General features: G+C 46.1%; 3 protein-coding genes and 1 long non-coding RNA gene across 6 annotated transcripts; 2 read left to right on the top strand and 2 right to left on the bottom strand.

Moving 5' to 3' along the window:
* Window positions 1–49,651: 49,651 nt before the first annotated feature.
* Window positions 49,652–55,104, bottom strand: LOC142796313 (uncharacterized). The gene is made up of 2 exons (XR_012893738.1): window positions 54,783–55,104; window positions 49,652–49,973 (listed from the first exon to the last, which is right to left on the bottom strand). It is a non-coding gene; the product is annotated as an uncharacterized LOC142796313 (long non-coding RNA).
* A 41,836-nt stretch (window positions 55,105–96,940) lies between these two features.
* On the bottom strand, window positions 96,941–206,794 carry RpLP0-like (ribosomal protein LP0-like). Its single transcript, XM_037422069.2, has 8 exons — window positions 206,658–206,794; window positions 206,175–206,293; window positions 206,036–206,094; window positions 176,236–176,339; window positions 135,250–135,399; window positions 129,788–129,939; window positions 119,829–119,905; window positions 96,941–97,277 (listed from the first exon to the last, which is right to left on the bottom strand). Exons 2-8 carry the CDS (start codon window positions 206,200–206,202, stop codon window positions 96,960–96,962), a joined length of 888 nt encoding a protein of 295 aa, XP_037277966.2. The 5' UTR covers window positions 206,203–206,293; window positions 206,658–206,794; the 3' UTR covers window positions 96,941–96,959.
* LOC142796312 (uncharacterized) lies at window positions 114,970–117,154 on the top strand. Its single transcript, XM_075886624.1, has one exon. The coding sequence runs from the start codon at window positions 115,020–115,022 to the stop codon at window positions 117,006–117,008; it is 1,989 nt and encodes a 662-aa protein (XP_075742739.1). The 5' UTR covers window positions 114,970–115,019; the 3' UTR covers window positions 117,009–117,154.
* 14-3-3zeta (tyrosine 3-monooxygenase/tryptophan 5-monooxygenase activation protein zeta) lies at window positions 206,716–245,516 on the top strand. 3 transcript variants are annotated; one of them, XM_037422071.2, is made up of 6 exons: window positions 206,716–206,857; window positions 206,985–207,306; window positions 224,821–224,944; window positions 229,730–229,893; window positions 235,120–235,215; window positions 243,728–245,516. In XM_037422071.2, the coding sequence occupies exons 2-6, from the start codon at window positions 207,013–207,015 to the stop codon at window positions 243,785–243,787; spliced, it is 738 nt and encodes a 245-aa protein (XP_037277968.1). In that variant the 5' UTR covers window positions 206,716–206,857; window positions 206,985–207,012; the 3' UTR covers window positions 243,788–245,516. The 3 variants fall into 3 exon arrangements, with proteins under 3 accessions (XP_037277968.1, XP_037277967.1, XP_075742740.1); XM_037422070.2 differs by lacking the exon at window positions 229,730–229,893 and adding an exon at window positions 229,509–229,672; XM_075886625.1 differs by lacking the exons at window positions 206,716–206,857; window positions 206,985–207,306; window positions 229,730–229,893 and adding exons at window positions 223,144–223,446; window positions 229,509–229,672.
* The last annotated feature ends 42,842 nt before the right edge of the window (window positions 245,517–288,358 follow it).

Genomic DNA, 288,358 nt, shown 5'->3' with positions numbered 1-288,358 from the left:
GTACCTCAAGAAACAGTTCGTGTACATCAGGGCAGACGTTGTAACGATACAGTGGGCCATCCTTGAGCACGAACAATCGAGTAGACGGATCGGGTGGCGCAGAATGAAGATTCTCAATGATGTTACGTAAAACAGGATTTTGGTGCTGTTCCTCAAGGATGTTGCTTAAAGCGGAGAGAGACAGCACACATGGCGCTTCATCGAATGCCTCAGGTGGGTCCCCTGAATTCCAAGATAAGCAGTGAGCGTCATGGTGTAAACGGCCAGATTTGTAGGACACCGAATAGTTATACTCTTGGAGTCGTAGTGCCCATCGACCAAGGCGTCCAGTGGTGTCCTTCAAGGATGTGAGCCAGCAAAGTGCGTGGTGATCGGTTGTGACGGTGTAATGTCGACCATGTAAATAGGGCCGAAATTTCGCTATTGCCAAATTGAGACCAAGGTATTCCCTTTTGGTGATTCAGTAGTTCTCCGCCTGCGAGAGGAGACGGCTAGCATAGGCGATAACGCGGGTGCAGCCGCTTTGATGCTGGACCAAAACAGCACCAATTCCGTGATCCTCGGTCTTGACTCTTTGTCCACTGATTCCGCCCTCATCGACTGTTCAGCTGGTACTGTGCAACTTGACCTATCGTATCCGATTGATCAGCCCCGTCCAGCCCCGTCCACCCTAGAGCACATACGAGCTTGCAAGCTCGTATGTGCTCTGCTGAACATGTCCGTTTTTCACCGCAAGCTGTGTCCTACACCAAAATCCCGACGTCTTCCTCGGCGCCTATCTAACCGCCGCTTTAGTGGGACACTGTCTCATACAAATACGTATACCTTCGTCATCCATTCACGCCACGTAACACAAAATTTGATATATGTGAAGCTAGCGAAACGACCGCGAGCACACCATGAATGTATGGTGCGTAGTCGTGACTTACATGACATGCATGTCATCATTTTCACGTTAGGGTCTGTTACTTTTGTTCGCCACGCAATCAAGCCATACCTTAGCAGGTTTGCAAAATGTCATGTGAACGAAACCAGCACAAGAGCAGCAAGACCATGACATGTAAACCATGACAATCATGACGTTCGTGTCATGATTTTTGTGTTATGACTAGCCACTTATGCTCGTCATACCATCATGTTGAGCCATAAAAAAATTTGGTATAGATCCCATACTCGAAACGGCCAGGAGAGCTAAATGTCATGGATAGATAGATAGATAGATAGATAGATAGATAGATAGATAGATAGATAGATAGATAGATAGATAGATAGATAGATAGATAGATAGATAGATAGATAGATAGATAGATAGATAGATAGATAGATAGATAGATAGATAGATAGATAGATAGATAGATAGATAGATAGATAGATAGATAGATAGATAGATAGATAGATAGATAGATAGATAGATAGATAGATAGATAGATAGATAGATAGATAGATAGATAGATCTGCTGAAGCACCACCACCGCATCCGGGATGGAACCTGTGACGTTCGCGTCAGCAGGAGAGCAGCAAAACACTGCTCAACGGCGGCAGATTGAACTAAAAGAGGAAAATCACATCACGATTTTCTGTTCTAATGGACACAGGGTCAGGGTAAAATTGCATTGATGGTCAGCTCTGCTGTTTTAACACCAGAAGCTTTGAAGCCTCTGACAGCGATTCACGACAACGCTCATCCCACATGCACTACTACACTTTACATCAATGCTGCTGATTGATCATCAACAAGTTGGCGGAACATTGATGCAGCTCCTGGTAGCGGCTGATGACTGCGATGGGCCAAGGGGCACGAGAGCTTTGAAGGTTTTAGGACCAGTTCAAGGAAGACTCCGACAGGAAACAACTGCTTCGCTTCGCACTGTAAAACATTTGTGGAAAAAGTCTGAGTGAGGTGTCCTGAAAAGTTATGGAAGCGTAGAAATCAGGGGATACGTTATTCGATTTGGATTCTGGCAAAGTGCGCAACGAATTTGTTTTTTCACAGTATCCCTATAGGAAAAAAAACGAATGGTGGGCATGCCCACGATTCGTTTGCCCACCATGCATGCCCACCATGCATGGTGTAAACCACCACCCACCATTATAGTGGATTAATGTAGTGGGTGAATGGTGGGAAACGCCCACCATGGCGCATGGTGGGTATGGTGGGTGCTGCAGTGCCGGCAACGCTTGAGCGCGAAATGACGTCAGAATCACCCTGACGAGCTGCCACAAAAATTAAAAAAGAACTCTATAAAAACGGTATAAAAACACCCGTCCCGTAAAAAAAAAAAAAACAAGGCGCCACGGAGGATTGAACGTGCAACCTCCGGATTCCCATTCGAAGACACTAACCACAGCGCCATACCAACTTTTTTTTTCTTTAATGAATGACATTATCACCAGCAAAGTATACAGAGCATACTTCATCAGAAGTCAGGCAAACACACACAGCGCCATACCAACATGACGTTGATTGTGTGTTAAATACTCACTTGGCATACAAACTTACGGTTCAACTTATGTTTGTCGTGTACACAACATAGACAATATCTACACCTGCTACTAAAAATTGCACATTTATTAAACACAAGCAACTGCGGCCTGTAACGATTGCCACTGTGTTAATGGCACTAGTGCTATTTTTTTTTTTACAATTCACAACTTCAAGAAAAAAAACCAAGTGGACTGGGGAGCAGCAACAGTTTACCGGCATGGTCTGCGAAGTTTGATATTCGTTTCACACTCGTTCGAAAGGGTGACATCTGCTCACGCATTATGACGCCTCCAGGCTCATTCCATAGATACGCCCACCTAATTTAGTTGATTGAGTATTTGGGTTGCTTTTCGCGCAACGTAGAGGGCAGTCGTGCCAGTGCACTGCTGTAGCTTTTTCGCTAAAGCAACAACTACATAACGGTTTGGCCAAAACGAATGCAGTGTGCCGGAAACATTACGCTATCATATTGGTTCACCAAGCATACGAATTGCCACGTCTGAGTTCTCGTACAAAAGCTAGAGAAGTGCCGGCGAGTGCGACCGGCGGCTGTCGGTGAGAAGACACTTACGCTCTCTGGGAGTGCTTTAATCGCGTCGCATCGATGTTTGTTGCTTCTTGAGCGGATACCATACACAATGAAAAATGCTTCATTTAGGTTAGTTGATGCCATGGCTGCGCTGTATTGTCATACTTAATCGTCGAAATTGTGTATTCTGAAACCCGGAAGCACGGATAACACAGTTGTACGGGCTCGGTCGGTAGGCGTAACCTTTGGTGAAAATGGTGGTAGAACATGTAGTGTACAGATCCCAGCTTGGTACACTATATAAATTGCCCGCAATTATAAGCCCAACCATCATCTGCTTACTGCTTCCCAGCATTATCGCGATGGTGGGCAGAGCTTCTCAGCTTGGTACACCATGTGGCCCACCATAACAAGCAGCACCCACCATCTGCTTAGTGCTTCCCAGCATTATCGCAATGGTGAGAAGAGTTTCTCAGCTCGGTACACCATGTAGCCCACCATAATAAGCACCACCCACCATATGCTTAGGGCTTCCCAGCATTATCGCAATGGTGGGCAGAGTGTCCCATTATTGCCCACTATCTAGCCTCTGCTTTCCACCATCATTTCCACTTTACCCATCATCTGTACACCATACCACCCAGTATGTCCCGGCATATCCACCATAATTTCCACTACGTCTCACCCTATCCATCATAATTTCCACCATGCCCACTATTATTTCCACTACGCCCACCATGTTTTCCAGTATCCAGCATGGCAATTTTTGCCATGGTGGATACTGCGTGTGTGTTAATAATATTATCAAACGCGTAACGGATTTTTATAGCCCAAAGACATTTGTTACTGATACATGCAAATATTTAGGGTTATTTAGTGTTAGAAATTATGGTTCATAAAACAAAAACAAAAATTACGAATGGTAATGAGGAGTCAGAGCAAGATAGTTCAAGATCACCTTCTCTCAATACCGTATGAAACGCAGCGAAAGAACACCCCAAACAAAAGGAAACAAAATGAAGGGCAAGCACATGGTATGCAATTGGTAACGGTCTACGTTACATCAGAAATATAAAAAGATGCAGGTGAGAACGACTGTGATAAACGCCTTACTTAGTGACAGCCAAAATCGTCGGCTAACGCACTCAGACGTTCGGCTCAGAAAAACTATATATATATATATATATATATATATATATATATATATATATATATATATATATATATATATATATATATATATATATATATATATATATATATATATATATATATATATATATATAAACTTGCAGATAGCACATTTGAAAAGGAAATTGTCTTTACTAACGTTTCGGCCGTGGCACGGCCTTCGTCAGAGTAAGTAGGTATGATACAATGCAGCCGCTTTTATAAGCGCACGTGATGAACTCTCGGTACAGCAGCTAGGACAATCAAAGTGAAAAAAATGGTAATCTGTCAGAACCTTGTGTTGACATGACTGACATGCGACGGCTGCATGAATATACAAGTTTCAAATTTCCTTGCGCATCAGCACGTGGGGCACAATATGGTTGGCATGACATGTAAAAGAGCTCTGAAGTAAAGAAGCCACGGTTGACTAATATACAACTTAACATACACTAAAATATTTTACTAATCTGAGAAGTCGTGTTGTTATAGTGCGAGGCTGGTGAGCTTTCCTACGTTTTCATTGATACCTGAACGAATGGTGTTAAACTTGTGGATCAAGAAGGATTCCCTCGCTCCCCTATCGTGATTTGTCTTGAAACCGGACTGAATAATAGTGGCCCTAATTTTGTCGAAACCGTGGCCAGGCATACTGACGTGCTTCGACAGTGGTAGATTAGGGAGGCTTACGTCATGTGCACGGTGAATATTAAAACGAATTCTGAAACTTGTCTCTGTTTGACCTATGTTCTGAGCTTTGCATGTTGAACACTCGAGAAGATAGATGACGTTGATACTATCACATGTGTAGTTCCCATTTATCTTAAAGAAAAGCTGGACGATGTACTTAAAACTGTTTTATATGTCGTCTTGTGCGCGCAGACTTTGCAACGTGGTTTGTTGCAGGGATGACAGCCTTCATGATGAGAACACGTGATTTTAGATGAGGTTAGTAAATCACGAAGGTTCCGCGATAGTCGGTAGACCACGCGTGGTTGTTCTGTAAAGCTTCCTTTGAGCCGCTCGCTCTGTATTAAAATGTTGAAATGTTTTTTTAAGATATGGTTCACATTTGGAGCTGAGGCCGCATGTGTCAAAATTAGATTAGTCCGCGAACAATCTTTGGGTCTTTTGTTAGTACTCAGCAGGTCTGAACGGCCGAGCTCTTCTGCACGTTTGATGGCGTCTGTGATTATGCTGGATGGGTAGCTCTGTTTTTCGAGCGCGCTCCGAAGTTGTTCGCAGTGGCGGGAAAATTCGCTGCTATATATATATATATATATATATATATATATATATATATATATATATATATATATATATATATATATATATATATATATATATGTGTGTGTGTGTGTGTGTGTGTGTGTGTGTGTGTGTGTGTGTGTGTGCGCGTGTGTGTATAGAATATCCAAGGGTTGTGGGTTCGTCGGACACTTTCGCATCCGAAGACAGCTTTCTTCGATAATAATCCTCCATCTGTACGTTGCCATCTGTACAAAGATGCAATAAAAAATTAACAATATCAAACTTCAGCAAATTTGTCAAGAGTGGGTTGTGTGACCAGAGTCTCCGATGAACAACTGAGGCGGTTTGATATCAGATGGCCACTAATTTCTAAGCGCCTGAGCCGACGAGGACGAGAAGGCATGCATGATGCGCAGACGCTAGCTTTGAACACTACGTTGAAGCCCGGGGAGCTGAATGTATAAAAACACACTTGAGCCCACAAGACACCGTCGCAAGAAGCATAAAATAAGACACCATCAGCGACTTCACAGAAGGCATAATTCTTTGAATGCTACTGTGATCGACGGCTTGGCCACACATTTATCTCCTAAAGCTATCTGTCTTATCTGCCTCCCACAGCCGCGGTGGTCTAGTTGTGGCGTTCGACTGATATATCAAAGGTCGCGAGATCGAATCTCGGCCGCGGCGGCTGCATTTCCGATGCCGGAGAAAATGTTTGAGGTCCGTGTGCTTCAAAGAACCCCAGGTGGCCGAAATTTCCGGAGCCCGAAAGTATGGCGTCTCTATTAGTCATATGAGGATTTTGGAACGTTAAACTTCAGATATTATTTTCTCCGCCTCGCTCATTGACCGCGAAAGTTTGCTTTTGCTCCTTGTTCTAATGCTGCATTTCTTGAACATCGGCAAGCAATTCTTTTCCATACAGTGAACTGCATTTCGGTCAGCACTGGAGACACAGATCATCGCAATCATCTCATTGCAGTGAACATCCAACGTTCCGGCAATGTTCCCTGAGGTGATCGTTTACGCACTTGCTACTTTGTCCTGCATAGGTTTCGCCACATGAAATAAGCAAGTCGTACCTGGCAAAGGAGTTGACTTTTGGGAAAGTTCATGCTTTGACATAGAAACAATTCTAAAAGCGCAACTATAAACGGTGGTGTGGTAGTGGTTCAAAGAGGAGAAAGGCACCTAATTTCTGCAGCCTGGTCGGGAGCACCGCGCAGGGCCAATAAACGAAACACAGCACACGCCTGTCCCCGTCTGTCTCTTTCTGAGTGCCGTGTTTAGTTCCCCTCTCACGATAGTTTCTATATATACCGGGCAGATTCCGCGATTCCGCACAATCGATGAACTTCGCTTTACGTTTCTTCTTGAAGCCTGGATTGGGAGAAGAACTGCGTCGCGTTCGTCATTCTGCGCAGTTTTCGAAGTTTCTTAGGGGCAGAAAAACTACACACTGATGGTCAAGGGGACCCTCTCCCTTTGACCCCTTACCATCGTTCTTTCGTCGCGCAAAAACGACCCTGCCGTCATCCCAGATGGCTGTCCGTGCAGGTGCGAGAGCTATGCGGAGAGCCCATCAGGATGCACGAGCTGGGGGCGGCCCTCGAGGGGACCAAGCGACGAAGTGCTCCAGGGGCCGACGGCATCCCCTTCCAGATGCTCCGCAACCTGGATGGGGCTGGCCATCAACGACCCCTGGAGTACTACAACGACGCCTGGTGCACCGGATTCTTACCCGAGTCCTGGCGAACTGCGGTGGTGGCGCCAATCCTGAAGCCCCGGAAGAAGGTCACGGCTCTCTCCTCGTACCGGCCAGTCTCTCTCACCTCCGCGCCCTGCAAGGTGATGGAGAGGGTGGCTCTGGAGAGACTGGAGTGGATTGCCAACCACCTGGGCTTCTTCCCGGAGCAGCAGATGTGCTTCAGGCGACACTGCACGGCAGATTCGATCTCGGATGCCGTCGCTACACTCGAGGACGCCAGAAGCAGCGGGGACGTGGCCATGCTGCTCCTGCTGGACGTGGAAAGTGCCTTCGACGGACTCCCACGCGAGGTGGTCGAGGTGGTTCTGGACCACCTCGGCATCAGCGGGAGCCTCCGAGGCTTCGTGACCGCCTTGCTGTCCTGGAGGACCTTCCGTGTCCGTGTTGGAGGGGCGACCCACCAACCCAGGGGCATCACTGCTGGTGTCCCACAGGGTTCGGTGTTGAGCCCCTTCCTCTTTAACATGGCACTGGCAGGACTTCCGGCTTCCCTCCCGACAGACACCAGGTTCCCGGCCCGCTGCTCTGTCTACACAGACGACGTGGCACTCTGGGTCCGGGGACCAAGGCGGTCCATCTCAGCCATCAGGAGATCACTGCAGGCGGCCCTCGATGCAGTGATAACCTACCTCGGAGGCATCGCGCTTAAGATCTCTGCCACCAAGACCAAGGCCTTGCTAATTCACCCGCTGGCGGCAGCTCGATCACACCCACGTGAGACGGCTAAGGGTTGGCAACCGCAGCCTGCCTTGGAGGCTAGTGGTGAAGTACCTGGGGTTCACCATCGACCACCGGCTCACGTGGATCCCGGCTGCCAAAGCTGCTGTCACCAAGGTGCGGCGCGTCCAGGGCGCCATCAGCAGGCTGCTCCACCAAGTGGGCCCTCCGGCTCAACCAGGCTGCGGCGTCCTCGGTCCTTCTGTACGCCTTCCGTCTGGTGGACCTTACACCAGCCAGGAGACGCCTGCTGGAGGGACTCCACAGGGGTGCACTGAGGGTCATCCTGGGGCTCCCCAGGAGCTCGCCAATGGCAGCGACTCGCGCGGAGGCGGGAGAGTGGCCCCTTACGTACGTTACGTATGCTCCAACTTGCGCTGGGCCACATCGACCGCCTTCACCGCGCCACCGACGGCAGGACTCTCCTAGAGCGTCTGCGCAGTCAGCCAGGATCACGGATGGAAGGCCTCAGCCTGCTGTACCACCAGATGGTCCCGGATCCGCCAGTCCCGGTTACCTCTCCACCGCCTCACCACCGGCCACCAGACGTCCACCTCTGCTTGGAAGGGGCAACCAAGCGACGGACCCCTGTGGCCGCACTGCAACAGGCGGCCTCCCACAAGCTCCAGGAGCAACTGGAGGGACGGCTGCAGGTGTTCACGGACGGATCCGTGATGCCGGACGGGACCGCAGCGGCCGCATGCGTAATCCCCTCCAGGGCCAACAGCAGGCAGTGCAGGCTTCCCTTCCCGGCGAGCTCCACGGCTGCGGAACTGGCTGGACTCCATCTCGCGGCAGACCTGTTGGCCGAGGACATCCCCGCTGAGCTGGTCGTGGTCCTGTGCGACATCAAGGTGGCCCTGCAGACCCTGGCCAACTCCCGTTGCGCTGGACTGACGGCCAGCCTCCTGACAGCCAAGGTTCGGGCCCTCACCGACGCCGTTGTGTCTGTCTCCTTCCACTGGCTGCCCTCCCACGTGGGCATCGCTAAAAACGAGAAGGCGGACACACTCGCCAAGGCTGCCCACCAGCCTGGCATCTCCTACTCCTGTGCCGTCGCGGCCAGGAACTATTCGCAGGTCCGTCTCAGGAACATCCTCGTCACAGTCCACCCAGACCCGAGGGTCGCCAGCGGGCGAGAATCAAAGCTTCTCCCAGAGACGGGCCTCAGCAGGAGAGAATGAGCCTCCCTGCTGCGACTGTGGACCGGCTGCGTGTGGATAGCGGCCCACCGCCACGCCAATGGCCACTGTGCCTCCCCGGCCTGCAGCCGTTGCGGAGACACAGAGACCCTCGAGTACCTCCTCTGTGTCCACCCTGGCTTAACACAGGAATACTTCAGGGTCTACGCGGCCTACGGGAGACAGGACCTGCCCGCCTCCACCCTGGAACACCTGTTGTTCCCGTCTCGTCCACATCCAGCGGCACTCCTGAGCCTGGCGGAGTTCGTGGAAGAGTCAGGAATCGCTGCCTACCGCTGATACCAGGAGCCATGATGCCCCTGCCCTTGATGACGGCCTACTGCTCGCGCTGAAGCGGACCGGACATCACGCCCTACACACCACACACTATTTCTCCTATCCTCTTTCATCCCCCTCCTCCCATCCCCAAGGCACTGCGCCGTGTCGCCTGTAGGCAGACAGAAATTAGGTGCCTTCTTCCTTTTCTCACGAACCACTAACAACAACAACAACAACAACAAACGACCAGATTTTTGTGGGCTGTGCAGCGAGTTTGGCGTCGTAGACCAGTCCCCTGTCACAGACCGGCTCTTTGTGGAATTCTGGCCCATCGAGTAGACTAGCTGGTTATTTCAACCGGTCTACGGGTGTGCTACCGATCGAGAGCCTGCCATGGAGAACTGGAGTGGCCTAATGGCAGGAAGAAAATTGCAACGAGGAATGCGACTGAGGCGTGAAAGGTCGAATTTGTTCAAGTAAAACAAAAAAAAATAAAAAGTTTTCTTGCTTCCATGGTTCACGTCCCCCTGTTTCAAATAGAGCCCGCAGATACCGCTCTTAACCGCGGCTATCACGAACGGGCGATTCCATGAGAGATGGACCCGATTCCGAAAAATAATATTTTAGATTTGATTTATCATAGTACTTTATATTGTGTGCATTAACACCAAGCAGTCCGAAAACGAACTTAGTTAAACTGCATACTTTACGAGGCAGGATATATCGAAAATATTTACCAAGGGGGGACCAATTCCATCATATGTCGTTCTCGAAAGTTCATGATGATGTAACAAACAGTAACGCTAATATTTAAGAAGTCATTTTGGCCCCAACGCAGTGATCAAGTGGCAAGGGTACTCGGCATCTGACCCGCAGGTCGCGGGATCGAATTCCGGTGGCGGCGGCTGCATTTTAGATGGGGGTGAAAGTGCTGCGGACCCGCGAGCTCAGATTCGGGTACACGTTAAAGAACCCCGGGTGGTCAAAAATCAAGGAGCCCTCCCCTACGGCGTCTCTCATAATCATATGGTGGTTTTGGGACGTTAAACCTTAAATATCAATCAATCAAGAAGTCATTTTGTGTACGAAATACATGCGCAAAAAAATAGTGAAGGAACGTTGTTTGAAAGTGTTGGGGCGAAGAAACAATTTTGAAAAATGTATATTTGTGGCCTTTAATTGTAATTGCTTATCAACTTTGTTTCGAAAAGAAATATTGCTTCTTTTTCTCCACAACGGCAGTGGCGTTTTTGTTATAGAACTTTTGAACCAGTGAGACTAGTCTTGAACACCATCACATACACACTCGCAAATTTATGCAGCAATTATACAGTTTAAAGTGAACGAAAAATGTTTATTCACGGATGTTTCTTTCTTTTTTCGTGACTGGGCTAAAGCCCTCCTTCACTGCAGTACTACAAAATCTGCGCATTTATTTATTATTAGTACAAGCAAGCCGTAAGAATGGTCAGTTTGCGCTTAAGTATAGTCCGTATTCTAGTGGATGAGGTACCCAGATGCTGACCCGCAGGCTGCGGGATCGAATCCCGGCTGCGGTGGCTGCATTTTCAATGGAAGCGAAAACGCTGTAGGCCCGTGTGCTCATATTTTGATGCACGTTAAAGTTTCCCACGTGGTCGAAATTTCCGGAGCCATCCACAAGGGCGTCTCTCATAATCGTATGGCGGTTTCGCGACGTTAAACCCCGCATATCAAAAATCAATATCAGTTTGTAGTCCCCACATGCGCGCAGGCGTCGATGAGGCACGCGACATGATTTTCGCGGGCTAAAACTCGACGACAGCGGCGGACTGAGGGACATCTGGTGTTATAAGTGCACACCCCCTCTCCCCCTCCAGGCAAAAAAAAAAGAGAAAAAAGCAGCAGAGCACGATCTGCACTCAATGGTGCTGTTGGTACTCGTGAATGGACGATTTTTTTTAGTTTTTTTTAGTCAGTTTTCAAAGTTTTTTTTTTAGCTCAGGGATGTTTTTTTTTTTTTCGAATAGTATGGATATTTTCATCTCAAGTTATGTATATATGTGCCATTCAGAAAAAATTACCCAACCATGCTCCACAAAATCAGCACCACATATCAAAACAGGCAACTTTACGCTACTGTAACATTGCTAAGAGCTGGTAGATTTGTACAAAGAATGGTCATTCAATGAACATACTGGCTTCCTGTAGCATAAAAATTTTTGATTGCGTAGTAAAGGCAAAGCTAGCGTCTGTTACTTTTAGTGATGCGATAGCTTTCTTTTTGTAGGTGACGTAAGGCAGTAACGCGTTCTTTGTTGTTGTTGTTGTTGTTGTTGAGTAACAAGTCACGTATTTAGTTACTTTTTTTTTCGAAAACAGATACAACGCTGAGCTCATGACGCTTTTTTTCCTAAAAATGTTGCAGAAAATGTGGGTGTTTGAGTCCACTTTAATTTTGTAACGATGGATGACATACGTGCATACAGGTGCGCGCGCGCTGTGGACGCGTGTGTGTGTGTTTGTGTGTGTGTTTGTGTGTGTGTTTGTGTGTGTGTCTGTGTGTGTGTTTGTGTGTGTATGTCTGTGTGTGTGTTTGTGTGTGTGTGTTTGTATGTGGGTGTGTGTGTGTGTGTGTGTTTGTGTGTGTGTGTTTGTGTGTGTGTTTGTGTAGGTGTGTTTGTGTGTGTGTGTTTGTGTGTGTTTGTGTGTGTGTGTTTGTGTGTGTGTGTTTGTGTGTGTGTCTGTGTGTGTTTTGTGTGTGTGTGTCTGTGTGTGTGTTTGTGTGTGTGTGTGTTTGTATGTGGGTGTGTGTGCGTCTCTGTGTGTGTGTGTTTGTATGTGTGTTTGTGTTTGTGTGTGTATTTTTGTGTGTTTGTGTGTGTGTTTGTGTGTTTGTGTGTGTTTGTGTTTGTGTGTGTGTGTTTGTGTTTGTGTGTGTGTGTGTGTGTGTGTGTGTGTGTGTGTGTGTGTGTGTGTGTGTGTGTGTGTGTGTGTGTGTGTGTGTGTGTGTGTGTGTGTGTGTGTGTGTGTGTGTGTGTGTGTGTGTGTGTTTGGGAAATTTTGACAAGGCATATTAATGCATGTGACGTCCCGTCCACCGTTTGCGCTGACAATCCGCCACCTCTAGAGACGAAGTAGGGGTCGCTTATTAACTGCAAAGCATAGTGTATTTGTCAATGGCGCCCACGGCAGCTCAAAGGGTCTCTAAAGGAAAATGTAACGTATGTGAGAGTGAACGCTTAGTGTTGGAGAACAACTTAAATGGTAATAATATTAATGACAGAGCTCTACTAATTGAGGGGTCAAGGTTAATATAGGAGGAGCCATCAGGGCAACGTTCTGAAATGATCCCGATTACGTCAAGAGTCCTGAGTACAAGTTGTGCCAGTTGTAACGCCACTGGTAATATTCAAACTGCTAATGGCAAGAAAAAAAACTTTCCGGGCATTGCAAGCTGTAATAAAATGCTGCTTGAGTGTTTCTCTCTCAATCATTAATCAAAGAAATTGATGTTATGATCGGGAACGGCACAAGCTGGGCAAAAGTTCCGCTTTCGCCGCCCTGCAGTCCCGGTCGCGTGGTCGCATATGAGCGATAGCATAGTCCTTCAATACGTTTTTGAAGTATTGAAGGACTATGGCGATAGTTTCGTTGTCCTGTACACTCTTAAAAAAAATTAGCGATCAGTTAGTAAACGCGTGTGTTTACTAGTTTCCGGAGCCTTTGAATACTTTGGCAGCGTAATTTTACTAGCTACCAGATAGTACAGCTAGTAATTTTAGCCGTTACTAACCACGGAACCTTTCATAGTGTTTTTATTAAGCAATTACTAAACCACCTACGTTGCCAGATCGGTCGCAGATGCCGCAGTACATTTTGCCGTAATAGTGACATCGTAAGCGAAATTCAGGCAAGCTCTAATTTTAGTGACTACCTTGGAATAGAAGTTTTGTGCTACGTAATGGCATACGCATAAATAGAAGGGGACATGATGATGCATAGAAAACAACAATTATAAATTCTGTGACTGCTAACCAGTACATGATGTGCGGTCCCAAAGCAGGGGTGTATATAGTCTTCAAGCTGCAGATACCGTAGAATTCTGCTATGTTCAAGTCTTGAAGATTTATTTGGGGATGCATTTGCATGCATGTTCACGGGATCCACTCAATGAGTTATCATACTCATATGAGCATATAATCATGTGAGTATGAGAATCATATGCTCATATGAACTAACATGAGCATATAATATGCTCATATGAGTCCGTATGAGCATGTCAGATTCACATATGTTCATACGTATGTGAATCTGATTTGATCCTATGATCATGTCGTCAATTCTCTATAAGTATGTTGCTGTGCTGCGCACTTGCCCCTGTATAGTTACATGGCGTAATTAGGAGCCTTTATTAATTTATGAGGGCCATGTCAATTAGTTTTTATCCTATATATACTTTCGTAATCGAATCATATTGATATGGCCGCACACACACGAACATTTAACGAAGTAGGCGTAAACCTTTATTTGCGGAGATTACTAAGAATTTAGTATTGAACTAACCACTAGAGTCAGCACTGTTCACTTACTAACTAGGTAGTAGTTTTAACTACCCAACGACGTAGTGCCTTTACCCAGCCTGTTGGTATTTGGGCTAGTATATTGGTTACGAGCCCAACGAGGTAGTGCCTTTTACTAAGGTTACTTTTACTAGCTGTATTTACTAGCGAGTTAGTGGATTCTGTGAGAAGTAATGGGCTATAGTGCTTAGTGAATATACCAACCTTTTTTCTAAGAGTGTACTACTGCGTTACAGTGTAGGCTTTTGTACGACGCCTTTACAGGCGTGCGATTTGGAGTGCGCTAAAGCTGCGTGGACCAATTAAACGTGATTTTCATTTTAAATAAGCAATTTTTGTCACGAAATCTGCAGAAGAAAATGCTCCAAGCAATTGGTAATGGGTCCTATGATTCACTTGCTGAGCATTTTTTCTTTCAGTACAATGTTGTTCCTGTACAAAAAACTATTTACTACGGATTTCCATGCTCTATATAAAATAACAACAAGGAAAAGTGATTATTTCTTCCTCAAAAGTGTATCACTTACACTTCACTGTTCATTACATGATGCCAAAGTACCAAAGAGTTTTGAATTAGCAAAGTTCAGTACGATGGTGCTTCTATGTTAAGTTCTATGGTGCCGAAATTCCTGAATACTTAATTTTATGACCGTCTAAATACTTTGTCTTATTCTACCATTTATAAAAGCATTATTCAGCAATCCGTGTTATTGTTTTGTATTCGCAGTACTGTTGCCAATTACGATACATCTGTCCAGATTTTTATTATTTTCGTAATTGCATATTCACGAACGTCTGTGCAGTAATTGTGTTCTACTTTGTGCCTATACTGCCGACATGTACGGATGGCGAGGCCCATCAAGCGGCGTTAAGTTCACTGCTTTCTTCTCGTCATCCGCGTACAAGCTCATGAAGACTTGACGAGGTTTTGGAAGCGCAATTTAAACGAACAGCGATTAATGTCTGCCTAACATTTGCCTTTGCTGTCCCTTCAAGCGTGGTAGTGACGAAAAATGGACTTGTCAGCATTACGCGCACAAGATATCGAGACAACAAAATTCTGCTATGCCTTGAACACTGTGAGAGTCAGCGTGATAGCGACTGAGGAGCTGTATCCATGTACACTGCAGTTGGACATAATCAATAGAATGATTTTGTTGATTGGGTACGTCACCTTGCATCATATCGGGGTACACCAATCGCTAGATGAGCATTTCTCCGACTGACGGGTATGAAGCATCGTAGCAATTTCACTGCAGTCGCAGCGCGTACTAGGCGACATGAGGCAACAACGAACAAACATACATTCTTGAATGCAAAGATGTAATAAGGACCGCGAGATGTACAGTTTTCATTGTACAGCTCTTCCCAGGCCCTTCCGATTGGCCGTGCGAGCGAATGTATAGCGAATGTATAGCTGTTCGGTGTTTCTCCTGGTGAGCGAAGAAGTGCCATTCCAGACTGCACGATTTCCCGAACCTGCGCCATTTTCATTATATATTTTTTTTTTTTGAATACGCGGTAGCGTCGACACCTCATGGGAGGTGCTGAGCGGCAGGATTCTTGCACTGCTTCGCGCTGTCAGCGTCAGCGACTCTTCTATTAACACCGTTAACGTGATCCACCAAGTCCACTTCCCGAACATCACTTCCGTCATAGATGTGACATCGGTAAAATGCACGCAAAATGATGGCACGAAAAAGGAAAAAAAGCCAGAATTTTCGTTGATTTGACTAAACTCGTAGTGGAACGCATAACTTCTCGGCCCGTATACAACAATATCAGCCGGGCACTTTACACACTACGCTACCGATGCTCATGAATTAGCCTTTACAAATGCGTCTTGCAATTTACAACCTTTTCGCTTTCACTGCTTTCACAGTGACCTTCTCTGGCCAGGGATAATGTTGCCATCTTGGAGAGGCGAAGTGCTGCATCGTTAGTCACCAACACTATGCGAGAACCGTCAGGATGCACTTCGGTAGTTTCGGCTCAGCAGTGGCTGGCTCCCCGATTTTCCCTACATTTCGTTGCACTATAGTTGAATGAGTGCTTTGCTGCAGCGAGAAACGCCAGCGAGCAGCGGAATAAATTGGTGCGTTCCCGACTTAAGCTTCGTACAAGCTCTGCCTCTCGCGTTCTTGAAACGCTCTGTGGCTTTGTATGTATAAGCACTAGTTTAGTGTTACCCAATGGGTGGAAACCGTAAACCGCACATGTTGCCGTTTGTGTGCTTCAATGACGACCCTTTAAATTAGCACATATTCAGTACTATTGATTATTTGCTTGTCGGTGCTATCTATGTGCAGAATTCACAATATACGCTGTATCCGCGTTTGTTTTTACTTCGGCTGCCACGAAAGCTTGCTCATGATTGTTGAGATTATACTTCGCGATGAAGATTTGCTACAATAATCAACGTAAGTGCATTTACATCAAATGGTGCTGTAGTCGTCAAACACCAACACAAATAGTGCAAACTAGCATTGATTAAACTCCCAAAAACACTGAGCTACTCTTGAAAGCACACGTTATTCTACAATGTTGTACTGATTCCTGTGTCAGAGAGATCACCTTTTTTTTAAAAGAAAGAAAAGGGTTCTTTCAACTGCTCCCATCTTTGCAGACACCTCTTTTCGTTAGTCACGGGTCTGTCACTTCGTAAACGGTTGTGAAACATGAAAGAAGACATTCGAGGCATATCGAGCATCTGTCACTTCCATGACCCAGATGCTGCATTGATGAGCAGTGAGGGTTGACATCGTCCATACGTTTTAAAAGTGGGCCGGCAAGTTGAGATATAAAAGTCTTCCAATACAATAAGCACGTAATTTGGCGACACTTCGAGCTGCGCATTTGTCTCCTCACGAGATTTGCCTTCTCACAGGCAGAGAACACGTGGATAGAGCGAGAGCCGTACGTCAAATGCTGTCGACTAATGTTGGCGTTGGGAGGAAAGAGCGAGAAGCGTGTACGTTAACAGCAGTCGATAACTGTAGACGTTCAGGTAGCGCGCAGTAACCGCAGAGAGAACGAATCGCATACTCAATCATGCGGCTAAGGTCTTCGTGTGCGCGTCGCTATCAATTTATAGTGTGCTTATATCAGTTTGTAAAGGACCACTGGTGTGCCTTTCCTTTACCCACGATGACATGGCGACCTCAGACACAGACATATTCCAGATTCAGAAAGTTGTTCTCTAGCAACGAGAGAAAAAAAGAGACTCGTGTGCTTTTCGGAGAACATCCTCGCTCCCTCACACTGGCCTCCACGGAGAAGGCAGGGGCATCTGCACGGTGATTATCAATGGGTAGGCAGACCTTCCCCCCTACATCGAGACGCCCTCCACAGGCCTCTCATCACCAGCTGTAATGCTGCAGGCGATTTCTTGCCCTTCTTGCCGAGACGGACTCACGGCTGCTGTTTTCAGTGCTCCTTCCTTTCCTCACATCCCTTCCTCATCTATCCTGCCCATCCCTTCTCTCACCCCATACAAGGCACTGCGCCATGTTAATTTGTGGCAGACAGAAATTTGGTGACTTCTGTCTTCTTCGGGAACCACTACCACCACCACCAATAAGCACGTTCATCATTCACGACCCGAAAATCCCGCTCGGGAGCAGAGCAGTCTTTGATATAAATCGTACTGTATTAAGGAAACAAGGATAGCTTTTACGTGCTCAACGTAAATGGTAGTCTGAGAAAGTATACCACGGCAGCAGCCCGAGATCGCAAGCTCAGGATAAAAAATTGCCGATGTCGGCAAGGTTTACCAGTGCAAAAAATACGAAAGACATAAAGAAGGAACATATGGTTAAGATACACTTACCACCACTAATAAATCTACCTTATTCATGAACCAACTCACACAAGCAGCAGTTTTATCGACAAGGTTATTGAGGTGAGGCTGCCGAACGCCATCTACACAGAAGTGGAACGATGTGTGGGATTTCATCGTTGGGCAAATGACTCCGGGGCAAGGTGAATATACGGAAGCATTTCCTCTGTGAAACTGTAACAAGATCAGTTCTGGCTAAGACCCTCCACAAATCCACGAGGTTATCAACGAAGGTGGAAGTCTTTGGTCGCTTTGTGGAAACGCGCCTGCCGCTGAAAACGAGTGATATGGCGGCCCCTATATACCGAACACCGGAGGCCAAACTCCATGAGCACCCCTCATGAACTATTCAACACCATGTAGATCTGGAGAGCTCTGCATGACCTCAAATACCGAGCCCGTATGCTAGCTGTCCAAACAAGGCACTCAGAAACCTCGAGGACGAGTCGGTCAAGTTTCTTGCGGACGAAATAAAGTGCATATGTAAAGAGAATCGATGCAGTGCCGCAGCAGAGAAAGATTGCGTGAGTCATCCTCATTCCTGAGCCCGGCAAGCCACGGAGCTTGGTAAACCCACGGCTCATCTCCCTTGCATCCTGCGTGGAGAAGATGGCAGGGCACGTCATTCCCAACACAGAATCACAGGGTTTATTTAACAAAATGGGTTGTTTCTTCACAACATGACAAAATTGAGGCCCGGTCTTTTAACAGAGGGCGCTATTAGGCTCATAAACACTCATATACTCGACAGAAACACCCGGTACACGAAAGTCATTCTTGGTCTGCACCTCGAGAAGGCTTTCGATAATATACATCACTCGTCGTTCATTCTCCACGTAATGTCGAACCTCGGCTTGGCACGGCTTTCATTATTTTTTTTTTCGAGGGACGCAGAGCCCTGCTCAAGGTAGGCGTGATGGAAACAGACAAGACGGTACTGAGTATTAGGGGCAACCAGCAAAGGCCCCTCAGTTCACCGCTCTTGTTTAATATGACCATGGTCGATATATCGCAGCTAGGGTCTGGGTAAGACTTAAAGCGCAGGACTTATCGTTCACGCGGATAAAATAATGATCTGGTACGCCGATGGCAGTGACGGTCACGTTCTACCTGCCCTTCGTCGGCCCTCCAGGAAGCCATAAATTACACAGTAAGTGATGCTTAAAAGAGGGAAAATAAGATAAAAGTGAGCCTCGTAACTGTCTGCATCATAGTGCGACACATCAACAGTGGCTCACGAGGGATAGGGGTAAAGAGTTATTAAAAGAAATGGGAGGATTGAACGAGATATGGATAGAGATAGGGACAGGGAAAGAGAGACCCACATACAGAAGTAAGAAGAAGATAGGAAAGGTGGACACGGTCACAGGAGTCCGAAGACGGGGCACCACTCAGCGAGAGCTTCACGGCGTCAGGAGATGGCGGAGGGCGAGCACATCAGCCAGAGCTTTGCTATCGTCGGAAATCGCGGGGGCACAACTGGTCGGCACGAAATACAGCGAGCGAGTCATTACACAGAGCCTTTTCTGCAGGACACGGCCGATTCTAAAGTGTACCCCGAGTAAATCGGAGCTGCTCTTGTATAGGCCCAGCTGGTTGGTCACAAGCCAGGAGAATAAATGTCTGGCAAAAAGCGACGTAAACCCACATACAAACAATGGGGACACAGCCACTATATGGTCACGTCGATCCGCATCCTATGAACATGGAGTCGTCAGGTAGCGTCAACCAAACAATATTCCGACTCGCGAAAAAGACAGGCAACATCATCGGCCTTATAGGATGGTCGCCAACAGGCTCAGTGGTCTTCGAGAAGACAACCTGGTCAGCCTCATCCACGCGTTTCTGCTGTGCCAATTTGCATACGTCGCGGTCATGCATGTCTAGTTGAGAGCTAAGCGGGATAACCTAGATGACTTTATCCGGTGAGGCATCAAGAGCGCTCTTACTTTTCCGAAGTAAAGGAACGACTCCTCGAGCTGGGAATGCAAAATACGCTCGAGGATACTGCGGAAGCACAGGAAAGGGCATAGCTCATCATACTCTCAGGCACGAAGGCCGGGAGGCCACTCCTGACGGGCATGGCATACCGCCAGCCATGGTGGACCACATTTACCAGGGTCTTTCAAAAAAGCAGCGGGAGCGGATCACTGTTTCCCTCATTTTGCGCAATATGGAATCCACTGCGAAACATGGGAATAAGAATAGTGCCAAGGGGATGGCTGGGGACTCTCCGTAGGGCAGCAGATATTCTTAGTGGAAACTGGTTTGTCAACGCGGCCTGGTACAGGAACAGCAGCAAGTATGCAGTGGTATCTGCCAACCAAGCTGGTTCGGTCACCAACGCCGCATCGATCGAAAGTTCCTCCTCCAGCACTGCCAAGCAGTTCGCCATCGCTTTCCTAGACAGGCAGCCATTTGTGCCTTCGAAGTCAGTGCAGTATACAACGACGCATGTCATATTCTCGGTGAAAAAGAGATCTGTACTCACATCGTAACGTGGTTTCCTGCTAAATGGCTAAATGGATCATTTTGAAAGAGGTCGCACCAACCTCAACGAGCGAGCCTACTGCAAGGTGCGTGGTCTGACGTTTCATGCTTGCAGCAGTTCTCCCCCGCCCACGAAGTTGGACGATAGATATCAGACCACCGCATACAATAATATTTCACGGCCCTTAAGCTAAGAAGAGTCCACTGCCCCCCCCCCCCCCCCTTTCAGAGAAAGCTACAAAGAGCCCCGGCAACCGCACGCTTTTTTGTGAAATGAAACAAAATTAGGATACGGATCCTGCAGATGGGTTTATATCATTATTTGGCTTTATTTTACGAAAGTTCGACCTGGATGCTTGCACTGGAAGCGTTCGCCTCGGTTTTGTGACAGTAGCTGATTTAGAGCGCATGCTTTGGCGGTGCCCCTTGTTAATGAGCAGCGATGAAGCCAACCAAACCGAGTGATGATTCGCCATCAGAGGCCCCAACAAAGGGGATCGGCTTTGGGCCGTCCAGAGAGCTCACGATACGGTTGTCATGCATAGCCTGCCCGTCCTAAAGAGTCCGATGTGCACTCGTTGCGCCTAAAAAAATCTTAATAAAGCTGAACCATCCATCCAACGTGCTCACACTTCGGAGTTTCTATTCTGAAAAAAAAAAACTGCAATACGACGTCAAATTCACTGCAGCTGAACCTCTTGGCAGTAGCTGTTTGTACAGCAACAAAATAGTTTGCCTGCAGGAATTACAGTGAACGTAACACGGAGAGGCTCATAAACAACCCGTCTGCATGGCAACCACATTTATCGGTACCGGCATCGTGGACGTGGTACCGGAAGCCACTCGAAGGAACACGCGCGCAAGTTTCATACAAAGATTTTCGCAAGTAAGCGCTTGTCCTGCGCGTAGGTACGTTCGCGTGTTCGCCTTTGTGTATGGTTGAATCAGCACAAACAGAAGGAATTCTGTGGTTTCCGACCTTTATACGTGTGTGAGTGCTAGAGTTATACATTGAACTCTGCAATAGCTACGCAAACTTCGACTACATTTCGTTTACGCTAAAATTACGCACGTTCCACGAGTTCACCCGTAAACGCAAGTGGATAGTGCGTTTACGCGCACTTTTCTTGAAAGTACTCTCCTCGCATCCGTGCACTTCCTGCAGCGGAAATGATTTTTTTTTTTGTCCTTCTTGCTTCCGCGGTAATGCCGCAGTACGTACGTGAACATGAAAGGGTTGCCCGTGCCATTCGGGCACACGTGTTTACGCACTCAACGGGGAGGCTCAATGTTCTGGTCCCCGGCTGCACCCTTTTTCTCTCTCCCTTCTCCTTTCACGTCGCCTGCTGGCAGCCACGCTCTTGAAAAGCAACTCTGCCGACTACGGCGATCCGGTGCCACGGCTGATGTCGGGACTCCGGCGAACGCTGGGCTAATGGCGAACAGGCGGTCATCGCAACAGCTTCCACACACTCAAATATGCGACAGCTCTTGAATGGGAAAGCCGGCCGAGCACACACGCGTTCGCCATTGGTGACCCACTGCCTCGGTTCCTTTCTTCGTCCTTTACTCGGGAGAGAAGGAGGCCGTCGTTTTGTGTGGATGTAACGCCGCCGAACAACAGCGGGAAGCAGTCTTCAGGAAGCCGGAGCTGCGTGCCCAAAGAAAAGGAAAATGAAGGAGCGGGGAGTCGAAAACACCCCACAGCCTGCGGAAGCTGCTGCGCCTTTTTTTCTGGGCGTTGTTTCTGCCCTGGTTTTCATTTTCGTATTTCCTGTTTCCTCTTATCTTCCTCGTTTTGGAAAGCATTCCTCTGGGCTACCGACAACCATAGGCATCTCTGCATGGTTGCTCTCTCCCGTTGCTTGGACCATACCGCGGTTCCCTACGACTGTTTACTTTTTTTCTTCTCTCTCTCTCTCGAAACGTCCATCTTTGCATCGCACTCTTTCTTCACTTCACACTGATTTTCTTCACTTTCGTTAACTGTGTTGACGATTTTCTCACCAGCTTCGCATTCCTAGCCTAACCGATGTGCTTGGGGAAACTTGTCGGGTGGAGGGTGTTACCGGTTTCTGTAGCAACTACCGTTGCAGCAAAGCTTCCCTTGCCCTCCCGCTTGATCTGCGTGGTGCCGTGCCCCTTTCACGGACGGGTTCGACCCCCGCCCTGGTGCGGGGCGTCTCCGTGTGCCAGTAGTTTCGGACGGGCAAAATGGCGGTCCTGTGGTCCCCCGTCCTGCTTTCGTTCGGCCATCTTCTTCCGGTGTCATGGCATCTTCGGTAGTCCCGACTTGCGGAATCTTCGGGAAGGAGAACGCCACCAGATCTGGAATGGTGGTGACTTCGTCGTAGCATCGATGACTTGAGGCAATCGTAAGTAAATTGTTCTTTGGTTCGTTGGTTTCTCTTCTGAGCTCGTTCTTGAGACCACGGCTTGATATGCCATCCTGGATGTGTGCTAGCCGCTAAAAATGCAGTCATTGCTGCGGGCTACGTGACCAGAGTGATTGCGATCCTTTGTGAAAAGGAAGAGTGACGCACCTCATTTTCTAGTAGACATGGCCGCTCGTCGCGATCATCACTGCTGGTGTTCCCGAAGTTTGCATGTCTCCTTTGGTCGTTCTCTCGGACACCCTTTCCGATGCACGCGTCTCGCTTTGGAGAATCAGGTTGCGGGATCGAATACCAGCTGCGGTGGCTGCATTTTTGATGGGGGTGAAAGTGCTGCAGACCCGTGTGCTCAGACTTGGGTGCACAATAAAGAACCCCCGGTGGTCAAAATTTCCGGAGCCCTCTACTACGGCGTCTCTCATAATCATATGGTGGTTTCGGGACGTTAAACCCCACATATAAATCAATCACTTTGGAGAATGGGATGTAGCAGAAAGACCAGCTAAAAGAAAAAAAACATAAAAAAGGTGCTATTTGAGCCTCACGTTCACGTTCGTTTTACCTACATACTCGTTTTGTGTGGCGCGACATTACGCAATGCGTCAAGTACTTCTCTTCGGGAAAGATTCAACTCGTGCTTAGGCCCTGTGCGAGGTTGATTGCGTTGTACGGCATGTCGTGATGACGCGTGATGAAATTGAGGTTTAATACTCCGGCAATTATGTGATCCAGAAGTGTGTGCTGCTGGTTCTGCTCTATAGTAGAAGGTGAGAAGGAGGGCAGTTGAGAGGGAAAGGAGTTTCCGGCGTCGCTTTGCTCGCCCACTGCGTCCGCACGATGAGTCTGCGGGCATTATCTGGAGCACTACATGGACGTTGTTTTATCTGTGCCATGACATGGCGTAACAGGTGTTTTATTTGAATGCAGGTGGAGGCAAACGAGACTAACAAAAGGGAAAATTGCCGTTTTAACGTTGACAGCAACTTGCCCTTTCGTTATCTATAGATCTCGCTGTGTTTGAGATGACATCTCGAGCGGTAAGTATTTTCCTCAAAAATGTGCGCTGTGGAATTACTCGCAGGTGCACATAGCATTTCTACCACCTCGATTGGTCAGTGGCTACGAGGCTCGGCTGCTGAACCGAAGGTCGCCGGTTCGATCTCGGCCGTGGCGGTCACATCGCACGCAGTATATGCTAGATGGTCGTAGGCTCTGCAATGTCAGGGTGTGTTAAAAAATAACGAGTGGTCAAAATTTCCTTAGCTCTCCACTGCGCAGAGTACTTTGTATCGCAGTTTTGCGACGCAAAGCCCCGAAAACCACTATATTGCGCATGGCATTCGCGAAAATCTGTTTGCTGCGACCAGGAATACTAGAGAGAGAGGGAAAGAGAGAAATAGACTTTATTGGGCAATTCTGTGTGGGGAGGGTGGGTCATTGCGCAGGGTTCCTCACCCTGCTGTCTCTCCAGACGTCAACGACGGCAGGCCCAGCGCGAGCTACTAGGAGTTTGCTCCGTTCGCTTTTGCCGAGCCAGGGCCGCGTCAAGCCGCTGGATGGCGTTGAGCTGCGCCTCTGTATCGGGCGAGCCTACGTGATTCACAATGTCCGGTGGTAGTGCGTCGGTGATCAGTCCCCCGCACACGCGTCACACCCCTACAGTACATGGAATACTAGAAATAGCGACGTCATGGTTAGCAAGCAATTAAAGTTATTCCCGATGGGTGTTCATCGGGAAAGATATGATTTCCCACTAAATAACCTCTGCTTTTGTGTCTTATCTGCGCTTTCGCGTGTGATATATAGAGTTTTTTTTAGTTTAATAGAGCGACTGATTAGCAGTGCTTTGGCCTCTCACTGGGTTCTCGAATTACACTCACTTCTTGCTTTTTGTATTTTCGTCAGTGACACAATCACCATTGTTTCAAACGAATAGAACCAGCTGAATCAATTGTGCATTTATAAAGCCAGAAAAGAATAAGTCACTGCTTTGAGCAAAATTAGTCGCAACGATGGCACATGACCCACCGAAGTGTTTATTTCTACCACTGTCAATTTATTTGTAATTCAATTCCAACACGCCCAAACCATCACCAGTGAGGAGACTTGTAGTCGCCAAAATCACCCAAAGGGCTAAACAACTCTACCTAATGCGTGCTGAAATAAATTATATTTCGAAACCATGTACTTTACATATTTACATACGTTTATTTGGTTCAATGTTTTGATTTCTCGCTTTATTCTTCTTCCCCCTGCAAAGACTTCGCGTCCGCAGCACTTGTGAACTGAAAATAATATAAACAAAGCTTAAAGGTCTGTTTAAGCGTGGATGATTGAAACACCATAATTGATGTAATGAAGGAGAGGCTGCCGATAATTTGGTGTGTCTATGGTTTTCTGCCCGGAAGCAGTTCGCATATTCCTACCCCACGCCCGCTCTGGAGACAGCAAAGGAGGGAGTGGGGAAGCATCCCTCCACCTTTTCCCTCTTCCATGACTGACGCTGGGTGGGCCTTGCTTTCCGCCAGCAGTGAGCACGTGATTGAATGACGTCATTCCAGTGGCGTCATCGCCGCCGCGTGACGTACGCGGAAAGAAATCGCCATCCGATTGACACATCGCGGAGTGCGGTCGCCGGTCGTTTAGCAATGGCGAACTTCGAACGAGCAAAGTGCAATCTCGCTACGCCGACGTGCCCGTGCAGCTGCTGCTACGGGCCGCGAGCAACGTGCACTCAACACAGATGACGCCAGCGATTCGGTGTTGAGCTTCGACGCCCAGGAGTAATAGAGCGGAATTATTGAGTTTATTGTGGCTTAAGAAATACAGTGCAAGTGAACTTTTCTCCTACACTGTACCTCTGTGTGTGCTATACATAGATAAGCGAACCACCTTCTCGGCATGTGACATTTCATTATGCGGTGCATCTAAACATCTCCGTACAAGGCGCAACAAGTCAAGTCCGTATACTGCGTGCAGTTACTTAACGGTGCAAATAATTGCTGTGGGAAACTTTGACAGAAGGTCCTTTACCATCGTGTTACTTTCTGTTTTCAACATATTAATTTTTATTATTATGCGTCTTTCTTCTCTTTTCCTGTTTTACACTACGTGTCTAACTTTTTTTTTCTTTCAGAATGCAATCTTTCACCTATTGTGTGTCAATCTTAGGAGTTGCTTTCTTGGATCATTTCTATTACTTATGCTTTAGCACCTTGGGCATGCATTCGTTGTAAAATAAGATAAAGCAAACACATAAAATAACATCAGTCCGCACTTGCTCATAATCCCAACTGACCGGTACTGTCCTTAATATCAGGATTTTTTTTTTAACTTTCAGCTGACGTGATTGTCTGCTGCCATCAGTTTTTTCTACTGAATGTTCGTCTCAAGACTAGTCATATCATTGCTGCTTCGCGGGTATCGTGCCCGAACACTCCGAATTCCACGGCGACAGTCTGTTCTTCTTAAACGGTCACCATCGTCTGCATCACCAAGTGAATCACAGTTGCTACTTGATAAAAGATGTGCTCGGCAGCTGGGGCGATCTCTCTGCCATGAATCATTACGTGCGAGGAAACAGCGCGACCGCGCTTAGTCACGCCAAGGCAGCACCCACTCGTTATGCGTGTTTCCCGCCTCTCGGAAGCACTCGCAGTAGCGGTACATGTCGCCGCTCTGAGTCTACCGGGGAAACGCAACAAGTGAAATTAGCATAATGCTGTGCGGCGATTAAGCATTGCGCAGTCGGTGCAGTCCCACCTCATTCGTCGTGTTTCTCGGAGCGAGGCAAGGGCGACGCGCTGTGAACGCTACGACCGAAGCAGCCACCATGAGGTCCACCGTGGTTTCCTCGAAACTTATGCGCTCATAGATAGTTTATGAGTGACGTCATGGGGACAGCTTCTGAACTTACTTGCTCTCCACGATGGCGACGTTGGCGACGAACTGCGTCAAACGTGAAAACGAAATGTTGTAGGCCCGTGTACTCAGATTTGGGTGCACGTTAAAGAACCCCAGGTGGTCAAAATTTCCGGAGCCCTCCACTACGGCGCCTCTCATAATCATATGGTGGTTTTGGGACGTTAAAACCCACAAATCAATCAATCAAACGTGAAAGCGGCCGAAATGTATCTGCGTGCTAATAACGAAAGAACCTGTGTGTGCTGTTCTGATACCATTAACGCGACATCACAAACATGCGTCCCCCCATGCTGTTGCTCAAACAAGGCCATCTCTTTGTTATGTTTGAAGGCCAAACTAGGATGCCATGTCGGTGTCGTCATGAGTAATGTAAGAGAAACATCGCCGTGACATTGCATGATGGCGTCTAAAAATTGTGGTACGTCACATGATGACGTTGTCACACGACATGGCATGGTCAAACCTGGGCCGATCCCGGAGGCGCTGCACAACCCCGGGAGGCGTGGAAACCTTTTGATGTAACCGATTCAAGACATCTGAGACAATTATGCTAAGGTGTGGGGAAAATGCAATGGACCGAGAACAAGAAGGCGATGGCTTTCGCCTTGAAGTTGTTCTGGGCGAATTCATGTGGGACCATGTAGGGTTCCTCTATTTATTTTTTTTTTAACGAATCGTTTATGCGAACGGGACTTAGATCGCTTTCGGTGGCGGTGAAAGCGAACGCATTGGTGCATTCGTCGTGTCGTTTTCTCCCTCGCCACTTTTCTGGTTACCATGCCGGTCTTCTTTCCACTTTTACTTTTTATTTTTTCTCGCTGCTGTGTTAATAACTATGCTCGCAAGTCGCCATTCCTTGAACAATTTCACTATTGCATAGGCCCTCGACAGCTTCCGGTTTCCCCCTATAACGTAGAGCGCTAAGTTTAGAGGGCAATACAGGCAATGCGTTCAGCCTCGCTGAAGTGCAGCAAAACAAGAAGGCGGATTTCAAGCTATTTGACTCTGCAAAACTCCAGTTTCGCGAGTCACCGTAGCCACAGTCGTAGTCATCATTATAAGAAATAATCATGAGGAAATCGCACCTTCCATTTGTCAAAAGAAAAAAAAAAGGAACAAGATAAACTGCCCACAATGTGACTAACATTTTCTTTAAAAGAAGATTTTCCTTCCTTTCTTTTTTATCTTTTGTGTCTCTTCCGGTACAGTATACACATGGTAAGGCAACCAATTGAACATAATTGTCTAGACGCTGCCCTCTCAGCGCTGTAATCGCGACTCGCCTAGGCATCGAAGTTCGTCACAAGCCCTGGGATAATATGCCGTGCACTGTATCTCCTTAATTAAAATTCGATTTTTTATGAAATTCAGCATGAGCCATGGTTTCTCATGCGTTCCTCAGGAGAGATTCGAATAGAAGGCAGAATGGGGCTGCAGTTCCTCGCACAGTCGGTTCCTCTCTGTGATGATAAGAAAGGAAGTGGCTTCTGATAAAGCACACGTGCAGCGTGTTTGCTCCTGTGGTTTCAGAAGCAGCGCTTGACACACTGGTTTCTTATCGAAATCAAATAAAGAAGTCGTGACAATAAGGGCATGGCGGATGCATCAAGATTAAAGAAACCTCCGTTATATGTGGGACGGAGCGATGTAAAAAAAAACTATGTTTTCTTTTCTTCTCGCTTTGCGCTCTCAAATAACAAACTAGGCTTTTCGTCATGCGTTCGCGCGTTCATTTCTATTAGAATTGTACGTATGCGCATACGTATTCTTTGTAAGGTCATGCACAATTTCTGAAGATCATCTGTCCCAAATAGCATAACTGTGGTCCTTGAGCTCAGTTGCTGTAAGCGGCAATCTACTCTGAAAGTCAAAATAAGTGACTAAATATTTGTGCATTTTAATTGTATAATAAGTACTGAAGTTACGGTGCCTCATTCGGTTGACAGATTGTAGGCGCTGAGTTGGCAAGGCATATGCTTTTAAACTGGATATGAGAGCGGCGAGAACTTTCTTTAAATATATAGCATCAAACCTGCGATAAAAGTGCGCTGTTCTTCCGGCGACACGTTCATAAAAAAATTCATTGTTCCTTTAGTGCGTGTAGTAAAAAAAAAAGTAACTACAACAGCCATATGTAATTCGTCGCACGCGACCAGTTTTTCAAACCTGCTGCAACCTTAGAAATTCGTTTAATGTAAACACGACCAGTCAATACATCGCCTAGAACTAATCAATGGCAAATTGGCTGCGTGATAATTGATTGAATCACAAGTGATAACAGTTAAATAATTTTTTGAATTGCGCAGTTTCTCGCTAATTCAGTGTTCGTTGCTTCGAACAATACAGCTGCCTGTCAGGGCCAATACAGGAAAACCTCTTATGGCATAATAACTACACGTTGTCATATGTTCTACTTTATTTCTTTTATAGCGTAATATGACAAAAATAAAAAAAACATTTATCTAGGTTATAGCGACACACTGCATAACGAGGAAATTGGGTGTGAGACACCTGACGGGGGCCCATTGCAACTTCCCTTCGGTATAGTTCCGGCACATGTCGCGTGACTAATTTCACAAAAGTTTTTGCACAGTGATAGTATAGTATTATACAATGTTATTCAACGTGTCAGTTATGCAACGTATGAAGTCACTGCATCGAATCAAAGCACCCGCTATGCTAAATGAAGCAGTACCAAATAAAAAATTAGGTACATCGCAACCAGTCACATGTGCATAAAAGTAGTTCAAAACATCTAAGAAAAGCTGTGAAATATTACTTAGATGACAAAATTACCTAAACATGACAATAAAAGATTACACAGCTTTTTCTTTACATTGACGCTATGTAAGCTGTTACCGTTATGTAAGCTGTTTAGCACACTTAAAAGCATGTTACCATTCGAATACTTCCTTATTGGAAAACTAATTTATCGACGAACATTCTAGGTACGGGGTATGTTAAGCGAAAGCTTCTGAATGTCATAACTTGTTCATGTTGTATCAAAGTCATAGTGTTTAGTCGAGCATCGTAAGGTGTGAGAATTTGGATATCGCTGTTCGAAACTTTTTTTATATATTTTTGACAAGTTGGTGTATATGAACTAAAAACTTATTCAAATATATTTGTCAAATTTGCAGCGGACTGTTTTCAAAGTTTAATTTTCATGCTTTCACAAGTTGCATGCGCTTTGATGAATTCTAATATAATTAACCCATCCATGAAAAAAATGATCTTTTTTTTACAAGGGCAGAACTTTTTAAAAATATTTCTCATTGTTTTTATCTTTCTTTGTAGGTGCATTCTCATTGAAAACATCCTAAAAGTGCACCAATATTGATTTTGTCATGGTTTACGTAAGACGCAATCAATATAGACTGAAGAATTTTTATTTGCCAACTCTGTTGCTGGTGATCATGCAACCTGTGCATCTGTTACAAGAAAAACAAACTGAAATTCGGCGTGTTCTATTTCCGTTATTTTCGCTGGAAATGGCAGTGCTCGCGCTTAAGCGCAATAGAACAAACTTTCAAGGTATTGCGTTTATAAAAGGAACTCTTTTATGCGCGCAACACGTTTCCAAAAAAAAAATTACATAAGAATGTTTTCTCGTTGCGGAAACAGTGAGATTGATATACAGGATGTTTCAAGAAATGTGTTCAATATTGTTTAAAAATCAGCAAAATGCGCCGTTTCATCGCTGTCTTCACGATTGCTTTTTCTGTAGTGGCGGGTATGTTAATAGGGCGTAAGACATCATTTGAAACAGTAATTAGGTAATAAATTAATTGTCTTCTAATTAATAAATTTAGGCTGTTAAGTCAACTGAAAGAATTGAAGTCCTTGATGCGACGAACCCATTACCTTTTTGAGATTTCAGAAAAGCGGCCTATAGTATTAACTACGCAATATTGAAATCCTCCTGAATTCTTCAGGGAAACCGAAACGAAAGGACCGATGGGCGCAACGAACAGACGACTGCAATGACGTCACTGTTCAAAACAGCTGTTAAAGGGGTGAAGTTCTTCCCCGTTCGTTAACGTGTGTGCGTCATGGGTGCAGTAATTGCGAGCGCAGGCCACACACCCGCGCAACGAAGTCGGTTGATGGTAGACATAACAAAGCTCCTTCATTTCAGTTGAGCTCTTTGGCGCTTTGGTTTTGCCGCAGAGTCAGAAAGAATTTCATTAACTCGCAGTTGTTGCTATAGAGACCGCTTTTTCCGAATCTTAAAGCGGCACTCGGTTCTTCGCATGAAGGACTTGAATTCTCTCATTTGACCTAACGAAGCTTAAGTCAAGGCGAAGCTTGAAGGACCCCCAGTTTTTAAAACGTACAGGTGTACTCCGCAATACCCTGTACTTCCAGGCACAGCTGTGCAAATGCATGCATCTTAGCCTAAAAATAAGTTTAGTAAAGTTTTTTTTTTAATTTACAATCATTCGCAGATGAACTGGCGTCGATAGCTTACAGAGAACTGAAAAATACTCTTACTCCTGGAAAAAACACGTGCTTGTACTTTCTTCCGTCTGTTCAGGATGCGAATCGCACACCCCAATTGTTAATTCGGTTATTCTTCCTCATTTTTTTTCTCGCCTTTACTGAAATGCGTATGCATGAAAACGAAAGAAAACGTATAGAATATGCTGATGGCGAGTTTTAGGAATCATAGAGCAATAGTCAGAACAAAACCATAAATGTTCCGAGTGAACTGTTCGCAATTAAAATACACCTCCATTTGGAACGACCAGGCCGAACAGACATCAGGGCATCGCAATTTTGGTGGCATTCGAATCATCGCATTCTTCCACATGTCTTTTCTTTTTTTTTCTGCGTATCGTATGAAACCAAAAAAAAAAACACAATAATCCTTTTGTTTCTCTGACTTGTCTTTAGAACGAAGTGATTCAGTCTATAAGGTATTTGTGTAACCATAAGTCTCCTGGATCCTCTTTACCAATTTCAGTTAAAGGAACACCAGTGCGAATGCAATCAGATCGGGTATTGTCATCATCAACAGCTAGACCCGCTAATTGTCGTGAAGAAGGCTCAAATAGGAAGGAAGTAAATGATTAGTTGTTTCCGGTCCGCCGTGGTTTGATCGTTCCCTGATTCGCTTTTTTATAAATTATTAGCGCTTGACGACACGACTCAAAGTGCGCGAGCTATCTTTGACTTTGAGATTAGAGACTCGTTCTAATAGATTCCCCGTGCAGCAACCACCACGGTACCCGGAAAAGTGCGCCTATATGGGCTGTTTCGTACATGACTGAGACGAGAACAAAAGGACCGACAAACGAGTTATTTCGCCGTCCTACACTGTTGCCGTTTCAATGACGCGCCATGAGAATATATGGTGAACCTGAATTGACCTTTTTAGTATTTGTATAGGGGAATTCACAGAGGTCACCGAAAGCACTTTAACTGTGCAAACAAACAGTAGGAAAAGAACGTGGAAGAAGGCTGGACGTGCGCCAGCCTTCTTCCACGTTATTCCCTGTGCTTTTTGGACACGTTTGTCAGCACAATTGAACAGCCTTTACTTTGAATGTTAAATATACCGACTCCACACTCTAACTATAATGGGGCTCTGAAGCTTGCAAAGATTTTTAGCATGTTTATCGAATGCCAGAGCCGTTATTCTTAAAGGGTTTGGCAACACTTTTTGAGCATGGTCAGAAAACGCTGCCGATCGGAAGTAGAGGCTCCCGAAAACACGCGAGCCAAACATTATAGCACAGCGCGCTGCCTGTAATTCGCAATAAATAATCGAATTCCGCTAAAAATTGCTTTCCCTTCCCTCGACAAATGACGGAAGAAGCTCAAAAATCACTCGTAAAAGGCCACCTGTCAGCGATTGGCTCATTTGAACATGGCGTGCTCAGTCATTGCAGGGATCGCCGCGAGAGGTCATGACTTGTTCACGTGTGCACACGTGATCAGGCTCAAAAGCTGCGTATTCGAAGAAAAGAAAAAAAAAAAGTGCTGATGGTCACGAAGTACATACACGGGAAGTTTTCTTTTTTTTCTGCCATCTCTACCTGCTAGTTTTGAGCGCTTTCGCCGATACGAGAGAGAACGTGATTTATGAGGATCTCTCCCAGTACAAAAACGGATGAAATGGTCATCGTGCGTCGATGGCTGGGTGTGTGAAGCAGGTGCAAATGCTCTCAAATAATTACGCGGCACCCTCGACGAGACGGATGCTATGCGCTGATTTCCGTAGGAGGGTTGCCAAACGACTTGTATTCGTTTTAGCAATGATGGCGACAAATTAGAAGAAATGATTGAAGATCTACAGACCAGGCAAGTCTTTGTAACTCCGCTGGTACTGGTCGGATTCTTAATATGTTGGCGGCGTTGAATTCATGACGCAATAAGCTCTTTTACTGAATCCATTATATGGTTACTTGAGAAAGTGTTTCAGGGCTCCTCTAAACAGAATCGCGAAGAGATCTCTCAACCGTAGAGCTACGGCTCTGACCCGTTATGTACGCCGCCTTCTACTTCTAAACTGCATTGCATACCAGCAGCAGCTACGGGAGAACCAAAGGGTTGTGGGAGTGCAGCGAATGCCGGCTGCGTGAGAACGCACTAGAAGGGCAAATAAAGTAAACGAAAAAAAAAAGAAGCAACGTCGCCCGGATGTCGTGTAGGGCTTGCAAACAACGCTCTCGGTGGGTCGGATGCGCTCTCCGTTTCACATCACCGCCTATGTGCGCACACAGACACGCACAAACCACGTGGACTGACTTCCGGCCCAGCGTGTCCCACGGAACGGTGCGAATCGTGATCTGAGAAGATCTGCGTAGTGAGTAAACGGAGAGCCTCCGTCGATGTGCAAACCAATGCTCGCACTTTTTTCTTCGCCCCCCCCCCCTTTTTTTTTTCCACACTCCACGTCGGCCCATGGAGCCTCACTGACGAATATCACAATATCATTCCAGAGAAATTTGAGGTCGCGAATGCTCGAGCAAAAGATGGGAACATACCAGAATTAAAGATTATTATACGACCACCTCCTTAGACCACCACCCTTCTCAGTGCCGTGCATGGCGATGCAAAGGGTGGCAACGCGATACCCTGGTATCAGGCAGGCCCTTATTTAAAGGGAGGGCTAAGGGTTCGTTTCGCATTCCACCCCTCCCCCCTGATAATCTGGAGGGGGTTTTTCGCCGAGGAAAATTAATAAAAATGGGTGTTTTCAAGGCCTTCACTAAGTGCCCCCCTTCCCCGAAAAAATGAAGATTCCTTGCCATTGGCCTCATATCAGGTTGCCTTTTACACCTTACGAGGTGGCTAGTTTCCATGAAAGTGCTTGTAAGTGCATATGTAAGCAAGGATCGGCGACTATCAAGCGATATCGTCCATCCAAGGACTACTTTTCTTTTTGAATCTGATTCTGGCTGATAGAGCCTTTTCAGCGTGATGTCGCGATCGAAAGCAAAGCCTCAGGCTTTTATACGTACGTCTTTGGCGTAACAACACTAGCAGCTAGCATGTCGGGTACAGTGATCTGCCTGGTTTGGTTGCCCAGGAGCACGTGAAAGAATGTGGCCGTCGCCACTCCAGACGACACGTCGTGTATCTGCAAAATTAATGCACCTGTATGTACTCAAGACACGTTTGGAATGTGGCGGATTATTCAAATGTTAATATTGTAGCCATGGCTCTCCTTCGGTCGTTGGAGGCAAAAAAGAACCCAGCACTTCTGAGCGCATCATTGTCATGATCATCATTGTAATTATCATTTTTAGCCGAGCTCTCAGCTATCTTGGCACAACACACTCGCCGCTGTAATCGTGACCTGTCTACGCATCGAAGTTTTTCACAAGCGCTCGGTTGCTTGTGCATTGTATCTCACAAATTAAAATCGTCATTTTTATGCAGGAAACGTGAAGTATATGTTCACCGAAGGACCTTCAGTGGACGGGGAGCAACCACCCCCTCTAGTCAACTACAAGGAGAATGAGGGGGGGAGGGGGGGTTCCACCGCGGTGGTTTAGTGCCTAAGTTACTCGGCTGTTGACCCGCCGGTCGCGGCATCGAAACCCTGCTGTGGCGGCTGTATTTTCGTTGCAGGTGAAAATGCTGTAGGCCCGTGTGCACGCAGATTTGGGTACACGTTAAAGAACCCCAGGTGGCCGAAATTTCCTGAGCTCTCCACTACGGCGTCTCTCATAATCAAATGGTGGTCTTGGGACGTTAAACCCCACACATCGATCGATCAGGGGGGGGGGGGGGCGTTGTGACTAATTTTTGCCCCGCCCCCCCTCTTGAAGGGTAAACCTGCGCACGCCTATGGGTACTTCCTCATTTCGTCTTTTAATCTAACCCTTCACCCTAGGATACGTTCCCCCCTCCCTTGGTATTCATCAGTTTTTGATTCCACTGACTGACTATCTTTCAAGAAAATTAGACAAGGCAAACCACCAAGAACATTAGGCGAAAGGAAGGAGCGTTTTGTAGCATGCACCATTTTCTTGCAACTTGCGCCAACTAGTTCAATAACAAGTTTTACTAAAGTGCATGACTGAATATATCGGTTACCCGACCTCCGCATTTGCATGACTTAGTGGGGTATTTCCTCTTCTTTTTGTCAGCTCGAGAATCGGCTACCCCTGCTTCTTCTCTAATTCGCTCTGCTCTATCCCTGCCTCTTAGCGCTATTTATGTATCTCGGCAGTGGGTGCGAAAGGGGCACTTGCCCCCCTTCAAAGGGTTGCAACAAAGGGTTGCACTCCACAAGACAGAGTCCCGCCGACTCCCGTGGTGCTATGCCTATTGTTTTCGGTTCGATCGCGCGTTGCGTGGTTTCCAGCCTTCTCACGAATTTTCTCTTTCTTCGGGCTTCTGCCTTAAATATTAATACTGGGATCATGCAATGGTTGTGCACTTTCTGCATTAGGTACAATTGTATTCGTTCTAAAGAGACACGGCGTGCAAACAAGGACGCAAGAAGAAAGTCAGGACACCACAAACGCCTATAGGTGCCGTCATTTGCACGCCCTGCCTCTTTTATAATGAATATGATGCAGAGGCAAATACAATTAAAGGAGGGGCGGTAGGGGCGATCGCCCCCCCCCCCTCCAAAGCATGTGTCGGCACCCCCCCTCCCTTCCCTTCACTGCTTGTCGGCCACCTCCTATCCCGAATTAGGACACATGAGTGGGCCCACTATCACCATAAATTAGCAGTATTCATGCTCTGATGATGTTTTCGTGCTGCTAAAAACAAAAACGTCAGGACCATGTGTCCTCTCCGGTCTTACTTCAAGTGACCCCCCCCCCCCCCCCTAAAATGAGTGACTGGATCGGCCCCTGATACGATATACCAACCAGCTCAAATCTCTGCTAAGCTAGGGACAATGGTAAATTATCTGTGGCTATTTGAAAATGTCTAATATGTGCTTTATGGTCTATCCTTAGTCTTCGGTAGATTTTGTTTTCATGAGTTTGTAATTGCCCGAGACATATAATAATCCTGTACAGACTGAAGTTAATGCTTACCTGTCATTAACTATTTGTTTTTCGCCCGGCTGAAACTTTTCCTTAATGTCTTTTTTTTTCACGTACTCACGTTTGTTCATACTTCAGTGCTTTTTTGGTCTAGATCTTCAATCATTTCTTCTAATCCGCTGCCATCATTGCTAAAGCGTATACAAGTCGTTTGGCAACCATCCTCTGGAAATGAGCGCATAGCATTCGTCTCGTGCACGATGCCACGTAATTATTTCGGAATATTTGTGCCTGCTTGACACACACAGCCATCGATGCACTATGGCCATTGCATACCGGTTTTTTTACATTGTGAGTTCCTCTTGAAACGTGGAACTTGTGGTGATAACTAATGAATCCTCATAAAAAAGTCTTCAGTGCTTATTTTATAATTACTCCCCTGCCAGAAGTATTGTTAGGCAGTTAAAAGCCTATTTATAGCATGAAATAACAGCAATATTTAATAGCATGAAAGTGAAAATAAAGGGTGAGAGAACTTATGTTTACATAATAACCAAGCTCGCATGCTAACGTAAATCAAAGAATCAAATGAAACCTTTATTTCGCATAGTATGGTTATATCATGAAGGTCACACAGAAGAGAGTCCCTCGGTCCGGAGATACTGAGACCCCCTGTAAATAATTATTACATGTAAATAACGAAATAAGCAGAAATATAATAAAATATTTTCACCAAATAAGAACCGTTACAATAATTACACAGAATCAAGTCTACAAAATAGTATATATTATTCATCAAAGTTTTAAGTGGATAGAACTGTTTCCTAATTGTATACATATTGAATGAAGAATTAAAATTTCATAATGACAAGTAGAACACACAACGAAAGGCACCATGAACTGTAGCAATGCATTTCACGTAGTCAAATCAAATTTTATTTCCACCACGTACAGTCTTGAAGATGGAGGACAACGAAAAAAAAACTGCCGAGAGGCGGCTTGACTAGTCCGTAACCCAAAGTAACCTATGGCAAAGAAAAAGTTCACAAACGAGAACAATAAATGTTTGCTCATATATAAATAAAAGGAAAGCAAAAAGGATGCTGAACGCACTCACGTCTCTCATGTGTTTGCTTAAGACGACTCTGAGGTGAAAGGGATCTCTTTATTTTGTTTTAAATGCGAATGCATTTCTTAGGCTCTGTCAGGCGTCCGGCGGTGTCCGCGCCCCGGCATGTGTTATCACTCCGCTCTCACTCCCACTTCCGTAACAGCTGCGGGTGTCCTTCTGGTCTCTGTGTCGTCGTTCTGTTCTCGCGCTATAACTATCATCATGTCATACCAACTAGCCCAATCTGCCACAATTATCCTCGCCCCTAGCAACAGAAGCAGGTAGTGCGAGTAGAGCAGCGGAGAGTGAGCGGAGAGGAGGAGAGTGCTCTGACATGTGAGGGCGTTCGCATTGCGGGAGCTCTAGAGTTACTGTATATGCTACCTTTAGGTAGCAGAGTTGCGACACTGCTTTCCGTACACCGCTTGCTCTGCCTGCAGGAGTTCAGTGCCCCTATTCGCCGAGCGCCATCACGTGGTCATAAGTGGTTCAACTGCACTGCGGAGAAGCCAATGCTATGATGATTCTGGGCAGATCAAGCTTGTTTGACATCGGCTGTTGTTATTCTCGCCGCACTTCTTCGGTACTGTAGTCATGTTGGTCGACAGAAATGTGGTATAAAGTACATTCTGTGGTAAATTGTGCTACTTATAGCCCACGTGATTAGGCGCGGGTGCAGCGGATGTTGCTAGAGAAAGATAAGTGTTCAGCGAGGAAGGAATATATGTTTGACTCCTCTTTATCTATCCTTGGCACTGCAAACTTGCTGAATTTGTATTACCCACAGATGCAGTCATTACGTTATACATGCAGAATTGGTCAGAGTGTGTCGGCTGCATACGTCCCAATTGGTCTGACTGGTATAACACTAAAAATAGAGGAATAATAATTTAAACTAGGCTTATTCAAATCGGCAAAGTGTTGCAGCTAGCGCGTAAATTACGTGAATTCACTGCAGCTTTCAAACCTTACGCGGAAGGATTGTCGGGCACGACATGGCTGTTGAACAACGATTCACATCAGCTGTCGTGAGCCGCGTAATAAAGAGCCGCGCATAATATGGGCGTCGCACGGATACTCTCGATCACTATCCAGCTTGATTCAGTTGAAGGCAATAAAACTTCACCTGGCTCCCTCACACACTTAACGAACGAGTCCAACACAATCAAAAACATTTATCCCTAACTGGTTCAATCGCGATCAAAAGTACAAAAACAATTTCGTATTTGTGCTTAGAAAAAGTGGTTAACGATTTAGAGTACTGGGTACTCTACTATGGGACAGCATAAAGCCGTCCCGGGGAAGCCGACCTTCGCTGTCACTTGGAAAAACAGCGGGAAAGAAGACGAAGCTAGTGTAACCAACCATAACTAAATTTTGCATAAACCAACCATCTTACAGGTTCAATGAGCCGATGCACTTTGTTTTATTATTACATACCGAGAACGTGAGCACAAAATCAAGGCTTCTAGGCGTGACCGGAGCAACCGAGTTTTACTCGTACCTTTAAAAAATAGAAAGCGAAAAAATAAAGCCATGCTAATACCACAGTCTCTCAATATTGAGGGACAATGTAGCACTCTGAAGCAGGAGCGTTGCTCCTACGTGGGTGCGAGTGGCTTTCCCTCAAGACATTTGAACCCAAGATGGCGTACCTTGGCGCAACTCTGCTACCTAAAGGTAGCATATTATAGTAACTCTAGGGTGCTCGGCGGAGCTCCCTCGTGTGTGGAGAGAGTGTTGGAAAGGGTATGTTCAGTCCTTCTCCGCTCCTTTTCTCGCAGTTCGGTTTCTCTCCTCCCTGCGTCCCACTCTCGACCGTTCGTGGGCTGATGAATGTGTAAATAAATGGTTACCGCACAAATCCTCGTCTCGCCATTAATTTACGCCATTAAAATTACTACGCCGTGTACAGTAGGCGCAACAAATGCATTCGCATTTGCTCCCGATTCCCTTCGGGGAGGTGGGGACAATTTTTGTTTTTTTTTTCCTCGGTCGATTGTACTGATTAAGATTCACACCCCCTTCTCCCGCCAACTAAAAAAAAAAATTACCCAAAATGGTTTTGCATTGCCTCTGCGATCCGAGACGTTTTAAGCTTTTTGCACGTCGCGTGGATTTCGCATTTCCTCCGGGAATGACTCACGACGTGACGATGCCATTTGATGACGTCATCGTGTGACACCTTCATGTGTCACGTCACGATAAAGGCCTAAACAATGGAGAACTGTGACGTCACAATGACTTGATATGACGCCGCTATCATGTGATAATGATTTTTTGCATCACTCCCACTGACACTGGCATTCACTTTTCGCGTTCGGTCAGGCCTCTCATCGCCGTGACCCCGACCCCCACCCCAACACTGTGAACGCCGGACGTAGTTTGGACACTTGAAGCGTGCTGCAACAAATAACCAATACTTAAACGGATTATATTCGGGGATCGTAAAGGGGCCTAAGTCTAACTTTGGGTGTTGCTCAATATTTTTGTTGCCGCCGGCTACAGAGTTTATACGCACACTGGGTACAATTACCTGTTGTAGCTAAGATTCCCAGCCATGCGGATCAGTCACGTGCGGCTTGCATCACTGCGGCGAAGCTCTGCCCTCCACTTATTTTACTTTGCCAGGCTCTAAAGCGCGTGCGCAGGGTGAGGTAATGGATGAACAATTAACTACTGAGAAACACCGTGCAACAGCAGTCGGCTGCAAATATCCAGTCCCACGTTATTTTCAACTGCTTCGTCAAGTCATTCAACATGCGTATACTGACAGACTCATTCGGCTTTCCCATATTCAAAAGGTAGCCCTGGAAACTTCCGGCACGAAACGGACACTGCAGTTGGCGGTTGCTGCGATCTCCTTCTATGCTGATTTCCTCGACTACCATTTCCATTTACGCCGTACTTATCAACTGTTCGTCTGTTCCTCAGCCTTGCCTGCAGGATGCACTGCGTTGGGCAGAACGTCAGGAATGCGCGCCCGGCGCGGACATCATCCGTTCCGTTCAATGCCCTGGCCATAATACCGCGGGGCACGGCGCCACGCAATGGCAGCATCGCTGGCACAAAGCGCGCCAAAGAGAAAAACGGATCCGGTTCCGCGTGGCCGGTCGTGACCCCCGCCGAACGTTGGCTCCGACGGAGGCACGCGAAAAACAACACCGTTCCGGGCCACCGCGCCTCTCCTGAGCCCAGGTCGGAACCTGCGCATTCCCTGCGCATCCAAGTCGTGTGCAGAAGATTATGACGGGTGTAATTTTTTGCGTTTTAGTGTAGTGATGCTGAAGTGTTTTCGGTGTCTTTCCAGGAGCAGTTTCTTTCGACGTCACCCACATCGGTGATCCAGGGGTAATGCTGCTCTACTGCCGACTCGCAGGTTGCGGGTTCAAATCCTCACCACGGTGACCACATTTTCAGTGGAAACGAAAATGTTTGACGCCCGTGCTCTTAGATGTAGGCACACGTTGAAGAACCCCAGGTGGTGGGAATTTTTGGAGCCCTCCTCTACTGCATTCCTCATAATCATACAGTGGTTTTCGTACGTTAAACCCCACTTACTATTATTTGTTAGTTTCTTTCAGCGTTGTGTACCTTCATAATTTACAAATGTTTACTTGTCTATCTCGTTTTCAGGTAATTAAATTGGGTAATCTTGAGTGCCAAAAATGGTGGCCACTGCTGAGTGTCAAGCAGCTTTGCGAACAGAGCGAGTTCCGCACCTTTGTCGGGTGTTCAATAAACGTAGGAACAGCGCAAAAAACAAAGGCTAGTTTTTTTTGCTATCCCTGCACACACAGTCCGACAGTATGTAGACAGACACAAAGCTTTATTTGATCTCCAGGAGCTTTCGCGTGATCTCTTATCGGTGACTTGCGAAAACCGCTGGCCGCATCCAAATCAGGGCTGCTGGGACACCATTATGCACCACACTTCCTTGGGCCCTCTTAATGTCTTTTTTTTTTGTTAGTAAATGATCTAACTGCTCTCTTTCTCTTTCTCTGTCATGGCCCGCTCTGAATTGGTCTTTTGTAAAAAGATGCACTTTACCTCAATCATGTCACCTGGTCTAATCACCTCGAAAGAGTTCAAAACTAAGCAGCCCGGTTCATCCTATCGCATTATTCCTGTTCTTAAAGTGTCACAAAACTACAAAAGCACTACTGATATGCATTCACCCACCTTGCGTCGAACACTCGCCCAGTTATCCTTCTTTCACACCTAACAGCACGTCTTTTTCGCGATCTCATATTTTACCCGCACACCACATCTCGTCTAGATTGGACCACGCCTCTTCTTGTCGCTTCCTCTCAAGCGATTTTTTGCTCACACTAAAAAATACCGTAATAAACTTCTTGCACTAGCAATAGATCAATGGAATTCACTGCCATCTAGCATTGCCACCATCAACGAAGATCGGTCTTTTCAATTAGCGCTCCACTCATTTCCCGAGCGCAATTACACTTTTTAATAGATCTCTTCATTGTATTTTACACTGCATGTCATCTTTGATTGCGTTCACTTCAGAGACTGAACAAACCTAAAAAATAATCTAGAAGTCATCGTTATTTGTGAGATGTTCATGTTTCTGCATTATATTTCTAGCTATCCTTTTTCTATTGCTGTATGCCTGAAGTGTGATTATATTTCATTCCTTATAAATACATCCCCCCTCCTGTGTATTGCCCTCTGGGCTCTTAGGGTATCCAAATAAATGATTAAATAAACGTAGTCTCTCCTGTCGATGAATTACTCCGCCTGAATATCTCCTGCAGTTCTCACATGGAGTACGTTCAGCATTACAGCTTACATATTAACCAGGCCCAGCTGTATACGGCTTTCTCATAGTTTATAGAGTGCCGCGTTAATAAAATTGTTGCCCTAACCCCCCCCCCTCCCCCCCAAAGTGAATATTACACGTTCACCAAATGCGTCCCAGTGAGAAGAAGCATTTCAGAGAGGCTACCTTCCTTAGTTGTTCCCTTCTGGTTCCTTGATTTCAATCCCAACACTCGGTCACTTCAGCTTGTATAATCGTTTGAGATGTCCGTGCCATCACCATTTACAGAGTAAACGTATAAATAAATGACCGCACGTTTCATCAAGTGCGACATCATATCGGCGGCTGTGACGAATAGACAGCACCCGTGGTGTCTACCATATCGAGCAGTGCTCGCCAACGGTTCCCCCTGACGGCCGAGCGGTCAACCTCCGCGGCGCCGCGTTCTCTCGCTCGCGAAGCAAGTTTCCCACGGCCCGGCTGGGAAAAGCGCACGGCCGGCAAGGGTTTCGCCCAGCCACGACGCGCCGCCTCGGTTTTTCTTTCGCCAGGACGAGCGCGGTGCAGCGAGCGTAACTTCCGGACGCCGCCGACCTAATCGGCGTGGCGCGATCGCTGACGCCGAAGGAAGGCCGCACCGGCAGGCGAGGCTTCGGATTGTATTACTAACGTGGGAACCCTGCGGGAGAACGAAGGCTGCGCACACCTCGTGCCCGCGGTAGACACGCGAGCCGGCGGACGCAACACGAAACTTGACTCTATTTTTTTTTTTTGGTCTGTGTATTTCCGCGCGGAAATACGATGAGTCGTTAGGAGGTGCCACTGTGGAATCCCCGCTGCGCTTTGCCGTGCGCGACGGTCCGACGCACGTGAGAAACTTGCGAAGTATCGCCGTGACCGCCGCCATTTGCATTACACTCCTTATTTCTAGATTACAGCCTATGTAGCCGCGCTCAACCCCTGCTACACTATGTTGTCGATGTTACGCCCGTTTGCAAAATTTCGTATAGACAATGCCAATGGCGGGCTTAGCCGCGTCCAGCCCGTTTTAAGTGATACGCGATAGCTGTTACTGCTCATTCGCTTTAGCCAGTTTTCGTGTTGTCTTTTGCGCCTAGTATGATAGTTGTTTCCGAACAGCGCAGCCAGCCATTAAAGAAAAAAAAACTCGAGGCGGCTTCGCAGTGATATGTGCATAGCGCGAGGGAAGTGCGCCTTTATTTATTTCTCTTTCTTGATTTTTTCGTGTACTTCTTTCGTTTCCTCTCATCGCTCTGTTTTACATTCCCGTCTATTTCGTTCTATGTGTGTTCAATCCTCTTTCTTCCATTTCTTTTTCTCTCGCACTCTACTTGTCACTTCCTCTTGGTTTTGTCTATATATTTCTCTCTCGTTCGTTGTTTCTTTATTTCCTCATTTGAGTTCCCCCATTTTTCCTCTATTATTCCTTCCCTGGACGCCGAGACATACCCAGGATTTTTTTTCCGGGGTTGTTTACGTGCAGAAAAGCTAAATTTGGCAACACGTGGTCGATGGAAAGGCGTGTAAATACTTTGTCATCACCCGAAATATGAAGAAATTGTGGGGTGTCGAACCCCCTTATCCTCCATCCTAATAGCTGCTCTGTTCTATGCTATATGCTTAGCGCTCTCGTCTCTTCCACACCCTCACTTCCGCTTCTCACTCTCTTACTGTACTCTACTCTATATGCTATCCAAGGCTATGTTACGCTCTGCTAGCTCGTCCGGGTTGCCGAGAGGTTACAATGCTCGCCTTCAAATTGTGGGTACGCGGGTTCGAATCCCGCTTCGTTAAGAGATAGTTTCCGCCAAAATTTCCTTTTCTCCATTTGTTTCTCTCTTCCTGTACTGGTTCCCTCACCCATTGTAGTTATTGCATCCCACTCAGACAAACTTGTGCACGTGTTCAGGGATCGACGCAGAAGATGAAGAAGAGCAGGAACGAAGATAGCTCGCAAGGGGTCATTAACTTTTCAGAAAAGTGGCCTTGAGCTTTCCACATCAACGATATCCTCCCTAGGGGCGTCGGCACTAGGGCACTCAACAGGGTCATGTATATGACGCTGTATCTAGTAAATTCAAAAATATCTAAGAGAATGCTATGTTAATACTGCCAGTACATCCAAAACATTTCATTTCATATAGTTATTTGCTTCAACTATATCTATTAATTAGTTCATATGTCTAAATTAACTTTAGGCAACGTTGCAGTAAAAGACACCAAAATTATCGCAAATCTACTTCCTTTTCTATAACCAACTTTTTCTCCCCTCTCCATTTTCCTCACTCTCCCCCTCTTTCACTTCAGCTTTTTTTTTTTTCATTTTTGTTCCACAAACTCTACTGCAGCGCTCCCCGTGGCCGATCCCCCGTGTTTGGTTGTACCCCTTTTCCGGGAATCATCACCATCCTTTTCTGTCACCGCGAAAGGGCATAACGAAAAGGCATAAATGGCGAAATGGCATAACGTGGTTATGACGATAATGAGGCCTCTAGACAGTGGCTCGTAACTACGCAGGAGGATTGGCCAAGAAAGTAATATACGAATTTTTGAGGCATTTCAAGTATTAAACAAAAGCCTAATTTTGTTTTATTTAACAGTTAGATCTTTGTCTTATCCTCCACGAGGATTATTATTATTATTATTATTATTATTATTATTATTATTATTATTATTATTATTATTATTATTATTATTATTATTATTATTATTATTATTATTATTATTATTAATAAATTTGGGTCATGAGAAAACCAGGAATACAGAGAGGAATTAGGAAGGGCAGCAGGCTGACAACTGCCACCTGGAGGAGCACAACACCTGGCAGCTTATTTGAGAAGGGGAAAAACGGAGGGTAGAAAGGTAAAAGAAAATAAAGAGGGGAGAATAACAATTCATGAGTGAAACAAGTAGCTTTAATATTGAGGGAGGCACACCTAACCCTCCAGGTAAAAAGCACTAAATAGCGCTGATTTACAGTATGGCCTTCGGCAGTATTAATCTCAGAAGCACCCTTACCTCGAGAATCTTGCGCCCAATAAGCGATAAAATGCGCGAGAGGAGGGGCACGACGTTACCTCTAATGCGTCTCCACCAACTCGCCGTGTGGTAGTAAATTCTGATCGCAGCTGCGGGGGAAGGGTGCATGGTTCTTTATAAAAATGCAAAGAAAGAAATATTTACACCCGCGACCTAATGAACTCGCGACCTTCGGAAGAGCAGGTTCGGTCTCTGTCAGCGGCAAGGTGCCTTTTCGTCTACTTTGACACATTACGATACACACCTGAAACAGTACAATTGATTTCCCCTATACCTTCCTCGGCTTCGCTATCTGCTGGTTTTCAGCGAGGTTGTGTCATAAACTAGGGACTCCCTCCCTTGCTTGATTGCTGGGATTCCAACGCGAAATTAAAAACGAGCAATAACTATTAGGCCGGCCTTCGCTGAAGCTACGACCGTTACGGAGCAGTTAAGCTTGATCCCGCTCGCCTAGTCTTGTCACGATTAAATCATTTCGTGCAGGCAATGCACTTGTCCCTCTGCTTGCCACACACGCAGGCTTCTGCTAATTCAGAGGCATTACGTAGAGAGAGAGAGAGGGAGAGACGACGTCGTAGGGAGAGGGTGGCGAAAAGTAATGCGAGCCGCAAAGGGCGCCCGGCAGGCTTTCTCCGGGCTTGCCGTGTCGCTGGTATCTCACACCCTCACACCGAGTGGCTTGTTCTCTTAACCTTGACGAGCTGCCCGATCGAGGTCGGCCTTAATGAGCAGCGGAGGTGGCCGCATGCACTTGCTCAGCTCGCTCATACGACCATCGCGCTGATGGATGCACGAACTGAACGGAGAACGTGTACCTGAGGCCGGCATTTGCAGCACGTATTACTAGGGGTCGAGCGCTATTTTCCGACTTATTGCAAATCGGATACAACCGGTTGACTTATTCGCTTAGTTACGGTGGCTGTGCATTTCGCTTTTGTCTTGTGTGTTTTATTATGATAACAATATCCATTGTTCCGCAACTGCAGTGATACTATACACAGAAATGAGAAATTTATTTCACGCACTTCTAGATAGACCAGTGTCCTCAAAATACACTGCGTCACATGCAGTGTGCTCACTTATTTTATTGATTTGCTGTCAGCAAACCATGATAACCTGTTCGGTTAAGTGATCCATTGCCGATGTCTTTTCATTTCCAGTGGTTGGTACCCTTCTGGAAGAACATTTGCGGTGTACCTGTTTGGTCTGCTGAAAAAAAAAAGGCGGGGGGCAGGCACGTAACATTCATTGAAAATATCATTTTGCTTTCTGTGGTGTCACACGACACAAACAAGCATCCTATTAATACGAGGTCAGTGTATACAACGAGGATCACTGAGAGTGGGTTTACGGGCACGTATACTTTATATCGCGTCATCAAAAGCATCATCGTGGCATATTTGAGAAAAAAATTGAATGGCTTAATAACTGACAATGATCTTTTTCATATACGAAAATGAGATAGATAGATAGATAGATAGATAGATAGATAGATAGATAGATAGATAGATAGATAGATAGATAGATAGATAGATAGATAGATAGATAGATAGATAGATAGATAGATAGATAGATAGATAGATAGATAGATAGATAGATAGATAGATAGATAGATAGATAGATAGATAGATAGATAGATAGATAGATAGATAGATAGATAGATAGATAGATAGATAGAGCGCACACTATACCATCAAGCCAAAACGAGTGCGGCCAGGTGCACTTCTGTGACGAGGCACGACGAAGAAGACCTTGAACATCTCACGGCGCCAGTTTGTTTGCCAGCCGGCCGATGCACCCACGGCTGCTATGCGAGATACGCGCGGCGGCAGATGTCGCAAGGCGCCGTGATGAGTGCGTGCGCGATGACGTAACACCTTGTGCCGCAGATGTCGTGACGTATTACGCTCATGCTATCTGGGTGGTGTGCCGTCAGAGCAGAAGAACAAGGACGCGTAGATCGGCTGCGAGACAAGACTCCTGCCTCGGCCTTCGTCGTCAGAGCGGGGACGTGGAAGAAGAGCATGCAGACACACGAGATGATATAAAGATCGTCTACGAGGAGACGTGCTCACTTCATACCCTATTAGTAAACAGCTTTATCGTTCGATATAATGAAGGAGTATATTTGAAAACCCCGATTATGCAGAGGAAGTAAACGGGGCACTTTCACAGGAAAAACCATTCTGCGAAACATTCACATAAGCATGAAATGTCCAAATGTACCACAGGAACTGCGGAATTCAAACGTGGACATTGGCGCTCGCGCTTCTAATAATTATCGTAGGGGTTTAACGCCACCAAAGCAGGATATGATTATTATAGAGGCCATAGTGGAGGGCTCCGGAAATTTCAGCCACCTGATTTTTTAACGTGCACCAACATCTAAGCACACAAGCATTTTCACCTCCATCGAAAATACGGCCGCCGCGGACGGGATTCGATCCTGTGACCTGCAGGTGATTATAGAACACCGTACCCACTGGACCACCGTGGCGGGTGCTCGCTGTTTGAGATATACCTGCTTCGTTAGTCTGTTACTTGTCGGCACCCACGTACTCTGTGTGATGTTGTATGTTTGCCGGAATGGAGCTGATCAACTCTACGCCTCCAGCTATTTTGTGAGGCTTCGATAACAGCTGGTATTTTTGATTCGTGGATTTGCGCCCACGATGTGTTTCGCGCAAACTAACAGTGCACACAATTTCGGCGCAGCCAAACTCTTCATTTTCCTTCTTTTTTTACATTGATAGCTGTAAGAACTCACTCACTCGTATCGTACCGGGTGCAAATAGTGCTGAAGGACGAAGCTGATGCCCGAATTGAAAATGCAATTGGGAAAACAGAATTTATTTTTGGAAATATTATTAACTGGCGTTGCAGTTGGAGATATGCCGAACATTGATATCAACACGCAATCACGACTTGGTGAAAGGGGTAGCTCACCGACACTGAATGTACAGATTTATTTTCGCCGATGACGGAGTAACCTGCTTGTCGCGCAGTGTTTCGTTACGTCAGACATAGGATTTCAAATGTCCCAGAATAAACAAAAACAACCGAACGCGGGTTAATTTCTTAATCGTCAGTCCCCGGAAGGAATCATCCACACAGATCAAGGTGTTGTCGAAACATTCAGGAGAAGTGAGCGTATCCATCCCGTCGGCATGCGATTGGTGAATTCGTTCTTGAAGACAGGTGGCGCCATCTTTTGAGAGCAGTTGCGTGTGCACGATTACGCTCCAACATTTGGTTCCAGTCTGCGCTGGTCGCCATGTAGCGCTCTCTTTTTATACTCAGGCGACCACCCGATTTTCTTGCCCCCCCTCCCGACTCTCTCCCTCTGTATTCCTGTCTAGCCGCAATCCAAGCCAAGCGTTCCTCCTCACGCTCAAACTTTCCAGTCGCCACGCCTAGTGTCTCATTTTCAATCCGCCCTAGGCCCCTAGCCCTCTCGCACCACCCTCTCCACCTGACTACCACGAATATTTTTTTTTCAACGATTCTTTTTTGTTACTTTTATTTGTAGCGCTTGAGACGTGGTTTCAGCGCGACACGTTCTCAATTTATGTTTATTTTTGTTTCGCACCGTTCGTTACATTTTTGGGTGCTGTGTTTCGTGTCGGGTGGAGTCAGTTTTATTTTTAAAGCTTTTGAAGCCGGGTGTCCTTGCGTAAAGCGAGCAGCGACGCTAGGTGTTTTTTTTTTGTTTTTTTTCTTCCTTTTTAGAAATGACACATTATATGTACGGATAGAATTCTCCTGTAAACTACGAATTCTATCGAATGTCATGTTCTGCAATTCACCATTCGTAAATTTTCGCACAAATGTATTCACTGAAGTATGAGTGACAACAAAGACTACTAGAACGGTGTCACTGAGTGTTTTTTTTTTTTTAATATTCTTCCACGCTTCTTGTTGTGCAGAGTATCACACACCATCATGAAGTACAAGCAGGTGGACAATCACTTCACAAGGAGGCCAAACTTTTACTCCGCCCCCGTATGTGTTCCTGAATTCAGGCAGATGGCTCATTTGTCCCTGCTGAAGTCTCCCATGCATGTTAGCGGAATATATACAACCACGCTTCTTTAGCGAACGTAGTATTCTACGCACATCCGTTGATGTGGTTTATCCATTATTATAATTTTCCATGCTGTCTGCAGGTGCAATCACAATTCCATTATTTCTGTCTCATTTACAAGCTATTCGCTTGCAAGCCGATATGTACTATTTTTATATTTCAATTTGTTAAAAAAATATAACGTAAAATATTCCGCTAAATATTCTATGGCAACTTTTCTGAGACATACTCACGCTCAATTCTATTCATGAGCTATACTATTCGAACACTATGGATCAGACATTGACCATAGATCAGTTTGTCTGGTCAAAGAGAAGGGAGAAAATGGCGGCGACATTCTGTCCATAGCGCGTACTTCAACCACTTAGTCCATAATTTTTTTTTGTATGAAGTTACTCGAGAAGCCCAAGGTAACTCTTAGCCCATGTTGTTAATTGTTAGTCCCTTTCGTTCTTTGCGAAAGAATAAAGTTTCTTTTGCCACTGTTTTCCTTCGAGCCTGTGGCACGTTTATTGACTTGTGTTGCTTTTTAGCGCAATCCGAAAATGATTCAACTGTAGAAGTGAGCTAGGAGTAGAAAGAGGACACAACTTTATTCACAAAAACAAGCAAGCACTGGGTGCTGGGTCAGCAACGCTTGTTATTCGTGGGCAGAACTACTCAGTGAGACAACTTTAATAGGTCCACAACAGACGCGAGAAAACTGAACGTCACGTGGCCCTCACGCAGGCCCTCAGGGCGGCCAGGATTTGAGAAGTCAGATCCTGGGCCTCAATGAACTCCTTCATTTCTTCTTAAGGCAGAGGTGCAGCCCCACATGTAGGACGTGCTCCAAGTCCGCATAGCCACCGCGCAGAGTGCAGTCCTGGCTTGGGAACCGTTTGGGGTAACTGTATGGGAGAAAAACAAAGGTTCGTTTAATTCATGTTGACCCGACATGACCACACCGAAAACCAGTTTTTATGCTCCCCCCACCCCCACACCTCTCACTATGTCTACTCATGTGTGTTGGGATTTTCTTTCTTTCTAAGTGATGCACTGTTGTATAAAAAATTCGTAGTGGCAAGTCATTCATATTTGCTTACGGCCTTCCGGGTACGTGTAACAAAGTGGACACTTGGTTCGAGAAACACTAACATTAAATAATGATCGACTCGGTGTAGTTTGATAACTTGTTTTGAAAACTCTAAACACGTTAATTTACCATCAAATATTTATTAATAAACGAGAAAATCAAGCCTAAAATTTCTTGAATTTCGCGCCGAAATTGTCGGACGTAGCGCAACGTGTTCAAAAGCATATTTTTCGCATTCCCGCGACAATGGCTAAACTAATTTTCCCGAAACTTCGTGTTAAATTCATGGCCCCCTCAGAGGACAATGTAATTCATTTTTCTTATTGATAAGTAACTAGCAATGACATAGCAAGTGCTGTCAAACTCTATGGCGTCACGGCGTTTAGTGTATAAATTTCAAGGTGGCGTCGCCTGCTGTATTTAGTTTCAGCGTGGTTTCTCTGCCTACCAATCGTCTTCTCGTGGAAAGCGGGGTGACCTCCGAATGGTTAGGAAGCCTACATGACCGTCAGCTCATGTAGGCTCCATGCGAATTGTGAAAGAGTAATTTAAGAACAAAAAGGTGATTATTTTCAGTGTATCTCTAATGAAATAACATAAACTGCAAATTACTGGAAGACAACGTTCGCTATCTAAATATCTCTCTTGCATCGCTTCACAGAAATCGTTACGGCATACATAAAAAAAAAGCGACGTAACCGGTGCGGTCCACGTTCACCCATGTTCTCATTTTTATACATATGAAGCATTTCATACTACAATGCGGCTGTTGCAAACAGCTCATTTATTTGGTTTGGGAATATAAAAGTACTCTTTGACCGCGTTGTAATGGTGGTTGTTTATACGCAAGGAGGTTATTGACCGATTCTCTGCTAGTTTATTATCCCACAGATACCTCACTTTCCGGATGAAAAAAAATGATTGAAGTATGTGCATGACGCCTGTATTACTGCCCCGCCGCGGTGGTCTAGTGGCTAAGGTACACGGCTGCTGACCCGCAGGTCGCGGGTTCGAATCCCGGCTGCAGCGGCTGCATTTCCGACGGAGGCGGAAATGTTGTAGGCCCGTGTACTCAGATTTGGGTGCACGTTAAAGAGCCCCAGGTGGTCAAAATTTCCGGAGCCCTCCACTACGGCGTCTCTCATAATCAAATGGTGGTTTTGGGACGTTAAACCCCACAAATCAATCAATCATCAACGCCTGTATTATTTGTAGCAGGGCTGTTTTGATAGTTCCTGAGAATAATTACAAGCAACTCTCTCTCCTTTTGTCTAGGTGTTTGAAAATTGTCAACGCAGAAATTAATGTGTCTGCTTTCGTTCACAAAAAAAAAAAAACAGCGTAAAAGGACACACGGATGCCGACACTGACAGAATCGGGAGAGACCTACGAAAGCGCTGAACTGAAATGTTTGCTCAGCGATTTCGCACGTCATCAGCAACGTCAAGGAAACGTGGTGGTATATGTCAGCAGATACGATATGTTTTGCACGAGTACATTCAAAATCATATTTGTCTTTCCGAAGCGCTATCACGTACAAGGAAGTCACAACGCTTGTTGGTCCGTTCTCAAATCAGGGTTCAAGGGCAACGCCGCATCGTCACGTTTATTGCGCTTCGTCTGTGTTAGCCCAGTTTGTTTTTCGTCCTTAACTTTGCAGCACATCCTTTATCTAGCTTTTCTACGGTCACAAATCGGACCGATATTTAGAATCTGCTAGCTCCAAATATGGCGTATTAAAAGCTTCATTGAAAAAAAAAAACTCGCATTTATATTCATCAGACGGAAAGCAGGAATTGTCATGACAAATGGTAACTAAATTACAAGGTTTACGTTTCTTAGCTTTTTAACTACAATGATGCAAATGTAAGGTATTTATAAAACGTAACTAATTACCTACTTGAACGGCCCGTGAAGTAGTCACTAAACACGTGTAGTACTTTTTTTTTCTGGTCAATCATTAATAACCCCCTCGTTATACACTCTTGCTTTTCTAAGGTTGTAGCGCGTACCTTTACGTATTCTTGTGATTTACGTGGTCAGTACACGTCTTAATAATGCTCATGTTTGCTTCATCTTCTATAAGAATGAACATCTCTATTTTGTGTTGTCTTCAGCGTCAGCAGCTGCGCAGTTTCTGTTGTTCTTTCTTTCAATCTATTAGTACCCCCTACCGAGTATTGCATGAATGGGCGTTCCAACAACAACCCTCCTAAAAGAAGAACCCTTTTCATTTCTGATTTTGTCTCGTAGCCCCTTTCTTAAACATAAATTTCGATTTTTGGTAACTCTTCCATGTCCCAAAGTTGCGTTTTACTAACTGCATAAATACTCATGTGTACTTCGTTTATACGCGCCGGGACATCTGGCAATCTTGCAATCTATCCGCCATCCTACATGTTCGTACGAAAGAAAGAAAAAAAAAAGGGGGGGGGGGGGTCTCGTTTCTCATTGCTCGGCTCGACCTTAATAAAAACCTTATTATGGTTACAAAGGTTTCCATTGACGTTGCGTCTAAACTGCGTGCTTATGTAAGTTATGGTAATACGGGCCCTCTTGTTTGATAACATGACTGGCGCCATCTGGCTTCCATCTCAAGAAAAATGAGGCGCATCAGTAGCGAAGCCTTCGAGATTTCAAGCTTTGTTGTCGCCCCATCTCAAAGGCAACTTCCCCCTCTGCTGACACTTCGCTGCGCGGCGCGTGTTCTCGTGGAGAAATGCGTGAAGAGACGTGCCCTCCTTTCTCCCGAATGACGCGTTCATTGCCGAGCCATTTCACGGCACCCTTGACACAGAGACGGCTGTCGCCTGGCCGCGCCTGCATGAGCAGCAGCAACGCACCCCGCTGTAAACCGAAACAGTCATTTCGTGCACGCGTACCGGAGGAAGCAACCCGGCGATCGACGGTATGACTAACTGGCATGGGTGACGCGACGCCGTATGATAGCGGGTCGTCAAAGGAGTCACCCTGTGCGCACGACGCCAACGCTCTACAACGGCATTCTTGGCATTCGTCGATTTCAATTCCGATCACGGGCAGGACTGCGTACCTCCATTGCGGCGAGAAAGTTGTCCTGGCAATGCTTTGCCAAGTGGGCGGCAATCGCGTCCTGTTTCCTTTCTTTCTTTTTTTTTTCGTTGTGGTTGAAAAAATGTTACGCAATGGCAACACAGGCGAGTGAAAAGCACCTTATTTAGAGATGACGTGACTAAACTACCGATGGGAGTTCCGTTTTAGTACTGGTCTGTTACGACACCGTGAAAGAACAGTTAAGTTGCGTTAGTCAATGCGTACGTCATTGATGCTGTCGCAAGCACGATTTTAAACGGCCGCACTCACCTTCGGCGACACTATATAAAGAAAGCGCATCCTTTACAAAGAATTTGCTTGCGAGAGATACTAATCAAGTTACTTTTTCACGTTCTCAGTTGATTGCGTTGTCCCTGCCTCCTTCATGAATAACATTTGTGCAGTTCATCTGATGCATATTTCGCTACCTCTGCGATCGGTCGAAGCTACGATGCGATGACGTCATGTGACGTCCATCTTACACACGCGGGAATGTTCGACTCGCGAGACACATAAGACTTTAATAAACGCTATAAAAGAATAATAATCCGTCCACTTCATGCATAGTTGTACAATAAGCCACCATCCCCTGATCCACAACCGCAACTCCGCACAGCAAAAGTTGTGAGCTACAACAGCAACTCAAATGTCTGACCAAACCGATAACACAAACGTTTTATCCGGAATAACTCGTTCTAAACACAGAGACTATGGTCTCTCGGCCCCGACTAGGTCGTGCTCCACAACTACGACATTGTAGTCCCTTAGGACGTTATTAAAGTTTGTTGGCAGACAGACAGGCAGAGTCCATACGTGTCGTCAATGTTAACGCGAGTTTTGCCCAAATGCCTTAGCTGAATAAAAAATAACGCTTCCACGTTGTTTGCGCCGCGGCACTGCCAGGTGCAGTGGTGGCGCAATGGCGCGCAGTTGCCGCGTGCGCGAGATTGCGGCTCTGATTCCTCGCGTCGGCTTCCAGATGGAGCTAAAGTGAACGTGCGTGTACGTGCAATGCATATCATGGTACCTCATGAAGTCAAACTTAGGCTCGTGTGAAATGAGTTTCACGCTTTGAGGCGTTAGGACTGCGGTTTTATGTTCCTTTTACTTTTCGCTTAACCAATACAACGTATACAACTGTATCCTGAGGCTATAATAGATAAAGTAAGTGAGCAAACAAACCGCTACCGCAAAGTGGTTGCGTGAAAGAGCTCATATGCAACACTGTGTTACATATCGAAATGTCAAGAATTGCCCTATGTATAGTTTTGAAATTTCAGTTGAACAAGGAGATTAAAGTGTTTTTTCAAAGAGCCTGGTGTTTCTATTGTTTTTTCTAAGCCTGCCCACTTGAGTACTACAAATGAGGAAAGCAGCGTGACTTGATAAATTCTGTGAAGTAAACCAGAAAGAACAAACTGTCGCCTTAAGCTTATTGCTCATACTCAGCAAACTAGTCATGAGTAGTAAACTACCCATGCCTTTAAATCGTTACATTGCCAGCTTACAGCTAGCTCAAATGATAACACAACGCGCTGGGACAAGGCCATACCATGTTACTTGTCTAATGACAGGTTGTGAAGTTCAGCAGCGAGACAATCCTAAAGCCTTCATGCACGACGGTTTTTGCACGATACACTTCGCAATATGGTTTTGTAGTATGCATGAAACGGGCCTTCCCATACCGACAAGCAATCTCACTTGGACATCAGACAGCACCATAATCCAGGCCAATTAAGTTATCGCACCAATTAGTGCAGTATACTCCAGTCACGAGCCATAACCTCGGCACGGCTATAGCATGGGACAAAAGTGGAGTACTTCAGCACGTGTCCATACAGCATTCCGACGGAAGCAGTGTTTGCGTAGCCTGTTTTGCCCCCCCCCCCCCCCAAAAAAAAAAAAACTGACATACCGATTTCCCTTCACAGCAGCAAGCGTATTAAAGCCAACATTTCGAAGTCGTTGAACGTAAGCCAACTGGGTCACCAGAGGTACGCAAATAACAAGGGTGGCGGAAGAGGCGAGGAGGCGGTTTCTCCGAGTCCGTTACGTGTAACGGTTGAAGCCACGCGTTATTGGTCTTGGCATGTTTACGAAGACGTGGACGCTGACGCGCCCACTCACCTGCATACCGTGCAGAGAAGGACGCGAGATGTTAAACCTCGTCGCCGCTCCAAGGGTAACGCGTTGGTTATAGTCAAGGCTGCATCTCGGCGCCGGTTGGCTCGGCCACGAGAGGAAAATCGCGCGCGTCAAGTCGCCGCTGGCCAAGATATGCACCTTGGGATCTTCAACAAAGCCTAATCACCAGAGGGAAGCAGTGCCTCACATGGAAGTTGCGAGTGTCGCAGTTCTGTCCAGTTTGAGTTGTGAACACGGACTTCGCGTCATATGTTGTCACTACGTAGCGCCGAATCTCACCTGGTCACACCATGAGTGCACTAAAGCACAGTTGAAATCTAGCATGAATATCTGAGGCTGTCTGACTACCTTGTGTCTGAGGAATAGCATCTGACTATTCTTGTTCTTGTCACATGACTTTTTCGTATGGCCATGCCCACACTGTGGTATTGGCCAAGAAATGCTGTGACGTAGATGAAATGCAAAGAACGTGTCTACTTGCGATATCATGTCGACAGGCACAAACGATATGGCTGAGAAGCCACACTTGGCAGCGTTTCACACAAGTTTGGCGTACTGACACTTCTAAAAGCTATGCATGCTCGTATCACTCCAAAACGCCATGATGGAGGCAGAAAGCTTTATTTCGCCAAAAGCATGCGTGGATGATTTCGTGTTGAATGGCCGGCAACCTATGGTTGACGTCGGCGACCTCAGGTGACCTATTCCAGCACCTTGTCTGGACGATTGGCTCTGAGCTGGTCAATGCGACCTCCCACCATCCGGTTGCCAATGTCTGGTACCATCTGCCGCAATGTACTACATGATACAGAGCACTGGCATCCTCTGGTCTTTATATATGTGGCAGTATACTGTGGAGCCATAGGCAGCGGCCATTAAACGCCATTCAAAACTATGAACAGTTTTTGCTGTGGCGACTTCATTTTTCTCACTTTCCAGTTTAGTTTGCCATAACTAAAGTAAAATAACGCTGACTGATGGAGTAATGGGAATGGACCAAAGCATTGAACTAGATGAGAAATGAATGAAAAATATGCATTCAATACATAGATATCAATGAGAAAGATAAGATTTGGGTGATATAGACACGGTTGAGCGTTTCGTAATTCAATCTAACGGGAAACAGTGCAAAAGACGAGGACCAAACAGGCACACACACAACCCTATGATTAACCAACTATAGTCGACAACGTCACTCTTCGTAATTTGAGCCAACTCGCACATGCATTTGGAAGCACATCACTATCTGTGGCTAAAACCAGCTGCACGAAGTTGTGAAGAGGCAGCAGCTTTAAAATCGTTTAGTGCGAGTTAACTTACTTCCGGTTCATTCTCTTCGTATCAACTTGGCCTGGTTTTCACTCGCACACCGTTATCAATAGGAGCGTCATAGGCACGTACTGTGTGCACATCGTGATTTGTGACCAGCATCAGTTTTCCGTCATCGGCCTCCCGACGAGATAGCACATTGTCATAAAAAGGCACTGATATGGGCGATTACGGCTGCCATCAAGCTGATAAGCCGAGAAGCTCGGATAAATGGGGGTAGCCGCGTTCGTGTTTTGATTAGATGCAAACACCATTTACTAACTATCGGGACATTTGGACTTGTACTTTCAGAAAGCCACGTTGCATCACACGGGGTGGGGGGCACTGTTTAGGGAGTGGGAGGGGGGGGGGGGGCGAGTGCTTTTTTGAACCCGTCCCTGCTGATTGATATGTGGGGTTTAACGTCCCAAAACCACTATATGATTATGAGAGACGCCGTAGTGGAGGACTCCGGAAATTTAGACCACCTGGGGTTCTTTAACGTGCACCCAAATCTGAGCACACGGGCCTACAACATTTCCGCCTCCATCGGAAATGCAGCCGCCGCAGCCGGGATTCGAACCCGCGCCCTGCGGGTCAGCAGCCGAGTACCTTAGCCACTAGACCACCGCGGCGGGGCGAACCCGTCCCTGCTGACACGCCGCTTCGAACATGCTGTCCAGACATTGGCGAATGGTCACACAGTGTTTATTAGGCCTGTCTATTTCCCTTGTAACTGGTTCCACGGGACACGTTATCCCTTAGAACATTTGATGGGCGTTCTTGGCTCGACTTAGATAAGGACAGTAAGCTCTTTGTGATGAATGTCGCTCTTCTAGAGAAAGAGTGGAGAACAGAGAGAAAAAAAACTGCAAGGACCCCAAGGTTTTCGGAAACGCACGTCGTGGTCCCACTTTCGTCTCTTGTTACAGGAGTGCCCTTCAAAAATAAAATTGCACTGGGATGAGGGACTGCGGTCAGGACATAACCTTGCAGTAGAACCAGCTTTCGGAAGTCCCCTTTTTTTTCTTCTTTTCACTCTGTCCGTTTCATTCTTTCCGGGAATACCCCCCCCCCCCCCCCAGATATGGCTTAAAAATACGAACACAGTCAGGCCGCACACTTTCATATTCAGTTGCACTGGAATAACTTGCGGGTAAATTGGCTTCGAGGTCACCGCAAGCAAAGACAAAAAACCGAAACAGTCATAATAATCTCTATCCAGAACCCTTACCCTTACGTCTCTCACGTTACCCTCAGAGTTAATTCGGAACGCAAGCCTACATCAATGAGTAACTGAGTGACAACTGTTGTTGCTCAAATTACACTGTGTGCGTTGCTAGAACAGTTTGAATGATGGCATTGTTGATTTGGATGAAATAGACGAGCTTATAACGTGCGGAATATCTCTTACCACTATGCGCGCATGGTTGCCGCTGGCAAAGAGAAGGCTGCTAGCGTGATTAATGGGTAGCGTGAAACAATAGTGTTGCGTTCCGTGCGCGGCGCTAATTGCACCGATCCTCGAGCGAGGCTGAGTGACGGCGCATGAATCTTGATGTAGCAACGAGCTCTGACAACGTCCAAACCTACGTGCGCTTTCGATTGTTTCTCGGCGGGCGCGAACATAATGTCGGTCGCTAGCTGCGTGCTAAACATCTTATTTATGGACGCCCCGCCGTCCTTTCGCGCTTCAACAAAGCAGTTATCAATCTCGTGGCGGTGAGAGTGGTCTGCATGCAAAGCACATCAGCGCTCCTCTCGCCGGAGCGATCCAGTCTGCGCACCGGCGACGCTCATACAGATCCGCGAAATATGGAGGTAGCCGAGACATGACCACCAGCTAAGAACGGGGAAAAACCGCCCACCCTCTCTCTAGAAGCGCTGCGCAGCAGTGCTGACAGAACCACCCGTAGAGGAAAGAAATGAAAAAAAAAATCTAGATAAGGTTCAGGAAGGGGTATGTGCTGCGGAGTAAAACTGCAGGTAAGCAAAACGATAAATAAGTGACTGCAACTCTGCTTGGATGTACCGTACCAGTAGACCACCGCTTCTATAGCAGCAGCGGAAGAAGAGCGGGTGACAAAAGCGCGGGAGATGTAAAGATAGAGAAAGAGAGAGAGCGCGAGAGAAAGCAACGAGTGCGAGAGAGAAGACGCCATGGACGAGCACGTGTTCGTGACGTCATAGCGTCCAATTTGGCGCCCCCCTCTTCACCCCCGCTGCAACCCCGCATTTTCAGGCCCCCCACCCTCTTTCTTTGCCGGCACGTACACTCACGAACACGGCGGCGGCTACGATTGTTCTTCGCGATGCTCTCCGGCACAATTACCGAGCGTTCACTCCACGCTAGAAGGGGAGGGAGCGAGTGGGAGAGGAGGAGCCTGACTGACCAGGCGGAGGGGAGTGCAACAAAAAATCAACGCAGAGCATACGCTTCTTCGAGAAAGGAGAAAAGCAACAGGTAGAGGGGAAAAAATTACCGCTGTAGAACAGAGAGGATAAAGCAAAAAAAGAAAAGACGAGCGGTCAGACGGGTGAAGGTGCGTCGGGGCCCGCGTTGCTTGTCGAGGTTGTTGCGTGCAGTGATGTGCGGGACAGTGGAAGAGCGGCAAAAGAAAGCAGCCGTTCTCAGAGCCGCGGTACTCGCTCGTTCGGTTAAAAACCTATTTTGATCTTAACTGAAGGGCCAAGAATCGATTTCGCTTACGTGAATTGCAAAGCGCAGAAACGTGGGGGCTACCACCATTATATGGCAAAATGGTCCGGTAGGTGCACGCTTCAAAACGTGTGATATACTGTGGAAAGATAGATGCTCTGAAAAGCACTCATGCGAAATTTGTGTCTCCTAAATTGAATGCCGTCGTTCTAGATGTATCTGGGGAAGAATTAGTTAACATTCCTCAAAGCAAGTTGATCCGCAATGAGTTCGCGACTGTCCTCCTTCCCAAAAGGCTGAGAGCACGTCTAAGCTGTTCAAACTATGCATACGTTAAGACATGGCGTCGTAGTTGTTGGATTTCAAAGCAGTACGAACATAACGCATGACCGGTTTGGGTCACGTATGGCGTGCGCGTGCCTGTTGACTGTCTTCGCCGCACGGCTCGCGTGCTCGATGAGTAGGCGATGCACGCAACAAGCAGCAGCGCGGGAACCAGGCGCAGCGATGGGGTGAAGAGAAACCGAGAGCACGACGGACAAAGGCAAGACTAGTCCCAAGGAGAGAGGGAGCAAAATGGCGGTTCAACGATTTCGGACTTCCGTCGGCGGCCAGTGCGAGCGGGTGTAGCGTGCAGGAGGGGCAGCGCGGCGTCGTCACGATGGGGCCTCCACGTGGGACCGGGTCCTGACGGTGTCATCACGAAGTCGCCATCCCGTCTTCTTTCATTTTACTATTTTCCGTCTCCCCGCCCAGTGCACGCTTTTTCAGGATGCAGCCGCAATGCGCCCTCTTCTTTTGTACTGCCCAAGCTCGGCCAAAGTGGAATCGCAGGAATCCGCACGAGTAAAAGGTTATAGGCTGCATTTTTGTTCGTTTCCTTTTTTTTTTTTAGCGCATCGAGCCAGACACACCTCTTTGTCGTCATTCGAATGGGCACGTTGAAATACCTCTCGTGGAACGCTGACAGGCAGTGTTAAGTTAGGAAAGGCTGAGTTGCAGTTACCACCAGGCCAAGCTGCAAGAACTTGCCGCTAGGACAAATGGCTACTGAAACTTCGTCTTCTGATCGACAGACACGCGATCACTTTCGGAACGCACGCGTCCAAATTGTTATTCTACGTAAATATACCAAATTTATACGATGAATTAAGTGTGGGCGGTAAGCGCCTGCGAGTGTTTCAAACCACTCTGCGCTTGCGCGATTGTGTCGCAAATCACTCGAATTATTTTACCGGGAATGAGATCACGGTTACGCTGCTGTAATGTAACCCTACAGTCCGCGCTCGTAGTTCACTTGTGTCGACGTGCTAACCGGAAACTCATATATACTCCACCACACAACAATATTTCTTGCTGTGCAGAAAAGCCAACCATAGAAACGAAGCGCTCATGCTCGAGCAAATACTTTGCGGTGTGTATTGGAATGTATATACATAATTTCCAAAATATTGCGACACTTTATCACAACTCAAATCACAGCACTGTGGCTGCGGCCTTTGAATTCCATATTTTTATTTTTTGCTGCATGGTAATTCACATTGTTTGATTTGCTTTAGTCACAACGCATATACGGTGTCACGTAAACCTGTCAGATTGTGTGATTTTCGACATCTAGCCACTGACCTCAACTTATACGTACAGCCTTATAATAAAAAAATTGACTTTATTTTTGTTTTGATAGGAACTTATTAGATTGCCAGTGCCGAAAAAAAGTCGTGCTGAGACGGTTTGTAAGTTACTTAGTCAGTTGGTTTGTTGGTAAGTTGTTAGTTAGTTGGCTAGCAAAATAATTAGTTTGTTCGTTAGTTCGTTTGTTTGTTTGTTTTTTCATGTTCACGTCAAGCCATAACCAGCATTAAGTGGCTGTGGAACACCACGAATTCCAAATCGCTTGTATGTTTGCCATCTCGACCGATGCAAAACCGAAGTCTCGTGAAACACGATAACTCTCTCGTCGTGACTCAGAGAGCCGTGTAGATTCACGGAATCATTCCTTCGCTTGTCCGTACGCATATCTATGTAGCTGATGCGATTTGACAAGATTCGTCGCATGACATTCCTCATGACCTCTCTGCTGTTAACGTTTACTGTTCTGAACCACGTCGGCATCTGTGCCTTGAATGCCCGATAGGAGCAGTCAGGCGCCATAAAGTGCCATCGACCGATCGCGGCTTCAGTGAAGAAAAAAGAAATAAAACCTGAAGTTGGTCATGGCTGCGACAAGCAAGTTATATATATTATCTCCAACGGCTATTTGTGGAAAGCTGGTGCCTGGGTATCTCGTTTTCCATATCCTCGAGCCATTTTTCTGCTTTCTCGCCATGCACCAACAGCTCAAATTTGTTACTGTCAACATTTCCTGCGCGCTGTATAGACGCACAGTGCGCTAGCACAGCTACATCGGCAAACTAAACTGATATTCGGTGTTTTGTCAGATCGCGTGGTCGTACAAGTCTTGAGTCGCTTGTAAATTCGCAGTTGACCTTCTTCCGCGCCCATCTTCGGGACGCTTCTAAAGATTTTCTTTTATTTGTCGATCTAGATTAGTTGGTGTGTTCGTTGTTCTGGTGCCAGGAAAAGGCTAAACTTAATTTTTGCTGTGCTGGGTTCATAGATTGAAGTGTCGGTTACGTCGAACTACGTATACATGACAGCGATTAGAGAGTGCGGGCTGTTTCCTTCATACTACATTATGCGAGCATGCCGTTTTCCTTCACCTAAGAAACGAAGGCTGCAGTACAGGCGCCGGTGCTCGCAGCTCAACTGAGCAACTACGCCGACGCTGCCAATAGCGCGATTCGTGGCGCGCATTGCGTGCTGGTGCCTACGCGACACAGTGACGAAGGTCGAGGGATCGAATCCCAACCATGGCGGCCGCATTTCTACGGAGACTAAATGTTTGGGGCTCGGGTGAATACTTTTAGATTTAGGTGCACGCGTGAAGGAGCACCGGATGGTCGTGTATCGCGATGCTCTCCCATACGGCGTCCCTCACAACCGTATCACGGGTTCGGGATGTGAATCTGCAACAATTATTATTGCATGGCACAGGAATATAGCCAGAGATTGTTTTTTTTTTCAGCTTAAACATTTTCGGAAAGGATTAGTCTTGTCTGCGACTCTATGCCAATGCTACTGTTTGATACAGTACGGCAATGAGTGGGGATGTGCGAACGTTCGAAAACTTCAAATGAAGCGTTGGAGAAGAGAAGGGTAACAATTCTTGTTTCAATGGTAGGGTTACGAAGAAACATGAAGTTCGACATTTTGCGACATTATTGACTCTACGCTGATCCCTGAATGAAGGCGCTTTTGCATACAACTCCAATTAACGAGCTTCATGTATAAGAGGTTGGGTCAGTTTACATAATGGTGGCATATTGTTGTTGGTCAAAATAATTCGTATGGGTGCTTTGAGAAAGCTTGAGAATATTTGTTTCAAATAAAATGTGAAATTCTTCGGCTGTTGGCTTCTTTGAAAATGGTTGCTTTACTATTAGGAAGCATTCACAACAGTATTCGATTCGGTTCTAAATATAAAGTTAGCTATTTGTGCACCCATATGCCCTATGAAATCTCTTTAAACCAATTAATCTATTGTATCCTTCGTCTTTCTGCATATGTGTACCACTATGAAATCAATAGTTTATACACAGTGACAGAAGCACAGGACAGTAATTATTATTTTTGCGCGCTTATAAATATCTCATTTTTTATAACACTGAAGGACGACGAATGTAATCTCTGAAAACGGTTGAAACGGATTTCTTTTTTTTCTTTTTTATTGGCTAGTCAGTTAACGGATACATTAATGACACCGAAGAATGCACAAGTTACATTTATTCTCTTATTACAAGCCTATGATGGAGTAGGTTTCTTTTAACTTGGGAAGTTATTCGTATTGGGCCCACTATATATGAGCAAAGACAGCTGGGCTACCTGACGCCGTCAAGCTCGGTGCATGGCATTTTGTCTGTTGTTACGAAGTGTCATTGATCGATCGATCAATTTACTGCTTCTGTGGAATCCCGGGACGCTTCAACCAATGCAAGTGCATGACTCTTTTTCGAAAGAAAAAAAAAATACTAGCACACCAGTACGCAGGCCTCGCAATTCGCGATAGTCCCTGTTTCGATCGAGCTTTGTGGGTTATAAAATTAAATAAAGGGAATGACGACAGCCCGTTTCGTCGACAGTAAATGAAGTTTACAGTATTCTAAGTGCAGACTGCAATAACGCGTACATTGACGAGACCGCATGGTGATGTCCAATGGCGCCTGAAAGAGCCCTGTTATGATGTGAAAAAGGAGAAGTTGTCGTCCTGCGCTCCTGCCGAACACAAAGGGCCGATTCCCCTTTGTGGGTGTGCGCCAGCATTACAAGAATCATCATCTTCATCAAAGTGGATACGATATTCAGTGCGGCAGGCACAAGCAACTGAGGGAAATCTAACTTGGTGACTTGATCTCGAATTATAACAAGTCCAAGCCATTGGTACCACGCTCAATTGCAATAACGGCTTCCTTGCGTCACTTTATCCTAGTTGTTCGCGCCATTTCGTCGCACGTACTTAATCACCACCCCTTCCTCCATCGTGTGATTGTGAGCGAGGACCTCGTATGGGAGCCTAACGTCCTTAATTTTATTTTGTATTTCGTTGGCATATTCCTCTTACCTTTGAGCTTTGCGGATTAAGCTAATGGCGGGGGTAGCTCTCTCCAAACGCGATCTTGGAGGTCATTTTGTCGAGGACAGGTGCTACGCCAGAAGGAGAAGCAGCGTACACGACGATCGGCAATAAAATCGGGGAGACCGAAAAGTCGCGTCGGTTTCGATAAGAAGACGCGTGTCATCGATCGAACGGCGAGATGTCGTCTAACGACGGTTTTCTTTGTTTTGTTTTTCTCCTCGTCGCGCATATCCCTGCACGAGACTACACTCCCATGCGGTGTGGCAAGGGAGTGAGACCTTGAGAGAGAGATAGAAGGGATGAAAATATTTGCAGTAACGTGGGAAATTGAAGCGAAAAATGTAGCAAGACGGACCGTCGTAGGTGCAAGGAAAGAAAAGCAACCGCATAGTGATCCCGAGGAGGAGTCATCGCGCTCGGCGGCTCGCACATTTTTGGCGGGAAAAGCAACCGGACGCTCCCGCCCCGCCACACCCTCTCCCTCTTTTTTTTTCGACTTTGTGGCTCTTCTCTCACCGCGACGGGCAGGGTCGTCGTCGAAGTGGCGAAGAAGCAAAATAACAGAATTCGGGGGAAGGCTTCCGGATAACACGTGCCATGGCGGGTGTTTGGCTTTCCCCCTCTTGTCTTTATTTCTCAGTTTATTTCCTTCCATCTCTCCCCGATTACAGCTTTTTATTTCACTTTTTTTCCTTCTCGTTTGTTTCTTTACGAAGTCGTTGTTCGCCCTTTCCCACAGTCGCGGAATCAGCGACAGGCGCGCGCATCACGGGTGGATTTAATTAGGCAAACTCTCATCGAAGCATAACTAAATCTGCTTAGCTGGACTAAAAGTAACCAGCTGCGACGACCGCTGGTTAGGCCTCCCGAGAACGGTTCGTTGTGGCGGCAGACGGCGCGGCGCCACTCCTGGGAACGAACGGATGCAACGTATTCTCAACGAACGTACGCGAAAGACGGTACAAAACAAAAGCGGACGCCGAACAGGTGATATCGATGGGCATTTATAGGAGGATGCACATCAATGTGAGAATATCAAGAAGCGTCGCAATGCTATGACCGTTAGAAAGCACTGTGAAACATTTTAGCACCAAAGCTACACGAAGGAAGACGACTTAAGTAAACGCTGATCTTTTCGGCCTTGTCTGTTTTGCGTTATTATTATTATTATTATTATTATTATTATTATTATTATTATTATTATTATTATTATTATTATTATTATTATTATTATTATTATGCACCAGTGAAACGTTCCATCAAAGACCACATAACTTGTTCCTAGTAGTTTAAATCGACCACTTCTTGTCACCTCAAGTTCCAGTTTGTTCCCTTCTGTTTTTATTGTTGTTGGTTTCTTTGAGAATATCTTCATACCAACGCGGTTTTAGTACTTCATCGTAGTAACAAGCTTTATTCGCCCGAAATGGAGAGCGCCAATGTACCATGGTGCGGTAAGCGATGTTGCCTCAAACATGACGACTCATGACGTCATCCAGCAGATCCCGATGGCCACTTGAACGTTCGTGCCATAGCTTTGATCCTGAGCTGCGCACTGTGGCAGAACGGCGCGTATGGTCACTCCGGTAATGACCACGTCCGGTAGCAACAAAGTGCTCGTTACAAGCGCTGGTTGCAACACCTATGGATGAATTATTTGCCTCTCAGCGCATAAACGATGCGGTTCCCCGCCGCACATCTTAAGTAAGCTGTCGTGTGAACGCAGTCCACGTGCGCGCTTCGTGGTGTTACGTCAGAGAACACGTCTGTGGATGATTTAGCGCAGCACGTAGACCTAACCGTCTTCGAAGAAGACTGCACCAAACGCGAGGTGCTACAAAATGCAGCTAACGTCCGAATGAAATCAAGCACAAATTGATTGATCGATTGGTTTGTTGATTTATTGATTGAACATGAGGCTATATGATGAAATACGTTTTATTGGCGTTGACCACTCGGCTACACGCACTTAAGTTCAAGTACACAAGTATTTTCGTGTTTCGTTCAGATGCAAATTCGCAAACGGAGCACGCGACCCTCCACCCGGTGAGTGAACATCACGTGCAGTTAGCAAGCTGCGTGGCTTGGCTAGTTGGTAGACCGTGACGGGTCGTCTTGGCGCGATAACTTTCGGACAAGAGACAGATAATATTGATTTAGTAGAAGCTTACCGCTTATTCGTGTGTGCCGAGTACGTTCTCTTTCTTTTTTTTTTGTCTCGCTTGTATTTGCATTAAAACAGTTCATCCCGAATACCCTGAATCACCACGGAGCCTCAGAGTCCGAAGCTCGGCGATTAATAAAATACCGGTGACAGCAGTCACCCTACGTGCTTTATTCTTAATCTTACAGTTATTCTGTTTCTTCCGTTGTCCCGAATATAACTAGCAAAGAAGTAGACATTAGCACATTTACGTTGCGCGAAAAAGCGAAAAAGTACAGCTACATTTTCTGCGACACAAAAGCACCCCCCCCCCCCCCACACACACACAGAGTTCTCCCAGAAGGGCCTTTGTGCCCACCAAGTGGATCCCCGCCGTGGGAGATTATCATCTCATCACCACTCGTTACGCTGCTCATCCCGCGCACGCAGCCCCCGTGAGACCTGCGGGTGGAGGGCTCTTAACGGCGCTCCACACCCGGACTAACAAGGCCACCACTCTAGCAAATGGATGCCGTCTATCGAGGAATATGGTCGTGTCCAGCCGGCGCTTAGGGTACGACCGCCTGCGCCGCAGTCTGTGCGCAGTATACAAAGTTCGCTGCCACCACGAATGTTACGACGACTCGGCTCACTGGTGATTCTCTTCATGCAGTTCGTGGTCTTGAATCCGAAGGTTTATGTTATACTGAGTACAGAAAATTATAAAATGGTCCTTACGTAACCCTCTAAGTTTGACCACCCCGTTGCTCGAACAAACGTTTAAAGGGGACACTGAAATAAAACACCAATTTAGACGTGCTGAATAATTATAAAAAAACAAATCTATCTATCTATCTATCTATCTATCTATCTATCTATCTATCTATCTATCTATCTATCTATCTATCTATCTATCTATCTATCTATCTATCTATCTATAAATAAATAACAGAAACAAACTAATGCGCGTCCACTAGACCGGTACGACAAAGAGTAGCAACGCCAGCAGTATGTTTCATCCTGACAAGACATTTCGCCGGACCCTCAACTTTATTGGTGGTCTGGCATTTCAGTTCAGTAATCTCTAAAGAGTGCACACACATCCGTGGGTATGAGACTGGTTTCGAACGCGATGGAGTCTTGTCGCAGGGTGCTCGGAAAGGAGGCAGTCGAACGTCAAACAAGATATTGGCCTGTCGGGATGTCATCACAATCTGGGCAAGCGATGACCAGAACCGGGCCTAATCTCGGAAATTTGACTGCCGATACGGAAACGACCTAAGGAATCTTCCAGTTGCAAAACAACAGATAGATAACGTCCGGGAGTGATTGAGTTTGACTGAGACGATTGAAAACACAGATTGCTAAAGATACAAAACACAAGAAAATTTATTTCTCGAAGGGGCCCTTCAGCATGACTTGAACACAGCCCACTTGTAGTCAAGACTGCCGTTCTCGTGCGACGAAAACAGGCTCATTCAGCGTGGTATAAGGCAGACGGTTATTCTCATGTGAATCAAGCTTCATTGCGGTGCACTTCGCCAATTGCGATTTTGTATAAAAACAGTAAATATCAAATCAAATCAAATCAAATCAAATCAAAGTTTATTTACACCCTGAAGATGTGAGCAAGCTTGGGCGAAAAGCGAAACAATTCGCTTGAGGAAAGCCCAAGCCCCCATATACGAGGCATAGCAGTAGAGACACACAAAGATGTGAAAACGCTATCAGAAAACAAACTAGCGCGTTACATACATGAAAAAAAAAAAATACTAACACAGATACTCTCACGGAATCATACCAGCGCGTTACAACAATGATACAGGGTATGTGTAAATGTTCATGCCGATAGTCAATCGATAATGATTTGACCCAACAATTTATTCAAAAACAACAGGCAAACATCAAACAAACAAAAGCAATATAAATATATCTCTCTTCATACAGTACAGCAATTTTTTTTTTACGGTGATTGGTTACAGGAAGTGTTTTTTAATATGACTTATACTGCGTTTCTCTACTTCTATTTCGCTTCTGAGGAGAGTATTTAGCAAGTGAGGCAAACAATACTGTAACATTTGTCGTCCGTATTCAGTTCGGCAGAAGGGGATGTTCCAGAAGTTTTGTTTGCGGAGAGAATAGAAAGGAACATTTCCTCTTAGATTATCAAGATTTAGAAGGTCATGCTGATTTTTATAAACAGCCTTTTTATATCTGATAGCTAGTTTCCAATCATAAAATTTTTCTATGGGTACAACGTTAAAACGATGAAACAAATCCTTTGTGTGCGCATGATATTCAACGTTAGCTATGGACCGAAGAGCCCTTTTTTGTAACATGAATATTCTATGGTTATTTCTCTGTGTGGAATTTCCCCACACCAAAAAACAATAATTTATGTGAGATAAAAAAAGCGTGTTGTACAGCATGAGTTTTATCGATACAGGAAGAATGTGTCGAAATTTTGCAATAGCACCCACACTTTTAGCCACGTGAGATTGAACGTGGTCGAAATGATCGTCCCAGGACATATTTTTTTGAAACAGCACACCTAAAATTTTTATTGAGTTCACAAATTCTATAGGCGCCGTGCCTAAAAATAAGGAACTATCAAGGGTGACTGAAAGCTGACGCGGATGAAAAAGAACGGCCTTTGTTTTTTTATCATTGATCAACAGCGAGTTTTCTTTACTCCACTTTTGTATGTCTTCAAGGGCGTTATTTATTTCAGGTGCTAAAATTTGCAAATTTTTTCCAGTGAAAAATAGGCTAGTGTCATCAGCGTAAATTACATAAGTTGGTGTTTTGTTGATAGTGTTTATATCGTTTATGTAAAGGATGAACAATAAAGGACCCAATATGCTTCCTTGCGGAACGCCAGTGACTACCTGCTGTAACGATGAAACGGCCGTTCCTATGCTGACACATTGAAACCTATGCTTCAAGTAGGATTTTATCAAAAGCAGTGGCACGCCGCGAATACCATATAGTTGCAGTTTTTCTAACAAGGTTGCATGCTGAATCCGTTAAAGGCCTTAGAAAAATCTATGTAAATGCCTACACATATCTGTTTTAATTCAAAAGCCTTAAGAATGATTTCCTTCTGGGTTTGCAGTGCAGATTCAGTTGATTTGCCGTGGAGAAAGCCATGCTGAGACTCATTAATTAAATTGAAAGCGTGACTAAATTTTGTTATTCGTTTATGAATAATCTTCTCAAGGCCCTTTGAAAATATAGGCAATACAGAAATCGGCCTGTAATTCGACAACTCATTCCTATCGCCCTTTTTGTGCAGGACACTAACTTTAGAGATCTGCATCATTTTTGGAAAACAGCCTGTTGCTATTGCAAGGTTGTATATGTGGGTAAGCAAAGGAGCAATGACGTCAAGCACAAACTTTACCGGCTCGATCTGTATATCGTCAATATCCCTAGCTCTGCTGTTTTTGAAAGACGCATAAATATCTCGCACCTCGTGTTCATCCGTTGGCTCTAAATAAATACTGTGCTTATTTTCCTTAATACCATAGGTTGCAGGAGGGATGCACTGTCCGATACTAACCGCATCCCGAAAGAACTTATTGTACGCTTCAGCAAGTTCTTTTCCGCATATGCGCTTACCGTTTATGACGAGATCATCGACAGTCGATGGCGGTTGCGTACGGTTTAGCAGTTTATTTAGTTTTTTCCATACATCTCCTGTTTGATTACAGTATTCCCTGCGGAACTGGTCATGCAGATATTTGTTCTTTTCACTTCTAAGGAAAGAGGTTAGCTTATTTCTGTATTGCCTAAAGATATCAAAGTCAGTATCCAGTCTACTCTTAAGAAACTTTTTGAACAATCTCGTTTTTTGTTTAATTCGTTTTATGCATTCACGGTTTATCCATGGTTTACGACCTTTACCCTTTTTTATATTCTGCGTTATTAGGATAAAATGCTCATGGTAGATACGTTTAAAAATGGAAATAAATGCCTCGTAAGCTGCATCTGCAGTTTCACTACGTCTGACGTCTTCCCAGTCTTCTTTTCGAAGCTTTGAAAGGAAAGCATGCAATGTTTCAGCGGTGATTTTCTGAGTTGTTATTTTTGCTTCTGCATCCTGCAGCTTATGTTTTACTGATGTTCTTGCGAGCATGTAAATGGGAAAGTGGTCGCTAATACCGGAGCACAAGGCTCCTGATATCACGTTTTCTGTGCTCATATTTGTGATAAACACGTCAAGCAATGATTCTGTGCAAGGAGTGACGCGCGTCGCAGTGTTTCCTAAAAGCGTATAGCCATTTGACTCGACAGTGCTGAGAAGGGCCGCTCGATTATGGGAAGATTGCAATAGGTCTATGTTAATGTCACCCCCAAGTATTAATTTATATCTATTGTCATTTACATAGCCTAGCATCTTATCTAAATGACTGATGAAACAAGCCGAGTTTCCGTCTGGTGGTCTATATGCAACACAGAAAACGTGTTTGTGGGATAATATACATAAACACTCAATATCACTCGTAATGGTACAGATTTCCGCAATAATTTCAGATTTTCGTTCGTTTTTTGCTAAGATAGCCACGCCACCACCCTGACGTGTAGCTCTATTTATAAAAAAACTGCGATACCCGTTACGTTCGTATATGTTGCTGTTTGTGTCATACCAGGTCTCGGTTAACATGATTATGTCAAACTGAAAATCCATAGCATCTAAAAGGACCGATAATTCGTCCTCTTTATGCCTTGCCGAGCGAATGTTTAAATGAAAACATGTGAGCATGATACCTGCATGAGATTTGAATAACTGATTGACGTCATGGGGTGATTGAGCCATCTTGAAGACGAGATAAAACACATAGAAAACACATGACTGACCCTGGGTCATAAGTACTGACCATATTCCTGATTCCTAATATGTTCCTATTACATAAGTAATAGGAACAGTCAGGAGACCTTGCGGGAAAATGGGACCCAGCTAGGCTCTTCTTTCTTACTTTATTTCTTTCTTCCTTTTCTTACTTTCTTTCTCTTTATTTTCTATTACGCAATGCTATGCTTTCCATGTTTACTTCCTTCAGGGTGATAAATGGACCACATCTACATGCAGGGCAATACACGCACTAACAGCAAGGACGAGTGGGATGCGCTTCCGCGCAGCCGAAACACAGTTTGCTACAAAATCCTGACTGATCCTGGTCGTCCAGTGCGTCCGCGACAGGGCAGTTAGGCTACAAATTTCAGTTTCCACTTGGGAGTGGCCATAGGGCGCTGCAGGCTACCTGAGCGTCTGAATTGCTTTCTAAAGTTGCTCCCTCTTTGTTTCTGCCGATGTACTTAGGAAGATGAGGAATGAATGAGGAAGGACAGGGAGGTTAGCCACCGATGTACTTAGCAGCGCAAAACGTCCGCCACGTTAAATGATCAGATAACCATATAGTATATATGCACTGAACTGAACGTGAAAGCTACAGAAAATGTGGAGCAGTGGTTCACCTGCCCTTCAGCGATGAACTCAAGTAGGGTGCGTTGGGTGATTAGTTGGTAAGGCATAATTTTTGGAAAGAATAAAACGACACGTGGGACGACCGTAAAAGGGGACAAAAGAACGCGGCTATGTGCATGCTAACTTGCTTACTGATGGATTTCTCTGTTTGCTTGGCCTGACCAAGTGCGAGGCCCACGGGACGGCTTTGCGCTCTCCCATAGTAGAGTACCTCCTACTCTGAAGCGTTAACCAATTTTTCTAAACACGTAAGCACCGCTTCAAAGCAAGTGGGTGGTGGTGGTTGTAATTAGAAGAAGGAAAAGATGCCTAATTACTGCAGCCCGTTACGGCGCACGGCGCAGCGTCTAAAGCTAGTGCTGGCTTCGAAGTGTGGCAGCTTGGGCTAGGTGGTATGGCATGACGATAGTTATAGCGCGAGAACAAAACGACGACACAGAGACAAGAAGGACACGAAAGACACGAGCGCTCGTGTCTTTCGTGTCCTTCTTGTCTCTGTGTCGTCGTTTTGTTCTCGCGCTATAACTATCGTCATGCTAGTGCTAGCGTCGAAACGTGCAGTCTGCTCCACCTCCACGGAGGGAAAGGGTGGTGGAAATGGATGTGATTAAAAAAAGGGGGGGAAAAAGCACCTCATTCCTCTCAGCCATAAGGCGACACGGCGCAGTGCCTGAGACAAAAGAAACCTTCGTCTGTGCTAGAGCGGCACTCTCCCCCTTTGCCTCTTTGCCTCCTCCGCCCTCACTTCAATTTCCGACCAATTACTACGCTGCACTCGACTATGCCTTGTTCTATTCCCCCCCCCCCTCGTCCTTTGCCTGAACTGATATAGACATGCCGATAGTTATAGCGCCATGCCAAACTGCCATACTTCTGATATAGACGCTATCCACGCTTACCCGCCATGCTCTACCCTCTGCTTCTCCTTACACCTACTCCCCTCGCCATCCTTTCGCGTGTCTCGCTAAACTGTACGGCTATGTTAGGCTCTGCCCATTGTCGTCGGCAGGAGTTCATGTTGGGGGGTGCAAACCTGAGTTGCATCACAGTGAGGGAAGGGGGAAGCACTGGTCTAGCTTGGGAGGTGGGGGGAGGAGAATCAAACCCGCGACAGGAATGTCGCGGGTTTGTTCCCCTGCAGCCGCGGTGGTCGAACGCGCAAGTGCGCGTTCAAGAGCCCTATGTGGACGAAATTTCCGGAGCCCTCCACTACGGCGTCTTTCATAATCATATGCTGCTTTTTAGGACGTAAAACCCCTCCTATTACCTAATAATTAATTAGGATCCCGTTTTCGCTGAAGCATGGCAGGTGCCGCCAATAGTTGGAGAAATAAGCAGTGCGGGGAAGCGCGCTTGTGGATTATGCAAATGGTCTATAGATGCCTTTCATTTTTCTTTCTTTTTGCGCTTCTTCACTGGTCCGTAAGAAACCACAGCACACGTGGCATCAACGGGATCGGCTACATTTGGTGAAACCAATAAATACGTTCATTTAATACATATTTAATTAGCGCAAAAAAAGTACGAATGACAAGAAAGTGTAAACAGAGAAGATGGAGCACTGTTTCCTTTGCCTTGTCCCTCTTGTATGTGCGTGTGTTTGTGTGTTTGCGAAATTCCCAGCAAGTCGCCCAACTTTCATCTCTAATACAGACGGATACGAATAATAAAATTAGAGATTATGAACGTAAAAGCACCCCTATGTTCGCTAAAACGAAGAGTGTGCCTAATTATAAGACCAGCTGAAGAAACGTTATTTCATAGAACGACTTTCGGCGCGTTTCAATATAATTTATTCTACATACCCGCAATGGTATCCACACGGTCGTACACTGGCTAGGAGGACCAGTCGAGGCTGCTGGATCGGGCCTTCCTAGAGATGTCGGCCAGGGGGCTTCATTCGGGACGTCTAGGGGTCCAACCACATTCACTTCGTTTTTTTTTTATTTTTAAATAAAGTTGTATCCATACATCCATCACGCAATTGAACAACGCAATAGAATGTTTTGTAAGTATGAACTATCAAATAGCTGTTTATGACATCATAATTGATTGGTACTCACATGCTAATGAAATCCTTGCCTAAATGTTTAAGGAGGAAAATGTTAAAGTACCGCCATGTTCGATACGAGCTGCAACATAGCATTCGGTTACGGTCGAAGAGGTTTCAAGACTGCAGGCTGAAAAAAAATCGCTTAGTAAATACGAGCAAGCGCAACATTGTTATTTTGGCCACATCATGCAATCTTGGAACCACTTCAAGAAGTGGCATGCGATGTGGCCCCGGAAAATCCCAAACGAACATTCCAATATATATGCTTGTGCACTGCACCGAACTGCAGAGATGCTTATGTCATTAGGCCTTTGTCGTCACGAGGAGACACTGGCATGTAGTCGCAGCGATCGTGGCAAAGAACAGCAACACCCTTTCGCAGCCAGTGTCCTCTATTCTTGCCCCGAATCATTTTAAGTGAAGCTGACGTAAGCTAGTTTGTGCCGTAATAGAAGTACTAGTAGTAGTTCATAGTAAAGGGATATCCACACGGAGAACAAATCCTCGGGGATAAAGGCGGAGCCTAGTGATGTCTGCACAAAAACTGCTCACCACTCACACGGACGAGGCGCACGGAGGAGGAGACCGGTGTTACCGACTATACTCTGGTGGCGTGTACCACCCGTTTAACCGGTTTGTGACAACTAAACGACCACCTGCGCTGCCACTGTATACCGGAGGAAGTGCAACAATGTGACCGCGGCCTCTGAGATGAGCTGCCTGATCTCGGAGGCCATGGTGTGACCAAACAACTGTTCCGCTATATCCCCCACCGCGTTGGGGGGATAGTTTTTCCCATCAGTCAAAACGGTCCCTGTTTCCCCGAGAATGGGCTCGGAGGTTAATTGTGCCTATACTCGCTATTCGTGACGTCTTTGCCACATGACCTGCTACCCTCGCTTCTTCCCCGAAAATTCGTCCCCAGTGTGAGGGGTGAGAGTCCATGGAACACTTTCCGCCCGCTGACGTCAATAAACTACGCTTTTATCCCCCGAACATTGACCTTCTTGACATTCTTAATGTCACTTCAGCCTGTTTTGTTGGCTTCAAACACAGACCTAGCAGCAGCATGCGTGCAAAGGCATCGTGAGAACGCTCGATGTGTTCTGTGGAGAGCGTATGTTATAGCAAAGGAGTAACAGGAGGAAAGGGTTGAATTGTTGGGCGGAAGGAAGAAATTGTGGTATTTTGTGGAAAACGTAAGCGCAAGGATACGTGTCGAGTATGTATTCATGCGTTGAAGTAATGTTGTTCGTCCATGCAGGAGACACCACACGCGTCTCTGTTCACGGCAGTGATATTGAAGCGGATCAAGTAATGCAGTTAGAGGTGAGTGACAATTTGTTACTTTTTTTGGAAAGAGGCGTTGGGATGCGGGAACCATATCCGAATAAGAGGACGCTCGGTATTCAATAATATAGTAATTGAGGTTATTCGGTTTGCCACTGAGCGTGCCAGTGAAACATAAGTGTTTCTTGAAATGACGTTTTAAGTGACCGCATGCCGGATACTACGTGCCACACACAACCAAGCGCTTAGCCGGAAGCACTCAACTGATTTCTAGAGCCGGCAGGTCAATGATATCACTGTGACCGATCAATTTGTGAGCGCGCGCAAATCGAATGTAACACCGTATTCACAGCATCTCGAGATCTCGGTAGCCAGTCGTCCATAGGGGCGCCCGCGTGTGAAGATCACCGTGGCGAAGACGCAGCGTTGCAAGCTCGCTAAACGAAAGGCAAGGACTTTTAAAAGCAGGCGGCACGTCATCGAAGGGTAGCCGCACCACTGGTAATCGCAGGAAGATCATCGCTAAGTGAATGATAAAATTTTAGTCATTAAATCGAGCAATATCCACCGGCCGCGGGCAAATGAAGGGTCCGTCCCCAGCGGTGGCCTTCTTTTTTAACACGAAAGTGCTTTATGTAGGGGTCCACGAAGGCTACGCTGACGTTTTTCGTCAAAGATATGGCGTTCTAAAATATAAACTAACAGAAAAAAAGAGAAAAAGTTCTGTGACAGGGCGTCGTACGTACGACCTCTTGCTCCACAGCGCGCGACGCAAACCCTTGAGGCCACAGCGCGTATCTTGGCGCGTAAGTTGTCCAGCTTACTAACGGCAACTATTTACATATACCATATACCACCGGCTGTCCTCTGAGTTCAGCAACTCGTAAATAGGTTGTTTTGTATATCTTGCGCTTTCACCATAAGTTAGGTTATAGTTAGGCACGTTATAGTTATAGCACGAAAAACAGTTTTTAGTCCTAGCCCGTCCTGTGTATGCTCTTTTCGTGCGTGTTTTGTATACTTGAGGTGTGCGATGCAAGTTTAGAGTGGCTTGCCATTCTTCGAATTAGATTACCATTAGGTGCTGTAGCATTTATTCCCTCACCCTTGTGGCGAAACAATGCAAGATAAACGCTGAGCTGCCTTTGTGAAGACATGCTTCATTTTAGTGTTATACCAATTCCTAGACAGAGGGGTCAGTCATGTTTACTTTTCGTTTTTTGGCTAAAAGAGCCAAATGCAAATTACCTGAAAATGAGAAAAACGCACTTTTTTTCTACCGACAATATTATCTAGCTTGTTCTAACATTTTTTGCGAGTAGTATATTACTATTCCCCGAGTACCTCATATATATATTCTGACTAAAATATACATGGCCCAATATCGTCGGTATTAAGGAGTAAATTTTGTGTTTGGCTCACATAGACAGGAACATTTCATTTCGGCTTGAATTAGCTCGTAAATAAAGTATAAAACGATTGAAATGTGCGGTATAGCGATATTCTGCGATAACCTAACATCGTCATTCTGCTTCCGTATTCGCCTTGCTTCGTCGCATGGGCGTAATGGCGATTGCTAGACTTGAAGAGTGAGCGGTTCTTCCTCGCACTTGCCTACTTGTGCCTTGATTTTTCTTAGCTCTTATCCAGTATTGGGGATTGCCCATCAAATCGGTAGCTGATATAAGAGGTTTTTTTCTTTTTGAAAATTATGAAGAAGTTGGTGGCCACAGGAATAAACAAAAATTTAAGAATGACCTGTACTTAGGAATCATTTCTAATAAACAGCCTACTTGGAGCTCACACATAGCATATATAACAGCAAAGGTGCAACGGGCGTTAGGTATATTACGCAGGCTAAGCAACAGAAAACACGGGCTGCGCATAGACACGGTGCAAATGGTATATAAAATTTACATGCGACCAATATTGGAATTCGGGTGTGTATTATTCTCGGGGGGGGGGGGGGGGCTGTTGGTTATAAAATTAAACCTCTAGTAATGTTGGAGCAAGAAGCCCTGCGAATAATATGCCTAGGACTTCCCAAGTTCGTGGCAAATATTGTCAGGAAGCGAGATTGCCAACACTCCTCTGTCGATTCCGCATCCTAACGGTTCAAACCTTCTTAAAGTTCTACAGTTTACCGGCGCGAAGATTAGAGTACGCATTTATCAGCGACCCTGACTCCTTCTTTCTTGCACATTGGCCACGCTCTCATACACGTAAGATAACTTTTGTTAAAAAGAAACTAGATTGCATAAATGTTAACATTAGCACGGTAATTGAAACTAATTCCTCAACCCTCAAAATTAGGATAGAGTATGATGAAACCTTCCTCCCACAAGCCAAGTTACAATCTCTCAGATTTTTTACCAATACATTGAAAGATTACTTGATACATGCATAAACAAATAATGTAATAGCTACAGATGCTTCTATGAACAATAAAAAGGCAGGCGTAGGAATTGCCTCCGATTGCCTTGGCTGGTCTTTCCCAGTGAGGCTTCCAGATTTCACTCCTATATTTCAAGCCGAGCTATAGGTATTATTTTAGCACTACGAAAAATTCCTACGACTGAAACCAGTGCAATCATCCTAACAGATTCACTTTCGGTGGGTGCAGCTGTGACAACTTCAGAACAATCTCGTGCCCTAGCAGCGTTCCGCACATCAGCACCGCCGCATTTAAAACTCCTGAAATTAGTGTGGGTCCCAGATCACTGCGGATTACAATTAAATGAACTGGCAGACGCCTTGGCGCGAGCATCATTTGATGGACCATTAATTTCGGTAGTTCCCGAGTTGGAATACTTAGCAGGGGTTAGATATAGGAAATTCGCCATTTTTTACAGATGGTTTGGAAAATATCACAAGATGTACAGGTTATCAGCACCTCAAATTTCCATGGAAATCTCAGTGGAGTCCGTCGAAAAAACTTGGTAGTTATTATTTCCAGATTTCAGTGCCATGTTCCCTCATTAAATTTTTGTTTACACAAAGCTGGTCTGACACTCTCCCCTCTTTGTCCGTTCTGTGAAGAATCAGAAACAATTGAAAATTATTTTGTCTCATGTCGTAGCTATGCAGTAGTTATGAAAAGACTTCTAGATATCCCGTTTGCGAAGCTAGGTTTAAATTTAACCACAGAAACTGCTCTAAATTTTAGTGCCTCCATTTTGGGAAAAATGCAACAGAGATGTATTCGACGCAGTGTGTAATTTCAGTCAAGGCTCTAAACGTTTTTCAACATGGGGCCCACTTTAACAAATACTCAAGAAAAAGAAGCGGGTCGAGAAGTATTTTTCAAAATGTGGATGAATCTGAGACATACATACCAAATTAATCGGGTTTGGCAAACTCAGCTGTCTGGTCTGCTCCCAAAATCAAGGTATACTTTTTATATTAGTGTCCATTTTCTTGTTGTTTTTATTCTTACTCTCTGGATCTTCGTTTTTATAATAAACTGTATTTCTTCTAATTTTTTTCATTGTAAGCAATAGTGCACATATGAGACCATATGTTTCTTGGCCAATCCTTCAGAGTGGGTATGAGTCATGAATTCTAGGCTACAAACAGACCTCTTGATATGGAACAATACAAGAATAAGGAAAAGTACAAAATTCTGGATTGTCAGCATAGTTTTTCAGCTCTTTATTTAGGATAATGTTATGCTGTTCCGGTTAGGATGACTTTTTCATTAAGGAACAGATCTGTGTCCAATATTTTAATTTCACATACGTTTACCGCGTTAGAGCGAAAGGAAGTCATGAGCACTTATCTCGAAAAGAAACACTAGGAGGCAAAAAGAAGTGGGAAAGTCTACCTCTTGCTCTTTACATTCGAGTTTTGTACTAGAACACCATGTTTTTGGGTGAGTGACAATTCGCCCAAGAAAAAATAATTGTTGAACGAAAACACGATACCAACACAACTACACCCAAATGAAACACTTTGGATGAGGCTGTGTTGGTTGTTTTGGTCCCGATCGACGCAGTGCTGGTTTGATGAATGCGGCTCGGTTTGTTTTTTCAAACAGTTGCAGAATTTCACTTATTTTTTTTTTATTAGAAACTGCCCTTTTGAGTTCACTTTATGATAAGGAAGAGCCTCACTTTCATCCAAATTGTTTTAGACGTTAAAGAATACACTAGCTTTACGCTCCCACGAAATTTAGCCCACATTCTGTTTCTGTGTTTGACTCTTTCTGAGAAGAAAAACATGCCCCATAGCTTGCGTGCGACGTCATAGACAGCACATGGCGGCTTCGATCACGTCAAGGCAGTATAAGCACGCGATGATCAGCCTGCTTCTGTGTGGTAGCGACGCCACTCGAACTTTATTGATCTCTGTGCGTGAACAAGAAAGGAACCAGCGCGCGAGGTAAAGATAACGCCATCGTGACATCGCAAAGTTCGCGTCCCACCATGTTGGTGCTCTGACGTGGTTGTCTCTGTGACGTCAGTGCGCACCATGCGACTCACCTCCGCACGAGGTCAACTCTGGGTTCCGCATCAGGCTCAGCTCCACACACTCTGTTTGATAGATCAGGTGCAACGCTGCGGAAGTTATACATAGAGATCTGGCAACAAAATGCATGAACACGCGCGTCTCGTGCTTGACTTTCTTTAGAGCAGGAGTTCACTACTTTCGATGGTTGAAAACGCTGGTGCGATCCGAGCATGAAACATCGTGTGCTCCAACGCAACAATTTTCATGCGTATGCGCCTATCGGAACACTTCCTTTCATTAAAAATACAAAATGTAAAAGTTCACAACCTAATAAAGCGGCACAACTTCCAGGCACCATGGCGCCGCTGAGCGGTGGCGGCTAGAAGCTCTGTTGAGATGATTTGAAGTTTAGGACCTGCTTCAAACAGCAGGTGTTGCTGCTTGCTTTCCCGCGTTAGTGGTGGCTTTGCAACGTTGTGAATGGCCTCGATTAATTATCGGAACCCTTTTGAGTTTTTCAAGTTAAAGGGAAAGTAGAAAGAACAAGCTGACTGATTTCACTGCAAGCCTCGATGACCGGTCATTCCAGCGACGCAGGCGGCGCCATGTAGCCGTGCTTTGAAGCTGTCACACGGTGATAAACTGCGACGCAGTCAGTGACGCAATTCGGTCTTTCAGTAGTCATGAACACATGAACGCGTCTTCACGTTCAGGTGAGCTGAGCAAGCTTCGCGCCGAATGCAGTGCAAGCAATGTTTTAAGGTAAAGCGCTTCTAAAAATGTTTATGATATTACTGAGAGATCTGTACTGAGGCTCCCATTATGGCACTTTCACAACATGACACCAGGCGTTGCTCGCGATTACGCACAACCAGCAATATGAAGAGAGTGCGTGACTGCCTTATTTAAAATTTGGCGCATATTTATCTGCCCAATGTGGTATTTGGAATTTATTTACCTAATATAGTATGTTAGCGCTCCCCTATTTTCCCAAAAACATAAATCGAATGTACAGTCGTGCCACCTATAGGTCGTGAAAGTTCCGAGTAAGCGTTGCAGTTGCACTGGATGTTTGAAACGAAGTAGAGGCACGGCTCAATGGCTTTGGGGAAAGAGATTCCCACGTGATGAGAATAAGAAGGCACCTGTGGAGGCGCACTGTCTTGTCAGTAGAGGCTGGAGGATAGATAAACCTATTTCTGCATACTGAAATGCAATACTGGCGCACACCATTCGGTTCTCCTTCTTGAATCCTTCCTATACGACACGCGCCTGCTTTTGGTAAGCACGTACAAAATAGCCCAACGTGTTTTGCAAAGTTATTTTTGCGACCCAGGTGCACGCAAAGCTGCTGCTGCGCATATACCCGTTATTATTTTGTTTGTTCCATGTTCGTTCTTAGCAGAAACCCATCGGATCGGCGCGCAGTCCCTCCCAAAAGCCGGCTGAAAGCCCAGTTCAGCCTCAGTGAATGCTTTGTTGTTGAGCCCGAGGCTAGCCCCATCTTTTCTTATCTGTTCGCACACCAATTTACCTTGAAATGCTTTATTTGCTAGGCTGTCATCTTTACTCCAACTCCCCCCCTTCCCCCCCCTTTCCACACGCACTTATCCTTAACCACGGAGACGGAAACACGTGCCTCATTCTTCCTTTACTATAACTATATTCCCCCAAAGCATGGCAGAACTACGTGGAAGCATTTCGGCCTTGTGGTTTCGTTCCGCGTGCCATCCTCTGCCGCTAGCTCTAAGAAGAGTTAGCTTTGAAGCTGCCGCGTCCTTCTCTTTGACGGCCGCAAACATGTTTCCCTCGTGTTTCGACGGTTGTCCTCGTACCCTTCCTGTCAACGGCGCACTCCACTTGTCCCAGGAACCGCACTAAGCGTGACCGATGGCCAGTGTGTGGTAGGCAGGGGGAGGGGGGCTTTGACACGTTAATCGGGTGGGTCGTTATGTTGAGAAGTAAAACCACGAAAGACGTGTGTAATGGGATCGGCTCGGTAAGCAAAAACAGCCCGGAACCGAAATGCATTGTTGAAGAAATCCCGAGAACGTGCATTCGAAAGACACGTGTTATTACCGACCAACAGGAAAAAAAATCTTGGAAAAAAAGCTTGGTTGTGCCAGGATGTCTCTACCTCGAATGTCAGCGCAAAGTGGCTGAAGTTGAACCACGAACACGACACTGGAGTTCAAACTCCAGGGACACAAACTCGCGCTGAAGCTAGACGTTCACACCTCTCATACAGTGTCGTCGTGGCCCTATGGGCCTTCCGTCGCTTCGGGGCCTTCTCGCAGCCGCCGTTGGCGTTCCCATTACCTTAGAAGTGTGGCAGCTAGTTGGTATGACATGACGCTAGTTATAGCGCGAGAAGAAAACGACGACACAGAGACAAGAAGGTCTTTCGTGTCCTTCTTGTCTCTGTGTCGTCGTTTTGTTCTCGCGCTATAACTATCGTCTTCCCGTTACCCCCGCATTGTACGTTTTCTCCGGGACTTCGGCGCGCAGCTTTCGCATCCGTTTGTTGCCTTCTTCATTTTTAGCGGACTGGTGGAAAGTGGTGGCAGATACCTGTTTATGGTAGTTTTCTGGTAGGCCGCACAGTAACACGTACCCGATAAGACCATGCTAGTTTTATGCTGTCGACTTCGACTACCGAGGAACGATTTGTCAAACGTTAGCAATTATCAAAAGACTGGTACCCTGAGCTAACCAACAAATAATGTTCGAAGGGCAGATGAAGCTAATTGCGAAACAGCTCAAGTTTCGAGTTTATTTTCACGTCGACCACTTTCATTTTCTTCAGTCTGCCTGTCGAAGAAAAGAAAATGCGCTTGATGGGTTGAATGGTGTTACAGCGGATTTGTGCTGCTGGACCGGAGGTTGCGGGTTCGATTCACGGCCGCATTGCGATAGAGATCCAATGCAGATACGCTCGTACACTCGATCAACGTGTTAATTCAAGGGCTTCAACTTGGATACCACAACTGCGGGGTGTATTGTAGTTTGCATTTCTGTATGGTGCGGTCCAGATTTAATTCTATGCCGATCATCGAGAGTACGAATGCAACGTTACCTTCGTTAGTTTGCCTTCTTCTTCACGTTCCTATAGGTTGCGCGACTGTGCATCCAACATGGCGGTCGTTGACATGATCTTCCTGGGGGAGACGGTAGTGGAAGGTACACTTTTGGGGAATAATGCAATTCTTCGCGCTTTGGTGGCCCTTTAATTAAACAAGTAAGATCGAACAGATGTGAAGGCACTCCGCAGACGCTTCAGATGTATAATGATGCGATTAACACTTTGAAACCGCTCCTTTCATTCTATCCTAGAGGTGGAACGCATTCCTAATTTAGTTCTGGCAGTGTTTGCACTGCGACTGAGTCGAGTAGACGATACTAAGCGCGTAAGCTGCAAACCTGGAGGTTGCTGTACTCGTACCCAAAATGGGTGCTTTTGCCTGCTAAATTTAACCCCCTCAACCACTCATGGCTTTTTTTGGGGGGCGCTAATTTGAACAGGAGGCTTACTTTTCTTGCCGCTGTATACAGGCGGTGATCATCTGGGCTCGCAGTGAAATCAGACGGCTTTTTCTTTCTACTTTCCTTTATCTTGAGAATATCGAAGAGTTACTGTAATTAATCAATGCCATTCACAACGTTGCAAAGCCACAACAAACGCGGGAAAACAAGCAGCAGCATGTTCTGTTTGAAGCAGGTCCTAAACTTCAATCATCTCACTAGAGCTTTCGGCCGCCACCGCTCAGCGGCGCCACGATCCCGAAAGCTCGTGTCGCATACCAACACGTTCGCGTAGAAACACAGATGAAACGCTGTGGCGTCATACTCTTACTTGTCATACAAAATATTCGAGATTTCAGTGAACAAAGCTTGTAGCGTAATATATTGTGGGATCTGCTGCACAGCACTTTCGAAAATGTATTTGTTCAAGGTGATCCATATGTTTAGTGCGAAATCTACAGGAAAGACTAATATTACGTGCAATGTAATGTCCTTTTACTATCCTTGCAAACTGCGTGCAAGTATTCACTGGTCAGCAGTTGATCTCAGCGAGCAAGGGTAAGGGAAAAAAACAGAGAAATGATTGGCAGAGCAGGATACTCTAGGCGTACGTGAGAGTACCTAATATAAAGAATTGGTTGTAGCAGAGAATATATGTAATAATAATAATAATAATAATAATAATAATAATAATAATAATAGCACTGCAGCTTTCCCCCAGGACTCTAATAATTCTTTGACTGACTGGAATGTCACACATGACGTAAGAGTAACATAAGGGAAAGCCAATGCCAGGTGGTTATGTGTCACCACCCCGTTTCAAAAGGGCACGATAATAACTGTCATATCAATGTCACCTTGAACGGTGCTTGTGAATCAGATAGGCTAGAACTCGCGGGTCTCCGCTTTCCCCGGTTATTCGCACCTGATACCGTTCACTCCCCGTTTTACCCGCCGTCCCTTACGCCTTCCCATTGTGATGCTGCGCGACCGTTCACGTGTCGAAGGAGCAAGTGTGCCGAGTCGCATTGTCTCCGAGATCACGCCTCTCTATTCATGCAATCCACGTATTCACGTTTCGGTGGCTCTTCATGTAGGCTCTTTTCAAAGCCATTTCGTCGACACTTCAGCAATGAAACCCGAAAAAATGTTACCGAAGAAAAAGGATACATCAAAATGCCCTACTGTTGCCTTTGTGTGCTTACATGTTATCTACAGTACCGTCCAACAATGTTTATGCATAGTACTGTTATGCATAGTTTATGCATAGAAAGAAGCGAGAACGGCCAATCACCTGAAGTCTCGTGTAAATGCGTACCTTTGCAAGAGAGTGAAATGCATACGTGCATTGCGCGCAAGTGTTCCCTTTAGCGGTCAACCGGACTGTACACACAAACACAAGCTTGAACCTACATAAACAAGGTCTGAGCCCACTTCCGGACACGCTCTCTGGATTTCGTGCCGACCGGTTGTGCCCCCGCGGTCTCCGACGACGGCGCAGCTCTCTCTGGCTCACCCTACGCCGTCTTCTGACGCCGATTTAGTGGACTAGATAGGGGTATAACACCGACAAGAGCTCTCGCCGAGTGGTGCCCCGTCCTCCTGCGACAGTGTCCATCTTTCCTATCTTCTCCATGCTTTCGGATGTCGCTGTCCCTCCGCCACGCTCTCCTCCCCCTCTCTCTATACCTTTTAATCCCTCCTTAGCCCCATCCATCGTGAGCCACTGTTGAGGTGTCGCACTATGATGCAGACAGCTACGGGGCTCACTTTGATCTTCTTTTATCTTTTAAGAATCACATAAAAGCCCACTTCCCTCGGCGAAATAGAATCCAGTTATCCTGATTGCGCTACTGCACGTGGTGTCCGGTTCTTTCTGTTCACCCGCTACGGTGCTCTAGTGGACATCTGCTCCACTGCTGGCTGATCCGCAGGTCGCGGGATCGAATCCCAGACGTGGCGGCCGCATTTTCGGTGGGGGCGAAAATGCTAGAGGTCCGTTTAACTAGATTTGGGTGAACGTTGCAAAACCCCAGGTGTTGGATATTTCTGGAGCCGACCACTACGACGTCTCTCATAATCATATGGTGCTTTCGGGACGTTCAACCCAAACCAATATTTATTATAATTATTTGTTGCTCGGCTCACGCTACAGTGGCTGCATCTTCGAAGCCCAGTCATATCACTATTTCTCGCTGGCGCACATTCCTAATCACCCGATCGTTCTCCCACTGCCCTTGGCTAATCACAGTCTGATCGCCCCTGCGATATTGGCCCTATGTGACGCATATGCGCTCTGCGTTAAGGGCCTCGAACATTTTTTCGTGTCAAGAAGAGGCGGGCGTCCTCAACGACACGAATGCTTGACTACAGCAATCTCGGTCGTAAATAAAGTTCACCACCAATTCCGCAGTGGTCAAAATTGTGCTTTAGCGGGATTCCTGGCTGTTAAAACCTTTTGCAAGATGGCCCGGATTGGTGCAAGTTTCGATGTTAGAAAGTGAGAATAGACGTATTATACATGGACCCATATTTTACATATACAATTGAGCGGTCAGCTCTGAAATGTCTCCCGCGTGAACACAAATATGTCATAACTGCCTGTTGACCAACTCGAGATTTGTCGCGAATGTATTTTCCTGAGTTAGTTGTTGGGAGAGTTTTAAAAACCGCGAAACAAAACGACTCAGTTCTTTATGAAAAAAAAAAAGAGACTGCTCCTAATACCAGAGAAAATTTGTCTGAGAACGCATAGCTTCTGGCAAAACCTGCAAGATAACTTTCGGTATGCAGTTACCGGTGATGCTCGCTTCAGTGATGACAACTTTTGATATACGTTTTTCACGAAAGTTTAAAATGGCCTGACCTTCTTTCTTTGTTTGATACATGTTCACGTGAGGGCATATGTCTGATTGTTTTGGTGCAACGTTTTGCTATCTATTAAAGAGCGGGTACCATTTTCAATAAGCTTCAGTTTTCCTTGAAGTGTCCTGTTTTCCTCACGCTAACAGCCCTTTTTTGTTTTATTTCATGAACAGGTGCATTATTCACCACCCCGCCTTCCATCAGGCCTATCATTAGGTGGTGCCTCAATGCCCTACTTCCCGAAAGAGAGCGCTGGCAATGTTGCGGCCACCCCTCGACCCGATAAAGCTGAACGGTGCTCCCCTAACGGTCGCTGTTAAGGGCGCTTCTTCCTGTTGAAATAAAGTGCTGCCTTCCGTTTGAGTCGCCTATTTGTAAACGAAACTGTCCCCACACTGTCAACATGTGCTTGCGATTTCCGATAAAGGCGGAAATGTTGTAGGCCCGTGTGCCCAGATTTGGGGGCACGTTAAAGAACACCAGGTGGTCAAAATTTCCGGAGCCCTCCACTGCGGCGTCTCTCATATGGTGGTTTTGGGACGTTAAACCCCACATATCAATCAATCAGCATGTGCTTGCGGATCGAGTTGCACTATCATATGACTTGTGAAATGAGTTTTTCTAGAGAAGCCATTGTTCCCATATTGCTACAAGGAACCCCCTTTTAATTAAAGGAAAGAATGTTTTCGTAATTACAAGAATCCTTAAGTCCTTGTTCGTTAATTAAAGAGAAGAGCATATTAAAAATAAAAGTATCGACTAGCCAAATTGAGCACAATACCATAACCAGCTCAAACCTGGCCTCTAATAAGTTGATTGGCGATCGCATAATTGCATTGTATGGAGGAGAAATCGCTCGAGTTTCTGGGGAAGACAACGACGGAAGCAGGGAGCGTCGTGCATTGTAAAACAAGCTCATCTGATAGTACGTTAAAATCTGCCACAAGAAGTGGTCCCGAGAGAACGCGTCAAAACGATAGTCTTGTTTTTCGACCTCAGTGTAATCGGCTTTCAGCGATAAGACGCGAGCAATGACCACTTTCCGAAGCGGCGGAATCTCGCAAAATCTGCCCAAACAAAGCACGTATTTTGTTTGTTTTTAAACAATCAGTACTGAGCACGACATACGAGACGCTTGGGCCTTAAAGAACGTGGACGAGGCAATGCAAACGAAGATGTACACAATTCATAATCAAGGACGGTCAGGGACTGACCATTTGCAGAAAAACAGGCAAGGTGGCTTTTCTGCAAGGTTGTTTTCCAGCCAAGAGGGGCAAAAAATCATAGCCAAACCGCTCTTCTTGCTCACTGTGCTTTTACCACTGCCATTCTAGTGAAGGCACGCGAGTGCGACAAAACGACTTTTCTCACAAAGTGGTTGTCCCCCTTGGAACGAATCCTCATATTACATGGTGAGCGAGAGACCTGTCGTTCGTAAAGGAAGAGGGGAAAAGGCAAAAACGCAATGAGTGAAAAAGGCAGTCTGGGAAAGAGACCTTTTGATTGGGAAAGTATCTTGCAGGAAAACCACCTTGCAAATTTCTCCAAGTGGATAATTTTGGGCAGTGGGCTCAGATGGGATGGTTTGTTCAGAGAAGGAACAGATACTAGGAGGAGGGAATGAGAGAGAGTAATTTTAAACCGGTGGACCTGTTCGCGCGTAGCCGCTGACACGTGCACGGTTGGCTGCTAGCGGCCGTAGCGGTTTGTGTGTGCAGTGTTTGTTTCTGTTCGCAGAAATCCACAAAAGGGAAGGCCGAAGCGATGGAGTGTCCCTTTTTTCTGCTCTTCCTTTTACCACGCTGCCGCGGCCAGTCCGTGCACTTCTCGACGGCCCAAGACATTTAGGCCTCCGCCGAAGGAAGAAGAAGGAGGCGCCTAATTTCTGAAGCCAGGTAGGGAGCACGTGAACATTCTTCTTCTCCTCTCATGAGCAGCTTTCTTCGTCGAACAACATGCCCGCTTTCCCGAAACTTGACCTAACTTTAAATTACTTGCTTCAGGCTAGTCCGTAGGATATATCAAGACTCTGTATAAACGCCCCCCTCCTCCTTTTCTAAGCAGTCCCCTCTCCAACTTGCATTGACTTTCCATCAAATCAAGAAACGTAAACGAACCCTTTCCTTGTTATTCATGGAGAAGTCACTGTGGTTGGACTTGTCAGCCATGCTATCTGGTCTGTATGCTTTGTCTTCGAACAAATGTCATCGGTCCTGGGGGCGGGGACACGTGCGTGCCAATCACTGACGTCAAAGATAACCCGACAAGCTTATAAAAACTAGCTACCCTCTGTGCACCACCATTCCACCACGAACGCACCATGGACTTGGGTGAGTCTGTCGACCTGCTGTCCTTTTTTCCGCTTTCCGTCTTCGGATATTTTAGCATATCCTTTTTGCATTGCCACTTCGTTCGAGTTCGTGAAGATTTCCTTTGGTGCGTAATTTAAACTCGTAGTTGTTTAGCGGTAGGGCGACTAAGTCTTCTTCAGTCTTACTATCCTGACCTCCACTTTTCACTCGTTCCCGCTGTGCATCCGGACGTGGACATGACAGCGCCGTCGGTATGGATGAATGTTACCCGGCAGATGTCTGTTGTGCCTCATCACCGGGTAACATGCGTCCACACCTGCGCCTGCAATCTTATCGGATGTCTTCAACGCTCTTCGGCGACCCGCCAGCGACGCTTCATCACTTCAACGTTGATCAGTGGGTTTAGCGGAATAGTCACCCGGTCGATGTGTATTTGAATCATCACCGGGTGAATATTCTGTCCCAACTCGCCGAGATCAACTTCATCGTCGATTATCTCGTCACCTGCCTTCGCATGGCCACTGCCTCTGTTGTCGATGTTGCCGGATGCTAATAAATCTTGAAATTCTCGAGGATCTTAGCCCCCCCCCCCCCACACACACACACTCAAAAACAAGTGGCGGAGCTTTCACGAAGCCCAATAAAAGCAATATTAAAATTTCCATTCTTGAAGCTAGTCTGTCCCCGACACAAGCGCGATAAGTAAGCGACGAACAGTGGCTGGGGCAAGTATGCCTCCCACTTAATCTGTGCGAGTTTGCCTTCTCTTCAAATCCCTTTACACCCGTTTGCTCCCTGACCCACTCTGCTGTCCCTTAATACAACACCAGTGTTCACTTTCTCATTCACTGCGCTCACTGCACGGCAAAGGCCTCTCTCATGATCCGCCAATCAACCCGGTTTTGTGCTTTCCATTGTCACGTTAACGCTGTGAACTTTTGCCTTCTCTGGGAATCCAGTCAGTTACGCTTAATGACCTCATGGTTCGGCTCAGTGGTTACTCTCTGTACTACGTAGACATATTCCTTTACAACTTCCCGCGTCTCTACACCTATGCTGTTTTTTGCCCACACTGTAGCACATAAGTTTTGGGCATATTAGTTTTCAGACCTATACTTTCCGTGTCCAGTTCAATAAACATGAGCTGTAATTCGTCCTTTGAGCTACTCATCAAGGCAATGTTATTGGCGAATCCCCAACTCTTCCCAATCCAGGGCCCTAAAAACTTCCTGAAAACATGAGGTGAATAATATTAGAGATCGTGTCTACCTGCCGTGCACCCTTTTTATTAGGATGTTGTCGCTTCCGTTTCATCTCTTGATTCCAGTATTTCATGTAGGGTTTATCGATACTCTCGATTCTGCAGTGCCTGCATTGCTGCTGATGCCACACAAACGCCCTCGTAATCTATGCAAGCTATGCATAGGGGTTCGTTGTATTCCGCGCAATACTCTATTACCCGATTGATAGTATAAATATGGTCTATTGTGACATAGCCTGTACGGAATCCTGCATGGTCCTTTGGTTGATTGAAGTCTAATGTCGCTTTAATTGTAATATAGTGAATCTTGGGTTACTAAGATACTCTCTATGATACTTATGTGCCCTATTTCTTCGCTATCTTTTCCGAGGTCCGTTGTTACATATCCTCACCAGCGGCTTTGCCTCTTTGCATTTCTTCTAAGGCTTTCCTTACTTTCCCTGTCGCTACTGGTAGGATGGCGAATTCCTATGGCCTATTGTTTCTCATGTCCAGCAGGCCCGCGGAGGAGCCGTCAGGTACTCAGTCTCCCTACGTGGCTACGCACTTTCGCATAAATGCCCAACGGGTGAAGCACCAGAGCAACTTCATTTCGTTCGCACCAGAGCAACTTCATCGGAAACCATTTCTAAAGCTGTACGGTGGGTGTCGATGAATATCACCCGGGTGACGTACAGTTCGAATTCGTCACCGGGTGCATTTTCATCTAGTCAGCCGCTAGTGCAATACCTGGAGATTCAAACTTTCGTAGCATTGCACGCGTCATTTTATTTCCTTTCGGAGTTCACGTCGATCCGCAGGCAGGTGCAGGAATCGTAAAAGCTTTGTGACCGAACGTAGCGGCATCGCGGGCCGTGCCTCGGAAAGCTCAAACCGGTTTAGTTCGCCCGCGCCTTTTCGGCCTGAAGGAGGCGGCCACAGCGTCCCGGCGAGCACGCGTTGTACCCTCGCGCTGGGCGCTCGTCGCCCCCTTATCCTTTCCCCGCTTTGCGCGAGGCTAATCCGACAGCCCCTTCTTGCAGAGCATTTCGCGCCATTTTATGAAATTCTTTGGCATTGCTCGCGACAAGATGCAGTGCATCCCTTAGCGTCATCGGTTCTGATAGTCATGTGGGCGCGCCAAACGAACGTTGCTCCCTTGTTTCACTCGCGAACCGCGCACTTGCGCTCTTTCCTCCAGGTGGCGCCAGATCCGTAGCGAGTTCCATTGTTCCCCAGCGCGGCGGTGGTCAGTGCGACGTCCCTTTCTTCGCCGTAGTAGTGGTGATTACTTTCTTCTTTACGGGGAAGGGGGCACATTTGAGGGCAGCCCGAGGCGAAATTCCAGCGGACAGCGTCGGTTAGACCCGGCGGGGTACAAGCAGAGAGCCGCCGTCGCGCGCTCGCGCCCGCTCACCCGATTGGCTGCTAGTCTCTCCAATGGAGGCGCTAGGTTCGCGTTCGGCACGCCAGCCTATTGGCTGGCGAAGCCGTCGAGCAGGTTTTCTTTCTCGCCGCACGTTTTCTTTCCCGTCTCCCGCTCGCCATCTTTGTTCGGCACGGTCTTTTCCACTTGTGGCTTCTCGGGGTGCGGTGCGCCGGTCTCCATCGGACGTCCCGATCGCGGAGCGGGACCCTTCGCTCGACGGACGCCGCCAGGCCTCGCTACCTGCCGCTTCGTTCCCTCATCGTACTCGTCGCAAGCCTGCCCGTCGCTATCGATGACTGTGCCTCTAGTACATGTGAATCTAGCTCATGACTAGATCCACACTCATCCATAGACGCGGACGTTTATCATCGTGGCCCTTCAGCGGATCGCCATGCTTCAAAGAGACCTGTCTGTGCGCCTCTTGACATTTGCTACGACAAGTGTGCGCGCCCTCCCAGGACCTGGTGGATTTCATGCGATCGCCTCGTTTCGCTCTCTTTTTTTTCTCATTAATAAGGAATAAAAGTGTCTTTACAAGCATGCTGTGCTTGCCTGTGTCCCTTGTCAGTTCCGCTGCGGCATTTCTGTGCGCGCGCCCGTCGCTTGCATGTGCGGGGCGGCGGCAGGAAATCTCGGCGGGCGGTTAAGTGTTATTTTGGAAGGGTGGGTAATTGTCGCTTGTGCCGCTAGGCCTAAAATGTGGGCTTTTTGTGCTAGGTGCTAGAGGCTACATCTAGCCATGTGTGGTGCATTTCTCTTCCACGTCACGGCGTCCGCTCACGACCGTTGGCGTTCAAAGATGGTGACTAGGACCGGTTTTGGCGCGCCGGGCAGCGATGGCGGGCGGACGGCGACACTGGCGCCGGAGAACCGCCATTCCGGCTCGCCTTTGTCCGGAGCGGTGGCCGATGATGCAGACACTCTCTCCTTCCTCCGCAGGTCGTTCCGGAGCCGCAACAAATAAAGCGTGGCCGGCTGAATGGCGCGCTCTCCCTTTCCCCGCACCACCTTGTTCCTAAGCGTTAGTCCCAAGTCGAGCGCAGTGAAGCAGAGATGAATGAGCACCTGGTCGATGTAGTTTTATTACAATGCATCACCGGGTGAATTTTCATCCAGTCTTTGCTGCGCGTCGCGCCACCTGTCGGCAATTGTACCGACGCCGGCTTGTGCTGCCGCGTTGGGCGACAATCTGCTAGCGCCACCACTACACAAGTTTTTGGTTTGGCTCTGAATTGAGGCTGCATGTGCAGCCTCATCGGCACCTTATGACCTTGATCTGCGTTGTCGCCGTCTTGCCGTGCAACGCTGCTCCACCTTTCATTCCAGCGGGCACGCAGTGATCGTGCACTTTGACGTAGGTTACAATTGCTTACTGTTGCGAACGTTTCAGCTGCGCTCGACTCCGCTTATTTCTCTTCCGAACAAAACACCTGTTTTACCTAGAAAGCTCATAATTGCGGATAATGTGGCAAAAAAATACAGCTCAACACATCGAATAATGCCCACAGCGATAAACTTTTATTACGGTTGTCCCGAAGAATCGGCTCATAAAATTTCGCTCTGTAGTTGGCTTTGGAGCTCGAATTTTTCAAAGCTCGCAGTTCTCGGGACGAACAGTTCCAATAAAAAGTTAGCAAATTTGCAAACATCTATCTCTGCACACGGAGTGATATGACTACTGCAGTGAACGAGCTTACCAAGATTACTTCAACAGCCCTATTTTGCCGTAGAGGCAAGATTCATTCAATAAACACGAGATCTGCAAGAACGAGCACTTTCCGAGCAATATCAAGTTGCATACGTCAATTTTTCTATAAACTGCATTAGAATGAGCTTCACTGAGGAAGAATTGCTTGTTTGGTCTAAGCCGCGTTTTCAAACCATCCCGCAGACCTCAAAACAACGCTAATCAACAACAAAAAATCAACTCGCGTGCACGGGGGATGGGTTTGTTCGGGTTTATCATTAGGAAGCCCAAGCAAGTAGTGGAAATGCAACCAATGTTTCTAAAAGGTAAACCTGAAAGCATGTGCACTGGAATTCAGGCACTCGCTTAGCTGCAATTCTTGCATGGCACGAATGAGCTGAGCCAATGATTAGGAGGCAGGACAAGGTTCGTGGCAACATTACGTTTGAAAGCTCAAACTAGTGGACAAATAATTAACAAACGTGATTTCACACGTTTGTTTTTAACGTTTCCTGCTTCTCAGTGAGGAAATTTACATACGATCAGCGCAGTGCAACAGGCGACAAAATTATCTCCGTCCATTTCTTTCACGCCTTTTATTTTGAAATGAACTCTTTTAAATGAACACAGCATTTTAAATGAACATCTGAGCACTGTCTCACAAGCACATTGTAGAAACACTTCATAAAGCACAGACATTCCACTGCCTTAATCTGCCGTCTCGTGCCTGAAAATATGGTGGACCTAACCAGCCGTCCCATCTTCGACTGCATGCAATTTTAATAAGAGTTACAAATCCAAAATTCTGCAAATTATTAGGCATATGTGGCAGCAATGATCAAATGACATTGCTATCTGACAGGGACACCCTTTTATCACACCCTCTTTTCACGAGTGCTGAAAGCTACACAAGGAGGATGACAGACAAGGAGGGAGCCATGACAAGTGCAAAGGCTGGTCTTTGGTAAGTGTGTGAAAGGTGTGATCTGAGTACATCATGAAATTTCTATCGTGAAATTTGCTTGTCACCTCTTAAGCAAGCCAACTTGTTGCTGGGATGTTTCCCTCACCCACACCAAATTTTAGTTAGACCGTGGAAGATGGGTGTTCAAAGAGTGAGTGACTTCTCCCTGTCCTTCAAATGCAACTAAATTCCTTGTTACCTATGTTCACAGGATCCTGGAACACTAGCAGGGCTCTTTTTAACAATGAGAAAGTGCATGCTACTTATCATATAATTTTAGCCATGTTAGTGAGAGACATCCTTAAAACATAGCATATCATAAATTGAGTTAGCCAATCATAGAGCTTTATACTATACCAGAGGGGGAACTGGCGCTAGAGCCTTCAGTGGCGCTTGTGCCATCACCATGGGAGTGGCGGGTACAAGCTTTGGATGGATTACGTTCTAGAAATTTGCAATGCCTGTTTGCGGAGTGTAAAAAGTGATATGAGGTTATTTCCAAGTACAACTTGTTTGTACAAATTTGCAAAAATTTTCCCTAAATGTGAAATCATCATCAACCATCAGTTTATGCAGTGCTCTTCCACTGTGTTCCAGATATAATGAAATACAAAATTTGAAAACAACACTGCTGTATTGAATGATGTACCTAATGTATCATCTATTGCAATGCTAGGTGCATCTATCCAACTGGGCTGCCCCCAACTTCTTTGTAGTGTTCTCTTGTTCTGTAGTGAAGTCAAAGGAGTGTGATGGTGCATCTACTGTGCTTTTTGAAGCACAGTGAGTTTTGGCAAGAAGCAATTAAAATAAACTTGAACTACACCTCATATGGTACCTGCTAAAACAAGAAAATCTTCAACGTCGCAGCAAACCAAGAGACCTAGTGGTATTCAGCCTCTTTGAAGAACAAGGAACTGCTAGAGTGCATGGCACAGCACCCCTAGTGGCTACATCTAGCCAAGCATGGTGCATTTCTCTTCCCCATCACAGCATCCGCTCACGACCGTTGCTAAGAACACAACAAACCATAGAAAAAGATCTGTAGACAGTTTGCTAGGTAACGCTATCTAATCCGAAGCCTGTACTTTCCATCATTGCCATGGTGATACAATAGACGCCAGTTTCCGCCCTATGCTACTGAATAGAATCAATAGACACAACATCAGTGGAAAGGCCATTTCAATCTTTGCGAAAAACATGCATGATATGCACCAACACTTTTAATGCTCAGGGCTGATGTGGTTGTGACATGAACTTGAAGGGCCACTCACCAGGTATGACAATTTTGAGCTGACAAGCGCAATGTATAGATGAGGTCTTCATGATCACATCTGCCAAAATTTGCAATGCTACGTGCCGCGGAAATGGGTGAAATCTCAAGATGAATGCTGCTCCCCCTTCCTTTTGCGGATGCGCGACCATAGAATGAGGGCATGACGTGCGCATATGAATGGCCCTACGTACATAGAAATGTAGTGACGTTGGTCCCCTGTGAGCGTCCTTTTCTTTTTCAATTTTTTCCCTCGCGAAATGCAACGAGATGCGGGGCTAATGTGCCGGCGTTGCGCATGCGTTCGTGTTCCCGCGGTCAGCCCCATCGAGCAGACCACAGCCGTGGAACGCTCCTTTGCGTTCGCGCGCTCATTGTGCTCATCTATTACAGCGCCTCCTGTCCATTTTATCGCGTCTAAGCCAGCGTTTCCAAACCATCATGCAGAAACAGGCAATAGACCTCAAAACAACACTGATGAACAAAGAAAAAAAAACCCACTCGCGTGCACGGGGGTTGGGTTTGTTCGAGTACGTCACTATATCGGATGCCGGAAAAAAGGGTAGGGAAGAGATTTGGCTTGCGAAGGCTACGCGGAGGAGCGGCAAGGGTTTCGAGCTCACCTCTTCTCATTCTCGTTTCGCGCCTCTTCAAAAAAACAGTTTTCTCAGCTCGTAATGAACCGATTAAAAACATTCTTGAGGCAAAATGTTCCTCATTGGACACCCATGAACTTCCCAGTCTAACTAAAACTTGGTATGGGGCCTGGTGAGTGGCCTTTTAATGAAGACAGAAGTGAGGGAAAACTTAGGCAAAACATCCCAGCAACAAATTGGCTTGCTTAAGGGGTGACAAGAGACTTGAAGGACTCCTGACAACAAATTCAGAAACACACGAGATGCTTGTGTTCAGGAGTGCTGCACTTCTGACCCATTTTTAGCGACAAGCGGTGCCTATAAGATATTTCAACTTGATTTTGAACTATGACTGGATGCTCATCTGGGTTATCTGCACCAATCAACATCTTCTCTGGTTGTTTGACGTAGACAGAGACCCCACTTGACGTTCCACGAGAAAAGCGAGTATTGATGTCAGAGAACACTTGCGGGGCATCCATAATACCCGCACTGGCATCCAAGTTAGTCGCCCTTCTCGCTCCATTGTTGGGCTGCTCTCAAGGTGGTTGTGCTGCTTACGCCAGGAATGCTTTTCCGTATTTGAGGAGGACACACTCAAGGTGCACACATTGTTTCATTTTTCACCACTTGCAAGCAGCATGGTTAGCATCACCGAAGCTCACGCGCTACCCCGCTGTGGGGCACTAGTTTCCTATGGTATTTAGGCGAGTGTATCAAACTGACTAAAAAATGTACAGAATTAATGATGCTGGTATTAATTGCATCATGCATCAGAGCACTTACAATCAAACTTCGGGAAAACCAGATGGAAAGCTACATCAGAATAGCACAACGATGCTACTGTAAGAACTTGGAAACATAATTTTTTTTCATATTTCTTGATCAATTTTGATGAACCTTGCTCAGTTAATGCGTAATTGTGTGCAGGTTTCAAGTACACAATTATTTTTTAGCACAGTATGATGTGTACTCCTTAAAATACAAGATATTTCACATTTGAAATAAATAAACTGGGCAAGTTTCGTCACCGACGAAAAAAAAAATTTTTTTTTTTAAAGACTGTAACTCCTTATGCTTGGTGCTTGGATATGCCAAGTCAGATGCTAGGTCGACATACTCTCGTACATTTCCCCTTGTAAATGCTAAGCTCCATTAAGCATGAGGAATAAAATGTCTTAGCTCAGAGCCATATCACTATCCAGAATAAACTACACTACAAGTATAACTGATAAGTGATGGACATCTGTGTTGAAAGGAAACTACGCTTTGACTTTTCGGTTAGCCAACAGAGACTACTCCCGCTCTAAAAAGCTCCCTCGACTTTTGACAGCGGGGACCTCAGTAGATATGCCTGTGAGTTACAGACGTTAGACATGACCAACACGAAAGATACATCAAATGAACTTAAGAAATACACTGGACCAAGTCGTAGTCCTCTTCATTTTTTTTTTGTCATATCTTAGATCGCTTTTGCGCTGGTTAGATGTTTCTAACAGTTTCACTCACAAGTGAAACTCCCTTACTTTCCACACACCAATCTGCAGTGCTTGGATGATTTCTAAAACCACAATTTATTTCTTTTTCTTTGACCTAACTGCAACTTTCTTCGGCCTTTGCTTGACCACATCTTCTGCGCTGTTCAAGGAAGTGTCGCTTTCTTCACCAGCACTGTCCAAGTCCTCTTCCTCTTCTTCACTGCCGTTGTCAGCATCATCATCTTCGCTTTCGTTGTCCTCTGCTGCGAGCTTCTGTCGCTTCTTTCCTCGTACAGACCTGTTCTTCTTGCCAAACTCGTTGGGACTCTCACACAGCACCTCGCAGGTTCCATCTGAATTCCACAGGAACTCCATAGTGATCTTGAAGGTGGCCATCTTGATGCCCAATAGTTTCTGCACATGGAGATAAAAGAAAAAAAAGTGATTAGGTTAACTACTGCAATGAATGAGCTTACCAAGGTTACTGCAACTTTCACTCAACAAGTGAAGGCCCTATTTGGCTGTAGAGGCAATAGATTCATTCAATAAACATGCACAGCTTAGTTGTAACGAGATCTGCAAGGGGCTACAGACACTCGATGACACTATCATCACTACCGCAAAGTGAAAGCACTAACACTGAGAGCAACGCACAAAATGATTTGAGAAAGGTTCATAGTTTTATCAGCCCAATACACTGCCAGATACAAATTAAATTAACGAGCACACTGTCTGCAAGCACAGAGATGCTGCATTCAACAACAGCTAACACATTCATATACTTTGATTTTTCTGAATGCATACACACATTCTGTTCTTGTTTTCATCAAGAGCCGCGGAAAAGCCACAATTCTTTGTTGTCCTGCGACTTCCTTTCCAATGCGATCGTGGCAAGAGACCTCTGTGTACTGTACTACAGGAACAATGAGGTAAACCATTCAATCAGTTTATACAGATAATTATCACAGAACTTTATTGCCATTAGTTTTGGCACCATAGGTTAACTACAAGAAAATAAAGTAAGGTTTCAAGCTTTTTTTTCTGAATCTCGTGCAAAGCCAGCACATGAACATTGCTGTAATGTCACGAATTCAGTCTTTCTGTGCATTTTGGCCACACTGACACAATGAAAATCACTTCAACTGGTTTGGTTGGGTTTTTGAGACCCTTATAGCATAACAAAAAAGATTTTTAAATTATCAACAATTAGCGAGGCCCTAGCAGACACTGTCAATATCTACAACATCAATGCGAGCTGATGCAGAAACCCGAAGGCAGCGCCGCCTCCTGTATTTTATTATTTTCACGTCTTCTGGCTTACCAAAAAGCTTTGCAGACACATTGGTGCTTGTGGAACTGTGAAATTGTACTTTGCTGACACGATAAAAATTGTTTTTCTCCTTAGTGCCTCTTCTATTTATCCGAAATGTGGTGTGCGCAGGCCCCTTCACACGTACCGCCGCCAACATTGCGACATGCGTACCTGACAATAATTATTTCACTGACAATACCACTGACAATACATTGTTCATATTTTAAGATGCTGCAGGCAAGTTTTATGCCAATGTGCACACCTCTGCTGAGATGCTTGTCATGTTCTGCCATGCACGAGTTTTGTGACATTGTGCACGCTTCGCATAAGGTTTGAACAAAGCTACTGCGTGGCGCACTGGCTGTGAAAGAAACCGTGGTTGCTCATGGCACGATCATAGGAAGTGTCTCCACAGTTTTGAAAGCACACCACGATCGGAGCTGCCACACAGTTGTCGAGAGGCGCGCTGCCGAAAGACGCCAAATCGGGAGAAATCTGATATATGCTGCCGCTACTGCAGATGCCAGCTGGCTCACTGAGGCAAGATCACGAACGGCAACCATGCAGTTTCGATGGCATGTGGCAGAACTACATGCCAGTCACACCACTGTTTTGACAAATTGCCCCGAAAGCTGCAGTCGCTGTCTACGCTATGCCCGCGTGGATAACGTGCGTGAATAAAACAAAGCAAGTCTGCCGCAGTTACTTGTTTGCCAGCTCAATAGTAAATGGCAATTGGTCTTTTCTGAAGCCTGCCCCCTACACACTGTCAGATGCATTGGTAAAGGTAAGCATTCATAGGCACGCTATAAAGACAGTGAAGAGGACTTCGTCGTTTTGTTTCGGTAAGTTTGGAATGCCATTTCCACTCCTTTGCATAGAGCACCTGCAGAGCTTCACTAAAGAACAGCAAGTTGGTTCACGCTCAGCGAGTTGGTTTACAGTGTTTCTGGCTAAATGTAACTAAGGTAACAATAAAATAATCCATGAGCTTGGACGGATTAAAAAACAAGTATCAATAAAAGGAGTCTCGACATAAAAGCTCTAGCAATATTGGACTTACATTACACTGCTGGAATATGTGTCGCCTCCACAATAGCTGCCACAAATACAGCCTAACATGCAATTTAATTTGTTCTGAAACTCCCTTATATTATAACTAACAGAAGAAAATTTTATGAGCACCCAACACAAAGTACGCCTATGCCTTTTCAGGTCAGTTGGGCATCTGGGTACGGTGTGGTGTAAAACATAAAACTGGTGCAGTTGGCATGGCTATTGCACCCATGGATGCATGACAAATCAAGGCAGTGGTTTGCAGGTACTGGAAAAAAAGCATGCCAGCATTTTACTGTAACACGGGTGAAACTCTACTGCATGTGAGTTGCCTTAGACAGGTTTCGCACAAAACTCGAGATTTCTTTTGTTCACAAGGCAACTAACATAGGAGGTATAGTTGGTAGCGCATGGTCTTTAGAATGCCAGCGTAAATGTACGAGCCAGTGAGGGAAAAAAAAAAGCTCACTAGGTCCCTTATGAAGGCCATCCATCTTTTCTTCTCAGACAATGCACTGATGCCAAACCACTGCCGCTTGAATGCTTCTTGCACCTAATTAGAAGCTATGTACCAACAGGCCCAACACCACACTCTTCGACCTAACAAGCTTTTGCACTACTTCCAAGATCGAAGCACCCAACCTCGTTTCTGCACTGCCTCCATGATCAGACCACATTTGACCAAGCTTCGATGTCATGTGGCGACATTATGCGACATTACGTCACGTGACGACACAGTAACATCATGATGATGCCACAAGTTTTGGTGATCTGTGATGTCACTGCAATGTGATGTGGTGACATAATGTAATGGTGATTCTTCTAATCACTCGTCTCCAATGCTGCGGCGCGCTAACAACGGACAGTTATAGTTTAGCATTAGTGTGATAGCAGGGGTTAAGGGAATAGCATAAGTGTTACACAAAGATATGTTGCGGACAGCACATTATACTTCAGCAGGGTAGAGTTGACATGCCCAATCTGGGACGGTGGCGCCACCTAGCGGAATGTGAATGTATTCATCATCATCATCAGCCTGACTAAGTCCACTGCAGGACAAAGGCCTCTCCCAGTCAACTCGGTCCTGTGCTTACTGCTGCCAATTTATACCCGCAAACCTCCTAATCTCATCTGCCCACCTAACCTTCTGTCATCCCCTAACCCGCTTGCCTTCTCTGGGAATCCAGTTAGTTACCCTTAATGACCAGCGGTTATCCTGTCTACGCGCTACATGCCCGGCCCATGTCCATTTCCTCTTCTTGATTTCAACTATGATATCCTTAACCCCCGTTTGTTCCCTAATCCACTCGGCTCTCTTCTTGTCTTTTAAGGTTACACCTACCATTTTTCTTTCCATTGCTCGCTGCGTTGTCTTGAATTTAAGCTGAACCCTCTTTGTAAGTCTCCAGGTTTCTGCTCCAAAGCAAAGTACCGGCAAGATGCAGCTGTTATATACCTTCCTCTTGAGAGATAGTGGCCATCTACCTGTCATGATTTGAGAGTGCTTGCTAAATGTGCTACACCACATTCTTATTCTTCTAGTTACTTATATTGTGGTTCAGCTTTGCGGTTATTACCTGCCCAAAGTGGACATAGTCTTTTACAACTTAAAAGTGCACTATTACCCATCTCGAAGCGCTGCTCTCTTCCGAGGTTATTGTACATTACTTCCGTTTTCTGCAGTTTTAAGACACACCTTTCTGCTCTTGTCTAACTCCGTAATCATGAGTTGCAATTCGTCCCGAGTTACTCAGCAATGCAATGTCGTCGGTCAAGCGCAGGTTACTAAGGTACTCTCCATTAACTCTTAACTCCATTAACTGTTCCCATTCTAGGCCTCACAAAACCTCCTGTAAGCAAGCGGTAAACAGCATTGGGGATATTGTATCCCCCTGCCTTACACCATTCTTGATTGGTGTTCTGTTGCTTTCTTTATGGAGCAATATGGTAGCAGTTGATCCCCTGTATATTTATATATACTTCACCAACGTCCTGATTCCGCAGTGTCTGCATGACTGCTGATATTTCTAGTGAATCAAATGCCTTCGCGTAATCTATGAAGGCTGTGTATAGTGATTGCCAATATTCTGAGCATTTCTCTATTACCTGACTGAATAGAGAAATGCAATAATAGAAAGTACAAAAAAAGAACTGAGAATGCTCGCCTGTATCCCCACATGCAGCAACTTTTTTTTAGTAGAAAGAAAAGTAAATAAAAAAGTATATAAATATGAACTATCCATTAAAATCGCACATTATTATGTTACAGATTTGTTTGCACTGATCGTCTAGTTAGGCCTAGGAACGTTCAAAATGGGAAGTCATTTAAAAACTGGGCTAAGTTATCAGTAAAGCTTGGTCGTTGAAGACACTTGAAGGCAAGCGAAGTTATTTTGTACAGTTGTTAGCTACGAAAGAAGTGCATCCATTGCTACCAATGCTTTAGATGCTGCTGAGCAGCATCTAAAAATTCCACCATGTTTTAACGTACACTACGTAGACCACGCAAGCATGGCAACACTAAATCTGTAAAATAGCGTGCTTGTGGTACACACTACGGGTCTTTTAGCATACTGCACAGGCACATATCGATCCCGCTATTCTGGTAAGCCCATCATTCCACTAGGCCTGCTAAAATGTAACTGTCTAATGCCACTGCTTAGATATCTCGTTTTATGAGGCATTTAAGGCTTTGTTCTTAAAACAACATCTTGGCCTTTCTAAGAAAACACGCCCTGCAGTGAGCAGACAGTGCTTATAAACAACTCAGCCAAGTCCTACAGTCTCGTGTGGCGAAAACAGTTTGAAAGAATAGCACAACGATGCCATTATCTTCGGCGCCTTTTTTTCTTACAGAAGCCTGGGCTCACTCCTGCTGAAGTGTCCGGCACCTGCTGTTTGACACTGAAAAACAAACAGCCCACTATAGGCCAATAGGTGACACGAATAATGGGAGGTATTTGAATGAGATGCACTTTTCGCCACTGGGTGCCGCCATGTGCTGGTGTTGCGCTCCATCAGGGTGTCTACCAATTTGCTTTATAAAAATTCCCTGAATTTTCAAGGTTTTCCATGATGATTTAAAGCAAATTCAATGACACGTCTGTTCGGAAAACTCTGTGTACTGAAAATAGACCCTCGAGTGACAAAAAACAACAACAAAAAAACTTGGGCACTACTATAAAATAAGTATATAAATGTACCACAAGCGCTGGGAATGTTCTAAGCATGTGCGGTAAATATGAAAAAAATGCGTAAATCTGGACAAAATGAAATCTCCGAGTGAGAGAGTAAGTAATTTGGTTGTTTAATGTTTGGAAGAACCAGAAAGCAAACACAGGAGTTTAAATTAACAGCAGCTAAATGTTTAGAGGAGCCCACGACAGTCCTACCATGTAGCCAAAGCATCTAGAAAACGTAGAAGTGGCACCATCTCGTGGCATCTGTGTAAAAAAAGAACGCCAGAGCCCGGTTGGTTCCGCCACTAGAATATATTCTAGTTCACTATAATGGTTACAGCCCAGGCTGCTTAGGCTGTGGATTAGATTGGATATGATACGACAAGGATTGCTATATTTACTATTGATTTGCATCCCCACCTAAATTGAACGCCTCTAGTATATACTTTTTAGGAAAAGAAAAACAAAACACTACCATACCTGCCAAGTTTGGAGAAACGCAATCCGGGAGATCCACAAAATGGGGAGGGGGGGGGGGGGGGGTATTGTGATAGCAATTATATGAACACTGTCAGCGGAAATTTGTGGTCGCCGCTGATCTGTACAAAGTCCAAATCGACAACATCAGTCACGCATCGTTTGTTTTAGGAGTAAAAGTGCCCTAGCGCTAGGGACCATCGCGGCTGAAGCAGAGATGAAACGACCCAGTGGTGTACGAGGCCTGCCATCGCTTCCTTACGAGTTATTTTGTCTGGCAAGGGACCATAGTACAGTCCTGCCAACCACTCGCCTTCCCCCAGCTCAACCTTCTTCGCTCATAACCCGAGAAAACAGGCAGTGTCAGGCACTCTTTTTGGCAACCCTTGCGATTGAGCAAGAAACACCCAAGAATGTTGGAGGAAAAAGGTAAGGATATCGGGGGAGGAGCCCTCAATATGGGGGTTGGGGATAAAAAAGACAGTGAGGAGAAAACGGTCCGAATATAAAAAGAGAAAAAAATTTAAAAAAAAGTTCGGACTTGCGAAAGGGAGAAGGGGCTAGTTAGTATGAGGCACCAATTACCGGCATGTTGTGTGTAGCGCAATTAATGCGGCTGATGCAGAGTGCGTAGTCAGTTCCCGACCAGTCAACTAGAGAAGCCGGTCGGTTCCGCGAAGGCGAACGCGGAAAACCCGAGCACGGGAAAGAAAGAAGAATCCTTCGTTCGCACGGTTCACGAGCAGAGCCGTCAAGGTCGCCCCCGTTCGGGACTAGAAGGAGAAGGCTTACTCGGAAGAGCGTCTGGCAAGAGGCAGGTTAGGCGCCACCGTCTGAGTTTAGGCCATTGTTGGCATGCACGCGTGCCATTGAGAATGACGCGGGGACACGACCACTTGGCTGACCGAGACATAGTGGCGGCAGGGAGAAGAGCATAACCTCCCCCACTGTACGTCATTACTGAGTGCTGTGAGGATGTCGGGGCGCCTCGCTGTCGCATGCACACCTGGTAAGCGCACGGAGCCCAACGCTCGGCGTTCTTAAAAAGGCTTCGACGAAGCATCATTTAATGAGAGAGCTGACAGGGCTCGAGCGCGAGAACGGCCGCCGACGGAAGTCGGCCGACAGAGGCAGCACGGCCTGGCATGGGAGAGAGTGTCACACGCGGAGAACCTATCCCTTTGCGTGTACTATTTGGTAACGTGGTTTTTACCAATGCAGTGTCCATTATGAAAGTGCTTTTGCAATTGGTTGCGGCAATGTGAGCCCACACGTGTGATTGGCTTCTGTGAAGACTCTTTGTTCAACCGAGGGTTGAAAAGAGGATGTTTGAATCAGAAATAGAAAGCGGAAGTTCGGGCTTGGATTCGGGCAAACGCCTGAGGTTGCAATAAAGAGTCTCTTCACCGGACTACGGCTCTTCCTTCGCGCTGCCACCGTGCACTCGAGTCATCGAAGGTACCCATTCCGAACCTCAAACATCTTCCCTCCTTAGCTAGTATAAAAGCTAGTCGAGGAGGAGAAAATTAACTGGGCTGGATCAAAATCCGGGAGTCTCCCGGGTAATTCGGCAGACTTAACAGGTATGCACTACTACTCGTGTATTCTGTACACCTTGCATTGAACAGTGACTAATTACGTCACAAGAACGGAGCCTTACTGCATAATTTCCTTTCATTCTCTTCTTTTCCACTACGAGCACATGCATGTTGATTTTATTTCTTTGGGCTCTGACGCTTAGAGTTCGTCAAAGTCCTCAGATGCCTGCAATGAAAGCTAGGGGCAGTGGTTGAAGCGATGATGTTTGAACATGTGCTGGCAAGAAGGAATTTGTGAGAGCGCAACAGCTCCCTCGATTCCATGGATTTATCACAGATGCCGGTGGATTACCTTCGTTTGTTTACTCTTCTATGAATATAAGGCTACAAAGTAATCACAGATTTATTAATACCAGCTCAAGAAACTGAATCGAGAAATTTAGATGAAGTTACCTAACTCTACCCTTGAAAGGCGAGCTACCAGCAATAAGTGTGTAACCGAGGACGTTTGCCATAGCATCGCCAATAATAATGATGATAGTATTATTAATATTATAATGAAGGAATGATGACAACAAAAGGGAACAACAAGCATCATCGCAGAGTGAGGCACCACGAGATCGGCGCTCGAGCTCCTCCATCTTCCTCGTCCTGTCGCTATCTCGAATCTCCCACCTGCCCGTTTGGTTCGCCCAATAAACCTCTTAACATTTGGTGGATCGTGCTGGGTAATCACATCGCCTACAACCTGGAACTCCGATCCCGCACTCTGCCGTCGACCATGCAAGTTGACGCTGCCCAACAAACAGTACCTCTCGCGGCCGCTACTTGCCCCGGCCCGGTTCATCAGCGAGACCCCTGATCTTTGCCAGCACCGAAGACTAGGACGTCGAGGACTGGCTGTCGTCATATGAGAAAGTCAGTGGACCCAACAGGTGGGATGACGCTGCTAAGTTTGGCACTGTCAATTTTTATCTCACCGACGTGGCCAAGCTGTGGTATACGAACCACGAAACCGAGTTCGCGAATTGGTCCGCCTTCAAGGAGGCGATATGTGCCGTTTTTGGTCGCCCTGCCTTACGGAAGCTACGCGCTGAACAACGGCTGCGCACACGGGCACAGGAGCCAGGTGAAACTTTCACATCGTATATAGAAAATGTGATCGATCTCTGCCGGCGCGCCGATGCTTCCATGAGCGAGAGTGTGAAGATACAGCACATTATGAAGGGCGTCGACGATGAAGTTTTCCAGATGCTTCTCGCGAAGTCTCCTAGCACTGTGGCAGAAGTAGTGACTTTGTGCCAAAGCTATGATGAATTGCGGAGGCAACGAGCTCAGCCGCGGCGCTCATTCCAGACAATCCAACCAGTGACCGCGCTGGACGTTATGACTGACCAGACAGACCTTCTCGCACAAATGAAAGACTTCGTGCGAGAGGAAGTGGCTCGGCAGCTTTCCCTACTGCCTTTTGCTCAACGCCAGGAGCTCTCGCAGCAACAGCCACTGCCACTGCCACACCCACCACCATTGGCTCCCATGCTCCGACATGTGGTCGAGGAGCAGATTTCCGAGGCTATGCCGGTGCCCTTGCAGCAGCCCCCCCCCGTCACCGTGCCTCTTACTTACGCTGAGGCACTAAAGCGGCAGCAGCCACACCACCCCCCGCCGTCCTAGGGACTGCCGGATACCTCAGCCCCGACTCAGCCGTCCACCGCCTGGCTTCCTCCCATCGCCACCACAGCCTCAACTCACCCGTCTGCCGCATGGGCTGCTCCCCTCGTCGCGAATACTTGGAGAACGCGCGATAACCGAACCATCTGTTTTGCGTGCGGCGGCCCTGGCCATATCGCCCGTTACTGCCGTCGTCGCGTGCCGGGATACACAGATGCCCGGACACAGAACAGCTTCATGGACCTTCCTTCATCTCGTCTGAAAAATTCTGATCCTCAGTCAAGCTAGTCTTCACAGGAATGTCAGCGTACTATGTCTGGTCGCTCACCTTCACCCCGTCGTCGCTCCCTGTCACCCATGCGTCGTCGGCCAGCTCTTGAACACGAGGGAAACTAACCGCCGCAGTTCAAGAGACAAGAACTGCGCTGTCAAAATGCTCAAGTCCTCGGACATTGCCGTCGAATATTGTCGAAGTTTTTGTAGAAGGTACTCGAGCATATGCTCTAGTGGATACCGGTGCTGCCGTTTCCATGATAGATGCTAAACTTTGCCGCAAGCTCCGAAAAGTGACGACGCCTCTTAATATGATGTCCTTGCAAACAGCGAATGGGGACCCGGTTCAGCCTGTAGCCGCCTGTACTATTCGACTGATGATCGGGAAGGACCACTACACTGTTGAGTTTATTGTCCTTTCGTCATGCTCACACGACGTCATACTTCAACGGGATTTTTTATCGCATAACCATGCGGTTATTGATTGTGCAAGATCGGAGCTTGAACCAACCAACCAGCCTCATACAGCCTACCGTACACAAACTCGTCGTTAAAGAAGGCACTGAAATTTCTCCGACAGCAGCTGTGTTGCTCCCCGTGTTCTGTGACGGCATTAGGGACGAAACTGCATTCTATGAACTCTTCCTTAGTCTCTTCCTTAGTCGAAGATCACTTCTTCTGCCTTATTCAACCCTCTCTATTTCTGAAGGAAACAGTGCTTTCTGCCTCATCAATCCCACTCCGTATCCCGTCGAACTGTTTCAAGGTTCTCGTGGACACGTGCATGCCATTGATGAGGAACAAATTTTTATCATGCGGCCAAATTGTTCTGGTGACTACGACGCCATCAGTGCCCTCAACCCTTACAATATACCACCGTCCGAGCTTTTCAATTCATCGATTGCCGACGGACTATCGCCATCTGAACGCTCTGATCTTCTTCAGCTGCTCTACCAGTTTCGTGAATCCTTTGACGTTGCTCAACCGACCCTTGGCCGAACTCCCATTTTTGTTCACTGCATCGACACAGGTTTCAAGGCGCCAGTACGACAGCGACCATACCGTTTCCGCCACGGAACGTCAGGTTATCACCGAACAGGTTGACGATATGCTCAAGCGCGACGTTATCCGACCTTCCCAAAGTCCATGGGCATCACCTGTCGTTCTTGTTAAGAAGAAGGAAGGTACAATTCGCTTCTGCGTTGATTACAGGCGCTTAAATAAGATCACTCGCAAAGACGTATACCCTTTGCCCAGGATTGATGACGCCCTTGATTGCTTACAAGGTGCCGAGTTTTTTTCGTCAGATTTGCGTTCGGGGTATTGGCAGGGGCCCTTAGCAGATGGTGATCGTCCAAAAACAGCCTTCGTGACACCGGACGGGCTATAGGAGTTCAATGTCATGCCCTTCGGCCTCGGCGATGCGCCGGCCACCTTCGAGCGCATGGTGGACTTGGTTCTGTGGGGTTTGAAATGGAATATATGCCTCTGCTACCTCGACGATATCATCGCCTTTGCACCCGATTTCGCAACACATCTTGTACGCCTGAAACATGTCCTCACGTGTCTGAAGAATGTGCAGCTCCAACTGAATCTCAAGAAATGCCACTTCGCTGCTCAGACGCTCACCATTCTCGGTCACGTCGTATCAAAATATGGCGTTCTTTCTAACCCGGCTAAACTACGCGCTGTCGCTGAATTCCCCAAACGGATGATTGTAAAACAGTTACGCAGCTTCGTAGAATTGTGCTCCTGCTTTCGTCGGCTTGTGCCCAACTTTGCCTCCACAACTGCCCCTTTGACCCAACTTTTAAGCAGTGCCAACGACATCTCATCATGATCTTCCGAATGTGATCACGCATTTACAACTCTTCGCCGTCTCCTGACATCAACGCCTATATTGTGCCACTATGATCCCACGGCTGCAACTGAAATCCATACAGATGCCAGCGGTGTCGGTCTCGGTGCAGTTTTCGCTTAACGCAAGCCTGGATCCCCCGAGTATGTCGTCGCCTACGCCAGCAGAAAACTTAACAAGGCTGAGGTAAACTAGTGTTACCGAAAAAGAGTGCTTAGCCATACTTTGGGCGATTGTGAAATTTCGCCCATACTTATATGGCCGCACCTTTGCTGTAGTTACAGACCATCATGCCTTATGTTGGTTGTCGTCGCTGAAGGATCCATCAGGTCGCCTTGCTCGTTGGGCTTTGCGACTTCAAGAGTATGACATCCGCATAGTGTACCGTTCCGGCCGCCAACATACCGATGCTGATTCGCTCTCATGATCACCACTGTCAGCTGAGGTTGCCTCTATATCTTCTATAGAACACGCGCTGTCCGCTCTTGACATCGACACAATGACCTCTGCACAGCGTGATGATCCATGGATAACTTCGCTTCTGGACGTCTTATCTGGGGTACCGACACTTCCCACCACTCGAGCAATGCGATGCCAGGCTTCACACTTCACCATTCGAGGTGGCCTCTTGTACCGGCGCGATTACACACCAGACGACAGGAAGTGGCAGCTCGTTGTTTCCCGAAAGCTGCGCTCTACAATCTGTGCATCATTTCACTCCGACCCACAATGCGCTCACGCCGGTGTCTTTAAGACCTACGAACGTTTAAGGAAGCGGTACTACTGACGCGGGATGTTTACTTTCGTTCGACAGTTTATTCACGGCTGCCACGAGTGTCAGCGACGAAAACAGCCACCGAATGCAGGAGCAGCTCCACTACAGCCGCTTGTGTGCCCTGACCGCCCATTCGATCGCGTCGGAATCGACCTTTATGGACCACTGCCATTGACCACAGCAGATAACCGGTGGGCTATCGTTGTTGTAGATCACCTGACACGATACGCCGAAACCGCTGCTCTGCCTACGGCGACCGCTCAGGACGTCGCATCTTTCATCCTGCATCGGTTTGTGTTGCGTCACGGCCCTCCTCGTGAGCTCCTCAGTGACCGGGGCTGTGTATTTCTATCCGACGTAATCCAAGCACTTCTCCGTCGGTGCCATATTGTACACCGGATGAGTACTGCTTGCCACCCTCAGACGAATGGCCTGACTAAGCAATTTAATCGAACCCTGGGTGATATGCTCGCGACGCATGTGGCATCTGACCAAACGAACTGGGACCTGGTTTTTCCGTTTGTGACCTACGCGTACAACACCGCTACCGAAGTCACCACCGGCTTTTCGTCATTCTATCTTCTCTAAGGACGTCAAACATCGCACACAATTGACACTTTGCTGCCATACGTACCAGATGTATCTGAGTGAACGATCGTGTCTGAAGCCGCCCGTCACGCCGAAGAATGCCGCCAACTAGCGAAGCAGTTTACCGTAATTACTCGAATCTAACGCGCACCTTTTTTCCATTTAAGCGAGTTCATAAATCGCATGCGCGTTAGAATCGAGTACAAATAAAAAAATTACGGTCAATCTATTGCCATCAGCAAATCCAAAATGGCCGCCCCCTACGTGCGTCGGCATGGCACGTCGGCCATTTCTGCCTATGTGTTTCCCATGTGCGGCACTTCGTACGTGTTCTGAGGAGTTCATCATCTCAGCATCGACGGCGTGGAAGAGCCGACTCCAAAAACTCGAGTGCACCACGATGCCGCTTTTAAAAGAAAAGTCATCGCGTGTGCAGAAACGGACGAAATCGGGCCGCATCGCGGTCGTTCGGAGTTCCCGAAACGTGCGTGCGAGACTGGCGGAAACAAAAGCAGAAGATTGTCGACAGCAAAGCTTCACGCAAAGGCTTCAGTGGACCACAGCAGGGTCGGTTTCCGCAAATTAAAGAGCTGCTCGGCGAGTATGTGCTTGAGCAGCGAGCGGCACAGCGGCCCGTGACGACAGAACTGCTCCAAGTGCAGGCTATGCAATTAGTCTTAGAAAAAGGTTTAATGCGGAGCCAGTTTAAAGCGAGCAGGTGCTGGCTAACTAACTTTATGAAGAGGAAAGGCTTTTCCCTCCAAGGGGGAACATGCATATGCGAAAAGTTTTGCGAAGGAGTACGATGAAAAGCTTCACAGTTTTCAGAGGTTCGTCCTAAACTTGCGGCGCAACAACGGCTACCTGCTTGGGCAAATCGGGAATGCCGATCAGACGCCTCTTTACTTCGACATGCCTGGCACCACAATCGTCGAGAAGGGGGCAAAGCAAGTTCGCGTGCTGACATCAGTCCATGGTAAAACATAGTGACGGCAATGCTCTGTTACATGTCAGATGAACACAAGCTTCGCCCGTACCTCATATTTAAATGGAAGACGCTCCCGAAAGGAGTCGTTTTTTCGAGTGGTGTGATCGTGCGGGTTAGCGAGAAAAATCGGTGCGCGTTGCAATCGATGTCTTATGTTTTTTTTTTCGCGGTGGAAATCGAGTTTGCGTTACAATCGAGGGCGCGGTAGAATCGAGTAAATACGGTACTACGACTGACCAGCAACGCCAGAAAAAGGCCCGCGATGACGATCACCCTCCTGCCGAAAACTTCGCCCCTGGAACCCTTGTATGGCTGTATGTACCACCCTGTGCACCTGGTTTGTCTACCAAGCTACTTTCAAATTACCATGGTCCATACCGCGTGGTAGAGCGCACATCGCCCGTCAATTACGCCATTGAACCGCTTACGCCACTCGGTGACCATCCTCGGCGTGGACACGATATTGTTCAGATGGACTGCTTGAAGCCGTACTTCGACCCGCCCGTTCCCACCTGTTAGATCACCATAATGGCTTCATCTTTCTCGACGGGGGCAATTATAATGAAGGAATGATGACAACAAAAGGGAACAACAAGCATCATCGCAGAGTAAGGCACCACGAGATCGGCGCTTGAGCTTCTCCATCTTCCTCGTCCTGTCGCTATCTCGAATCTCCCACCTGCCCGTTTGGTTCGCCCAATAAACATCTTTACAATATTAATAATAAGAGGCATAATATAGTCCGGCAAGCCTCTGCTAATGGCAGTCCTAGCCGAACCCGAAGGCCTTGAAGCCGAGCCAAATCATGGTCAAGACAACCATGCACAAATTTAACTACGTGAATTATATTATGGTTGGAAAGTCAGATATGCTGTGTGGTATGTCACAGACAAAGACATCAACATAGTGTATGTACGAATATGGAAGCTAGGGAACACTTTAGACAATGTGTAGGACAAGTTGCCAAGCGAAAATTTCCACTGTCTCTTTTACATTAGACTGCCACAATTGTGACAACCAGTACATTGGTGAAACCACTGATTTCAAGAAAAGAGTTGAACAAAACACGAATATGACATCAGAAAACTACACATGACCTCATATGCACTTGCTGAACATGTGGATTGTACAGGCCACACTGACTGGTCAAGTGTGCGGGTTCTGGCCAAGGGAAAGCTTACATCATGCCTGCAGCTGGAATAACATCATATGCAGACAGTTGCACATTTGCTGAACAGGAGTGATGGGACACTTCCAAAAATGTAGTTCCGGTGCTTGCATCACGTACTTAGACGTACTTCATTTCATTTTTTCCTTTTCAGTTTATTGTTCTTTAGAAAAAGAAGTTACAAGATTAACAAATATAGACGCGAGGGTCACATTGTAAAAAAAAAAAACTATAGTGGGACGTTGTGCCTTTCTTATGGCTATTTTTATGAACAAAGCTGCCGTAGCGCGTGCTATTATGCCTGTAAACTTTGTATTTTTTGGTAGGTGCATCGTTTCGAGTTTTTCCTTAAAAGCAACAGTTGCTCCGAGTTTTTTTTTTTTTCACGCAACTTTTAGCTGTTCACTGTACTTGCAGCTGAAGAAGTGGCTTTTTATGCTTTGATCAATGGTAATGCTTATTTTTGTGATGGTCGCACAGTTACAGTTCGTTTCCATGGCAAGGCCAGATTTTTCAGAAATTCCCCGACTTTTCCAGATGGGTTCGAATTCCCCGACTTTTCCAGGTTGGTAGACACCTTGTCCATAGTCTTCTAACATCATACAGTAGCCACAATCGCACACAAGAGTCCCAATGGCAGAGAGCAATCCCATTTAATCATGCATGTTGATGTAACTTCTTTCTGTCCCTTTTTACTTTTATTTTTACACACTGCACCCCGTGAGGCCGGGGCTGCAGTATGTATTCATAGCTTCCAGCTAGCCCAGCAGGATGCGAGAAAAGAGAAAGCTTTTAAAGCGTGCAACAAATCTCTATAACTCCGGTCGTTCTTGACAGATTCGAGAAACGTTTTTGAGAATAAATTTCCAAGACAAGAGATTCTAATACAGTCACCGACCGATAAATCAGACACCGATAATTTAGACATGCCCAGTAATTCGGACAGCTGCCAGATCTGCATTCGATAATCCGGAACATGTTCGAAACTGGCATGCGCACCGAATCTGCAGCCAATATCTCCTCCGGTACCCATACAAAACAAAGTATGGCCTCGGAGATGAAAAACGAAAACAAATTGGTGATCTATGAGGCTTTCGATTGCCTCACAGCTTTAAAAATAGGAAATTCTGGATGCTCTACTCACCTCTGGGAGGTCGTACTGACACTGTGAACATCCTATGTTCCGCTATCCCCACGCTGTTATGGCGCTGTACTTTTATCGCCGCCATTCTGTCGCGTGTTTTTGCGGTACTGCGTTCTGCCTAATTCTGCGTGTCTTAAGTTTTGTCTAGAGACCTGCTTTAATTTGCACTCTGCTGTCCCAAATGATCTGCATTAAACGGAACTAACAGTGCCCTTACAGCCAGTGCCAAAACGTGACAGACATATACAACGCCAACCATGGCAATGAAAGCTGCCATCAGTCTCCACTTGCTTAGTGGTCACCCGCAAGTCGAAGTTGCCCGAGAGTTCAACGTTTCGAGAGTTGAAGAACTCAACAATGCAACTAAAGAACTGGACCTGCCAATCAGCACAACGAGCTCAAGTGCGGACGTTATTAACGACCTGCAAGGCTGCAATGTGTTGACTCCCGACGCAGTTACATTTGAAGACTTCGCAAATGTCGACAGTGATGTCACCGTATGCCGAATCAAATGACGATGACATAATTGAGCAGGTTCTGCAACCGCCATCAGTGATTCTGACTCTGATGATGGCGACGCACCGTGTGCTCCGGAGTAGTCGCAAGTGGACCTGTCTTGAGGCCCCACAATTCTTTCGTCGCCCTACTTGTGGTCCTACAGCGAGCATACCGCACTGGTGGAAATACAGACGAACTTAGTTCCATGTAAGCGGAATTGTGTGCAGACACGCATCGACAGCTTTTTCTGGCCACCGGGTCATCGAAGTGTCAATAAAAGCTTTTTTTTAAAGACGCATCTGTTTTTTTGGACATTCGATAATTTGAACTCATACTGAGGAAAATCGGTTCAGGACCCCGAAGGAACAAAAACAAACAAGGAAACACAATGCAAGTCTGTGTTATGTACTGTTGAGCCAGTGTTGTGTCTTGGTCAGTGTATGTGTATTGGCTAAATATTAGGACAGACAATGATGCCAAGAAACATATAGGAGTATTACTAGAAGTACAGTGGATTCTCAATAAAAAGAACCTGAAGGGACCAGAAAAATGTGTTCCATTTAACAGGAGTTCAATTTAGAGAGGTGAACTGGAGTGCAGTAGGCAGGGACGAAACCAATCATATCAGAGGCAGTTGTTCCATTTAAGCAGCAGTTCTGTTTTAACAGATTTCCGTTTACTGAGAGTCCACTGTAAATGTAACGTAAAATAGAAGAAAAAAAATGGACGAAAAGAAAACTTGCTGTGGGCAGGGACTGGACCTTCGGGTAACGCATCCGGTGCCCTAACAATTGAGCTACTTTTTAACGGCCATCTCTTAACTTTGCCCAGCTGTTCTAACAAATCATGGGATCTAGCAGCCAGGAGACATATCACTTGATTGAAGTTTGGTAATACACTCAATGTTTAAACTGTTGTGTTTTTTGGGAATGTTTTAAGGGGAGACGCGCCCTTTGAAAACCGAAAAATCGCGAAAAAGTCGATTTTTTGAAAACCACATACTCGGGCAGTATGACTCATAAACTGCCTCTACTGTAAATATCAATGTCTAATTCATCGCGAAAGTACGTCAAATAAATTTTATAACATGCCGCGGCAGCCGGCAAGCGGCGAGCGAGCGCCGAAAATACCCCAACTTCGCGCGCTCGCCATTTCTCAACCGCTCGGCCAATCGCCGCCATCTTGATGTTGTTTTGCTCGTGAATTCTTGCGCTTTTTTTTTCGCCACCCGCGGCAGTGGCGGTGGCGCTTCGAGGCGGGAGTCGCTCACGATTGGGGGGCTCGCGGAAGCTTTCGAATGTCCCGCTGCCTGGATGCGAAGCCGCGATTGGACAAAACGCGCGCCTCTCGAGGGAATGGGGGAACGCGCGGCTCCTATTGGCTGCTGCGCGCGATGACGTAGCTGCTTCTCCGGCATGCGCATCTCGTTGTCTGCACCGGCGCTTGCAATGCCGGCGTTCTTTGTGTGCCCCGTTTGCTATCATTCCGATCAATCGTCACACGTGCTCCTCTATCTTTCACCGTCTTCACGAGACGATCTTCTACCGTCTTCACGAGACGATCTTCTACCGTCTTTACGAGACGATCACTACCGTCCTCACGGGACGCGGATTGTTGCGCTGACGGTCACGATGGGCATTTCGAAGTTCAAGACTCGGCACGCGTTCGGTTCAAGAAAGCGTCAGCTGAAGCTCGTACGCATGGCGAAGCTCACCTGCACGCCCACGCGCGGCGACAGTTGCACCGATGCTTCCGCTTCATCTTTTCAAGACGATTGCGTCGACGCTTCTAGCGACGAGACTTCTACACCATCGGCACAAGGATCCGTCGTGACGAGTGAGGCTGGTGTTTCGTGCTCAAGTGCGCCTGGTGTGTCGCGCTCGCCAACCGCATTGATTCCGGCCCCGAACAGTGAGACCGCGTCGTCGACTGTGCACATCCAAACACGTTTTCGGACGTGCGAGGAGTTGGCGACGGCGGAGAGAGAACGTGCTGCTGTGCAACGAAAGCTTGGCGCTATGCCAGCGACCGAGAGGAAGTTTCAAGCGATGATGCCTGAACCCGAAGCTGCCACCGCTACGACCGAAGGCGAGAGATATTTCCTCGTGCAAGGGGATGCCCTTAGCGACATGCTGTCCAAGACCCCGTGCCCGCGCTGCCTCGGGACCGGGATGAAAGTTCAAGGAGGCACCCAGCTTGGACTTGCCACGAAGCTTGAGCTGGTAAGTCCACATTGTGGAATAGTTTCAAGTTCGTGGAGCTCTGCTCGTCAGAACGAGTCAAGGGCCTTCGACGTGAATATAAGAGCCATTACGGCCATGAAACAAATAGGGAAGGGACAGACAGCCCTCAACGACTTTTGGGCAACTATGAATGTTTCCCACCGTGGCCTGCACCACAGAACTTTCCAGAGGCACCTGAAGCAATTCAGAGAACCACAGCAACAGACCCTGGATAAATTCTATGAAGAATCGGCTTCTGCTGTGAAAAAGGTGTACAAGGAGATGGACCCATCTTTCTGCAAGGACATTACAGTGAACTATGATGGCACGTGGCATAAGCGCGGACATACATCTCACATTGGAGTTGGTGCAATCATCGAGTATCACACAGGCCTCATCTTGGATGCTGTAGTTTTATCGAATCAGTGTCTCGGCTGCCAGGTAGGACCGAAGCCTGAAGACGAGGGCTATGCAAGCTGGTTGAAGCACCATGTGTGCCAAAAAAACACTGATGCCAAGTCTGGGAGGATGGAGGTTGAAGCAGCTGTAACTCTGTTCTCACGTTCACTGTCCAAGCATAACCTCCGGTATACAACCATTGTATCTGATGGGGACAGCGCCACATTCTCTGCCCTTCAACAAGACAATGTTTATGGGCTAGTCCCTATTGTGAAAGAAGAATGCTTGAACCATGTCCGGAAGAGGATGGGCACAGCCCTACGTAATCTTGTGCAGAAAAGCGAACAGGCTCTGGGAGGGAAGGGCAGATTGACAAAAGCCCTTATTGATAAACTCACAGACTATTATGGCTGGGCACTGCGGAACAATTCAAACAATGTGGCTGCAATGCAGCGTGCAGTGATGGCGTCATATTATCACGTCACCTCAACTGACGAGGATCCTCACCATGACTTGTGCCCGGAAGGTGCAGACTCGTGGTGCCGTCATAATGCCTGCAAGGGGAATGGCGTGCCACCTCCAAAGCACAAATACAATCTTCCGGGCTACGTTGCAGAAGCGCTGCTGCCAGTCTACCAGCGCCTTTCGCAGGCTTCTCTACTGCAATGCTGCCTGGGAGCAAAGACGCAAAATGCATCGGAGTCATTCCATTCTGTCCTATGGTCCTTGATGCCCAAGGAGCAACATGCATCATTGATTGCTGTCGAGACAGCACTGCATGACGCAGTTTTGCGGTATAATGCCGGCTGCTACAGGGCCACCCAAGAGTTGTCGTCATCAGTGGGACTCCCACCTGGCCACCTAACCATTCAACGAGCTACAGAGAAAGACTCTCTGCGTCTGAGAAAGGCTCAGAAACGGATGAACGAGAAGCAGGAAAAGCGGCAAAGAAAAAGAGAGCCTAAGGACACATCTAGCTACTCTGCAGGGTCATTTTAGACCATAATAAATGTTTGAAACTTTCGAAGTCAATTTTCTCAGAATGACTTTTTTGGCCAGTGAGGCTGCTTAGTCAGGTGATCTCTCTGGAACTGCTGGTCTGATTTCTATCAGGTTTTTTTTATTATGCACCTTAATAAATTGCCCAGGGCAAGACACGCCCGCTTTTTCAATTTATTGTGTCTGTAATTTGTAATAATTAACTAAAACTTCATTGATGAGAGCCAAATTGTGAACACTAAATTCAGTGCTCTGCTAACATTTTTTGGCAAGGAAATTTAAAAAAAGGGCTCTGTCTTGCCCTAAAGCACCTATCAAGGAATCATCATAGTGAATTTCACAGTGCTAGCACATTTTTCAAATTCTCCAGACCCTGACTAAGGGACCCATGTGGACTACCCTGATAAATGGCTGTAACTTGGGAACCAGTGAACATAACTGCATGAAACTTTGTGGTTATTCAAATGGCTTTGCTATTAGTGTACCCTGAAAATTTCATTAAGATATCTCAACAAACAAAAAAGTTGCCCTTCGAAGGTAGCCTCCCCCCTTAAGAGACAAACAATGGTATAACTGGATTAGGCGTATACCCTTTGTTGGGAGTGGGAAACCATACGAAATGAGACCGTATCATCGTTACACTCTATTCAGTATACCCTGCTGTTGTGGTTTTTCTATTTTAATTATACAAGAATGTAGCAGCATCTACGTTAGCTGAAATATATGGTTCTCCAAAGAGCGTGGCCTTCTTTGAGCACTTGCAGCTTACTTCAATGAGTCGTATGTTTTTTACAGCGAAAGCTATTACGAGACCACAACAACAGTCACATGTGCCATAGTTGTCCACTGCCAGTGTCCGTAACCACTGTTGCGTAAATTAAGAAAAACAAAGCTAAGTAAAGAACAATCACGGACACAATGAAATTCGAACCGGGGTCCCCTGGATAGCAGTCGAGTATTCTACCACCGAGCCACGCCGGTGCTTGAAACTCCATTGCAAAAAAACCTTAGGCATGCAGGTTTTGTGCCGGGAAAGGAATCGCCTTAACATGGGAAAGGAATCGCCTTAACATGAGCAATGAAGCATTTTAAAAAAGCAAAGGAACAACCAGATGTCACACAATAAAAATCGCGTAACTAGCGGTGTCACAAACATCGAGCATTCTCGACTGCGTGCCCCTTCATCGAAGGGAGGGCGCCCTTGAATTTGGAAGACTTCTAGCAACTAACGACTCAGTAATGGTGCCGTCGCGTCTTCCCTGCAGAGAAGGGGGCATGTATGCATTCGGGGGGATGCGTACGCCCCGAAGAGAATTAAACTGCTTCGGCAGCTGACGTTCAACCAACGAGAAGAGCAGTTGTCGGTGTCATCAGCCTCGCGTAGGCGGCGAGCATGGAGCTCAACATATTGAGAGGGCTGCAACACTGGGCACCCTAGTTGTCCGCTAAGCTGGCGAGACCATAAGCGGCACCCCGTCGAACTCCCTTACGTGAACCATGAGCTGGACTGGTGTGTATAGAATTTTGCATTATCATTTATTTTAAAACTGTTATTTTTTATTATACCCAGCTTTAAATATTCAGCTGTGTACACTGTGTCGCACATAAAAACTTAAAAGCTCAAGCATGACCTCTTGGTAGTTCTTTGTATCTCTCTTAGTTTCCATCACGTCCACTTATTTTATTTTTATACCACATCGCATATATTTGTACTTTTACTGTCCTTTTAGAGCATACTTGTTTTGTAACTGTTCTTTTCATCACATATTTTTGTTGTCTCCTCTTAGTTAACTTTTGTTCAACTCCTGCCAATGCCCTTGTTTTAATTAAATGCTTGTTTGTGCTTAATCAAATGGGCGTGTTAGCTTTGTGTAGGTCAGTCAGACCCAAACATCACTACATGTGCAACCCCCACAGATCGACCGGCCTGCAAATAAATTTGAAATGTACCAATTGCAGGCCTAAACGTAAAGTGGAAGCCTGGGAATCTCCTGCACGCCGCTTTCAGATCGGCGGGGCCTCACTACAAAGTTGTTGAATGCAGCGACCTATGACAAAAGCTTCAGGCATAGCTTTTCATCGTATTCAGCCACAGATTAGGAAAAATTGCAAAAAATTCCTCGCAAGTGTGTAGCGGATACCACGTTCCTCCTAAGAATGATGAAGGATGGCATAGTGAATGCCTCCCTACGGCACAAAGATCGTGATGATTTATGGCGTAGTGGGTTACTTAAAGAGTGTTTAAAAAAGGTTTTGAAAGGCCGCTCTCCCAGCTTTCACTGCAACTGTGCTGCAAGTTCCGCACATGCCTGGCAATTTTTTTGTTTGTTTTAAACCCTTAGAAGTTTGCGACAGCATCGTTGATGTAAGTAACTGCATAAATGAAACCTGAAGCTCTGTCACATTGTGCAGAGCTACACAAGTACTCTGCAAACATAAAAAATCCATGTAGCTACTCTGTCTCTGCAGGCCCTCAGGTACTTCGACAGCATCGTTGATGTAAGTAACTGCATAAATGAAACCCGAAGCTCTGCCACATTGTGCAGAGCTACACAAGTACTCTGCAAACATAAAAAATCCATGTAGCTACTCTGTCTCTGCAGGCCCTCAGGTACTTCAAAGGGCCAAGAAAAAGTTCTAATGAGCCTTAATGTCTGCAGAAGCAAAGTCCTCAATACTGACTCTCAACATTTGGATGTTCGGGCAATTCAAAGCAGTAGTGCTTGAAGTTGGCCATTGTAGTGTCGACCTTCACACCCACGGGACAAGTAAAAGTATTCACACAACACTGTGCCCCTTACTAGATGCCTTAAAGCTTACCAGTATGCTTGCCTGTTCTGGCTTCAGCACCTCGCCTTCCTTGCACACTTCATGGTCCTTCACCAATGTCACCACACCTGTCAATGCAAGGAAATCATTGCAACACTGTACAAAGCATGTTATGGAAATTGCAACATTCACAAAACAATGCGATGTGACATGAAGTCTGGTTATTATGTATATATAGTGTGTTGAAGGAGCCCAGTGATAATACTTGGTCTTGACACTACGGTCTTTTAGCAAGTTACAAAAACACGATACACAAATACGGTAAGGCAGTAAGGTAGCACTCCTGCTTTCCATAGAGAGTGCATCAACCAGACAACAGGTTCCTCTATAATACGTAGGCTGTAGGCCAAAACGAGCCGTGACAGCCCCACAGTAATTTTTGAAAATGCTCTTGTGTTGTTTGGGTGCCTTTATCGGTTGAAGGTTAATGACAGGGAAAGGAGTAGAGGTACGAGATACCATACCATAATTGGGTACCGTAATTACGTACCTTGTTAAGAGACCCTGCTTTCGGAATGTCTAAACGTTTCAGAACATCTAAAATGTCATTATTATCAACAGCAGGGCTCCACTTGGAGAGAAATTAAGGTAAATGTAAGACACCACACGCACCACAAGTGAGACATTTTGAAATCATCTCAATGACATCAAAGCGTCCGACAACAATTAACCACTAGTAATCAAACCAGTTGCACACAAAAAAAGAAAACCTTCAATGCATTGCAGCACGTCATAAAGTTCAGCTTTTTCGTTTATGTTTTATTCATGCAAAAAGAACCCCTTGGTTAGGCTGGATGGATGGTGCCATCTAGTGGGGCCCACTTCAACAAGGCAAGCACAAAATTTTTTATTGTGAAAACATTGTGCATTCTACTTCTGGTGTAAATATGTTTCAGCGATGTACTCACAAATAAGTGGCCTTTTTAATAATTTTTTTTTTTTCAGGAATGCTAGGCAAATACAAACGTGTCAATGATTGTGGTTGCACAGAACAGGATGAGATGTCGACACCATTGCCCAGTAACCCTGTATTCCTACAACCCTTTGTGTACGTCGGCAGCCGAGCAGTAAAACGGGCAATGTTAGGCAAGGCAACTGCTACGTTAGAGAGGCCTGTTTTCAGCTGGGCGACTTGAACTGAGCTAATGCCGTGCGCACCACTAACACGTCATTTTATTTCAAAATAAGCATTTCCTTGGCATGAAAGTAGTACAACGAGGTTTCTTGATCGCTATTTCAACCATCAACAACGGCTTATTGTTTGCCTTTAGTGCCCCTTTAAAAATGAATCAGAATGCATTTGAATGGTTATAGAAATATAAAGTTGGAGAAATTTTTCACAAAGATGTGGCAGGAATGAAGGTATGGTGGTCACAATCGATCTTTTTACATTCTCTCCCAACACCCTTCGTTGGGGTAGCACCTTTGCATGTGCCCTTTCCGGTGTAGCGTTATGGCACCTGGCTTCAATGTTACGTTTTTGTCTTTTTATGCAACTTGAATGTGCTGATGGATGCTACAGGCAACGCATACTTCTTGTTGCCTGCTTCCCTTATTAGAGAAGGGAGAAAAAGTGTTTGTTCCCTTTCTTTTACATGTGCACTATAAGGCATACGTACGTACATAAAACATCTGTCCCGCCCTGTGTGGTTGGGTACTTTCTCTGTGCTCAGCTTGTTCTCAACCTTTGAGCATGAACTGAGCCTATTACTCAACAAATGGGTTTCGACCTTTCGAACACTAGTGCCCACCACCAAGCTGATCAGCATCTATGACTGAGCCCAGTGGTGAAATGCATGAGAAAATGCGCGTCTGCTCGGAGCCTCGACTAGCAGTACGTGCACTAGGCTGTTCCAGGAATCAGACACCACAATAATTCTTTTGAGCACTGCTACCGTCATCCTTCATTCCTTTTTTGAACGGTACCACGAAGCTATGAAGAAATCAGTTTCAACGCAACAATGAAGCAATAAATGTGAGAACAATAAATTATTTGATACACTGTAATGCCGGCAGCTCTCTTGGATTTGATATCACGTAGCTCTACAAAAATGCCAGGGAGCGATGCTCTTTTTGCACAGTCTCTTCGCATTGACAGCATAACATGTAGAACGTTTTACGAGTAGGCTTGTGGGAATATTCAAACTGCTTCCAGTATTCGAACGAATATTGCTGTATTTGAATTCAGTACAATTTGAATTTATATTGCAGAAATTTTTTCAAAAACGAACGAATAAATGTATAATAATTCACATGTAAGCCCGGGTAAAGATGGTTTCTCTGCAATAAAGGGGTGCTAAGCTGTGAAAACACCTACTTAACATAACTTTCTGTAAAAGTTATTTCTCTGCAGTGAAGGACTGCCAAACCATGAAAACATTTATGCAAAAGAAATCCACTCTGCAAGTTCCCCTCCAAGGTTATAAGAACATTATACCCTCACAACGATTCATCAATTTTTTAAGGTTCAAATGCTTTTTATTCTGGCTTATATGCTATAAGTATAGTAAATTTTAAAACATAACATAAGTAAATTTTAAAACATAACATACTTTATAGATTATCACTTGTATTCAGCCAAAAGTCAAATCTCTTTACTATACGGAGTTGTTTCCACTTCCTATGAACAACAAAAAAGACATTTATACGGGAATTGTATAAGTTTAAAAAGAATACAGTGGAACTCCAATTATATGACTTTCAGAGGACCACGCAAAACTGTCGTATAATCTGAGCATTGTATAACTGAAAAACTAAAATTATGGGCAGTGACACTTAGCCTTGCCCCCAAAAATGGGTTCAGGCTGCCTGAATAAGCCCACGGCAAGACCATGTGCCTCCGCAAGGAAAGTAGATTACATTATTTTTGCCAGAGGCACCTAATGGCAGCATTACTCAGTTAGAGAAGGTGCGGGCAAATCTTTATGCATAACTTAAAAAAAAAAATCAAACACAACAAGCATCTTTTTACCAATAACTAAAGCCCGAAAATAGCCTGCGCACCAAAACTAAACTGAAACCGTGCTGCCAACAGCCTTCCATCAGTAGAGTCCAGGCACAGTGTCATCGCTATCACATAATGGCGACTGACCACGAGTTTGCGTAGAATGCTTTCGTGCGCGATCAAGCTGCACGTGTTGTAATTTGTTGGCTTGCGAAGTGCAACAAGTCATGTCCCGCTGTTATTATAAACATTGACGTTAAGTGAAAGTAGTTTTGCACTGTGAAAACAGCTGTGCCACACCCTTAAGTGTGCGCAAGCCTGTGACTGCGAGTGCGACAAAGGCTCGAGATTGGCTGTACATCGACCAAAAAAAAGTTTTCATGAACCGAAACTGCGAAAATATCAGCTTTGCGGCCCGCTGAAGCTACTCTGTGTGGATAGAGCTTGACAAGAAAATGACACCGGATACATAGGCATGCGATCGAGGCGTATACAGAAAATTATGAACTTCTTGAAGAATAAATTTTAAGTTAAATTCTAAGACAACCTGTCCCTCTACTTTTCCAATTGTTGACCTAAAGGAACGCAAGTTCATATTTTGCACTCGTGCATGTTTGGACAACATTTGATTCGAATAAAGGTGGCTTTTTCTTTCGAGCGGAATCTGAAAGTCATCGTAAGATGTCAGGTCGGCATAAAACTGTGTCGTATAACCAAGGTTTTTAATACATTACTTTTATGGTATTTTTCCAGGACCAAACCGATATGTTCTAAAATGCGGGTTTCGTGCAACCAGGGGACATATAATCAAAGTTCTACAGTACTATGCAGGTTTGTTGCATTATCACAAATATGCCCCTTTTTCTTTATATTATGTGATACATACTATTTGAATCCGTTTCGAGATTATTCAAGCAAAATCACTATTTGCATAAGGTCATTTACGAGTTATATGCACTGATGCCTGCCGAGATATCGGATGTGGCAGCGATTGCAACCCAACCCTTATAATAAATGTTCAGCGCTGCTGCTCGAGTGATCACTGCCTTAACGAAACTGAAACTAGAATCACCATTTCAATAAAACTGAAAACACGATATTTCAGCCGTGTTTTTGGGTATGGAGCTTGATGGCTGTCGCGCTTTGCGGTTAAATTTAGGTGCTACGGCGCAGTAAGGCACTGACAAATGAGCTTGCCGCAATGCAGTTCAGTGCAGGATGGCGCAGGCAAACAAGTTTGGCACATGATGGTGCAAATGGCACTGCTGTTTCAACCCTGCAAAAAGGTTGGATGCTGATCGGCAGGTTCACTGAAATTGCTTGTCATTTCAAGCTCAGTGGAATATCAGCAGTTAAAGACCAGAAGATATCGGCTGCATATAAATAAAACAAAAATAAGAAACATAAAAAAAGTGGGGGGCGCATGAAAAACACCTTGGCAGAGTATGCAGAAACTTAGGTCACTAAGCTGATTAAGATAAAACCAAGATAGCAGTTAAAGAAAGAAATGTGACAAGATGCTATTTGGAATCCTTTATCACCCAAACAGATACCAGAATGAACTAAAATGACAGAATTCTTCCTCACATCCATGAGTTGATAATTGGGACAGCTGGTAGTACACGGTTAAACACTGTCGTCACCATCAACCTAGCTATTACCATTACAAGGCATAGGCCCCTCTCCCCCCTTCCTCCAGATCACCTGGTTTTGTTTGTTGTGGTCGCATTATACCAACGGGCTTTTTAATCTCATCTACAAGCAGGCAAACAAGTCTCCCTATGACAAGCTTGCCTTCTCTCCAGTGCTTTGCCACCTACTGCAAACCGCTGTTTTCTCCTGGCACTGCTAAAGATTAGTTTCTTGCATAATAGTTTTCAAACCAGCAGTTTTGCCTTGCCCATTCAATTCAGTTACCCTATTTACTCATATAATCCTCGCATTTTTTCGGTGGAAAACCGATGCAAAGGTGAGAGGGTGCCAGAATTACACGAAAAAAACTTTCCACAAAAACGTACAGAGCGAAAAAGAAAAAGAAGTGGCCGCAAGTCGGGATTCTCCCACCAGCAACTAACAGCAAGGATTAAGAAGTACTAATTGAAATTGACCTCAACAATAAAAGAAGAAGTTCAACACAAAGCAGGACTTATTTGAGACACAAAAAGTGCAAGCAAATAGTCGAGAATTAAAATACCATACACAAAGCTTGTGGGCGTTGCGGTTGCGTTCGTCACTCAACAGGAGCCCTCAAAAGGTAAGCAAGCGTAGGATGTCAGTATTGGGCTGATGACTATTTAACAGAATCGTCCGCAGCTTCCTTCTGAAGAAATAAAGTTTACCATCAATCCCAGTCTTAGGCACACGGCAGGCCCAACAAGTCTTGGTGGCTTTCAGCTGCCATCACCAGTAGCGAACACAAAACTCGTAGACTCCGAAGGGCCTACCTGCGGCCTTGTTTAGCGCATTATCAATCACTTTCAACTTGAAAGCAGCCATGTAGCTTCAGTATCGCCCCATACCGTACCAAGATTACCAACACAACATACAAAACACGCCGCAACGCGCACTTGCCGCTTTGGCTTGGATTGGATTGAATCCCCATGCAATAATAGTACGCTTGATGCCTAACAGATGACGCCAGATGGTGCGCGCCATTATCGTTCACTGCTGGAACGAGCAGACGACATTATTTCACCAATTTTTGGGGGTGCGATAATTACTCGGGGAAAAAACAATCGTACTTTTGTTGGGTGATGTAGGGGGTGCGAGAATTATGCGAGTGTGAGGATTACGGGAGTAAATACAGTATTATGCTTGGATTTTTAGCCCTCGAGATCCTCAGCAAAACAATGTCATCAGTGAGTGACATGTTACTAAAGTATCCTCCATCTACTCTTAACTGAAACTGTTCCCAATTTAGTGCCATGAAAACCTCATGTAAAAGTACAGTGAACAAGATTAGAGAGATAGCATCTTCAAAACCCAACAGGGCCATTTCTTTGAAACAAAGTGGGTCACTGCATGTGCTTTCTGCAGTTGAATGTTATCAGAGTAGGCCAGTGCGTATATTCGAGCCCTTCGAATGTTCGAACGAATATCACAGTATTCGAATAAACTTCCAATGAAATTTGAATTACAGGTAAATTACGAAGTATTTCAAATGAGCAAATAAGTGTATATTAGTCTGCATGTAATCTTGCTGTAAATGTGGGTTCACTGTAGGTAAAATCTGCATTGCTGTGAAGCCCCACTTCAGGGTCAGATGAACAAAATACTTTTTTATCGATTCGTCAATTGGTTTTGGAAGTTTAAGAGACTGGTGTACTTGCTCTAAGTATAGTAAATTTTAAGATGTTACATATTTGTACAGGAAGTCAAATCTTGTCAAAGTAGCTTGCACTTGCTTTGCGCCAAAAAGAACGACATTTACACATGCCTTGTTTCAATTAAAAAAAATATTGTGCTGGACAAAGATGCTCATTTTTCTTTACGTCAAATATACTATTTAAATTTGATTAGAAATTGTTCAACTAAATCACTATTTACTCCAAATTTATTTCGAACCGAAAAATTGCTATTCGTACAAGCTACATCAGGGCAGTGAACCCAAATGTTAGCATACACAGCAGCCACATGTGCATCAACTGTGAAGAAAAGAAAGTACATTTCAAGGGGAAGGACAACGATGCCAGATGACGCTGTCATGTTGTCATGATGGTGTGTAAATGTGTAGACAAAAGTAACAAAGAAAGACTAAGCTTTTTGGTAGGAGGTGAACTTGTATGACGCAAGGCAAAGATCACAGGCAGTGATAACCCAGTGGCCAGCACAGCCCATAATAAACAATCTGATCTGGGACTGACAGGTGTGAAAACATCAGCGGAAACAAAAAAAGTATGAACCTCGCCAGAAACCTTATTGCATAAAAAATGTAGAATAAGAAAAAAGAAGAGGCGGTTGAGAATGAGCACTTTTGGTTCGCGATTCCCTGCAAGCACAGCAGGTCCCATCGTATGGCCAACTTCTTATGATTGATACCCTATTGTGATCAATAATTATATATCCTGCGACCTTCGAGTCGGCAGTCGAGCATCATAACCGCTAGACCACCACGATTGGCCTGCTGATGTCGTGGCGGTCTAGTGGTTTTGCTTCATGACTTATGACTTGAAGGTCACATTTGTTTAGTGGTTTTGCTGCATGACTGCCGACTTGAAGATCGCAGGATTGAATCCCAGCCATGGCAGCCTCATTTCAAAGAAGGCAAAATGATAGAGGCCCGTGTGCTTTGCTTTAGGTAAACAGTAAAGAACGCCTGGAGGTCAAGGTATTTGGAGCCTACCTCTATAGAAATTCTTCTAATCGAATCATGGTTTTCGGTTGCGAAAATCCAACAACTATGCAGTATTACCACTACATGGGCAGCTTCAATGACGGCGGAGACCCACAGCAGATGTTGACAATGCAGTTGGACTGAGAATTAGGTAGAATGGACAGTTAACGCCAGAATGACACACCACCAATGAGTGAAATACGAAAGGGTAGGCCAACTTCTGTGCTCTACATTTATTCTGCATATGTCACTTCAATGAGTTCTGCTTGCATGCATTCATCTTCAAAAGTATATTCGCATGAATTTCAGAACGACACAAGGAAATCATTGCAATGCAAAAACTTGGAAGGTAAAGCTTGGGTCCTGGGCCCCAGCAAAAAATTGCTTCTTGACACTAGTTAGCTATATTGGCGTTCAATACAGTTTTAATGCAGCGTTCTTAAGAACATTTTGCTCTGCCTCCAATAGTGTTTAGTATGTTGTTCAATCTGGCTAAATTTGGCTTATGAATCAATGTTGGCCTGTAAGCCTCATATAACATAGTGTGACATCAACGTCCCTGTTTTTAATATTTTATGAACACCTGCAAAATTTTAGCACTGCCAGCGTCGAAATGCTTGTGCTGCCTACATTATTAGACCACAGCAACAATGAAAATACAGTAGAACCTCGTTGATACGTTCCCGGTTAATATGATTTCCGGGCTCCTACGCTCGAAACCGCAAAATCTAGAGATGCCCCCATAGGGCTATATGTTGATACCTTCCGCTTAATACGTTCCCGAATAATATGATTATCCGGCAGCAACGTTCGACATTTCGGCAAACTGCAGTCGTTTGATACAATCCTCGGGCAAAAATTCTCATTCAGGTGTGGAAAAAAACCGCTCTCGCATGCTTGTAAAGCGCCAAGTGGCAGAGTGCCGCCACACGGCGATGGTAGGTTCTTTGCTGCGTTTAATTGTCATCCCTTCATCCCCCACGTCTTCTCCAAATTTTACTCAATTGTCCTTTCTGTGCTTTCTTTGAATGCCTGGTCGCCCTCTCCATCACTCCTGCAGCTGACTGTGAACCACACAAAGAACTGTCGCAGCCGTAAAAGTCTTCAAATGGTTTTCAAAAATGCCGTTTATTTTCTGTAGCACAGTGATTTTCTTTTTCAGCTCGCAACTTGGCACGATTTCGCTGAGCACTGCAAAGCCTTCATCCGTAGCACGGTATGTGAAAATGTCATTGTCCCACACTACAACAGCTGAGAGAACACTACGGAGTTAACTATTGCTTCGCCACGCCTCCGCTGCACAACGTGCCGCTATATCTGCTTCCTCTCTCCTGACCTTGTCTCACACGGTGCTGGTCTCTGCAAGCATGTTCTTCCTATAGAAGATTTACAAGGCCACGCGTATATTAGCCATGCACCTTTCAGCGGAAAAAATGCAAACGTGACGCACCTATTTCCACCCGCTAATTGCCATGTCATTAGCACTGGATGCGTGCCCCTGCTGTGTTATCGACCTCCCCTGGAAACGAGCGCCGCCCAATGAGAGTTGTCAGACCTCAGTGATCGGCGCTACTTCGAGGAGAAAAAAAGAATAAAGAATATGCAAGTCAGGCCCTGTGCGAGGCTGCACGTTGCTCAGTAGTTGGCGATTCGAAACAGTTGCATCCAGCATGACAGCGGGGAAGTGCCAGCCCTTGTCAATCAAGGTGAAGCTGAATATCGTTTGGCGGCAGCTTGCATCGAGTATACAGAGCACAGCAAAGACGGCCCTGTGGCGTGCGCGTGTGGCGACGACATCGATGAGGAGTTTCTCTCCACCAACACCGATGCACCCTTTGCTGGGTTCGTCTCGAGAGACGATATCGCCCCGACTTGCGAGCCTCAAAATGTCGCGAGATTGTCGCAAAGGTAGTGTGGGGTGACGTAGCGAAGGAAGTGGAGGAGGAAGCACCGAAAGACAGCGGCGAGAACGAAAGCGGGCGCCGACTGGTTAACTTCGCTGAAGCTTTTGCTGGAGTGGAAGCGTAAAAAGCTTCTTTTGCACGTAAAACAATAAAAATGCGGACAAGTGTCGACAACGTGTGCAGAAAAAGCTTTTCTTCTTGTCCGGGGGTGAGAGAAAGCAGCAGAAAATTACATTTTTTAAAAAATGATTTTTTTTTTTTTTTGCTCTTACACCTCTAGAGGAACTGGTCAGCCTGAACTTTTGCTGGATTCGGATCGTATGTTTATCTTAAAACGTATAGTTTATCTTCAAAACGTATCAACGAGGTTCTACTGTACTCCGGCTGCCTTTTTAAGATCATCAAGCTGGAAATTCCAACGTGAAAAAGTTGTATGCATCATCTTCTGACTAAGCGTACGTCTCTAATGCTGTGTGTCTAAACAGCTGCGAAACAAGCACACTAATAGGGCATCCACTCTTTCAGGCAGTCATTAAGTTAAGCACACTGCAGATCAGGTAACCACCATTTGTAACTGGCTTGCATATTACACTCTATGCAACTTTATTGCTTTGCTCATTGAACGGTGCACAACGTAAGTGTTTTGAGGAAAATTGTAAAAGGCTGATGTATTCTCCTCATCCCTGATAGGTCTTCAAAAGCGCCGTGGGTACGCAGTAATAAGGTCCCGACAGCTTAATTGTGAAGAGTCGCTGGATTAAGTACTCACCCTTTTGAAGGCTAGTGGGCAGGCCTAACCGCCTTAGGTGAGGTTCCAGAGAGTGCTGAAACTGAGGCAGCGGGCCTTGGTCCAGGAAGACCCGCTCTGTTGCCCGGAAGCCTGCTCGTGCATAGTCTGGGTCAGAGAAGTCATCAAACCACCTGGAAGGAGAAATAATTTATCAATGACGTACTATTTACTACTAAGTTGAGCATTGAACGTGGCCGCAGAAGTAAGGGAAAAGTTCAACACCTCAATATCCCCCCTCCCCCAATTTTGATTAAGGCCCCAGTAGATAGGTGATAATCCATGTAGCATAGGGAGGTGGGCGAGTTGGATTTGATGCATCTTGTAAAGACCTGCATGAATCGGATGGAGCATGAGAACAGAAGAACACAGTACAAGCTCTGAACACCACTCGAATGGTGTCCAGCGTTTGGTGAACACAGTGCTCATACAGTGTCCATTTTCAAGCTCCATCCCATTCGCGCTGATTTTTAGAACATGTAGGGACGTATAACAGGCATTTTGATCCAAGAGAAAATCAAAATGACTGCCCCCTTTTTTTTTATGCAAGAAACTGAAACGAAATCTTGGCGCATGCTTTGTGCAAGTGATAAGAGTTAACCAAAATGCAGTGAGACGTGGCAGGCTTCACCTTCTGATCTATTCAGCACAACTGACGCTGCGATATTTTCATTGCAGTACACAATGTGTGCACACACGTGCCAACCAAAGTTTGACTGGATGAGGCTAATTCTGTCCAACGTTCAGATGAGCAAACTAAAAGTGTTGAGTGCACATGAAAGTTCACAAGATCGAGTTAGTACTGTCATTCTCAATTTGAAGTTACATCATGAAACAAAGATAATCTCACATGAAAAGGCATTGCGAAATAGTTCCGTGTAGATAGTTCAAAATAGAAAATATATCTGCGTGAAACTCATTAAAAAGCTACACGCTACACAGAGGGCCTCCTGAGGCAACCAGCAGAATGACTTTTATGAATTTGTTTGTTCACGGCAATGTTGAATGTGTAAAAGTTTTTTCATTATTCCAAACACACTTTTAGTGAAATACAAGCTCAAGACCAGGTGGCCATCTGCATCCTTGAAGCAGTAAGGCAGTTCTCTATACAATATAGATGCTGCAATAATATGCTTTACTAAACGGCAGGTAATTCTTTTCGCTCTCAGAGTTCTTTATTTTACTGTGGAACCTTGTTATGCGTACCTGCCAAATGGCAGCATAACACTCAACTAACAAGCAGAGCGGAGTACATTATGTACAATTGTGCAAAACTTAAAAGCCTTACAAAACTATGACTTTCAAGTGTCTCGGCAGGTTTCGCATTCAAGGAGAAATCCATTTGCCATGAAATTAGCTGTGCAGTTTTGTTGTTCTGTGCCCCTCATTCCAGACGATACTTTACAGAGCCCCTAACTCAAGATTCTAAACACTGCATGAAAGGAGACGAGAATAAATAAGCCTTACAGTCATTTGTTTTAATAATGGGTTCTATATGATAACACAACCTTTTTACTTGTGATAATGAGACTGTATAGTAAAATAAAGAATGAATAAAAAACGCGATGAGATTGTGACATTATTCATGTCATGACCAGTAAGTCCTACCCTCCTGTACTAACTGTAGTGTACCCAAAGTTAAGGAACGAAGGCGACGACACACACAAACAAACACACACACACACACACACACACACACACACACACACACACACACACACACACGCACGCACACACGCACACACACACACACACACATAGATAGATGCATAAGTGCTTGCAGTACGCAAAAAATTGCTTCACATTAAACCAGAAACTAAAATAAAGGCCCGTGCCATTGAGCATTACAGGCCAGACTGAATTTACAGAACTCACAAACTAAAACTTCCCTTCTTTACCGATTCAAGAAAGGATCCAAATTTGTTTGATTCAGTCCAGCACAGCTGCGTAAGCCTGCCAAGTCTCTTAATTTTACACGCATGCAGAATAACAAGGTGTAAAGTCACAACTGCGCATGTCAAAAAGAGTCATGCAAAATTTTAAATTTAGAAGCATGCAAGGATATCGAAGCCTCACTTACACACGAACACAGATTCTTTCCGATGAAAAACACTTCTACAGCTAGCCAAGATAAAATGAGCTTGCTTTTGCACAGTATCCAGCCTAGTGCTTCGAGAAATCTGTTAGCACCCACATGCAGCAACGCGCGTGACCACATGCATCTCTTTCTTTCTTACTCTGATTACATGCTCCCTAAGTCGGTCATTAACGCATTCGTCAAGCTGGCTGATGTACATTGTTTCACGGGTCATACAAATGGAGTGAACAGCTCCAACAGAGCATTCAATGAAAGAGTTTTCATCACTACTCGCCCAAAGTAGACACATTGTGTTGAAAAAAAAAAAACTTACTAGATATGCAAAACTACAATAATGCAGCATTCCTTATCACATGAGAGAGAATAAACATCTTTTTTGTTATTCTTTAGGTCAGTGGTTGTCAGCCATGGATGTGCTGGGGACCCCTTGTGGACTGGTTGAGGTGATGGGGACCCATTGGAGGGGAGGGTAAATTAACACAACTAGAGCGTTAAACAGGTGCCTTTCATTGCTACCAAAAACATCAAACAAACCTGCCCCCTTCATTTCGGACAGTTCATCAATCCGTGGCACCGTCGCTTTTAAACAGAGTTGCATATATAAAATAAAAAAATGTAAAAAAAGCAGGTGAAGGCGTAGCAGATCTTAAAAATGGCTTCGCGGACCCCCATTTCAGAACCACTACTTAGGTGTTGTCTTTGGGGTGGTCTCCTCCTTCCAGATGCTGTGCTGAAGCTGTTGGGCGAGCTGCTAACCATGCTGATGGAGTCACGACAAAACATACGGAACAAGCTCTATTACCAACTACTTTTCAATTTAGTCCCATTAACTCTGTCATGTAAACAAATGTGTTTGAAGCATAAACAGGGTCATGCATTTCACCGTTTGTGTCTGGCTTAACACTGACTGACCAATTAATTCGGTTTGCTGTTAGAGCACCACGAGCTTGATTCACGAAATGACCTACCTGCCTCAAGTGTGATTAGTAGCACCTAGTTCAGAATAACGATTCCAGAAGTGCCTTCTGTCCACGCAGTTTGGTGTGATGTCCGTCCAATCTGGCACCTGCCCACTAATTCAAACTCTACTTAATTTGAACAGTTTAGGAGGCTTCTTCATGTTCATATTAAGGATCTTTTACTGTAGTTCTTTATCAAATGTGTAACTAGGTTAGCAGTGTCTTGAGTGCTTTGTTGTGCCTTAAATTTTTTGTTATTTTTCTTAGACGACTTCTGTTGTTGAAAGGAGTCCCATCTGTCATTATACCACAGAAATTCTTAATAGTAATGTCGTTAGCGTTGCTGTTAACTAGTGAGAATCGGTGTTGTACTGGATAGATAGATTGGATGGATTGATGTGGCTGTACCCATTAGATCGGGCGGCGGCTAACGCCACCTAGCCGTAATACCTAGTGAACCAACAACTAGATTTATCTTTTTTTTCTTTAAATAGTCAAGTTGAGGACTGGTACTTTGCAGTGAAGGGTTTAATTTTCACTCGTGCCTTGACTTCAGCCACCAATCGGATAACCTCCTTCTAGTTAATTCTACCCGCTTAATGTCTGCTAACCCGTGGTGATGCCATGCCCCCTGGTGACGAGGTTTGGTAGGAGCAGAAAGAGCAGAGCTTTTCCTCTTTGGGAACTGGAATTGTCATCTCTCATAAGAGGTCTGGGGTGGCGACTACGGTACTCATTCCTGCAAACACACGTGGCAAGTTGAACAAAAATCCATGACAACACATTTGTTTACTTTTTCACATACCATTAATTCTGCTGCAGCAGGTTTAAGTGGCTCGTTCTGATGGAGTGCGTGGAACTTAAAGCGGTTGGAGTGCGCGGAACTTGACGGATTGAGTGAGCAGAATTTGAAGTAGCCGTTGTGAACCAAGTTGAAAGCCGTTGTGAACCAAGTTGAAACTCGGCAACGAAAAAGAAGAAGCTGGCACGAACGTGAACCAACAAACGATAAATGACTGAAGCACCAGTTCGACGCAGAGATTGTTTGAAGCAGGCGGGAGACAGAAAAAAGAAAAGAAGAGTCACAGCAGTGGCCAGAGGAAGACGAACCACGCATCAGGGCAGTCGGGTTTCGGACCCGAGCCTAGGCTGCTGTCTCCGTCGACCGGTGACCCGTGGGGCTCCAGGACTACCTAGCTGCGCCGACATTCCCGTGCCCGTGGACAGGCCCGAGCAGTCAAAGTTCTGTCTTGAGCTCAAGCGAAGCTGTCCGGTTGGGACTCTACCTCGGGCCTAGTGCGTCAAAAACGGTGTCAGCTGGTCCAGCATCTGCCGGCAGCCTAGCAAAGCTGCTTCTCCTACGGCTCGTGTAGCTGCCCAACGTTGGCACCAACTATGGTGACGACAGCATCAACTCTTGTGCTTCATGCCAGGCTTCCACTCAATGACGTGGGCGAGATCCTGCTCCTTCGCAACTCTCCACGACCAACTCTGTGCAGGGACTGAGCGGTAGGACTTTATGATTACTGACTAAGTTAGAGTGTGTACATTTCTTTGTAACCGTATCCGAGGAATAGTACCAGATATATTGGTGTTACGTGCTCTCTAACTATTGTTATTAAATGTTTGCTTCAAACGGACTCGTCCTTCGGGAAGTGTCCCGAGTTGAGCCTTGGACCTCCCAAGTGCATAACCGAACCTGTACATCGTGCAAAACAAAAACCACTACGTTACACTAGTCCCTAATTAATTTCATAATCAATGCACACATTTTGGCAAGTTCCCTTGGTAAAACATTGCCTTGTCGGAAAATGCGGCTGATTTGTAGTCGAGGCTCCCGAGAACACGCAAGTCGCACATTATAGCTCATTGCACAACCTGGAATTCACAATAAAGTCTCAAAGTCAGCTGAAAATCACTCCCTCTTTTCTCTACAAATAATGCTATATGCTCGAAATCACAGCGCAATTGACTCAAGTTCCACGCCATTGGCTGGTTTGAGCATGGTTCAGTCGGGAGCCACTGAGAAAGGCCACCACGTGTCTATGCGTGCCCACAATTGCACTAAAAATTTTTGTGTCCTCACCTCCTGAGGCATTCCTCTGTGCTAGCTTCGAGCATTTTCGTCAGAACAAGAGAAGAGAAAGCTATCACAGCGGGCAACAAATCTCTGTAACTCCGCTCGTACTGGAAAGGCTTTAAAAATTTTTGTCGTGGCTGATTCGTGAGGCAATAAACAACTTTAGTGAAGCCATCCCATAGTGTTGCAGGGCCCCTTTAAAGCTTACACATTCCTCACTGTTTCTCAGCAGCACATTCACAGGCAACGCTTAAATAGATCCACTGGTTAAAGGCACACAAACATCCATGAGAGGGCCCCCACTCACTGCAGCACTTTCTCCTTGGGCGCATTGGTGAAGAAGAGGCCACACTGGCCACGCAGCCGCTCGCTCACTTTGTGCAGGTTCTCACGGTGGTCCTCGTCAATGAACCGACCGAGGGCAACGCTCATAACCTTGTTCTTGCCAAAGTAGAACCTGGAAACCACCATCATTCAATTATGGGTAAAGCAAGATCAAATCTTCCCTCAATAACCTGTCACTACACTGACTGTACTTTTCGGACATTACCCATTATGCATGAATTTCAGTAAATTTATCTTTATTAATTACCCTGTCTGTTACTTCCCTAGCTATCCCCCCCCCCCCCCCCTGTATAATGCAACAGAACCTTTAGGACTGTCTGACACAGACACGAGAATTTCAGCCCTTAAACTACACTCTCACCTCTCAACTATGCTCCTCAAAGAAATGGCCCTGATCAGTAACCAGAAATGCTTTACAACATACATTGCAATTTACAAAAGTATGAATGCTAGCTTTTTAGGGCATATGCACCAGCCTGGAACAAATTCTCGATATTTCGCATGTTTTTGTGATGCTGCGTGTCACCAAGTGCAAGGTGAAAATCCTTTCCAGTTCTACTTATTTTTCTAAAAGAACACAGTATTATGCATTCAAACACAAGAATATCTACAAAGGCAATGTTTATGGCTGTACACATTTAAACAGAAGATCTTGACAATGGTGCTTGAGAATACGAGCAATCCAGCTCAATATAACACTTGAAAATCCTTTTCAGTGGAAAAGATCAGCACGATGGCAGCTGTCAATGCATCCTTTTCTGCCCTAGACTGTAACTTCTTGGACTGAAAAATTTCGATCCACATGACTTATGAGTGGAACATTGTTGATGATCTATAAATATTAAGTGAAGCCTTTCAAAATGCATTGAAGAAAGTATCAACGCAGCAGCTCAGTTCATGCGTTGTAGGCCCCGCAAGAATAAGCACCAAACTCCTTATTTCTTTTCACTTTCGGCAGTTTAATCGCTTCTTAAGCATCATCAAACAGAGTTTGATATCCCTAGTCTATGTCACTGTCTGCTTATCTCTCGAAACACTCCAGCCGCTTTCGTGGCACTTCTCAACCACTGCAAAACAGATGTTGACAGCAACACCGAATGCAGAGACAGGAGCATCCCTTTCACCACTTTCTTCAAGCCACGTTTTATGAAATGAGAACGTAGTCACTTAACTCCAGTCTCGTGGAGAAAACGGTTCTTTAGGAGGAAACAAAGCAGTAAGCCGACATTTGCTTATTGAGACAGGAAGTACTAAAATAGTTATCTACTTAGTATTCCTAAGGAGAGATACATGTATTTCTGTAGTCATTAAACTCAAATGAATAGCCTGGATATCACGGGAGATGTTTTCATGATCCTGAAACCAGCGAATAGCTGTGTCCTTCCCTTTTGTCAGGTAATCTTTCCTGTCAACCACATATTTTTCTGAGAGAGCAGAAAATTTTCAGCTATGTTTGAAACTTGATATTCCATTTCCTACTGTGTGTAAGGCCTAAACTATTTGGCCTGCATCTTCACAGGAGCAACTCCCAGTCGGGGGAAGTGATGCTTTGCCTCGACAAAACTATAAGTCAAAACAGTGGCTGAAGCAAAACATTGTGTTCAAAAATTTTTCATGTGGCGTGCACATATCAAATCGCATAAAAGAGAATTCTGTTGCAAAGGAGGCATATCAAAACTACATTTGATGCAATTTTTTTTCCTGAAGCCAAACATATAGTCGACCCACCTAAGTGTTCACCGAATACTCTTTTTGAACAGTCAAATTTACGATTTTAGAAACACCCCTGCACTCGATCTTACGTAACACATAAGGCTGTTGCAACCTTGGGCTGTTAAACGAATCTTTGCTTAGTTTTGTACCCATCATGTTTATACGTCCACCGTAGGGCTGCTCATTTAGTACTGTAGGGGTGTGAGGCTGAAGCTAGCCTGAGAAATCCTCAGGGAATAGGGGAAGACCGACAAAAACCACGTTTACTGATCAGAACACAGGCCGCAACTGTCTACTGCCAGAGGCTGCTGCGTGCCACGAGCGCACCCGCGACTGTCACTGTCCTCTTCTTTCTGCGCTCGGCGCACTAGCAGCCGCCGCTCTCTTACTACTTTGATATACACAATGGCAAAATTAACCGCGCAATATGGTGGCACCAAAACCCATCCATAAAATAGTCAATAAATTTATATTATTCCTGTAGTTTTCATGAATGAAAATTTTCAAAAGAACACAGACAAACGGGATCACAAGACAGACACACCGAAGACCATGCCCCATGCCTAACAATTACATAAAAGCCATGCTTAAAAAATATGCTTCTTTCTGAGCCGACTTTCATGAAGCTTTCAGAGCTTATGCATTTTTAGAGTTAATTATACAGTTTGTAAAATATTAAAGATTATTTTTCTTTAACAGTGTACTTGATTGGGCTCGTTGGTGCTGCATGATAGAAGACAATTAAAACAGCATGAAGAACGCCGTATTTGGGGTCGCTTGTCGATTGTTTGGTCCTTCTCGCTGTTTCAGTCGTCATTTTTGTATTCCTAACAGAAAGATTTTCTTCTAAACTGCAAGAGTCTAAACTGTAGGAGTTTATCTGTAAAAAGCATACCTTACGTTTGCGAATATAAAATCCTTTTCATAGCACTGCTGCTGTACGCTGATCTCGTGCTGTTCATTTACTCACTGAACAGCTACAACTCAGCCTACACATAAAAGAAGGTCATCACCACATAGGCTGGGATAAATTAAATACATTCTGCTAAAAAGAAAAAGATTTTGGCTTGTTTTTGTTATGCAACGTCTCATACAGTAGGATGCGAAAAGTCACCAATATCAACACACAGGACCATATCAACACACAGGCGTAAATTGAGCCCGCATAAATGGAAACCCAAGTAGTGATGAACTTCCCTAGACGCAATTGCCATATACCATAGATAACTTGTACAGCTTAGGAGAACTTGTTGATATACTCAAGATTTTTCCAAAATTTTATTAGTTGCTCAGAGGTCCCACGAGGGACTTCACATGAGAGGTTGGCAAATATAATACGCCGAAATTATGGACGACCATTCCTGTCTAAATGTGCGTTATTCCGCTGGCATTATCCAGGTGTCTAACAATTTTATTTTTTTCCAATTTACCAAACAGTTACAGGTTTTTCATAACGATTAAAAGCCAATTGCATGATTGTCCCGTCTGCTTGGAAAACTCTGTCCCCTGGAAACAAACATTCCAGTGGCAAAAAATAATAATAAAAGAAATCAGGCACTCGTATAACATAACTAAAGATATTTAAGTTCACATTAAGCTCTCAGTTTACACCAAGAAGCTACAGTCATCCACTGCCTTTTCTTTTTTTTTTTTGCGTGCCTCTTCTAGCTGCTCACTCTAGTTGCAGCAGAAGGAGCGACATTGTGAGTTTTCGATCAATGGTAATGTTTATTTTTGCGATGGTCCCACAGACTGCCATCAGTTTCCATGACCTCACCAGGTTTTTTTTTTAGAAATTCTCTAACTTTTCTTGAAGGGTCTAAATTTCCTGAGTTTTCCAGGTTGGTAGACACCCTGGTTATGCACCAATAAGCCCAAGCTGCTGTTTTGGCAGTTGCACTGCAACAAGTACAGTGCAGTGTAGCTTCATTTACCCATATTCACTCGATTGTAACACAAGCATAATTAAAACCCAAGATTCTATTGTGTCAAGGAAGAAAATAAAGACGAAAATAAAAGAATTGTGCGCAGCGTGTGACTTTTTAGACAACTTGAATTTTGGTATTCAGTTGTAAGGCATGGGTCTCCTTCAGGTAGCAAAAAACTGAAAACAAACCAACAAAAAAAAATGTTTAAACCAAATGTCAAAACACGACTATGTGTCATATGCTGCTGTAAAAGGAAAGAAGTCATGCCAGACTGAGTGAACAATTTGAACGAGTTTTAAAGGAATTGTGAGAATTCAGACACAATTTCAACTAAGTGAACAACTTGGATGAGTTTTAGAGGAATCGTGACAAATCAAACACAATTTCATAATAATATTACGTTGCTGAGAACAAATACGTGTCTCCTATACAGCATTATCTACAAATGCAGCACAAAATATATTTTACCACTGTTTTAAACATTCCTGCAAGGACTCACCCAGAAAGCAAACTGCCTAGTGATGCAGTCATCAGCTAAGGAAACGTTACTGAAAGTACATCACAAGTTTTGGCAGTTTATCTCAGTAATTTCAGACTGCAGCGGCCTTTATGGCTGAGACGTTTCAGAAAGTTTGCTTCTCAGCGTCCTGTACTGCCAGCAAAATTGTGAATTCTAGTTTGGTTGTAGACTTCTTAGTGCATCCGTATTACGGGTAACCGAAGTTATGCATGTGATGGGCAATGCTCGCAGCGACAGCTGATGATGCAGAGTCCAACTGGCAACCCCAAAAGCCAACGTTACAGCAATTTACCGGCTTCACTATTTGTGTGAAGCATGCACAGAGATAGAATGCCCAGTTAACAGACTCTCACAATTTTCTTTTGAGGAGAACACTGATGCAACCAAAAAGAAAAATTCCAAACGTGTTGCAGCCGGACAAAACGCCACCACATGTTGATGCTGGCTATGCTGCTACTGTCAATAGCCATTAAACTGGTATCTGAAAATGTTATGAAGTCTACAGACAAGCTAAAGCTTCCTATTGTAGGCACTGTACTGTGTAGTAGACATGTAAGCACTTCAGCTCTCACCATCAAGCGGAAGTGCCAACACTGACACGCACAATCAGTGCAGTTTCACATCATATAGAATGAACAAGAGGTGTGCTCCATATATACATGGGGCTTGCATACATTTACAATTGACTACTGTCCGACCTAAATAAGGACCAGCAAAATGTTACATCATGCCACTGACATGTTACACACACGCACACATACACACATACTACTTCATAAAATTCATTCACAATTTCATTGCCAGTTCATAAAAGCAGAAAAAGCAGCTTATTAAAGGGGCCCTCCAACACTTTTGAAGCACCTATTTTTTGTATGCGTTTTGCGTAGACCGAGGGCTGGGGATAGTTTTAGCATAGGTCCAAGCACCGATATCAAATCATTTACTATTTTATTCGTGCAATAAAGTCATCTCATTGCTGCCGACCGCGTCGGCACACAGTGGTGTTCGCTAGAACTATGCGGGCGGAAATGACGATGATGAGCGCTACTATCACAGGACGCGTAAAGCCTCGCTCCAAAGCAAAAGGACCTGCTTGAGGTATGACAAGTCGGGGAGGCTCATGTCTACCAGCCTCACCCAGCTGTTCGACTACGTAAACAAAACGGCGTGGTCAGGCACCATGTTGCCTGGTGCTATAGCAACAGCGTCATAAACACATTTGACTGAACAGGCAACAATGGTGTACGAGCTTCCTCTACGTAAGAGCTTTCAGCCCATGTCATTGGAGGTCCCCTGCAACATCACAGCAGAGAGTGAAAAGTGGTCATGTCACCCCGCGAATTTCGAGTTGAGGGTAGGCATTTTTTTCTTGTATTTTGAATTTTTAAAATTGAATAACTTCGTACTGCGTGTCGCTATCGCTGCCATTCTTGCTGCACAAATTTGTCCGTGCATTAGTCTATGCAGTCCACGAGTAAAAAAATGGGGGCTTGAACAGTGTTAGAGGGCCCCTTCAAGCTCACGTTTGTTTTAACGCCACTACAAAGAAAATTCTAGATTTAGAATCTGCAGAAGAAATTGTTCAGGTTTGTCAAACTTTATTTAGTTCTTCAAATTATTAAAATAAAAAGACCCACTGCCCCCTTGAAGCGACCCTTAACTACCCAGAGGTAAGAATGTAGTTGTGGTGAGAAAGCAGAGTTAGAGTGTTTCATTATCAAAATGTGGCGACAGCTTTTTTTGCCCTTTCTTGCACTACCTTCTGCTGGTCTCCTCTCCCAAAGCTGCTTTGCCCTTCTCACTGAGTGGCCCTTCTAAGTGGCATACCTCATCACTCACGCGCTGTTCGAAACTTTGTTTACTTACAATTGACGCAACTCTGTCGATTCCGTGCTTGTTGGCTACCCGCCACTGCCATTCCGGCCTGCACACCTACAAATCATGCAGTTATATAGGCCCTGTGTCCCGCACATTCTTTCAAAGGATCGCCAATATAATGGACCTACAATAGGACACGCCAGGCCAGAGCACGTGTGAGAGAGATGAGGAGCCACCTTTGTCACCACAATATAACGAGTGCAAGCAGCTGCTTGCAGATCAACGAGAAGTCGTAGTTTCTTGCTCAAGCAATCTCAGAACAACTTGCACTATTCATCACAGATACAATTTCACGACATCACATGGAGGCATGAACACGGGAGAGGAGAAACCGATTCTTGGAATTGGTGGCGCACCTGCGGCTCATAACACTGCCACGTGTGGCATCAATGATCATTACTGCACTCTGCACAAGACGCGCGTGTTTAATTGAAATATTTGAAAAAATGCCGGAGGTGGTTTAGAGGCCCTTTAACAAGCCTCCACTTTTCCCTTTTAGAGGTCCTTTAACTAGCCTCCACTTTTTCCTAAGTCTGGCATCAGTGGTCATGCTCGATGCTTTGGAGCAGCCCAGGCACACAAAAAGTTTCGGCCTTGTTGGCGCAACTGTATGACCGTTGAAAGATGCTGGACACCAAAATTCAAACAGTGGGAAATATATCTTCCAGTTTTCTCAACTATTTAAATAGGCTTCTTATCAATGCCTTCTGACAAGCCATGATACAATAATGCCATGACAATTTCACGTACAAAAGTGTCAGCTGAGAAACCATTACAGTGTCTCCAAACAGCGACAGCTAGAGAAAAAGGGGGAGAGATAGAGTTCGCTTTTCATATTTGTCACATGTAGCTTACACCTATTCCTAGTGTATTCAAAGAATGCCTTCCCTTCCAGCAACTTCCAAAAAGACAGGCAAACAATTTTTTAATGCCAATAGATATCGTTGGCTCTCTCATCAATTTTTTCAGCTTGTCTATGGGTAGTCTAACTCACTGCCAATTTAAAGGTTACTGACATGAAAAGTTTCAGTCGCAGTTTCCTTACTTCAAATCAAAAGCCGGAACCTCAAAAGCCTAGAAAACAAAACGCTAAGCGGGAGTGCATCCTGTGAAGTAATTAGAGTACATCTTTAAAAGCTCTGTTTCTACTGTACCCTGAATTATTAATACGGTGCAAGCTTCTCTCCATATGCTTGCGCAAAATATCAGGACGTTTCCACAGCTTCTCCATACCGTGGCTCTGTTCGTACTAAAGAAGCAGTCATTTTGCAAGGGTAGGTACTTGACGTCCTTACAACTAGCCAGACTGCTGTGTGATGTCACCACAATTAGTGCTGTAGCCCGACAACAAGCCAGTATTGATGTTGGTAAATGTGCCATAAAAAAAAAATGACTTCAATACCAAAGCAAAGTACCTCATCAGCACTTGCTGAGCTAGGCACTCAGAGCGGTCTCTACACAAAAGAGACTTATATGGCAGTGTAAACTTGCTTTCAAAAAATGGTGTCGGCACCCGTTTAACTCTTTCGTTACTGCGTGAAAATGGTTATTTTTCATATGTCTCGAGAAGGTCGTTTTTGCCAGTTTGAAAAGTACTACAGCACGCATTGCAGCCTACCAAACTTTACACAGTGAAATGCTCTTTTTAAAAAATATATGTTGTAAAGCAACAAAAATATTTTATAATAAAGAAAAATGTGAGAAGCGTAGAGTTTTAGGTGGCCAGATGGTAAACAGTGCAATAAAAAATTTTATATATGCAAAAATATTCAAAACAAAGAAAATTCAGATTATACAATTTGTAGATAAATGACTCAGGAACGGTATAAAAATAATGAGTGTAGTACAAAACCTTTCTCTTCCCATAGACAAATAAAATCAGAACCGAGGTGCAACTTCGTTGCTTGTTCTAGGCCGGAGCAGCATTTCATGGTTTTTCACGAGACACAAGTGCACTTGTACACTTTTCTCAGTAAATTCTTTTGTCTTGCGATAAAAGTCTCCAAGTGTTCCAATAGAGATGGATCCCCGTGATGTGAAAAGTAACTCTATAAATGAGATGTCAAATTAACTTTGCTATTTCATCTAGCGTCTCATCTTTCCATGAGCCACATTACTCCGTATAAGTTAGCGTTGTAATATATGCATCCAAGCATATTTTTTGCATTTTTGCACATTTCCTATCAAAGAAAAAACAATAACGTGTGCAGTTCTAAAACATTTTGCACTGCTCTATAGTCAGGGCCAAGATGTGCTCCAGGGGTTTTCTTGTCATTAAAGAAGCTCTGCAGCCAGCACACCCCACCCCAGCGAAGTGTGGACCACCCATGTAACCAGGCAGAGTAGCTATAACATTGTCCTCAAAGGTCAGTAGCGTTACTCATTTGCCGCGGAGGAGACAACTTGAGGATGTAAACAAAACAAACCGATGAATAACCGCGCATGTCTCAGGCTGACGCAAAACATCGACGCCATAAAACTTGAAGCTGAGTTGCTGTTATCTTCAAACACTAACCTCCTCCTCACTCAATTCAGGTGGGTTTGCAAAACAGTTTCGAGCAGCTGAATTGTTTTACAGCGCTGGTGCACACCAATGCATGCGTGACAACGTCATAGAAACGACTAGTGACACTAGATGGGACCCTGTGTCTGATAACAATGCAAGCAAAACTAAAGTTGCTGGGAACTGTCATAGAGGGCCACTTTAAACGTGCGGCGGACCTTCTCAAATATTTTTTTTAAAGAAATTTTTTCGGACTTCTACGAACAGCTCTCTGTTAAATAGCTGGCATAAATTTCAGGCAATTATTACTGCTCAAGATAGTCAAATTGCGAAGCTGACACTTTAATTCAATATTTTGCTTGTAAAAGTTCCTTTCATTACAGAACTTCAATGTTACTGTTGCATAATACGAGAAGCACGCACTTCTGTCAAGCTTGCCAGCCTAGTGCACTTTTCTAATAATACACACACATTGGTTCGTGCAAAAGTCTGTGAAAAATCACTGTGTTGCCAAAACAGGCGAAATTCTGAAAGGTGAATGGCTAAACTAACTAACAGTAAGTGCTGAGTGTATGAGAAACAAATAAACATGCCAAAATCGACGATCCAAAAGCGTCGATCACCAGTGATTGATTTGAATATGTGTTGTAACGAAAAAGCTTAGGGCGCATAGGTGAACGGCAGACGGCATGATCAAGAAAGAAGCGGCTGGCCTTCTTAATCAATGAACACCAAGAGTATACGCGAGATGAAACATGAAACTCCCCTTGAACACAATCTAGATCTGTCAATTTCAATGGTGACATTCCTAAATTAAGAAGTTTCAATACATATCTGGTGCTTTTGTGGAACATCTGACAAAGTGCAATGAGTGACAATGTAGATGTGCTATCTAGCTATGCTGCAGACAAATAATTTAATGCCTGTTACACACAAGTAAGAGCACACTTGAATGAAATAGAGTAGTTGGGGTGAACTTGCACCCAAGAAACAAACAACTCAAAGAAAAACTACGTGGCCGCTTCTGACGTGAGTCTCCTCGAAAGTCAGATATTTGACATACACCCGACCGCAGGCCTCTGTGCTTTCTTCACGTGCCTATGTCATAACAGCGGGGCATTGCTATGTCTTTTTATCTCTCTTTTTGTCTTTTTTGTTTTTTTTTAAAGGGGGATAATGCCACCTGCACCTGGGTTGGGAGCAAGAGCGGCTCTCACCCTGAAAAAGAATAAAAGACCGCGTGCGTCTTCTTTAATCGAGATCCAGCGGCGACGGACGTGCTTTTCAAGAGCTGGCTACATCTTGGCTAATTAAAAGACCCTTGCACTTCTGAAGTCTCGTGACAATATGGTTGACGTTCACCTTTCTCAATGGATGTGTGACCATGCCTGCCCGTAAGAGTAGCACGTGCTTTGTGCCGCTCTGCAAGGGTGGATACAAGTCGTCAGAGGTGAAAGTGTCATTGTTTCGAGCTCCTACAGATCTTGTTCGTCTTCAGGAATGGTCTCAAAACAAACGAGATGACAAGGTACTTGACAATACATGTGTGGTGTGTTCTTGTCATTTTGATGAATGCTACATACAAAGAACATTTAAGCATTTTATCAATGGCGAGGCGGTGGAGCTTGAGCGCGAATGGCCAGCGCTTACCGATGACGCTGTGCCGACCATATTTCCAGATGCACCTGTATATTTCACAAAGCATATTCAAAAAAAAAAAAAAAAAAAAAAGACAGACAGAGACTTTGCTAACCACTGTGGCCCACCACCAAAGCGTATGGTTTTAGATGAAGGCATGCCTGACTGCCTGACTGTGAACTCACCGGTGCAGCAATGTTTCACCGTCATCAGCTTTTTGGACAAAAACTGTGCTATCTAATGAGCTTGGGGAACTTTGCTTTGGATGGCAAATTCGTGAAGAAAAATGCAAAGATGTGCTTGCTGACAAGCTCGTGACATTCGTAGTGTGCTCGGGGTTGTCGAAGGAACAGACAGAAACGTCGTTTTGCTGCTTATATTGCCGCAACGTGAAGGTCGATGAATATTTCGTGGCCACTGAAAGTGATGTGCTGGCGGCGATAAAGAAAGCTGACGCGTTGTTTTTGTGCCCTGGGTGTGGTGTTGAGCCCATCAAGACCGGTCAGTACACGAAGTTCAGTGAATCGTACTACTCGCACTCATGCTTCGTTACAACAGCTGAAGGCAAACAGCGTTTGCGTTCCAAGTACACGAGGAAGCAAATCATCAATCAGCAATATCAAATCAGATGGCCCGACTGAAACGGAATACCAAACCAACATTGCGGCAACGAGTTGCCAGGCAATCTGTTCAGCTGTTGCGAACTAGGAGAAAGCTCGAAGAAGCCCGAGAAACGGTAGAAAAACTATGGCTTGTCAATCAGTCTGTGGCCAATACGGCTTTTGAGCAAAGAATATTCAAACTGCCACCAAAACAGCGGCTGGCTGTTCGAACATGTTTTAAAGCTGCGTCAAGAAAGTCAAGCTGTGGCATGGCTCACGACCAGCTGTGTTTTCTAGAATGTATCCTGATGCGAATGAAGAGCCCACAGATATATGAACATATACAAAAGCACAAAATAATTGCACTGCTAAACAACCCGTGTTTGGACAAGCACTTGCAAGAATGTAAAAGCACATTCAGTTTCTACCCCAACGTGAAGGCCCCTCTACTTTCAAAATTACCTCGTGAAGCAACAATACTCGCCGAGAAATCAGGCCTTCGTGTTGATTATTGGATGAGTGACGGTGCGCTATGGAACAAAAGTCTTTGGAAGTTACCTGGAATAAAGGGTAAGCTGCTTCATTATGTACATCTTTGTTAAACTCAGAATTTTTTTTTCTTGTCTGCATAAGCTTAAATAATTTTCTCATTAGTTGCAGCATCATCAGGGGAAATCATATGCAAGGCTCTCTATCCTTTTGATTCTACAAGACACCTGCACATGATTTCTGACTTTTCACACATTTTAAAGTGCTTGTGGAATGCCTTTGTTTCCGAAGGATTGCAGATTCCGCAAGGTCACATTCACGTCCGTCCTATAAGGAGGCTTGGGAAAATGACAGTGAGGCCATCATACTGAAAGTGATGCCCCATATAACACAAGCACTAGTAGAGCTGAATGCTTTTGAAAAATTGCACATCAACCTGGCATACCAGCTGTTCAGCAATGAGGTCCTAAAAGGACTGTCTTTCTCCAAGAGTGATTTGCAGGAAAATTTCATAGTCCAGTCTACAGAGCACATTGTAAGGCTTATAAAGAAGTTGATTTTCATCATGTCATTGCGAGCACCCTTCAAAGGCCTTCAACCAGATTCGAGAAGTGCAGAGTTCTTGGAAGAGTTTACTATTTTTGTTAAGTGAATGGAAAGAGCATGCAGCAAAGCATGGTGGTGGTTTTCTGAGTGCAGGGACTGCCCTGGGGCTTCATGTAACACTGAAAAGTACTCTGTCTCATTTGAATTATACGCCATTTCCAAGCTTGTCTTGACCTCAGTCAAGACAAAGTGGAAAACGTCTTTGGGACTGTTCGTCAGTCATTCGGATGTAATGATCATCCAACTCCAGGACAGTTCTTGATCATTATTATTAACTTCATCTTCTAGAGCTTAGCAGGACCACCTAGGGGTGAAAACTCTCAGCCTGAGCTTATCAGTGTACCCTTGGAGCCATCCGATACATCTACACAGGAAGCTGGTAAAATGACAACACTCGATTGATATGTGGGGTTTAACGTAAAATAACAACACTCGTGGACAAACGTTTGCATGAAGGAAATTTAGAACATGCAGCAGATATGATGGAGAAGCACCGCTCCTTGCTTCATCACAAGGGCTACGCAGAAAAGAAGAGTGACAGCCGATTAATTTATTGTGAAGCTCGTTACGTTGTACGCAAGACCTTGAAGAGAATATCGTGTCTCGAGTGTGCATCATCACTATGCATTCTTCCTGTTCAGGCCTCGTCTAATAGTAACTCTTCCTAAACATAAGCTTGTGATCATGGAGGCTTACTTTACCCGTCAAAACCATTCGAACGCCTTGTGACAGATCTTGAAAACGCATTAACTGTTTGTTTTTTTTCCGCAACCAGCTGCCTGCTGAGAGCATGACCCGTTTTCTTAGCTTTAAGGCAATGAACACAAGATGATTGGCTGCCAAGTTCACAGCCGGGAAGTGCGTCAAACATCATTCAATTCTACACTTTTACGAGGCTGCATTTTCTCACTAAAGCTTCCAACAAATCTAGAAATTTGCTGGGGCAAAAGCAAAAGCTTTTGAAAATGAGGTGGTGCCATTGAGTGTTGAGTCGACTTCAGTGTTTCAGTTTTGTGTTGTGAAAAGTTATACAATAAACATGTAAAGATGAGTCATATGCTGATTTCTGACCCACTGTGCTCTTTCAATATTACTTTGACGTACTTACAGAGCTTTTTTCAGCAAAATGTCGGAAATTAAAGGTACTCGCTTTGCAAATCAGGTGTCGTAACGTTTGGCCCAGTTTCTATTTAAGCTGTTTACTTAGGTTGTTGACAATGTGGGCGCTCACGTAATTACCACCGCAGCAACACCAATGAAGCTTTAATTTTGAGACACTATTAAAAAGCGTAAGTACAAGACAGGATACCTACTTCTCATGCAAATCAGCAACTTCAGCCGCGGCCAACAGAGCTACAACGTACGCAGACCCACCGAGCAACATTCACACACTTTTCAGCCGAAGTCAGTGGTCTTTTGATCTAAATTCGCATTGATGAAAAGGCCATGGAGCGCGTCAAGAGTAATAGTAAAATTAGGAAAACAACCCACGTCTTCCAAGCTGAAACAACAGGAGAAAGTGCACAAGTGAACGCGCTGAACGCGTGCCAGTGAGCGGCAGCATTACCTACCCACAGAATTAAAAAATGTTACAACTCTCCGCCGTTCTGGACACTAGAAAAACGTTCTAGCCTCTGTACTCGCGCGTACCAACAAATGATGACCCGTGGCAGCATTGCCAGATTGTAAAGTGAACACAACACCAGACACTCGCTAAGATTTCCCCAGATTTCACCAGAAATTAAATTTGTTAGGAAATTTATAAAACACGACACAAAATCAACAATTCTTGCAAATAATCAAACATTCTCTGAATTTTTTTTTACGTTGCAACTAGGGCAAGTGTATTCATTCTGACAAATGTTTATGCCCCTCGCGAGACGGTGTTCCGTCAAGCCCCTGGACTTCGTGAAAGTCAACATTCACGAAGAACTCATTTTATTTTTCACAAAGTAATGATGCGGTGCCTTTGTGGTATAAGGCCACGTGTCGGAAATTTTTTTTTAGAAATAAGCATAAAACTTTTAATGAAAAAATTTCTTTACCAAAAAGTTATGATTGTTCCCGCATAAAAAAATACCAACGATATATGTTTTGAGAAAATAAAGAAAAGGGATTTGAATTTGACACAGATGCAGCCCTTGCACAAGGGGATCAAGAGCGCTAAAATTCTCGATATTCATAGTCGGTGCCATCCCAGACCGCACTCTAGGGAGCCTTCGCTTGACCAAAAACCCACCATTCCTTTTTTTTAGATTGCCTTGCTACATGAGTGCCATGGTGAGATATTTTCCCGATGCAGTGCTGATCACTTGCACGGCAAGCACTTGTAGTGTAGAGGCTAGACTCGATGCCAACTTGCTTTAAAATATCAAATACCTTTTGTTGTCAATAATGCAATGATACATTTAGAAAAAGCTGTATAGACAGAAACTTTACGCATCAAAATTAAGGGCAATAGTTTACGCATTTATGACGACCAAAAAAAAAAATAACACCATAAAAAAAAATTGCATTTGACACTTGGTCTTATACACTAATCATCACTTGTGGCATTGTAGATGCCTGAACCAAATCTACTCACTATATCATCTGCAATATTGAACTTCACACAACATCCCTCTCTGGTATGCAATGCTGAGTGAATTCCTACGATCTAATTCAAAATTTTTGGACACATTTTGTTTCGGTACTTTGCCTTCATGCAAGTAACTTGGCTGAATACATGCTCCACTACTGCATTGGACATGGGGCATGAATGGCACGCCTGCGCATACGGCGCAAGTTTCTTGTATGGCTTTTCACCAATGGCATTCACCAATGGCATGGCTCACGTAAAGTAAGCCTTCAGCTCATTTCAATGCTGGAAAAACCCCTTGATTACACGCCCTTGAACTAGCCATCGCGTGCAAGATAACTTAAAAAAAAAAGGCATGTTGGAAGACTTCTTATCATTTTGCGCTCCCACGTCTCGTTCATTCATGGTTTCAAAAAGTTCCTTGTATGTATGACGTCGAAGTGTACTGTTTGCGAACCACGCCGGGATTTCGGCTAGGAGATAGCCAAACCTAGAAGGCAGGGTTTCAAATGGCTTTTGCACGCAGTAGCCGAGGAATGGCACACACATTTGTTGATGATGCAATTAGGCAACTCCTCAATTCTCGACCAGACGCTGTTGTGTACACCGACAATTACAGCAGCACCATCGCATGCAATGCCGACACAATCTCGAAGACAAATCCCATACTCAGAAAGGCAATCCCTGACAATCTGAAAAAGTGCCTCGCCAGTGGCATGAATCACTGGATAAAGACCCAAGAATGCAGTTACCATTTCGCTAGATTTTTCACTAAAGTAGTGTTGGCAGATTCCAAGCAACTTCTCCACTGTGATGTCCATGCACTCATCCAGCATGAGAGAGAAATTCTTGCCTTTTATGCAAGCAACGACTTCCTCTTGAAGAGAAGGAGACAATACAGAATTGATTATAGCAGCACACTTGGTATGGTGATGACACAGGAGTTCAAGGGAGCTTCCTGTTCCATTTTTCCCCTCAATGGCCAATTTCTAAGGTAGGGCAGTGGCAGCAGGTTGAAAGAGCTAGGCCCAGCTCGGCACGTTTTACTTAATCTGACAGGTTTGACTTCTTCGGGAAATTCGGCATTCTAGAAACTTACACACTCTTCACAGCCCCTTTGTGCTGAGCTCCTTGAGCATGTTTAGTTAGACAAGGTGTCTACCAATCTGCTTTTTCTAAATTCCCTGACTTTTCCAGGTTTTCCATGACTATTTGAAGCAAATTCCATGACCCCGACGTCTGCTTGGAAAACACTGTGCACTGGAAACAGACCCTCAAGCGATAGAAAAAATCAGGCGATTATATCAAATAAGTAAATAAATGTGCCACAAGTACTGGGAATGTTCTTAGAATGTGCGGTAAATAAGAAAAAATATGTAAATCTGGACAAAATGAAACCTCCAAGTGAGAGAGTGCGCAAGTTGGCTGTTTAATGTTTGGAAGAACCAGAAAGCAAACAAAGGAGTTAAAACTAACCGCAGCTAAATGTTTAAAAGAGCCCACGACAGACCTACAATGCAGCCAAAGCTGCTAGAAAACATAGAAGTGGCACCATCTTGTGGTATCTGTGTAAAAAGAGAACACCAGAACATGGTCGGTTCCGCCACTGGAATATATTCTAGTTCACTATAATGGTTGCAGCACAGGCCACTTGGGCTGTGGATTAGATTGGATCTGATGCAATAAAGATTGCTATATTTACTATTGATTTGCGTCCTAATGTAAATTGAACACCTCTAGTATATACTTTTCAAAGAAAAAAAAACACATTACTACTCACGTATTCTGTGCACCTTGCATTGAAGAATGACTAATGTCACAAAAACAGAGCCTTACTGCATAATTTTCCTTCGTTCATTTTTTTTTCCACTACCAGCACACGCATGTTGATATTTTATTTCTCTGGCCTCTGACGCTTAGAGTTCGACAAAGTCTTCAGATGCCTGCAATGAAAGCTAGGGTAGCGCATTGATGTTTGAACATGTGCTGGCAAGAAGGAATCTGTCAGGGCGCAACAGCTCCCTCGATTCAATAAATTTATCACAGATGTTCGCGAGTTACCTCCAGAATTTCGCCAAAGCTCCAGAATTTTGCCAAATTTCCAAAATCTGGCGGTAAGTTTCTCCAGATGGCGGTAGTCCAAAACATGGAGCACGACGACCCCACCGCTAGCGTGACAGTGGCTTTGTTAGACGTGAAGCTTCCTCCCTTTTGGAGCAGTGACGCCGGGTTTGGTTTGTCCAAGTGGCAGCTCAGTTTGCTGCACGCTCCATCACCTGCCACAGAGAGAGAGGTGTGCTGAGGTGTGTGAAATTCTGCTTTCCACACTAGCAGAAGATGCATATCGAGTGCTCAAAGAGGTACTGATTTGCTGTCTCACCCCTGCGGAGCCAGAGCGCCTGCAGCAGCTGCTATTCGAAGCAGAACTGGGCGACCGCCGACCAAGCCAACTGTTGGGCCAGTTGCAGCAACTAGCGGGCAGAACAACAAGCTTCGACAGTCGCCTGGTGCGGTAGCTTTCCCTCCATTCATTGCCCGTGACCGTGCTGCATATAGGCGTCATAGCCTCTAGAGAGATGGACGTCCACAACGTCGCTGAACTAGCTGGCCGTCACTCCCAGCAATTGCCACAGTGCTAGCCAAAGCTTCGCCGTCTCGAACCTTGCTGGAGATTCGGAGAGAAATTTCTCGCCTAGCCAACACCATCGGAGCACTACAGTCAAATGGAAGCCAAAGAACAAGGTGGCGTGCTGCAGAACAAGAGCAACAGCTGTGCTGGTGCCACCTTTAGTTCGGTGACATTGCACAGAACTATGTGAAGCCGTGCAAGAAATCGGGAAACACAAAGAGCCAGCACTAAGGGCAACAGGTGCCACTCGCTCAGAGGAGTGTCGCCCGTCTGTCTTTTTTCTGACTGATCAGGAGAAAGACACTCACAGCCTCGTCAACACTGGGGCAGAAGTGTGTATGCTGCCAGCGTTGCCAGCCCATCGAAAAAGCCCGAGCTCGATGCCGTTGCAAGCTGTAAATAACACTGCGATACTAACGTATGGGCGCCGATCTCTCTCACTAGACCTGGGCTTCAAGAGGACATTTAGGTGCATATTTGTGGTAGCAGACGTACAATTTGCTATTCTGGGAACAGACTTCTTGTGTCATATTGGACTGCATGTTAATGTACACAACCTGCGTATACAGGATCGCCTCTCAAAGCAGAAGTGTACGGAAAGCCATCCAAGCATTTGCCTCTCAGCCCTAGGCTCATGATACCACCGAGCACAGCCGTAATATGGCTATCCTACACGAGTTCCCAGAGCTGATGCGTCTGCCACATCAAGAACTATTCCCCACGTTTCCGCCACAGGACCCCCGGTTTACGCACGCCCATTCCCTCTGTCCTCACAGAAGCTGAAAGCAGCACAATGTCGACCATATCCTCAAGCTCGGCATAATCTGCCAATCCGCTAGCTCTTGGGCACCCCCACTACACCTGGTGCCAAAGTCTACACCAGGAGACTGGGGGCCCTGCAACGATTATGGAGCCCTCAACTGAGCAACCGTGCCCGACTGTTATCCATTACTGCATATTTACGATGTCATGACCAACCCTGCCAACGTCAAATGTAATTGTTAACTTGAGTGGATCGTTTCACGCGTAGAGCAGGGGCTATTTCCATTCCTGACATCACAGCCAAAACTGTTGCTCATGCTTTTGTCAGCCACTGGCTCTGTCACTTCGGCATGTAACCATCTATCAAAACTGACATGGGAAGGTAATTCGACTTCGCATTATTCACCAGTCTGACGAAGCTCATCGGTACATCGCAGATCAGAACAACAGCCTGCCATCTTATGAATAACGAAATGAATGAGTGATCGCACCGGCAGTTGAAAGCCGCACTAATGAAAAGCGAAGAACACTCAAGTGTTGAAGCACTGTCCATTGTACCCTGGGGCATACACACCAAGTTGAAGGTGGACATCGGAAGCAGCGCTGCAGAACTTGTCTACGGCGCAACCCTGCGTCTGCCTGGTGAGTTCTTGGCACCTGACTGCATTCCTGTTGGTGACTATGCATCACGCCTACGTCACAATATGACAAAAGTTCGGCTTGGCTACACTATAAAGATTATGAGAAAGAACAATATATGTGAGAAGCGAACTCAAGTCGTGTAGCTACGTCTTTCTGCGTAATGATGCAGTACGAAGACCACTATAACCACAACACAATAAACCCTTCAAAGTTGTCCGCCATGAGAAGAAGACGATTATTATCGAAAGGTGCGGCTGCCAAGAAGTTGTGTCACTGGACTGAGTTAAGCCAGCGCACATGGAAACTAACCGGTTCATGACAGTAACCTCCACCTATCCACATGAAACTTGAAGAACACCGCCACAGCCCACACCAATAGGACATAGAAAATACCCACAAGACTAAATTTTACTGCACACGCCGTGGAAGACACACAGATGCGCCAGATCGGCTCGACCTGTAGCCAGTGTGTGGTCGTCTGTTGTGTCGTGGTCATTAGCGTGGTCATCAGTTGCGTACATGGCAAGCATATCTCCAAGGGTACGACTAAAGCTTTCTTCATGCCATTGGTTTGAGGGTGGTATGCAGAGGTTTTTGATGGAAAATGCAACATTCCTTGAGCAGCTCGTTGACGGCGTTCGAGAGAAACATGCGTCCACGGTCACTCAGTAATTCACGAGGTGCACTGTGTCGCAAAATCAGATGGTGAAGAAGCAAGGATGCAGCGTCTTTCGTGGTGGTAGTAGGCAGTGCAGCTGTTTCAGCGAAGTGTGTCAAATGATCTACGGCGACGATAATCCACCAGTTGCCTCGAAGAGTGTAGGGTGGAGAACCATAAAGATCAATTCTGACACGGTCGAGTGGTCTCGCTGGGCAGGCTAAGAGTTGCAAAGGACCAGCAGTGCTGTGAGAAGGCGTCTTGCGGCGAACGTGCCGATACATGCTGCGCCAGTTGTATCTTAGACGAAGGCGAGAGTAAGTCTTGAATACTCCAGCGTGGCTACACTGGGGGTCATCGTGAAAGGCAGCGCAGATGTCTGAGCGCAAATGATGAGAGATGACAAGGAGCCACCTACGGCCATCCGTTAGGTAATTGCGGCGATACAACAAGCCTTTACCGACAGCAAAGTGCATTGGTCGACGAGAAAGGTAGCGTGAAGTCAATTATAACGAACTGTGAGAGGACGTCGAGCAGAGAATTGATCCAGGGATCCTTGCGCTGCTCGGCTGGCACATCGGTGATGCTCAACGATAATGAATCGCAGATGGCAGTTGGTAAGCAGGCGAGGTCAGGAGGCAGCGGAGAGCGGGATAGGGCATCAGTGTCTGAATGTCTGAATCCTGAGCGATAAACAACACAAATGTCGTATTCCTGAAGGCGTAAAGCCCAACAAGCGAGATGACCACTAGGGTCTTTCATGGACGCTAGCCAACATAAGGCATGGTGGTCTGTGACAATATCAAACTGGCGCCCGTAAAGGCAGGTGCGAAATTTTCCTATAGCCGAAATGATAGCCAAGCACTCCTTTTCTGTGACGGAATAGTTGGACTCTGACTTCGTTAGAGTACGGCTGGCATAGGCGACAACGTACTCGACGCAGCCATCCTTGCGCTGAGCGACAATTGGCACAGAGGCCGACTCCACTAGCATCCGTGTGAATTTCAGTAGGTGCATTGGGATCAAAGTGGCGAAGAACTGGCGGAGATGTAAGAACCCGGCGCAGTGTCGTGAATGCGTCATCGCAATGGGAATTCCAGCTCGAGAGGTCCGCACTACTGGAAAGAAGCTGGGTCAGGGGGTCGATTATAGAGGCAAAATTGCGGATGAAACGCCGAAAATACAAGCACAAGCCTACGAAGCTACGGAGCTCCTTTAGGGTAGTAGGCTTGGGGCACTCGGCAACGGCACGCAGTTTGGCAGGGTCTGGCGATATTCCTTCTTTTCAGAAAACGTGGCCTAGAATTGCGAGTTTGCGGGTGCCAAAATGACATTTCTTGAAGTCCAGTTGCAACCCGGCTGCCGTAAGGCACTGGAGAACTTGTTCTAGACGGGAAAGACGAGTTTCGAAAATTGCAGAGACTACAACTTTGTCATCCAAATAGCAAAGACAGATGCGCCATTTAAGTCCCCTGAGGACACTGTCCATCAATCTTTCAAAAGTCGCCGGCACATCGCAAAGATCGAAGGGCATTACATTCAATTCATATAAGCCATCACAGGTCACAAACGCCGTTTTGGACGGTCTGGTTCAGCCATTGGCACTTGCCGATATAGAGCGCAGATCCGGTAAAGAGAAAAATTCTGCACCTTGAAGGCAATCCAAGGCGTCAACAATGCGTGGCAGGGGATAAACATGCTTGATTGTGATCTTGTTCAGTCGCCGATAATCCTTGCAAAATCTAATAAAGCCGTCCTTTTTTCGCACGAGGACCACTGGTGAAGCCCGAGGACTGTGTGAGTGTTGAATGACACCACGTTGCAGCATCTCATCGAGGTGTTGAGTGATGACGTCACGCTCAGCCTGCCAGACGCGGCAGGGGCACTGACGAAGTGGATTATGATGACCAGTGTCGATATGGTGAGCAACAACTGATGTGCGTCCCAAGGGAAGTTGTCCGTGGTTGAAGGAGGCGCAGAAACGGTCAAGTAGTTGAATGAGCTGATTGCGCTGGTCTTGCGTAAGCCCGGTGTCACGTTGCGCAACAGAACGTCTTCGTCAGGTAGGGTGCGGTGGCAGTCGTGACAGCATCCACGGACATCGACGTTGTATCAGAAGGGGCATCGAAAGGAAACATAGCATCATAAGCGTCAAGACGCCCAATACATTCGCCATGCATTAAGGTAGGGGGATAAGGGAACGAATTGCACACATACACGGCACTGGAACCATCTGCAAGCGTTATGACGGCAAACGAAACAAGCTTCCGGCGACGAGCACATTCTTGTGACAACATACAGAAGGCAGTTGAATCAGGGACGCAGTTGCACAAAATAGGCACCACGGTGACTGAAAAAGCAGAGATGACGACGTCAGCAGCGACGATCACCTTTTTGGGTGAGCGAGGGAGATCTATGAATGTCGTGCTGAACGGAAACAAAACGAGTTGTGCACGAGCGCATGACAACCGCATGATTAGCGGAAAGAAAGTTTCATCCCACGATGAGTTTATGAGACGCATGTGGAGGGACGACAAATTTAAAGATGTAAAGCACTCCTTGAATCAAAACACGAGCAGTGCATATGGCAGAAAACTGGACGTGCTGCGAACTCGCTGTGCATAAAGAAATGTCAACCACTGGAGTCGTCACTTTGTTCAGTTTGCGGCATAACACTTCACTGATTACACAAATAGCGGCACCTATGTCGACAAGAGCAGTTGTGGCGAAATCGTCCACAAACACGGCAATATCGTTACGGGGCGAAAGATGAGGCCTTGGAAATTTCGTCTGAGGCGCAATTCTTGCCTGGGGAACTGTGACAGTTAGTTTTCCTCCTGAGCGTGATTGGAATGGCCAAGCATGGGAGAAGGAGACCGAAGAAGACGAAGACCGAAAAAGATCGACGTGGGCTGAAGTCTGGTCGACGTGAGCGGGGGTCAGGTGCATCAGGTGTAACATGCGATTCTGATTGCCGAGAGATGTTGCCAGAATGCTGAGCATCATTAAAATAGAATCTACGGCAACGACAGTAGCGCACAACATGCCCTGGAATACCGCAAATGTAGTAGACGGGCCGGTTATCCGGAGTACGCCAAGAGTTTACAGGTGCTCGAGGTGGTGAGAAAGATCGATTTACCGGATAAACTGAAACTGGCAACCTGTAGTAGTTGGTGGCTGGACTGTAGGAAGGGAATGGCGGTTGGGCAGGAGGTCGGCGGACGTCTTCTGCATAAGTCAGCGGTGCAGTAACCGATATTGGGGACGCAGGCGAAGGGAGAGCCTCGGCAACTTGCGTCTTTATAGCACGGCGAAGTGAGTGGTCCAGGGCTGTGGGGGTCTCGTTGATGGTGGCCACAAGAGAGAGTTGCTGAGCAACTTCCTCCCGGATGTACTGTTGAATTTGAGGCATCAATACGGTGTAGTCAGGGCCACTGCTTTTGCACTCCAAAACCGAAATAACCGCTGTTTGCGTATCAGCGCGACACGAGGAAATTTGCTGCCTGCGCAGCTCATCAAAACTTTGACAGAGCTGAATTCCGGCCATGACGGTCTGTGGGTCTTTGGCCACAAGCATATGAAAAGCGTCATTATCAATGCCTTTCATTATATGCTTTATTCTGTCAGCCTTCGTCATCCTCGCATCCACTCGCCTACAGAGGCCGATCACATCTTCAATGTAGCTCGTCAAGCTCTCACGGTTTCGCTGAAATTGTCCCGGCAGGCCAAATTCAGCGCGAAGCTTGCGCATAGCTGGACGACCGAAAAACGAGGTCACGGTCTCTTTGAAAACCAACCAGGTGGGGATGCCGGCTCGTAGTTCGGTGAACCATAGGTTGGCCAAATCTGTCAGGCAGATGATGATGTGAGTCAGCTTCGCAGGGTCATCCCACTTGTTAATCACGCTGGCATGCTCGTACTCTGCCACCCAGTCCTCGACATCGTGATCTTCAGTGCCGTTGCAGACTGGTGGGTCATGCAGACGTAGTACACCAAGGCACATGACAGGCGGCGGCGTGAAAGAGGCTTGTGGGGGATCGACGCGCTTGGTCGTTGCGAAATCAGATGGTAGCTTACAACTGTGGAGCTCCAGGACGTTACCCAGCATGTTTCCACCAAATGCAACGAGCGAGTTCACGTATAAACATTTGTTGTTATTGAAGAAGCGTTAGCCGCACCAAGCTGGTTCGGGCAGTAACTCGGCAAGCACGAGCCACATGGACGTAAATGTCTCCTTTCACGCTGGCACAGAGCTGGCGCCACTATGCTTTGGTACAGTATTCACACACCTTCAGTGTATTTATGTACACTGAGGCAAGCACGTATGTGCATTGCTATACAGTTTCTAGCTTTTGCACGAAGAGATGAATTATATAGATTGGTGTTTAACAGTCGCACGTGATTTGGGGAAATTATTCACCTGCTTTTAAAGGGACACTAAAGTAAAATAATGAATCTGTTTAATTTGATAAATTGCGCTGTTACAACTCTTATGTTTTAATTTGTGAGCGGATGAGATGCGTGGAACAGGAGGAAAAACTTTTGATTGCTAGAAAGAATGCTGAACACAAGCAGCACGTTCGATTGCTCTCCGCTCTTCGTGGAGAACCGAGGGGCAACACTCAGGGTTGCTTGACCTTTTTCTCTAAACCGCTGTGTCTGGAGCTGGTGCTCACATCCTACCCCACCAAGAAGTCCAAGTACACTTGGAAAAGAAAAAAAAAAAAACTAATCTTGTGTCGATAGGTCAGAGTCCTGCGAATATTGAGGTCGTGTACGGCCCCGCTGGGGTCATCCTTTGGAGGCTGGGCTGGGGCTTCATCAGGGCAAGAAGGTAAGGTGTGTGCGTCTACAAGGTCAGTAGATGTGGGGGGCATGAGGTGGGTCATGGTCCTCGGAAGGCGACTCGTTTTATAGTTTGCAGTAGGAGCCATGACAGGACAGTGTAGAGGTTTCGTCTCGTGAGGCAGCTGGTCCTCCTTGCTGCTATGTCCAGATGACTTGGCTGTCATATTGCTCGAAATCATCAAAATCTTTTTTCTCCAAAGGTTCAGTGTGGGAACTTGCTTTCTTACAGTTATACTTGGGACTGTGCATATGCCCGTGTTTCTGGCACTTGTGCTTCTTGCACCGTTTCTTACAGTTTGAAGAGCCCAACCTTGTGAGAGACTTTTCAGACTTCGAGGTAGTCTCACCACCGTTTGAAAAGCGAGACTTGGAACTGTACTTCAAGGCACAGGGTGACAGTGTTGACTTCTTCTTCCAGTCTTTATGTACTTTAGGGGGTCTGTCGGCAGGGGTCGGCTTCGACATTTGTGGGCGAAATTGCTGTGGCACGTATGCAAGCGATGGTTCCACAAAGGACACCGCTGTGACGGGGACTGCAACTGACGGGTGAACAGGGCCAGGCATTGGCTGTGGCACTGTCGGTACTGTGCAACAGTTTGACGGCACTGTCGGTACTGTGCAACAGTTTGACAGCACTGCAGCATCTTTGCTAGGCCGCCCAACAGTGGTGCTTTTGAGTCGCTCTTCGCAGACCTTTATGGGCTGCAATGTCTTTGGGATAGTGACAGACACGTGGCAGGTCACCTTTGCAGCCAGGGGCACTGGCAGAAAATCAGCTGACGGCCCTGCCTGTGAAAATGCTTGGTTTCTTTGTACACTTTTCAGTTTACACTTAGAGTAGTGAGCAGCTACAGTGTCTGTTTTGTCATCATTCTCAGACAGCGAATAGTCGATGGTGATGTCCATGTCGCACGCTATGCTAGGATGCAGTCCAAGCATCTTAATGTAGCTGTGCTGTGAGGGCTGGCTCATGCACGAAGTTTTGCAAAGGGGTGGCATTTCTGGAACAAAAGTGTTCTGGAGCGGCGATGAACGTGGCACTTCTGAAGGCAATGGGCTGGAAGAACTTGTCTGGAATGGGCTTGTCGGACATGGTGTTTGGAGATGAACTAGGGCAGCGTTATTGAGCTGGCTCTACAAAGGTTCGTTCTCGTCAGGCCCATACTCGACTTTGAAGAGGCTCTGCTGTTGACTGCGAGTGATCAAAATGTGACAATGCAGACATAAAATTTACTGCATTTGATATACGTGGCAATAGTTCTTTGCACTGCACAACGACGTTGGTTAATGGCTGGCAGATAACAGGTAGCTTTAGAGGTTTGAAGTGGAGTTGAACTTGAACTGCGTAAAACCTAACGTCGCCTACAATAAGAGGAAGGGCGTTCCGTTCAAGGATGGCTGCTTCTACGATTGCAGACGGTGGTCCAATGATAATTTCAAAAAGGCAGATTCTTCAGGCATAACGGAGTTTCCACCAACAACGAGCAAAGGTGGTTTGGTCCACAGCTCAATTTTAAGGTTTGATGCTTGGCTTGCTGCAAGAATGATGAAATTTTATTCACTGTCCGGAAAGGCACCGATTTCTGCCACTCCGTTGACTTGAGTAGTAACCATGGTACATTGGAATTTAAATCCGTGCAGCGTGTTGTCCCATGCTATTGGTGCTTTGGAGACTGTCTGCTGGTCATTAAAAGGGTGCTTGGGTGCAGTACATTTACTTGCAAGGTGACCCTTCTGTATGCTGGCAATGCGAGGAGTTTGGGTCATACGTGTGGTGTACTGAAACGTAGCCGGTGAAGCATGCTGCGGGGTGTTCACAGTACTGTCAGTTCTAGTAGTGGCACTCTAAAACTGGGACCGTCTTGACTGTACTAGGAATTACTTTGTCGAATGCAAAGATCTGATAAGGTGCGTATGATTGACTGTTTTATCCACTTCTGCCACAATGTTGAGAAAATCGCGCACTGTACGGAGTAGTTGAACAATGACGGATGTGGCTACCTGGTCGTCGGGAATGCCTTGAAATACGTGTTCGATGTGTTCTTTGTCAGTATTGGAAACTGGACAGCGACACACCATCTTGAGCTTTGCAAAAGTATACTCCTGCAGGCTCTCCCCAACCTTTTTGTGAGGGCTGTGACCTTCTGTTGTCACTGTATGATCGAAAGTTGTTCAACAAATTGTTTTTGGAGCCCGCCTTTTCAGATGGTTCAGGTGGTAAAGTGACACCCTGTTGAGGCATGCCAGTCTACTGCGACACCACAAAGCTTCCCTTGCGTGATGGCAAAGAGAGTTGTGATGCGTACGCTGACGTCGAACAGTTTTGTACAGGAGTATTGATCTGATGCTTGAGCACATTTATCAGTTGTCTCATTTAGTGCCTTTCGTAGTACGGTTTCATTCGTACTACCTGTACGACTTCTGGGCGATTCCTGCGTTGGGTTGAGCACACTTGCCCTTCAGGAATCACTTCGTAGTTTAGCGTGAGTACTTTGTAAGGGCCGAAATAGTGCCACATCAGTTTTTCCGATAGGCCAGGTGCGCGTACAGATGTCCACACCCACACTTTGTCTCCGGGGTCGTACTGTACGTATCTCCGCTTTAGATTATAGCGACTTGCGACGGAGACTTGTTGTAAAATGATACGATGTCTTGCCAATCGCCGTGCCTCTTCTGCCCTTTCTATGTAGTTGCTGATGTGCGGGTTACTCTCATTCGATTCGTTGACCGGTAACATCGCGTCTAAGGTCGTTGTGACCATTTGACCATAAACAAGTTGAAATGGCGTGAAGTGTGTGGTTTCTTGTACTGCGGTAATGTACGCAAATGTAGCATAAGGCAAAATACTGTCCCATGTCTGGTGCTCCACGTCCACATACATCGAGATCATGTCGGCGAAAGTTCTGTTGAGTCTTTCGGTTAATCCATTTGTTTGTGGATGGTATGCTGTAGTCCTTCTATGGTCGGTGTGGGTGAGCTTCATAACAGACTGCATCAAACGGGCAGTAAATGCTGTTCATTTGTCTGTAATGACAACCTGCGGTGCGCCATGTCGTAGTACAATCTGGGTGACGAAAAACTGGGCTACTTCGTTCGCCGTTCCTTTTGCGAGAGGTGATGTCTCAGCATATCGATTCATGTCTTTTGCTACAACAATCCAGCGCTTTCCCGATGAAGAGAGAGGAAATGGACCAAGCAAATCCATTCCCACTTGCTGAAATGGCCCTTTTGGTGGCTCTATCGGTTGCAACAGACCCGCTGGCTTCGGTGGTGATATTTTGAATCTTTGGCAATCCCGACATGACTTGACATAATGGTGCACCGAATCCCTTAATTTCAGCCAATAATACTTCCGGCGAACTCTGGTCAAAAAGCGACTACTACCGATATGGCCAGCGGATGAGTCGTCATGACATGCTTCTAAGATTTCTGCTCGCAGTGATGATGGTGCAAGAAGCACAAACGTCTCACTTCTGTTTTCGAAGTTGCGCTTGTATAGGACGTCACTCCAGAGGACATAGGATGTTAATCCACGGGCGAAAACTCGTGGTACCTTAATTTGGTGACCCTCCAACTATTGGATAAGCGGGCGCAGTTCCGGGTCCATTCGCTGAAGACGAGCCATTTCCGACACATTCAGAACTCCAAGAAATGGGATGTCTTGTTCTTGGTCAGATGATAGAGACTCAACAGGTGAATTATGATCACTTATTGCTCGAAACGGTCTCCCGTAGAAATATGGGCGAAACTTCCCGATGGCCCATATAAATGCGAGACACTCTTTTTCTGTCGCTGAATAATTGAACTCAGCATTCGATGGAGTGCGGCTCGCGTAAGCGATAACCTTTTCTTTTCCGTTCTGCCACTGAATGAGGATGGCACTCAGACCAACGTTACATGCGTCGGTATGTATGTCTGTATCGGCCTCTTCATCAAAATGGGCAAGTATTGGAGGAGACTACAAATGGCGTCGCAGCTCTGAGAAAGCTGCTTCTTGTTCTTCCCGCCAAGAGAATGCTACACTTTCTTTCGTTAGCTGTGTCATAGGCTCAGCGACCATAGCAAAGTTTTCAACAAAGCGTCTGTAGTAGGCACATAGTCCCAGGAATCGTCTGACAGCCTTTTTGTCTTGCGGTTTCGGAAAATTTTCAACTGCTGCAATCTTTTCCGGGTCCGGGCGGACGCCTTCCGCACTAACTATGTGCCTGAGGAACCGAAGCTGACGAAATCCAAAGTGACACTTTTCCGGTTTGATGGTCAGTGCTGCTCGAAGGTAGAAGAAAAAACCACTACATCGTCGAGGTAGACGAGACATGATTGCCACTTGAGTCCGGAGAGCACTGTGTTCATCATCCTCTGGAAGGTAGCGGGAGCAGAGCACATACCGAAAGGGAGCACTTTGAACTCATAGTTTGTCTGGGGTCACAACTCCGTCTTCTCGCAATCTCGTTCATCCATCTCGATCTGCCAATATCCACTTTTTTCCGTCTTCTCGCGATCTCGTTCACCCATCTCGATCTGCCAATATCCACTTTTTAAGTCCAATGATGAACTTGGTTCTTGATGGCTTCCCTTTCTTTTGGCGCTACTCGGTATGGGCGCTGATGCACAGGTCTCATGTTTTCTTCGACCACGATGCGGTACTTTGCGACAAGAGTACGTCCGACTTTCGACGAGGTCGAGAAGCACTCGGTGAACTCTCTGATGAGGTCAGCAATCTGTTGTTTCTGAGATGACGAGAGCTCTCTGTCAATGTCTACTGATTGTAGTACGTTATCTACTGTGTCTGAAGCATTATCAAGAGTGCGAACATCTGAGACTTGGACGTACTCATGCAGCGATGCTACGGATGTTCCCTTCGCGATATGCTGCAGCTCATTTCCAAAGTTAGTTAATAGGACATACGCACATCCATCACGAACGCTCACCAGGCCTCTTGCCACGCATACTCCTTTTTCTAGTAGCAGTCGGATGTTTTCGTTTGCTAATCCGTAACAGTCACAGAGAACTTCACTCCTCACAAGAACGGTCACACTGGAACGTGGGGGCACGGTTACATCTTCCTCTACAATGCGGAGAGGTAGAACGATTGGTTTCTCCACATGACAGATGGCGACGGCATTCTTTGTAGAAAACGAAACCTGGGACTCTTGCAAGTCGATGGCTGCATTGTTTGTTTGCAAGAAGTCCATGCCTATAATCAGTTCACTGGAGCATTCAGGAAGCACGATAAAGCTGCGGACATACACGAATCCCCTTATTCCTATCCTTGCGGTGCATAACCCCACGGGACTAACTAAGTGCCCTCCAGCGGTACGTATCCGAGGTCCGGTCCACTCAGTCATCACCTTCTTAAGCTTCTTTGCGAGAGCATAACTGAGAACGGAATAGTCTGCACCAGTGTCTATTAGCGCAATGGCCTCGACGTCGTCGACCGTGACTAATATCTCGGAGGCAACGTCGCTACTACTGCACTTGTCCGTTGTTGTGTAACTGCCTCCGTCCTGTCAGGCTAACAATGGAGAGTCTTCAGTTGTCAGTATATCAGTGGCCTCACCTCCAGAGGTCGCTGGCTCTAGTTTTCCCACCGCGGGCTAGGTGAACGTGGTCTTCCGAGATTTGATGACGGACGAGGACTCTGAGTCTTGAGGTGAATAGCGTGAAGACAAGTACTCTTCGATTTCGTAGGGCTGTTCATCGTTCCGCGGGCACGGTGCATTGACAGAAAAACCACGCAGTCCCGCTCGACGATACTGGCACGCCCGGTAAAGGTGACCTGCTTCTCCGCAGCGGTAGCAGAGGGGCCGCCGGTCTACAGTGCACCATACATCGCTTTTACGTGGTCTTGCTTCCGGCATTGGTAGCGGCGTACTCAGAGAAAACGTCAGAGGCGTCACAGCAGTCGTAGTCGCCCGATTCATGCGTCCGAGGTCCTGTCGTACTACTTGCGCGTACAACTGACACGGAGGCTCCGGCTGTGCGCGCTGTAGTACCTGACGTTGTGGTTGAAGAACCGCTTGCCGCACTTCTTCACGCACAACGTCGACAAGTGCGGACATCGCTGGATGATCTTTAGTCATTTGCATTTTCTGAAGTTCTCCCCTTACAATAGCCCTCACCATTTCACGCTAACATTGAATGTTACTTGTGAGGGTTGTCGATGCCGTGCTAACAGATGAGACGCTTACGTACCTGTTGTATTGGCGCACACTGCTGCAGAGTCTTTTCTATCCTTTTTGCTTCTGATCTGAACTCGGCAAGAGAGCAGTGGATTACGCACCAGGCCTGCAAAAAGCTCCTTCTTCACTCCACGCATCAGGTGCCGCAACTTCTTTTCCTCAGCTATGTTCGCGTCGGTCCGGCAGAACAGTCGAGACAAGTCTTGAATGTACATGGCGATGCTCTCTTTGTTCCGCTGGTTTCGCGTCTCAAGAGCGGCCTCTGCCTTTCCTTTGCAATCCGTGTTTGGGTACGCAGGAAGAAACTCTCTTCGAAAGTCGTCCAAGGACAATAAGGACGCTTCGTGGTTTTCGAACCATGTACGCGCAGAATCTTGCAGTGCCACGTAGACGTAGCGAAGTTTCCTGTCTTCGTTCCAACCGTTCAATCTGGCGACGCATTCGAAACCGTTGAGCCAGTCCTCGGAATCCTCGAAAATATCAAATCGAAAAGGGCACCAAACTCGGGCTGCTCACCTCGTAGGCGCCGACTCGTGTGGTGGTGTACGGGAGTCAACTGCGCTGGCTCCAGCTTTCAAGGTTCTGGGCTATGTTCCCTCACCCGAGATGGGCTTGGAATCATACCCAGCACGTCCACCAGTTTGTAATGAGCAAATACAACGCCGGAAGCTAAAACAGCTATTTATTTACGGCGAACTTGTGCCCGCCAACTAAATACACAAAGGTTGTCCCGAGCTCGCTAGAGAAAACCTCGTCAATCTCTTCTTTTGCATCTCGCTGCGTGCCGTTCCTTGGTGGTGGTGGTGGTGTTGCAGCAGGCGGGGTTAGCCTGGTCTGCATGGCCGGCAATTGTTCCGCTTGAGCATCTCCTGAATTTGGAAATTGTCACCACGTATCAAACAGCCCAGTGTCACGCAGGAAGACGAACAAAATTCGTTCCACGTTCCTCCTAGTTGCCGCGGGTCCTTCAGGAAAAATGACGTCATCAACTGTCTGGTGCCTATGACAGCCTTTTCGCAAGGTGCGGATCGTCCCTGCTCTTTGCACATCAAACTGTGGGCAAAGCCAAATGAAATGTTCAATATCCCCGCTCCTTTGAAAAACCGCCAGCCTTCTTTTTCCAGCACGTGGTGTGATGACACGTGCAGCCGGCGTTGCATGGTGCGTTAATAGCTTGGCGCGTTTGGCTTGTCAGTTGGTCTGGCAGAATTCATAAGAGCAAGAAGCGGCGCAAAACTTCAGTAGGTGCTTAACAACATGCGGCAATATCAACTAAAAGTCAGTCACTTAATTCTTCCTAGTTGCTGGTGGTGGAGAGGCTGCGGCATTGCAGTTCAGTTCCAATAAACTGTACACTCACGGCGGCGAAGTCTTCGGCGGGGCAACACGCCAGTTGATGAACGACATCGTCGTTGACACGCAAGGCTGGTTGGTCTTAGGACTCGTTCGGCGTTCAACGTTTGGCTGAAAACACGGCGGCTTACTTGGCGGCAAAGTGGCTGTAGTAGGTTTCGGACATCGACTGCGCCATACATGAGCGGATGAGATGGGCTGAGAAGGGGGAAAAACTCTAAATAGCTAGAAAGGATGCTGAAGCCCAGCAGCGCGTTCGATTGCTTTCCGCCGGGAACCACGGGGCAACACTCAGGATTGCTTGACCGTCTTCTCTAAACTGCTGTGTCTGGAGCTGGCGCTCACAAATTTCACCATCACGTTTGTTACTGAAGAAAATCAAGGTCACAGTTTCAATTTCAAATACTGCACCGAAATATCTGCCTGTAATGTTTTGGCTTTCAAAGTAGATTTTCCTTGTTCAGGCCACATTGGCTCAATCAAATTTTCTTAAACATGGTATGTTAAGTCGACGGTCCCCTCAGACGACCATGTACTTCATTTTTATTGATTAGAAATTACGCGTGACTACTTTTTTGCCATAACCGGACTCTAAAAAGAACAAGTTCTGACATTAAGCAGACCAAGTAGAAATTTTTATTTATACCTTCTGGAAAAAGTGTTCGAGGGTCCCCTGAACGCATTTTGCAAGCTTGCGTTTTAGAACCCTGGCCTCAACACTGTCCATCTGTGTGCAATGGTCCGGTTCAAAACTCAAATACTTATGCAGTACATCGACAGCTGTCCAGAGGTCACTGGCTGAGGTGCAGCAATGTCGCCACTTTTGAGGTCCGAGGAACTGCTATTGGCAACTGTTTCCTTTTCGGAGACACTAGTCGCAAGTTCCTCGGTGGTGAGCTCCTCAGTTATGACAAGGTCTTCATCAACGAGAGCGAAGTCCATATAATCGAACCCGCTTGGGGCAAGACTTGCATTGCTAGCGGCCTCCCAAAGCTGTCCTAAGCTCGTCCCAGTCGCGGCACCAGCTGCTGCTGTTTCTTCTTCAGCAGTGCTGCTTCTCCGCGAGAAACCCACTTCTTGGAAGCAATAAAGGATTGTCCAAGACTTCACGTCTCTCCAGGCTCCACTTGTGACAAATATTGCCACCAGCACGTAGTGGGTCGACAGCAAGAGCGGCTCTCAATCTGGAGGAAAAAAGAAGATCGCGTGTCTTCTTCTCTGCTCGAGAGCCAGCCACGACTGACGCATCGTCCTAGAGCTAGCTACCCGGTCGTTCAATAAATCCCCCAGTACTTGTGACTCATCGTGACAAACTGGTGGAAGGTGCTGGGTAGTCTCACGGATGCTGCAGACCCCCCCAGGAAGCCGTAATACGAGTCCAGTGCCAGTCAACACTCCCGTGCATCGGACCAGCCGCCGAATCAGGGGATTGCCTCCGGAAGTCAACGATACTACTACCACCACGTCAACAAACATGACCAGCACTTCGGTACAAACCTTGCCAACCGGCACGGGAAGCACGTCGTCGAACCGATATACGTTGGAAAGCCCACGGGCACCGACGACGTTCCATGGTACGGAGAACGAAGACGTTGAGGACTGGTTGGCGGACTTCGAGCGCGTAGCCAACTTGAATCAGTGGGACGACGCGGCGAAACTGGGTCGTGTCTACTTCTATCTCGAAGACGGGGCTCGCACGTGGTATCAAAATCGAGAGGAGCAGCTGACGACGTGGCCCGAATTCTGTCGTAGACTTCTGCAGACATATGCCAGCGCCGACCGCCAAGAAAGAGCTGAACGAGCTATTCTTGCCCGCGTCCAGTCGCCAAACGAAACTGTGACCGCGTACGTCGAAGACATGACGCGTCTCTTCCGACGGGCAGATTCAAGAATGACGGAGGACAAGAAGTTGCGTCACTTGATGCGTGGTGTCAAGGACCAGCTTTTCGCCGGCCTCGTGCGAAGCCCTCCAAAGACGGTCGCGGAGTTCTTGTCTGAAGCCGTGACAATGGAAAAAATGCTACAGCAGCGATCAAACCAATACGACAGGCAAGTCAGTGGCATGTCCACTGCTGACATTTTTGCCGCCGCTGGGACCAGCAATGACTCCTTACGTGAACTCATCCGTAATATCGTACGTGAAGAGTTGCAAAAGGCTGGTGTAACACCTCATCCTACGGTTAGCTCTATTGCAACTGTGATCAAGGATGAGCTGCACCAGGCTCTCCGGGACACTTTGCCTCCTGATACAGCTGCGTCAGCTCCTGCTGAATATCACCGTGGGACAACCTACGCGGAAGCCTTGAAGCGCCCTGCTGCATCGCCGCCATTGTTCGTTCATCCTGTCCCTGCAGTTTCACTTGAGTCAGCGCAGCACATACCATACTACGAAGGCACGTACACGCCACGGCCCCTGCCCTTTGTACGTGGTGCTTCTGTCGCCCATCGTTCGGTGCAACCGGTCCAGTACATCGACGATCGCCACTCGTCTCCTCGGAAGTCTGATGTCTGGCGCACACCCGATCATCGGCCTCTATGCTTTCACTGCGGAGAAGCTGATCACTTGTACCGCCAGTGCCCTTATCGCCGTCTTGGGCTTCGCGGCTTCTCTGCGTACGCGCCGCCACCCCGTTACGGTCAGAGACCACGCGACATCCAAAACTACCTCTCCCAGCAGCATGCACCACCGTCTGCCGGGCGCCAGTCGCGCTCGCCATCACCGAGGCGATTTTCATCAACGCCCCAGCGGTATTCTACCGCACGATCTCCCAGCCCCCGCCGGGAAAACTAGCCGAAGCGACCTCTGGGGGCGGGGTCGCTGAACGTCGAAGCGCTGAAGACCTCCTATTGACGCAGAACCGTACAGAAACTGGTCCGACATCACCTGCTGCTGCAAAGGATAGCCGGCTTTCACTCGACATAGCAGTAACAATTGATGGTTGTGTAGTTAATGCGTTAGTGGACACCGGCGCAGACTATTCCATACTGAGCGGGAAACTGACAACGCAGCTGAAGAAAGTAATCACGCCGTGGCATAACTCGCAGATTCGGACAGCTGGTGGCCATGTCGTTACTCCACTGGGCGCCTGCACAACTAGAGTACAGATTCAAGGGTACACATTCGTAGCAAGCTGCCTTGTTCTACGTGAATGCTCCCGTGACGTCATTCTGGGAGTTGATTTTCTACAGGAAAATGGAGCTATCATTGATCTCCAAGAGCGCCGCGTCACGTTCTCAGCCCAGCGAGCAATCAACATGTAGGATGACGGAATGCGTGTCGACGTACTCCGTATTTCTGAACAGAGCGTGACGCTTCCTCCCCGAGCCAGTGTTCTAGTCGACGTAACATGCTGTGGTTTGAGCGATGGCGATGTGGTAGCCGAGACAAATTTAGAACACCTCCTGCAGCAAGGCATATGTGTAGCGAGAAGTGTAATACACGTTCGTGACGGCCGATCTGAATTGCTCGTTACCAACTTTAGCAACGAGCATCGACACCTTTTCCGTGGCACTTCGATAGCGTTTGCGCACGAAGTAGCGAACGTAACCAACTGTCTCACGTCAGAAATAGTGGATAACGCAGACACATCAATGAGCAACATTGACATCAATCCTGATCTGTCCACCGATAACCAGACTGCGCTGCGAGCGCTCTTGTTCGAGTACAGGTCTTGCTTCGCAAGTTGCTCAAAGATCCGCCAGACGTCCATCACTCAACACAGGATCATCACGTACGAGGACGCACGCCCAATACACCAGCACCCCTACCGCGTGTCGGCTAAAGAACGTGAAGCGATACGTACGCAAGTTCGTGAGATGCTTGACGATGGCGTTATCGAACCATCCAACAGCCCGTGGTCATCTCCAGTCGTGCTTGTCAAAAAGAAGGACGGGTCGCTACGCTTCTGCGTCGATTACCGAAAGCTTAACAATGTGACCAAAAAAGATGTGTACCCGCTACCACGTATCGACGATTCGCTAGATAGACTTCGTCGTGCCCATTATTTCACTTCTCTCGATCTCAAAAGCGGGTACTGGCAAATCGAGGTAGATCAGCGAGACCGCGAAAAGACAGCCTTCGTGACTCCAGACGGCCTATACCAATTTCGAGTACTCCCTTTCGGCTTGTGTTCAGCGCCGGCAACTTTCCAGCGAATGATGGACACTGTCCTCACAGGGCTGAAGTGGCAGACTTGTCTTGTCTATCTTGATGATGTGGTGGTCTTCTCTACCACGTTCGAGCAGCACCTTCACCGCCTGCGCAGCGTGCTGGAGGCTATCCGATCGGCGGACCTCACACTAAAACCACAGAAGTGCCACTTCGGCTATAAAGAACTAAAATTTCTTGGACATGTAGTTAGCGCCGAAGGAATCCGTACCGATCCGGACAAGCTTGCCGCTGTTGCCGAATTACCAGCTCCTGTCGATAAGAAAGCCGTCCGGCGCTTCCTTGGTTTGTGCGCCTACTATCGCCGATTCATTCATGGCTTTTCACAAATACCAGAACCTCTGACTCGTCTCACAAGGGACGACACGCCGTTTGTCTGGGAAAACGAGCAACAAGCAGCTTTTGATGAGCTGCGACAGCGCATGCAATCAGCGCCCGTTCTCGCTCATTTCGACGATGATGCTGACACGGAGGTCCATACCGACGCTAGTAACATTGGGCTCGGTGCAGTGCTCGTTCAGCGTCAAGAGGACATCGAAAGAGTGATAGCCTACGCCAGCCGCTCTCTATCCCGTGCCGAGGCGAATTATTCCACTACGGAGAAAGAGTGCCTCGCAGTCGTGTGGGCAATCACCAAGTTCCGCCCGTACCTTTATGGTCGTCCCTTCAAGATAGTGACGGACCACCACGCCCTCTGCTGGTTGGCAAGCCTGCGCGACCCTTCAGGACGGCTAGCACGGTGGAGCTTGCGGCTGCAGGAATTTGACGTCACCATCGTCCATAAGTCCGGCCGTAAGCATGAAGACGCTGACACACTGTCACGCGCACCCCTTCTTGTCGTCAGTCAGGATGCAGAGGAAGACGAAGGCTTTCTGGGCGCCATTAGCTCATCAGACTTGAGTAAGCGGCAGCGGGATGACGCAGAGATTCGTCCGATCATCGATCATTTAGAGGGCCAGGACACAATCATACCACGTCATTTATCCCGCTCGTTGCCGTCGTTCTGCCTTCGAGAGGGTGTGCTGTACAAGAAGAACGCTCGTTTGAACAACCGTACCTACCTCCTGGTGGTTCCTCGAGACATGCGAAACGACGTCCTCTTCGCTTGCCATGACGAACCCACATCCGGTCATCTGGGCTACTCACGGACACTTGCCAGAGTGAGCGAGAGGTACTATTGGCCAGGACTTTCGGCAAGCGTCAAGAAGTACGTCAAGAGCTGTCGGGAATGTCAGCGCCGAAAGCAACCATCTGTTAAGCCAGCTGGTTTGCTTCAGCCCATTGAAGCACCTTGCACGCCATTCGACCAAGTCGGCATGGACATTCTCGGGCCATTTCCCCTGTCTGCGGACAGCAACAAATGGGTGATCGTCGCGACCGACTATTTGACACGCTACGCTGAAACCCAAGCGATCCCACGAGCCACGGCTTCTGAGGTAGCACAATTTTTCATGCGCCACATCGTGTTACGACACGGTGCTCCTTCCAGTGCAATAACGGACAGAGGGACGGCATTCACGGCGCAGCTTACGGACGAAGTTTTCAAACTGAGCAACACCAGACACCGAAGGACAACTGCGTACCACCCGCAAACCAACGGACTTACCGAGCGACTGAATAAGACCCTCGCAGACATGATCTCAATGTACATCGACGTACAGCACAAAACATGGGACCGGATCTTACCTTACGTGACCTTCGCGTATAATACCGCCGTGCAAGAGACCACGCGATTCACGCCATTTCGGCTTCTCTACGGCCGCGAAGTACAGACCATGCTAGACTCCATGCTACCGTGTCAAGACGAAGACGAGTTGGCAACTGACGCCGAAGAATTCGCAGAGCGTGCAGAGGAAGCCCGGCAGCTCGCGCGACTGCACATCGGCCAGCAACAGCAGGCAGACGCACGACGCTATAATACCCGCCACAGAGAAGTGTTTTACAGCCCCGGAGATCAAGTTTGGGTGTGGACGCCCGTCCGCCGCCGTGGCCTTAGTGAAAAGTTGCTGAGCCGGTACTTTGGCCCATATAAAGTGTTACGCCGCGTCAGTGACGTGAACTACGAAGTGGTTCCGGACTCAACACCCCATGCACGGAGTAGGACACGGCTGAGGCCGGACGTCGTTCATGTGTTGCGCATGAAACCATTTATTGCGCGTTGCTCGTAACTTTTCCTTTACCGTACAGCATCCTTTGTGTTTTTTGTTTATTTGTGTGAACTTGCTTTCTTGTTCATTGACGTTTCTTATTTTGGCATGCTCTTCAATCTTTACTTTCACTTTATCCGAATTTCCAATTTCTTTTTCACGTGCCTATGTTGTAGCATCGCGGTGATGCTATGTACTTTTCTTTCCTCTTTTTGGGACTTGTTTTTTTTTTCTTTTCGGAAGGGGGGATAATGCCACCAGCACGTAGTGGGTCGACAGCAAGAGCGGCTCTCAATCTGGAGGAAAAAAGAAGATCGCGTGTCTTCTTCTCTGCTCGAGAGCCAGCCACGACTGACGCATCGTCCTAGAGCTAGCTACCCGGTCGTTCAATAAATCCCCCAGTACTTGTGACTCATCGTGACAATATTACCTTCATCAACGGCACCTTCAAATAAGGTGAGCTGTTCAGATGTCTATGAGAAGATGCTTGATGACACGGCAGCGATAATGGACTTTCAAGTTTGCCATCACTCTTTGGTCCATCGGCTGCATCTTGGTGGTTGTGTTGGGAGGCAGGAAAAGTACCTTGACAGCGCAGAGATGTGCAGTGACATGGTGTGCGCTGCAGTTGTCAAACAGAAGCAGCACTTTGCGCTTCTTCAAGCTAATTACCTTGTCAAAGTCAGTGAGCCACTTACGGAAGATGTCCCCCATCATCCATACCTTGGTGTTGTGTGTGTACACTACTGGCATAGACAGCACCTTGGCAAAGTCCCGAGGCTTCTTATGTTTGCCGATGACCGATGGCTGCGCCATCCATGTTTGCGCACAGCAACACTGTGATGCGATTTTTGTTATTGTTTCCTCATACGCATTTATAAGTCCTTGCCACGAGAGTTTTTGCTGGCAGTAACTGAAAAAACAGCCCCGTTTCATCAGCATTGTAAATATCCCTCTTGACTTATGCGTAAAAAATGCGGCACCTGTGGCGCATTCTTGACTGTTTTTGTGCCTGATGCCATGGCAGTCTTTGAATCGATGCGACCTGGATTTATAAGTCTTCGCCACGACAGTTTTTGTTGGCAGTAACTGAAACCGAGAACAAACACCAGACTTTTGGCCTGAGCACTCAGAATAGGCCCACCGAGAGTGACGTTCTTTGCGCGAACATCTACAAACCATCTGAAGAGCGCCGCTTCAACATCACCGTAAGTGGCAGCGCGGATCCTCTTCCGCTCATCGTTGCCAACGTCATCGTCTAAAACAGCTTGCTGGCATTCTTTATGGTGGTCGCCAAAGGGAGCTGGGCTATACCATACTTCTGTGCAATGTCGCTCTTCTTGATTTTCTGGCGAACTTCATCCAAAGTGGCGCATTTCACATTGAGGGAGAGCAGCTTTCACTTGGCTATGGATGAGGTCTATGTTTCAGGTATCATTAGATTTGACATCGTCGAAGAGTTGGTCGGTGCACAGGGCAGGCCAAGCTGTTACCGCAGGAAAGTCCAAATGCACTGCGATGGCCCGCTTTTCACCAGTGAAGAGAGCCGAACAAGCGTACAAGTGCTTTTGCTGTTCAAACTGTACTACTTTGTTTGAGTAAGTGAACCACGCCAACCACGCAAACAAGCATGACAGGCTTAGGAAGGCATCACTGGTGTCACCACGACGGGGAAAAAAAGCAATTTAGGAGCGCACCTGCTTCGCTTTTTCACCACGATGCGGAACAACAGCATGGCCCCATGGGTGGCCTAAAGGCCCACAGCGTGGGGCTGCGTTTTTGTGAAGCGAGCCAGGGGATGTAGTACGCAGTGTGACGAGACAAGATACGAGCAACCTTTTACTTGGCTATCGATTGGCCTGACACTGGGGGAAAAAAAAAAAAAAAAAAAAAAGCATTTGCCTGTTTTTTGAAAACGGCGACCGGGTTACCGTGCGATGCGGCGAAGCAAGCCTTCGCAGAAAGCCGAGTGAAAAGGCAAATGATGCTGGGGGAGGCTGCCGGAAGCCAGGAATAAGCTTTTTTCGACCATTTCAATTTGCGTGACAGCTCGAAAGGAAGTTTGATGGCATGCTTTTTATTTATTTAAAAAAAAAAAAAAAACTGCTTCGCTATATCCACTGAGGTGAGTTGATATACTTCTTTAAACCTGGACCTGAAAAGCATTGAAAATGCAAAAGTTCGAATGGGAAATTCGCTTTATCAACTATTTCGCAGTAAGTGGGCTCATTATAAACGAGCTACACTGTATATTGAACGAACCCTTATGAAAAGACATCTAGTAAGATGAAATAGTTGTTGCATTTACAACAAAGGCATGCAAACCAAAGACATGAACATCCAGCGAAAGAAACGGTGATCATTACAATAATTTGCATGCACAGGTAAAGATGATGAACTACATACTATGCATTCACAATTATAACACAGTCACATAAGCACAAGTGAATAGATCATCAAGGCAAATTAAGTGCTTCACATATTTTCCACGACAGTTCTGATGAATGACATGCTTCATAAAAATCGAGACAAGCACAGGCTGATATGAGCAGCCACAGCACGACACATCAGGAGATAATGAAAGGCCTTGTGTCAAAACAGCTAGCAAAATCCAGGCCGCTAAAAAATGTGACATATACGAAGCACGATAGCAGAGGCTTGCTAATGATTATCAACAAGTGCCGTGGTTTGGAAATATGAAAGGTCATCAACAATGAATGAGAAAGCAAGAAAAAACATCAACTTCAGATTACACATTTTTACAGTAATATCTTATACAATCACATTATCTTGTTCCGACTTGACTGAAGCTAGGCATCAATGTTTACAATACAAAAACATCAACCCTGCCCATTGTACTTTTTTGTGTCAGAAACAAATGTATCAAGTATCACTCATGCAATAAATGAAAACCGATGATCTCAACGTATAGCTTTATCCACAGATGCTACAGTGTTTACAAGGCCTGAATATCTGACACACAATACCACATGAACCATGGGCTGTATAAACTTTCGTGTCATGTTTAATCTTCTAGAAATACTACATCTGTATTTATATCCCCTTTTTTTCTCAGCTGTTAAGGAAGCGAGAACTTTTGAGCTCACCTGCTGTCCTTCCATTCTTGTCGCACGTCCTTGAGCTTGCTGTTCCGCATGTTGGACACGGAGTACACGAACACCTTGTTGTACTTCTCGAATGCATCCCGCACCTGAACGTAAGCACACAGTTTTTTTGCAATGTCACGAATAGAAAGTTGTGCACTTGAAAAATTGGAGTACCTTGGTGAACCACACTGGACAAACGATTCAGATACGCACATCACACCCTAATTTTGCAGCAGTGAACGGCGTGTAAAATTGACATTATCATCATCATCAGCCAGACTACGTCCACTACAGGACAAAGGCATCTCCTATGTTCCACCAGTTAACCCGGTCCTGTGCTTGCTGCTGCCAATTTATACCCACAAACTTCCTAATCTCATCTGCCCACCTAACCTTTCTGTCTCCCCCTAACCCGCTTCCCTTCTCTGGGAATACATTTAGTTACCCTTAATGACCAGCGGTTATCCTGTCTACGCGCTACATGCCCGGCCCATGTCCATTTCCTCTTCTTTATTTCAACTATGATAGCCTTAACCCCCGTTTGTTCCCTAATCCACTCGGCTCTCTTGTCTCTTAAGGTTACACCTACCATTTTTCTTTCCATTGCTCGCTGCGTCGTCCTCAAATTAAGCTGAACCGTCTTTGTGAGTCTCCAGGTTTCTGCTCCGTAGCTAAGTACCGGCAAGATACAGCTGTTATATACCTTTCTCTTAAGGAATAGTGGCAATCTACCAGTCATAATTTGAGAGTGCTGCCAATTGTGCTTCACCCCATTCTTATTCTTCTAGTTACTTCAATCTCGTGGTTCGGCTCCACGGTTATTACCTGCCCTAAGTAGACATAGTCTTTTACAACTTGAAGTGCACTATTACCTATCTCGAAGCGCTGCTCTTTTCAGACGTTGTTGTACATTACTTTCGTTTTCTGCAGATTAATTTTAAGACCCACCTTTCTGCTCTCCTTGTCTAACTCCGTCATCATGAGTTGCAAATCGTCCCCTGAGTTACTCAGCAATGCAATGTCATCGACGAAGCACAGGTTATTAAGGTACTCTCCATTAACTCTTATCCCTAACTGTTCCCATTCTAGGCTTCTGAAAACCTCCTGTAGGCACGTGGTAAATAGCATTGGGGATATTGTATCCCCCTGCCTTACACCATTCTTGATTGGTGTTCTGTTGCTTTCATTACGGAGCAATATGGTAGCAGTTGATCCCCTGTATATTTATACGTACTTCACCAACGCCCTGATTCTGCAGTGTCTGCATGACGGCTGATATTTCTACTGAATCAAACGCCTTCTCGTAATCTATGAAGGCTATGTATAGTGCTTGATTATATTCTGAGCATTTCTCTATTACCTCATTGATAGTATGAATGTGGTCAATTGTTGAGTAGCCTGTTCGAAATCGTCCTTGTTCCTTTGGTTGATTGAATTCTAATGTTTTCTTTACTCTCTTAGCAATTACCTTTGTAAATAGCTTGTATACTACTGAGAACAAGCTGATCGGCCTGTAATTCTTCAAGTCCTTGTCATCTCCTTTCTTATGTATTAAGATGATGTTAGCGTTCTTCCAAGACAAGCATTTTGTCTTGGAAAAATTGACAAGCAAAGCACAAATTTGAAACACCTTTTCTTCGAACAAAGTGCTGACATGGAGTGTTGGCAAGTCAAAAGTAACAACCCTGTAACAGGAGCCCTCAAATTCCGCTAAAAACCACTAAATTAAACATTTGTGCCCAACTCATACAAAATTAAAGAAATTCTTGACTATGCTATCTGCCTTAATATAATAGTTTTCTTTGAACCTATAGAGTGAAACAGTGCAAAACTAGGGTGAAGATGACAAGATACAGTGTATAACTAGATGACAAGATACAGTGTACAACTAGTAATTATCTGTCATCAAAGTTTTAGGTGCACATTGAAGAACACCAGGTGGTCAAAATTTTCGGAGCCCTCCACTATGGCCTCTCAAAATTATTTGGTGGTTTTGGGATGTTGAACTCCATATATATTATTAAAAATAAAGCTTATAGCAAAACCACATAGTTTCTGGCCAATCCCCCATGTGTGCACTACAATGGATAAAAGGAAAACAAGGCACATTGGATTCCTCTTGTGGCACGAGGTCCCTAGCTTTTGCAGGGCACACACGCACACTCACAAACACACACATACACACACCCTGCTTCAGAAACTGCCTGACTGAACGTGCTCTAGGGCTGCTATGCTAGCTAGTAGTTCATCACACAGTTGACATTTTCATTAAAATGGTTGAAAAAAAATATATATATATAGTTGCAGCAAGGAAATAACGCTGGCCCCGGTAAGATAAGCAACAAAAGAGAGTACAACGCACATGTTGGCTTTGCATGGTATATTTTCTGACGTTTCGATTGGTGGACCAGCCTTAGTAACTATTTTATTGCTTACATATATATTATAATAAATGTGAATGATGAATGCTCTGCTATTACAGAAAACAAGGACAATGATCGGTGTTAAAACCACGACCGTGTTAAACCCATGTCTACGCCAAATCATTGAGACACGGGTCACGCAGGCACTGCCGTTCATCACTACCTGTCACTATACCGCTGCCGTACGCTGCCGTCGCTGCTGGACCAACGGCCTCACCTGTTCCTGGCTCATATCAGGGCATTGGGTCTTCCTGCACTATCACACTGCCTACGTGCACGGCTTCCCATCCTACTTTGCCTGCTGCACTTTCTGTCATTACCCCATGGTGTACCTTCTACAATCAGCTCATCTGCTTTGCGTGCGGTTTTGTGGGCCATATACCATGCTACTGCCACCGTCGCAACATCCAGCCTCCGGACTTCGGCAAATTCCCAAGCTGCCCAGCATCCCAAATAACCATCTTTAATCACCAACTCCTTTTCTCTAGGACGGCCTTCCGACTCCCGCCAGTCATTACAGCCCCGTCGCTGGTCCGTCTCCCCAATACTTCACCGCCCTATCCCCAAACGAGAAGAAAAGTGACAGCAGCAGTTCCAGAGGCAAGAACTGCATTGTTGTCAGCTCTCCAAGACTTCTTTTTACCCGCCAAATGAAATCGATGTGCTCGTAGAAAGTGTCGCCGTATGTGCACTTGTCGACACAGGCGCCGTCATTTCTGTAATTAGAGAAAAATAAACTGTGCCACAATTTCAGAAAAGCCACAACGCTACTAACAAATTTTGCCCTGCGTACAGCCACCCCCCATTACATCACGCCGACGGTTCAGTGCACGGCATGTGTTGTTATTTCAAGATGTTTGGTACACTGTTTAGTTTGTCGTTCTTCCCCACTCATCTTACGACATCATACTACGATAGCATTTCTTTTCTACCCATCAGGCCCTAGTTGACTGCACTCATGCTGAACTCATGTCGACGACTCTGTGCAGAGATCTCAACCACCACAGTCACCTAAAGTGTTTACCGCAGCTGAAATCCGTGTCGCGCCTTTGTCTGCCGTCCTAGTGCCTGTGAGTTCGCCTGCTGCCACTAACTCGGCGCGACTGTTCCGACCATCTATAACTCATATCACCACCGAACAATCGTCTTCCCGTTTGCCGTCATCAACTTTTCCACGTGTACAACGTCTCTACTTGTCCGAATATCCTGCGATGCGACGAGTGTCTGTGGAGCTATGAGAGCTCATATTGCACTTCTGAAGACCCAATGCATCCAGAAAAGCCATCCCTGTGGAGTTTTGCAACTGCACCAACATACGACACCGATGTTTTTGTGAACGTATTCCGCAAGTACATTGATTGCCCCCTCACACCTGAGCAGCAGGAACAGATGATCAAGATGATCAAGTTCCTCCAGCATTTCCTAGCCTCCTTCGTCCACCACGACCAGCCTTTCTTGAATCGAGCGTCATCATTTGTTCACCATACTGATACCAGTCAACTGGCACCATTATGACAGCGTCCATAGTGTGTGTCAACTGCCAAACACTGCATCATCGATAAAGAGGTTGATAACATGCTCCAACGTGGCATAATCGCTGTCCAGCCGTCTCTGGGCCTCCCCAGTTGTGCTGGTGAAGGAGGACAGATCTGTAGGTTTTTGCGTGGACTTGCAACGTTTCAACTAAATCATATGCAAGGATGTCTATCCTCTGCTGCGCATCGAAGATGCCTTGGAAGGCCAACATAAAGCCGAATTCTCCTCTTTAGACCTGCGCTCTGGATACTGGCAGGTACCCATAACAGAGGCCGATCGTGAAAAAAACAGCTTTCGTCATGCCCAAGAGGCTGTACGAGTTCAAAGTAATGCCCTTCGGCCTCTGCAATAGGCCAACTACTTTAGAGCGAATTACTGACACAATCCTTCGAGGCACTAAAGAGAATATTCGCCATTCTTATTTAAATGACATTATCCTCTTTTAAACCGATTTTACCAACCCATTTAACCTGCCTCGAGCAAGCACTCGCATGTCTCTTTGTCGCAGGGCTGCAACTGAATCTGAAGAAGTGCCATTTTGCTGCTTGAAAGATCACGGGCCTCGGCCACATGGTTTTGAAGGAGGGTATTCTCCCTGGCCCTGCGAAACCTACAGCCGTTTCAGCGTTTCCCAAACTGACTACTAGGAAACAACTTCTAAGCCTCCCGAGTTTTTGCTTTTATTTCCGGTGCTTCGTCCGCAATTTCACGACAATCATTGCTCCTTTGACCAAGCTCCTCGCCGGCCCTAAGGACCTTTCAGCATGGTCTGTCGCCTGTAGCGATGCTTTGAACGAACTGCGCTTGCTCCACATGTTGCAGCCTATTCTGCGTCACTATGACCCATCTGCACCCACAGAGATCTACACCAACGCTACTGGTGTCGAGCTGAGTGGTATTCTTGCACATCGGAAAGACGACTTCCATGAGATCGTTACTTATGCAAGCTGAACGCTTAGCAAAGCTGAAACAAGCTATTCTGTCACTGCAAAGGAATGCGTCGCCATTGTTTGGGCGATTGAGAAATTTCGGCCTTACGTGTATGAGTGCCTTCTTTACGTTGTGACTGAGCACCATGCCCTTTGCCGGTTGTCATCGCTAATGGATTCAAGTGGACGGCTCAACCGCTGGGCGTTCCTTGAAGAATATGATATCCCTGTGGTCTATTGCACCGGCTGCAAACATTCAGGCGCAGACATCCTTTCCCATGTGCCCCTGCATCCTGACCCTTCCCGCTGCAAAAGCCTTATCTGTGATGCCACTGCGATCACCATTGCCAACATACCATCTGAGAAGCGCAAGGACCTCTGGCTTTCTTCTATTCTAAACATTCCGGCTGGGCAGATTGCCTCTCCCCTACTTGCACATTGCGTCGGCAAGTAGAGCACTTCAACACTCGCGAAGACGTGCTGTGCCGACCCAACTACACACCCAGTGGACGTCAGTGGCTGCTCGTCATTCCGCATCACCTGCGGTTTGAAATTTGTTCCACGTTTCATGACGGACTCCAATGTGGCCACGCAGGTTTCTTATAAACGTATTCTCGCATCCGGCTCTAATATTACTGGCACGGTATGTACCCTTTTATTCGGTGGCACGTTCGGGCTTGCTCCATATGCCAGAGACATAAGACTCCGCCTCATCACGCCAGCGGCCCCTTGTTATCTTTGCCATGCCCCTCCCTATCGTTTGACTGCGTCGGTACTGACATCTATGATTCCCTTCCCAACACTGCATACGGTAAAAGTTGGATCATAGTTGCAGTCGACCACCTCACACGGTATGCCGATAGTTGATCCCTTCCTACCTCTACAACAAAAGACGTTGCCACTTTCATTTCGCACAATCGTCCTCCGTTATGGAGCATCTAGAGTGTTGCTAAGTGGTCATAGTCACGTGTTTCGCTCGGATGTCATCGCAGCACTTCTGCGTGAGTGCCGCGTCGTTTACCACACTACAAGCGCTTATCATCTTCAAACCAATGACAGAGCGCTTCAACCGCACCCACGGTGACATGCTGGCTATGCACATCTCGTTAGACCACCCCAATTGGGATCGAGTACTACCGTTTATTACGTTTGCCTACAATACCGCCATTCAAAGCACTACTGGATTCTCCCAGTTCCTCTTTTATGTATGCAAACCTTCTTGCACTATGGACACCATTCTTTTTGTACACACCTGACTTCTCAAAGTCCATGACTCTGTCTCAAGCCGCTACATACGCTGAAGAATTCTGCCGACTGGAACAGTCATTTGCAACACAAGACCAAGGGCGCCAAAAGCTCCACCACGAAGCATCCACTACCATTACTTCCTACAATCCAGGTTCACTCGTATGGCTGCGTGTTCCTTCTGCAACACCTGGCCTTTCCACCAAGTTGGTCCCCAAGTACCACGGCTCACATTGTATACTACAAATAAAATCACAGCATATCCACGGAGTGAATGATGATCAGTGGGACAAAGCATCTGTCTGTCTGTCCGTGCATCTGTTCGTCCGTTCACTTGTCTGTCTGATACTGCTGCTTACACCTGACGCAGGACGAGGATAGAGTAAGAGGAGCTTCACCCCTAAAAACATCACTGGTAAACTACCTCATCGTGCCACTAGAACTGTCTTTTGACCATCATTGTTTTGGCCAAGAAATTTTCCATGTGTCGAGACTTAAGCAGTGCTACGATCCTCCCGTGTTTACTTGTCCATAGGTCGCCAGGATGGCTTCCTATTTCGCGGGGAATAATTGTAATGAATGTAAATGATCGATGCTCTGCTGTTACGGTAGACGACAACGACGATCGGTGGCTGTAGTTGTCACTCGTGCATATGCTCGCCGGTAGCCATTCGCCAAGCTACTATAAAAAGTGTTTCGCCAAGCTACTACGTCTGGACCTTTCTCGATGTACAACATTCCTATTTAAATATATTCGTTTGTACGAAATTGTCTTTTGTCAAATCTTGTTAGTGGCCTTCTTTCAAATCTTGTAGGTAGCTTTCACTGGCACAGACAACCGAAATATTTATTTCTGGGTAGATTGGACGGTCAATGCCTCAAATACTTTCTACAAAATTTCTCTTTCGTTGCCGGAGTGATTTATTGCATGTAATCCATTTGAAAATTGCCCTCATGGCCAGGAATCCCAAACATTGTAACAGTTGAGAAAGTGTCCCACTAGGTGCCACTACTGAGTCAAAAATTGTGCCCGTGCTGCACTTCCCGAGCCAGTGGCGAGGGGGACGCATTGAGACATTGTACTCTTGCACCCCCTCCTGAGCATTGTGTCTCTCATGTCTCTTTACTCGACACACGCCTGGCAAGGCTTCGTCTTTCACCGTCGCTAGTTTGAAGGCACAGGCTACCCAAGAGCCTATTTTTACGGATCACATCGCCGCGTGCTCGTAGTGCAATTGTATCTAACTCAGGGTCATCTGTGAAACTTATTAGCCTATGAATTGAAATATTTATTGTCATGATAAGATACCGTCCCCCCCCCCCCCCCTCCAAAAAGAAAAGCTTTCAATAGTCAGTCACTTGCTCAGCTGTGCTGCTGATACTTTTAAAAGTATTAAGGCGAAATGCAAGCGCAAGATTGCTGAAAAAATATTGTAGTTTTGCTACACTATGCATGAAACTGCAGAAGTAAGCGATTTACACCTGTTTTCATAAGGCCGTAGCGTCAATAGCGTTTATTTTCAAGCGCTTGATTGATCGTCCTGTGTCCAAACTCACGTATGTATAAATAAGGAATTAAATAATTCACTTTGTCTTCTAAGAGACGTGGCAAAAGCACATCACTCACCCAGGGCTCTCTATGATTCGAAGGGTGAGTGATTTGAATTTGTTTATGAAGTATGATGCAGCTTTCAGAACACAAGGGTGCTCGAACAGCGAAAACCATACTTCATAAACAAATTCAAATCATTCACCAATGGAATTAACGAGAGCCCTTGGAGGCTGACGTGCCTCTGCGACCTCTCAAAGAAGACAGAAACTGAATTATTTAATTTAATTCATTCTATATATACTTATTTGGACACAAAGGACAATTAATGTAGTGCTTGAAAATAAACGCAATCAATGCGACGCGCGTGAGCCGGCACATGGTATTTATTTGATAATATATATATTTTTCTGTTTTATGCATTTTTATGTTCAGATTTGTTTATTTCTTAAATATTATCTATTTTTTATTTTGAGTATTATCATGGCCAATGTTTTCCTAAGGCTGGAGCGGGTCGTACGTATGTACGTATCTTCTTTTGTGCGTACGGCTCGGCACCGCAGGCAAACCATTCAGTGACCGAACAACCTAAACTTGAACTCATACCATGTGTGTGATGGGAAGAGAGGGAAATATTTTACTTTTCCTCTTTTTCTTTGGTTGCTTCGTCAGGCAGCCATTTTATCTACCTCTCGTGATAATACAAGCACAACCAAGGCCTGCTTCCAGCAACACTCCGTCCCCATTTTTTTTTCCTGATTTTTTTTTTCTACCTGATGAACATTCCAGCAAAGAATAGTCACAGCGGTTTCCCTTGCTAGTTTGACCCCTGCGTTTTTTTTTTTTCTTCTCTTTTGGCCCCTAAACTGGTAGAGCGGCCCTTTGCTACGAGATGTGCCATCTCACTTACGACCTCCGAAGAAGGCTGGACTGCCAGCCGAAAATGTTAGGAGAAAATAAATAATTTTGTTTCCCATGTTGGACTACTCTCGAAGTTTATAATATATATTTATATATATATTGAAAGTAATAATTCAAAGGGCCAGTTAGTCTTCGTAAAGGTATGGGATATGGCACAACGGGAATGTTGTCAACAAGGATATACTTATTTCCCAACAGTTTTGGGAGGGGTCCTCCCTTCATCAGGGAATGGGTTATACTAACAGATGATATAACTTCGTTGCTGCGCGTCCCTCTCACCTTGAAAGATGTTTGCGAGAGTGAGAGAGAACTAAAGAAATAAAACATTGTTAACGCTGAGCACAAAACCAGAATGTGCACATCCAAATGTCGGTGTAAGTCCACATCTGGTTCTCATCCTGTGCTGGCCAGTTCTCGACGTGTGTCGGGCCACCCAAGATTTCGGCCGCGGTGGCGGAAGGGGCCCGCGGCAGCGCGCATAAGAAAAGAGTTTCTCCTAAATGGGTCGGTTGGCTCTTTACCTTTCATCTTCGCCCGTTTCCCCTCAATGGCCGTCAAGTGTTAGGCGAGCAAGAACACTTTGTATGTACACGTGAGTAAAAAATAAAATAAAACAACAAGAAAGGACAGTGTACACGTACGAGTCAGTCAGAAAAACAAGCATGGTCTCCAGTTATGAATCTTTGTCACCAATTTTCTCCTGGCTTACGTCTCGGAGCCAGGAGAGTCTTTCGGGGTCCTCGTTGATGCCGGCTACTAAAGTTCTAACTTGGAAAATAAATATGCCTTATGCTGTTCCCGCTCGTGCCTGTTTGAGAAACCGGACTGTAAAAGACTTACATTAATATTTTCAAAACTGTGGTTTGGCAGGTGCAGATGTCTAGATAAAGGTAGCTTCGGCAGTGAAGTGGCGTGGTACCGGTGATTATTGAACTGCAGCCGAAATGGCGTGTCTGTTTGGCAGATATATTCTTGTCCTCAGATGTTGCAATGTAGCATGTATATTACGTTACTGGAGTCACAATTAAGGCTTTGAGTTATGCGGAATTTGAAATCCAAGAGTTCGCTTTTGAGTCACGTGTTGTGACCATCTGTGGGCATACCTTGCAGCGAGCTTTTCCGCAGGGATGACACCCTGATTGAATTTTGGAGGTGTTTGTTTTTGCTCTGACAAGAATGGCTTTCAGGATTTTATCCCTGAGGTACACCACGTGAGGTGGCTCTGCAAAAATTGAAGTTGGTCGTTTTGCTTTGCTTGATTTTGTTGAAATGGTGAAAAAGTATGTTGTTGATTTGTGGCACTGATGAGGAATAAGTTAGTACAAGGTTCGTTTGGGAAGTCGTATTAGATACTCTGTTTGGCCCCCTAATTATATCATTCCGTTTCATGTTGAGAACACATAGAATGGCATCGTCAATTATGTTTTCGGGATAATTTTGTTTCAATAAGCAATGCTTTATGTGTTCTGCGTGTCATTCAAATTCCTGCATATTGATGCATATTCTTCGGTACCGGTAGGCCTGAGAATATGGAATACCCGTTTCGCAATGCTTTGGATGGCTGCTGTTGAAATGTAGGTACATTTGACGGTCTGTAGGCTTTTTCTAAAGGTTTGTTGACAAGTGGTCATTTTTGACCGTGACAGTGACGTCCAAGAAGTTAATGCTTGCTTTGGAAATTTTGTGTGTGAATTTAATTGACGGGTGGAACTTGTTAAAATCCTCTATGAAGCGGAAAAGACTTCCCTTATCGTGGTTCCATATAAAAAATACCGTCTAAGTATCTTCTGTAGTAGAAAGGTTTCAAGGAGCATACCTCAATGAATGGGATTTCAAGTGAAGCCATGAAGGTGCTCACAAAGTTTGGGGCCATTTTTGTGCCCATTGCAGTGTCACTAACCTGAAGGAAGTGCAAATAAGTGTGAAGGAAGTGGGAAATATATTTATCCTTGTTGACAATGCTCCTATTGTGTCGTATCCCATATCTTATATATATATTGTCCACCCGCAGCAAGTTATCTTTTCACCCACTTTTGTTTCTTCTCATTTACATTACAATTTGGTCTAATAACTTCCCCTATACTTTCCTTACCATTATTATTTGTTAGATCTCATTATTATTGTCAAACACAGAAAAACGAAGCCTTATGCATACTTTTTTCCACACACACACATTATATATATATATATATATATATATATATATATATATATATATTCCAATTAATGGCTACCTCAGTTCGTTGTAGATAGGACTGCAGGCTATTTGATGGACGCGCATCAAAACACTCAGCTGCCACGGTGTTAATCGCACATGAAGTCGTGCACAACGTGATGAACGCAAACAGCCGTCTATCTCTTGGAAGCGCTTGAGCATCGGCACGTGAGCGCGCGTCCTATTTCCATCTGGTGTGTTTCGTGCATGTTCGTCTTCTCTTGCATAAAGCAAACAGGCCTCCCTCTTCCACCTCTGGATCTTTATAGCTCGGGCATGTTGGCCAGATGCTCAACCGCAACGCAGTGAAAGTCATGTCCATGAGAATTTCCTTCCAACTTTCCAGTTTTCATTCCTTGTACGCTTTGAATTTGGCAGTTTGGGAAAAAGAAATGTATATAAGAGCAGGTGTGTTCACCCCACGATAAACGCTCGCCCCAGACTACGACTTCCGAAGTTCTCTTTCTTAAGCATGCCCCTCCTTTATTTTACTTCTCTCTGTAAAGCTGGACGCCTGCGTACAATAAGGGGCGACATTCCAGCAGTACTTATTAAAAAAGCATTTGTGAAAGTCAGCACTCTAATTGGAATGCGGAGGGGTGACTGGAGAAAAAAAAAAACCTATCCAGTGATGGAAAACATGCTTACTATTTTTCAAAAGATTGTATATCGCTATAAAATTGACATTTTCATCAATTTGGCTGGCACCTTGTCAATTCAAATGGGAGTCATCCGGCAATCAAAGCTGCAGGAATAGCCTACTTATTTCAAGTTAGTTAAGTTTCAGTTTGGTCCAACACCATAAAAGAACCAGTAATGGAGACTTGTTTCCAACTAAACACCAACACGTAGACACTTAGGGCCTGTACAGGCCCTGTTGACACAGCCGCATTCGACGTGTCGGGACACCTTCCGCGTGCAAGCGGAGGGAACACGTGTACAGGCCCCTAATTAAGTCCCCAGATTTCGCCTTTTTACCTAAGTACCGACCATTGCTTCCTCTCTCAACCCTCTGACATGCCACCGGCGTCTGCTATCATGTTTTTCATAGTATGGCAATTTTAGCGCTACAAAAAACGTACACATGTGAGACAGTGGACAGGTACTACCAACAACTGATTTATTTAACACTACACAGCGTCTTAGTCCATTTCCCTCTGAATCGATCAAAGTTCACATGGTTTTCAGCATGGTTCAAGTGGTTGTGGGCGTTTTATCTTCTCGGCGTTTTGATGTCAGTCTTTGGGTAATTCAACCTCCTAACATTCCACCGTAAATACATGTAAATAACCATTACCCAGAAATTTTATGCCTGCCTGTTGGGCAACGTAAAATCTCTAATCCAGCAGCTTTCTGGCCGTAATGTGTTTGGTCTTCGCGTTACGCGAGGGCATCTATAAACTTTTCATAACATTTTTTATACACGCATTTAGATCTTAGTAATGACCACATGAGTTAGCAATGCGAACATCGTCCTTTTAGGTACGATTCCTTCTACACAGTCAAAGTTGGGAAAACGTGGCATTCAAATGTCTCATCAGAAGGCAGCGCTTTCAATATTGTTACATCCACATAATAAAGAAAGATATATTGTTGCAACCACCAAGTGAATGCAACTTCAAAAAAAAATTGTGTTTTGCAACTCAACACATTTAATCACACACTGCTTTTATCGTGATTTTTTTTTTTTTTGCCCTACTCGATTCCAGTAAAAGCGCATGTCACCACGTATAGGCTTCGACGAAATAATACACATCCCTGGTTTCTCTTCATACATTCATGCCCGCATTGGGAAAAGAAAATGCCATAATGCTGGACTGCGCACGGGAGTACAAAGGTTTAAAAGAACTTTTTGAGGGCACAGTTAGTGCATATTGACAATTAACACACACACAAAAAAAAACACAGCACACGAAAATGACACAAAAGAGAAAACCGCTACTTAGAACTGTTTATTCCAAAACGCTGTCATTAGGCACATATATGCATGGGGCACAGCAGTGCATTTTTGGGGGGCCACGCCTATTTAGCGCAGCCCAGAGCGGAATACAGCTGCACCCACGGAGTCGTCTGTGATCAGGTCTATACAGTGAGGCTTAATATACGGTATCGTATTGCAACAGTATTTTGGAAAAGCCTCTGTTATCCTCATGTACTTCTGGCTCCATCACGGACAGTGCAATGCGCTTGCAAGTAGAAAACATTCTATGAACAACTTCAAGCTTGGAATTATTTTTTTCCCAGAAATGCTGGCCTGGAGATGCTTTGTTCACTTACAAGACAGTGTGGTGTCTAAGAACACCGCAAGCTCGCATGCAGCGCTGCACTGGCACAACATTGAATGGGTCATTGAAAGACTGCAAGAGCATGCCTTTCGCTCAAAGGATCCGTCAGTTGCCATCATTCTGATCGGTCGATGTTTCGTGGCTGCCTGCCCCAGCTCAATCCAGTTATTTTTAACATGCGCGACTCCCCCAAAATGCACTTTTTGTGGACGCCAGACCTTGACTCCTTGTTCTGGGCCATGCAAGCCCACTTGTGCAAGCGTTCGAGCAGAATCTTCTTGTGTCTGGCTTATTTGCGCTAAAATATGCACCAACTAGCCCAACAAAAAGTTCTACTTGAATACTCACTAAACGAGCTCTCTTCTATGCTTTCCTTCTCTCACATTTACTCCTCCCCCATTCTCCGATGTCTATTGTCCAGGTGTGTACTGGTCGAGCCCAACAGTTCTGTACATTTTCTCCACCCTCTGCATCTTTCCTCAATTCTTATGCCTTTTGTGCTCCCCTATTGAACCAGGTTCGACACGTAACCAGGAATCCCCGATCCCTTTGCCGCTTTTCCTTTTTTTTTTTAAAACCTGGAAATTGACGACATTGAAGTGCTTGAAAACACGGGCACACCTGTGCGTTGAAAATGAGCGTGGGCTTTACAGATTTTGTAGGAGGCTATTGGCTTGAGCAGGATGGCAACCTACTGCACTGACATTATCGGCCTCGTTTTCTTGCACTGTTTTGGTAAAAATGAAAGCGCCACACTATTACAGCTCACTCGTACCTAAAACAGCCGACAATAACTACAGTGAAATCTTCAGTGTTGACAATGAACAATACAAAATAGCAAGCGCCCACTTGAACAAGCTTTGAAAACACTTCCCCTCGAGCATGTTCTCTGCCAGAACTTCGAGTTCCTAAACCGATTTTATAGCTCCAATGAAATTCACCCCTCCACATTGCAGAAAAGGTGTGGGAGCCCCACAAAGGCATTTCAAAGTCCATTGAAAGACTGTCACGCCACATTCTAGTTTTTCTAGTTGTGAGCAAACATTTCATGTAAACATCGCACTTGTGAACAAGAGCCTGTTTAGTGCAAAGACACCATCCTGCTTTCGTCGCCATTTGCATTATTGTTTACGCAAGAAACTAAATGTTTTGCAGAATACAAGCTGAAGATGGCGCGATAAAGGCTGCCCGTATTTTTTTCAGTTTGGGGTAGCTCCTGACTATTCGAAATGCGTCGAGTGTAGACAGCAGCACCTCTCTTTTTAGGCCGACAGCCTTAAAAACTTCCTAGGACAGTGTTTATTTTGCTTTTAGTTTTCCTAGTTTGAGAGATGCATTCCACACTTATGAAATAAATTACAATGCGCAAGTGCCTGGTTTTTACGTTGGCAAACAGGCTCGAGATCCAGAAACCATTCAAGCGTAAGGTGCCGCAACCATTCCAACAACTATGGGCAAAGCTTTGCCAATAAAGTGCGAGATTATAAATACCGACACACCCCAAGCTATTTTTATTCCACATTTTCCGCACAAACACCATTGTAAATCTGCGACCTAGACTGTTCCATTTCAGGCAAGTGATTCTACACTCCGCACATACACTGGGTGCGCATTGGGAGTACATAGGTAACTTGCACGTGACATCACAGACAGGTTCTCTGCGCTGGGTATCAGACGATGGCGACCAATATGTCTCTTCATCGCATTTGAGAGCGCCAGTGCCAGGAACGACAGTGAGTCGTTCACCTCTCGCATTCTTTTGTACTTTCCCCGCTTTCTTGCGCTAGCCAGCCGCATCAAAGAAGTATACAAAAAATTTGTAGGTGCACCGGCACTAATCTGATGTCCCCGTTTCTCGCTCCGCGCGGTCTAGCAAGAGTTCACGCAGAATCTAAACCAGCCGATACCTTAAGATGGTGACGTCAATGCAAATTATATTGATAAAAAAAACTGAGCCTTGACTCTCAGTCACGGCTGAGAGTCAAACTTCAGAGTGACAAATATTGAAGCGCCGGCAACGAATCTCAGTGGGTCATGCTCGTTTTCCGTATTAACAGCCACTTATGGAAGGAGCGTGGCAGACGTCACAAACGTCATATTGATGTGGTGCGTTTAGCGTACAAGAGCGTCGTTTTAGAAGTGATTTAAAATATGTTCTAGAAATGTTAACTGCTCATGTTTATTGTATTATGCATAAGAACAATGTAAAACACAATTATTACCGTTACAAGAAACACATTTTCTGCATGAAATGTATACACAACAAAGAGCAAGTAACATTGTTTGAAACTTGTAAAGCGCAGAAAATCATTTTGAGAAATGGCCAAATATGCAATATTTCATGATAGTTGATGCATTATAGTTCATACAAATCTAATAAGACTTAACAACTTTGTTTTCAAAACAAAGTTCCCTTCTTTGCGTCTCTGACGACAACTACGTTCTTGGTTATTGAACTCCTCAGCACAGGCTGAAGCTTCAACACCTCCACATGAACGCTCGCAAGCTTTCGCGGTAACTATACAGGTTGAAATGAACAAAAAATGTTTACGCACATACGTTTTTGTGACTATGCCATTGAATTTTTCCTTCACTTCTACAAAATTTGCGCATACATTTTACTTGTACAAACACTCCCCCTAAAAAAAATTAAATAATAAAAGGTGCCAATGCAGGCCTCCCTGATCGTCTGCACTGGCGCCTGGTAAATAATATCGGAGCGATCTTCAGTGGATGTGCTGTTATAAACCGTAAAAGATCAATTACAGTAAATTTCTTGAAAGTTCCATGATGCTTTTTTTTCAGATGACTGATTGGATCTCACATTGTACATAAGGTTACGTTGAGAAAAAATGGCTGACATTTGTGTCAGTCATCCGCAAATGTCTCACCGTATCGATTTGGTATATATAAAGTAAATGGGACAACCGCTAGAGCACCTTGACCATGGCATAGAAACAATGGAGCTCATGACAAGCAAAGTCATGATTTCATTATGACCTTTTATTAAGATCGGCATACAGTCATGTTATGCCACACCAATTTTGATACAAACCTCATGAACAATATGATCCAGAGAGCGTAAAGTCGTAGGCGGTGTTATGACCGCCATCGGTAGGCGCCATGCTGTCGCTGAAAAGCGTAGCCGGGCCGCGTTCCCACGCCTGGAACCCAGGTTTTCTTGGAACCAGCGTCGAGAGCTGACGGGGGAGCGGCGCTCTTTTAATCCTCAAACAAGTAGCCGACTCGCCGAATGCCTATGCCCGCCAGGTATTGTCCCTGCTAGCCGGCGGATGAGACGTCACGTCGCCACGAAGCGGTAAGCCATTCCAGGGGGGACAACAAAGACAGCGTATTCCTTTGAAGAAACGGCGACCGCCGCCACAAAGTGCCCTGCTAATTGAGCGGACAGATTGGCGGACCGTTTGATGTCTGCTGTCCGAAGCTTGGGACCCCTCGACCAGCGACATACACGACGAGCAAGAGCCTCTCTGGCGCCACCTTCAAGTGCAGTGATCTTGACTCGAAATTGGATGTTCACGTGCGCCGTGCATGCTCGTACCCCTCACCTGTTGTGTGTGTGTGTGATTGGTGTTCCACTGAAGAAGGAGGAGCCCGACAGGGCTTATAACGGCGCCGCAGAGTGCAGGACGTCGCTCTGAACCAAGTAAAGGTTCAACCACCACGTTCGTAGTTTGTGAAGGCTCTGAACCAAGTAAAGGTTCAACCACCACGTACGAGTTTGTGAACGCTCTGAACTGTGTAGCGGTTCAACCACCACGTTCGTGGTTTGCGAACTCTTAACCTCATGCTGTAAATATTTGTAAATAGCGCCATAAACCTGTTTGTGTTTTTCGTATCCCCATCTTGTAAGCGGTCGTTTCCTCAACCCGAAGCTACACCACGCTACCACAGCACCCCGGGATCACAACAACTGGTGATCAGCGGTGGGATCACGACAACTGGTGGCAGCGGTGGGATACGACGCAGAACCCCCGGGATCACGACAACTGGTTGGCATCGGTGGGATTCGAAGCTACAAGTGACAACAACAGTCGGCCCAGGAGAAGCAGCTGGCTCGAGACATGGATCACGTATGGGTGAGTGCTTGGCTTTTCCTTTGGGTGAACCAGGTTCTAAAAGAGGGTTAAATTTTAGAACTGGTAGTTAACTTTGCCGAAAGACTCAGTTTCGCCTTTTCGGGAAGTTAATTTTTTGGAAGTAGCGAGCACTCAGTACGATCATGGACTTACGGGAGCTGCAGAAGTCAGACTTGTTGCTGTTGTGTGAGGAATTGGGGATCGATACAAAGGGTTTGGCACGAAAACCCATAATCATTCAAGCGATTAATGATTTGGGGGCTGATGATGAGGAACTAAGTGAAGAATGGGACCTCATCATCGAAAGAAAACTAAGAGCAGCTCAGATGGAAGGAAAGAGTGAACACGAAAGAGAAGGCCTCAAGAGAAAGTTTTTTAAACAAGACTATGAGTTGCGTATGAGAATGGGACCCCAGCGAGGAGTACTTCTCGAAAAGGAGGCAGAGTTCGAGATGTCTAGGTATATGCAGCCATATGAGGTATCATGGGATATGGGCCTGTATCTTAGACTCTTTGAACGAAAGTGTAGTCTACTGAAGTGTGAGCGAGACACGTGGTCTCACAAGCTACTCACGGTTCTACCCTGCGAGGCAGCGGATGTTGTTGCGCGACTCAGTGAGCAGCACGCGAACAACTATGATGTTATTAAAGCAGAGCTAATCAGGAGATTTGTAAACTCTGTTAGCAAAAAGGAAGAAAGACTCAGGCCGAAGTCTGAAAGCGAGGCGCGTCGCAAAGCGCCAGAAGTTGAGGCGCCTCATAAAGCGCGACAGGAACAGATCGCGCCAGAGAAGGGCCCGCATATTCTCGAATGCATCCATGTAAATGATGTAGAGAACGAGGCCGTGGCCGGTCTGGAGGTGGGGACGATGTCGAAAGACGCTCCTTGCGCGGATGAAGAGGGTGCCAGCAGCCCTAATGGGCCCAGTAAGAGACTGGAAACCTTCTTCGTGCCTCGGGGGGACCTTTCGACATTGTCAAATTTAGGCATGGTTAGCGCAGTGGCAGATGAGAGCAAGAGCGCCACGCTTCAGCAGAGCAGCGATAACACCGAGCAGGTTTGCAAACATCGCAGAAAAAGGAAGAAACGAAAGCGTTCGGCACTGCCTAAGCATAGGACTAGTCCCACACCGTCCCGCGAAAGACGAAAGGGTAGGCCACTAATCCGTTTAAGGAAACGTCAATGGGGCTGTTCATGGAGGCACAAGCGGCGAGCCAGGTGTGGAGGGAGAAAGGGAGGTGCGTCACCCCAACGAAGCGCGCGGCTCAGCTCGACGACTTCGGAAAAGCGGCCTTGCCCGAAGGGTCAAAGTCGAAAGGGCAGAGTGGCTAAATACCGCGCAGGGGTGAATACAAAGAGAAAATGGCACAGGCTCCCCCCCAGCTTCTGGTGTCACGTTCAAATTCCTACGGGGAATAGGACGAAGTGCAGAATGAGGCGTGACGGCAGGACACAGCCTAACGTTCGTTTGTTTAGTAGCCTCAGACGTGCTCGAAAACCGCCGGGACCGCGACCCCATCGTGTACGGTTAAAGGAACCATGAGAAAAGGGGGCGGTCAATATGAGTAACTTTTGCACAGGCGGATTAATTATGACTACTCATTATTGAATTGGAGATGCATATTGGTCTGTTTAAGTTTGTAAGTCACATGACGCGAAGTAAATTTTTGAAAAGGGAAAACCGCCGAACTAAAGGCTGAAAATTGAAGTCCATTAATCATTTGTACGAATATACCGAGAAGGTAAAAACATAAAAGTGTTATTTTCGAGTGTTTTTAAGGTTTAGTGTTATATCGTATGCCTTCATTGTCAAGTGGATTTGGAGTGAACGAGCATTTGAAGGAAGATGTTAACATAGACCAAGTGATTTCGTAAATTGATTAAGTTTGGCGCGACACAGTGGAGTTGTCGTTGCGCGCATTAAGAATTGAAGGTCATTGGGGCACGATTTTAGCATAAAACTTGTGCATTATTGTGAGGTGCTTTTGATGAGTATCGCACCTAGGATTATTTTTGTGTTGTACACAGAGAATTACAACATAACGTAAGGATGAGCAATTGGACAAATTGTTAAGGATTAAGCTTTTGGTTAGTAGTGCCATGAATTTCGCAGCGCCGTAAGAATGAGAATAATTGAAAGCGCTCAAAAGAACTCAGTGTTTTGTTTTTTATTCAAAGGTGTTGGCAAAGGCAGGTAACTAACCGAACTAACCTGCTAGAAGGCAGTGTTTGTTGCTTTTTGTTGTTGTCTTCTTTGAAGAATGATTGATCTAGTGATCATGAGCATATTATCAAGCTTTACCTAAACGTTGAGGTAGACCGTTAGGTCACAGTGTAGTTTAAGATTTTGGGAGGCTGGTGAGCTTTATGTCTCAGTGGTAGACAATTATGGGCGGCCGTAAACAAAGACGGACGTTCGGACAAAAGTAGCGCTCACTGAATCCGAGTTCCTGACTGATGCTCTCAGCGGGACAGAACCGATGAAAGTAGTCGGCGATTAAAAGGAGGAGGCAGCCTTCTTAAGTGAAGAGGCAATACCGATCGTCATCCGGTTTTGAAAGCTTCTGTTGACTACCGAGAATTAACGGTTCGGTGTTATGCGAGAGATCGAGGCCTAGGTGCCGTTCTATGTCAGGACGACAGTGGTAACAAGCAAAGCTGTGCTTTACTTGAGCCAGAATTTGGGCTCTCGTGAGATAACGTACTGCGCTTCAGGAAATAAATGCGCTTGCTTTGTGTAGGCCATTGATCAGTTGCAGCGTTGTCTCGGAGGTGCTAAATTTAAAGTAGATACAGACCATTGTCCCCTTGGCTGCAAACCATGACCTCGAAGAACAGTCACCTTGTGAGGCGGTGCTTGATTCTTGAAGGGAAAAAAATATCATTTTGACATTAGGTAAAAAAAGGGCAAATTGAACCAACGCTGACGCGCTCAGCCGCTCTTTCTAAGCCATTCTGGGGTGCTCTTTATGTGTCAAAATTGATATTTTAGTTTTTTTTGTCGTGCATCTTATTATGAGAAGGTTTAAGATAGCACGTTTGATTTCTCAGCACAAGTGAATCCTGAGAGTTTTGAGTGTGAGCTTTTTGTTAAAGCTAGTAAAGAAAATTGGTTTGCCATCCCTCTTTTGGCTTGGTTGTTCGAAGGGGGCCGAGTACTTGCTTGTGCATGTGGTCGAGTTTCAGAAACAGTGTCGAAGATTCGGCAATTACCCGGACCATGCCACAAGCGAAGGCCAGTTTCTGGCATTCAACTACGCACCCTTTCGTCGTCCCTGCGAGCAGCAGTGTTGACCGCTGCCCTCCGTGACTCATCTGGCGAGGGGGAAGCTGTTATGACCGCCATCGGTAGGCGCCATGCTGTCGCTGAAAAGCGTAGCCGGGCCGCGTTCCCACGCCTGGAACCCAGGTTTTCTTGGAACCAGCGTCGAGAGCTGACGGGGGAGCGGCGCTCTTTTAATCCTCAAACAAGTAGCCGACTCGCCGAATGCCTCTGCCCGCCAGGTATTGTCCCTGCTAGCCGGCGGATGAGACGTCACGTCGCCACGAAGCGGTAAGCCATTCCAGAGGGGACAACAAAGACAGCGTATTCCTTTGAAGAAACGGCGACCGCCGCCACAAAGTGCCCTGCTAATTGAGCGGACAGATTGGCGGACCGTTTGATGTCTGCTGTCCGAAGCTTGGGACCCCTCGACCAGCGACATACACGACGAGTAAGAGCCTCTCTGGCGCCACCTTCAAGTGCAGTGATCTTGACTCGAAATTGGATGTTCACGTGCGCCGTGCATGCTCGTACCACTCACCTGTTGTGTGTGTGTGTGATTGGTGTTCCACTGAAGAAGGAGGAGCCCGACAGGGCTTATAACGGCGCCGCAGAGTGCAGGACGTCGCTCTGAACCAAGTAAAGGTTCAACCACCACGTTCGTAGTTTGTGAAGGCTCTGAACCAAGTAAAGGTTCAACCACCACGTACGAGTTTGTGAACGCTCTGAACTGTGTAGCGGTTCAACCACCACGTTCGTGGTTTGCGAACTCTTAACCTCATGCTGTAAATATTTGTAAATAGCGCCATAAACCTGTTTGTGTTTTTCGTATCCCCATCTTGTAAGCGGTCGTTTCCTCAACCCGAAGCTACACCACGCTACCACAACACCCCGGGATCACAACAACTGGTGATCAGCGGTGGGATCACGACAGCGGCTAAATAGATCAACAGATACGCTCAAAGTTGCCGAAGTTCATTAAGAAATGCTTCGCATTCAAGATATTCTTGCATGAAGTGGTGTTTCTGATTAATATTACCCACGAACCATTCTATTTTTACCACAGCAATTCTTAGTCTCCTATCTGGTGCATGAACCGCAGTTCAAGCCTCGTGATTTCTTATATGGTGATACGTGACGCATTGAAGAAGAAAGTGCACGCATTGAAGAAAATTGTCAGAGCCGCGAGCAGTTTTGAAACATTCCAGTTCAGATGTGGGCCACCGAAACAACAAACAGGCCTTTTTCGTAATCCGCAAGTTCACTTCCCCGCACTGCATATTCGCCCAACTAACAGTGGCACCTGCAGTCCTTAAGTGGAAACAAAGTCCTAGTTGCACATGTATGCATTTTACTCGTCAGAGCGTAGGCAAAAAACGCAACACGCTGTTTACCGATTGTTAGCTCGCTTCTCCGGTATGCTCAGCGCATTGCAGAAAAGCCGACTTTAGATTTATGAAAAGGATGTATACGGCCGGAGAAAAAAAAAAAAAAAAAAAACGACTCGGGAAGCTACATATCTGTAGCTACACAATAACGTAGTGGATCAATCAAAAGAACGTTTATTGGCCAATGTAAAACAGGGAGTTGATCTTGAAATCTCTTTTTTAAGCATTCCAATCGATGTTCAACGAGGCCGAAGTGGGTTTAAATTATGGCTGCTCCCATAGGCTGTGAGGAAAGATATTCAGATTGTCTGGGAAGGAAGGCACTTAGTGGCAAGTTATTGAAATTATGCATGAAATGTTCTAGTAGTTCCCTACTATCATAAAGCAGGAGTAATTTTCAATATTGTGTCTCGTTCGTGAGATATGATTTTTTTTCGTGCGCTTCCCATTCAGTTACGGTGGAGCGACCGGCCGCCACCGAGAGATGGCACATGTTATGCCTAGAAATCCTGGTGATGTCTGTTCCATTTTGGTGAAAATTGCATTGCTTTCACGTCCCCCTCCCGCAATACAACAATTTCACCAGGTAAACATAATAACCCGCTATATAGCTTGGCAACACTGGTGACGTGGTTGCTGGCGGCTGTATAGCCTCTGAACACAAAACAGGCAAAAGGAAATTGGCAAATTCCTGGTGCACAATGGAATGGCAAGGAACGAATTAATGGCCAATTAATATTTTTCATAAATATTCTATGACAGTCATGTCCGTCGTATATGCACAGATGTCAAGGAGGAAATACTTCACCGAAACTAAAAAAAGGGGGAGACTAATTACTGAAAACAATATTGAACTTCCTAATTATCTAACTAGGACCACTGTTTATATAAGAAAGATGCAATGCGTGCTAATTTATGGCATACCAATATTTCAGAAATAACAGAAGTTTCACCAAACTCGAGATAATCATTATTAAATTTTAAGGACAAATTCGAAAGCGACCATGCCCAATGCACCGAAGACATGGCTTCTCTGATATGTAAAATAGGAAGCACTAGTGATAATGAACAGGCAAAGCTTGAATGGTATAAGGTGCAATGCAACCAATCAATAGTTTAAGCTTCCAAAAACACGCAAGTCACAGATTATAGCGCAGTACGTGGCCTGGAATTCGCGATTAATTATTAGGGTTGGCTCGAAATAATCCTCCCTTCTCTTGATATATGATGCCATAAACTCACATTTGTGTGTCAAAAACTCAAAGTCCACGGCTATCGACTAATTCGGGCACTGTGAGTTCCATAGTTATCGTAGCCACCGTGAGATGCCACGGGACAGTGCATGCGTGCTCACGATTACACTGGAAGTTGCGCGTGTGGAGAAAAAAAATATCCTTAAGGTAATGATGGACGCTGATAAAAAGTCGCTTTTTTTCTTACCGCTTATCAACCCCCTCGCCACGTAGCTTTCAGTGGGCTCGATAGTACAGAAGGAGAAAGCACTTGAAATGCGCAACAAATCCCTGTAACTTCGCTTCCACTTGATGAATTTTAAAAACTTTTGCAGCAGCGCATTCATGAGGCGAAATTATCTTTCAATGAAAACATTTGACAATTACATTGAAAAGTGTTGCAGGGCCCCTTTCACAGTAGTGCTGTTTAAAGCCGAAGGTAAATCACAGGGGATCATTTTCAACACTTTTCTATCTCAGCTGTGAGAGCCTGACGTGTGGGAGAGCATAGCAAAACTATGTGGGTGACCGGGAAGCCAAGTTTTAAGGTTGAGAAAGGATAGCGGTGTGAAGGGGTCGAAGCTGGGCATAGAGGAGAGAGCAGGAGCGCGATTGGCTGTGCTAGTGAAAGGAGCCGACCAACAATAGTGTGCACTGAAGCACAGGTGGTGCCAGTGAAACAGGAGGAAAAAATGTGCCGATGCCACCAAATATGCTATTATTCAGCATTAGCAGTGCGAATTAAGTGGAACCTGTGCGTAATTTTTGCACCATTTAAAAAAATTGTGCATGAGTATACAACAAGCCTTACGTTTGTTGCACAACTGCAACACAATGTCCCTTCGACTGCTTAGCGATTGAGGGGCCTTTAAAGAAGGCACTAAGGAGGCAGAATTGGCAAAGGACAATGTGACGAAAAAGTAAGTTGGGCTAGTTAAGTACAGATAGTAATGAACAGTGCAAAGCAAAAATTAGGAACAAAAGGAACAACTCGGGATGAGCGCTGAAACTCAAGTGAGGCATTTATGGTGAATAACTATGCTTAAAGGGCCAATAAAAAGGCTCCAACTTTTCTCCTCACCCCTCTTAAACAAGCTATCCGATTCACGCAGACAGCTGCGGCAATCACACTCCAAAATATAACACTGCTGTGCAGCACACAGATGATCCATTTTAAGAAACCACTCCCACGTTCCTCTCCTGTACCAGTATAATCGACAAATTGTATTCTTTATATTTTTGGGGATACATTAGCCCTTAATATTTTATAGGTAATATGCGTGTGTCCCCACAAGTCTCACTGAGCACTTTGTCCAAAGGTTTCAGGTTTGGTCCCGGCTGGTAGCAAGTCTTCCTTTTGTTCACTTTACTTACTTCTCATTTATGACCTAAAGAGTACAAATGACATCCCCAATATTTTCCTAGGCTTTATCATCTCTTCATATTCATTAAAATTGTATCATGCAAACGAGCCCTTCAAATTTCCTCCATCTGATCATCAAACTTTTGATGTCACAGTTGAATCCAAGAGCATTGCAAGCAAAAAAATAGAACTGCAGAGCAGGGTGTGAAATGGGCCTACATGGTGGCTGTCACACATTCCCTTCTGCTTGGTTCACAAGGAACGTAGCTCCAAAGTAGGAGGGATCGGCAAGAGCAATGACATCATGCGCATATTTGCCAAGCAGCACTGTACCGGCAGGAAATAGCGTGCCCAGCGGTAACACGGCTTCATGGCCACAAAGCATTCGTTGAAGGGTGAATATCCAGCAGTGTTGTGGTGCAATGAATTGTATGCAAATGCTACGCAGATAGTGCAAGGTTGCAGTCATGCAGGTGTGACTAATGTATGAGAACATGCATATGAAAATTCTACAAAGTATAGTGTGCTTTATGGTACTGAATGCCCTTCCGCCAAAGCATGTAATAATAATATAGTCAACAACAAGAACAGCACATCACCACCACCGACGACGATGACCAAGCTGAGCAGACCACGCAGCATTCACGTGTAGGCGCAGTAGCCCAGTCTACTAATGTGGTGTGTTTTGTCAAAACGTTAGCGCCTTATAAACTAACCTCAAGTGCAGTTTCTCACCTGTGAAAGTGCGGAGGATGGCGTAAGTAAGGAGAAGGAAAATGCAGCCGGCACCATTAAACTCACACGGCATGATTTCTGAATGTCTCATGCACCACTGTAAACCGCTTATGATTGGCATGGGTGAATAAACAGACCTGTGATTGTATACATGGTTGGATAAACATTGGCCATGGCAATCCAGTTGTTGCTAGGTTTTGGGCCAAGAAAAGCTCTAAGAAGCTTCAAACAACAGAACATAAAGGTTCAACTGGTATGGAGAGTGCCTGAAGAAGTCCAGCGAGGAGCACGGCAAGTTGAATCTATTAGCGACACTTGCTGCAAGTGAACATGTACAGACCTGTTGACACAGTACCAAAGAAGGCAGTGCTGGACAAGGCAAACGTGCGAGATATATAAAGGTTCCCAATTGTTGGTTCGTCGAAAAGCTAATACATAAGCAGTGCAACGCAGATGTTTAGGTACCATGCCACACATGAGAACAAGCATGCACTGCAACCGTGTTATTAGAAGCAAGTTCGAGACCAGCAGTGAACTATTACAAGGAAGCATCAGAGCATAGTTCACTATTGATACAGACGAAGGAACCGTAACACAGAGGAGATGCAGGGGTTAGCTTTAACTGAGCATCATATTGGTCAACATGGTAGCAAGCCAAACCAGTCTACGTGCAATGCAGCTTGCGAGACCTGCATGCAATCGAGGAAGTGTGCTTCCGAAAGTGCAACGCCCAATGACAAAAATGTCCATACAACTAAGGACAGAATGTAGCAAGCAGCCAGAATGTAGCAATCAGCCAGATAAGGGCAAGAAATATTGCAGCAGTGTAAATGCATTCCGATTTCAAAGAAAAAAGATAGCTTGCCTATATTAAAATGCAGTTCATGCCTCAGTAAGACTTGTTTGGCAAATTGGTTAACATTAAAGGGATACATAATAGCACAAACTTAGGAAAAAAAAAACACCAGGCCTGCATGGAACGAGCAGCATAGTCATTGCGAAATCTGGAAAAACAGCCTTTCAGGGCGTTTTTTGAACTATTTGGGTAATTACTACAAGCACACTTACAGGGTACCCACTATGCCATGAAAAAGGCACTAAAGTCACATAACAATTTATGTCCGAGTGAAAGTTCAATGTATGACAACATCTAAAATGACAATAGTATTATCAACAACATTTCCCAACTTACCGAGAAATTAAGGTAAAGGCACAAGAGCAAAAGCGCCCCAGTAAGACATTTTCAAAATGATTCCGATGACATCAGACGGACCGCCTACAATTAATCACTAGTAGTCCATCCAACTGTACTAAATAAAGTACCTTCCATGCATCAAGTGACGCAATAAAATGCTGCTTGTTCGTTTCTGTTTGATTCATGGAAAAAAAGAACCGCAAGACATTATTATGGGGAATGGCCCGGATGGTTCGAAAATTCAATTTACGCGTGGTTACATGGGACAAATGATGAGGCACAGTTGAAACAAAAGCGTGTGTAATCTCAAAGCAAATGGCGGGAAATCGATCAATGGCCGTTGTTGCTGCTGTGGCTCCTGCTGCTTTTGGTGTGCTGCTACTAGAGCAGTGAAGCCGGGCAATGTTGTGCACGGCAACAGTGACGTGAGACAGTCCGGTCGGTCCGCTACTTGAGGCAGATAACTTGAAGTGCGCTAACCGTATGGGGAGCACTAAAACATGATTTCATTTTAAAATACGCCCTTCCTTGGCACGAAAGTAACACTGCGAGGCTTCTGAACCACAATTTCAACAATCAATGTTAAATTAATAGCTGGCTTTAGTGCCCCTTTAATCATCATGTTTGCGTAGTAAGGAGGCATTCGATGATAATGATAAATACACAGCCATGGCTCATACCCACTCAGAGAGATTGGCCAAGAATTGGTTACTTAATTCAGTGAGACTTTTTCCATATTTAATATCTATACTCCCCCCCCCCCCCAACAAAAAAAAGAAAACAGACCATAGGGAGAAGGGAAGGAGTGCAATACTTGTTTGTCACTCATTCAGATTAGAAAATGCATTCGTTATTTTGAAGAACAGGCATTAACATGGTTAAACAAAACTCATGTTTATGTTGAAATATTCCTGTAGGAATAATGCTCACACAATTAAAAGCTTACTTCTTTTAGTTTCATTAGGATAATTACAAACTGCATCGAAACATTTTTTTGGCTGAAGCCCAGATCTGAAGCACCGAAGGAAAATGTATTCTCTATTGTGAAGTTCAGCCCCAGGCTAGCGAATGGGATGACTAAAAGTCTTTTTCTTAGCAATCTCTATCGGTGACATAACAAAAAATAGTGCTCTATTGTTTCCGATTCTGAATAAAAGTTGTATAGCGGCGACATCGCCGGACCGGCCTTATGTGAATAGAAATTTAATGTAGGGACACGACATCGAAATCTGGTTATTATGAGTTCCAACTGTCTTGTAAAACACCCAATTGATTTTCTGTGAAAATCTTAAGTGAGAAAATTCTGCCGATGACGTTACTGCACGAAGCGAAAGTTTTCTGTATCTTGTCGCAGTTATTCGCTATGGCATGCTTCGTCATTCTTCAGAGAAGGGTGGTGCCCACTACACACTTTTAAGCAATATTGTGCAATTTTCAGATATTTTGGCTTTTGTTGGTGAAGAATTATGTCTAAAGCTTTTGTAATGAGTTGCATGTGACGGCCCACTAGTTACGAAATTCACATAGCGTGATACCCGATTTGCTCTTTTGCTGTTCTAAAACGCTTTATTACTCACATTATTATGATTCTTTTCCCGACATGCCTGCATAAGCCCAGTTTGTAACGTAGTTCCGAGCCCCGGCGTGGCTCAGTGGTAGAATACTGGGCTGGCACACAGGGGACCCGAGTTCGAATCCCTGTGTGTTCTTTATTTACTGCGATAGCGGTTACGGACATTGGCCGCAGTGGACAACTATGGTGCACGCGACCCTTGTAATCTCGCAACAGCTTTCACTGTAAAAGATTTTAAAGAAGGCATAGCAGAGAGCAGAAAAGTCGCATGCTTACCTCCAACTGTTTGAGAGATTAAGCCACCAGATTACAACCATCTGCATTTGCGCGTATCAATATCAGCAAACAGTTCTCACACTCGCATATCAAGCAGTTGCATCTCATTTTGGCTAAGTGGAACAAACACTTGTGCTGCATTAGTGACACGTCTGTTTCACTTTTTCAAGACGAGATCCAGCTCTTCGATACGCGTATGACCACAGTTTGCCAATACTGATGGACACATGCACTGATAGTTACAATGCGGTGGCTTGTTCTTTGATACAAACAGTTGAAGTTTAGCGCTCTACTTTCCTCCTCCCTACTATGTCTTTTCTTGAAATTTTTTTTTCCAAGTTAGTGCTATTATGTGCCCCTTTGAAGCCCATGCTTCACTGATGTTGAGACAGGAGTGCACACCTCTCGCGAGTTCTTCTGCATTTTTATTACAGCAGCTGGATTGAAACGAGCTAGAATAGGTTGTAAGGGTGATAACCAGCCGACAGAGGGCGCCTGCCTGATTGGGGCCCCAATGAAATGGCAGGTCGTATCTTATTTAAGAAGGTAAGTGAGGAGACCTGCAAGGACCACAAAGCGATTGATGAAATGGCAAAAGTGGAAGCATAGCCCTACGAAATACGAACATCAAGCGCACAGAGTGAGACAGGAAGGTACAGGACATTGTGCTCCTTAGAAGCTGGTCAGACACCAGAAGCATCAACGATGTGGTCGTGCAGAGGAATGTCACTTTCAGTTTTACTTCATTCCCAGACGGCAAAAATTTCCGCTTTCCCAATAGTCGCTCTCTCTACTTCAAAGCAAGGCATGAAAAAGTACGCAAACACGCATAAGAAGTGAGAACAAAAAAAAAAAAGTTTGTAAATAGATACAGCACTGAGGCGATGCACTTCCTCAGCATGTTTCTTTTTTCGCCACTTGGTGGCGTATGATGATCAGTACCAGACAGTATATTTGAACGAGCTAGTTTTTCTATGGTTGTGACTAGACAGTAATTTCGCAAGTAAAACAACACTCCTCAATGACAACATGTCATAGTGTGTTAAGAGAAGCGCTGGTATCGGCTACGGTCTTAGGTCAAGAGCGTTCATTTGAATCAATAAATTAAAGCTAATTTCTCCAACTACAGAACGGCAAAACGGGAAAGGCCAAGGATGTGCGCGAATATTTGATGCGCTCGTGTGGGGAAGAACGGCAGCCCAGTGTCCACTGTTTAAGCGTGGTCATTCTTAAAAAATTATGCTACTCACTTAACACGCAAATCATTCGGAGGCTTGTACTTCCGGTAATATTGAGCGCTAGCTATCTGCAACAGCTCTGCACGTACCGTCCTCAGAGGGCCAATGCCATTTTTAGCCGATGGAAGATCGCACTCATATTCCCCCACGCTGGCATCGAAATACAACCGATGTTCTCAAGGGGCTGCACGTCACGCTGTACGTTTCTATAGAAGACACACCTTAAACAGGTTTCTAAGGGAGCAAACTAATAATAAGATCTCACAGAAAGTTACAAGAAAACTGCACCGCTTCTGCGGCTTCAAGTGGAACTCATGGCAGAGACAAGGCTTACCTCCTGGATGAGATCCCTCTTATGCTCCAAACCTTTCTTCTTCGTGCGCGTAAGAGAGACTAGAATCGAAGCACAGAAAACATGCCACGCATCAGCATGGATAATGAGGACAATAAAGACCACAAAGAACCATAAATACCTTGACGATTTCGCTTCGAACGCGGCATACTGGAACGACGTCAACAGAAACCACGTGCTCACCACCGCAGTGACGGCAGGTGAAATAATGCCATTGGGTGTCGCTGCGACAGTAGCGCCCTGTAAAGAATTGGCTTGCTAGCAGCTAAATATATTCTTCACAAACACAGATAAGATTCAATTATTTTTAAACACATTGCAATTTTATTTCACGGTTTTGACTCAGCAATAATTTGACAAATACTTTTTTTTAAATTTAGCGCAGTCGAAGTGCGCGTGGCGACCCAATATTTGACTAACGAATTATTTAAAAAGCTTTAAAAAAGACGCAAAATAAAATTTACACTACCTGCTACTAACAGGTTTTAACGCCGACGCAAATAACACCGTAATTAAAGCGGAAACTAGAGAATTGTTGTTGAAACAGATTCGAAACTGAGCAGCGTTTTACTCGGTTTCCAGGCAACGCGTGACGTCAACGTACCGTGTCTTCAGAAAGGCGGCCCCGTGGCTGATAGAAGGAATCTTCCTCGTCCGCTTAGCGCTTGGGGAAGTGCGAAACCATCCGCCACTGGGTAAAGATTGCTGGGTTTCTATCGTCGTAGTGGTAGCGTTGCCACGGTGCTCGGCTAGCGGCAGAAGGGTCCAGCGCTCTCGCTCGCGGTGTTTTAGAGGCGTGCTTCGGTAAGTACTACCGATCGGCGGATACAGCAGCAGCGGCGGGAGAGAGCTCGGCCGCCATTTTGGCCGAGCGGCGTGCGCGCTTGGCTCGACTGACGGGTGTTCTGCCTCGGGGCCGCTTGCCTTGCAGCTAAAACACCCAGCCCACCGGCACGGCAATGGATAAGGACGAGTTGGTTCAGCGGGCCAAGCTTGCGGAGCAGGCCGAACGGTACGACGACATGGCGGCCGCCATGAAGCAGGTCACAGAAACGGGCGTGGAGCTCAGCAACGAGGAACGCAACCTGCTCTCTGTCGCCTACAAAAACGTCGTCGGTGCCCGGCGGAGCTCATGGCGGGTCATCTCCAGCATAGAGCAGAAGACCGAGGGCTCCGAGCGCAAGCAGCAGATGGCCCGGGAGTACCGGGAGAAAGTGGAGAAGGAGCTACGCGAGATCTGCTACGACGTGTTGGTGAGTGGATCTCTCGCTTCATGGCCGCCCGGAGAGGGAGGGTGGGAGGTGTTAGGCCTAGCGCCGGTGCCCTGCCAGTGTTCCCCGTCTCCTTTTTTCGCATGTTCGCGCCTAGGGCTGGGCGTGCCCGATTTGCAGTGTTTCGCTTTGCGTGCGTGCGACTGTGTGTGACTACCTGCGTTCGCGACGCGTCTGGCGGCGTTTCTTGTCATGAGCGCCTGGCGTAGCCATTTCGGGAGAGCATTTCGGGCGGGGAAAAATAGTCCGGCGTTAAGCCGGCGTCGGCCAGGTGTGCGTTTCCGTCTGGGCGCTGGTTCTAGGTCTTCCCACGCCTTGTCAGGTGCTGCACGGGGAAGAACGGCAATGTTTGCACGTGTCACGTAATTGGTGTCCACTTTTGCGCACAATTTAATCATGTATAGTAGTACTGCACTCGAAGAAAGAGGAGGGGGTCATTGGATGAAGGCGTGACGGTTGTCTGCAGCATTCCGCCCCCACCCCCTTTCGTTTTTGTTTTGTTTTACGCTATCGTCTGGCGGCTCCCTGCATGCCGCGCGATGAGTCATGGCTAAACGTGAACCAGATCGTGCGGCTAGTCACCCTCCCACGTCTCCCGAACGATGTCGCCGTCTTGGTCGTAGTTTTTTTTTTTTTTCTTAAATTTTTACTTCTCGCATTGCGCCGCTTCGCTAACAAGCGCGGCACGTATATTACGGCGTCCTTCTTTTTCCATTTCCTCGTGCGAAGAGAAAAAAAACTTGGGTGCCCTGCTTTCCGCGTTCTTGTCCATGCGGGGGTTACCCCCTCGTAGCGTGTTTCGAGCACACTTCCACACCGCGGCAGTACTGCGTTCCACAGCGTGGGCGACGGCTCTTCCGCCCCCTCTTCCTCGGGAAGAGGGCGAGGGTTGAAGTATTCCGCGCACGGGGTGCTGTGCTTCGAACTTGTCTGCACACACGCCTTCTTTTCGAGTCCCGGGCGGCGGCGCGTCACTTTTCGGGGGAAGTGATTGACGCTTTCTCGGTTTTTCACTCTACCCTCCTTCGCAGCCCGAGCAGCAGCCGCCGTCCAGTTTTCTTCCTTCCTCGAAGCCTTCGATCGGCCGGCGCGGCAGCTTGTCTCCGCGCCGCTACACCTTTTATTTGGCGTCGCTCGCCAGTGGGGATTCTTTGTTCCCAGTGTACCAGATGCGTGCATTCGTTTGCACGGTGAGCGGCGTCTTATCGTGCCGTGTGTGGTAGTAGTACTGTCTTCTACTACAGCTTGTCACCCCGGCGTGTAACGGTCGTGTGCTGGTTTCGGCGTGACCCGCCAACGCGAGGGCGGCGGCGCACCTCGCGCGATCCTCTCGACACACGTGGCCGACGACGGCGTGCATTCTTTCGGCGAACCTTTCCGTTCGCCGCGTGTGACGTAGCGGGTGGCGTGTGTGACTCAGGCGGAGCCCCGTTTACGCATCGCCGGCGCTTATCGAGTAAAGTAGCGCTCCTCGGTTTATCTCCATAAGGGGGAGAGGAAGCTAAGACGACCGGCAGGAAGCGCAGTGGACGTGGCCCACTACTTCCTTCCAGCCCCCGGAACGCTTGTCAGCTGCAGCCTCGCGGGCAACAGTCGCAGTCTTCTGCCCTCCGATCGACTCTGGATCTGACAGGTCGCGCCTTGGCAACCGCCTGCCGCTCGCAGCTGTTCGTGCAGCGCACTGGGCCGAGTGCACAGATTGCTCTGTGGAGGGAGAGGGGTGGTTGATATGGCTGTGCTGACAATGAGTGGAGAGGTCGGTTCGTTGCGAAGCAACGCTTTTTTTCTGGCATTTCGTCGGTAGGTTTGCGAGCGCGGTATTTACAACAAGGCCATCCATACTCATCCCATCGAAACGCCGCTATTTGTACGAGTCTTCCGGTTGTATCGAGAGCCTCGACCGCGTTTCCGGACTCAAAACGCCAATTCAGGTACTTCCAGTAGATAAGTCTTGTCTGCTAGATAAGATAACCTGGCCACTTGTTGTACAGTTCACATCCAAAACCTAGTATTTTCAAAGCCCACGTCATGTGTTTTCTACCTCTCGCAAGTGTCAACTTCGTTGTTACCACAGCAGTGAAACTGAGCTGCACACTTCATGGAGCACGATTGCCGCTCTGTTCTGTTCTAGGTCTTGTATCCCCGTTTCAAGGTTCTGTCCTTCGAATTCAGTTCAAGCACGATTGACTAGAAAATGTAGCTGCATTGACACCGCATTCCTAAAAATGCTCTTTAACGCTCTGCAAGTTTATACACGCTTACATATGCAGGAGTATCTCTTTTGTAAGCCCATGCACAGTACTCGCACATTGAGGCACAATTTACACTGAAGTAATGCAAACACTTTTGTTTCTAGCATCTTCACGTTACATCACTAATTTTTACACCCTTGTATCAGGGCAAATGCTACACCTAGCAACATGGTGCAAATATCTCGAGCCACCTGTAGCAGTCGGACTGAAAAAAAATTGTTACTAGCAACAAGTACGGCCCTGGCCACTCGAGTAGCAACCTGTGTTGTTTTTGCTGTTTATTGTTATATTTTAGAATGACGAGTTTGTCTTCGTAGCTCGCCTCAACATGGTCATCAATCTTTGATGTGGCCATATTAACACGAACGAGAAAGCCCTCACTTCGCAGTAGGGTAACTGCCATGACTCGTTTTAATTTGTGCTGCGTGCTGGCTTTGTGACAATCGGAACCTTCAGCGAACTTCACATGAAAATGGCGGTGGAATCCTTGTCGGAAGTGTGCAACTTCCGTAAGACGGCGGGATGAATCGTGCTTGATGCGTGTGCGATCTAAGCCGAATAGTGAAAAAGAAAAGCGTTTTGTCACTTGTGTGGAATAACTACCACAGAAAAACAATGTTTGGCGTGGTCGAGAGCTGCGTCCAATACACCTGTCACACGGCAAACCTATTGCCATTTAAAACGAATGACATTAATAAGCACACCTGTAATTTTACCTGTGTACTGACAAATGAAAACAAATGTCATTTTCAAATGACCTTAGCCTTTCTGAGCCATTGATTTTGGGAGAAATATATACTTGCATGCAAGACCATGTATTGACAAAGATGCTTTTTATGCGTAAAAAGTTGCTCCTAGAATATAAATGGGGGCTGTTTTACACATGCTACAGCTGCACAACACACTCGAAAACCAACATAGCAGACAATTTGCGCGACCAGACAGGAGTAGTCAGCTGAAGGGGGGGTGCACAACAGACTTCCCAAATGCAGAAATGAGATGGCAGAAGCAATTTCGTGTAGTCACCACTTCGCTAACCACAACACGTACAAACAATAAACATCTGTGATGCAGGCAATTACAACACAGCAAAAATCAAAGCATGGTTGTCATCTAGCTGCTTCAGTTAAAACTTGAGTGCATGCTATTATGTCATCAAGCCAGCAATAAGTTGATCTAGTACAGCACAACATATTTGCAAATAAGAGTTGCGTGTACCTAAATTAAGTCATCCCCCTATACATAGTTTCATAAAATAATAGCTAGAGAGGAATCTTGTGCTGTTTTTTCTATAAATATATATTACATACTCTTGAGAGAAAAACAAGCATGTTGGTTTTCAAGTGTTGTAAAATATTTTATTAAATCTTGATGGCTAAGACTCGTACCCTGATGGTTGAATTTGCCTAGAATTAACTTTTGCCGCCTGTCCATGAAAACTTCTTGCAATAAAGTTATGCAGTCAAATAATTGAAGTATGTTTCAATAAAGTCTATGTTCATGTCACTTTGTTTTACACTCGGGAAAGAAGCATCGCGAATCTCAAGAATTCATCCAAAGCCTGTACTTCCCACAATTCCCATGGGGGTACAAGCGCCGCTGAAGGAGCCCGCGTAGACACTAGCTCCACATTCTCCTCTAGACGATATTGTATGAAACTCTATGCCCCTATAAGTCCCTGGTGTCGAAACTACTCATTCGGTCCGAAAATCAAATGTGGATCTGTTTCGGAAACTCGTTTGACCATTTTCGTCAAATGGACATCAGTTTCCCCATGTGACAGCAAAGGCCATTCCAAACAAATGACATTCGCTGTAAATGACATTGTTGCCGTGTGACATGGGTATAAAAAGTCTTGCAAATAATTCTCTTCTAGTAGCAAAACAAAGTTAAATCACATTGCATTTGTCTAATGTTACTATAACTGTCAATTTAGCGAGCAACAGCAAGGTTAAAGGAAAATTGAGTGTGCTGGCATGTCAACATTACCATCAGCTTTTGTGTGCCAGCGCCTCCGTAAACAGTTCAAATTTTGTCCGCACCAGGGCGACAATAATCAGTCTAGTAATAGTGTATTCAGAAGTCCAGCAAAAGGTGAACAATAGTTTGAGCAATAAACAAGTGCAGTCATCACCAAGAAATTCCAAGTCATCACAAGCAAGAAAGTGTGCGAAAAGAAAATGCGAGGGGAGACGCCACCTTGAGTTTTTTTGCACCTAATGGCATGAAGTCTTAAATTTTGAAGGAGTCTACTGTCTCTTGCGTAGCTTCTGATAAATAAAATTGAAGTACATTGTTGCGTGTGGGTGCCATAAGAAATTACCATAAGAAGTCGAAAAATTTTCAGCCAATGTCGTCTTTAAAGTACGATAATTGCATTTTGAAATCTCTGGTGTCGTGTGCAGAGATCTTGTCATGAAATTTTTAAAAATGAAACTTCAACCTTGATTTTAAAACCCTGCGGTAATGAACTCATGATGGTGAAATATATGGAATTGGTTATTAGAGTAGTTTGTCAGTACAGACCAAGTCATTGTTTTCTTTAGTGTCCCATTAAGACAAGTTAACACTCGGAACTGCGCTCATCCTGCTTTTGTGCAGTCTCTCCTTTTGCGCAGTTTTGTCCCATTTACAATTTGGAGTGTTATTTTTCAGTCTTCAGGGAAATGCAAAATGCTACTTCTGCTACAGATAAAACGAAATAGCCCTTGTGAGTAGCTGTTCTAAGAAAGGTCTTTTACAGGGAAGGTCACCTTCTGTAATATATTTCCTACCGAAGACTAGTGTTTTTCGACTTTGCTTCAGCTTCACTGCTTTTGATAGCAACTTTCAACTCCCAGTTGATCTTTGCTGCTGTTTCATTGCACAGAAATGTTTAAAACAGAATTTTTTTTGTCGGCGTTGTCTCCTTTCATCGTTGGGATGAATGCCCACAACACTGATTGGTGTCGGCAAAAGTCAAAAACTGAAACCGCATGCAGTTTTTACAAGCTTTATGAAGTTTGATTATTAATAAAACAAATACCTTAGTGGTTGTCTTAGACACATACGCACAATTTTTTGTTCTCATGAGCGGCAGCGGACGCCGTGGTCGTATTCCTCTGCTTGCAGAGCCACAGGGCGCCTATTTAAATGTGTGGGAGAAAAAAAATTGGTCTCTGGCACAACTTAAAACTGCCTCAAGTGCATAAAATGCAATTTTAAGTTAAACGTGTTTGTTTTAAAGCAAAATAGGTATACCTGTGAGGATTTCTTGTCCTACCAATAGATTGTCAAGATTGACCACATTCGCTCTTGAGCGGGGCTAGTGGCCACTGCTGCTTCTACTTTCAACATCAAAAATTTTTCTGGCATGAATGCATGCTCGTTGCCACCGATGTGATGAACGATTTTTTCTTAGATACCCTAGTCTTCACTACTATACCTTGCAAAAAAAATTTTCACATGCCTCAGCAATGCTTGTTCAGTTATTGAGCCTTCTCTGCATTGGTTATTCTAATTCTAGCAATCACAGATAATGCCGAGCTCATTATTGTGGTTTGAGTGTCGTACATCAGAAAGTCATGTGATGATAGTATTCGAAGGGGGATCATAGGAGTGACACACATCTATTCACAAATACGTGCTTAAGTGCTGATTAGAGAAATTGTCAGATATGGATAGATAATGAAGATATTCCAAGGCTAGTTGGATGATATTTCTCCGCCTTTCAGTGTATTCTCTGCTGGACAAATTGGGAGTACTCTGCATACATGTCAGAACAGGCACATTCTCTGCAATGTTTAACCATTTAGTCAAAATTGCATCTTATTGGTCCCTGTCTCATGCCTGCACTTTTTGAAAGGTCGTTTGATGCAGGCGACATAGCACTGCAACTTCCACTTTTTCTATTCGGTCGAAATTTGGTGTGATATGTGCGATTGATATATTGCTCTTACCGTAGTGTTGAGCATGCCTCTTTCTACCATTCTTCTGTTACGTAGACCATGGGGTGGCAACCTGTTCACGTGGTGTGCAGAATTATGTGAATCGGACATGGCCCCCTGCATGGCCAATTACGGAAACTGGCTAACAGAAGAAACTCGGCAAAATGACAATGTAAATAACTAGTGTAAAATTCATGGTTCTTTGCAGCACTTGTGTCAATGTTGCAAATTACAAGCATTTTGCCAGGAAAGCCTCTATTTGTGGTCAACTTTTATGTCTGACTTCAGATAGAGGGACACTGGCTGGTGTGGGTTTTATAATAGGTCTTGGGGAGGGGCGCGCATAATACTGCCATGCAGGCCACAGGTTGTGGATGATCCAGACAATTGAAGTGCCACATTAAAGTCCCCATCCATCATTGGCCCCAATTGTGACAGTTCATCTAAGTAACCTTAGTCACAGTTTCAGCACATTTAAAGAACTCTAGCTCCCTCTATGCAGCATGCCTCATAATTGCATCAGGGCTTTGACACATAAAACTTGAAAGCATGGACCTCGTATATTCTGCCGTTTCCCGTATGAAAATACATAGTTCTAGACTGAACTTCCTGCGAGGTGCTTTGCCCTCGATACATGTACAGTTGTAATTCAGATTGGTTTATCTACTGAACAGCCTTGCATAGATAGAGCGGCCACTCAATCTGCACAGCCAATTTTTATTTGCTCTTTGAGTGACCTCTTCATTGAAATGTAATGGCTCTATGCTAGCAAGTAGTAATTATTGGAAGTTTGGAGATATCATTGGCAGTTCACGTGGCAGGCTCTGCCATGTTTGGCTTTTTGCACGCTTGTCTCCAGCTGATGCTGCTCTCCATGAGTGTGCCTTTCTTTTTTTCAGTGTGCCTTGTGTGAAGTCTCCATATTATTAAGACTAATTGCTCTAAAACAGCACTTCTCACTTTTTACAGCGCATCGTGCAATAAAGGGAGACTGGAATTGACACGCTCTAGCATATGCACTTTCATAAAATAGCACATGAATGGGCATCTGTTCTGTACCCCCAACCTGTGCTTACCCAACAAAGAGGATGGGTGCTAATTTATTCCATCTGGGCGTGAAAGTTCAGCTAACTTGGAATGGCGATGACCGAGTATGGTGGTTAGTGCAGCAGTAGTCCCTTTCAGCTAAAGAAACTGTTGTCAGCACGTCAATACTGTGTTGGCTTGCCATAACTAGGTGCATTTGGGCAGTGTAGAATAAGTGTTGTTCCAGAACATTCACCGGTAAAATGTTAGTGGGAGAGTTTGACCTCTTTGCTAGTGTGTACAGAATTCCAATCTAAATGAAAGAATGCAGAGCCTTACGAAAATTTATGACAGTTTTGTAAGTTTCCTGGCGGAGAGAAGCTTGGGGGAGACTGGCCTATCATGTGGGTTGTGCGACGTAGTTGTGCTGACATATTTGCACAGCGCAATACTACAGTCACGACGTAACTACAAAAGAGACAAGGACAGAAAGAGTGCTGACTTCAACTAAATTTTATTAGCGAAAACGCTGAAAATATACATCACCACGCAGTCGCACAGCAAGACAATCATTTCATTATGTGGTTACAACACTACATCTCAGTGCAAATTCACCATCTATTGTGTCAAAGCCAGAAACTCTATTTCTTTTTTCAGTCGGAGCAAGCGAAGGCACGCTGATACTTGCTCTGGCTGAAAGTTTCTGGCTTTGACACAATAGATTGTGAATTTGTGCTGAGGTGCAGGTTTGTAACCATGTAATGAGATGATGATTGTCTTGCTGTGATGCAATAGGTTGCGCAACTGCGTGGTGATGTTCTGTCACGAGTATATATTTAAAGCGTTTTCGCTAATAAAATTTCAGTTGAAGTCGGCGCTCTTTCTGTCCTTGTCTCTTCTTCTGCAGTTGCGTCGACTACTGTAAACTACTCGTAGTCTTGCGCTGTGCAAATATGTTGATTCCCAATCACAAACTAGCCCAAGCATGTCTTGTCATGTAGGAGGAATGCCGGCTCGTTTCGGGAGAGCACCTCTTTGTGTGTGTCGACATGACCTTGAGACAGTGATCCCCCCCCCCGCGTCTATCGAGGTCGGGGCGTGTGCTCTGTCGCGCAGCGTGCTGTGGCCGCGGTTCCCAGGGTGCGGAGCCATTGTTCTTGTTTACGCTAGCCATCCCCTCTGCTGCCGCTGGCCCATTATGGTGACGACCCCGTTGTGGTTGTGAAACTCCTTCCCTCGACTGCTGCTCCACTCGTAAGCGATACGTTTGAAAGAACTCAATCATCTGTTTATTTGCAGTGCGCTCAATTTTAGATGTACTGCCCCTCAGAACTTGTGACGCACAGGCACGCTGTTGCGCCGTAGCTCTGCTACCTGTGTGGTGACGTGTGAGGCATGCATTCGCGACGCCCGAAAAACAAGGTGGCTCTCCCTTGGAACTGTTTTGTGTGGAGTCTTGGTGGTGCCCTTCATTCGTGAACGAAGCACCCCTGTAGCGAAGAGGTGCTAAAAAATTTGGAGTCGTCTTGCGGCAGTCTTCCTTTTTGGTGATGCACATGGGCGTCGGCAGGGCTCCCTCCCTCCCAAAACCTCGATGAAAGATCGGTCTGCACACCCCAGGCGTAAGTCCTACCGACGCCCATGTGAGTGCATCTCAAGTAACTGTGGTGCTGAATAAATTTTCACAGTGGTTAGGGGTACCCCCGGTTTTTCTGGATAGCTAGATTCGTTATACCACTGACTGGAAAAGGCGTGGCACCGGACTTCCAGCGAACGGAAGTGTTAATTATACCTAGGTAATAGTCGCTGACCGACACTGAAACCAACATGCCCACTCAATGAAGCCGGCGAAATAAATCGAGCATTTAACTGTTGCACACATTTGTGCCGTCACTCTCATTGTAGCATGTCTTGCAGCTTCATTGGGCTGGACGTGCTATTCATTAATGGGGACAGGGCAGAAATTTCTCACCATGAATGGGCATTGTGCTTCTCCCAAGAAGGCTGTGAGACGAGACTGACGCTGTGAAAAGTGAATTCCTGTCGAGCTGTTTGTGTCAAAATTTGTGCAGCTTAGTTCTCCGTCGTTCCACGCCCATCTTCGAATTCTACGATCAGTTGTTCAAAGGTTGCACGGCGTTTGTGTGACGTCACTCATCGCGCTTGTGCTCGTCTAGTGCGGTGGTAACCATTACTTTTCGTGACCACCGTAAGTGCTTAGGGCAGGCGCACACAGTTGAATTGCGCTGCTTTGTTCCGTTTTTTTTTTTTTTTCTTCAGAGACTTGACCGCGATGTTGGCTTTGCTGGTCGAGTTTTTATCACCACTCGTTAAGAAGGTTCACTCGATAAGGGCGTCTTAATTGCTGACCCTGCAGTGTTGTTTGCCTCTAATGGCGGTGATTCCCAGGTGACGGAACCACCGCCCACGCAGGAAATTGCATCGCGTGAAGGCGCTGCACTGCTTGCATGAAATCGTGGCCCAGTCGAGGACGTCACCTTTGTGAAAGCGCTTTTCCAGAAAGAATAAAGCTTGGTGTGGTTTCTAGGGAAGTCTTATTGCAAGTTGTTGGTAAAAAATCGAGTAGAAATTTGACCCCGGCTGCATCGAACGTTGAGCCTCCCTCATAATCGTATGTTGGTTTTGGAACGTTAAACCCTACATATTAATCAATGCATCGAACATTGAGACTTGTAAGCCCAGTTGAAAGGGAGGTTCTATTTTTCCTGCATTTTTTTATTACCCGAGTTGGCGAATCGATTGCGTCAGTTTTGATAAAGCGTAAGTTTCGGGTTCTACTCTCGAAGGCCAGGACGGGATAAACTATTTTCAAGGCACTCGGACGCTGTGCTCTATTGCTTAACTGCTCAAATGCATACCCGATGGTTGCCGGATCAAATGCTACTTGTGGTGGCCGCATTGTCGACGGAAGCGAAGCTGGTGAATGCCAGGTGGCCAATACAGCGTACCTCATGATATCGGGGGCTTTGGGACATGCATAATGCACTATAGTTCCCGGGATTTTGCGTACCAAAAACATGATGCGATTATGAAAGACAGCATAGACTGCTACTTCGGATTAGTTTCGACTGCGTGGGGTTCTTTGATGTGTGCTTATATCAAAGTACGTTTTTAATTTCACACCTGTCAACGGCACGCATACTGTATAGGCGTAGGTAACCGTGCCTAAGTGCATGAAATAGTGACGTAGCGATATACGCTTGGTGATTGGGGTTCAACTTTTCTCTGGAGCCGTAGAGCTGAAATATAGTTGTCGAGAGGACTGGAGCCGTTGAATTGAAATAAGCTGAAGTGCGAGCGCCAATAGTTATTACATGGTTTCAGCCAAATTGCCAAAGCTAGAATGGCCTAGGACCTAAACGTGCAAGCTCCCGACAAGCTGGATAGGTGGCGCCATCTAGCGGGGCAATAGCGAACTACATAATAACAAAAATGGTATTGCAGGAACATCGTGCATTGTACGTCTTATGCGAAAACCGCCGGCGTTATTACAAATGAGTTAACTTAGGCGTAAACCAATGTGTTCATGACTGTGGTTGCACGAAGGGTCGACATTATTGTTGCAGTAGCCTTGTATTCTTCACTCTTTTACGCATACGAGGATGCTGTACGCGATAAAAGGGCATCCTGGGATTTTGCCACAATGGTTATTGAATGCTATGATACTTAAATGCAGTTACCAGCCATCACCATTTATGGTTTGCGAAAACGTAAAGATATGCGCCCTTACGTACGTAAACGTTTACGTACGTATGATGGGTTAAAACGTTGAAAGATGTGCGTTCCGGTAAAACTGCAATCGCGAACCGGTGTTCGGTAACACGTTAACGTAAAGAAGTATACATAGTGTGCACGTGCGGCACTTCCTGCTCCTTCGTCACTCCGTCGCCTACTGCTGCTGTGTTGTCTCCTCGTGCTTGGGACCGTTTAGTTTTGCCTCAGGATGCAAGTTTTGAGGGCTGGTAGTGAGAACAGTTGATTTAGCAGTCCGCAAAGAGGGAGCAGAGCTTCGGGTTGTTTCTTCGCTGAAAGTTGTTACCTAAAATTGAGAACGCACATTGCGATTTTCCGAAAAGTACTGGCGTGTTTGGCTGACGTGGATTAACAAAAAAAAACTCTTTGAAGAAACTCGGTGATTGTTTGCGTCTCCAGGTGCAACTTCATTCCGGGTAAGTGCCATAGCCAAGCACTTACCTGCAAACAGAGATAGCTTACCAAGATACTGTACATACAAACTTGTCCGCGACCACTGCGTGCACAATCAGCGTGTCAGGGAGGCGGTTAAAATCGTTATGGCGATCGCGTAAATTCAGGTATTGCATTGAAACAAACTGTGAATGTGAAACAATATTACTTCACATTAAAGTATAGTCAATTGGTTCAAGTTGGGGGGGGGAATAGAAATTTGACAATTGAATTAATTCCATATCACGGTCTTCATCATTTTCAGGGACTCCACTGTACATTAGTGTACAAAAAAGTAAAATACAAGGTGAAAAAGATGTCAAAACATACGCAAAAAAAAAGTGATGGCCGGAATTACCTCCGATGGAGGCGGAAACGTTTTAGGCCCATGTGCTCAGATTTCGGCGCACGTTAACCCTTTCGGCCCTGGCGGTGTCAATTGACACCACCGCACAAATTTTCCCCTAGTATCTCGGAAACGTAACCAATACTGCTCATTCTTGGGGGCATAGTTCTTCAATGATCCCCACTACAATTGACACCAATATTGCGGCAGGTTTGTGGGGGTAGCAGCCACAAAGAAGAAGAAGCGTGACCGAGGTCTTCCGTGAAGCCGAGGCGCGTAAGTTGAGGCGGGTAAGCGCCATTTTCGGGACGACGTACCGAAAGTGTTTCAGTGAGTATTAGGCTGAAAAGTAAGACGTTGGTTTTCATTTTGTGTGCACCATTGATTGGCAGAAAAAAATAAGTCACTTTTTACAATTTCCGATCACAGAGCCCTAATTATCTAATTTGATGACACGTTAATTAATCCGAAAATACTTGTACCAGTGGCTCAATTTTTTGTTTGTGGTCTTCTGAGGTCCTAACTACTAGAAAAACGCGCACAAAAAGTGTATATGACCAAAATAAAAAATCCAGGGCTGAAAGGGTTAAAGAACCCCAGGTGGTCGAAATTCCCGGAGCCCTCCACTACGGCGTCTCTCATAATCATATGGTGGTTTTGGGACATTAAACCCCACATATCAATCAATCAACCGGCATTACCTATCGGCCTCGCGTAATATTTTCCTTGGCTGTTTCCACAAATTTCAAAGAAGCTCAACATCAGCACTGTAAAATACTTCGAGAAAGGGGGGGGGGGGCGCTGCTACTTTAATGGCGTGGGCCGCATCAATATTATACCTCTTGTAAACTTGCCTAGCTCTGCACGATTCGTTTTCGATGGGAGCTGCTGCGCTTCGCTCATCCACTCCTAAAATTCTTGCTCGAGAGACTTAGGTCTTTCACTTGTTTTTGCGCCATGCAATTTGTAGTATTTGTAGTGAAAGCGGGATACTGGGCCCTCGTAGGTCGTGGTGGGCAGCCGGTGTACGCGGTGGCTGGTATACGTGTTGCACATCACGATTTCCTGGCCTTGTATCGAGTGAACAAACGAGGCCTTCCTGATCCGATGAGCTCGTTAAAGCACGACAACAAAAAACCACTATGCTTCCCCTTCAACATCGTACACAGCAACAGATGACGAGCCCCCAAGAAACCGCGCTGCAGCACGCGAACTGCCGTAGGTACCCGGGCATGGCGGCAGAGGGCGACAACCGCGGAAGTGACATCACATAAACACTATGTATACGTACAAGCTAAAACTCCCTTATATGACGTTGCAAGGTGTGATGGCGTGCGACAAATCGGAAAAGCTCGGCGCAGGTGTGACTCGCATTCTCCTGACCGCGGTAGTTCTTTAGACAACGCCCCGCTCAGTATGCTGTTCTGGTCGGGTATTCGTGTATTTTTTCGCTCGGGCGTCGGATGAGTGCCGCGAGCGACTTGGGGGCAGTCGCTCGGCGAGTGTCCGTCGTGCAGCAGCATCCATCAGCTTGTCGTCGGCGTTGATCGAATGTGTGTACACACGTGGCTGGTTGGGCCCGATCATTGAGCGCACCCGCTTATCGATTTGTGTTCGGCCCTCTCGCCGAGGGAAGCCTTCCTCGGGGGCGGCTGACGCCGCGACGTGGGCGTCTTCTTCGGCTGCTGGGCGAGAAAAAAAGCTCGATTGCGCTGTGCTGGCCGATTCGATGTGGCTGCTGCTCTTTACAGGGCGTGACAATGCGGCCGAACCAGCAGCCATCAATTACCCGCTAGCTCACGGTGGTCTATTGTAAAGGCGATAATTTGCGAGCATGTTTTCCACCCGCACGCACATTATTCCAGTACAATTTTCTAGACATTTCGGGTTGCTATGTACAAGCCTGAGCACACGTTGCAGCCCGTCCGCGCGTGCCTTTATGCGCTGCTTCTTGTCCCTGCTAGTGAGAGCGCGCAGCCATGCGGCAGCTCTACTTTTGGAGAGGGTGCAGGGCCGCGTCGAGATAGCCACGCGCTGGCGGGCGGCAACGCGTACGTGTCAAAAGCCGCACAACAGCATGCTTCAGCGATGACATAGTCGTGTCGCCGTCCAATCATGCGCAGCGCTGCCAAAGCCGAATGCTGCGCGCCTGTCTGGACGGCCCTCACTATATCATGGTCAATCCGTGTCGCTGTTCGCGTTTAATTGACGCCGTTAAAGAGAAACTCCAGCGGGTTTTTTTTTTTTTTAATATTCAGATTTCAATCGCGTTGGTACCGTGGTGATATGTGCCAAATCTACACAAGTTTTAAAAGTTGTAGCTGATTTTGGAAACACACTTGTGACCGCGGGTCACCCTGTATATATGACGTCCGGACCAACTCTTTTTTCAAAAACACCGCCTTTCCCAGCAGACGGATGCAGCGCACGTTTTGTTCAATGAGGTGACGACAACGCGAGCTCAGTTCAGTTTTGTAAGCTCCATTCCATCGCCAACTTTTCGCTCATCAGAAGATCGAGGCACCTGAGCTATGTTTACACCCTGGCCAGCCGTGGCGGGGTGTGGCGGATCTCGTGACGTCATTGAATACCCACCATGGACAACAGAGCCGCTCCCTGTTTTGGTTTCTGTTTTGACTCGTCGTTTTTTAAAAATTAAAATTATTGGCGAGTGCCTGCGCAAAATGAACGACCCTAGCTTTTTCATGACTCAATACTATTTAGAAAACAGCATTATCTTAGTATGGTTGAAAATGCACCGGAGTTCCCCTTCAAGGCCTCTCCACACGTATCCGTTACAATGCGTCAGCGCCTGGCCTTTTCCTTGCGTTTTCGTGCGGCGTCGTGCCTTCTCCCTGCGAAGAGGGCGCGTGGGTACACAAAGCTGCGCATCCACTCTCTCGTGTAAGAATATAGTCTAAAAGCAAGAGAATAGCCGCACGCTGCAACGGATACGTGTGGTCAGGTCTTTAGTGCCTGCCTAGTGTTTACTCACGTTGGAGGTAGTGCTGTGATCAAACTAGTGACACATAAAGCCGAATTGAGCTCACTTCCTGACTTTACAGGTGCTCCTACACAGTTGGATGCTTTTGGTTTTGGATGTTTTTGTAGCGTTACTGTTCCATCTCCGTTGTCTGAAATGGCGAATTTCTAAGGGTACTAAATGATTGTGTTGCGGTGGTGATACAATGTGTGGCTGAAAAGACCGATTACAAATCCTTCTGAAACCGGTGCGGTGGAAGCTGATGAGCGGCTTGCAAGGTGCGTCAATGTTGAGTTCAAGTTCCCAGGCCACGCTACCATAGGAATACAAGCTTTGCTTTGGACGGACCCCGCTCCTCTTAGCCGTACTGCTTGCTGAACTTGCAGCATCGTCGACACACCAGCGTCGAACTTGTGCGTAGTTATGTTTCTACGAGACCCCGGGTTGTAGCGAAGGCTAGCGAGGGAATCGCAGTGCCAAAGGACCCATGTGGCGAGCTTGTGAGGGTGGCGATTTCTATATACACCGATAAACGGCTGGTGAGATTTACCATTCGGGTGCTGAGCATTTCGCATAGCACGGAGAAGTCGTTGAATGATAGGATATTTCCACTTCCAAAACACTTGCGGCGCCTCCTCTTCTGTGTCGTCTACTAAGCTGTTTTCTGGCGCAGCGAGGGCGCGAATTTGGTTACCGACCTTGGGGAAGGTCGCTAGGACTGTGGGGCTCGTTCTCACCGCGCGGCGTCTCTGGCTAGCCGGCGTACTGCAACCGCCGAAGCGACGCTCGCGTTTCTTAGGACATCCGGAAATCGGAGGTTGCAGTCGCAGCCGGGTGCCTCTCGCGAGCTGGCATCGAGTCGCGTCGGCGCGTTGTCCACCTTGCGCGGCCTCTCCGCGTGACTGCAATGATCGCGGTACTCGCGTCGGGTGTCCGTCTCGCCGGCGAGCGCGTTTCCGGCGAGCGCGCCGCGCCGAGAGTCACGCGGCGACGAAGCCGAGCGCGGCGTGACGCCTTCTCCGCTCGACTCTGAGGCGCGCCAACCTGGCTCTTTCCCGCGGAAGCGGCGGCCTCCTCTCCCCGTCGGCTGCGGGGATGAAGAAACCTTGGGTCGATCCGCCGGGAGCCGGTCGAGGGTCCCGGGCCTTATCGATTTTTCTCGCCGGGACCCGGGGCTTCTTCCCCTCGATGCAGCCGTGTAGCTGCCAGCGCCGTCGGGGCTCTCACCTTGCGGCCGCGACCCTGCTGCCGCCGTCTTTTTCATCGCCGGGCTTCCCTCCCTCCCTTCTGTTAGTGTGCCGCACCGGCGGGCCGCACCTTTCGTGGCCGGCCTCGCCGAACAAGGCATGCGGCCAAAGCCTATGCCTGTCTCTCTCTCTCTGGGTAAGCGAGACTCGACGTGGGAAGGGCGGCTTTCGGTTAGGCCCCGCTCCCTCGCCTGCCCGGCCTCCTCAACGAGGCGTGGTTTGATTGCCGGCTCCTTCTAATTATGGCTACTGTGACAAGCCCCCCTGATTGCACTTAATCGACATGGGGGCAAAGTAGTGCTCGGCATTTAATGCTGCGTGGATGTTCGGCATCTCAAGAGCACGCGTGTGCCTGCCGTCGGTATTTACGCGTGATGTCAGTTCACGAAACTGCGTGCCATGTGCCAGTCTGTATTTTTCTCCAATGTGGTAGTATTTGATGTTCATATGGATCTTGGATGGAGATTCATGGGTCAGTTAAAATTTCTAGGGAGGCTCTCACAATCAGAATTTAAGTGTATGGGTTTTTAATTATTATTGAGCATGATAATAATTTGGGTATGCTACATTTAAACTAAGGCCAGCAATTCCAAGGTGTTACAGCTATGCTTGTTATGCTTGAGAATCAAATGTCCTTATGTTCTCTTCATGCCTCTCAACTGTTACAAATGACAAGTCTTAAAAGTACCTGCCATCACTAAGTGCAATAAATGGCATTGTAGCAGGTTTTTCAGTTGCTGGTATAATCTTTAGCACTGCCAAGGTTCAAGATTGTACAGTGCAGCGCAAATTCTTGTCAAAAGTTTGCCGGGCTTTTGTACTCTGACGCTTCAACGTTGTAGAGACAAATACTTTCATGTGGCTGTAATGACATCAACACAACTAATACCAAAAACATGTTTATTGACTTATTGGTTTCAGGGCAATTCTTTATGTTAGCCTGCTCAGAAACTGCACTTCCTCTGCTCCTTCAAATGCTCCTAGGCACTCTGCCATTTTCCACATCTCATGTGCAAAATAACTCTAGGGAGCTAAGTCTTAATATGTGGTGCTGTTTATTGACTTATTGGTTTCAGGGCAATTCTTTATGTTAGCCTGCTCAGAAACTGCACTTCCTCTGCTCCTTCAAATGCTCCTAGCCACTCTGCCATTTTCCACATCTCATGTGCGAAATAACTCTAGGGAGCTAAGTCTTGATATGTGGTGCTGCGTGCAGAGTGGGCTTGCATCATGTTCATGAACATTTCTCTTGATGTGATGTCAACTAGTGTTAACATTGTTACATTCTCTAGTCCAGGCAAAACTAAATACATGCTACTACACGTGATAGAGAAATAATTACCAGCCATATGGTTTAACTGCAATTATAGTAAAGCCAGAAAAAGAACCAGCAGAGCTGTACAACGAGTTTACATTCTTACCATAGTGCACATCTAAGACTGATGTAGTATTTAATCTGTGTACTGTTGTGCGCAGTATTGAGTGAGGTGTGGTGTCTGTCCTGTTTCAGGGTCTGCTAGACAAGTATCTGATCCCCAAGGCGAGTAATGCCGAGAGCAAAGTGTTCTACCTGAAAATGAAGGGTGACTACTACAGGTACTTGGCAGAGGTTGCCACCGGCGAGCAGAGGAACAGTGAGTACTCCCTAGTGCACTTCTTTAAGATAAGTGGCGCGTTTGGCTGGAGGCTCAAATATATTGACATTCCACTAAGGCAGGTTGTTCAGTGGAGTGGGTAAAGTTCAGCTTTTGAGTATTCATCCCAAGGTTAGAAACAAAGCACCAAAGAAATTTTTCTTGTTTTATAGCAAACTCAACAGAGGTATGGCTCGCTGGTTCCATTTTGCAGTCCGCTTAGAAAATGCTACACCATGTAAAGACTGTAATCAGATTGGCCGCTATTCTTTGTATGTTGCTGAAGTCATTCCCCGTTTAATTGTAGTTCACATGCATTTCAGTAGTCGCAGTGCAATATTTCAGGTGTGTACTCTTTGCGGTTGCGGAGGTGCCTGTTAAGTCTAGATTCCTTGATGCTGCAAGTACCCATTTTCTACCTGCTGCATGTTGCAGCTTTCTCCATCAGAAATAAGGTGCGTGCTTGCTGGAAGCTCTGTGGCTTATCTTGAGAAAACTACTTCTTGGCTTCTTGCCTTTGGTATGGTACGGGTAATACCGCTGACGCCTATTCCTTTGTCGTAAACAAAGATGATTGCACACGGCGTCCGTTTTTTATTTACTCCATTCTGTCTAAAAAATTGCACATGCTTCAGGGAAACTGCATGTGGGGCTTATGTAGATAGAAAGCATTGCAAAAGTTGTGATCTGCAGCGAAAGCTGTAGATCACAAGGGTAGCATGCGCTGTAGTTGTTTGTAACCACTGTCGAGCAAAATAAGAAAAACTAAGCGAATAGACAACCCAAGTACCCACTGGGCTCGAACCCGGATCTCCACTTGCCAGCAGAGTATTCTACCACAGAGCCACACCTGTGCTTGAAACTTTGTTGCAAACTTGCCTTAGGCAGGCTTGATGTCGAGAAAGGAATCACATTAATATGAGTGATAGTGTTTTACAACAGCAAGGAAACAACCAGAAATCAACAGAAAACTAGAAACTGCAGAAATTTTTCATTTTAGACTTTTTTTTACTCCACGTGTATACTAAATATATATGCCACATTTATGTTATTGTACAGACCATTCTTTTAGCTACAGTTTGGTACCAAATAATATAAATAAGGCATTATTATCTAGCCACAAAAGTGTTCTTGCATCTAGTAATGACTGCTCCTTTTCCCGCAGTAGTGAAAGAGTTAAAACCTCAAGAATTATCTTACACAAATGCCCCTCTATCATGTGAATTCAAGGGTATGGACAGCCACTTGACAAGCTCAGTCTACACAGAGTTGAGTCTGCAAGCTTGTTTTTCAAGGTCTGGATACAGTGTTTACTCGCATACTTTGTACATTTTTCTTACTTTTTCGCAAAATTGGAGTTCCAACGAGGGACGCACAAATTGCACTGAGGCGAATGTATCCGAAATACTGTGGATCAGCATATGTAGTCTTAACATGTGCAGTATATACATTTCATACCTGCCAAGGCTTCCGGAATTTGACCATTCCTTACGTTCATACGCTTGTCTGCAAAAATCTCCTGGAAGTCAAAATTTCTGTGCTTGATCTGGCCGCATTGACCCAATATTGTGCCATCTCCTGCTAAAGAAAACCATGTGTAGATGCGAAGCAGTGGGCGCTATCGCTTACATTGGTGACGACATTGACACTGGGCCTCATCGCGGCATTGTGCAGGAGAGAAACCTAGAGACGCAAATTGTGCAGTGATGGACCGATGTTTCTTACTGGAACATGACAATCGTTTCTAATAAGCAATGAGGGACAATACTGATTGGACACAGACAAGCAGTCCTCCTTTAATTAACGTGCACTCTGCGAATTTTTATTCAACAACTTGCTGGAAAACTCTCCAGTACTACCTTGGAGGTCAAGATCCAGTGCCTATATATACCGGGTGGCCAGTGAACAATTGTGCAGCGGGAGCACTCGGTTTTTTAATCAAGAAACTCTAGCAGACGCTTCCAGTGTTAACATTGCAAGGGCGGAGGGGATGGCCATTTACCCTGCAGTGAGGAATGCTAGTTTACGCTCTCTTGCCCCTCTCCTCCAGGCAAAGGCTGCTTGCGTCAGCATTGCGAGGAGAGGAAGGGGACGTGGAGCGAGGAAAGGAGTTGCGCACGCGTAGTTATTGCGAGCGCAGGTACTGTGGAACATAAACCAGAGCAAAAGTTGTTCTGCATCAAGAAAGGATTTGGTTTTGAAGGCACGCCTGTAGCCAGCGCTGGCAGATGTAAAACTGAACTACAGTTTTCTGCAATCGCTGCACGCAAAACTGTGCTTGCGGTGATTCGATGCATGACTGCTGGCAGAGTGCTGAAAATGCAGGGTTAGATTAAAGGCAATAGAGATGTAAAAAAAGGGGGAGGGCTAGAAGTGTTTTGGCGTTCTTGTCTAAAGAATATAGTAACAATCTTGTCGTTCTACGGCAGCCGGCTGTGCTGTCCCGTCCGTTCTCGTGTGTCCCGGGAACATATTCGAGTTTTTTTTTTTTTTTATTTTACAGAAATATATGATGACCCTATAAGAATAATTGCGCACCCTCATTGAGACTTGCACCTGATACTGTAGTTCGAAAGCCCTTCCGCTATGTGTTCAATCACAGTCGTAAAGACCTAAAGCCCGATCTGTTTACTTCCCCCCCCCCCCCTCGTTCTGGAAATGTTTTCTTTAACTTGGCAGGTATGACATATTAAAGAAAGTTAGAGCACAAAGTGTACTTGCTTATTTGAAGAAATTAGTATGTACCGTATTTACTCGCATAATCCTCGCACATTTTTTGGCGGAAAACTGATGGAAACTTGGGGGGTGCGAGAATTAATGGGGGAAAACTTTCCACAGAAACGTACAGAGCAAAAAAGAAAATGAAGTGGTCGTAAATCGGGATTCTCACACTCGCAACTAACAAGCTTTGAGAAGTACTAAATAAAACTTACCTCAACAATAAAAGCAGTGGTTCAACACAAGGCAAGTTTTATTTGAGACACTAAAAGTGCAAGCAAATAGTCGAGAATTGGAATACCATACGCGGAGCTTGTGGGTGTTGCGGGCGTAGCGGTAGCATTTGTCGCGCAACAGGAGCCCCTCAAAGGGTAAGCGTAGTACGTCAGTATTGGGCTGATTTAACAGAATCTGCAGTTTCCTTCTGAAGAAATAAATTTGTGGGGGATGAGATACTTATGCGAGTGCAAGGATTACGCGAGTAAATATGGTACTTTACCCAGCCAAATCCGGTCGCACGTATAGTCCAAGATTGCTGGTCGAGAGGTCTGATTAGAAATAGTTTTGGCCTCCATCACCGCCTGCCCTCCCAAAACGTGTTCTCTGTTCCGTCAACGATGTTAGAATGGCACATTTTCTTGCTTTCTCAGTAATGCTGAGATAAACTAGGTCTTGTAATGAAAAATTCAACAGCAGAAAAATTCTATTATGCGCACTCCTGTACCAATCATCGCACGTTGAACTTCAGACTTCATGCTGAAGTGCTTGGCGGTAACATGGTTTCCGGTTCCTTCAGCAAACCTAAATCGCTGTATATATAATTATTGTACCTGATAGCAAGGAAACAGGAAAAACGGAATGAACAGATCTCGAGAACTGATCTTCGAAATCGATGCGTGTGTTGCTGTCCGGTCATTGAGAGCTAGGAAAGCAGTTGCTGCGGCAGGCCTTTGCGAGTCTGATGCATAATTGTCTGTGGTGTGATGCAAGTGTGCATTCTCATAGTGGAAGAGATCAGAAGAGAGGGAGACAAGGTTTAGCTATTGTGGTGCGCCATTCTGAGGACTGTAGTTCGGAGTAAGTCATCCGAAGGGGCGACGCACTTGCAACTAATTTTATGTGGGACTGCGCTCGCCTGCTTGGCGTGCCTGTCCTCTGTATCCCACGGTTTGATTTCTTGTGCTGGCTCTGTTGAGTTGAGGAGTGTGAAATGTGCGAGTTTGTTTTTTAAAGTAAAGCTGGCTAATTATCAGAAGTGCACAAATTATGCAAAAATTACAGTGTTTTCTTGTTTATGGTCCTGTAAGAACTTTTTGGGTTGGTCTGCAGCAGCAGATCTTTGTTGGTGCTGCTCATTCACAAGCCTCAGGCCCGCAAAAAAATGCAGCCAGCTGCAGGGTGCAATATAACTTCGCTTAAACATGGGCCACAGTAATAAAAACAGTGAGTCACTATTCCCACGTCACTAGTACACCTCACGTACTGGTCGCAGTTGCGTACGAAATGAACATTTACAGTAGTGTGTGCTCCGAAGCTGTTTTGCGATGGGGAAGACAATGTCTGGCTTTGGAGGGCTGCTGCGAATGCCACAAAAGTGTTTTTTTGTTTCGTAACAGAATTTTTGTGCACTACAAATGTTTAAACCAGTTTTGTGGGACTATTTTTTTTTTTTTAAGATGAGAATAGATTTGATGACACCTCCTCAAATGGAATGCTTAGTTGCAGCTAAATTCTACCTACCTAGCTTGGAGCAGTGCTGGTTTCTATTAGCGTGACTGCCTTTGGATATCTTATTTCCAATGCCCAAAGGTGTGTGGTAACTGAAGTCTGTGTGTGTGTGCCATAGGTGTCGTCGAGGAGTCTCAGAAGGCCTACCAGGAGGCTTTCGACATCAGCAAGAGCAAAATGCAGCCCACGCATCCCATCCGGTTGGGGCTTGCCCTAAACTTCTCAGTGTTCTACTACGAAATACTGAATTCCCCCGACAAGGCATGCCAGCTGGCAAAGCAGGTAATTTCTGGCAGTCTCTCTGAATCTTTCTTTTTCTCTCTTCCCTTTTGTAACCAGGTGTGGTAGAGGAGTCTCAGAAGGCCTACCAGGAGGCCTTTGACATCTCCAAGGGCAAAATGCAGCCCACGCATCCTATTCGACTCGGCCTGGCCCTCAACTTTTCCGTGTTCTATTATGAAATTCTCACTGCCCCTGACAGGGCCTGCCACTTGGCCAAGCAGGTAACGAACGGCTTAGAGTCCTTTTCTGCCATGCCTTTGGGTGCTTTGACCGCTGCCACCACTGCCTGCCTGTGCCACTAGGGCAAGGCTTGTCGTGACTGACCACGCCAGTTGTTGCTATTTGTCCACTAACTGCATGAGCCTGGGCAATGGCCGAGTATGCTATCGTCCCCTGGTGTAAGTCGTGACTACTTTAAGCATTCAAAGGTGTGCTTGAACTCTTCTGCACAGATCCTTTTGTGTGGTGCTGTGCAAGCTTTCACAGTCCGCTAAAGGTGCGCACTTGCTATTAGGTATACGGGTAGGTGTGGGCCGGCTGGTGGAAGTGGAGTATTGGGTGTTCGCAGTTGTCAATGTGTAGCGGCTTCCGCTTGGTAAATACGTTATAACATCAATACGATATTGGCAGTAAAAGGCATGGCAGAAAATGAAAACGCATGGTCGTGGCTTGCTTGGACTGGCAGTTTGAGATCAGTTTGAGATGTTCTTAAAATACTGGGCTTTTGAATTTTGTGTCGATAGAAATGGGCTGACCTCTCTTCAGACTTGCACTTCTATTTATGACATATTAAGTCTTATGCTCAGAATTTAGGGCTATTTCAAAACAGCATAAAAAAAAATTTACATTTTAATTCTCTTATTTCACTTAAGTGTAGTAAGGTTCATTGCTTTTGGCATTTAAATGAAGGAAATAAGACAAATTTTAGGGTCTCATTTTTTTCCTCTTAGTTACAAGTGTTTTTATCAATTCTTATTAATCTTTTGGCCTATAGTGATGTAAAACTGCATAGTATTGGCTTTCTACTGTATACAGTCGAGCCCACATACAACGGCCCCACTTAAGACGAACTTTCGCTTAAAACGAACAATATCGGCGTGACGATCAAAATATACATTGGTTCAATGGCACGAAATCGCACTTACAACGAACGTCTTCGAGAGCCGCTGATCTGTTACAGTGAACAGTCAGCGGTCTGCCGACTTCCCGGGAAATCGGTTTCGACCACCGATCAGGCATCGGCAAGGTGCCCATACATTTTTATTGTTAAATGCAGATTCTGCTTCCGCGCCCCTCTAGTTGCTGCTCTCCACGACCACTTTTTGTTATGCACCCCTCCGTCCTTTGTCCCCCAGCTACTCTGAGCACCCTGCATCACCAGACAAGGCCCGTGTTTTCACACTGCCATCGATCTTTCAAAGACCGGTCGGCCACGTACCCTGTTTTTGATCGCTGGTACTGTCGTTGGAGTCACCGGCCTGGAGTGACCAGATTATTTGCTAACATCGTCGGCCACCGACTGTATCAGATAGTCTGCGTCTAGTGTATGCGCGTACGCTACCCCACCGACTCTGATAATTTGAGATTCATTTCGTGTTTAGGACTTGTTCTCGCTCACTTCGCACTCGACTCGGCATGCCTTCCGCGCGTGTGCGAAAGCGGCTGTTAATTTGCGCTGAACGTTCGTGAGGCCACGCCAACCCGTCGCCGCAACAAAACGATTTCTTGATCACGGCCGCTGATTCTTCCAACGCCGCCGCGCGCACCGAACGAGGCGGCCATGCTTTGACTTCTGTGCGCGCTGACACTCTCAAGTTTTTCTATATGAGAGTTTCGCGGACCTTTCAAGCAAGCAACCCACCTTCCTTGTGTTTTGGTTATCAAGGTTGCCCTCCCGCCGCATCCTCCCCTCTTTTTATCGCACTGAGGAAGGAATCTTTCATTCCTCCGTGCTTTATCGCAACTCCTTGCCCTTCTCTCTCAAGCCTGCTCTCCTCTCTTGATCAGAACCCCTTCGCCCGTCTCCACCGCTCCGCGACGCGCGCCCAGAGCTGTTCCACGCGTGTGCGCGTCTTGCTCACTCTTTGTGTGCGTGTGGTCTTGATGGCCGACGGGAGGACTGGCACGCTTTTTCGTGCTGTACAAAAAAGTCTAAACTGACCGCTTGGTTTGAGCGTAATCCGCGTGTGTGTCGCGTTGCGGAGCGCTTGCTCATAGCTGTTGACCACCTGGCAGCCAACTTGCCGCTTCGCGCGTCCCGGTATTCAGGTGTGGAGGTGGTGAATATTTCGTGGGTGGCGGTGACAGCTACATGTGAGCGAAACTATTTTCGCGAAGCCGACTTCATCGATCGTCGGGCCCGATGCCGAGCCTGAAGCTTCCGAACAGGACCACTACAGCGGTGACTTGTGGCAGCGCGTCGTCGACTCCGACCTGGGAGAGCGGGTAGGGCATCTGTTGCGATGATTTAATTACGGCCGATGATGAGGACGACACTGCAGAACCGTGCACGGATTGGGGCATTGTGAATGAAGTACGTGGCAAGAGCGATTTGTAGGAATCGGAGTGCGAGAACGACGAAGCTTTAGAGCCAGCGCCTCATGCAGCTTATGCCACGGGCCTCGGCGAACGAGCAGCCTGCCGTTTCAAATGAACTTGAGATCGCCCTTATTGTTTCTGCTCTTCGAAACATGTTGATAACGGACTTTTTGGGGCAAAAAAACTTTGTTTTCACTCGCAACTTTTTTTAAAAGCTGTGTTTCATTTACTACGAACTTCCGGATACAGCGAACGGATGCTGCGTCAGGCTCAGGTTCGTTATAAGCGGGCTCGACTGTATAATGCAAATCACTCTACTGTTCCCACATTTTACCTCCGAGAGTAACTAAATACAGTTATTGCACGAGTCTTGTGTGATGGTGGGGAGTAGTCTCAATCATTTTTGCCTAGTACCGTAATTACTCGAATCTAACGCGCACCTTTTTTCCGGTTAAGCGAGTTCATAAATCGCATGCGCGTTAGAATCGAGTACGAACAAAAAAATTACGGTCAATCTATTGCCATCGCAAATCCAAAATGGCCGCCCCCTACGTGCGTCGGCATGGTGCGTCGGCTATTTCTGCCTATGTGTTTACCATGTGCGGCACTTCGTACGTGTGCTGAGGAGTTCGTCATCTAGTAGTGCATTAGCATCGACGACGTGGAAGGGCCGACTCCAAAAACTCGAGTGCACCACGATGCCGCTTTTAAAAGAAAAGTCATCGCGTGTGCAGAAACGGACGGAAATCGGGCCGCATCGCGGTCCTTCTCGAAACGTGCGTGCGGGACCGGCGGAAACAAAAGCAGAAGATTGTCGACAGCAAAGCTTCACGCAAAGGCTTCAGTGAACCACAGCAGGGTCGGTTTCCGCAAATTGAAGAGCTGCTCCGCGAGTATGTGCTTGAGGAGCGAGTGGCACAGCGGCCCATGATGACAGAACTGCTCCAAGTGCGGGCTATGCAATTAGTCTTAGAAAAAAGTCTAATGCGGAGCCTGTTTAAAGCGAGCAGGTGCTGGCTAATTAACTATATGAAGAGGAAAGGCTCTTCCCTCCGAAGGGGAACATGCATATGCGAAAACTTTTGCGGAGAAGTACGATGAAAAGCTTTACAGTTTTCAGAGGTTTGTCCTAAACTTGCGGCGCAACAACGGCTACCTGCTTGGGCAAATCTGGAATGCCGATCAGACGCCTCTTTACTTCGACATGCCTGGCACCACAACTGTCGAGAAGAAGGGGGCGAAGCAAGTTCGCGTGCTGACATCGGTCCACGGTAAAACTACAGTGACGGCAATGCTCTGTTACACGTCAGATGGGCACAAGCTTCGCCCGTACCTCATATTTAAATGGAAGACAATCCCGAAAGGAATCGTTTTTTCGAGTGGTGTGATCGTGCGGGCCAGCAAAAAAAAAAATGGGTGTGCGTTGCAATCGATGTCTTACTTTTTTTTTTTTTTTTTTTGCGGTGGAAATCGGGTGCGCGTTACAATCGAGGGCGCGGTAGAATCGAGTAAATACGGTATACTCTTGCCCATAATCTCTCAATTAAAGTCTGCTGATTTTTACATAGTAGATATTATTAGGGAAACAGATGAACATTAAATTTTTTCATTGCTGGACAGTGAATGATGCAGTGATTAGCAGGTGCCAATACAAACTTGCATGCATTATTGCATCCTTTGTAGCATATTACAGCAAAAGCTACTTTTCATAGTTCAGCATATGAAGTCAAAACATTTGAGTTGTGTGATAATTTGTATTCTTGGCCTTTAATCTGTGTGGGAATGGGGAGATGTCGCATGAAAGCGATTAATGGCCAAGCAAGCTGTGGCATGTGCCAGTTACTGCAAGTGTATCTTTGTGAAGTGCTATATTTGCTTTAAATGCAAGGATGAAAGTGCAGCCAACTAGCGTGCTGTTCGAATATTTTACCTTCAGATATGTTTGCCAAGTATATTGCTTGCCTGCATGTATTTTAAAATACAATTTTGTGCAATTCTGTGAACGAGTTAGCCGTGGTGGCATAAATTTTCAGCTAGCTGGTGTTTCTACTGGTATACTTCATTCCAGGTTCATTGCACATGCATGTTTTAGTCAAGGTTCTGTTAACAGGTTGAGTGTTAGCATTAAATGACCAGAATGCGAGTGTGACAAATGCAACTCGTAAATTTTGGCATGCTACACTACACATGGTTTGCCAAATACCTGGCTATACTTAAGTTGTTGGAGATGGAGCAGGGCTCTTGCATGTGGGTACAGAACTTTCTTTAGTAGCCCTGCCTGCTGAAATGTCTGTCCAATATATTTGTTTAAAACACTGTTAAGTATGTTCGGGACCTGCACACATTAATTTTAAGCTTCTTTTGTGAAGCACCCCATGTGAACACTGTCTTGAAAAAAGTAGCAATGAAATAAACTATTCGAGAAATATCGTCCATTTTCGAGCCATCTTTAAGGGCGTTGTCTGTATGAAAATATTGCAAACTAGATTGCAGGTCTCTCCTTATCGGCCACCATTATGGGAGACTTCCCTTATTCCTCTAAAGATCCACTCTGAAACATTTTTTTTGTCTTGGTCACCTGCTTGGAATTCAAAACTTTGGAGACAAACGTAGCTTCATCTTCCGTGAACACATTCTCTTATTTTTGTATTCACCTTGTTCAATAATATACTCGGGAAGAAACATTGTTTGCAAGCTCCCTAGTGTTTTTTTTTTTATTATTGCTTCTAAGAATGCTTAGAAATTCATTCCTTATGGTGCACCTTCCGAAACACATTATGCACAATATTTTCCTGGTGTTGAATTGCAGCTTCACATATCAACTGTGAAAAGTGTACACATTTGTGAGCCTAGAGATGTGTGTACGTTCACTTAATGGAACCTGAACAAGTGCAAAATTTTTTCTGCAGGCATTCGACGACGCCATCGCGGAGTTGGACACGTTAAATGAGGATAGCTACAAGGATAGCACGCTCATAATGCAGCTCCTCCGAGACAACCTCACGGTGAGTTACCCATTGCTCTGTGGGTAGCTTTCTTGTGTGCCACTGTTACTCGTATGTTACAGTGAAAGCTCGCTGATTGGACCTTCAGTAGTCGAGAACATGCAGGACTCCTCTGGTCCTAATAAGCATACGTATTTATTGGAATGGGTCTTACTAATTTGGTTATGATAGGTTTCAACATGGGTAATCTAAGGACAAAGGGAAACAGTTGCGCCACAAAAAAAACATTAAAGCATTGGGGTTCTAAGAACACAAAATGAGGCTGTGTCAACGTGTAAAGAGTTCGGTAGGACACTAAAAGACTTGTAATCATCTCGGATATTCTATTTTTAGCGTTACTGGTAAACTTGCACATAGAGGTTACTATGACATCAACAGTGCCCAATGTGGCAGTGCTACTTCAACGCTGCGAGTGCTTTGTAAAATTGACATTCCTGTGCTCCTTACGGGGCACTACAATGATAAGGTGCCCAAATGAAATTCTTGGACCTCGCGCCGACTGCTCTCTCAAGTTTTCTTATGTGCGTTTCGGCCCCGCCGCAGTGGTCTAGTGGTTAAGGTACTCGGCGTCTGACCTGCAGGTCGCAGGATCGGATCCCGGCTGCGGCGGCTGCATTTCCGATGGAGGCAGAAATATTGTAGGCCCGTGTGCTCAGATTTGGGTGCACGTTAGAGAACCCCAGGTGGTCGAAATTTTCGGAGCCCTCCACTTTGGCATCTCTCATAACTACATGGTGGTTTTGGAACGTTGAACCCCACATATTAATGGAGTTGTGCGTTTCGGAGACCTTGCAAGGCCTTCTTCTCGCTTGTTCTTACTTTCAAGGTCTCCTTCCCGCAACACCTTCGCCCGTCTCCACCCGCTCTGAGACTCCAGCCACACTAGCTCGAATTCAGAGGTTTCCTTTTAGGACTAGAAACAGTCCCAAAGCAGTTCCACGCGGGCTGGCTTCCATGTCGTGCATGCGTGTCTTGCTTGCTGTTGGCGAGTGTGTGTGTGGTCAGGATGGCATACGGTAGGCCTTCCACACTTTTTTCCTGCCACTCAACAAAGTGTTGAAAGTGTGACTGCTTGGCTTGGGTGTAAACCACGTGTTTAAAGGGAGATACTACTCGAAGACACTTTATTTTTTTAATATTCACTCTAGAGCAATGAAACTTGAGCTGTGTATGGAACTTTTTATGTTGATTTCGAATATTTAATTGGTTTTCTTGCTAGTTGCATACTTTTTAGCTCTGCAACATGGCAAGGTGAAAACCTTAACCCTTATGCTCCCCTTTTGCTTTTTTTTTTTCTTGTGCTTCATGAGCGAGGGAAACCTATTTGAAGAGTGAGGCTCAACTCTTCAACTCATTCAATCAACAATTTTACCATACCATAATTCTTACTATTCATAGTTCGTAATGTTTCAAATAGTGTAAAATGCAAATAACTAATTAGGAAGCACATACAAAATATCTGATAAGCTTGAAAAATAATACCTACCCTAATAAAGGTTTACATACAATTTTTATTATACTATAAAATATTGACATTTAAACTAGATAATTATATTTGTAACTCTTTGGAAAAAAATTGGGCAAAATTTTATGCAGATCTGTGCACTAGAAGTGCTCAAAAAGGAGGGGCACACTTAAAAAAAAAAAATTTGTGTTTTGAGAAAAACAAGTTTGAAAGGTAAACTTCAGTGTATTTATGAAAGATAATAAATCTGATGAACTTTGCACACCAAAAAGAAAAATCCTTCTTTTGGTGGTAAATGCTGTCTAGAAAAAAACTCTAATGCTGAATTTGAGTTTTACCATACTCAAGGAACAAGCTTCTGAAATTATCCAGCTGAATATGCTTTCGAGACCTCTGAAAGTTGTTTATTTGAATTGGAAGTTTTTATTTGAAGTATTATTGAATTTGAAGTTTCATTGCAACCAACTTTGTGAAGCGTACAAATTATAGTGCACAAGCTCTAAAGACGCCGAAAAATGAGGAACTGAGAAAAAGCGGTTTCAAAGTTCAAAAACATGTTTAAGGGGGGATGCTACACCTTCCAAAAACTCTTTTATTTTTGCGAGTACCTCAGTCAAATTTGGAGAGCCTATGTAGATTTTACTGCTGATTTCAAAAATCTAATTCTTTTTTTTGCTGTGACAATTAGTTTTAAAGATATAATGAACTGCGACTTTTTCAATTAAGGCCTAATTAGCTAATTAACTGTAACTTGGATATTGATGTGCAACCTATAGAACCAATTCGGTATGTTCACAGTGTGCAATAAAGGAGAAATCATTGTTCTGGGCTATTTCGAAGCAAAGTTGTGGGATGTTGAATATGACATGAAAAATTTCCCCATCTACACTTGAAACAAAAGATCCATTTAGAGAATTTTCTCCAAAAATTATTACAATAAAACTTACTTTACGACACATCCCCTGCATTTATCTTCGAAACAAAAAAGAAATCGTAATGATAACCCAGATAGAACAAGAGATATTGCTCCGGCATAATGGGAAGCACATGAAAATTGTCGTTTTGAGAAATCGAGAAAAAACGTGGGCACACATTTTTATTGCAGAAGATGCAACAAGACAACCTCAAAACGCACCAGAAGCATAGTCTGAATGCATTCTGTGCTCATGCCTCCTCTTCACTAGCTTCCGGAGTTCCAATGAGGCTGTTCTTTTCTTGTTGGAGACAATGCTGCGACGGTGGTCTTTTTCTCTCGCTCTTGCCCGTGTTGCAATTGCCCGTGTTGAAGCGCAGCACTGTTTCTGCAACAGCTGCTTCAACAGCGAACAGGGACGCATGGTGCTCCTTGGGGGCCAAACTCCAGATTACCGAATGTAGGCTCTCGGAGTTCTGCGTTTTGCCGCGTTCGCACCTCTGAAGCAGGGCTCTTTCCAAAAGCCGGGTATAAACCGGTAGTAATGCCTCTGCCACGTCTTTCGGTAGATTGTAGGCATGCCTGGGGTCGGGCTCACCCTTTGCTTTTGCGGCATTGTGCCGACACCATGAAGTTTCACCAGCTGGGCACAGACTGTGGTCCGAGCATTCATCAGTGGAGGTGACGTGGCGGTATGTGGCCATCACAGCCTTTTGCATCTCGCCCACGTCACCTTCATGCGATTTCAGAGCCCGGCCATAATATGTGCTCAGCCTGGTGATCAGCTCACCTGTGAGCCTGCCTTTCCCACCAAGGCCTCTTTTCCCATCGCACTTTTGTTTCTGCACCAGGTTTCTCAATGCGGTGCCCATCCGTTTCTGTACATGATTAATACAGTCTTCCTTCTGCACGTCAATGTAACCATACACCTTGGCGTCTTGTATGGCGCAAAATGTCCTAGTCTCCATCAGACAGCATAGTTGTGTAGCGCAGGCCATGGCGTTCAAGCGACCTCTGAAATAGAATTAGAGCCGCCTCCACTTCCATTTGCCCCGCTTTGCTGCTCGTATTTTTTTGGCATTTGTGGTTAGCCTTCCATTCTTGATAGCCCTCACTACTAGGCTTTGGGCCCACCTCGCAGCCTAGGCAAAAGTTGGAAAGAACGACGTAGTCCAACACGTAGCCACTAAATAATTCGATAACTGTGCCCACGCCGATGTGGGAAGAATGGCCTCGCGTCTTCCACGTGCCGTCGTAGCTAACGGCAATATTGCCCCGGTGGCCGAAGCACAAGTCATCATAAATTGTTCTAACCTTTTCCGCACATTCGCTCATAGCGGACTCGGCCGCTCGCGTTGCAGCGGGTGCCAGCGTGTTCTTCAAATGCCGCTGAAACGTCTTGTGGTGCATACCGCGGTGTGAGATGCCCATTGTTGCGAAAATATCGTTGATTTTCGTTTGGCCGTTGCCGGTAGCCATCATCGCCCTCGAAGCGAGATTTACTTCAAACGGATTGCACGTTTCCGTGCCGTTCGCGCGGGGCGAAGTCCATTCGCGATCTCGCCGCACCTTTCACACTGCACTAGCACTTTCACGGCAAGTCCGTAGTCCCGATCCCCTCTGACGATCGTAGCCGGTCCGTGGCAGGCTTTGCAACACAAGGCACCCATTATCGCGTTTAGGATATCTAGATGCATAAGCAGATAAGGAGCAGCGTGGTCAGAGTCCTGTGTGGTTGCCTCGCTACAACTCGCGGTGAAAAAGTCAATTTTCCGTGCAGTTGCTGGCGCCGATGAAAGCCGGTCGAGCGTCGCTTTCTCCCGGGCATGATTTTCTTCAACTTCGGCGTTTGTCACCACCTTGGCGTCGATTCGTAGTCGTCCGGAGTTCGCTTCACCGTCATCGTAGTCGGAGGCAACGCGCTCGGTCGCACCATCGCTGAACGGCCGCAGAGCGTCGACACATCGTTCGTCAGAGTCAACCAAAGGCTCTGATGACTTCGTAGACTTTCTCCCACGACCTTTGCGTTTCCTGCGACCAAATGCGTGCACGGTCCGATACTTTTTTGCGTTTCCAGGCATGGCGATACGATCAGAAGCTTCAGAGTGCTCTGCCGATTTCGAGGCGTCACAGCGGTAACCCTTTCAAAATGGCGTCGGGTCGCGTATGCAGGCGCAAGCCGCGAGTTTCCAGCCAACCGGAAAGCGCCATTTCAGTCACGTGCGCCGTTTAGCCAATGGCAGTGAGCGCGGCTCTTCGTCTTTGAGGCCCCGTTTTTCGAGCCGGGGAAACGCTCAATGTTGCTTACTGAATAAAAAAAAACAGCTGAAAACGCGTTCTTTCAAACAAGACCAAAATGGCGCCGATCGAGCGCGTAGTTCCCGCGTATCGTAGAGCTGAAACCTGCGCTATTCGCCCTCAATTTAAAGGGCAGGACGCCCGTTTTCGGTTTTTTAAAGTTGAATAACGATAAAAGTTGATGGTATTCGGCTATGAAATTTTGTAATTAGGTGCGCAATGATGTCGGGAACGCGAAAAGAAGGTCCGTGAAAACTCGATTTTTTGGCTGATTTTCGGTCCCGAAGTGCCGCGTCCCCCCTTAATGCTATACTCTTCAACCGATTTGAATGAAATTCAGAGAATGTCAGCAAAGCTATCTTGAAAAAGTTGAGTTTCAGAATAATCCAGCACTATATATTGGACCCTTAGTCTCTACAAGCTGTCTCCTCCCGACGGGCATTTTTTTTTTTTTTTTTTCGCTACTGCGGTGATGGGCCGTTGCTCTCGGGCTCATTCGATGTTTCGGCGGTGGTATGCACTTTTTTTTTGCGAATGGCAGTTCTTGTGACGCACCGGTTTTTTAACACCAATGATTGCACAAAACCCGCACAAGCTGCTCGTGTCCGACGCCAATCGCACGCGGTGCGACCACAGACTTCATCATGCTCACAGCGAAGCTGTCCCGTGCACTGCCGCTGGCGGACGTCTCCTCGCTTCCACTGCATGACGGATACACGCGACTTGACGCATACGTGGACAAAACAACAGTTGCAGCAAACATGTCATTTCGTCGCTAAAGTTCCGAAAGCGATGCCAGGCCTTATCGTCTACTTAACATTACTCAGACAGCTCGCACCGCCCGCAGTTGGAGCATACTACGCCACTGACGAGGTTCTACATCGCATGGGTCTCGCAAATAAATGTGCTTCTACGTTCGTCCTGACACTTGCTTTAGTCATCGAGCATCTTTATCTCTCACTCTGAAGCGCTGACGAAGTCATTGACGGTAGGAATAAAGCTTGAACAATCCAAATCTGGTGTGTCGCTGCTGCCGCGGCTAGGCCTAGCAGCAGACGGACCTCTCGCCGGCGCTCACTGCTTGCGTTTGGGGTGCCTTCCCTCAGACTGGTGCCGCCTAATGAACTTCCGTGAACGAAAGTAGCGTTTCTCGCCGGCATTCATGGCGCGGAAATAACTCGGCGGTTGTGTTCGTCAATGTCTCGGTGAAAGCAGAAGGAAGAAAGCGCTCGCATCCGACTGCACGGTGGAATGCTCGCACCCAATGGCAGGGCTCTGATCATACCACGTGACTTCCAAGGCCCAGTCGCCACGCTAGAAAGCTGTGTGAAAACGATTTTTTCGTTGTATTTTTAGCATGAATGCTGCTTTGCCGAAGTGGGCTCTGGGAGAAGAGGGTTAGGCCTACATGCCCGCGAAATTTCAAGAGCCGGCGATGCCTCCGCGTGCGTGAAAATCGGGTAACTTCGCACTTTCACGAGCCACCGCGAGTGCTTTAATTGTATTTTTCGATAACTTCTAGCCGATTCTCAGCCTAGATTATTTAATACATTAAGGAGAAGGCTTGGAGGAATACAAAATGCAAGAAAACACAACATCGACTTTTTCGAAAAAAATCGCGGTTTTTCGACCTGCATCTCCCTTAAAATAGAATTAAAAAGAAAAACAAGCATGAGTTAGAAGCTTGAGCAATTTCATTGTTCTATTCGGTCTTTTTGTTTCCACCTTTTTGCTATTTCCATAGTTCACACAGCTAAGTGGCCTTTCACACAGGTATGCAGTAGCAGACAAAAGCCTAAAAAAGTTGATTGCACTATACTAAGCTGTTAATTATATCACGTGCTAAAGCTAAATTTCAAGGGGTACACTTGCAAGGGCTGTCTTCCCCAGCCTGAACACAAGTCCGTACTCTCTTGACCACCCCATGATTTACGCCAATGATGCTACTATACGGCTTGTATACTAGCTGCATACTAGCATGTGGAATGTTTAATAATAATAAATATTTATTAGATGCTTCAGTGATGTTTCAGACATCAAGAGTCGTTAGTAACATGCATCTGCTTTGAAAACAATAGCAAACTTAAGCTATAGCATTTTTTTTTCTGCTCTGAAGACACTTAAGCCTGCTCCAAAGCACCATTTTATCTGCTCCAGAATCTGCTCCAAAAAGCAAAAGGCAGCTTCCATCACTGAAAGAGGCTTCATCCTAAATTGAGGACTCTGCAGAGAGCAATGCTAAGTAAATTGATTGGTGTAACCTTAAGAGACGAGAGCAGAGTTGGTTAGGCAACAAACCAGTGTTAAGAATATCACAGTTGAAATCGAGAAGAAATGAACGTGAGCCGAGCATGTAGCACATAGGTAAGATAACCACTGGTTAATAAGGGTGACTGGATTCCGAGAAAAGGCTATCTCGCAAGAGGGAAACGGAAAGTTAGGTGGGCCAATGAAGTTGAAAGTTCGCAGGTACGATGTGGCAGCACAAAGCACACGACCGGGCTGATTCATGGGAGAGGCCTTTGCCCTCCAGTGAGGCTGATGATATTGGAGCTTTTTGCATGCTCGTTAGCGGTGTTAGATGCCTCGCACACTCTGAGGGTAGTTTGAATATTGTATTTTCTCGATCACCCATGTGTATACCCCCCCCCCCCCCCCCCTCCATTATGAACCTGCGCATTAAAATTCACGTTGAACTCGCAACCAGAGTTTAGTCCCAAGTCTGCGTAAATTTTGTTCTGTGCGAGAAAATAGGTCATTTGGTGTGAGGTGTGGTGTCAGTTACAGAGCTAAATTCAAGATACTGTGTCTGCTGGGACTGATGTGACAAGTGAGAATGTCATGTATAGGCTGTGTCGGGAAATGTGACCAATGTTCTGAAGAAAATTGGTGGTAAATGCGGTATTTGCTCACCATCTTAACAATTGCTTTTTCTTTAGTAAAGGCAGGCATCTTCGATGAATACATATAATTTGGGACAGTAACTAAGAAAATAGAACCTATTTTTAATTAACGAGGTTCTGGGTGTGTGGCACATATGTTAAAAAACGGGAGTGATGTCCATTGTAATTGTCTGCCTATTGTGCTCATTCGTGCTTTGTTTTCGGTTTCTCTATTGAATTTGCCTTGCTTTCATAATGCCACAATAATGGACTGCCTTTTCTATATCTAAAAGCTGCAATGGGCTTTTAGCATGAGACTGCGTAACTGTACTAATTAAAAGTTGATTCAATGAACTTTTCCAACGAATGTCCTAAATTATGTCTTCGACCATCTTGAGGTGCAAGCCACTGCAGAACAAGCAGTGGTGAAGATGGTGAGCAAATGCAGGTTTGCGTTTTTTTTTTTTACACATTTCTGGTAGAAACCTCTTTATATTGAGTATTTTGATACTTTTTCGCGTGTCTTGTCAGTGGCGTTGTAGCAGGATTTGCCTGTCCTAAAACACAGTAGTATGACCTCAATTAACTTTGGGTTCTTTTGAATGCACAATTTAACATTTGAACTTTGCTTGCTCATATGACCATTAACTTGGCTACTGCGACAAGCAGTTTTTTTTTTTTTTTCGATGTTATGCTTGCATAGTTATAGTTCGGTTGCACATCTTGGATGACGAAACCAAAATTGGCCCAAGTCTCATTATCTCTGCTAGATAGTTTCTTTGTGATTATACTGTATGAAAGGTCTGGTAAATGAAAAAACATACAGAAGCAGTATTGGGGGTCCTGTTTTAGTGCAGTGTCAGTAGTGAATCTCTGCAACGATATTTCTAGTGCATGCACTGCAGCTTGTGCAAATGGCAGGCTGGTGACTGATGTCGTCATTGTTCTGTGCAGCTTTGGACGTCGGACACCCAAGGGGATGGCGACGAGCAGCAGGAAGGTGGTGACAATTGATCCTCGTGTGTGCGCCCAGCCCCTTCCGCGTGCATTCCCATCGCGCTGCGGCCGCCCCAGCAGCAACGTCGACTCCGTCGCCCCTCGCTGCAGCCGGCCGATGGCGGTGATGCTGCTGCTGCCGATGTCGCCGCCGCTGCCGCCGCCCTCCTCCCCTCCCTCTTCACCGTCCTTTCTCTCTTCCTACTGCCGCCTTCTCTGGTCGTCGTGGTCTTTGCCGCCGCTGCGCCTCCTCCTGACTATCTTCTTTTCGTTCGTCGTCTTGTTTCGTGTCCACTGTGTGGAAGGCACCCCTCGTTCTTCGGTAAATCTTGTCTTGCCAAACCTCACCCGAGGGGGGGCAAAAGGGTCTCGAAACAAAGCAAGCTTCGTCGAGCGGCTACGTTGTGTGATGTCACTTTTTTGAGCCGTGCTGTGTGTAGTGTTGCGGCCGCCTAAGTACCCCCCCCCCCCCCCTCTTTTTTTCTTGAGCTGTCCTTTTCTCCTTCCCACGTCTAGAGGGGGAGGAATGCCAACTGGTCCAATGTTCTTTGTGCTCCCACATTTTTTTCTTTCATTTTCAAAAAAATTATCTGCTTTGAAAGTGCAGCCTGTATTTAACGGTGGTTGCGTTCGTGGATTCAGTGTGCGAAGGGTACTTGCATCCTTTCGGACAGCTGGTTCCCCTGTTCCTTTCACCCAGAGTTGAACCCTGCCCTTCATGTTTTTTTGTTCTCTTGCGGTTGTGCCTAGGTGTTTTTGGTCAGGGAGGTTGGCCGAAGTTGCTCCATACGTCCCTCAACAAACCCACCCGCCGTTTGTTCACTGCTGTTTCGATTTGTCGGATCCGTTGTAGCAAAAAAAAAGCATTTCTCCTCTCTCCCTTTGTTAAGACTGTTTTTTGGAGGGAGCATTAACAGCGAGAATCCAGTCTTCCGTTGTTTTATTCTCTTATGCATTGTTTTACTTTGTTAATTTCTTTCCTGTATGAGTGGAGGGAGTCGTTTATCCGGGCTGGACATTTTCCACAAGTGACACTGGGCCGAGGCAGTGTGTGCAAGTTCAGGTCTATACTCAGATACGAGAAAAAAAAAAACTTGGGTTTAACACTTCTTTTTGAAAAGATTTGTGCCTCCCGTTGGACGACGCGACGGCAGCGACCACTTTATTTCTCTCTCCTGCCACTACCTTTGTCTCGGACATAATTTTTAAGTGTTCAGGTTCGTGTACAGCTTTTTTTTCCTGTTCTTCAACTGTTTTTGTTAGTTTTTTTTTCTAGGAGGATGACGTTCTAGTGATGCAGAGCTTTTTATTTGTTCAACAAAGAGAAGGCAGGGGGAGGGATTGCATAGAATAGGGAAAAAAAAAACGATGCGCGGCGGCCTTCTTACTCCGCCTTGATGTAGGAAGTGCTTCTTTTCTGTGAAACGTAAGGGAGGGGCCAGCGAATGCCTGCGACCACCACTACTGTATTTATGATCTTCCGTAGCCGACCACTTTTGTTTCGAAGCCGTCACTCCTGTTGACATTCTCGTTTTCTCGTGTTAAGGACTCCCCACAACTTGGTCCTCTTTCTCTCCTTGCCCTCCCTTGCCCCTTCCTTCTCCCTTCTCGCAGCAGCATCGTTATATTAAAAAAAGAACATTGTCATTTACTGGAGCTGTCACCCGATTCCTTTTGTTTGCCCTCCTGTTTGCGCATACAGTGTACTGAGAACTGATGGAAGAGAAACGTGTGCCCTTGATTTCGATCCCCGGTGGTGATTTTTCCTTTTGTACTTTTTTTTTGCCCTACACGCTAGCGCGTTTCGTGTTTTCCTGTGCAAAGCCTTGCGTGCGACACACTGGGCAGTGTATGTGTGGCTGTTACATCATCGGATACCCGTCCTCCCTGAAGACTTCTAAAGTGATCAACACCTGTTGCCCAAGGGGGCTTCAGATGCGCGCCGGTTTGTCTGGCCTGTCGGGCCAGGAACCTTGGCCGATTAGTAGTGGACGATGGATAATGGAATTGACACCCAAACACGAGCCTGCTTCTCCTGCAGCTGTGGGAGTTCAGATGCGTGGACCACTTGCAGCAGCAGCGGCGGCGATGGTCTCAAGTAGTGCTTCCTCATAGCCATAGTTTCAAGTGTGCCTGTTGAATGTTAAACAGGCTAATCAAATTAGTCCTTTGTAGAAACTTGACCACCAGCTTTCCCCACAGCCATCGGCTGGCTGCAGTAATGTTCTGAGGGAGTAGCTATTCAGGAATTTACTGTTGAAATAGTTAGGAGTACCAAAACCATTTTATACAAGCTTGGCAACGACTGCTTACCTTGAAACTAGAAGCACCCTGCCGTTCTGCATCCACTGCCGTGACGACGTACACTGCAGCCCTAGAAAAGTACTGCTTGCCATTGCCACGCACTTGGGATGGCTCATGGAGTTGTCTTCAGCCGAGGAGTGTAGGAGATTGTGCAGTCATGCTGTAGTGCTCGGTTTAGCCTGGCTTTAGAGACGTCGCTACTTTACCAGCCTTGTAGTCAACAGGCGGAAAAAGTGGGACCTCCTTTTGAGACTTCATTTGCTCACATATTGTACAGTGCTAAAAAGCCCAAACTATTTTCACAACTCAACCAAGTGGTGGAGTATGTGTCAAGAGTCATTGACAAGACCACCTGAGATACTTGTTCACGCAATCTTTAACCAGCCACAGTCGTAGACGTCAATGTCATTAGCTCTCTGAAGGACGGGCATAATTTGTCGCAGCGACTGACATCACATGGCCATTGACTTTAGTAGCAAACAAACCTTGCGCAGTGCAGCATGCTTTTGGCTGGGGCTCAGTTTTACTGCCAGTTCAGAGCAACGCGCCTCGTACATGGTTGCGTTGGCAGCACGTGTGTGCCTGCGGAAGGGCTTTCTAAAACATGAGGCTTTTTTTAAGTGGGGCTTTCTAAAACATGAGGCTTTTTTAAGCATTTCAGATCAATGTTGCACTGTCCGTGCTTAGAGGTCCTGCGAGTTTAACACGTCAAGTAAAGCGCGGTGTGATTTGTGCGTACTCGTGTTGAAAGTGAGTTTGCTCGGACGATTGCCAGTATTCGCAATAAGCCAAAGGTGTTGACGCACTTGCTGCACATTAGTACTCTCGCACTTGTCCTCCTGATCATCGCAAACAGTGCCCTGCCATCGACCCCTTCGCGTGGTTAACGGTTTAAGGTGTGCGCAAGGCCAGGCCAGATGGCGACATCTGAAGACGTGGTAGCTACTTGCAGATCTTTGTTTAGCGAGACATACCTTGAGTGAGAGGCTACTGATGAGAGTGCACGGGTGGAGTCTCGTCGAGATGTCTCAATGGTCGCGCAGGAGCGACTGGCGCTTCGTAGTGCTGCTGTGGCGGCCGCTCGACTTTATAGAAAACAAGGTTGCTGCAGCGAGTAACGAATAGCGTGACGATTCCAGTCGGATTGTACGGACTGCATGTGGAGCCCTGTATTGTATGTGCGATAGCGTGCTTGTCGAAGTTCCGTGCAGTCCGTGCTGCTCAATCGTTGCCTGTCTCTCTCTTTGCAGCGACGTGAGTGTAGCAGTCACCAACCGGGGTGTTAAAAAAAGTTTGTCGCCGGACACCTGGCCTCGATTGCTGGGACAGTTGTTTGTAACTTGGGAGGCGGCGGCCGTCTTCTGTCGCCTTGGGCAGGAAGGCAGAATAAATGTTTTTGTGCAAGTAGTTTTTACCTGTACCCACGATGGCAGTGTGCCCATGGTTTTTCTTAGTTCTATGACGGATAGCGGGAGTATACTGGCGATCTTCGTGCTTGGCCCTGAACTCGTACCGTGACAGCGCCAAACCCAACCGCGAGTTGCCAAGCGAAGATTGTTGGGCTTAGGAGGGATATTTCTCTGCACCCGCTGTGGTCTAGTGGTGGAGCTCTGCCGCTGGCCCGAAGGTCGTGGGAAAGAATCGCGACCGCATTTTATTCCGACAGCAATTATGTGGACAGTCTCGGCTGGTTTTTGCCGTCGCCGCCGCACATTCACGTACGCGCTAGCCTGCTCTTTTTGCGGAGCAAGGTTCGTCTGCGTGCGTGTGCGCCGATCTCGTGAGCGAACAAGGGGGAGGGCCTATGGTTGCCGGGCTATCGCGGCAACGATTAGCGCACGGCTCTTGCTCCGCACATCAGGCTGGAGCAGCCGTCCACATATAGATGCGCTCAACACACAACGAACTGCCACGAGTGGCGACACATGACTTATAGCCCTTAGTACCATCATGCGCTGCCCACGGCGAAGTTTCTGATCAACGCCGTCGTATACGCACGAGCCTTGTTGTTGTCGTCTACTATGGCCGAGCCGAAGGAAGCATGCTTACCAAGCAAGCGCATGTTAACTACAATTGATATTGAGGCTAAAATTAGTCTTGCTTCGTTAAACATTCGAGTAGGTTGCTGTTGCATTCATTGCTTCGCCCCTTTTGGCAACTGACTTTTTGATGAGAGCGAAAGTGCCGGAGGACAGTGTACTCAAGTTTCCAGATGAACCAGAGGTGAAGAGAGTAAACTCTGACCATGAAAGACGTTGCAGTTCCTGCACGGGAGTCATGTGCATATAAAATGATTAAGCAAACGGGGCAAGTGTATTTTATTGCCTTGATGCCATTTTCCCAAAAAGGCTGGTCTACTTCAAAACCACAACTCCACTCTGTGGAGTCGCATGTCGTGCTTCGGGGACGAAAGTCGCGCTTTGGCGACGAAAATGCCGGCGATTCTCAAACTAGCCACAAGGACAAATGCACGGACAAACGTGTGCACTACGTTGCTGTGATTACACAAGTGGCGGCATGGTTTGTTCGGACATCGTCTGCAGTTTTTCGCTATTGCCGTATTATCTGCGAACAATGTTAACAGTCAACCATGATCAGAGTACGAGCTATCTGAGATGGCATCGAGTGTCTCGTTTCACGTGACGGTTTCAATGCTCACAGCCTCCCGTCTTGCACAATGTGTGTGTGCTTGTGTGTGTGTGCGTGTGTGATGCACGCAACGTAAACCACCTGCTTCCTTCGGGCCTCCGAAATACGTATGCCGGAGCAACGCCTCCTAGATTTCCCGTTCCCGGATTAGAGGTGGTCACTTGGGAAGCGGCGGTCGTCGGAACTATAGTGGTGGCGCCACCCAAGTAAGGGTGTCTTCAAATAGGTTTTTACGTTTTCAAAACTTATAGGCAACAAAAATAACGTAAAAGTTTTAAAAAGGCGTAAACGTAATTATATTTAACCCTACGTAAGTGACGGCGTAATTTAGCAAACAGCTTTTTCAATACAAGGCATCCTCTGAAATTAGCAGCAAACGCCAAAATTGCCGATCTCAAAGACCTTTATCCCTACGTAGGCAGCGCTGCCATTGCTTTCCCGTGCTCATCCGGCAGGCACGGGAAAGCAATCGCGGCGCGGGAAATCTAGGAGGCGTTGGCAGGCGACTCAATATGTATTAGTTATAGTTTACCGTTAGCGTGATGGCGGAAGTTAAAGGAATGACGTTACTAGACGGTTTATGGTTAACGTGATAGCGGAGATTAAGGGAATGACTTTCCCGTGCAGAAACGTTCGTTGTGGACAGTGTCTTGTAGTTTAGCGGAATAACGTTTATGTGCCTCAGCTGAGATGGTGCCGCCACCTATCGGATGGCCTCTGCAACCGCGCCAAGCATTGTTACAAGTTTATTTTACTAATAATAAAAGCAAATAAATATCAACCACGCACCAAACGCGAAAAAAAATTATGTTCCCGATTTGTTTGATCGATCTTGTAGTTGGGCCTTGACACGTTCGAAATGGGAAGCTATATCAAAAAGTACGCCAACTTATCCGTAATGCTCGGTCATCGAAGCTAACTGAAGGCAAGCGAAGCCACTTTAAACAGTAGTTTGCTGCGAGCAATTTGAACCATTCAACAACTACGCCAAAATCTCTTCGAAGCGGGCGTCCGAGAGCGCCGCCATGTTTACGTCACTTGCACTACCACGGTAACCTTAAATCTGAAAAATACCGCGCGTACGGTATATGCATCGTATATATGAATACATGAGCATAGGCCGACAAATGAGCGAAATTCTCGTGCGGACTGCGGTGGTTTAAGAGCTCACTGCTTCTAACTTGCGAGGATTGGGTCTGATGCCATCCTTGTCGACTCAGTGCCTCAGCACCAGAGTTTGACGTTCGCTAAAGCGCCATTTTTTTTGGAATTCAGAACCAGCCCGGCTTTTTCGATGCAGTCGAGAACAAGACTGAGACGGTTATGTTCTTCAAACGTGTGGCCAAAGATCACATCAAGGTAGCGCATGTATATTTCCCATTTCAGACTAAGTAATACTGTGTCCATAAATCCTTCAAGGGTGGCAGGGCCATTACAAATGCCAAAAGGCATGACATTAAATTTAAATAGGCCATCCGGAGTTACGAAAGCAGTCTTTTCTTTGTCGCCGGGTTGTTATTTGCCAATAACCGGATTGCAAATCAAGCGTTGAAAAATACGTGGCAGCATGCAAGTGATCTATGACGTCATCAATCCGCGGCAAGGGATATACGTCTTTCTTTGTCACAGTGTCTAGACGCCTGTAATATACCCAGAATCTGCAGGACGCATTCTTTTTCCTGACAAGATTTACCAGGGCAGCCCACGGGCTGGACGACCCTTGCACGACACATTCGTTCAGCATGTCCTTTACATGTTCGGCGATAACTTTGCGCTCAGAGGATGACACTCGATAGGGCTTTTGGTGGATGGGGTGTGCAGAGCCGGTGTCTATTCTCTGACGAGCGCGGGACGAGGGTAACTGAAGGGGTGTATCTCTATGTTTGAAGTCGAAAGCAGCAACATCCCGGGAAAGGACCTGTACTAGCGCTTGCCGTTCCGTTGCACTGAGAGCCTTGCTGATTATACCGAGTATTAGGTCTTCATCATGGCGAATATCGCAAGGCGAGGAAGAGGTGGTTAGGTTCGCAACTAGTGCCGCTATCGAGCTGCATGAGGCTTCATCGAAGAGAGCTGTCTTCATCCCGCGAGGCAGCACAACTGGCGTGCCAGTACAAATCAGCGCCCAGAATGTTGATACTCCTTTTGTCATGCACACAACACAACAGGGCACAAGTATGTCTTTCTTAGAACAGTTCTTGCGCAGAGGCCCCACTACAAGGTCAACACAAGCAGCATCAACCGCTGTGGAAGAGACTCGAACGGGCGTCAGGCACCAAGATGGTGCTATCACTTCATCAATCACACTCAAGTGTGTTCCTGTCTTCGCCACGGTAGTCTTCTTCGGAAAGCGACGGTACAAACAAATTGTTTAATGATATTTCCCCACTACCACAGTCGACGGAAGCACCGCATTGCTCCAGAAAATCTATAACAAGACTGGCATCGTGCGAACGAGATAGAACCTTAAATTCAGCTACATATACTTTTCTAGCCAATTAAACACTGACAACACACACACCAAGACGATGAAGCCACTCACCGCCTACACCGCGCAAGGTAATAGTATCGTTACATGAAAACTTGACTTGGGACCTAAGCGGTTTCTGAAGGCGAGACTCATCACAGACAGTCGCCCCAGTGTCAACTAGCATCATCGTCGGTATTCCATCTATCAACACATTCACTTTGTTTTTGAGCATAACAACAGGCAGAGGTATATCTGTTTTTGCCTGTTGTTATGAAAAAGACCTTCCGGCGACCTCACCTCCATTGGCTGCGGGTGCTAGTTTCCCGGCGGCGGAGAGGAAGAATGACGCAGAGAAGACGGCGAGCGACGAGAACTGTTGGATGGTGGTGTCAAACTGCGCTCGGATGCTGGCGAATTGCTGCGTCTCGTCTCGCGTAAAAAACGGTCCCTTGTAAACACGTAGGTCGTTCGCAGGTCATATGAAGCACCGGGTTTTGGTGGCGAAGACATGACTGGTGCCCTTCGTGACGGGCGGCGTTGTTGGCCGCAATACCGAGCGATATGCCCAGTGAAACCACAGTTGTAGCACACGGGTGGGTCGTGGTTTATAATATATTCATCAGAACGAATCCTGGGCCGCTGCTGTCGGCAAGGAAGTTCGTTATCACGCGAAGAACGGGTTTTTGCCACTCTCTGGAATTCATTGTATTAGTCGTAAGTGTCATCTTAATAGTAGGTTCGGTGCTGTCCTTGCCGCAGCGGGACGTAGTCCGGCTCAGAGTCCTGATCATAAGAACGTGGCTGACCTCGTCGTGATCGAGCGTCATAGGCAGGTCCTCTATTGTTGAGACGTGGCTGATACCGAGGCACGGCATCAGAATCCTCAATGCCCTTCGCCACTCGGTGCGAGGAGAATGAAGCAACGTTTCGCTCGAACTCTGGTGGCAGGTACGGAGGATGAGTGTTTGGGTGGTGTGCCACTTGCGCGAACAGGTCGAGGTCTTCACGTACTATTTGCCGGATCGTTGACGCGAGATCAAACGGCTGGTTGTTCTCTATACTTGCGATAGTCGTCACATTGGCTAGCCTGCCGAACCTCGGCGTGATGCGCCAGGTCTTCAGTTGCTCAAAAGTGCGGCAATGGCGAATGACATCGGCGACAGATGTCAGTGTGCTCATGTCTTTCGCGATGAGGAAACTGTAAACATCCAGGTGATTCCTTTTAGGATGTGCCCGACTTTGTCTTCCCCGGACATTACGGAGCCAATGATCCAACATAGCTTTATAACTTCCTCAATGTAGGTCGTGCAAGTTTCGCCTAGCACTTGCGCGTGTTGCATTAGCGTCTGTTCTGCTCTTTTCTTTTTCGTTGTGGGGTCGCCGAAACGCTCTTTGATCTCAGAAATGAATCTGTCTCTCGTCGTTAGAGTTTCCTCGTGATTCTCGTACCACACTAACGCAGTATACGTCAGAAAGAACGTGACGTACGAAAGCTGAGAAGCGGCATCTCATTTGTTGGTGGCGCTCACCCGTTTGTAACGGATGCGCCAAGCCTCGACGTCTTCATCTGGTCTGCCGGCGAAGGCACGAGCATCTCTCAGTTGTGGAGCCGGACTGGTTGGCGCTGAAGTAGACGGGGGTCGATGTTCATCTGCGTTGTTGAACATGTCCAGCCCAGATGGATTCGGTGGAAGTACAGCAAGGCGACGGCTCCGTCGAAGAAATTGCGGTTCAACCTCCGTCTTCGGGTGTCGATTACCCAGCACGTCCACCACAACTGTTACAACGAGTTGTCATGAAATGGTTTTTATTTACAAGATGTGAGCGAGGGTCTTGTCTTGTCGCCTAGAAGATCTTGGCTCATAGCCACAAGGGGGATTGGCCACACTGTACCTTATAATAGATATTTTTTTGTACAATGCTTGCTAAAAAAGAGAGAAATTAGAGAAGAACAATAATAATGTACGTTTGAATTCCTTTGGTCGTTCGCGGTAGCGCACTGCGATCTTCCCAAGCCTCTTTGTCTTCTTTCCTTTCTCTTCCCTGCCTTTCACATGTCCGTTACAATACCTCTGAAGAGTGCACTTTGCTGGCAGTGTCAGAATCCCCGAAGTACGAGCGTGATCGTAGCCTTTTGAGGACAAAAAGCGCCATATCACACTCTCCCTAACAACTTCTTCTGGGTACGCTGAATGCTTATCCCCATAACATTCTATTTGATGCAAAAGAAACACGGCCTTTTCTCTCCTTTCTGTGCATCTGTTGAAATTTTCTTAACACACGCGTGGTGCTTGCTTTCGCGATAATATGCGCACGCCTTTTCCTCTTCTTTCAGCAACTGCTGCACCTTCTCACAGTTCGAACGATGGTACGACACTTGGGAGCGTAATTTTCCTGTCATAGCCAGGTATCATGCAGACTTGTCGTTGATGATGAAGTTCTCTGGACCCGCGCGATGAGCGTTGCTGCTCATTGTTTGCGTACAAACACTTACTGTTTCTTGTTCAGTGAAAGCATCTTGTGATGTCGCAACATCCAGGCACGGCCGTGCTCTTTCATCCAGCGGCCGTGATCTATGTCTGGTTCGTCTGTCTCCACTTTTCGCTTCCTTGATGTTTGGCGAAGGAGCGAAGCTCGTGAAGCAGGATCTTTGTGGGGCTTCTTTTCACTTGGTCTCATGTAGGAAGGATAGTCCTCGAAGAGAGTGGGTGCAGAGTCGAGAAGTTTTCTGATGCGGCACGCATGCAGGCACATAGTCTACATCGCGGAAGTGTCTGCTGCAAACGACAGTCGATGCAGACTTGTCGTTGATGATGAAGTTCTCTCGCAATATTCTTTTGCCATTTAGCGCACAGTTCAGCATTGCTTGGGAATTAGTGAAACAAAACACCGGGTGTTTCCCCCGAACAGGACATGCAATACGGAACACAACAATACACAATCGCACGTCTAATATATATACATACGTACTGCTCGTACTGAAGGTTGTACGGCCGTCTTCCCGAGTCGAAAAATCACTGCAGGCAGAACACTGAGAAAGCTCTGTACAAAATGCAGCCGCGGTGGGCAAATACCAGAATAAAGCAAGTCTCACTAGAGCGAAAGAGAAATCGGCAACATGTTTGTAAAGCCACAAGAGAATTAAAAAAAAAAAGCTGTCTACTGGCCGAAAAGTTGGGATGTCAGTTTTCTTTCTAAACGTGTTCTTCCACGAACTCGAAGTATAGCGGAGAAATAATTTGCACTAGAGATTTTAGTTCGAAAGCAAGTGGCTTGCGAGTGTAAGCAGCTGCATTCTTCACATTATTCATAGATGTGGCTTGCAGTACGAAGGAACGCAAAAGAGCTCGGGGTCTCCGGAATTAATGTTTACAGGTGGTGCTCTGTTCTGTTCTGTTTTAACTGTTTTGCTGTGGAGAGGTTGAAGTGCATATTGCCTCGGCTACTCCATATCACAAAGTTCTGCAGCGAAAAAAAAAGAATAATACAGAACGGTACCCAAAAATTAACAATACGGAAAAACAAACATATGAGCACACTAAAACCAGTTCAAATATCATGCCAATACACAGTTTTCTTGGAGCAGTTCACACAGTCATGAACCGTTTACACGTACACCTTCCTTTCCTACTGTCGGTGTATGCATAAACACTTTTTATATATATCCATCTCTGGCTGTCTATCATAGGCGCTTGTCCAGTCCGGTCTCCACCAAAAAGTCTATTGCCTTTTTCTGGGGGTGCATCTCAAGCCATGGTCCAAGTAGCTTCTTTATTGTGAGGGGCCGTTTGTCCAAACTTTCTAATTTGTTCTTTAATTTTTCTCTTTCATTCGCGTATTTAACACACTCCAAAAGAATGCGGCGAACATTTTCTTCCGCATGGCCACATTGGCATGCCGGTGCGTTGGGTCGAGGTATCTTGTGCAGGAAGCTGTTTGTGTACGCTACTTCGAATCGAAGTCGGTGAATTAATGTCTCTAGGTGTCGTGGGAGGTCTGTCGCTATGGAAAATTTTCTGTGTGGATCAACTTCATAAAGTACTGTTTTTTTTATTTAGGGCTCTGAAACCACTTCTCTATCGAACAATGGTTAGCTCCTTGCGTTATAAAATGTCTAATATCCGCCCCAGACACAGGGATTGTGCAATCCCGTCCTTCCTTCAATGCTTTCTTCGCGAGGCTGTCAGCCTCTTCATTTCCCTTTATTCCAATGTGGCTGGGTATCCATTGGAATACGATGTTGTGACCATGCGATGAGGCATTTTCTACAGTTAACATTTTGAAAATGCACGCCACTCCTCCAGGGCATACCGTCCGAAGGGGTTATGCAGCAGCAAAAGTCCGCCTTTTTTACTTATATTTTTAACCGTAAGAGATACAAGTCACGTACGTGTTTCAAAGTGCTGTCAAGCAGCAGACTGCAGCTTTTAGCCCTGAAAATTACTACAGATGTATTCGTAAAAATAAAGAAATAGAAAATACCTAGCAAAGGGAAGGTGTGCTCGTAATTTTTGTAAGCGATCTGTCGTTGCGGCCTCGTTGTCCAACGAGAGCAAGTGCCAAATGTGTTTGGTGCTCGCCGCTTGCGGAACAGATTCAGTGTTGTTTATCGATCTATCTCTCTCCGATCGTTGCCAACGCTTTATGCTTCATGCGTTATACCTGGTTAGCCAATTTTCCGCATTTTTACTGAGCTTCAGCTTGTATTATCGATGAGTACACGCACACCTAAATTATGCGTCGAGCTGTCTGATAACATCGTTTTTTTTTAAAGGAGAGATGATCTCTTTACCGCCGACTTCTTGAGTAATACCTCTCCCCCTCATTGCCGAGAACCCTTATTCTACGGTTTCACATCGACAATCTCCCTTGTGCCATGTGCGTGGCGCAGAAGATGCAATGGCAGGGTCGCTGTGCCTCTACCGCCGACGGGTGGTGAAACATACTCAGAAACTCTCCTGTTGTATTCGCGACGGTTGAGAAGGCTGTAAGGAAACAGGTTCGCGCAGGTGCAGTGTAGCCCGGCCGTCGAATGATAGAGTTTGTTTTTGTAATGTAACAGCATTGCTTACGCGAAAGCGTTCGAGAGCTCGTTTCGCAGAAAATCTGCCGTTGGCGTCAATGATGACGTCATTGGATGTGAGCGAAAAATCGAGAAAGCTGCAAATAAAATAAATAATAAAAACTTTGATCCGAGTGAGATTTGAACCCGGGCCGTCTAGGTCTGGATGAGAAGCAGGTGACATACCACAAATTTACGGCGATTCTGCACATGTAGTGCGTGGCGGAAGCGTAGAATCGCGTCAGGCGTCGAAAGATGCGAATTACGAAAAGAGGGGGTGTTTTCAAGGCCAACCCATTACAAACTTTTAGAGTTGGTGGTTTCAAAAGCCACAGGTTCTTGGGAGTCATAATAGATAGAAACCTGTCGTGGACTCCACACGTGAACTATGTGAAGAAGCGGCTAATCGCAACATGCCACATGTTCAAATTCCTTGCAGGAAAGAATTGGGGAGTGCCCATACCATCCATGCTACAACTGTACAGAGTGCTGTTTATCGGATTCTTACGGTACAGCTTACCTGCCATATCTAACACCGGCAAGACCAACCTGCGCGCAATTCGGAGCATTCAAGCCCAAGCACTTAAGATATGCCTTGGAGTACCCCGCAGTGCTTCAACGACTGAAACCATTGCCATCGCTCAAGATCACTCGATAAATACGCATATTATTACCGAGACAATGCGCATGCACCTCAGGCATTATGCTAGGACCCCTTCTCACCACCTGGCGAGCCTAGCTGCTGAAAGGCCCCGCACGACATACGGCACTATTGTCTCCAAGCATCGTTCATCGTTTGCTGAGACATACGCACCTGCATCAAAGCCACTGATTCCTCCTTGGAGCTTGAGCCGGCCGCGAGTTCACTTAATGATTCCAGGAATGAGGAGAAAATCGGACTTACCGGCACATGCCCTGAAACAACTGAGTCTATTCCTACTGGAAGAAAACTACAGTAACCACGTGCACATTTACACGGATGGCTCTACTACGCCGTCTAGTTCAGGTGGAGCAGTGGTTATACCATCACAAGGGGTAACTCGGTGTTTTAAGACTTCACATGTGACGACATCAACTACGGCAGAACTCGAGGCTCTGCGCAATGCACTGGAGCTCATCAATTCAGAAGAAAGACCAGGTAAATGGGCTGTGTTTTCTGACTCAAAACCAGCGTTACAGTGCCTGATATCAGTTCTCCGACGCGGATGCCACGACCAGTTGACCTACCAAACCGTGAAACTTCACCACCTGTTAATACAAAAAGGCCATGACATCGTCTTTCAATGGTTACCTGGGCATAGTGGTATAGGCGGCAATGATTCTGCAGATCATGCTGCTCGTACGTCACATAAAGAAGCGAACAGCGTTCCGATACCGCTTTCAAGAGCGGATGCGGCGAGGAAGATTCGTCAACTGGCCCGCAGTCTCACACTGACTGAGTGGAACACACCAAGCATACGACGTACACGACTGCACGAGCTCGACCCTTCACTACAACTCCGGCCTCCACCCGGCCTACATCGACGTGAAGCTTCGCTTCTCTATCGCCTTTGGCTGGGAGTTGCTTTCACGAAAGCTTATACCACGTTAATCGGAATTACTGACAGTGCGGCGTGCGATGTTTGCGGCACCGACGAAAATATCGAACACCTGCTGTGTCATTGTCCTCGATTTGCCTCAGATAGACAAGTACTTGCCAACGCAATGCGGCGACTGGATGATCGGCCTCTTTCTGTGCAGGTGCTATTACAGCAACGTACACATGCCTCGACAGCCCGCAAGGCAGTGAAAGCCCTGCTGTGTTTCCTGAGAAAGACAGGCTTGTGTGAACGCCTCTGACATGCGGTAGAGTTCTACACGCTGCAGTGAAATTACTGTCAGTCTCTCCCCCACCCCCCTTTTTCCCTCTCTTCCCTCTTTCTCGTCTTTCTTGTCCCCTTCCTTAATCCCCCAGTGTAGGGTAGCCAACCAGATGTCTTTCTAGTTAACCTCCCTGCCTTCTCCCTTTTTGTTGCTTCCTTCCTTCCTGGTGGTTTCAAGCCGGCCTCCCATCATTGCACCTGGGTTAAAGCGTTCGACCCATTACGGCGCAATTCGAAGCGCGCGGATTATGTTGAACTTGCGCAGAGGGTGCACTAGGGGCGAGAAATCGCTATCGCGTTCAACAACTCAAAGGCGAAGCTTCAGGGTTCCCCAACTTTTTGTTCTACTTTTCGCTACAGGCGCAAGGTGGACGCTTTGTCGCAAGAAAGTACCGGCTGGGCTTCACTACGAAGACGCACTGATGTCGACGGGAGTCAGGACTGTGGTATTCAAAGCGAGGTACGCTCGGTACGCTGAATGCCAGGCGAACTGTTGGAGATGGCTGTATCGGCATACATGGCCTCATGAAAGCAGCAAACGCATTTTTCTTATGTCGCTGACTGGTTCCGGATGTGGCACTATATGGAATATGGAATCACCAACGACATCCCTGTCATGGTGGCCTAGTGGTTATGGCACTCGGCTGCTGACCCGAAGGTCGCGGAATCGGATCCCGGCCGCGGCGGTTGCATTTTCGATGGAGGCGAAATTGTTGAGGCCCGTGTGGTTGTAATCAGGCGCACGTGAAAGAACCCCAGGTGGTCGAAGTTTCTGAAGCCTTCCACTACGGTATCTCTCATATTATTATCGTGGTTTTAGGACGTTAAACTCCACATATTACTACCGATGGAAGCACTTTAGGCTGACGTGTTCATCCTGTCGACTGACTTCTCAGGAGCTGTCACTATGTGTAATCCTCTGTATCAGTAATGTGCTGGTATATTACTAACTCAGATGCTTCCTCGACAAGGGTTTTCGAGTTAAGTTTTTGCCGGCATCGCTTCTATCGGTTGCAGCTGAGGCGTAGTTAACAGGTAAGTGTTTGATGAAACGGGATCACACAAGTTCAGCCAAGGCTTGGCGAAGCTGGTCGTCGCCCATTGCGCATTTCAAAAGGGCTGAATCTTCCAGCGCTGGCACAGCTACGTTTAGCAAGGATGTCAGGGGCTATTGGAGGTTAGGTCTCTCCTGCCGTGCGCGGCAAGCGATCATTATTAGCGTCTCAAGGACGCAGCGAAATTCGCCGGAGGGGTACAGAAGTCCGCTTCTGTCCTGTTGCCTGGTTAACTGTTGCTGCGGCTGGCTACCGGGAACTCTTTGGTTGAAAGCAGTAGTCACAATCCATGTGTTCCCTTACAACACGCGCGATATAGCCTCCCATATATACGGTGGTCGTAACTTGCAGGGTTGGCACGATGGCTGGCCAAGTTTTCACTTTGAAAAGCTTGACGTCTGTGGCGCCTCGTAGAAGCTCGGATGGCTCCCTGGGTGTGCGGCTTACAGCAGGGATCGCATTGCTTGGTCTCGTGCTCGTGCTCGTGTAGGGCGTTGCTGCCTTGATGCACGGCTGCTATTGCCGTTTTCAGCAGCTTCTCGAGGCCTAAAACTGCCGATCGCACGACCAGGGTGTCATTCGATCCCAGTGGTATTCTCAACGTACCGAACAGGGATTCAATAGGGTCACTATTAAACTTCCTGGTGAGCACAAAGCAAAACTTCTCTCTTGAAAGCAAATGCCGAATGAAAGCTACCGTGGAGTACGTTGTGAGGAGAAGAGCTTCGTACGTTTCTGCAGTGAAAAAAGTTTGCGTGGAAGGTGACCTGTTTTTTTTATTTCTTCCATATACATAGGAAAATTTGATTCGAGCCATTCGAGGCGGCTGCCCTCGGGGTCGTCGTGGTGCCTCACATCAGGGTTGTTCTGATGAATGTACTGTGAGGTGTTGCTTGTGTCATGCAGCAGAAACCAGCGGTAAATGTTTTGCATGAAAGCCATCGGTGGTTCTGCTGCCGCAAAGGCGTCGTCGCAGCTGTGCCGTAATTGCTCTCTCAAAAATTCTGAGGCTGCCGTTACACTGGGAGAGAAAATTTTCACTGCAAGCCCGACATGCATTTTTTCAACATTGTTTGGATAGACGTGCTTCCTGGTTAGTTGGTTACAGGTTTAACAATGAGATTTTTCTGCAGGTCGTAGGGCGTTTTCAAATAACGGGAAGAGATTTCTCCGTTTGGGCCGATTTGGTTTTCTAAAAATTGAGACCTCATGTTTTTCAGCACGTGGCAGCAGTTGAAACTTAAAAATAACAATCTCTCGGGCTCCACCGAGTGCTCAATTCTGTAGGTTAGAAATCCTCCACACAGGTCTTTCATGGCACTAACATTTGTCTTGTGGTTGTCGGCCGCGAGACTGTCGACCTTGAATCCTGATTCCTCCACGTTCTTGATAACTGTTCGGGCCGGCTGTGCCAATTGAGTACCAGTGAGGCCCTTTGTCAAAGAATACGACACTGGAATTCTGCACGATGTTGACAGGCCGTTTATGACAAAGCAGAACAGTGAATTTGCCAGCACGGGCTCCGGGTCTTCCGCGCCTGCGTTAACATGGCCTACGAAACTATCTTGCTGTTTGTTGTACTGCAACTTCGGTTTTATGCGAATCTCATACATGATGAGGGAGCAATGCCTTGAAGCACACCAGGTTAAAATTTCACTCCGTGCTTTTAAGCGCAGCTTAATCAAGGAATTAAAGCCTGTTTCTCCACTCGCGCTTCCGATGAATTCTCGGAGGGTTGTTCTCCCAGGCAGCTTGAGCAGTCCTTCTTTTGTGGCGTGTTCATAAGCTTTGGTGGACAGGTGCCTCAGTATGATGCCGTGACGCACAACGTCTTCCGACCATATGGATTTTTTTTTTGCGTCTGAAATTAATTACCTGATTCCAAAGAAATACGACTGATGTGTCTTTCTGCTTGGCTCGCTGCTTTATTTTTATTATTTATTTGACAATACTGCTAACTCCTGGTGGAGTCGCCGCAGAGTGGGGTTACAATAAAAAATGAAGACAATACGTAGCAAAGAACCAACACAATTAGTTAAACAAAACAGGCGCACAATGTGTAATGTGCAGGCGCACAATGTAAACAGGCGCACAATGTATAAAGAAAAAACCAGAAACAAAAACGGACACCCATTCAGGCCGAAATATAAGGCGAAAGGCAAGCAATGCATAAGAAAGGAACTCCACACAATCAACCGGCAAGCAATGAATCGAACAATTCCACACTGTTGGCCTCAACGGTGGGTGCATCCAGGGCGTTCCACTCATCGATCGTTCGCGGAAAAAAAGAATACTTAAAAACATTATTAGCCGTTTGATATGGAGTGATTGAAAAACAATGTCGCATTCTGGTATCATAACCTGTTGAAAAATGCACATAATTGGATATACTGCCGTTGAGATGACCTTTAACTATTTTAAACATAAAACGTAATCGTGCGATTTTATTCCTCGCCGAAGTGTGCTTCAGATTAGCCTTAGCCACTAAGCCTGAGACCGAGACCCTATCGTAGCGATTGAAAATAAATCTTACGGCTTTGTTTTGGACTCTTTCTAGCTTATTAATATTAGATTGTGTAAAGGGGTCCCAAACAATATTAGCGTATTCTAGAATAGGTAAGACAAGTGTTTTAAATGCTATAAGCTTAGTATCACAAGAAGAATGACGAAGGGAGCGTTTTAAGTAATGCAGTTTCGACATTCCTTTGTTAGTGATCTCTGTTATATGATCATTCCAGCGCAGGTCGCTACGAATGTGAAGACCAAGGTACTTGTAGTGCTCGACGCGAGATAGGATGGTACCGTCAATTGTGTAGTCAAATGAGTGTATATGTGTTTTATTTGCGATAGACATGACAACACTTTTCTTAAGATTTACTGACATTTGCCATGTATTGCACCATTGAAAAAGCTGATGAAGTTCCCTGTTCAGTTGCAGTTGATCATTAATAGAGTTAATAACGGAGTAAATTACACAGTCGTCCGCGTACAACCTAATTTTTACATTACAATTGTCAGCAATATCATTGATGTAGAGTAAGAATAATAATGGTCCTAACACCGATCCTTGGGGTACTCCCGAAGAAACCGGAAGCATGGTTGAAGTAGCTTGATTAAACGAGACACACTGTTTTCTAGAAGTTAAGTAAGACTCTATCCAGTTACAAATTGTACTATTCTTTAAGATGTGCGAAACTTTAAGTAGTAGTTTTGGGTGCGACAGTTTATCGAACGCCTTGGTGAAATCCAGAAAAATAGCGTCAATTTGAGTGTGATTGTTGATCGCCGAAGCAAAGTCATGAATTACCTCAACTAGTTGTGTGACGGTAGAGAACCCATGCCTGAAACCATGCTGTGCAGGTGATAAAACTGAGTTGGCTTCCAAGAATTTCATAACATGCTTGTAAATTACGTGCTCCAATAGTTTACAGCATGTACAGGTGAGGGCTATTGGTCTGTAATTGGCTATCAGGTGTTTATCGCCTTGCTTATGTAGGGGTTTAACTATCGACGTCTTCCAGTCATCAGGTAAAAGACCAGTGGACAGAGATAAGTTATAAATTAATGTAAGATACTTGGCGCACCATAACGCGTACCGCTTTAAAAACGCATTGGGTATTTCATCTGGACCAGGACTTTTTTTTATATTCAGGTCTAACAATAAATTAAGTACCCCAGATTCTGATACATCTAAATTTTCTATAGGGGGCAGATCACTAAATTTTTTATAAAAAGGGGAGCTTCCATCATCTGTGACAAATACAGATTTGAAGTAATCATTAAATTCACTGGCAATTACAGTAGCATCAGAGGTAGAAGCATTATTTACAATGAAGGTATCACAGTTTGAGATCACCGGTTTTATGAACCTCCAAAAAGAGGCAGGGGACTCTTTTATCATTTTACTCAGCCTAACATTGTAAAAATTATGTTTCTCTTCTCGCATCTTAATTTTAAGTTCTTTAGATACGCTTAAGATTTGATTATGAATATTTGTGTTATGGTGGAGCTTTTTTTTAGCTTTCTTCAAACGCTTAACCTTCCTTTTTAAATGAATAATGTCCCGTGTAATCCAAGGATTGGATACGTTAGTTTTTTTAGTTCTAAGGGGTACAAAAAGTTGTATGCAAGCATGGACCAAGTTTCTAAATTTTACCCACAAAGCGTTAACATCACATGTGTGAACACTGCGAAAGAAATCGTCGTAAGATGATTCCAACATTTCCAAAATAGATACATCATCAGCTCTTGCAAAGTCATGAAAACTTATAACCTTAACATGTTTCGTCGCCTTTAAAGAAGGAAACTGTACAAGCACCGCATGATGGTCGGAGATGCCATCAACTACATCACACTCAATAGTTCCCGGAATGTTGCTTCGAACAAAAACGAGATCCAGCATGGATTTAGACTCACCGTGAACACGTGTACAATCCTTAACTATTTGTCTTAGATCAAAGCGAAACGCAATGTCGATAAGTTCTTCACCACACACTATATCATTATTAGTAGCTGAAAATGTATTCCAGTCGATTCCCGGCAAATTAAAATCACCGCAAAGAATGAGCTTTGTATTTTGCGATATAAGGGAAGCTATAAATGCTTTCAGCTCTTCCAGGACTTTTACATCTTCGCCGGGTGGTCTGTAAACTACTCCAATTACTAGGCATTCGTTTTCAAAAAACAATTTGCAGAACATAGCTTCAGCTCCAGGTGGCTCGGACAAGCGTACTACTTTTAAGCCTTTTCGAAACAGAAGTGCCACTCCCCCACCCCTGAAATTCCTATCTCTCCTATGAGCGCAAAACTGAGGGGGCGTGAATTCGCTATCGAAGACACCGTTGTGAAGCCATGTTTCGGTTAAGGCGATTACGTCAGGATCGTGAATTGAAGTTAAGTGCTCTAAATCGAGGCCCTTGCGCACAATACTTCGACAGTTTGCGTTGAGCAGTTTCAACGAAAAGGGAGGGTGCTGGGGTCATTGTTTTGCGTTTCTAGAAACTGCAACCTTATCGTTAGATGCTTCATCCCAGGTATACAGAGTTCCATTGACAGACACCTTGTCGAAGGAAAGTTTAACCCGATCCCCGCGTTCTCTGTGTACACTGGTACAATCCCACAACCTTTTTCTTATGTTCCGTACTTTTTCTGAGTAATCTTCGGTCACATACATACCAGAATTTTTTAGTTTGCCACAGTTCTTTAGAATTGATTGTTTTTCTCTATAATCAAGTAATTTAATAACGATTGGTCTCGTTTTGTTTGGGCGTTTTGATCCAATCCGGTGACATCTTTCCATACCATTTATAGAAAGCTGAAGCTTTTCTTGAAAAAAATCCCTAGAAACACATTCACACAGAGATGACAATGTTTCATCTGCGGGTTCACGAAAACCGTGAATAATAATGTTATTGCGCCTGCTGCGATTTTCGAGATCGTCAACTTTATCAGCAATAGAGGCAATGCTTTTATCTATGCTCTGCATGTGGGATTTCATAGAAGCAAATTGCTCCTGAGCATTGGCAATCGGTATGACCGATGCCTCCAAGGAATCTAGCCTGTCTTTGAGCTGAACTAAGGTGTCCTGTAAAGAAGTCTGCGCCGTGCTATAATCGTTCATACGGCGAATTATTTCCTTTTGGCCTTCAAGAACGTGAAGTAGTAATTCATGATCACTTTCAGAGTCTACTTTTGAGCTGCGCAGTTGGCGTAATACCTTATCATCATTAGGCCCTGGGTTTTGCTCAACGTCACCGCACAGTAAAAGCACATCAAAAAAGAAAGAACTTAACGAACATAGTAGACTACAAAATGCACATTTTCGCTTCTGTGGGCAAGGCAGCAGGACAAGAAAAGGATCATTGCTTCGAAAACAATTAGCACCGCTAAGGTAACTGACCTGCACAAGGAAAAAGACGTGCTTGTTCAGCATAGTTGCAGGCACGCTGCCGCCTCGCCCACTGAAGATGCGCAGGGGTGGCGGCAAGTATATAAGTCCTGGGCCGGATGACGTCACGTGAAAGGAGGTGAAGGCATGGCTCGCAAGTGCACACGAGGCGCCTGGTTGTTCGATGAAACTGCAGTAGTTCATGAATGTTGAATTTCCGTGTACTTCGCCAGATAGGGCACGAGAAACGTCGGCTGGGCAGAAATCCTGATCGGGTGCCGGCATAGGGCTGGACGAAATGGCGACCAGCATCTGCACAAGGAAAAAGACGTGCTTGTTCAGCATAGTTGCAGGCACGCTGCCGCCTCGCCCACTGAAGATGCGCAGGGGTGGCGGCAAGTATATAAGTCCTGGGCCGGATGACGTCACGTGAAAGGAGGTGAAGGCATGGCTCGCAAGTGCACACGAGGCGCCTGGTTGTTCGATGAAACTGCAGTAGTTCATGAATGTTGAATTTCCGTGTACTTCGCCAGATAGGGCACGAGAAACGTCGGCTGGGCAGAAATCCTGATCGGGTGCCGGCATAGGGCTGGACGAAATGGCGACCAGCATCTGCACAAGGAAAAAGACGTGCTTGTTCAGCATAGTTGCAGGCACGCTGCCGCCTCGCCCACTGAAGATGCGCAGGGGTGGCGGCAAGTATATAAGTCCTGGGCCGGATGACGTCACGTGAAAGGAGGTGAAGGCATGGCTCGCAAGTGCACACGAGGCGCCTGGTTGTTCGATGAAACTGCAGTAGTTCATGAATGTTGAATTTCCGTGTACTTCGCCAGATAGGGCACGAGAAACGTCGGCTGGGCAGAAATCCTGATCGGGTGCCGGCATAGGGCTGGACGAAATGGCGACCAGCATCTGCACAAGGAAAAAGACGTGCTTGTTCAGCATAGTTGCAGGCACGCTGCCGCCTCGCCCACTGATATGTACCACATATCAGTGGGATATGTGGATATGTACCACATATCCGCGGATATGTACCACATATCCGCAAAGTTGTAGTTTTCTTTGACCTTATCTAATTCCGCCTTATACTTATCAACAGTTTTCTCGAGTCTATCGATTCTTCTTTTCATTTCCTTAGCCATCGCGCTCTCTCGCTTGCAAGACTGCAAGCCTCATCCTCGTCGAGCTTCGGTTCTTCGACAATCATACGAAACTCGTCGTTTTAGTGATCGTCGACAGTCGTCGTCTGAGGTGCACACAGTTTCTCTAGCGACGCAGTGGAGGATTGTTTTGTTGAATCTTCCTCGGTGGTCCTTTTATGTTCCATAGGCGTCTCTGTCTCACTAGCTAGGTTTTTCGTTGCGTCCGTCTCTTGAGGTTGCTCTTGTAACTGTCGCATGTTCTCAACTGTCTTTTCTGCTTCATGCACACGCACACCTTCTGGACATCTCTTTGGAAAGATCGTCTCTACTGTGCCCTTCTTCCGATAGCGCCTTTGGCTAACTGGGAAATCTTCGTGTTTGAAACGTTTGCTGCAGACCTTCAAATAATTCGAAGTCACACTTGGGGTCGACCCATGTCTGTATATTGCTCTGAGCCATCCTTCTCGCAGTGTAAAGTCGGCAGGGATTTCATGAAATTATTCACCCGGTGCCTTTTCTTTTTCGCATCCGACTTGCAGTTGGGTACACAACAGTATGCCATCTTCCTGCGAAGAGAGAGAAAGAGAAAAATGAACAATTATGTTTTGCCTCTCTCATTTCTTAAAATCGTATAGAACAACATTTTTATAGCAACTGTTAGCGTATCGTTAATAGATCGACCTTACTCTTTTAGAAAGCAAAACATTACTTTGACGCGACACATAATAAATAAGGGTGTGCGAATATTGGACATTTCGAATATTTTTTGAATAGTGTTCGCTATTCGATTCGCCTGGAATTTTACTGTTCGAGCTTCCCGAAAACAAATATGGTCAATGTCCGATAAACAATGGTTCGTTATAATTTTTGGTATGCTTCGTCGTTTGATACATGCGCATAGCGGCAAAGCTGTTTTTCAAACTAACGTTTGTTTGTTTTTTCGCGTTATTACCAACTCCGGACTCGAACAGCAGTTATGGGTAGTCCAACGGGCCCACGACGCAGCAGAGAGGCTTGGTCTTTATGTTACTACGTGGGAGTGGCCCGCGACGTGTTAGAGCGCTTCCCGATCGACCACATTAAAGTTTATCCATCCATCCATCCATCACCCGCACCCTCTACAACAATTCGCGGATCATTTTCTAGCCATGACGTTACCTTCCTTGCACAGCTGAAAAGTACTGCCGTGATGCCAGCTTTACAAAAAAAGCATTTGCGTTTTTTTTTTGCTGCATATGTAATTTTTTTTCTGCGGCTTACACACGAGTAAACATGGTACTACGTTCGCAAATTAATCGACTCGAGAAAACGCTGGTTTTCATCAATACAAAGACTATAGACGCAGCAGAGGTGGGGTTCAAAAATGCCGTTTTTGATCCGAAATTTGGACAGAAAGCAAAATACTGGACCCCAAACATTTTTAGCACCCTTAATGTCAGATTTTGTTTTATATTCTTATCTCTGAGGGAGATTAGTAACTCTACACTCGAAAGAGGCGTGCTCTTGTACACCACATTAATTGGGCTTCCATAGTGGTCAAAATAGTCGGAGAGGCTAAGGCAATGACATCCCTTCCTTTCGCGTGCAAAGTATTGTGACACCACACTGTTAGCACCCAATAAAGTAAATAAATACAATTTGGCCTCCACATTGCTTCATCCTTGATGAAACAACTAGGCAACACCATCCCTCCTCCGCTTCATCAACCTGACCGCCAAACGAAACACTGCCATGTTCATATCTCATTATAATGTGCCTATATATCTTCTGCTACTCTTTATTGTCACTTCAAAGTATTCGAAAAACATTTGATAAACATTCCAAAGTCATTCAAAAAATGTTCGATTGAATTCGCACTCAAACTTCATTATTCGGATTCGCTCGCGCCAAAAATTTCGCTATTCACACAGCTATAATAATAATGCTTCAAACAGTGACATATAATCAATCATAAACTTCTATCGAGTCTAATTGAATGCACTGCATACGAGAAGTACTATTTAAACTCACAAATTAAGCTTTCTACAACATAAAAAGTAAGGATAACGGTGACACAGTCATAGCGAAATTCACTGCATTACTAAATCATATTTAGTTCACTACAATCGAAAATGCTTACTTAGTTTCGGTGCTACAGCGTGAAATCTTCACTTCTTGAACACAATCTTTGCCTTCTCGGTGTCAGAGCTGCAGAGAAATTCAGGGAAAACAGTAAAACATTCACAACATCGTTTTGTCGCTTCTGCGGTTTCCAGGAAAAAAAATGGCAGCATATCCACGGATTGAATGATGAATAGTGGGGCGAAGCATCCGTCCGTCCATTCGTTCTTGCTTCCGTCCATCCATGCGTGCGTCTGTGTGGCCGCCCGTGCGACCATCCGCCCGTCCGTGCGTGCGTCTGTTCGTGCGTCCGCACGTTCATCTGTGCGTCCGTGCCTGCTTTCGTCCATGCATCCGTCCATGCGTCCATCTGTCCGTGCAGCCATCCGTGCATCTGTCTGTGTGTCCGTTCGTCCACCTATTCAACACTCCAACTACCACCATCTCGCATCTTTTCATCCTATATCCCTCATATAGAAGCACCGCCATCCAGTGGACATTCCAAGGACTGAACGAGTGGAGGCACATGCACACTTTCTTACGGCTTGCGCTTTGTGTCTACTTCCCACCTTTAACCACCTCAAGTTCATGATATATACTAGTTCACTGTATTCATGGCACTGTTGCCCAACGCTCGCTAAACCTTTCTAAAACCTAGGAGGTTACGCCCAGGGAGTATAACGTAGCAACCGTTTCTTGTTTTCTGTGCGTTGTTGAACAATAAAAAATTCGCAGCGTGTGCGTTAACTAAAAGCCGAATTCTCCTGTCTCTCATTCCCCCTTAGCAGCCATTGGCGTGTACATTGAGCACTATCTTTTATTGTTCAACAACGCACAGAAGAAATCTCTCACCGGCACCACCTTAGAGGTCAAAATGTTACACTTGTTACACACTACTACGGCTACGAGGGACGAACGGGTGCCGCTATAAAGAGCTTCGCCCCTAAAAAATCTTCTGCTACATCAGTGGTCTGCAGCGGCTGAACTCCGTGGCGTGCCTGGTGGCGAATATTGTCTTTGCATCTACTTTCGTGTGCGTCTTTGTGTCTTTTTATGCGCTGCTTCATAATACATCATGACTCACCAACTAGCCCATCAGTACATTTTAAGTAAGTTTATCGCTTCCCTTCAATACAAAGCAAAGCCTCTGAAATTAGCAAGCGCGGCGGTTGCCAATCTCAAAGGCCAAGTACAAGGACCTTAACCCTGCGGAAGTGAGGCCGCCATAGATGACGGGCGTTTCGCGCTCATTCAGCAGGCAACTCCTTCAATAAAGGCATAGTCTCTGAAATTAGCAAACGCCAAAGTTGCTTATCTCAAAGGCCAAATACAAAAGCCCTTAACCCTACGTAGGTAGCGTCGTCATATAGATGACGGGCGTTTCGCGCTCATCCGGCAGGCAAGAAAAATACAGGAGGCTATGGCACACGTCTTCCAGTTAGGCCTAGACACGTTCAATATGGGAAGCTATCTCAAAAACTACGCCAACTTCTCCGTGATACTCGGTCTTCGAAGCTAACTGAAGGCAAGCGAAGCCACTTTAAACAGTAGTTTGCTGCGAGCAATTTGAACCATTCAACAACTACGCCAAAATCACTTCGAAGCAGGCGCCTGAGAGCGCCGCCATGTTTACGTACATACGTACACCTACGCTACGCACGGTAACGTTAACTCTGAAAAATACCGCGCGTAGTGTAAGTGGTACGGGTAACGTAAGTATCTGCGCATGCGCACTTCGATTCTGGTATCATGGTACGCCCGATATCCCGGTAAGCCCGGCATAACTTTCTATTGTGCGACTGCCTGATGGTTGGCACGAGACGTATTGCAAAGTATTTTTTCACGCACAGGCGATGGTGCGTGACAATCCGCTCTCTGAAATATCTACTAGAAATATTACTATCCTAAGCTGTTAATAATAGACCCTGCGCAACTGAAATTCGCATTGGTTTGTTTTATCCCGTACTGTATGTTTTGCAGACTCAACGAAGCGGCTGACTGGGCTAGTTGGTTGTGCATACTTTAGGGTAATAGCGCGGAAATAACACGGTGGACAGGACAAAGATGGGGCAAGTAAATGTGCACACAGGACACGTTTATTTTAATTGCCTTGATGTCATTTCTCCAACAAGACTGGTTTCTATTCAACTGTGTTTTTCAGAACCTCAAGTACACACTGTAGCGTCACTGGTGTCGTGCTTTGGGGACGAAAAACTCCGGCAATGGGCATTTTCCAGATAGGTAGTGTGCGCATGCGCGCCGGACTCGAGGAGGCACGCGCCAAGATTTTTGGTCTCAAACTTGACGATGGATGGATGAATTGATGTGGCTGTACCCTTTAGATCGGGCGGCGGCTAACGCCACCTAGCCGTAATGCTTGATGAACAAACACTAGATTTATCTTTTTTCTGTTTAAAGGATGGACTGTAAATCCGCTGCTAGGGCCTTCGCTTCTGGTTCTGTGAGCAAGAAAGTTTTTAGAACTTTCGCTCACAAGGAACTCACCCACCACATTATTATTTGGTTTCCTTCTCACCTTTGCTTGAAGGTCGGGGCCTTTTCAATGTCAACGAGCTAGCCCACTGTAAGGCGCGAGGCTTCACTTACCGCGCCGGGACTTGTGCTTCTTAGACAAAGGAATCAGCCTCCAACTTCATATTAGGGACATTTTGACTACCTTCAACGAAATCATGAAGCACTATCAATTAGGTCGTAGGTCCTTTCCATTGCCACACGAAAAGTTGTCTAGGCCACAGGCGATCTCTCTTCGCATGCTTCAGACGGTAACATACCCTAGCCTCGAAACCTATAGCCATTACTCCGATATTTCAGAACTTTGTCCGGACTGCCAGAATCGCAGTGATTTTAACCGTATGCTCCGGAGGTACCCCTTTTTACGAAGAAAAAATGAAGAATTTTCCGAAAACTCATTTCATTTAATGCTCACGAGTGCGGTTCTCACACAACAACTCAAGGCTGTCCAGAAGGCCCACGATGCGGTGGTGAGGCTGGGCCTCCCCGTCTCTACGTGGGAGTGGCCCGCAATCCTACCCCTATGAAAATGGGGGTGGAATCCTTCAGGACCCCAATAAAAGTTTTTCATTCATCCATTCATCCACCTTTATATATGGTGAAGTTAAGCCCTGGCACTTTGCAGTGAAGGATTTAATTTTCACTCGTGTCTTCTACCAATCAGATAACCTCCTAACTATTTCTAGCCGCTTAAAGCCCTCCCTGTCACTAAACCCCAGTGGTTTGAACTGCGCCATCATCCTGTACTAAAATATTGAGCCCTTTACAGAACATTATTAAGTGTTCGGCAGTTTCCCTTTCTCCACACGCACTGTATACCGTGTCCACCCCTTCGTATTCGACCCGATAAGTCTTGCTTCGCAATACGCCCTTCCTGGCCTCAAACAGCAGAGGACTACTTCGAAAATTATAGATCATTTCCTTGGCAATTTCCTGCTTGAAAGTTCAATAGATCTCTAGTACCGACTTTTTAATCATGTCCATTCTCCATATGTCAATCTTCGTTTTCTTCACATTCTTCTTGGTTTGGCTTCCTGCTGTTTTTAATTATTTACCCGTAAATTTTCTGGATCGCTTCCTCCATTTTGTATCGACATTCCTCATGTACAAATAGCTGAAAACCTTCCCAGCACAGCGCTCCTCCCTCATTTATCTGAATCGCCCCTCAAATTTTCTCTTGCTGCTAGCTTCCCTGCCCTACAATGATGTCCATCCCATATCCCCTTCTAGTCTCTGATTTGGTGTATTCGCGTGAGCTCCTAAACAAGCCTACCTATTCAACGTTGCTTAATTTCTAGTCTTGCTTGAACTTCTGATCTTATGCACAAGATTGCATTGCCGAAAGTCACATCAGACACCTTTCCTAATTCCTCTCACAACATCTTACCTATTGTAATTCCACAGTGCCCTATTTGTCATCACTGCTGCATTCCCATTTCCTTTAGTCGTTACGTATATTTCGTGTTCCCTTAGGTACTCAATCCCATTGCCTATCCATGCACCCAGATATTTGTATTTATGCGTTATCTCTAGCGTGACCTTTTGTATTGTAAGCTCACTACCTTCATTATCATTAATAATTATTACTGCTCATTTTTTCTTACTGAATCTCAAATACAACTTATCTCCATCACTACTGCCGATGTCCATCAATCTCTGCAAGTCTTCCTTGTTGTCGGCCATTAGCACTATATCATCTGCGTACATCCATGCTGGTAGAGCCTGTTCAATGAACTTTCCTTGTTTGATGATTGAGAGGTTGAAGCCAAGTCCACTCCCCTCTAATTTGGCCTCTAATCTATCTAGGTACGTCAAGAATAACAAGAGTGACAAAGGAAACTCCTGCCGCAGCCCCCGTTTTATCTCTGTTGGCTTGGATACATGTTTTTCCCATTTTATAACTGCTTTTTTTTACTTTTATAGATATTCCTTAAGAGCTTAGTGGCTCCATCCTCCACATTTAGTGTGTCCAGTATTCTCCACAAGTCCTCTTGAACCACGCTACCTACGCTTCCTTGATATCCGAAAATGCCAGCCACAGGGGCCTGTGTTCCTTTTCTGCTTTGTTTCCAAAACCCATTTTGCAGTTACCCCAGCACCCCTTCATCCTCTATCTATGCCTGTACTCTTTCCTTTATAATCTGCATAACCAGCCTGTAAACTACTGATGTCACTGTAATATGGCGATAGTTGTTTATGTCAGCTTTGTACCCCTTTCCTTTATAGATCATGCTAAGTTGCATCCGTCAGAGACTTCACCATCGATTATTGTTTTGCTGGCTGCCTCTCTCGAAGTCTGCTTAGACTTAGGACCTAATTCTTTTATCAGCATAATTGGGATGCCGTCAGGGCCTGTTAATGTACTACTAAGATACGTGCGGATGAAGTGACATCTGGTGCCAAAAACACGCAAATGATGGCCCCAAAGAGAGGTGCTAATGCTGGCCTCCAAGATTACCTACCGGCATGTGGTGGGCGATTTTGGAGTCCAAGAGCTAGGGAGTTCAGATTTCGGCGATCTCCACTTGGGGTGCCATTCGGACTCGGAATCAAACTAGTGACTAACGTGTATAGTAGTTCGTCGCTGTGATTGCACAGGTGGTGCCATGATTTGTTCGGACGTCTTCTGCAGATTTGCACTGCTAGCGGAATATCTGCGAGGAATGTATTTTTTTCCTGTGTCCGTCGTGTGTTATTTTCGTGCGGTTAACATTAAGTTTGCAGACACGTGGCGCTACCTGTTGGAACAGTTTTGCGTAGTACGAAGTCATGACTTCCTTGCACAGTTCGCTGAGCAATCAGGTGCAACTAGCGAGTGCGAAATGATTGAGCTAAGTATTAGGTGTGTCCCCGCTGGGGCGTCTGCGTAAGTAGGCGTTTGGTGTGTAGCGACACCACGGACCCGAGCTAACGGGGGTTTAGACCTCTCCCACGAATAGCCGTGCGTGGCTGAGCTGTGTCCGGGGAAAAGGGGATCCTCGGGGTTGAGCCGACGCTGGGTGATTGGACCTTTAAGGCCCCCCGGCAGAGGCAACACACCCTTTTGGCCCCTGCTTCACGTAGACGGCACCCCTGGGCTGACCCACCCAGGGGAAATCGGCAGTCGCCTTTTCCTATCTCTCTCTCCCCACATCTTCGTCTTTCCTCCTCTTCAAGTCTATCTTGTCTTCTTCTCTTTTCCATTTACTTCATCGTTTCCTGGTGGTGGGGGTTAACCTCGTGTAGGTATCCAACCTTGGTTATGCTATATCCGGTTATAGTGGTAGCGTACTTGTAATCGGCGTTGTATAGATTTGTTTCTAGTCTTGCGGCGTCCCCTTGTTGGACTCCGTGGTGGGCTGTTGGCGCTGTCGCCGAACACATGCACTACCCCTATGGCTAAACAAGCTTCTTTTCTCCTTAATCGCCCTCAGAAAAGCGGGCGCACCGAAGCACCCTTCAATTTTTTCTGCAAAGCAATGACAACTTTCCAAAACATCATGCAATCCATAGTGAGGGCAACCTTACTGCTCGAAAATCGTCTCCTTTTCTGGGGGCGAAATGCCTCGAAAACACCAATTGACCAGACTACAAGGCCACAAAAATGACTAGCGGTGATCTGCTACTTGAACTTAAGGACAAAGATCGATTTGAAAGAATGAATGACTTGAAATTTATTGGTGACGTAGCAGTCCCTGTGTCTGCACATCGAACAATGAACATGAGCCGTGGTGTGATATCTGAAGATGACTTTTTGCACCTTAGTGAGGAGGAACTTCTAGATGACTTCCAGAATCAAAATGTTATAAAAGTTAAAAGAATCCTGATTTGCCGAAACAATGAGCAGATCCGCACTAAGCACGTAATAATAACCTTTGACAGCTGTGTGCCCCCTGCCACACTAGATGCACGCTACATCAAGCTTCGCGTGAGGCCGTACATCCCGAACCGTCGGCGATGTTATAGGTGCCAGAGGTACGGGCACGGATCCCAGACCTGCCAGGGAAAGCAAACTTGTGCTCAATGCAGCTCCAATGAACACAAGTCCGACGATTGCGAATCATCTTCCCATTGTGTGAACTGTGATGGAAGTCATTCAGCCTACTCCAGAACATGTCGTAAATGGAAGATTTAAAAAGAAATCATGTCACTAAAAGTAAAAGAAAACATAACATTTCGTGAAGCAAAGAACCGCCTGTAATACTTTGATCACACCAGTTTTACCGAGATGGTGCAACGAGGGGTAGTGCCAGAATTGCCTCGGCAGTCTACTGCGGTATAAGGGCCCAGTAGTCACTTTGTCCGCCCCTCAGGTGGCTGCTGCTATTGCCGGGCCACCAACATCAAAGGCAGGTCTGCAGGCTTCGGCTCAACAGGCTCTAAGCTGAATCGAATCCAAAGGGTGGAGATGAAGGTTTCTGTGCCTGGTCATCGACTTTCCAGCACCTCAGAGAAGGCTATGGAAATCGATGGACTAACGCCAACGTCACCGATGCCCAAAGATTAGCGCTCTTTGGAGCGCAATAAAAAGGGAAACATCCCATAACTGCTCCGCCAAAAAGGTCGGTAACCTAAAGGGTTACCTCCCTTTAACACACATTTTCGGCACGTTCATCTGAACACAAAGCACATACATATTTCCTTAATATGACCACACACATACCACAGTGGAATGTCAGGGGCCTATTTCATAACCTAGATGATATCAAAGACTTGCTAAATGACTATCAGCCAAAAGTGTTCTGTGTTCAAGAAACTCATCTAAAGTCAACTCACACGATCTCGAATCAATACGGGGTTTTTCGTAAAGATCGAAATGGTGGCAATTCCTCGTCAGGAGGAGTGGCAATCATTGCACAAATGAGTGTAGCATGCCAGCACATTGCGCTACAAAGCTCTCTTGAGGTTGTGGCTGTTCGGGTTATTCTGTTCAATCATTTGATAACTATCTGCTCCATCTACCCCCGACGAACCGCTCAATAAATTAGAGCTCAAAAAGCTGATTGATCAGCTTCCATAGCTTGTATGTTTTAGTTGGAGATTTTAATGCTCACAGTTTGTTATGCGGTGATACCAGATGTGATGCAAGAGGTCGCGCAATAAAAATTTTCTTCTCTCATTTGGAGCCTGTTTGTTCAATAAGGCACAGCCAACATACTACAGTACGACACGCAATACATATCCATCCATAGATTTAGCCATTGGGTCACCATCCCTTCTATCTTACCTAGGTTGGAAAGTTATTAATGATCCTCATGGAACTGACCATTTTCCGACTGTTCTAGAAACTAGAAAACTAGATGGCCGACCATCTTTCCCTAAGAAATGGAAATTTCATGTAGCAAACGGGGTGAAATTTAGAGAGCTCTGCAGACTCGAGTAGGTGGAGCATCTGAACGTAGAAGAGATGGCCAGCTATATCTCCGCATATGTTCTCATTTGTGCTAAACAGTGCATACCGCAGTCTAGCAATAATAATGTCAACGCAAAGCCATGGTGGAATCGAGAGTGTGAAACTGCCAAAAACAGCAAAACGAAGCATCGAGGACTTTATATTGCTACTCAACAATAGAAAACTTGATCAACTTCAAATGTTGCAAAGCGAATGGCAGCTGTATTCGCATTTAGCCAAACGGTAAAGCTGGACACACTACATATCCTCAATAAACTCCTACACAGACGCCTGGAAGCTTGGTATAATAAGGCGCATAAATTTGAAGGACAACGCTCAAATTCCTTCCCTTTGGTGAATGTCTGCGGTTATACAATAGAACAGGCAAGTGCTCTTGGCGAACACTTTGCGAAAATACCAAGCTCAGAAAATTATACTGCTAAGCTCTTGCGCCACAAAAGCACAGCTGAAAGTGTACCTCTGCGCACGAACAAACCTGTATCAGAAGGATACAATAAACCACTAACACTTCATAAACTGAAGCTCGCCCTTGGTTCCTGTGAAAGTTCTGTCCCTGGTTGTGATACAATTACCTGTGAAATGATCGGAAATCTTCCTGATGAAACCCTAAAATGTCTTTTAGCATAACAAGATTTTCAATACTGGTGAAATATCCTCTGCTTGGAATGAGGCAATATTCCTACCAATCTTCAAACAGAGCAAAAAACCCTCTTCAGTAAATAGTTACAGGCATATTGCACTCACAAGCTGCCTACTCAAAAAGTTTGAAAAAATGATTAACTGCCGTTTGGTCTATTACTTAGAATACAACGGTATATTGGACCCGTGCCAGTCTGGCTTCCGTACAGCTAGATCCACAACTGACAATCTCGTCCTCCTCGAGTCGTATATACGTGACACGTTTGTACACAATCAATACTGTCTGTCTGTTTTTTTTTCGATTTTGAGAAGGCATATGATACTGCCTGGCGATACGGAATTCTGCAAGACCCATCATCTTTTGGAACATGTGGCAGGTTGATTAGCATCTTAAGATATTACCTTTATGAAAGGAAGTTCCGTGTAAAAATAGGCAGTGTGTTATCACGCACATTACTTCAAGAAAATGGAGTGCCGCAGGGAGGAGTATTAAGCTGCACACTATCTATAGTTAAAACGAACTCTCTTCGCTCTGTTATTGTACTCTGTTTATGTGGATGACATCCGAATCAGTTTCAAATCATGTCACTTGACTGTATGCAAACGCCAAATACAATTAGGTGTTAACCGTCTTGCAAAATGGGCTGATGAGAATGGTATTAAGTTCAACACTGACAAGACCACTAGTGTGCTTTTCTCCAGACGAAGAGGTGTACATGCTGACCCCTGCATACTAATGAATGGACAAAATTTAGTGATTCGAAAGAACAAAAAATTTATCCGTGTAATTTTTATGACAAACTGACCTTCATCAGCACACAAAAAAGCTGAAGTTAAAATGTCTCAAGACCATGAATTTTTTAAAGATTTTATTGCATCAGTCATAAAGGACAAACTATCACTGTCTCATATCTCTGTTTAGAAGCCTGGTTTTATCACGCATAAACTATAGATGCATAGTATATCAGTCAGCTTCAAAGACACTCAAACTATTGCACCCTGTACACCACTCCAGCTGCTACTTGGTGCCAGCTGAAGTGGTATACAGTGGCACTTGGTGGCACTTGGTGCCAGCTGAAGCTTGGTGCCATCCAGCTGGCACTTGGTGCATTCCGTACCAGCCCTGTCCTAAGCCTTTATGCAGAGTCAGATCAGTGGCCACTGGACTATCAGCGCACATATCTAGGAGTCCTCTATGCAGTTAAAATCATCTCCCTGAAGCAACAGCCATGCAAAGCGCTTATGAATCATCTGTCCACTACTGAGTTATAAGCAAACCGTCCTTCTATCGCCCCACCGTTTCCATTGGCAATAAGATTTGTAATAGAAAAACTTGGAATTTGTTTCGACAAATTCCAGGAAAGTGACCACGTTGAACATCTTCCTCCATGACAGCAGTGTCCGGTCATTTGTGACTGGTCCTTCAAAGACCTCAAAAAGAAAAATGGTTCAAGTGCGTTAATTGAGCAACATTTCTTGGCCCTTGAGCACAAGTATTCCTCTGCCGAATTCTTTCTGATGGCTCAAAGTCTCGAACATCTCCATCCAGTGCAGCCTACAGACAAAGGTTCTCCGACACCAGAATCATACATACACATACCAGCATTTTCACAGCGAAAGCCTATCGTATCCTGCTTATAATACAACACATTATACAACACAAGATACCAAAGTCTATAGCGTACACGGATTCTTTAAGTGTTGTCACGGCCCTGTTTTCCGGCAAGTACTGCAAGAACCTCGTTTTTAACAAGCTCCTTAATGAAATATATGCAGCCTATAACCTGAAACTTTTTATTGTTATTTGCTGGGTGCCAGGTCATTCTGGGATTGCGGGCAATGAAATAGTGGCCGAAAATGCACGAGAAGCAGCTGATTGGCCATAGATGTAACAACTTTTACAGGTGTGGATATAATACCTGTTGTACGTAGAGGATTACGCAACCATTAGCAAGATGAATCGAACAAACAGGTCGACAACGCACTCCACCTAGTAAAACCCCAACTGAGAAAACTTATCCTACAAAAACGCAACATATTCATTGAGGTCAGTCTAACACGGCTCAGAATAGGCCACACTTATGCCACACATAAACACCTAGTGGCGCATGCGCACTTCGCAGAGCGCTCTTATCAATGGAGCACAAGCCGATACAACAGACTTCAGCCAACGAAATGAAGGTTTTTAACAAAGTGATGATCCTTTAAAACGCCCGATGTTTTAAATATTTCATAGATATTTGCTAAACATCATTTGTTTTAATTTTTAGACTTATAACCTGAAATGAAACAACGCTTGTACTGGCGCTCTTTGGCATTAGATGCCATTGTGCCAATAAAACATAATAATAATGATAATAATAATAATAATAATAATAATAATAATAATAATAATAATAATATTAAGATAATAATAAATTGAGCGGAGTTGAATAAACTTTATTTGCCCAACGGTTGTTGCTGTGCCCGGGGCTAGGCTTCCAGGGACACATCGTTCGAGGAACATCTTTAGAGGTCCTCGGCCACGGCCCTGGCCCGCTGGACGGCCCACACCTGGTCTTCGAGGGCCTCGCTGAGAAGGGCGGCTTGCCATCGCTCAGCAAGGTGCCCCATTTCGGTGGGTCCCTCAGTTGACGTCATCTTTTCTCGTGGCCTATCTTCATCTCTTTCGCAGTGCCAAAGTATATGTGCCATATCGGACCGTTCGTGCGCGCACCATGGGCAGCCAGGCGACGAGGTCATAGGCAGTGCAGATGGTAGGGGTTGGTGAACGTGCCCGTCTGCAGCCTTCTCAGGTCCACCGCCTGCGACCTGTCCAGGTGCACGTGGGGTTGCGGAAACTTCTTCCGGTCTTTCCTATAGTGCGCAAGCACGTCGTGGTTCGTGGCAGGAAATTCTTCTCCATAGCAGTCGGCGCACCTCTGTTGTCTCGCCTCTTCTGCACCAACTTCAGTTGCTGCAGCAACGGACGTGGTGGGGGTGGTAATTTCGGCATTGCCAGTGCCTGTGGCCACCACCGTGCCTTGGCCGGTGCTCCTTCCAACCACGGTGGCGGCTGCTCCCTGGGTGGCTGCGTCGCGGCGGGTAAATTGCCTCGCGACGAGGTGGGCGCGCTCGTTATGGTTGGGTGGGATGCCGGTTAGTCTTTGGCTGTTGGCGTTGTTGCTGCTAGTTTTACGGCTGTTGTTGATAGTTCCACTGTCCCCCATGTGAGCGTGAAACCACTTGAGGGCCTTGTCAGTTATCTTGCCTGACGCAAAGTCCCCAGCTCTGGCGTTAAGCATGCGTGCCACCTCCTCGGACACCCAGCCTTTAATATAGCTCCGAATCCCTCATTTATAATCGCTAATAATCAGGCTGTCGTCTGCACCGTTGTGGAGTACCGCTAAAGCTATGGCCATTTCTTCTGCAGCTTCGGATGATGGAAGCCGTGCTGATGCCGTGACCCGAACCTTTCCTGTTGTATCCAGGACCGCCATAGAGAAAGCAGGTCCCACCGCCGCTGACTGGACTCGCTGTTGATGTTGCCGCTGTCGCTGCAGTCGTTGCTGTCGTAGCAGTAGCAGTGGTGGTAGTGTTAGCGCCTCGACTTCGCCTCGCTCGTTCACGGGTAGCGGCGGGGATTCCGAGCGTCCCACATCGCCGCCGCCGGCTGACAGTGGATACCTGGCCGCATCGACGAAGAGGACACCCTCTTGGCTTCCATGCGCCTTCAGGATCGCTGCAGCTCTGCATTTGCGTAGTTGCAAGTCGTGAACGGGGTGCATGTTCCTGGGGATGTTTTCTGTCAGTATGGCGTCCCTGACTACCGGTAGCAATGCTTCCTTCAGTCCACGCGCCTCATGATATCGAATCCCGAGCAGATCGAGAATGCGTCTTCCCGTTCTTGTGCCAGACAACCTCTCGAGCTGCGCGATCCTCTGCGCTTCTGCTATCTCGTCGAGGGTGTTGTGCACACCCCGCTCCAGAAGCCTACGGGTTCCCGTGTACTGGGGCACACCCAGGGCTACCTTGAACGCCCGACGAATCGCCGCGTTCAGCTTCTTGGTTTCGCTTCTGTTCCAGTCGGCCTACGCGGCGACATACGCTATGTGGCTCAGCGCGTACGCGTAATTAACTTCGTCACGTTGTGTTCCTTTAGCCCTTTTCTTTCTTTCGCTACCCGACGCACGAGGTGCGTTGCGGCGGACACTTTCTTTTGCAGTCGTGCTACCAGCTCGTGGTTCGCACCGTCCTCTTCCAGCCACAGGCCGAGCACTCGTATTTTGGACAACGTTGGTATTTGGGTCCCCTCCTTCGTCACGACGCGGATACCCAAGCGACGGGCGTCCAGTACAGCCTGAGGGTGAGGTCCTCTCTTGCGTGGTCTATGCAGTGGTATTTCCGATTTATCGGGAGAGCAGATGAGTCCCGTACTTTTGAGGTGCCGCTCCACGGCCTGGATGGCCTGCTGCATTCTCTCTTGCATTTCACCAACGCTCGTATTCGCTGTGGTCCACACGGTCACGTCGTCTGCGTAGATCGTGTGATTGATGCCCTCTATTGCGTTGAGACGGTCCGGTAGTCCGATCATGATGAGGTTGAAAGGCATGGGAGAGAGCACCGAGCACTGTGGCGTACCCGCACCTCCCATGTCAACTGTTCGTGGTGGAGCACCGTCGACCTTCACCGTCACCTTGCGTCCGGTCAGGAAGCTGCTCATGTACCGGTGGAACCTTGAACCAAGACCTAGTTGGCTCATCTTGTCCAAAATAGCAGCATGTTTCACTGTATCGAAGGTGCTTTTGAGGTCTAACCCGAGCAGGGCGCGCACGTGCGTGCTTGGTGCGTTAATGACCTGTTCCTTGATTTGCAGCCTAGAATCCTGCGTCGAAAGTCCTCTGCGGAAGCCAATGATGTGAGTGTCGAAGGCATCCCGCTTCTCGAGGATCTTCGTCACCCTGTTGAGGCAGGCGTGCTCCATGACTTTCCCGACGCAGGACGTCAGAGATATCGGCCTCATATTTCGAACCTCACGTGGTTTACCTGGCTTTGGTATTAGTATGACATCCGCTGTCTTCCATTCTTGTGGAATACGGCCTTCCTTCCAGCATGCGTTGATATACTGATGTAGCTTCTCGATGGCGTCCTCATTCAGGTTCCTCAGAATTCGGTTGGTGATCTTGTCAGTACCGGGTGCCGATTTAGTCTTCAATAGCTGGAGGACTGCTCTAATTTCCTGCATGGAAAATTCCGCGTCTAGTTCCTCGTTGGGAGCCCCACAGTATTCCATGTGACTCTCGCCTGCCAGTCGAGTGAGGTGCGTCTGGATGATCTCCTCCACGAAGGCCTGCGGGTCATCTTTATACTTGTGTCGCAGCTTGGCCATCTATCTGGACACGAGTCGCCGTTGTCGTGCTGGTTGGATCCAGCAGGTTCCTGAGAATCTTCCATGTGCGCCCTGCACTCATGTTTCCATCCATCGTATCGCACAGCTCCTGCCATTCCTGTTCGCACAGTCGAACGCAGTGGGCCTCAATCTCTCGGTTGATCTCGGCAATCTTCTTGCGTATCTTCCTGTTCTGTTTCTGCTGACTTGCTCTTCGCTGCATACATTTCTTGGCCTCTACAAGATGCGCAAGCCGGCTTTCCACCCTGGGCGGCTTGGGAACGCTGTCGTCGACGCTTCCGCAGGGCCTGTCGCCACCTCCAGGCTCTTTTCGCCTGTCTGGTCATTCTATTTTTTTTGTAGCTTTTTCTACGTCCGCGAGTAGTTCCCTGCACCATTCCCCGATATCATCGATCGGCCCTTCCTGCTTCTCTCGTTCTCTTTGCTGTCGAAACTTGTCCCAGTCCACGACTTTAGTTTTTTGGCAGCCGTCTATTTTGCCTCTATCCTCTTCCATTGTCATGCACAGGACTCTGTGGTCGCTCCCCAGATCCTCAAAGGTGTTCGACCAGGTGATCAAGCCCGCGTCTGACCAAATGGAGAGATCAGGGGACGTGTCGCGGCACGCGCCCTGTCCAATCCGCGTGTGCGATGCCGGTTCATTAAGTAGAACCAACCGAAACTCGTCCATCAGTTCGGCTATCCTCTTCCCTTCGGGCGAGTCGGCTCCATATCCCCATTGCGTGTGCGGTGCATTGAAGTCTCTGCAGATTAAGAGGGGACTGGCGGCGGCCCTCACCATCGCTTCGCGAAAAAAGGGCGCCAAAGTTGTGCGTGAGGCCCCTTTTTGAAGGGGGGCTGTACACGTTAAGCACGAATAGGCCGGTCTTCCGGTTTCCAATGCAGGGCACGACCTCAACCAGGTTGTCGTCTATGTGCGACTCCTCGCTGATATCAAGTGAATGGTCGATAAAGGCTGTCCCTCTCTTAGCTAGGGTACACACCTTTATGTCCTTCAGCGTGCATTCACACGGCGAGCCACATGCCACATAGCCTGGTAGCTAAGCCCGACTCCTCGCTGATATCAAGTGAATGGTCGATAAAGGCCGTCCCTCTCTTAGCTAGGGTACACACCTTTATGTCCTTCAGCGTGCATTCACACGGAGAGCCACATGCCACATAGCCTGGTAGCTAAGCCCGGTCGAAAGGTTCTTGCAAAGCAATCACTTCGGGAAGTTGGCTTTTCGAGGAAATTTTCATATATTGCACCGTTGTAGCTTTTTTGTTTTTGAAGCCCATACAGTTCCATTGCCAGACAATGCGTCTTCCGACAAACTTGCGGGACGCAGCCATGGTTGCTATTCAAAGGCGTTGGGGAAACGCGACTCTCCGAGAGTCCCTCCTTTTTCAGTGTGGGTGGTGTTGACATTGTTGCTTCTGTTGAGAATGGTCGATGCGTCCCCTCCCAATTCGTCGTGGCCTTGTCACTGTTGCTGCAACTGCGCTGTCCCGCGTTCCAGATATTCGATGCGCTTATTCACGGCCGCAAGTTGGTTATTGACCGCAGCATACTGTGCGTTCCTTTCGGCGTCAGACTCGTTCAGCCGAATGAGGAGCGTCTCAAACAGTCGCTCTGTCTTGTTGGTTAGTTTGTCTACCATTTCTTCAATCACGTCTATCTTTCGGCCTGCCGGTCGTGCCCGCTTCGGTTCTTGCGTGCGATTTTCAGCGCCTTGAAAATGTTGACAATCGCTTGAGCTCTTATGCTTAAAGCTCACCGCCACCGGCGCTTCATATTCACCCCCACAGCCCATGTCTGTGTCCCCGTCTCCTACTGCTGAAGTTGTGTCGCGTTCATCGGCAGCTCCATGGGACGAGGAGGCGCCAGAGGATGGGGTCTCTGCGAGGTGTCCTCCCATTCGCTTGAGGATTTCGTTCAGTGTCTGTTGTAGCTCCTCAATTTTCCGCGTTGATTTTTCATTCTGCTCTCTGGCCTTGGCCAACTCTTGTCTCAGCTTCATATTCTCTATCACCATGTTCTCCATCCTCGCTGCCAGGCCGGGGTCGGCGGCTGCCCACGGGCGGCCGGAGAGAGGGGGCCCCTGTGCGGAGTCCGCCTTTGTTCCCGTGACTATGTCACGCCAGGTGATTTTGCGCGGCCCTTTCTGTTTCCCGCCAGGTGTGGCCCCTCCTATGTCTTGTTAAGGGTGGTGACGGTTCTCGCTGCTGCTTCTGCTCCGACTCTGACTTCAGCTCGTACTACGACTTTTGCTCCGTATTTTTGCCGGCGAGGGGGATCCGGGTCTGGTTGAACGACCCATGACCTGTTGGGAGCGGGTTCTGGATCTCGAGTGACTAGGGCGGCCTCCTTCCACCGCACCAGCATTGCTATCCGATGGTGACGGGGTTCGCTCTTCAAAGTCTCTGAACCTGGCCTTCCACCTTCTCTGCTTCACTATGTGCGGCGCCTTGTATTTGGCCTTGCACATCCGGTCAGCCGTGGGGTGCGTATCACCACATATTCGGCACTGGGGCGTACACTCGTGTGTATTGATGGGGTTCTTTAATCCACAAATTGGGCACAGTTTGATATCTGGTCTTGGGCACACGTCAGATCTGTGGCCGAGCCTGCCATATTCCTTGCAGAAGTCTATCTGTTTCCGGTACAGAGATACTCTTATCATAACGCTGTTGAAGTAAACCCACGAAGGAACTCAGTTTCCTTCATAGAGCAGTATCACGTTTGTCGTACTACCGAGCCTCTTCGCATACGTTAGAGAGGGGTTTATTGTGTTCACCAGTGCTTCCACGAGCTGATCTTGATTATATTTAAGAGGTACATTGCGTATGATTCCTTTTGTTATATTCTCAGGCGCCGAAACATATGCGTTCTTTTCGCACCTGTTTCCGTTGATAGTCAAAACCTTCATCTTGGCAATTTTTGTCGCTGTGCTTTCCTCCGGCGTGCTTATCACCAAAATGTTTTGCGTGGGGTTGGGGCAGATCGTGATCGTCTCATCGTCGCCCACTCCTGCTTTGTGGCGTATTGCCTCATCAAGACTCGCACCGCACGTGCTCCTTATATTCAGCCCATCCCTCGGTCGAACAATTACCTTGATACCGTCCCTGGGCAGTCTGGGCATCTTGCTTGCTCGTAGAACCTTGCTGACAATACTTCGGCGGCCTTGGTGAATCGGGCTTGGTGAACGGGCGTCCTCTTGTCTCACCACCTTGTTTTGGCTCGCGCGTCCTCTTTTTTTCGTGTAACTTTAATCCAGCCATCTACAACGCTGTCGGCGTCTTCGTCTTCACTCGTGGAAACGCTTCTTGTTTGTTCAAGTTCTGTGGTCCGTAACTTCCCCTGTCCCTGCCTCGTCTACATCCATCTCGGCTGTGCTTTCAGTCTTCGAGTTAGACGCGGTATGCGCCAGGCCCAACCACCGTTAGGTCTAGACGCTCACTCGTATAGTTCTTGCAGTTTACGAGCCTTAAAGCTTGTAAAGCTCACACTCACCCAAAAAGCTGGTAACCGTGGGTTCGCGATGACCAGATCTGTCCGATGGTGTGCCACTTTTAAGGGTAGAGTTCGAAAAAACCTCTGGAAACATTCACAAATCGACGGAGCCGATGTGACATGCGTTTGCTCCCACTGGCGACCGTAGCGCCTCCTCCTCCTCCTCCTCCTCCTCCTAATAATAATAATAATAATAATAATAATAATAATAATAATAATAATAATAATAATAATAATAATAATAATAATAATAATAATAATAATAATAATAATAATAATAATAATAATAATAATATAATTAATCGTGTTATTATTATTATTATTATTATTATTATTATTATTATTATTATTATTATTATTATTATTATTATTATTATTATTATTATTATTATTATTATTATTATTATTATTATTATTATTATTATTATTATTATTATTATTATTATTATTATGTGTGTTTGCGCAGTGGACCAAACTGCCATGAAATGCTTGCTGAGTCGCTCGCAAGAACGTCGGCGAAAAGACCAGGCTCAACAGATCCGTGCGCTACGAAGGAAGGTCTCATTCGACGCTACTGTTAGTTGTTAATTAGCACAGACGTAAAGGACTCGGTTTTACCGATTTCCGTAGCGGTCGCGTCAAGCAAAATGGCAAGAGCGTGGGGTACGGGCCGTTGCGAACATGTTCGTAAAGCGAACTGTACCCGTCACACCGCCACCACCGAACTCCACCAACGTAAAGCTTTCCTAGGGAGTTACGCCTATGTCACACGACAATTTTGCGATGGACAAAAGCCGCAAGGGTCCTAATGGACGCTGTAGCACCTTCTTCGCTAGAGTTACTGTATATGTGCTACCTTTAAGTAGCAGAGTTGCGTCAAGGTATGCCATCGTGGGAAATGTCTTGCGGAAAAGCCATTCGCCACCCGCATCACGCGCTTCAGAACACTAGCGTTGCTTTATTTTTATTTTTTCGGTTTCTTTCTATTTTTTATGAAAGTACGAGCAAAATTTGGTTGCTCACCTCACGCCTACAAACCTTGATTTGGTGCTTCCGTTCTTGGTGAGACATAATATTTATAGTTGGCCACACACTAGCTTCTTTTACGCTGTTTTTTCTTATTTATCACAGATATTAAATTATTCTTGCACTGTTTGTTCCAATCGAGCCAGTTGAATAAATGAATAAATAAACTTTATTTGAAGTTCAGCAGTTTTTCCCGGTCGAGGTGGGGGAAGAGGGGATTAACCTCTGTCCCTTTCGACCCTCTGTCGATTATGGTGGTGGTGCCTCAGGTGACTGCTCGAAGTCCTTGGACCCGAGTGGCATCTTCAGCTTGCCAGACGGCCCAATGCTGGGCCAAAGGATAGAATTTTTTCGTCGCGTTGAGCTCACTCGTTCACTGTGTGAAGGAGCCAGCCATAGTTTTATCATTTTCAACTGAATCGATGTGGATAGCGATCGAGAGTGGCCACGCGACGCTCATGTGACGCGTGGCTCTTGTATTACGTTCGAGTTACAATCGCGGCTCGCGCTAGCTGATGTGAGTCGTTCAACAGCTTTGTCGCATCAAACATTTCTTTCACTTAAAGGGGCCGTGAAACACTTTTTCGAATAACTATGGGAATAATTCGCTGAAAGAGCTTATTGCCTTACGAATCCAACGCTGCAAAAATTTTGAGAATCCGTCCAGTTGAGTGGAGTTACAAAAATATGTCACATGCTGCGATTGCATTCTCTCTTCTCTCGTCCCGACAAAAGCGTTGGAAGCTAAGCAGGGAGGGATGGCAAGGGCAAAAAAAAAAAAACGTCATCCGAGCCTCGTGACCTTCAGCAATTTCGTTTCTTCTAATGCGCGGTTTTTCCAGTGTGCACGTGCGCGCACGCATGGACAAGTCGCAGCCTCCCACGGCGATTTCTGTAACAACCATGTACACCATGTTCAAATCAGCCAATGGCTGATAGATGGGCTTGCTACGAGTGATTTTGGGGGTTTTCTGTCATTTGTCGAGATAATATAGAAACCAATTTTAGGCTCTATAACTTATTATTATTTCCAGGCCGCGTTATGCGCTATATTATTTGACTCACGTGTTGTCAGGAGCCTCTACTACCGATCGGCAGCGTTTTTTGACCTTGCTCAAAAAGTGGAGCAGGGCCACTTTATAGGGAAACGGTTTTTTTTTTAATATTCACCGATTTCAGTAAAAGTTTGAACATGTGTTCTTGTCTGTACCATATGGTGATACGTGCCAAATTATACAATCGTAAGTCATTTAATTTTTTAGAAAGCAAATTTCAAGTTTAGTACCCGATTTTGGAATCACACTTGTAAACACGGGCCACCCTGTGTATGTGACGTAAGTGCCTAGCTTTTTTTTAAAAAGACCCACCTTTCTCAGCAGACGGATGCTGTGCGCTCTTCATTCTACGAGGCGACGGCATCGCGAGCACGGTTCAGTTTTGTCAGCTGCATACAGTGTGTTAGTCGTCGACGACGTCGGGTCTTACAATATTGAGAAACGAGGAGGTCGATTAGGGGCACGTCAGATGCTTCACGCGCCGATGGGTCGAAATCAAAAAGCAGTGCTTCCACGCTCAGATAGTAACTGC

Source organism: Rhipicephalus microplus, chromosome 2 (genome assembly GCF_043290135.1).
Source record: "Rhipicephalus microplus isolate Deutch F79 chromosome 2, USDA_Rmic, whole genome shotgun sequence".
Lineage (NCBI taxonomy): Eukaryota > Metazoa > Arthropoda > Arachnida > Ixodida > Ixodidae > Rhipicephalus > Rhipicephalus microplus.
Note: the sequence above shows the minus strand (reverse complement) of the source record. Positions and strands in the feature narration are given on the sequence as shown.

Excerpts from the sequence above, each read along its gene's own strand:
- LOC142796312 (XM_075886624.1), top strand. The coding sequence starts at position 115,020 with ATGGGCATTTCGAAGTTCAAGACTCGGCACGCGTTCGGTTCAAGAAAG.
- RpLP0-like (XM_037422069.2), bottom strand. The coding sequence starts at position 206,202 with ATGCCGCGTTCGAAGCGAAATCGTCAAG. Across the intron at positions 206,095-206,174 it reads TTCGAAGCGAAATCGTCAAG|TCTCTCTTACGCGCACGAAG; the intron begins GTATTTATGGTT and ends CTTCGATTCTAG. Across the intron at positions 97,278-119,828 it reads CAGAACAGGCAAGCATACTG|AAACTATTGGGCATCAAGAT; the intron begins GTAAGCTTTAAG and ends CTCCATGTGCAG.
- 14-3-3zeta (XM_037422071.2), top strand. The coding sequence starts at position 207,013 with ATGGATAAGGACGAGTTGGTTCAGCGGGCCAAGCTTGCGGAGCAGGCC. Across the intron at positions 224,945-229,729 it reads CACCGGCGAGCAGAGGAACA|GTGTGGTAGAGGAGTCTCAG; the intron begins GTGAGTACTCCC and ends TTTTGTAACCAG. Across the intron at positions 235,216-243,727 it reads TCCTCCGAGACAACCTCACG|CTTTGGACGTCGGACACCCA; the intron begins GTGAGTTACCCA and ends TGTTCTGTGCAG.